The sequence below is a fragment of the Rhipicephalus microplus genome, chromosome 4 (genome assembly GCF_043290135.1).
Source record: "Rhipicephalus microplus isolate Deutch F79 chromosome 4, USDA_Rmic, whole genome shotgun sequence".
NCBI classification, from domain to species: domain Eukaryota; kingdom Metazoa; phylum Arthropoda; class Arachnida; order Ixodida; family Ixodidae; genus Rhipicephalus; species Rhipicephalus microplus.
Genome location: NC_134703.1, coordinates 180,835,072 through 181,108,259, shown reverse-complemented (window position 1 = coordinate 181,108,259; position 273,188 = coordinate 180,835,072). Strand labels below are relative to the sequence as shown.

The following is a 273,188-nucleotide window of genomic DNA, read 5'->3' as shown; positions in this document are numbered from 1 at the left end:
GCTCATTATCCGCGTCTGTTGACGTAATGCTGACACAAAACGACAGACCTCCTTTCTCTTTCGCCAGAATAAGCAAATGAGCCTTTAATTACACTTAAATATCTACTATGATAAGCTTCGATGGTTCATAAATTGTAAATGTTTTCACAATGACAAGTCACACTTTCTGCTCCAGAAAGCGCCGAGGCAAAGGCAGAATGTTTTCTTTAAGTTCTCTTTTTTTTGCTGGCCCCGCGTGCTATTTCATGGGTGAGGTACTCGGCTGCGCAATCGCAATCGAATCTCGGCTGCGGCGGCCGCATATGTGATGGAGGAGAAAAGGCTGTAGGCCCAAGTGCTCAGATTTGGGTGCGCAATGAAAATATCCCAGGTGCTCGAAATAATCAGAGCCCTCAACTCGGCATTTCTCATAATCATTGGTGGAATTGGGACGTTAAACAATACGATTTTATTTCCGGAAATGGAGCTGGCTACGTCACGACACGTTACAGTGACACCACCCGTGGCATTGAAAAAAGTTGTTCCCAGTGTAGACAACTTTGGCCAAGAAATACAGCAGAATCCAGGCATCCCACAGAAATTTGTCACATGACAGTTCATTCGCCCATTACACTTAAACCAAGTTGATGACACCAACAAGTCCTCAATTTCACTTTGAACTGCGCCTCGCAAACTGCAAGATTCATTTTATATATTCCCTAGGTTACATTCGTCAACAGTCATATTCTATAGATCGTGTCTGTGCAAATGATTCTCTTTGACAGAAAGCTCATATTAGAGCACTCTGTAATATTTTTAAGTATGCCCGAAATGAGCGAGAGTTTCTTATTTCTATGAAATTTTGGCTTACTCTGCCGACATAATTATTCGGATGTGTAGCAAAAAGTTGCATTTTTCACGTCATTAGCTTCTACAGCACTACCTGGGTACCATTATAATTATCAATACTGAATTTTGAACACAGAGCCAATGAGCATAATGTCTATTCTTCTTGACGAAAACATGAACATGGCTGCACGTCATAAACTCTTGCAAATATTTAATTTTTAAGTACTGTTTGTGCCAAAGCAAGTGGCATGTTTGAATTCGAAGTTTTGTGGAGCGGGCTCATTCAGCACTGCTGTTGTGCAACGTGAAGAAAAAAAAGTCACGACTTTGCTGCAAAGGTGAAGCAATGAACTGCAATAGCAACAAATAGAGAGGTCACGCGCAGAAAGGCCCGCAGATTGAAATGTCCCTGCGTTTCTAACGCACCAATGACGCACAAACATTACTATCAGGTACAAATGAATGCCAATAAGCGTCTCAGTTGTTACTTTGCTGTGTCTGAAAAGCGCGCTCTTTTCGCCAATGTAAACTGTGCAACGAGTTCAGTGACCTTTGTGCACCCGGCAACTAAAACAGAATCGTTTCGGTAAAAGCCGAGCGTCAGCCAAGACGTACGATCCTCCCTGTCGCGAGATAAGGGTGCGCGAGTGAGCGTCAAACCCCTGCTCTTTGGGAGGGGGGGGGGGGGAGTTGCGCGTGGAAGATGAGAGCGCGTTTGCCGCGTCATGACGATGTTGCTACGCGCGCTCATTGCGCCATCTTGCTGGTAATGCTGAGAACACGATAATTCCCCTCCAAAATGCCCGTAAGCAGTGGTAAGTGGCAGATACAGATAGCTTGGCATTTGATCATTGAACGACGTGCTTCTCGGTTGCTCAATGGTTAACGCCTCGCACTCATGATTTAGAGGACCCTAGTTTTCTTGCGTGCGCAGGAGTCTTCTGGATTTTTTTCTTGCAGTATCATATATATATATATATATATATAGATACAGAATATATATCTGTGATATATATAGATATAAAAAGTCCGGTGAACAGGAAAAAGTTTCGCTCGTTTTCATCTGTACGAAAACCTACTTTCTTCACTACCCACTCTCATTCTCACCAACCTCATCGTCATTATCGGCTATGTATACATTCCTGTCAAGTATTTGCAGGTATGGCATGCAATCACTCTATTTAGATCCAACGGGGCGGTGGACTAGCGCGTAGCGGGCTGCTCCTACATATCAAGACGCGGCCGGCGTGACGCGGTGATCGGACGGGATGCTCATCGGCTCCGTCCATTTTCGGCTGGAACCGTGCTCTTTCAATGTTGCTGCTCTAAAAGTTGTGCGACTACATCTGTAAAGTCAGCAAGATTCTGGAGACACCGATCTTACCCAGGTGCGCCCAATTTTCGGCCACTTCGAGCAACTTCGCATCACGACGTAGCGAACGAGCTAAGCCTCACGGCTGCGGCTCCGCCGCTGCTGGATGCGAAGACGCCCCTCGGTCAACTCCTCAACATGGCGCTGCCTGAACAACGTGGCTACGACCCTACAACTCTGTCGTGGTCATATATCCCGACAAATCAATCAGACGATGGCCCATCCACCATTTCGGCGGAGCAAGCCGACATTATTCAACTCGTCGAGGGACGGCGTCGCCATCGAAGAAACGCGGAAGGAGCGTCTGCACTGAAAACTCCTCTCAACAATCCGACCACTGGAGACGCCCGCGATCCATCGCCTAAAGCACCACAAAAGACTTCACCAGTCTCCAAGTGGACGCCGAAACCAATGGTCAGGATGAATCATGGCGACTACGTGATCATGCTCAAGCCACGCATCACAGTAGCCCTCAAGACAGCGTTTCAACAAGGTGAGCTCGGCGCTGCCATTTCCCGACTCATTGGAAGGCAGCACATAAATGACATCTCATTTCTCCCAATTCGAAGCAAAACATCATCATCTGTGGCACGCAGAATAACGAGATGGTTCCGAAACTGCTGTCGGACTTTAAAATCAACACCAGCAAAGGACCGTTTCCGCTTCGCGGTCACCTCAAGCTCACCGGTGACGTGTGTCACGGCGTGATTTCTGTGCACAACCTCGAAACCAGTGCGTCCCTGAAACATAGTGCGCAGTGACGTGGGGTTAACTAGTCTATGCGCGCAAGCTGGGGAACTCCAACGTAGCTGTGTTGACTTTCGCGGGAAGGAACGTTCCGCGTTTCGTCCACTATAACGCAGAACTGACTCCCGTCAGGGAGTACAAGAAGATAGTGCCAGCATGCTACCGCTGTGGCGCACTGGGGCACCGGGCGGATATCTGTCCCAACCCGGTCACCGAAAGATGCAGCTTTTGTGGCCAAAACGGGGGTGCTGGTCCTGAGGGGATGGCCCCGCACGAATGCAACCCAACGTGCATAGTTTGCGAGGGTCCGCACCTCAGCAGCTCCCGCGAATGCACCGAAAAATTCATCAGGCTTCAGCAACCAGGGTCCAGGACATCGGGGACCCCAATAAAACCGAAGCGTCGGTCTACTGGCAAGGCGCCAACCCCTGGCAAAGCAGCAATGGCAACGCTACCACCTGGCGCGGCGGAATCACCAACTCTCGCCGCTCCATCTGGCAACGCTGCACGCCACCAACCCAAGGTAGGCAATTGGGCGGAGGTCGCATCCTCTCCCTCCCCTCCACCTTCTTCTCCCACAAGCACTACCGAAACAAAAAAACTCAGACATGAGCTCGCCCTTTTGCGATCTCAGAACAAAAAACTAACCAGCGAACTTGACTCGCTCAGAACCAACTCCACTACTCAGCCCTCGTTGAGCGACGAAGAGGGAAATATAACAGACAGGGAGATTCCTATTACTGTAGAGTCGCGTCGCGGCCCTGGGGACCCAGGTGAATGCAATAGAAACACGATTGGCTGATCTCCCAAAAATTAACCACGACACCATCGCTTCAGATGGAGACTGTCATCGCACAGGTGGCACAAACTGTAGCTCACATTGTCCAAAAGTGAATACAAGACAATCTACGCGTCCTTAAGCGCTTGGGGCCCATTCGCGACTTTAATCGCCCCTCAAAATTCAACAGAGTGACTCCGAATGAGTCTGACTTTTCTGAAGACTCCAGCACGTCAGCACAGGGTGCTAGTGAACTGAGTAATCTTAACAACACAACCCCACCCTCTATCTCCGAACATGGCCCCCAACCCTAGGTCGCGAGCCAGAGCAACTCAGCCGTTGTTACTAACACAGTGGAACTGCAGAGGTCTCAAGAACCACAAGAAGCGCGCTCATTTCCGCCTCTATCTTGAGACCTTCGAGTTCCTCGTTGCCGTGGTTGCCCTTCAAGAACCCGGCACGGACGTCAAACAAATTACACTACATTTCAACACAACCCGGAGACATCTATACTTGTTTACAAGCAATATACCACCCAGGAAGTCACACTCCCCACAACACCACCTTTCCAATACACGATGGTGTCGGTGCTGCCCATAAGGCGATCTGACCCACCTGTTCATATTTTAGACATTTACTGTCCCCCAAAGCTTAAGAACGTCACGTTCAGCGAAACTTTCACACAAGCTATGAAGGTGGCAGGAAGGGACCCCTTCCTGATTGTCGGCGACTTCAATGCCCCAAGCAGGTTATGGGGTTTCCCGCGAGAGGAAACGCGTGGAAGGAAGCTTGCGGAATTTCTTTCTACACTTGGACTCACCCTTCACACTGATCCCGCCAGCCCAACACGTGTAGGCAACTTTGTTCAACGAGATACTTGCCCAGACCTCACAATTACACGCAACATACGCCATGCCGAATGGCTGAACACACAGGACACTCTCGGTAGTGATAATTGTGTAATAAACACAACCGTGTACATGCGTCTCTTAAAACGCCCACTTACACAAGCTCGTATCCCAGGCAGGACAACTTTCCGCACCTCTCTACTTATAGTAGACGCTTTCCAGTCGGGATACGACACCTGGCCTTAATCACTGACGTATACACTGAAACAACACCAACGGCTGATACAGCTCACGGAAACTCAAACGGACGTGGACAACCACCTCCTCCATCTTTGGCAGGCCCACCACAGCCTCACCAAACGATGGAAAGAACAGAAACATAACAGACGCCTCAAGAAACGCATCCTAAAACTCACGGAGCAAGCCGCGGAGTGTGCTGCTCAGCTAGCCGACACTAACTGGGTGGACAGGTGCAACATGGATGCACGCAAGATGTCTGGTCGCAACACGTGGCGCCTGTTTCGCGCTCTCATCGATCCAACACAAACACGCACGGAAACTTAACGTCACTTACATAAGGTCATGCACAACTTTACAGGAACGACAACACAGCTGGCACACACGCTCAGGGACCGATACCTGTGCACCACCAAGGACCCCCGGACGGCCGCATACTCTTACGCAGGAAAAAAGAACACGCAGTTGGACACCCCGTTCCAGCTCCACGGCCTCCAGGCGGCCTTATGCAAGATGAAGTGTGGCACTGCACCCGGGCGTGACCAGGTTACGGTCAAACTGTCGGCCAATATTCCCGACGCAGCCTACACCACGCTCCTCAAGTACATCAATAGCATTTGGAACGGAGAAAATCCTCTCCCTCTTGAATGGAAATCAGCTCTCACGACTTTCATGCCGAAGGCAGGTAAACCTATTGACGTGGAGAGCCTTCGCCCCATCTCCCTCACGTCTTGTGTCGGCAAGCTGATGGAAACGATGGTACGCGACAGACTCTCCGAGTTTCTAGAAACACAGCACACTTTTGCGGACACCATGTTTGGTTACCGCCCTCAAAAGTCAGCCCAGGATATACTTCTACAGCTCCATCATGACATATTAGATCCTGTTGAATGCCCCCACAATGACAAAGTAGTCCTGGCCTTAGATCTTAAAGGGGCATTCGATAACGTGAAGCATGAGGTAATCCTTGACCACCTCAGTCAGACCAACTGTGGTTATAAAACATTCAATTATGTTAGACAGTTTCTTATAGACCGTCAAGCCTACATACGCATACAAGATGAGGACATGGGCCTTACATCATCGGCTCGAGGGGAACTCCTCAAGGCGCGGTCCTCTCTCTCCTCTTATTTAATATAGCCATGCTTCATCTTCTCCCCAAATTGGCCTCTCTACCAGGGATACATGACGCTCTTTACGCGGATGATATCACAATCTGGGCCACGCAAAGTAACCTGGGTCACATGGAGTCGTGCCCGCAAGCAGCAGCGACTGTAGTCGACGGCTACGCAACCTAGTGCGGACTCCAGTGTGGCCCGGCTAAGTCAGAATTTGTGCACGTACGTCCCTCCCGTCAGGACACAACTCAGCTCCATATCAGTCTTCCCTCGGGACCGATCCGTGAGGCCAAGGAGATCCGCGTCCTTGGCCTCTTCATACACCACCAACACAAGGCCGACACCACAATAGCCAAATTTCGCGCGGTGGGAGACCAGATGAGTCGTATTGTCCGCCGGGTCTCCAACAAGTGGGGCAGATTGCGAAGCAGGGATGCAGTGCGGCTTACCCATGCTTTCGTAACGAGTAGCATACTCTACTCCCAACTTGCACCTACGCAAACACGAGGATGATCAACTCGAGGTGATCCACCGTAAAGTTATCAAGCGAGCCCTTGACCTCCCTATCACCACGTCCAACCAGAGACTTCTGGCCCTAGGCGTGGTGAATACCTACCGGGAACTTCGAGAAGCCCACCTCGTTAACCAATACACGCGCCTTGCACAGACCCATTCCGGTCACCGCCTCTTGGACCGAAAACACATCAAACACGATTACTATATTGAGGAAAGGGTGAGAATGCCAGAACCTTGGAGCAACGCCGACTAAATTTCAAGGCCGAAAGGCTGCCGCAGTGACGTCAGAGGCTGGGGGCCCAGTTACGCCGCGAACGCGGCGGAAAGCCTGCGTTTCGTTCACGTTTTAGGAGAACAAACGCTCCCGCTCTCGCAGCTGCTGCGGCTTGATTGGGCCGAATAAAAGACGTGAAAAAAAAGTCTTACTGAGCATGCTCAGTTGGGCAACTGGGCCCCCAACCTCTGACGTCACTGCGGCAGCCTTTCGGCCTTGAAATTTAGTCGGCGTTGCTTGGAGACGCGCCCTCCGGGTCCGACCCTTTCCCCGCAACATGTCCAAAGGAAACCACAGTGGTCACCGCCAGGCGCGCGCGGAAGCGTTGCAGCGACACTTTGGTCAGGAGGAACACGTGTGCTACGTGGACGTTACCGGCCTGCACCATGGGGGGTCGTATACGGCCGCAGTCATACACAACAGAAACACCGTAAACGGGATCACTTTCAAAGCCTACAGCGCAACACATGCGGAGGAGATTGCCATCGCTCTGGCTCTCACCCATCCCTCTTCTAAACATATCATCACCGACTCACGAGGGGCCTGTCGGAACTATCAGCTAGGGTGGGCTTCACCGCTTGCTCAGCGCATACTGGAACCTAGCTGCCAATACGTTAATCCAACTCCGCGAAATGTGGTTTGGGCACCCGGTCACCAAGGACTCAGGGATAACGAACAAGCCGATCAGGCCACCCGCGCACTCTCTTCCCGGGCTATCTCCCTGTCTTTGGAAGCCTACTCCCAATCAGACAACTCGGCCCTTTCATTCAAAGATATTACCAATTACTACAAGGAGGAGCACCGGCGCTATCCAGACCCCTGTTGCGCTGACGAATGCCTCCTTATAAAACTGTTCACCAATACCGTACTGTGCCCAGCGGTGCTAAAACATTTCAATTCATCCTTTGATGGCACGTACCAGTTCTGTGGTGAGGTGGCTGACACCTTCCATATCGTCTGGGCGTGCCAGTTTAGTCCATCTATCCCCCCCAACCCCAACCCCACGAGAGAGGACTGGAAGGCGGCCCTGCCCGGCTGTCAAGACATGAAGGCCCAAAAAGCCCTGGTTCAACGGGCGCGGGCGGCGTTGCTTGCCAATGGAGCTCCGGAATAGGGGTTCTACCTAGTACTGTGAAAGTAGGAGGCTAATAAGGCCCCAACCCAATCACCTCTCGTAACCATTTAATAGTTATGAAATGTTTCACCACCATTACCACCACCACCACCACCCACATATCGATATAATAGTACATCGACAGGCAACGGCAGGGAGCACTGCAATGTTAGGATCATATGTGTGATCTCGTTCACATATGTATTTTTTCCCTCTTTTATGTAGTTTATGTTCCGTATGAATTCTGTATATGTATCCACAATAGCACAAAGTATCTTTTTTCTTTCATAACTGATATACTTGTATTTTTTGTAAGCAATGTTTGCTAGCCTTCGTTGTTTTGCTGCCTGATCTTTTTTACCATAACGATGTATTTAGACCCTGCTAAAATCCACTATGGGGATTACAGTATCTGTAAACAAATAAATAATAAAAAATTGGCAGATACCACGTACAGTGGGAATCAGTGACATGCGAAGCACGAATGAAGCACGAATGAGAAATGTTGATGTGTAACTTTAAAATCAGAACAACGTTACAAGGTGGAGGTAAATGATGCCGTACATGACTTCCGTGTCATGATTATTATGTTTGGATGTGTCATTTACATTGGTCATCTATTCACGTCACGTAACACCAAATTTAGTATATGTGGAGCTAGCAAAACGACCGCGAGCACATCACGAAGAGCCCAATATACTCCAACGTAGTGTTGACGCGCACGCACGCGTAGCATAGCGACGCTACGTTAGCAATACGCGAGTACTCTATAGTCTGATGAGAGGCGCGACCAGCGTCCGTCAGCACGGCCCGACGGCAACCAGTGCGAAATGCGACATGCTGCATTTCGCCCCAATGCCTTAGCCAGACAAGACTGCGTCTCCCACTTTTCATGACGGAGGGACGCCGGACGCGCTAAAATGCACATGAGTCAAAGCAACGCTGCGCGGCGCGCGCCTGCGAGTATATGGCAGGACCGGCGCCTCGCATGGCAACGCCAGCGTGATGCGATGAAATGAACGCCGGTGAGCACGCGCACCGCGTCAAGTCGAAATGTATTGGCGCCCAGACTGTTGCAGGGAGGAGGCACTGCGGTCACCGAGGTGAGTGGACGGTCTTCATGTCGGCTCCGCTCTCATAGAATAATTTCCCAGCGAATACAGCCAGGCACTGCTCGGATTTATACACCATCTGATTCTTCTCGTCGCCGAGGATCCGAAGAGACCATATTCTAAGGCGGGTGATTATTTATCCAGATTTTACGACTGAAAACCAGCTCCCGCCAAGAAGCGTCTACTGTTCCTACGGCCGGCACTACGCGTTGACTGGGGCGGCCTCACGATAGCCAGGCCTTGGCGTTCGAGCCATACAGGCCGTAATCATCAATAATGGAGGTGTCGCAGCAGAATGAAGACGCCACCCAACGGGAAGACGAAGACGTGACCCAACGGGAAGATGACACAGGCAACGGATGGACAGAAGTTCGAAACAGGAAACGTGCTAAGAAAGGTAACCAGCAACGCCGTGGTAGCCCTAGCCCTACCCGAACGCCGGGAACGCCCGATGCAAATCTGATATCCCGGATAACCTGAGCCAGCAAAATGCCAAGACTGCCGACAGGCGATTACAAGATAGGTATAAGGCCAAGAGGAGGACTGCAGCTATCCAAGCTCGGCTTAACGGAACTAGACAAAGCTGTGTATGAAGCAGCCGATATCCCTTATGAAGAAAGAGAGACGGACACAATTTGTCCGAATAATTTTCAGAACATCTTGGTCGTTAGCACCCCAAACCAAGATCTTGCAGACAAGTACCAAGGCATCAAGCACACCAAAGCCAACGACAAGTTGTATGAGGTGGGAGCATACGAGACGGCCCCGGAACTCACTGCCAAAGGTGTAATCAAAGGAGTTCTTTGAACGAAACCCCGCGGGACATCACCACAACAATTACTACAGCCCGAAATCCTGCGGCGATCGCAGCCAAACGTCTTGGCAACACCACGACAGTGATAGTTCTTTTTGACGGAAGCAGAGTCCCGACGCACGTCATGTACAGAGGAGTGCTCACATGCTGTTCACTATACAGGAAACAAGTTGACTTTTGCAAACAATGCAACAGACTTGGGCACAGGAGTGACATGTGTTGGAGGCGAAACGACAAGCTATGTGTGGATTGTGGAATGCCTGATCCGAGCGAGGACCACCACTGTCAGCCACGATGTCAACTGTGCGGCAAGGATAATCCCACGGCAGACAAACTCTGCAAGGCCAAGTTCAAGACACCCTACATCGTAAAACAACGCCAGTGGTTCCGACAACATCAAGAGACACTCGAGGAGAACTACACCCCTACCACCAAGCCAACCAAACGCGGGAGGTCCAAATTCCGGACGAGGGCATCACCTGGGTCCAGATCAAGGTCCTGGTTCTGCGCAACGCCCCGCGGCCACACCTCCTAGCCTCCGGGGCCAAGAAGGCGCACTACATCCCGTTTAAGATCCCGGTCTAAGTCAAAGGGTGGCAATGGCCATCAAGGGAACCTGGCATTCATTGTGAGCTAGTCAGACGTGGCTAAAGGCACGCGCCCTAAGCCTTCGGGGGAGACTGCGCATAATGTCAGTGATATAGCTGAGCTGAAAAAAAGAAAACGTTGAGCCTAGAGAATTGATATCACAGCTTACTCGGGAAATTCAAAGTCTTAAAAAGTGCACAAATAGAACTTCTAATCAAATGCATTTCGCGGCTCAAGAGCGCCTCGAAGAAATGCCAGATAACCGATTGGACGAGGACACTACCCCGCCACCTCTTAAAAGAAACGCTCAGGTGTCTAATGAAAAAACTACGGCGCAAACCTCAAACACTAATCAAACATTGTCTGAAATACAGAAATCAGTTAAGGAACAGGCTGAGGCAACCAACAACCTCTCGCTTGCAATATCCATGATCATGAATAGACTAGATAAACTCGAAGCTAACGTAGCCAATCTCAACCCTAGGACACCACCGGTACTTCCAGCTACCAACCTTCCGATGAGCACTGGAGGCAATTCACACTTATCTCAGGGCACCACATCAGCGGCTATATCAACTAATTTCATGAGGCCTGCCTCCTTTCACCCTCCTTCCTCTTCGATAGCCAACTCAAAATAGGGAAGCCCAGACAAAGGGACTTAATTATTTGGCAGTGGAATTGCAAGCGCTATGAGGGGAAGAGAGCAGTCCTCCAACAACACCATAGAGACAGAACCAAACCAGATGTTCTAATTTTGCAGGAAACCCATCGTTTAGCAAAGCTACCGGGATATCAGGCGATCAGCCCCCCAACAGGGGATATTAGAACACTAACCACTCTGGTAAGGAAGGGACTGGTAGCGATCTGCCACGACACCCGCATAACAGAAATTGAGCATATACTCGTACAACTTTCCCCTACAAGAAAAAAAAATCTCCGAGCATATTTATTCTGAATTTGTACAGCAATTTTACACGCATATGATAACGCTTCCTTCTTCTCTTTAAGAAGGCCGTAGATATAGCGGGAACTAATCCACTCGTCATAGGTGGAGACTTTAACGCTCCACACAGTGCTTGGGGATACGGGTACACAAGAGCCAAAGAAAAAACGCTATGGCAGGATATTCAAGAAACAGGCATAACTCTCATCACAGACCCCGACTCCCCTACGCGTATGGGAACTGGGCTTGCAAGAGACACCACTCCAGACTTAACGTTAGTTCGTTACGCGGGGACCGCAAATGGAAAAACACATTCGATGATCTGGGGAGTGATCATCGAATATTAGAAATCAGGATAGAAATCATGGCTGCCGCAGAAATTCAGAAACAGATTAGATGGACTGACTGGGATATGTTTCGCAAATTCAGAAACGTGAAAAAACAAGACCCCATCAGCAATATTGAAGATTGGATCAAAGATGTCAATAACGACGTCAGCGAGGCAACGCGAAGTATCTCTTCAAGTCCACACATAGAGCAGATTGATAGCCGTCTCGCACACATGTGGGTGGCCAAGCAATCACTGCAGAATAGATGGTGGGGACAGAGGCACAACAGGCCCTTGCGCAAGCGCATAGCCAAGCTGAACAAACAGATCGAAGAACATTGTAAGCAGCTAAGCAAACAGCAATGGGACCAAGTTTGTAATAGTCTTGATTGCCAAATGAATGCTGGTCAGACATGGCGCATGCTCATACACCTGCTAGACCCAAATAGCACCAAATCAGCACACAACCAAACCTTGCGTAAACTGGTGCACCGGTATAACGGCTGTGAGGAGGACTTTATCGCTGAGGCTAGCTACACATACATTCCCGCCATGCCCGTCATAGAGCACGTACCATATTCCGGAGGCCCGAACGAGCTCTTAGATGAGGAGTCTCCTGTGGCTGAAATCAGGGCTGCGCTACAGAAGCTGAACACCAATTCTGCACCGGGACCAGACGGGATCACTGACAGAACACTACGGAACCTTGACGACCAAGCCATAGAGAACATCACGCAATATATTAACGAGTGCTGGACCAAGGGCACTATTCCAAAACAGGGGAAAAAGCTAAAGTAATCCCCATCCCCAAGCCCGGGAAACCCCCCGATCTATCGAATTTACGCCCCCATATTACTAACGTCTTGTGCTGGGAAGCTGATGGAACACGCTTTTCTAGACAGAATCAACACTTATCTTGAGGAGAACTAAATCTACCAAGATTCCATGTTGGGGTTCCGCACACGGCTCTCCACGCAAGACGCCGTGCTTCAAATTAAGCAGCAGATTCTAGACAACAAAACAAGAGCTACCCGGGCGATCTCAGGATTAGACCTTAAAAAAGCCTTCAACCAAGCATCGCATACGGCAATATTACATGAGATCTGCCAATTAGGCTTAGGATCGAGAGCGTATAACTATGTCAAGGAATTCCTAACAGACCGAACGGCATCCTTTGTAATGGGAGAACTGAGATCTGAGGAAAGGCTTATGGGTAGTGCTGGTACCCCGCAGGGTTCGGTCACATCGCCAATGCTGTTCAATCTCATAATGATAGGACTCCCGGAGCGGCTGAACTCCATATACGGAATACATCATTCTATACATGCAGATGATATCACTATTTGGGAGTGTGAAGGTATCAACGGAGAGATAGAGCAGAGACTACAGGAGGCCGTCACCACTATTGAGGAGTATCTTGAAGGTACTGGCCTCGAGTGATCGCCAGATAAATCCAAACTCCTCCTCTATCGCCCCACGCTTAAAGGCAGGCCACCCAAGGGATACAACCGGGGCCGTGCTTACGAAGAGATCCAGATTCACACCAAATACGGCAGGACTATTCCTATAGTGCAACAAATCAGAGTCCTTGGACTCATCATCGAGTCTACGGGCACAAACGGTGAAACCGTCAAGAGGTTAGTAACCAAAGTCACCAACGCAATGCGGCTAATCGAGAGAGTCACAAACATACACCAGGGCATGAAAGAGGCTAACGTCATCAGGCTTAATTATTCACTCGCGATAAGTCATATTATATACGTAGCGGCATATCTAAACTGGTATACAGCCGAAAAACTCAAAATCAACGGACTCATACGAAAGGCGTACAAACAAGCTTTAGGCCTTCCAGAAAGCACCAGCAACGAAAAACTGTTTTAACTGGGCTTACATAACACTTTAGAGGAGCTGATAGAAGCGCAACAGATTGCCCAGTTGGAGAGACTAGCCAGCACGCGCACAGGACGGAGTATCCTTGACAAGTTGGGAATAAATTACCATAACCATCAAGGAAGTAAAGTGCTGGTTCTAAAGTTGATCAGGGAAAGATCCAGGTCCCCAATCTGCCCAAAAACATGCACCCCGAACTGAATCAGGGCAGAAGAGAAAGCCGCGCTACAACTCTGCTTAAGGCCTACGGCAGAGACAAGGAGGCGTTGTTCGTAGACGCAGCGCAGTGTCTTAGTCACAAATCCTAGGTTGCGGCAGTAATAAACACTGACCGCAAATGCGTAAACGCGTACTCCATACGCTCGGATAACTCAGAAATCGCGGAAGAGGTGGCTATTGCACAGGCCATACTTTCCCCAAAGTGTAGGTATGTCGTCAGCGACTCGCAGTCGGCAATCCGTAACTATACACGAGGAAGAATATCTCCCGAGGCAGCCAACATACTCCTCCGCGAGGCAAATCTCATATCATCTGAGGAATTCGAAGAAAAGTGTATTATATGGTTCCCAGCCCACACCCCTTGTACCTCTCTCATTCCCAAGCTCAACGAGGAGGCTCAGCGCGTAGCGCGAGGTCTCACTTACTGCACTCGCGATGGTGCTTCACATGAGGTACTGGGAGGAGAGGAGTGGTGGGAGAGGGACAGAATGTTTAGGTTCTGCGACATTATCCAATTCTACCAAAAGTCGAGGCGCAGAGTTCCACCACCTAGCTCCACATTAGACAGATCTCAGGAGGTTGACTGGAGGCGACTTCAAACTAGAACATTTCCCAACCCGAAGCACCTAAATCGCATCTACCTCCAACTATACCCAGATGACTCGTGTAAACTATGTAGCATGAGACGCGCCACCCTTGAGCATATGTTATGGGAATGCACACAGATACAGGACGCCAATGCAGTCTCCCCAGAACAGCTTGGGGCGCGGTGGAGAGCCGCGCTGATCAGCTCAGATCGGACATATCAAATATGGGCCATCCAGCGAGCACGGGAGGCGGCTGAGAGACAGGGTCTCTCCACCGTCCCTGGCGCGGCTTAGGCCCAAGCCTCATTCCGCTGGTTAAATAAAGTGTGCTCACTCACTTGACTGTTGCATGTAGTCATGTTCTCACATCACAAGCATCTCATGATAATCGTGTTTGCCTCACTCATATACCTTCGTCATCCATTGGCGTCGCGTAATACCAAATTTGGCATATGTGAAGATAGCGAAATGGCTCTGGGCACTCATGAGTGTGGCATGTAGTCACGTTGTTACATGACACGCATGTCGCGATTATCATGTTTGGATGTGTCATTTACCTATGCGGGCCGTTCACGTCGCGTAATACCAAGTTTGGTACATGTGAAACTAGCGAAACGGCCACGAGCGCATCATGAGCGTAGCATGTAGTCATGTTGTTACATGACACACATCTCATGTTTATCATGTTCACACTGGTAGCATACCTTCGTCATCTATTTACGTCCCGTAATACCAAATTTGGTATGAGTAAAGCTAGCGAAACGGCCACCAGCGCATCATGAGCGGGGCATGTAGTCATGTTGTTACATGGCACGCAACTCATGATTATCATGTTTGCACCAGTGGCATACCTTCGTCATCCATTCAATACTGTATTACCGAATTTGGTACATGGGACGGTAGCGAAACGACCGCGAGCACATCATTAGTGTGGCATGTAGTGATGTTGTTACATCACACGCACGTCATGATTTTTACGTTAGGGTCATTCGCTTGTGTTGGCCATGCAATCATGACATTCCATACTAGTTTTGCAACATGCCATGTGAACGAAACCACCGCAAGAGCTGCAGGACCATGACATGTAAATCATGACATTCATGACTACATGTCATGATTTTCATGTTGTGCCTAGTCAAATATGTTCTTCATACAGTCATGTTATGCCCTACCAAGTTTGGTATTGATACCATTACCGAAACGGCCGGGAGAGCTAAAAGTCGTAGGCGGCTAGATAGATAGATAGATAGATAGATAGATAGATAGATAGATAGATAGATAGATAGATAGACAGATAGATAGATAGATAGATAGATAGATAGACAGGCAGACAGACAGACAGACAGATACATAGATAGATAGATAGATAGATAGATAGATAGATAGATAGATAGATAGATAGATAGATAGATAGATAGATAGATAGATAGATACGCCCAAAGTTACGGAAGTTCGCTAGGAAATGCTTCGCATTTAATAAATAGGTAAATAAAAGACACTGTGTCTCATAACCAACCTACTGCCCCCGCCGCTGCCTTGATCAGGTCAGTACAATTCCGTTTAATACAGCAAGGACATGATGAGGGGAGGGGTTACGTAAGGTATGGCTGCGCGGTAAATTATCATATATGTGAAAGTGTTGTAGCACAACAGAACAAACTTGTTTTCATAAAGCATGCTTTGTTAAGTACTTTGCAGCGTAAACTTTGTTATGCATTCTTCGTTTCAAGATGATGTGTCAAACGTTGCAAAGCTAAATGGCTTCAACAATTTCCTCGGTAAGCCATGCGTAATTTTGCAAAAAAAGAATGTAGGAATATATATCGGTGTCACGCACGTGCACGAGTGACTGAGGGCAAACGACTTAGGCGGCGAGATATGTGCGATGCGGGTATAAATTAAAGTGCTTGATGAAAAGCGTAAAAAAAGTGCTTGCACGATGGGCTTGACCCGAAGTGAGCGATGGGTGAGAGGTAATATCCATAATATTTGTTCAGGTATAAAGCCACAAACAGCGGTTTGATCATGATGAGCACCGTAGTAGAAAGCTCCGGAAATTTTTATTACCCGAGATTTTCTTTACAGGCACGCCAGCGTGTGTACACTGGCGATAAGCGAGAGATCAAATACCACATTGTGGTTTTAGTGGCGTAAAACTGGCGTTTTAAAAAGATAAAAGAAGGAGGAAAACTGGTCACACAATTTCCAACCAACTCAAGTGTTTCGGTGAGGTATGCTTGATTTGGGTGCCAGAAATAAAATGTGCATTCTATTTTCAGTCGATTGAGTGTGTGATGTGAGATCAGTTTTCGGTGCTGAAAAGCATGGATGATGTAACTTTGGTGTGTTATTATTAGATTTAAATGCACATAATGTAGTAGATTCCTAGTGGTCGGCCACGATAACCAAACTTTTTTTCGATATCCATTTTTTGAAGGATGAAAGAAACCGTTAGAATGAAAAAAAAAACTATTTGAATGAGAACTATTAGAATAATTACAATGAGTTGAATTACATGGCGAGTTTCATGACAGCAGACCTTGGTCAGTAATACGAGGCTACAATTTAGACGAGAACTTGGATTACCAGGAGCGATCTCGTCTCGATTAGCTCTTGTGGCATGCAAAGGAACGTGTTTGATCCCTCTATTTATTATTCGGCATAATCTTAAATCGGTTTAATATGAACGTGAAACGTTATAATATATTATTGGCATAATTTCAAAGTGAAACGTGTCCTCGCAGAGGTAGTTGAACATTCACTGTGCATTGTTTCACCACGAGGATGAAGGAATGAATGCTGCAGTAACAAATTGCACGGCAGCGGCAGCGAGCGATTTGACGTTCGTACTGTCTGTAACTACAGTAACTTCAAAGAAAGCTTGCTGTGGAAGCACAAGTGGTACAAAGCACCTGAATCCCGGGATAAGCGCGTGCGAGTGAACCACCACGCTAGAGAACGGCTGTACGCGGATTGTCGCGGCACAATGACCTTTAGAGGGCGCTTACCTATCGTGCCATCTCGCTACTGATCACTAAAACGCGCGGGAGTTTCCGAGTTCTGAGGACCACCAGCAGTGCAGTGTGTAGTAAATGGCTTGCCGTTACCACGTTGGAGAAGGGTCGCTCTGTGATGTAGTGGTTAACGTCACGCGCTTACAAGTGCGAGGTCGGTGGTTCGACACCCCGCAGCAGATCCTCTTCTTTTCGTTGTGGCTTTGCAATCGTGTTAGCAAATACTTCACACCGATATATCCGTGACAATATTACGTCAGGGGGCTGTGGTGGAACCCGGCATAAAACAGTTTCGTGTTAAAAAAGGGTATAAATATTATGAAATTATTAGTGCGCCACTTTTTAAATATTCCTTGTTTTTACGTGTTCTGATGTAAGTTCAAGGTTATTCATTATGCATGAAATGCAACGTAAGATCGCCTACGTAAGATTTTTTTCGAAAGCCTGCAGGTTGAAGGCCAGGCTGTGTGGTAGATCGAGTACCCGATTGCCACGCAGCACGCTTTGGTTAGATTCCTGCTTAGATCCTATTTTTTTATTTTTTCATTCGTTGGGTGTACGCTACCAGTGTCAGTTTATCTTATCTCTCCCACATTTAAATTCTTAACGCCCTGGTGTTTCTTAACTGGTGTTTTACTTTCAATTCAATTTCAATTCACTTTTATTTCAGCAATAAAAAAGATATTTCAAAAGTCACAACGGTAAAATGCTACAGGGCGAAACAGACAGACAGACAGACAGACAGACAGACAGACAGACAGACAGACAGACAGACAGACAGGCAGACAAAGAACTTTATTATGTCCTTAGAAACGCTGCTCCTTTAGAGCAACGTCGCGAGCCGCTTTCACGTAGGAACGGGGAAGCCTAGCCTCACCGCCGCATCGTGGGCTCACTGGACAGCCCGTAGCTGTGGTAGCAACTCTGAACTTCGTAAGACAGAGTCCCAATCTTCTTCTGTGGACCGACTTGAGCCCCGTAACGAGGGGCACTGCCAGAGCATATGTGCTAAGTCACTAACCTCACCACAATCAGGACAAGTAGAGTCAAAAGCCTCTGAGGAGACTATGCCGAGGAAAAATAGGCTTGGATAGGACCTGGTCTGGAGCATTCTAAACGTGACGGCCTGAGGTCTAGACAACTTGTTGTGTGGAGGAGCAAATGACCGCCTACTCAACTGGTAGTGTTTAGCCACTTCACTGAATGTAAGTAAAGCGCCCTGAACATCTCACTGCCAACCTGCGGACCTACATCCTTCCCAGCGCGGACGGTTCGTGCGTGCGCCCTGGAGTGAGGAGTGTCATTCAGGTTTACTTGAGAGTCCAGTAGGGGTTCGAGATGTGCAGGGAACCAGGTAGTGGTATGTGGAGAAAGTTTCCTATTTTCTAGTAGTTTAAATACTTCAGTACAGACGGAACCAGAGGCGAAAGCCTTGACCGCTGACCTCGAGTTGGTGAATATTTGCGATCTACTGTCATCCAAAAGAGCAAGGGCTAAAGCCAACTGTTCAAGCTCTTGAGAGAGTGGAGTCTCTAAGTGACGCAGAAAAAAAAAGCCATTAAGGCTTGACAGTGGGTTTGCCACCATTAGACAACGTTACAACAGTCATTATGCAATAAAAACAAACATTACGTAAGGAAGTAACTGCAGGAATATTTTAATGCAGGTAACTATTTATGTTAGGGGCAGTAAGTAGCGCATCATTTGTCGACCATAGTTAATACGTGTGTGGAGGATCCTACACTCTCCAGTGGCTCGTGTTCTATAGGGGCAGGTCCAGGGTTTCAAACGCGCTAAATCAGCAATAAAATAATCACTCTTTTCTCGAGAAGTAAGATATCGGTTCCATAAAACTTAATTGTACATGTCGGGTATTCGTTGTAATTTAAGGGTTATAAATTCGGTCTGGCTTATCGCGTAGAGTACCGGCAAATATGCGCACAGCTTTTTTCTGTAATCTAGATATTCGGCCTGGGTTCTTTGCCTTTGTGGTGCCCCATACCAAAAAGCAGTAACTTAATGCAGATAAAGATATAGAACTACATAGTAAGAGTCAAATTCTTGTGGCAAAAGGAAACGTAAACGTGATAGGAGTACGTGACACTACGGGAAAGCTAAGTGTGGATAAGATCAGCTTGTTTGTTGGATAACATGATTTCATGGAAGTGTACTTCTAGCGTTTTCAGCAAGGGCTCAATATTGATGGATTCATAGCTTATGTCTAGGGCCAAATTTCAGTTTACGGGCTTGTTTATTGCGCGAGAAAGGAGAAAGTTTTTTCTTTTAATGTGTGCATAGGTAGTAAATACATTATGCACCAAATGTTCAACATTTTGAAGACACCACTTGTTTTGTTCTAAAGTTTAATCTATTCATGTCCCTTGAAAATAAAGTGGTGTCATCTGCATAAATAATGAAGATTATATCATTATCGGTGTTCACGAGATCGTTGACGTAAATATCGCAATTCACCAAGGTATAACATGTTCTGTAGTACACGTCACATCAGACATTGAATCATGATGGCTTATTTTTCACGCTCTTCACGCAACAGTACCACCTTAGACTAATCCAGACTTCGCGTTCAGATGAATTGTGGTCGGGACGCAGCCGAGGCACGAAACTCAACGAAGACTTTTTATTGAGATGCACTGACACGCTGCACTATGTCTCACTTCCTACACTTTCAGGAGTTGTAGATGCACTTGAAAAGAATCGCAGACAGCAATTCGCGTACACATAACGAAAGTGCGCAATAGAGAACCACGGAACCATGCACCCCTGCCGCTCCCTGAACGTCGCCCTGCAGCGTTGATGACATCGCTGCGTGACTGCTGCGGCCGCTGCTTGCGCCATCTCTAGACGATACAGCCAACCAGCTTTGTCTTAGTTTTGTACACAGCGTAAAGGTGGCGCTTTTTCAACATCTCCGTTATAACTCTGTTCGGGCTGTCACGGTGGATCGGGCTGTCACGGTGTTCGGGCTGTCACGGTGTTTTTCGAGCGCTCCGGATCGACTGCGCAAATAAGTGTTTTTGCATGTTTTGAGCTTGTCTTTATAATTATAAGGCAGCGGTTGAAATCTTCGTAGCACTTATTTTATGGTACGGCTTTTTCGGGAGCCAGTCACCAGGTATTTATTAGTTAGTGCGGGTGGGTGTGTTTGAAATTTTTGTTGTTGTTTTTTTTCTTTTGCCACCTCGTGGGGGAGGTGCGCGTACATTGAACACGCAAATGTTTGTAGTAGAGCTTAGACTTTCTTTTTTTTTTCGTAGTGCACGGCTCGAGTTTAGTAATTATCGAGTATAGAGACAATTGGTGTCAGAAAGACATGGTTAAAAAGACTGTAGAGTGTTCAGGATGTGGAGTGGGTTTGAAAGTGGACCCAAGCGTAGAAGAGGACGGAGAAGAGGCTGAGGCGAAGTGTAGGCAATGTGACGTCGAGGAAAAAATGGAGAAAATGATGGTTGCCCAAAGTGAACTGCTGGTGAGAATCGATGAGCTCGAGAGTGCGTTGGCGACAGAGCAAGAGAAAACGAGGGCAATGGGAGAAAGACTGAAGTCCACCGAGGAAGCACTAGCGAAGCTGAACAAAGAAGCGGCCTACGGAGAGAACAGTAGAGAACCGGCAACCAGAACGGTGGAGAAGGAAGAGCAAGCAAGTTTGGAAAAAACAGGTTTAGCCGGTTCAACTGTCGCAAGGCCCAGCTTCAGCGAGGTAGTGGTGGGGCTGGGAGGGGACAAAGCAGCCGGCGTCACAGGTGCAAGTAGCCCCCAGGTGCAGGACGCTCCAGCTGAAAAGTCACAGCATGTGATAATCGCCGGGGACTCGAATTTAAATCGATGCACAGAAGCCATCAAAGAGAGGGTAAGAGGTGACAAGAGGGTTGCAGTAGGGGCGTTCCCAAGACGCAAGCTTGAAGCAGTCATGAGGCAAGTGAGCGCAAAACTCAAAACTACAGCTGATAGACGAAACCTCGTGATAATTTCAGGCGGTATAAACGATGTCCTAAATGAAGATACAGCACGACTAGCAGCCACACTGGCGAAAGGCGTCGATGACATGCACGCCACTTCTCGTAAGGTACAGGTAGTGATATGCACGATACCGGAGGTACCGGTGCGTGATAGCAACCTGCAAAGAGCGGTTGTCAACGCAAACCAAGAGATATGGCGGATGAGTCGAGAGAAAGGCTTTGAGGTGGTGGAAATAAACAGAGAGGTGCATAGGTGGGGTGGTTTTCAACGAGACAGAATTCACTTCGATGGGCGGCTAGGTCATGAGGTGGGTTGGCGACTTGCAGGACGCGCAGTAGCTTTTTTGGGGGGCAAGCGAGCCCTTCGGGGTGCAGGATAGCTAGTAACGAGGAAAACAACCAGGGAGACTCTTCGACAGGTGTTATGGACAGATAGTTCCAAAGTGGCACCAATGCCTAGGATAGGTAGAGTCCGGGGCATCAATAGACGTAGCCACGAGCGCCGAGCCCATTCAGACATAGGGTATATTAACATTCAGGGTGGTAGGAACAGGCTGAAGTGAGAAGAGATAGAAGAACAGCTAAGGGAAGAGAGGCCGATGGTATACGGTTTTGTAGAAACACATCTCAGAGACATGGAACAACCTCCGAAAAATCCGGACTACGCGTGGGAATATTGTAATAGAACAGAAGGCAGCAGAAAGGGGGGTGGTATTGGGGCATTCATTCATAAAAGTACAGACTGGCAAAGGGTCATGCAGGAGTGCAAGGAACGTTTATGGCTAAAAGGGAAAGTGGCGGGGCAAATGACACTCCTTGGTTTCGTGTACTTATGGACGGGAGCAAAGGCCAGAGAGGAAAACCAGGCAATGGTAGAGTGTATATCAAAGGACATTCAGGAGTTAGGAAGAGAGTGCAAGAATATTATACTAGGAGACATGAATGCGCACATAGAAGATATAGATGGTTATACCGACCCGACAGGCAAAATGATCATGGATATGTGTGAAAGGCTTGATTTGATCATTTGCAACAGTACCGAGAAGTGTGAAGGGCAAATAACATGGGAGGTAGGAAGGCTGCAGTCGACGATAGATTATGCACTGATGTCACATAGGATGTATGATAAGCTCAGGGAAATGCACATAGATGAAGGTGGCTCCAGAAGTCTGGGTAGTGATCACAAACGTATCAAGCTAAGTTTTGGAAGAGCAGTGAAAGTGGGAAGGAGACAAGATGAGCAACTACAGGAAAAGTTTTATTCAGAAAGGCAAATTGAAATAGCCACTAAACAAATTGAGAAAGTAATCTCGGAGGATAAAATAAGACAGTGTGGACATACACGAATCTAATTAGACTCTTTGAGCTAGAGCTTGCTAAGACGCGTAACAAGTCACCCCGGAAAAGAAGACACAAACCCAAAAGTTGGTGGGATGAGGAAGTTGAGAGAGCCACAGCAAAACGTCAGGAAGCCTCTAGGGAACACAGACATGCTGAGCAGCGGGGTGAACCGACAGATGATGTTGAAAGAAAATGGGAAACCTTTCTAAGCTGTAGAAGGGCTGCATCCCTTCTGATCAATGAAAAGATTAGAAGAAAGGGAGCTCAGTGGCTGGCAGAAGTACATAAAAAAGATAGAAAGGCAGCTGCGAAATTTTGGAACTATCTAAACTCCCTAAGAAATGAGACGAGCCTAGAGCAGAGTTTTATGACTACAGCCCACGGTGCCAGGCTAGAAGGGGACGAAGCTATTGAATATATAAGAACAAGGGTGACAGAAAAATTTCAACAAAGAAGTACTTTATGCACCACAATAGAAAAGGACGAATCAAGTGGTGCAATGGCTCCATTTTCACAACGAGAGTGGGAAAGGGCTGAGAAAGGGTTCCTAGTAGTACATCAACAGGCCCAGATGGCATTCCAATTAGGCTGATAAAGACATTAGGTCCGAAGTCTAAGCAGGCTTTGAGAGAGGCAGTGAGCAAAATAATAATCGATGGTGAAGTTCCCGATGGATGGAAACTTAGCAGGATGAGCATGATCTATAAAGGAAAGGGGGACAAAGCTGACATACACAACTACTGTCCTATAACAGTGACATCAGTGGTCTACAGGCTGGTGATGCAGATTATAAAGGAAAGACTGCAGGCATGGATAGAAGATGAGGGGGTGCTGGGGGAACTGCAGAATGGGTTTCGGAAACACAGGAGGTTGGAAGACAATCTGTTCTCACTGACGCAGTGCATCGAAAAAGCAGAAAAGGAACACAGGCCCCTGTGGCTAGCATTCTTGGATATCAAGGGAGCGTACGATAGCTTGGTTCAAGAGGAATTGTGGGGAATACTGGACACACTAGGCGTGGAACATGTAGTCAATAATCTTTTAAAGGGTATCTATAAAGGTAACAAGGTAGTTATAATGTGGGAAAAACAGGTATCCAAGCCTGCAGAGGTAAAACGGGGGCTTAGGCAGGGGTGCCCCCTGTCACCCTTATTATTCATGATGTACCTACAAGGATTAGAGGCAAAATTAGAGGGAAGTGGGCTGGGCTACAACCTCTCTTTAGTCAAACAAGGAAAACTTATTGATCAGGCACTACCAGCATTAATGTACGCAGATGATATAGTGCTAATGGCCAACAACAAGGAAGATTTGCAGAGATTGATGGACATCTGCGGTATGAGGGAGATAGGTTAGATATTAGATTCAGTAAGGAAAAATCAGCAGTGATGACTTTCAATGACAACGAAGGTAGTGAGCTTAGGATACAGGAGGTCACGCTAGAGATAACAGATAAATACAAATATCTGAGCGTATGGATAAGCAATGGGACCGAGTACCTGAGGGAACACAAAATATACGTGACGAATAAAGGTAACAGGAATGCAGCAGTGATGAAAAATAGGGCACTGTGGAATTACAATGGTATGATGTTGTGAGAGGAATATGGAAAGGGGTCATGGTTCCTGGGCTGACGTTCGGCAATGCGGTCTTGTGCATAAGATCAGAAGTTCAAGCAAGATTAGAAATTAAGCAACGTGGAATAGGTAGGCTTGCTTTAGGAGCTCACGGGAATACACCAAATCAGGGAGTACAAGGTGATATGGGATGGACATCATTTGAGGGCAGGGAAGCTAGCAGCAAGATAAAATTTGAGAAGCGATTGAGAGAAATGAAGGAGGAGCGTTGGGCTAGGAAGGTTTTCAGCTACTTGTACATGAAGAAGGTCGATACAAAATGGAGGAAGCGAACCCAGGAAGTTGACTGGTAAATACTTAGAAAACAGCAGGTGGCAAACCAAAAAGAACTATCGGTTAAGAAGAAAGTGAAGGAAACGGAGACTGACATTTGGCAAAAGGGCATGATTAGGAAGTCCGCACTAGAGATCTATCGAACTTTTAAGCAGGAAATTGCCACGGAAAGGATCTATGATAATACTCGGGGTAGTTCTCTACTGTTTGAGGCAAGGACGGAAGTACTGCGAACCAATACATATCGGGCCAAATACGAAGGGGTAGACACAGTATGCAGTGTGTGTGGAGAGGAAGAAGAAACTGCCGATCACTTGATAATGTTCTGTAAAGGGATTCACCCTATAATTCAGGATGATGGCGCAGAGTTTTTCAAAGCACTGGGGTTTAGAGACCGGGAGGGCAAAATAGACTTTAAGCGGGTAGACTTAACTAGAAGGAGGTTATCTGATTGGTGGCCAAAGTCAAGGCACGAGTGAAAATTAAACTCTTCACTGCAAAGTACGAATCCTCAAACTCACTTTTTAGGGAAAAAAATAAATGTGGTTTTGGGTTGATTGAGTATTACGGCTTGGTGGCGCTGGCCGCCGCCCGATCTAAAGGGTACAGCCATATCCATCCATCCATCCATCCATCCATCCGTTTGGGTGCGACTGTTCTCACAACAAATCCGTGCAGGGCGGGGCCTCGCCGCGATGACGTAGCCACCATATTCTTTTTTTTTCTCTGTCTCTCTCTCTCTCCGTTTGATGGCGCGGTACGCGGTTGACGCGGTCGCTGTGGTGGCGTGCACTCCACGTGAGCGAGAAGCGTGCACTGTCTTGTTAAGTGGCCGGAAAATCGGAACGCAACGATGAGCGAGCCTCCTGACCGACAGAAGGTGATCGAAAAGTACCTGACGTAATCCATGACGTAATCCTTCGTCATGACAACGGCTACTCTCATGGCTACCTGAAGTCAGACAAAGAGCTAAAGCTTTTTGAGAGGTCCCTGGCTGCCGTCCACTAGAGGTAGGCAGTGCGGACATCAAGAGACCTGAGCAAGTCGTCTAAATGTGAGGATGTCTCGATTGCTTCTTAATGTATTGATCTGCGTGTAGATCCAGCATTGAAACACGCAGTAGTAGTTTAAACCAGCTAGGGACACGGCAGGACAAGCTTCTTCTCAGTTGCGGTTATTGGTTTTCGCCTTTTTGAAGTTAGGGTTAGGTATCATTGTTTTCGTTACCGGTTCACAGTTCCCCCGGGACCGATTCATTTCGGTGTGAGTGAAGTATTGTTCGAATTACCGGGACATGACCCGATCTTCAGAGATTCTATAAACGTTAATGGAGCTGTAATTGGCGCCTTGTCTGTGTCTGCGTGTTTCTTTGGTCCCCGTTGCTTAGCGCCCCAAATTATTCAGTTGTAACTGAACTGTATTTTTTCGGTTTTAGTCATGATTAGCACCGCGCTAGCAAGCTAATTGTGACACGGCCGTGCGTGCCATCCGTGGTCCTCCAGGAAGTGTGAATTAGACGTCTAGAGCAAGGCGGGCCTGATGTTGAACGCTGTATATGAGAAGCTGAAGGGTCAGGGTCGAGATTTTTTGCCCAATTATATTAAATACCCAAGGCCCAACCAAACTGGAACGTGTTGGTGCTGCTTAAAAGTTGTAACTTAAAAACCGCATAAAAAGTCTGGGTAATTAGTAATAATAATGATAATTATATTTATTATTCTGGTTGACAAAAGCCAGAATTTCTTGCCAGAGGCAGCGCATCTTAAAGTTTTTTTGCTGCCATTACACAAAAACTAAAACAAGATTTGATATTGCCCTCTGCAATGCATAAAACTAGGTGCCTTCATTAAATCATCTTTATTGTTTATTTTCAGCCAATGTCGTCTTCTCCATGATCCACTGCGGATCTCGAATCTCTCTGGACAATGTGCCGTTCCGAGTTGTCAAGGAAGCCGTCAAAGTGTGCATATTTGGAACGGAGTACTACAAGAAAACTCAGCAGATAAAAAGAACAGGTATGGTACATGGTGATGCACTTCCAAAAGTTTCAATCTCATGCACATATCCAGCAGTCTTCCAGTTCAAAGATTGTGTTTAGGCAGTGTAAAGAAGATTTACTTTAGGTTCCTACAAGTTTACACGAGAAATAATTATTGTTAACTTCATTTACAGAGTTCAAGTACCACTCACTGGCAGAAGGAGGTGTACGAGAAGAAGCGGGTGAACCTCCAAGGCACAAAGAAGAAGGGGTGCGCAGCAACATTGAATTTGAAGTGGATTGAGTTGTACCCAGATTTCCAGGTATGTAATGTGCAATGACAAGTAAAAAATAATTCCAGATTAATTTCTGAGGACCTTTATCATGTGATTTATGATTGTGCAATCCGACCCAACACAGTTGGTCGAAGATCATTATGGTTTCAAGCAGCGCAACAAGATGAGGGCAAAGTCAAGATGAGACAGAAGACAGCACTCTATATTTCCACCATTGCCAGTATGTACACACGTGGGAAATAGCAAGATAAACACAGTGTGAAAGATAAAATGAGCACAACGCATACAGTCTCGGCATCTAAGCCAAGACTGTATGTGTTTTGTGCTTTGCGCTCTTATTTTGCTATTTCCCACATGTATACATATTGGCAATAGTGAAAATATACTTCTAGCTATTAGTTCAGCGCTGTCTTATGTCTCATCTTGACTTCGCCCTCATCTTGTCGCACTGTTTTAAACCATAAAATATGATCTGTGTACTTAACAGTGCCTGCTTTCTAGGTGGATGTGCCCCAGCCATACGGCCAGACAAGAGAGGGTCGTCTGAAAGCCGACAAGGCCAAGGAGCTGCAGGAGGCACTTGACGCAGAGCAGCAGACTGTGGCCAAAGAGGCGCGGGTATATGTTAGGATTGCCGACTGCAGTTCCCATCAAAACCATGGTTTCGAGGACATGGAAGCTTTCAGCCAAAACATGGACAAGAGCGTTGCTGAGCGAATTCAGATGTTGGCAAGAGAAGGCATTACTTCTGTATCAGATGTGAAAAAGTGCCTTCACTATTATGTGCACGACGTACTTTTTGCGAACAAGGAGAAGCCTGATAGCAGCTGCAGGGCCTTTTTTCCAACACATCGTGACATCAGCAACCAGATCCAAGCTGTGCTAAAGAAAGACCGCTTCAGCACAGTTGATCAAAAGAATGCTAGAATCCTAATTGAAAAGTTCAGGGGTGAGCAACCCGAATCCTCCGTTGTCTATCGGCCGTATGCAGCACGCAGCTTCGTGGGTAGCAGCGACTCGGACAACGTGGAAGAGGGCGTTGCCAGCGAGTGTGAAGACACGTTGCTGTTTTGCTTCCAAACAAAATTCATGAGGAGCATGCTTAAAAAGTACGGAGGCTCAGTATTTTGCCTGGACGCAACGTACAAGACGAGTGACTATGCCCTACCACTTTTCTTGCTTGTCGTGAAAACACCGTCGGGATGCACACCAGCTGGTGTGTTTATCATACAGTTCAAGACGGCCCACTGTATCGCTAAGGCTTTAGACGTTTTCAAGCAGTGGTGTGACAACTGGTCCCCACAATACTGGATGGTGGATTATAGCAAGGCAGAAATAAGTGCCATCAAGCAAGTGTTTCCAGAGAGTCAAATCTCCATCAGTGACTTTCATAGACTACAGGCATGGCAGAGGTGGCTGCGCAGAAAGGAAAACAACATATCTGATCCAGATGAGGCCCTGAGACTCATGAAACACGTAGCCAGTGCTTCAAATCAGAATGACTTTGACAAGGCGGTTGAAGTCCTCGTTGACTCTGAGTATTGGAAAAACGAAAGATTCCGCAGTTACATTGAAGAAGTGTGGCTGTCAGTAAAGGAGCTGTGGGTCATGTCTTACAGGCTGGAGTTTGACGTTGTGTTGACCACAAATAACGGCATTGAGGCCCAAAACCGTGTGTTGAAGGCACAGTACGTGAAAAGTTCCAGTGGGAAACGGTCGTTAACATCCCTGATCATGACTGTCGTTCATGGCTACCTTCCCGACAAAGAAGCGAAATTCCATGAGGCAGCAAGGAGGCAGTCATCAGCGTACAGACAGTACAGTGAAAATGTTCCTCCATACCTGCACAAGCGGCCTCATGGGTTCGTTAAGCATATGCTGAGACGGCTCGTTAACGCAGAGGAATACACCCCCACAGACATGGAAGAGCTCCCCGTTGAAGGTGTGTTTACGATTCATTCTGAAAGAAGTGATGATGATCTGTACACTGTCGACTTCACCAAGCCATCGTGTACCTGTCCTGATTTCAGGAAGCACAAGTACCCATGCAAGCACTTTTGTGTTGTTTTTAAGTACAGCGACAGGTGCGGCTTTTCCTCTCTTCCGCAGAGTTACCTCAATCGACCGCAAATTAGTCTTGGAAGCTGTCCAGAATCCGAAACAAGTTCCGAGATTCCCCTTGTCAATCAGCCCAGCCCTTCTGAAGTGTCTTCACAGGATCTTGGTACAGCAGCATCAGAGTCAGACATTCCCTTTGTCAATGAGACCAGCTTTTGTGAAGTGCCTTTACAGCCTGTGGTTGCTATGCTTCCTGAGACAGCAGCCCCCTCAGTGTCGGAGCTACACAAAAGTATAACCGAGGAATTGGAAAAGTGCAGTTCCCTCCTTTACTGCTGCCATGACGTTCAAACACTGGTGGAGGCTAAGGGCTTATTGCAAGCCACCTTCCGTAAGCTGGCTGAATCTGTGCCACAGAGTTCTGGCCTTCACATTAGGGGCTCACCGGCAAAAGGATGCTCGTCTCTGAAGCCTCTTCCGAAAAGAAGATGCCTATTGTGTGCTGTCACTCTGCCATTGACTGGAGCTTTGACTGCTAGGAAAGGATCGGGGGAAACGGTAGAGATGGACCACTCGGTGATATTTTTTTTCATTCTTTTTAAAAAATTTGCAATTGTTGCAAAACTCAATTTATTTTACCATTCATAACTTTGGCCTAAACACAGTGTTCGGACATCTCTGTGAATAATTTTTAGAGTGTTTAGAGCTTTTAAGATTAATATAGTATGTTTTATACTAGACTTCATTAGAGTCATGCAATTGTGACATTGGCAACGACTGTGTATGTGTATAAATGCAGCCGTAATTTTTTGTGTTGGTGATACTCTCAATTCAGAGAGTGTGTGAAAGTATGTTTTTTGGCTTCTGCTCTCAATCTATGTGTATAAAACTGTTTGTAAAGTTGCATTCTTTCTGTACTTGCTACGGACGTGCTTGCTTTTATACTTTCCTTTTGACATTTTAATATAGTACCTGTTGTATGTGAAAGCATGTTAGTACATTTTTTCGGGTGGTCATTTCAAGATGTATTCATAGCGTGCTTGTAATATCCATAAACTGTAAATAAACCAAATGTGAGAGAATGCGTAATGTGCACAAAAAGTTTACTGTGAAAATGTGAAGTATGGTTTCCTACACAGCAGAGCAATTTCATCAAGACTGCTGCAACAGCTGTGACCGGTTGATGTAGAGGCTGGGCAAACAAAGTGGCCTTTTTTTAGGGCAACTATGGGAACTACCCCCTCAGTGAAACGCTTTAGGTATACATATTGATACTGCAAAGGAAAGTTTGACATCCACCTAAATGTGGATGTCAAACTTTCCTTTGCAGAATCTTACTCCACCTTGGGGGTTCCCCTAAATCTGGTCCATGTTGATACTACTGAGTTGGGCGAGCTGCTTAATTACTCAATCTGAAAACTTTTTAAATGGCACTATATGGGAATGGGGATATAAAAAGGGGCTGCATAAGAAACACGAATGCACAAGAAAATATTATCGGAAGGTGATCGTCTCAACTTAGCATTTATCAGCTAGTATTTTTGAACTAAAGACTTTAACATGTACATTTAGTATCGTCAAACTAGAAATCGTCAATGTAGAGCTGCCTAGTTTTTGCCCGTCATGTATACAAAACATGCTACGCAATGTATGGTGCATACTACATAGCCTTTCCATGCAAAGGAGAGAAGCCTCATGAACCCTCTTCTTTGTGCCTTGGAGGTTTGTTCACTTTTTCCGTACACTCCTTCGGCCAATCAGGGGTACTTTCATGCTGTAAATGAAATAAAGAATATTTATTTCTGGTGTTTTTGCATGTTAACAGACACACAGGTCGGCTTTGATAAGTGCAAAAAAAAAACAAGCCCATGCTTTTATAGTTCACACCAGGGATGTAGCCATGATTTTCTTTCGCTCGCAACTACTGATGGGGGGGGGAAGGCATGGCAAAACGTCAAAGGTGGGAGAGGAGGTAGAAGAGAACCCAGCAAAATTGAACATTTTGGTGTGCAGCAACCCCCGGCTATGTGTCTCGTTCGCAGTCTCAATGCTCTTGGGCTTTTCCTAAATGTATTCATTGGCTAGAAATACCCTAAGGGCCCCAAAAGGGGCATATGTATAAGGGAAAATACGTTAAATACAGCTGCCGCAAAGTATGCACCTTACACTGCCTGCACACAATCTTTGAACTGGAAGGCTACTGCATATCTGAATGAGATTGAAACGTTTGCAAGTGCATCACGATGTAACATATTTGGTCTTCTTTTTCTCCTGTGTCTTCTGCTAGTATTTCATTCCAGATATGCATACTTTGACGGTTCCCTTGACAACTGGAAACGGCACATTGTCCAGAGGGATTCGAGATCCGCAGTGGATCACGGAGAAGACGACATTGGCTGAAAATAAACAATAAAGAGGATTTAATGAAGGCACCTAGTTTTATGCATGGCAGAGGGAAATATCAATTCTCGTTTTAGTTTTTGTGTAATGGCAGCAAAAAAAGTTTAAGATGCGCTGCCTCTGGCAAGAAATTCTGGCTGGCTTTCGTCAACCAGAATAATTAATATAATTGTCATTATTATTGATAATTACCCAGACGTTTTTCGTATGGCGTTTAACTTACAGCTTACAAGCAGCACCAACACGTTACAGTTTGGTTGGGCTTTGGGTTTTTAATACAACACTACAAAAAAGCTCGACGCTGACGCTTCAGCTTCTCATATGAGTTCAACATCGGGCCTGCCTCGCTTTAACGTGTAATTCACACTTTTAGCAGGAGCAGGGATGGCACATACGAATGTGTCACGAATAACCTAACCACAATTCGTGTCTCGTGTTGCGCACGATTGCTTTTTCGGTGTTGAAAATAACATAAATGTTAAATTCTGAAACGCATAAATGGAAACAAAATAAACGCCCAAGCGCAGCTCTGCCTTGAATTCAAGGCAATTATCTAAAGAGCACAGGAGCAGAATAGATAAGGTATGTGACCCTATGGCCGACCTTTCATTTTTTTTAGGTCATGATTAGCTTGCATGCGCTGTTCTAATCATGACTGGAGCCCGAAACTAAAACAGTTCACTTCCAATAACGTTTCTTAAAATTTCTGAAGATCGGGTTTTGTCCCGGACCCGGTACTCCACTCAAACCGAAATGAATCGGTGCCAGGGAAACTGAACCGGCAACCAGAACAATGATAACCCGACCTTCAAAAAGGCGAAAACCAATCAATTGTCTAGTGTTGCACTAACCGCAACTGCAAACAAGCCTATCCTGCCGTGTTGAGTCCCTTCATCTACGTGTTTCAATGCTAAATATACGCGCAGAGCAAAACATTAAGAAGCAATAGAGACATTCTTACATTTAGGTCTCTTGATGTCCGCACAGCATACCTCCCGTTGACAACAGCCAAGGACCTCTCAACAGCTTAATATTCAACAGCTTAATATGACAAGACAGCGCACGCCGCCACAGAACAGGGAGACGCCGCGCACAGCATACAGCCACAGAACAGCACACAGCGAACCAAGTCTAGGTGGTGTTGAGCGAACGCGCTGCCAAACAGAGAGGGAGGGAGAGAAAAAAAAAGGAAATGGTGGCTACGTCATCGCGGCAAGGCCTCGCCCTGCATGGATTTGTTGTGAGAAGAGTCGCACCCTCTCCGTTTAGTAGGTGATCAGTAAAGGAGCGAGGGATTGTGGGAAACACCGTCTGCTGCCTGCTTCCGGTTCAAGAATAGTAGACGACGGCGAAGCGCTCCACCGCAAGCCTCAGATTATTCGGGATTCACGCGCGCGCTAGCCCGTTTATCTTCCTCCTTATAAACTATGTTCGGTTGTTGAGCCGTTGGTTGCTCGAACTCGAGTGTGGAAGGCAAACGGAGGTATCGATTTCCATAAAAAGAAGAAAGATACATTAGGTGCGCTATGGCTGTGAAGAGAGCCACAGCGACTGGTAGCATTTCAGTACCGAACGTTGAAGCGTGCGAACGTTGAGTGTGCGAAGACCGTTTTATCACAGGTGGCATGTATTCCACACTAATAAAAAGCTTACGCATGAATTTGCTGCGAATATTATATTGAGAAATTACTTGTCACGCAGGCGCGCCTAGCAAAGATACTATGGGAACGCGCGGGTGAAATCTACCTGTCATACTAGATGAGCGCCGGCCATTTCCGATTCATATATGACAAAAAACGCGAAAGCGGCACTCAAGAGTAAGTTTACACAAAGCGCTGGACGAGTCCATTTGCGTTTATCATAGTCAAACTGTGTGCAAGGCTGGCACACAAAGGGAGAAGTTCGTTAAACAAGCGCCGCATTTCGATTATTTGGCGCCGTCTATGTCTGACTGTATTGTTTGTGTGCTGCCATGCCGCGCAGCTTTACCAAGATCAGTGTTTAAATTAGTATCTTGCTTCGACTGAGAAATGCATATTATAGCGCGTTGAAGGCTAGAAAAAAAGAAAAATATCTCAATGTGCTCAATAAGTGCTGCTCTTCTTGCCGATCGACTGACGATGTCGGCTGAAGCAGCGGTCCCGAATTGAATGCTTAGCACACTACTACAGTCATCCCCATCCCCTGAGATCTTTAGAATGGTGATTTTTTTTATCTGAAGTAACGTGTTGTACAATGAAAACTGTCTTCCGTAGCGACTGTTCTGCTAGCCAAACTGACAGTACCCCCGAGCAGCGTAGATGCATTGCAGCTTATTTTAGTGCGATAAAAAAGTTTCCCTACGGTTCATGGCTTTCGTAGCTTGTCATTAACGCAGTCACGGTTAGCAAAAACAAGAAAAAAAACAACTTCTGAGGCACTGAAATAGCACAAAGAGATGCTTTCTTTAATGAAGCGGTACAAAAAATCACGCGTGCCGCGGCTAACCCCGTGGTGCGTCGAACCGGAAGCCCTCATATCCCACAGTTCTCTGTGATTGCCCATAGTACCGGTCACCTATTGCTCGGGACGCAGCTGAGGCGCGAAACTCAACTAAGACAGCCCTTTGTATGCGCAGCATTGACAGGATGCCGTATGTCTCACTTCCCATACCGAGAAAACACAGTTTGATTACAATGGAAAGACATACGTAGCAGTGGTAGAATTGAAATTGGCAAGGGTCTGAGACAGGGATGTTCTTTGTCGCTGCTGTTATTCATGCCGTAGATGGTCCTGATGGAAAAGGTGCTAGAAGGTAGCAACAGCAGGGTTTTTTTGTCACACAAACAGGCAGACGTGATTGTTAAGCAGACGGTTCCAGGTCTATTTATTGCTGATGACATCGTCCTCTTTGTGGACATGCAAGACGATATACAGCGGCTGACCGATATATGCGGAAAGGAAGGTAAGGCTCTAGTAATAGGATTCAATTGAACAGAACGTGAATTGATTATGTGCTATGATCACAAGACCAGGTGGCGTCAATACAGTGCCAAAAATACCGAAGGTGATTAAAGCACCTTGGTGTATGGGTGAATGAGGCAGATGCAGACATGTAAGGTATACAGGAGAAAAAACATCGGCAGCAAAGGGAAAGAGGAATGCTGCAATAATGAAGCACATAGTGTTATGCGGATAGAATAAGTACGAAGTACTCGATGTCTGTAGAAGGGCTTAATAGTTACGGGGCTTACATTTGTGAACTCAGTGGTGTGCATGAAGTCAGATGCGCAGTCGGGAATGAATATATATTAAAGAACTGTGCGACGCCAACACGTTGGGCTCTCGCAGCAAGATGACAAATGAGGCTGTAAGAAGAATGGATGAAGGATGGAAAAGCTTTGAACTAAGAGAAGCTCAGAGCAAAATGAAATCTCAATAGAGGCTTATGAAAATGAAGGAGAATAGATGGATAGAAAAAACTGTTCAGGTATTTGTATAGAAGGAGCGTGGACACAAACTAGAGAAAAAGAACTAGGAGCCTCACCGATAAATATGCGGCTGGCAGTGCGGGCGATGTGGCAACAAGGATCATTAAGCGAAACATCAGAGAGGCGGAGATAATTTATTAGGCGACAATGATGGAAAAGAAGGTGGCCCTCAGTAACTACCGAAAAGGTATAACATAAATAAGGAGAGAGATGATTTATGATAATTCAAGGGAAAGCGCGTTGTTGGTCGAAGCGAGGTTGGGTTGCCTAAGAACGCGCAGTTATATAGCGAGATTCAATAAAGAAGAACAATATAGATGCTCTGGAGGAGCTTAGGAAACGGCGGAAAATGTTCTGATTGAATGTGGAAATATCCACCCAGGTATACGTGTGAGTAAGAGCCTACACGAGGCCTTGGGTTTTAAAGGGCCACTCACCAGGCCCCATACCGAATTTTAGTTAGACAGTGGAAGTTGTTGGGTGTCCGATGAGGAACAGTTTGCCACAAAAACTTTTCGTATCGGTTCATCACGAGCGGAGAAAACAGGTTTTTTGAAGCGGCGCGAAACGAGGATGAGAGGAGGCGAGCTCGAAACCCTTGCCGATCCTCCGCGTAGCCTCCGTAAGCCAAATCTCTTCCCCACCCTCTCCAGCATCCGACCATGAGGTGACGTGCTCATGACGTGCCCGAACAAGTCCATCCCCGAGCACGCGAGCAGCGTTGCTTTGTTGACCAGCGTTATTTTGTGGTCTTCTGCCTGTTTCGGCGGTATGGTTCGGAAACGCTGGCTTATACGTGGTAGAGTAGATGAGCACAATGAGTGCACGAACGCGTAGGAGCGTTCCATGGCGGTCGTCTGCTTAAAGCGCTGACCGCGGGGACACGAACACATGCGCAACGCTGGCACGTTAGCCCCGCATCTCGTAGCATTTCACGGGAATTGATGAAAGAAAAACGCGCACAATTTTTTATTGCGTCTCATTTTTTATGTTTTATTAATCTCTTGAAGCAACAGATACATATACTACGCATGTTGTGTTAAATAATTTTTGCCATGTCACGTGGTAAACTGTTGACTACGTCAGAGCAGCGTCGTCCACGTAGAGGATCAACGTCATTGCATCGCTGTGTACGTAGGGCATTCCTACGCCCACGTCATGCTCTCATACTCTAGGCGTGTGCCGGCAGAGGGGAGGGGGAGCACTGTTCATCTTGAAATTTGACCCATTTCCGCGGCGCGTAGAGTTGCGAATTTCGGCAGACTTAATCATGAACGCCTCGTCTACGCATTGCGCTTGTCAGCTCAAAATTGCCAAACCTGGTGAGTGGCCCTCTAGGGACAACCATGGAAACCTGAACGGGTTTGCGATTAAAGCAATTAAGAGACGATTTGAGTATTGGAGTCCGAAAAGTAGACATAAAAGGCAGTAATAGTGGCAAAATGTGGTCATTCTGCCTGAAGAGACAGATTTATGGACCCTGAAGTTATCTTTCTCGTTGTTACAATAATATCGATTTAATCGAACTAGAGAAGACATTTGGCCACTATATGAAGAGCCAGCTTTAGTTGTTTTTTTTTTCGAGCCATGTGACACACATGTCACAGCACCGTTATAAAGGGGACCCTCTTAGCAGCCATCGAGCCATCTGTTAAAGAAAGTTGGCGTAATTTGGCCTTGCAATCTGAAACCGCTAAGCCCCTCGATAAAGGAAGTCATGCCGACGTGTCCTACCAAATTGTATCTGTGCGAGCTGTCAGAAAACGTGGTCCGACGGTCCTGCAGGTCAGGGGAGACATGTGTGAATGGTTAAAAAGTGTCATTTGGAAACACTTCGTAAATACCTTGTCACCAAGGGCAGGGTGCAAAGATGTGGCATGAAAGTGCAAATGCCATCGAGTACGACGACGTCACTTGGTGACAACATCAAGAAAAAGCGTTATTATTGACATAGGTGTTTTGGAGAGACTGCTTGAGGCAAGGACAAAAAGGCGGAGCACAGCAGCTAAATAAAAGTGCGCTGAAGTCGGGCAATTTTCTCCCTGTGCGAGAGAACTGCGATAGCCGCAAGGATTGTCCGAATGTTGGCGCTCAACCTGCATCCTTACAGCTATGTGAAATATCGAAGTTAGAACGAGCTGATGAACCACATAGAGTCATTGTACAACGTACCAGCCGCACAACATTTCCAAAGGCACTCATCCCGGAGTTGTATCAAGACACAGTCACCAATGCCAAGGAGAGTGCTCGTGGAATTCCAAAAACCCACAGAGTCGATCTAATTTAAAAGGTTCATGTCACCGTCGGCGTCTAACGTAAGGTACATACGCCGACGCATAAATAGTGCCGGCTTCACCTGGCACTATTTAGACTCCAAGTTTTATATGAGAAACTTTGTGGTGGCAAATCAAAGCGTGACCAAGAACCAATCTGCTTTCAAAATTCTGGGGCACCTACAAGCAATGACGGATAATTGGCAGATGCCACTGGCGATACTGTCGGTCTATGTGGGGAAAGACAATGAATGAAAGTTTCGTGTGGCCCTTCGGGTATTTTTTGCATCCCAATACAATTTATTGGCTATGCAGTAAAACTAACTATAAAAATGACGTCATATCCAGGGAGTGAGGGATCCCGAGTGGGGCAAAGCGTCTTTCTGTCCTTCCGTGCTTTCACCCGTCCATGCATCCGTCCGTGCGTCCATTAGTCTTTCTGTACATCTAGTGAGCAGTCCAAGTACCGCTATCTCACATCTTTTGATCATATTTTCATCATGTACAAGTACCGCCATCCAGCGGACATTCCAAGGACTAAACGAGAGGTGGCTACTTTCTACTACTACTACTATTATTACTACTACTACTACTACTACTACTACTACTACTACTACTACTACTACTACTACTACTACTACTACATACGTCGTGGACGCACGACGCACGGCTTAAGGAGCTTCGCCCCTAAAGGATGCAACGGAAGAAACAGCACGAGTGTCTGCCATTCTGAAGAAGTGTCGAGCACTTATTCGCCATCACAAACACCGCGCAACGGCTGCGGCAAGACTGTTGCTCCGCAAACGACGAATGAAGCTCTCTGTTCTGGAATTTAAAACGTGGAAGAGTGAGCATGAAGTGCTCTCGAATGTTGGGCTGCTGAAGGTAGCCATTCAAATGGGTTTGGACCTGGACACCTCTGAGAAAACTGTGCCCAACGTGACAACGATTTGAAAGGTATATGCCAAGCCATGTGAATTTTTTTTCTAAGATGTGGTGTAGCAGTCCCGACTGTTGGCAAAAGGAAGTGCTAACAATGTCAAAGGAACTAAAAGCTGAAACAGGTAGGTTAGCTCAGGGCAAAGTTAAAAGCTCGAGTAATGTCGCGACAGCGCAGAAGTCATTTGCAGAAAAAACTTGTTTCAATAAAAACGCAACTATTGAAAATAGAGGCGCATTGTGCAAAAAAATGACGATATAAGATAACGACTATATCTAGCTTAAGAGGCTATAAAAACCCGTTTCACAAAATATTCCATGGTTTACCAGATTTTCACAAAAAAGCTACATATTTAAGCCTACGTGTATATCTGCTCGTACTGACCACCCACGAAAAGTGTGCGACTTCACTGCCAGATTTAACGTTGTTAAATATTTTTTCTGCAACCGATATAGCAGTCGAACAAATTACTTTACGAAATTGTAGCCACGTCCCTGGAAATATTCAGCATCGAGCTTCAAGGTCACCTTTCTTTTCGTAGCCTGATTATATTTTTGTTTCTTCCTTCTAGCAGTCAACGCTTGAATTTGTTTTTTTTACTTTTTGTGTTCTTTTTGACACAAACACACACACAAACACACACACACGTGTTGCAATCTACGCTTGAATTTGTTTTTTTTACTTTTTGTGTTCTTTTTGACACACACACACACACAAACACACACACACGTGTGTGTGTGTGTGTCAAAAAGAACATAAAAAGTAAAAAAACTAATTCAAGCGTAGACTGCTAGACACACACACACACACACAAACACACGTGTGTGTGTGTGTGTGTGTGTCGCTATGATTGGGAGACGTGGCCTGGTTCATACGTCATGTTTTTTCCATTCGGCACTTCTTCCTTGACGGCCTCTACCAACTATCGCTTCATACGTCACACGATTCTTCCTCCCCCTAAAGAAGGCTGAATTACGAACAAGAAAAAGTAAACAAGGAGAGGTCGAAAAGTCACAAATGTCAAAATTCACAATTGGTTCTATGCTCCAGAGGAGTTCCGTAAACTTTCAAAGACTACAGGAGAGAGTGCAGCAGTTCGGTTAGCGCAGGAGTTCTGGTTGGCGACGCTGACTGTGGCGTTCTGGAAAAGATAACCGCGTCTTGCACAACTGCACTTACCATGACACTGCTTAACCAGCTGCGAAGAGCGAACGAGCTTGGACGTCATTGTAGCCTTTGAAGGTCGAACGTCGTAGGCACCAAATTTTCTATCGCGGGTGCTGTATTCTGTGTCATGGCTCAGCAAATGCCTCCAGCTTGAGTTTGCGAGAACCGAAGTTCATGATACGATGTCTCTGTTCCTGCATTTTGCAAATGGTAGCGTTCGGTCTGTTTCGTGGTTTTCTGTGGTGGTATCTCCGTCGGTAAGATTGTACATGATACCTTGATATCTGGAACAGAAGACTTCCTTGACGTTTCCTTCTACGAATATGGCTCAGACGTTCACTTGGTCTTTCCTTTTGTATGTGTCGTTCCTGACGACCATCCTTAAGCCGTGAATCTGCTTGTGATCTTATTTTAGTTCGTCCTAGTGGTTGATGTAACTGCCGTAGTTTCCGGATTTCTTTGAGTTTTTGATGGCACTGCTGATGTTGCAGAATTTGACGAGGCGGTACTCCTTTAGTAACACGAGGCTGCTTTTCTTTGATTGTTGGTGTGACCTAGAAATAGTTGGTAGTCGTTCGGTTATCGTGATTCTCAAAATAAAATGAACGTGGTTCACTAGAATCGACAAAAAGGTATTTGGAGGCTTCTTCTGCACTGTTGACTACGAAGAGCTCTTGCGCATCTTGTGCGATGTTTGATTTCTCTGAGCCTTCTGCTTTGTTTCGACTGTCTAGTGTGTGTGCACCGCACGGTGGTGAATGAACCCGTCCGAAGCGAGCATGGCTTGACAGGGTATTTTCGTGGATCGTCAGGTCGTCTACCGTGGTCGCGGTGAGCGATAGAAGCGCTTAACGAGCAGCGTGATGGAAAACCGCGTGGTAGACCGCGTATGCGAGACAAACAATTACGAGCATCAGGTCGGTGAGCAACGCCTCGCGTCATATGCGAGAGCGAGGACTTTCGAAATGCCGACTTTCGTGCAGAAGAGAGGCACGCTTGATGGTTAGGTTTTTCCCAAAACACGCATGGTCTTCTGAAAGTAAACTCATGTGCCACTTTGTCTTGTGGCAGTTTTCGATTCACGTTGGGCTTTCGAATGCTTGAGGACTGCTTAAAAATCGACGATAGTATGCGGTTATCTCCAGATGGTCGGCAATAAGTAGGTCTTAGTCATAGTCGTTAAAACGAGTGGTCATCTCCCGTTATGACCTGGATGCAGCGGCGGCGTGTAGCTCGAAAAGGTTGAACCAGTCCTGTACGAGTACGTCGTCCGCTGATCCGGTGTACTTGGGAGTGTCAAGGTCAGCCGGTGTTTCTGTCATGGTGCTGGTTGCTGTGTGCGGCCAGGAGATGATTCCGCACTCGATATATGGTCAGGGCGTCTTTTGGAGAACTGCGTCGATGATGAGACACTGATGAAGTGGCTTGGAGGTCTTCATCCTGTCTACTCGTGTGACGCTATGATGACTGGGAGACGTGGCCTGGCTCATACTTCATGTTTTTTTCCATTCGGACTTCTTCCTTCTCGGTCTCTACCAACTATCGCTTCATACGTCACATGTATGTATGTATGTATGTATGTATGTATGTATGTATGTATGTATGTATGTATGTATGTATGTATGTATGTATGTATGTATGTATGTATGTATGTATGTATGTATGTATGTATGTATGTATGTATGTATGTATGTATGTATGTATGTATGTATGTATGTATGTATGTATGTATGTATGTATGTATGTGTGTGTGCGTGTATGTATGTATGTATGTATGTATGTATGTATGTATGTTTATTATATTTAAACATTTCTTGCTGTGTATATTCTGCTAATTACATGTCACCATTGCATACCTTATTAAGTAGCTTTATTTCTTTCATGTGCACCACAATTTTATTCACTTGTGATCATTCTACATATTTCTTTCTTTTTTTATTGTTCTGAAAGGTATTCCTTTTTTAATAGGTTTGTAAATGTGTATTATCTCCCCCCTACAATAATACCCTGCGCGGGCGTTGTAGGTATTGGAAATAAATTGGAAATAAATAAACATAAAGCGGTGTTATTAGTTCACGCATTGAAGACACTGAAAAGACAGCGCGACGTGATAACATAATATTTCCCAGCCACTTGGCGGACAATTGTAATAAGTGTTGTTGTCAGCCAGTTGTTGACAAGTGTTTGATCATGGGGCGATATAAAAATCGGCGCGAGCACGAGATTAGTGAAGGCTTCCATATTCAACAACTTGGTGCTTTCTGTGTTAGCGTACCCTCACTTTTTCTTCAGAGCTGTGAAGTTAGTTATCTCGGATCCACTGATATGACCGGTTGTTGATAAGGTATTGTTATGCCTGCGAGTCCACAGCGAACGTCCATGCCTCTGAAAAAGGCAATCTGTGTCAAGGCCAGCCCGCGAGCCTGCCTGACGCGAACAACTCAACAGCGTCCTCACGCGGCGGTGCCTCTCTGCCGCGCACGCACAGTGAGACACCTCAGCCAGCGAGCCCGTAGAGCAAGCAATCGGCGCCTTCCTGTCTGGCGAGTCTGACGCAATGCGTGGCGACGTCTCTCGTCCTTGGGTGCAGCCACGTGCAGCGCAGCGGCTCCAGATACGAGGAGAATGACGCGGCCCAGCAGCGACCCCATTAAAGGATTCTGACCTCACGACCAGCGGCACTTCTGGTTGGACATTTGGTTTCTCAAAGAATCCACCCGGTGCATATAAAAGAAGCCCTGCGGCGCGTCGCGAGGAGTAGTCTTATGTGTTCGGCTCTTCGGCTCTTCGGGTCTCTAAGCTGTCGGCCCTAGTGCCGAATTTGTAACGCCTCTGTATACATGCTGTACATAAACCTTGTTTAACTCACCGTGGTCTCGTCTGCTCGTCTATCAGCTCTGCGTAGAAGCAGTCGCGAGCTGAGAAACCTACGCTATCAAACGGCTGGTGACCGTGTCGGCGGAGATCGGAGCAGTGGCGCCTTCGGCACCGTGTTAGCGTCGCCGTCTTTCGAAACAATGGAGTCAGCGTGAGATTCGTGGCGCCCTTCGTAACGTCGTCGGAGCCGCGCTTCGCAACAGTGGTTGGCAGCTGCGGAATCGGCCGGAGTTAGCGACATCGATGCGGTGAGTGCCTGATGTTTTCCCCTCAGTTCACCAGACTACTCTAGCTCAGGTTGTAGTAGTTTAGAGAAGGGCTGTGTGAAGCATTAGAGTGAGCGCTGATCGTTTCAAGCAAAGTCAGAGAGTTTTGAAACCAAATTTAATGCGGAGGGGGTAAACACGAGAGTGTTAAAAGTTGCTTGCGCGTCTTGGTAGTTGACTTATAGTGGGTACGGCAAGTAAATTCTTAACAGGGGCAAAGAACAAGAGGCTAGTGTGAACGATGGAGAACCTTAAAGTGAAGGAACTCATCAAAATTTGTGAGGAACTCGGCATCACTTTGGGCCGTGCCAAACGAAAGCAAGCGATCCTTGAGATCATGAAGAATGAAGGAGTGTCGGCTGAGGAAGTCGATGAGGCTTGGGCGGATGTCAAAGCGCGCCGCGAGGAGGCTGAAAGGCGAGAAGTAGAAGCTTGCGAACGTCAAGAAGCTGAAAGGCGGGAAGTTCGCGAACGGGAAGAAGCTGAAAGGCGCCAACGTCGCGCGTGCGAGGAGGCCGAGAGACAGGAGCGCCTCGAGTTGAAACGAATAGAATTGGCAATCCTACAGTGTTTGCAGGTGCCTAGCGTAGCTTCTCCGACAGTTCAGGTCAGCGGTTATAGAATTCGGGACCAACTGCCACCGTTCGTAGTAGGCGAGGACATGGCGAAGTATCTCGTCAAGTTTGAACACGTCTGTGAGCGAAATGCTTTGAAGCGGTCTCTTTGGGCGGAGAACCTGTTAGCTCTTCTTCCCGGCGAAGTGTCCGACGCGATAACTTGCTTGTCGAGGGAAGCGTTTGTGAGCTATGACAAGGTTAAGGAAGTGCTCTTGAGACGTTATAGGTTGTCGCCCGAGGCTTTCAGGCAAAGGTTCCGGTATGCTAAAAAGGAGAATGAGTCACATGTTGACTTCGTGTTTCGTCTTAAAGCCGATTTATTTGAATGGCTCAAGGGCGAAGGTGTTTATGACGATCGCGATAAAGTGGTGGAATGCATTGCATTGGAGCAATTCTACCGCTGCATCGAGGAGGATGTCAAGCTTTGGCTGCAGGACAAACTTGGTGAAGTACAGCTAAACAGGGCAGCAGAGTTAGCTGAGGAGTACTATAATCGCCGAAAGTTGCATAGCAGGGCAGTGCGCGTTGAAAAGGATAAAAGGAAGGAGGGTTTTTCAAAGAAACCTTATCAACGGAAACCCGCTCCGCACCGTGTTTTCAAGAAGGACCCGTCTCTTACGAACGACACTGTAGGGGATGGGCAAACAGAAGCGGAGAAATCGAGTGAGGTTCCTAAACAACGCACTGATACCACACGGGCGTTTGAATCACGGAAGCCGGTAATCTGCTACAACTGCAAAAAGGAAGGACACATCGCGATAAACTGTAAGCAAAAGTTTGCTTTTGCAACAATTCGAGATTCGGAAAAGAACATGCGGTTGTTAGAGCCGTATCTCCAAGAAATTAGGGTGAATGGGAAAACGTGTCGAGCACATAGAGACTCAGCGGCAACCATGGACGTTGTCCATCCTTCATTGGTGTCTCCGGATGACTTTACAGGAGAATGCGCGTGGATTAGGCAAGCCGCCGAGGTGCAGAGTGCTTGCTTACCCACCGCTACGGTTGTCATTGAAGGCCCGTTCGGTAAGCTTCACACCGAAGCGGTTGTGTCTGTCGCGCTTCCCGATCGTTTTCCTTATCTTTTCTCTAACAACTCAGAGCAGCTTCTCAAAGAGCAGGGTAAATCGTTTTTCCCCAACTTAGCGTACATGGCCCTCACGCGATCGCAAGCGCGGAAGCTTTCGCAAGAGCTTGATCTTGTTCAATGCTGTGAACCTTCAAGTGACCTTGGCGGCGAGTCGACGGAACCTCAGAGAGGAAATTCTCCGTGTGAGTCACGTGAGCAGTCACTCGAGCGGCCCGTCGCCGATGTGACCGGCGCGGTTTCCGTAGCAGGGGGAGACGACATGGCGCCATTGAGTCAGAGCGAGAGGGGTGCAACGCTCTCGCCTGTAGCGGAAAGTTGGGGTGAGCGGTCGAGGATTCATCGAGAAACGCTCATTCGAGAGCATCGTGAGGACCTCTCGATAAAAGCGCTAATGGAAAGCGTAAACTTGGGAAAAAAGAACAAGAATGTTTCTTTTTTTTGAGAAAGCAGGGCTCCTGTATCGGAGCTACACAAATGCGCAAGGTTGCAAGTATGAGCAGCTCTTGGTACCACAAAAGTGTCGTCGCCAACTATTGAAACTGGCGCATGAAAACGCATGGGCAGGGCATCTCGGCATAAAAAAGACCGAGGCTAGAATTTTCTTTGAGTTTTATTGGCCAAAATGCTAGAAAGATATCGAAGACTTTGTACGCTCATGCGACACTTGTCAGAGAGCGGAAAAATCCACGGACAAGTGGAAGGCACCCATGAGGCTTTCTGATACTAATTATGAAGTGAAATTAGGAAGGCGGCCGAACAAAAATTACCACAGTAACTTGAGGAAACCATACGTTCAACGTTAAGCAGTCGTAAATCTGCTTTTGAATGCTTCAGAGCAAGAGGGAGCTGAAATTTTGAGTTCTAGTGATGTAATCGAAAGGGGGCCGGAAGTAATCTTAGAGCAGTTGAACCTAGAGCCTAGGTTAAGTGAAGTCCAGAAGGAGGACCTGAAAAGGACTGTTTCCGAATTTGGAGACGTGTTTTCGGACCGTCCCAGAAACATGGCGGTAATGGAACACTATATCGAGCTAACTTGTGAGGAGCGAATCCCTAGCAAGCCGTATTGTTGTTCCCCTGTGCAACGTCGCAAGTATTAGCCGCTCTTGGTACCGCATAGGTATTGTCGTGGCCGGTTACTGAGGTGGAGCATGGTACTCCAACAGCACAACTTTGACGTTCACTACAAAAAAATAAAGCTAAACGTTAACGCAGACGCATTGAGACGTGCGTTTAGTTAGTACCTTCTCCACCTTTCGGATTCTCGCTGGCAATTCGGGGCAAAATTTTGACCTCATCACGACCTTAGCTGAGCGCTCTTGTCCAGAGTGAGCTCAACGAGCAAACCTCATGTTGTATTCTGTTTCGTTAAATTATTGTACGTGTAAAAGTTTGACTTGTCATTTTAAGTCTTGTGTCCAACACGTGCCTCTTGATGTAGAGGGAACAAAATTCCGATAGACACGTACCTAGATATATGTTGTAATATACTTTGTCTGGTGTTCTGACGAGTGACCGGGGGCACTTGCTTCTGTCGCGTGTTGTCTGTTGTCGAACCGTTCTTGACAAGTTGCAGAACCATCGACAAGTGCTGAAACCAAACATCGTCAGAAGAGACAAGCGAAGCTGGTCGACAAGTTGTGGCGACAAGCTAGTGGAGCTGGAATCCGTCCTCAAGAATGGGATGTGTTCCCGGAACAGAGTCTGGAGCTGCATTCTCCCCATGGTCCTGGAGGCAAACCTGGAGGGACCTGGCGAACGAGCGCGCCTGACATCCGAGCCACGTGGAAGTAGCTCGTCTTTCCGGCGCATTGTGTGGCGGCGGGGGTGCTGTTATGCCTGCGAGTCCACAGCGAACGTCCATGCCTCTGAAAAAGGCCATCTGTGTCAAGGCCAGCCCGCGAGCCCGCCTGACGCGAACAACTCAACGGCGTCATCAAGCGGTGGTGCCTCTATGCCGCGCACGCACAGTGAGTCACCTCAGCCAGCGAGCCCGTAGAGCAAGCAATCGGCGCCTTCCTGTCTGGCGAGTCTGACGCAATGCGTGGCGACGTCTCTCGTCCTTGGGTGCAGCCACGTGCAGCCCAGCGGCTCCTGATACTAGGAGAATGACGCGGCCCTGCGGCGACCCCATTGGAGGATTCTGAACTCACGACCAGCGGCGCTTTTGGTTGGACATTTGGTTACTCAAAGAATCCACCTGGTGCATGTAAAAGAAGCCCTGCGGCGCGTCGCGAGGAGTAGACCTACATGATAGGGAGGAGAGCTCGGCTCTTCGGGTTTCTAAGCTGTCGGCCCCAGTGCCGAATTTGTAACGCCTCTGTATATATGCTGTACATAAACCTTGTTTATATCACCGTCGCCTCGTCCGCTCGTCTATCAGCTATGCGCAGAAGCAGTGGCGAGCTGAGAAACCTACGCTACCAAACGGCTGGTGACCATGTCGGCGGAGATCGGAGCAGTGGCACCTTCGGGAACGCGTTGGCGTCGCCGTCTTTCGAAACAGTGGAGTCAGTGGTGAGATTCGTGGCGCCCTTCGTAACGTCGTCGGAGGCGCGCTTCGCAACAGTGGTGGCAGTGGTGGGATTTGAGGCGCCCTTCGTAACGTCGTCGGAGGCGCGCTTCACAATAGTATGCCGTAATGCGCATGTTAATTTCTGCGCTTCGCCGATGACATTGTATTCCTGAGCAACTCAGGGGACGAATTGCAACTCATGATTACGGAGTTAGACAAGGAGAGCAGAAAGGTGGGTCTTAAAATTAATTTGCAGAAAACGAAAGTAATGTACAACAACCTCGGAAGAGAGCAGCGCTTCGAGATAGGTAATAGTTTTCTTCAAATTGTAAAAGACTATGTCTACTTAGCGCAGGTAATAACCGCGGAGCCGAAGCACGAGTTTGAAGTAACTAGAAGAATGGGGTAGAGCACATTTGGCAAGCACTCTGGAATTGTTACAGGTAGATTGCCACTATCCCTCAAGAGGAAGGTATATAACAGCTGTATCTTGCCGGTACTTAGCTACGGAGCAGAAACATAGAGACTTACAAAAAGGGTTCTGCTTAAATTGAGGACGACGCAGCGAGCAATGGAAAGAAAACTCGTAGGTGTAACCTTAAGAGACAAGAAGAGAGCAGAGTGGATTAGAGAACAAACGGGGGTTAAGTATATCATTTCAAATCAAGAGAAAATGGACATGGGCTGGGCATGTAGCGCGTAGACAGGATAACCGCTGGTCATTAAGGATAACTTACTGGTTTCCCAGAGAAGGCAAGTGGGTTAGAGGGAGACAGAAGGTTAGGTGGGCAGATGAAATTAAGAAGTTTGCGGGTATAAATTGACAGCAGCAAGCACAGGACTGGGTTAACTGGCAGAAAATGGGAGAGGCCTTTGTCCTGCAGTGGACGTAGTCAGGCTGATGATGATGATGATGATGATGATGATGATTATGGCGCATGTATGTGAAATTCTGCTTGTATTTCGTGGTTATGCGCAGATTTAGTTTCCTATATAATGCAGTTGGTATGCAATAAACTTTGGCTATTTGTTCAGCACTCTGTTCTCGTCTCCTCTATCCCCTCTTGTCGTTTGTGCTGTTAAGCACTTTCTTCGTCTACCACGCCTCCAAGAACTTAGCCAAAATGTGTTATACTTGCATTTTTTCTATTGGAATAGTGCGCTTTGTATGAATATCTGAGTAATGAATACTAAAAACACAAAAGGTATATTTTGAGGAAATATTATTTTGACACCTCTCAAGCTACTGAACAATAAAAGAAAAAAATCACAAATTTCGCAAAATCGTCATTTATTCCTATATTGAGAGTTGATTTACACTGTTAAGTGGTACAAATAAAAATGACCTTCAAATTAAAGCAAGAAAAAAAAGTTGTGTAGTGGTGGCGTGTGCCCCAGATGAATGAACGACTAGACAACGTGAGAGCCCATCGGAACAAAAGCCCCTTTATTCCAAATTGCGCAAGCCCGGCCAGGTGGTCAAGTGGCTAAGGTACTCGGCTGCTGACCCGCAGGTCGCGGGATCAAATCCTGGCCGTGGCGGCTGCATTTCCGGTGGAGGCGGAAATGTTGTAGGCCCGTGTACTCAGATTTGTGTGCACGTTAAAGAACCCCAGGTGGTGAAAATTTCCGGAGCCCTCCACTACGGCGTCTCTCATAATCAAATAGTGGTTTTGGGACGTTAAACCCCACAAATCAATCAATCATCAATCCAAATTGCGCATGCCTATATACATAAACAACACTGGCGCCACCTGCGGCAGTTATTGCCGAACCGAAACCATATAGACAAATATACAACACATTCCTTTCCTTAATAATAGTTATATGGATTAGTGATTTAGTAGGTTAGTATGTTGGCCCCTATGCGAAAACACAACACAAAAATACAAACTTTGCAATGAACGTAACTATTTAGTACTACAAAATCACATAATTTACAAAAGGAATCCACCACACTAGATAAGTCTGTTTCATTCGCTTTAACACAACATCTCTTGCTACACCTTATAACCATAACGCTCTGGTGGTAGTCTGTTTCTTGGTGGTCGCACCTGTGTGACTGCTCCTGGAGACTTGGCTGACTGCGTCGCAGCACGTGACCTGTGCGCCTGCGCAGCGTCCACATGAGACGTGGTTGCCTGCGCAACGTACGCAGGAGACGTGGGTGTCTGCGCAGCCCAAGAGGCAGCAGCTGAAGCCCTCGTAGTTATCTCTGGCGTAGGGCCCCGCATTCAGGCAGATATCCTCCTCCCCTAGCGGTACCGTTTCCTCCCCACGGATAAAGGGCGGCAGAGGCTCGTGGCACCTTTGAGAACTTGGATGCATTTCGCGTTTTGCCGTCAGCCAGGCGAAAAGAAGATGGTCTCTTCCTGCTGATCACTTCTCTTGGGCGGCTGAATTCCAGGTCGCCTTTAAATCTAGTAGTGGAATTCTTCACTCTGACGAATTCAACAACGTCCACTCTGGTTTCTCTTGCAGCCTTCCTAGCGTGCGTGTATCGTTTGCTCCCCGCAGGGGCGCCTGCGCAAGTAGGCGTTTCGTGTGTAGCGACACCACGGACCCGAGCTAACGCGGAAGTTTTGACTCCCTCCCACGCTTAGCCGTGCGTGGCTTTGCCATGTCCGGGGAAAAGGGGATCCTGGGGGTTGAGCCAATGCAAGGTGATTGGACCTTTAAGGCCCCCCAGTGGTGGCAACACACCCCTTTGGACCCGGCTTCACGTAGACGGCACCGCAGGGCTGACCCACCCAGGGGAAACCGGCAGCCGCCTTTTCCTGTCTCTCCATCTCTTCATCTTTGTCTTTCCGTCTCACTTTCAATCTTTCCTGTTCTCTCCTCTCTTCAATTTACTTCTGTTTTTCCTGGCGGCAAGGTTTAACCTTGTGTGGCTATCCAAACTAGGGCAAATCATATTGGGTTCTAGTCACTGCGTACTGCTGGCGTCGCGCAGACATGTCCGCATGCTCTACAATGTCATCTTGTTGGAATTCGTGGTGGCTGGTAGGCGCCGTTACCGAAAAATCCACATCTTCCCATGGGATCCTCGACCCCTTCTCTAACGGATCGTGCCTCGAAAAGGGTACGCACCGACGCAACTTCACTACTTTGGCCCAAAAACAGAGAAACTTTCCCAAAATACCATGTCCTCCACTGCGAACAATCATCTACAAAAGCTAGAGCAATCTCACCCTTCCTTGTGGCCAAGTGCTTGAGAGAGACCACTGGAACCGGTTATAAGGTCACAAAGATGGCAAGTGGAGATTTGCTTCTCGAATTAAAAGACAAAGAACAGTACAATAAACTCTCGCACCTTGTAGCCTTTGGTAACATCCCCGTCTCTGTGAGCGCACACCGTACCATGAACACAGTGAAGGGCGTGGTATCGGACGAAGATTTGATGACACTGAATGAAGAAGAGCTCCTTGATGGATGGAAGGACCAAGGTGTAATACATGTCCAGCGTATCAAAATGAGACGTAACAACAACGAAATAGCAACAAAGCAATTGATACTCACCTGCAGCTCATCCACATTACCTGAGACTCTCGAAACTGGCTATATAAAACTCCATGTCCAACCCTTCATTCCAAACCCGAGGCGTTGTTTCACATGCCAGCGATTTGGTCATGCATTCCGGAGCTGCCCAGGGCAGCTGGTGTGGGCTAAGTGTGGCACAACGGCCACAGTGCTGATGAATGTAGTCATGACGAGGTCCTCTGTGCTAACTGCGAAGGTAGTCACCCCGCATACTCCAGAGCCTGCCCAGCCTGGAAAAAAAGAAATAATAACTAAAAAGTTAAGGTAATTATCACATTCAGGGAAGCAAGACAACGGATCTCGTCATCATTGGCACTAAAACCACCTTTCGCCGAAGTGATGCAACGAGGGGCGGCACCACAAAGGCCCTTGGCAGTTGCCCGGACTGCGCCTAGCGTGCCGAGGCCAACGCCACAAGCCCCTACGGCGGGAACAGCCAGGGCTGCCCGGCCCACATTCATCCTGTCCACACCAGTGACCTCTACAAGCTCTGGCAGCAGCCAGGGCAATCACGAGGCCAAGGGGGCCTTATCGACCCCCAGCTCGGTGGGGACAAAGACTTCGTCGATCGAGGCGAAGTCTAAGCGATGCACAGATCACTCTGTAGAGCGGGCGTCCAGTGCATCGCAAGAGGCTATGGACACCAGTTTAAGCCAAATAACACAGGAAGCGCCAAAGGAGCGGCGAGCTTCTTTCTACCGCCCCAAAAAAGACAAAACGACAATTACAGGGCCTGACAAAGGTCCTGTAAAATGAGCTAATCTCCGTCTTCTCTGCACACAGAGCTTTTTGCCTTTTTTTCAACTATGGACAAAATCATACAGTGAAACGTAAGGGGAATACTTAAAAATTTAGATGACGTCGAAGAATTTCTGATTAAGTATAACGCGAAAGTACTAAGTGTGCAAGAAACGCACTTAACTCCCGAGCACTAGGACTTCTTACGGCAATATACAATTTTCCGAAAAGACCGGGAGGATGCTGTCGTACAATCTGGAGGTGTGGCCATTATGGCTGATCGAAGTATAGCATGCCAGCATTTGAAGCTCCAATTGGCCCTTGAGGCAGTGGCCATTCAAGCTGTACCTTTTAACAAACTCATTACCATATGTTATGTGTACATACCACCGCACCAACAGCTACACAGACGTGATCTAGAATTATTAATAGATGAACTTCCAGAGCCGTTTCTGGTTCTAGGTGATTTTTATGCACACATTGTCCTGTGTGGCGATGCTCACTGTGACGCGCAAAGACGTCTCATTGAGCAGCTCCTTGTCTCTTCCAGTTTATGTCTTTTAAATATAAAGGAGCCTACGTATGTTTGTCTTGCAAACAACACGTACTCCTCCATATATCTTAGCATTTCATCACCATCCCTTTTACCTGTTTTTAAATGGAACGTTCTTAAAAAGCCCATATGGCAGTGGCCACATCCCAATCATCCTGAGTGCGCCAAACAAAGATCAACTACCCCCACAGGTTCCTCGATGGAAGATTGACTCAGCTGATTGGGAAGGGTATAAAACTCTTACACACATGACATCGACTGAGCTGTCTGCCCTGACCATAGATGGCACTGTCACGTATTTTACAGCTTTTATACTTGATGCCGCACCTAAATGTATTGCCAAAACAAGTGGCATGTCTTTGAAACGGCGAGTCTTATGGTAGAACGACGCATGCAGGAAAGAACGAACCACTCAGAACAAAGCATGGGCGTTGCTTCGCGATTCCCCAACAGCAGAAAACCTGGAAAATTTCAAGCGGGTCAAATCTAAGGCAAGTAGAACGCGTCGACAAGCAAGACGAGAGAGCTGGACAAAGTGTATATCGAATATCAACTCATACACAGATGAGGGAAAAGTGTGGAACAAGATGAAGAAAATTAAGGGCCAACAAACGTATTCCCTTTCACTAGTAAATAGCCTCGGGGAAAGCTCGGAGGATCAAAGCAACTTTCTTGGCACACATTTCGAACACATAGTGAGCTCCTCACACTACTCCGAAACCTTACAGAATTACAAAGCACGAATAGAAAAACAAAAGTTAAAAAGAAAATCCGCAAGAACGGAGACATATAATGAATCATTCTGCTTGGCAGAACAGCGAACAGCACTCAGCTGCTGTAATACATCTACCCCAGGTTCTGACAACGTAATGTACGCGATGCTGAAGGAACTACCCTCCGAAACTAAAAAAACCTTCCTCTCTCTTTATAATCGCATATGGTTTTCAGGTGTGATCCCCTCCTCCTGGAAGGAGGCTGTTATAATTCCAATTTTGAAGCAGGGAAAGGATCCCTCTACTGTATCAAGTTAAAGACCTATAGCGTTAACAAGCTGCCTCTGCAAACTATTTGAAAAAACTATTAATTGCCGCTTACTCCACTACTTAGAAACAAACGAATTGCTCGACCCATACCAGTGCGGGTTTAGAGAGGGCCGATCTACCACCGACCATCTTATACATGTCGAGGCGCACATACGTGAGGCTTTTGTTGATAATCTATTTTTATTATCTGTGTTCCTCGACATGGAGAAGGCCTGCGATACCACGTGGAGGTTTGGAATATTGAGAGACCTTTCACACAAAGGTATACACGGTAATATGTTCAGTGTTATTGAAAGCTATCTGTCTGATCGTACATTCCGTGTTGGAGTGTGCAATGTTCTGTCCCGAACATTTGTACAGGAAACCGGAGTGCCACAGGATGAAGTGCTCAGCTGTACGCTCTTTATTATAAACATGAAATCTCTCCGTCTGTAAATACCACGTAATATCTTTTATTCAACATATGTCGACGATGTGCAGATAGGTTTTCAATCGTGTTCTCTTGGGATCTGTGAGCGACAGGTTCAGCTTGCCCTTAACAAGGTATCCAAATGGGCTGATGAAAACGGGTTCAAACTAAACCCACAGAAAAGTACCTGTGTCCTTTTTTCACGAAAAAGAGGCTTGCACCCTGATCCTGAAGTGGTCGTTAAGGGTGAGTGTCTACGCGTAAACACAGAACTTAAGTTCCTAGGTATAATTTTAGATGTGAAGTTAACTTTTGTACCGCACATAAAACATCGTAAATTAAATGCTTGAAAACAATGAATAACCTAAAGGTGCTGTCACGAACAACGTGGGGCAGCGACAGAAATTGCCTCATGAATCTGTATAGAAGCCTTATACGCCCTCGCCTTGAGTATAGGGCAATAGTCTATCACTCTGCCACGCCAAGCGCTCTCGAAATGTTGGACCCTGTTCATCATCAAGGCATCCGCCTGTCCACAGGCGCCTTTAGAACAAGCCCAGTTGAAAGCCTTTATGTGGAATTGGACGAGTGGTCACTCCATCTGCAGAGAACATATTCTTCCTTCATATATTTCCTTAACGTAAATGCGAACAGTGAGCAACCCGCATATTCCACCATCAACGACCTGTCCAGCTCTCAACTTTTTTGCAATTGACCCGCAAATGCACGCCCTTTCTCGCTGCGTGTGAGAGACCTAGCTGATGAAACAGATGTCCCACTGCTTGAATACCACCTCAGCCCCCCCCCCCCCCCGCGCTCGGCGGCTCCCGTCATGGCAGAGGCAGGTTACAGACTATGACACATCTTTTGTTGCTGCCACAAAGCATGCCTCCTCCATACACATTCGGATGCATTTCTTAGGGCTGCTTCATAAATATGACTGTCCAGAATATTATAATGATGCATCTAAGCCCCATACTGGCGTGTCCTATGCGGTGGTCGGCCCATCCTTCTCGGATGCCGGCATTCTGTCCACCAGCACAAACATTTTTACAGCCGAGGCTTACGCGTTATTCGTAGCCGTTAAACACATCAAAGAATTGAATACGCCAAGGGTAGTTATATACACAGACCCCCTGAGTGTCGTAAAAGCGTTGAAAAATCTGAAAAACACAGAAACTGTAGCATGGCTGAGCCACTCCGACGTCACCGGCCATTTCGTTAAAATCACGTGACCTGTTACGTCACCATTCTTGCCTATATCTGCTTCGTTTCAACCACAATAAAGGTTGTTCATCACCCGACTGCAGGCCCGCTTACATGGTGGCAGCGGTGCCTAGCTGAAATGGCCATGCCGCCAGCGATTTTGCTGTCAACAATCTTGCCGCCGCCAAAGCTGCTGGACACATCGGGCAACACCAGGCTTGCATGGAAAACTTGGAAGAGTAAGTTCACGCTATTTTCCACTGCTACCCAGTTGACAAAACAAGCTAAAAAAGTGCAAGCAGCCACGTTGCTAGTGATTATTGGCGAAGAGGCAAGGAAGGTATACAGTACCTTCAATTTTGAGGCTGAAGAGGGCAAAGATAACGTAGACGTCTCAATTGCCAAGTTTGAAGACTTCTACAAGCTAGAAACGAATTTGACCTATTATGAATTTTTATTTGGGTCCAGAAACCAAAGGGAAGGCGAACCTTTCAATGAGTGGATGATGGAGCTCCGAATGTTAGCCACAAACTCTGAATTTGGGGTAATGGAAGACCGGATGCTGCGCAGTCGTATTATTCTGGGTATTCGTGACAAGAACCTGCAGCAGAAACTGATTGTGGAAAACCCTTCTTACAAGAAGACTATCGATATCTGTCGCACGCAAGAGCAAGGGCAACACCAGTTTCGGGAAATCAGTGAAGCCACGAAGACAGCGCAGGACACGGCAGTTAACGCAGTCGCAAAGAAAGGGGATGCCTGCGTCTGCTGCGGCTATCGCGCACACCACGGCGAAAGATGCCCCGCCACCAGTAGAACATGCAATAAGAGCGGAGGATTTAGCCACTTTGCCCGAGCATGCAAATCGGCAACGCCTTCGTGAACCATTCTTCGCAAGAAGAAAGAACTACGGGAACTATGCGCAGAAGACGATTTTTTTTCTGCAAGAAATAACTATGAGCATGGTCAACATAGACCACTTGAGTGCTACGGTAAACATTGAAGGCCAACCAATGACTTGCAAATTAGACACGGGGGCTAATTGTTGCGTCATTTCAAAGAGGGACGTTGCAAAGCTACCGGATATACCAGAGCAGGCTTGCCGGTTTGCGCTAACAGCATTTTTCGGTCACAAAGCAACCGCCCAAGCAAAAGTGCACCTGCGGCTTTCAGCAAATGAGAGGGTGGTCCACGAAACATTCTACATCATAGAGCAAAGTGTACCAGTGACTCTGAGGGGTTCAACAGCAGAACGCCTTGACTTAATCCGCCTGGTACAGCACATTGATGTCGATCAACTTTACCAGCCAGCCCAACCTTTCGCAGATGTCTTCACAGGACTGGGTGAGCTCAAGGACCACGAGTACGAAATAAAAGTCAAGCCCGGCACCGTGGGTGTCGTCGTACCAGCTCGAAGAGTCCCCGTGGCCCTGGAGGACAAGACTAGAGTGGAACTTCAGCGTATGGAGGATCAGGGCGTCATAACAAAGGTAACTGAGCCTACAGAATGGTCCAGTCATATGGTTACCGTTGTTAAAGGAGACAAAGTTCGAATTTGCCTGGATCCAACATCGCTGAATCAAGCCATACTCCGTGAAAACTATCCCATGCAAACGTTAGAGGACGTCGCTCCTACGCTTGCCGGGTCAAGATTCTTTTCTACGCTTGATGCAGCTTCAGGGTTTTGGCAAATTCGGCTTGGCGAGTCGAGCTCCAAACTTTGCACCATGAGCACTCCATGTGGTCGCTATCAGTTCCTTCGCATGCCATTCGGAATAGCTTCAGCCCCAGAAATATTCCAAGCAGCAATGCACCGCGTTTTGGAAGGCTTGTCCTGTGTGGCGGTTGGGATGGATGACGTATTAGTATGGGGCAGAACTGAAGAAGAGCACGACTGCAGCCTAAAAGTTGTGTTATCGCGGTGTCAACAGCACAACCTGAGACTTAACCCCAAGAAGAGTGTGTTTCTGCAGCCGGAGGTCCGGTATCTGGGACACATACTCACTACAGAAGGCCTACGCCTTGATCCGGAGAGGGTACAAGACCTACTTGAAATACCGGAGCCGAAGAACAAGAAAGAACTGCAAGTATTTCTTGGTACGATGAATTTCGTGCAGCGATTCATTCCCAACATGTCAGAGGTAACCGCTCCGCTTGCAACAGTGTTGCGTAAAGACATTGCATGGGATTGGACGGAGGCGCAGCAAAAGAGTTTTGAGACCTTGCGTCAATCCTTGATGAAAGCACCCGTTTTGGCTTTCTTCAACCCTAAAAAGCCTTTCATTCTCTCGGTTGACGCAAGCCAATTAGGAGTCGGCGCAGTTCTCATGCAAGACAGCCGCCCCATCGCTTTTTCATCCCGGTCGCTCACAGAGGCACAACAAAACTATGCACAAATTGAGAAGGAAATGTTGGCGATAGTGCATGGTTGCACGAAGTTCTATGACTATGTTTTTGGTCAGGCAAAAGTGATTGTAGAGACCGACCAGAGGCCTTTAGTACCAATACTTAACAAGCCGCTGCATCAGTGTCCCCTTCGCTTGCAACGCATGAGGCTGACCTTGCAGCGCTATCCGATGAAACTTATTTATAAGCTAGCCAAAGATCTTTTTCTTGCTGATGTTTTGTCGCGTTTTCCGAGCACAATGAGCATTTGCGATGAAACTGCGCAGTTTTATGTATATGTGCTGGAGTTCGTTTCAGCCTCGGAACCCCGTCTAAAAAGTATTCTCGCAGCAACCAACAACGATACCATTCTCTCCAAGCTGCGGGAATATGCGCTGACCAGTTGGCCTGACAAGAAGCACGAGGCTCTAGAAGCCATCCGCCTATACTGGTCTTATCAGGAGGAGATACGCGCACAAGACGGGCTCCTATTTCGCAGCAACAAGGTGATCATACCAAGCTCGATGAGAGCAGAAATATTGTCTCTTTTGCACGTCGCACACCCCGGAGTCGATAAGATAAAGGCGCGGGCACGAAGCGTCATGTCATGGCCCGGCCTGGCAAGCGACATAGAGCAATTTTGCCGAAATTGCAAAATGTGCCAGAAGCATCAGCCGCGAAACGCAAAGAGGCCGCTTTTGAGCCATGAGGTTCCAAACTTGCCCTGGGAAACTGTAGGAATAGACCTATTCTTTTACGGGGGCCGACAGTTTGCCATTATTGTTGATTTCTATTGCTTCTTTCTTGAACTAAGGGAATTTCGCCATACCTCTGCTAATCAGCTGAAGTCTCGGTGCACAGAACTTTTTTCGGTTCATGGATTACCGCTTAAACTGTGCAGTGATAATGGGCCGCCATTTAACAGCACAGAATTCAAAGACTTTTCATGTGGGCTCGGCATTACCCACGTAACGTCAAGCCCATGTCATCCACGCTCAAATGGTATGACAGAGAGGGCCGTACAAGAAGCAAAAAAGCTATTAAAGAAGTGCTCTCTTAGAACGCCTGATTTCCACATGGCTCTGCTTGAATGGCGTAATACACCGCGAGATTCTGTTTTGAAATCCCCTGTGCTCAGATTGATGGAAAGGCAGACGAGGACCCTGCTGCCCGTACCCTCAAGCCACCTGGTGCCGGAAACTGTGCCCAGCCGAGCCGTCCATATCCGTCTCCAGGAAATCCGCCAACGCCAGAGGATCTACTACAATCGCCGCTCCAGGCACCTGTCACCTCTCTCACCTGGCCAGAGGGTGACTACATACGATACCCATGAAAAGACCTGGACACCTGCGGTCGTTCTAAGGCCAGCTGAGACGCCGCGCTCCGTGGTGGTGAAAACGGAAGAGGGCCGAGAAATTAGGCACACACACGAGCATCTGCGAGACGCACCTACACATCCCGAAGAGAAACCTCGTGACGGGTCGGAACTACTAGACGACTCCCAGCCCGCTCAAGAGCTACGGAGAAGCACAAGGCCACGCCGGGAGCCTTGCCCCTACCCACAACCAGAAAGACCAGTGTAATTATTTGCTTCCCTAAGAAAGGGAGATGTAGCATGGCTGAGTCACTACGACGTCACCGGCCATTACGGTAAAATCACAAGACCTGTTACGTCACCATTCTTGCCTATATCTACTTCGTTTCAACCACAATAAAGGTTGTTCATCACCCGACTGCGGGCCCGCTTACAGAAACCATATAATTCTATTCGTCTATTCAATACTCTGCGAGGCCTATATGCTTTCAAGCTACATATCGTCGTGTGCTGGGTGCCAGGACACCACGAGATCGAAGGAAATCTGTTGGCTGACCAGTTCCCCACGTCAATCAACGGAAGCACTGCCAACTCTTCAGTTGCTGAACCTATAATGGACTTAAAACTAAACATACGGAAAAAGCTCAGGGCGTACTGGCAGAAGTTATGGGATCTACAAAATCATAACAAGTTACACTTGATGAAACCATACCTCGGTAACTGGTCACCCACGTCAAAAACGCGCTGTACAGAGGTCAGTCTCTGTCGGCTTAGAATAGAACACACACACAGCACGCACACACACCTTTTGTTCGGTGGTGACCCACCCAGCTGTCACAGATGTGGCCGTCCACTTACCGTACTCCACATACTCCTTGAATGCTCTGAGCTAGAGGCTTACAGGAAAAAACATTTTCCACTAGCGTACAAGGAACACATACCCCTTCATCCAGCTATGTTTATTGGTCGCGAACCTCTTTTTAAATATAATGCATTGAATGCATTCCTAAAGAAAGTAACTACTTTCCATGTTACTACTCAAGTCATCGGTATCACGGCATCTGAAAGGAGTCTGCTGCTGTGGATGCTACATCCAAAGAGAGCACCTCTCTCGCGGCCCTTGGGACCAAGGGCGCTGGCGAGGTATCGGTGCTAATATAACACTCTCATTCTGTGGTCTCATGATAACTTAAGACTCATTCTCACCAGTTGTGCTTCACTTTACTTTCATGATTTTAATAAATATATGTCATGCACCTTTAGAGCGCAGAATCTAAGGCCCTTTTAAAGCCATTTAACATAACCATTGCTGCGATCCGATATCATTTCCTGGCGCTCTTTGGCCATCAATGGCCCTTGCGCCATTAAACAACATATATCATCATCGTATTGTTTGCTGCTCTCTTGCTTTTGCTTTACCCGCTCACGTAAACGCCGGAGTTTCGAGTTAGGGTCATAAAGAAGGTTACCGACGAATATCCGAAGACATCCAACCAAGTTCTTGGCAGCCGCCCGTGTTGCAGAAGAGCTGGAGCCCTTGCCATTGTAGCATGAGGTGTACATCGGTAAACAAGAAGGTACTCTGTTACCGCCTGGCGCAAGGATCGCTACTCAAGAACCGCCACTGGAATGAAGCTTTTTAATACTCTGTTAAAGCATTCCACTTGGCCGTTTGCTTGTAGATAGTATACTGACGAATGTTTGACCTGGATGCCGCGATCTTGAAGAAATGCCTCCAACTTCCGAGATGCAAACTGTGGACCGTTATCGCAAATAACCTCTTCTGAGTAGCCTTCGTGCACAAACACAGAGACTAAAAAGCGTATTACTGTGTTAGTTGTCGTCTTTCTACAGACATGCACTGCGGGCCATTTGGAATAATACTCTACAAGCGTGATTGCATTTTTGTAATCGTAGGGCACCCACTCAAATGGGCCTACAATATCCATGCCTAGTTTGAGCCACGGCTGTTCTGGAAAGGGGACTGGTTGCAAGTGTGTAGCTCGCACCTTGACACTATTGTCTGTCTCCTGGCATATGCTACGCATCTGGATAGCTAGCTCGACTTGGCGGTCCATGCTCGGCCACCGATACTTTTCTCGCAGCCGCGCTTTTGTTCGCACCACTCCGGGATGCGACTCATGTGCTGCAGTGACTACCTGCAGAGTGAGTGATGTGGGAATCGCAGGCCGTTCGCCACGCAAGATCAGATTGTCTACCGCAGAAAGTTTGTCACGTACTTGAAGAATGGCTGAAGCTCGGCCGATACTAATTTGTGTGCAGGCCATGACGATTGCACATAGATTTTGCTTTGTTGCAGTGCGCTATCTTCGAATTGGGACTGCTCAAACTGTTCTGTGGTAATGCAGGAAGGAATTTCGAGAACTCATACAACCTCGTCAAACAGCGTTTCTTCTTCCTGGAAAGACGATGCGGGAAGGCGTGAGAGTGCGTCCGCAACTTGGTTTTGCGACCCTTTGCGGTACTCGACGGTATAGTTGTACGGTAGTAGGCGCTCTGTCCATCGCGCTACCCGCAAGGGGCGCCTTTCTGTTCCTTGGGTTGAAAGCAATGCCACCAAGGCTTGATGATCAGGGAGCAACGTGAAGTGGCATCCCCACAAGTACACGTGCCGCCGCTCGCACGCCCAAACACAGGCCGACGCTTTACGTTCTCCTACCGACTATTTCCTCTCAGCTGGCGAAAAAACTCGAGACGGGAAAGCGACAGTGTGCAGTTTATGCCCGTCCACCTACTGTAGAACCGCTCCGACTCTACACTATGATGCGTACGTCGACACTAAGACTGGAAGAGATTCATCGAACATTCTCAGTATAGAGCTAGATGCCAGCGCGTCTTTGGTCTTTCTGAAACTAGCGTCTATCTCGTCAGACCAAACGAATCGCTGCCCATTTCTTAGAAGGACACGCATTGGTTCAACCATGTCAGCAAAATTGGGAATAAACCTAGAATAATATTCGACCAATTCCAGAAATGATCGAAGGCTGGCTGGATTCGTAGGTGCTGGAGTGTCTCAGATGGAAGCAACCTTTTCCTTCAACGGCACAATACCGTTTGCGGTGAGCTTATGGCCCAAGAACGCAAGATCCGGCGTATCGATGACGCATTTCGTGTTCAATTTGAGTCCTGCCTCTTTTATGCACCTCAGCAATGCGGTAAGATTAGCCATGTGCTCCTCTTTGCCCTTCCTAAACACAATAATGTCATTGATATAGCACATGACGCCACTGCAGCCCTGTAGAGTTTTCGACATCATACTGTAAAAAGCAGACGGTGCCGACGCGAGCCCAAAACACAAGCGCTTAAAACGAAAGAGGTCGTCGTGTGTTATAAAAGCCGTTAAATCGCGGCTCTCGGGGTGAAGCATGACCTGATGGTAAGCTGATGCAAGATCAAGCTTGGAAAAGTGGGTTGCCTCCCTAAACTATGCAATAGCTCTTCTGTATGAGGGAGGGGAAAGCTATCTGCTACGACGAATTTGTTTACTTGTCGAAGATCTACAAAAAAACGGATACCTCCATCTTTTTTTTTCAACCACAACAATGGGGGACACACACTCGGATGCCTCTATTCGCTCTATCACGTCCATTTTTTTCAAGCGGCGCAGTTCTTCCGTATAGCGGCGCAGTTCTTCCGAAAATAGCACCAAAACTCTTTGACTAATTCTGATGGAAGGTGAATGGACTCCTCCGCCTCTGTCATGACTGCGGTGTGCTACGTTCGAGCGCTAGTACGCACTGCTGTCGTTTCAAGGCACTGTAGTGACGACCCATCAATCTGCAGAGTGAGTGCCCTAATTGCATCAATACCCAAAAACGAGGTGCCTTGTTCAACGACATAAAAAAGAAGCTTTGTTGTGCAGTTATTGTACGTGACATCAGCAAAGGAGTAACCGCACACTGGAAGGGGCTTCTTCGAATAGTTCAGTAGTCTAATTCGAGCCACTGAAAGCTGATGACCTTCAAAATGCTGCCCAAATAGGTCATGCGTCAAAATCGATACTGATGACTCTACATCCACGAGGAAAGTTAACTTCGTTTCACCAACGGCTACCGATATGTAGATTGCGGGACGAGTGGATGTCGTCACGGCAAGAATGCTCAATACTTCTTCAGTTATCGAACTTTCGTCGTCTAGTTCACGAACAGCAGTGACGTTCTTGTTTCAGACCGAGAGAAAATGACCTATAATACCGTAACCATGACACCGCTTGTTCTTGGCGGGGCAGCGGAATGAAGCTGCGTTGTGCCGAGATGAACCGCAGCGGTAACACTGGCCCTGTTGGCTGCGCGACCGCTTCGAGGGGTCGCCGGAAGAAGATGCGGGCGGAGGAGTGTTCCCGCGAGCATTTTCGCTCTCGACATCTGCGGTAGCAAATTCTTTGCAATCATTGATTGCCTGCTCAAACTGTGTCACTATTAGTACAGCTCGAGCGAACGAAAGAGAAGACCCTTCATGCAGCAACCGCTCGCGCAAGTTCCGAGATAATATGCCGGCAACGAACAGGTCACGCAAGAAATCTTCCTGAGAAGGAAGAGAGCACGTAGCAGAAAGCTCACGTAATGCGGTAATGTACTCATTTATTGCTTTACCGACTTGCAGCACGCGCCTAACGAACCGGTGCCATTCGACCACAACATTGGTTGTTGTCGTGAAGTGCGCATGCGGCGCTGCGACAGCGGTATCGTACGACGACGCTTCATGCCTTGTCTGAGAAGTGTCCTTGACAGCTCCCGAATCCGTATCAGTAGTTGGCTCACTGGACTTTGCGTTGGACGAAGATTGAAGCGGTAGTGTGTGAATTATGCGTTGACCTTCCGAGGCTGTGGATTAGGAGAGGCTTGCGATGGTCCGGCGCACAGTCCTAAACACCAGATGCAAGCAGAAAATTATCGAAGATGCGGATTCATTGCGGCCAGGCAACAGCAAGGCGGCCAGGCGTGGTCAGGAGCGGGGGTGGTGGTGCCAGTCTGGAAACACTGATGGCGCGAGAAACAGTCAGCGAAAATGACGAAAATGCCACCCCCTCGTAAAGGAGCACCCTCGTCGCCAATGTAGAGGTGGCATGTGCCGCCGATGAATGAACGACTAGACAACTTGAGTGACCATCGCAACAAAAGCCCCTTTATTCCAACTTGCGCATGCTTATATACATTAACAACGCTGGCGCCGCCTGCGGCAGTGATCGCGGAACCGAAACTAAATAGACAAATATACAAGTTCTTTCCTTATGGCAAATTTTATCGTTGCATTTTTTTGTTTTTAAGGAAGAAAATAGGTTTGATGGCAATAGATAATTTCAAGGTGGCAGCTGTTGTACGACCAAATGGGAAGATAGGCCCTAATGAGAAAACTAAAAAAAGTATTTTCTTTCTGAAAACAAAAAAATGTTATGGTGAGATATGAAAAGAACGGTTTATTTCCTTTCAATTTATGTGTAAAGGTTATTTTTAGTTTGATCACCACATGGCGTAAATCGCATCTCAGTATGGACTAAAATTACAATTTTGTAAAATTTATGATTTTTTTTATAAAACTTACCAGCATGAGATGTCTCAAATTCAAGTGCGATGGAAATAATGCAAACATAACAAATTTTGGACGAATTCTTAGAGGGGTATATGCCAGTATAATTGCACTAATATTATTAAGCTTGAAACACCTTACACAAGAACCTTTACTCAACATGTATACCAAGTTTGGTATAGAATGTACTTTTTAAATAAATTTTTCTACAAATAACACCCAAACAACATTCTGGGAAGTTCCGAAGGCAACCACGTGACGAAAAAGTTTTGTTCTCGGAAATATTCTACCTTTTCACTGCTTTCAATGCAGTTAATCAGCACAATATTTTTCGAATACATTATAGACGGTCGCCAAATTGGCTGGGCGTTTGCCATAAAATCACCCTAATAGCGTGTCATGAACACGGAAGAAGGTAATCTGTTTATTAAGCCCACTATTTACCAAGAAATATATTGAAAGTGCCTCCTCTGATGTACTGTATAACGCTGCTTTTTATCACAGTTCTAAGCTGGCTGCACGTGCAATAGTTGTTTACATGTGCAGCAGCGGCATTCACATCTAGTAGAACGTGCCGTTGGGATAATTGGTGCATGTTTGAATTAAATATTACTCAATTTTGTGCCGAAATGACGGCCACACAAACGAAAAAAACACATAAACAGGATGGGCGCTCATTTGCAATTGTTTCTTTCTGGAGGAAACAGGCTGATATAAACCCACTTTTCGTCCACGCATGTGCAACCTACTCGCTCCGTCCCTTACCTCATCACGCTATAGGACACATGATAGCTAGGTACTGTGCTTCCGGGTCATACAGGATGAGTGAAGTTTTGTTAACGCAATTGATAACCCGTTTCTTTTTTGAAAGGCCTTCGAAATCGCTCTTGGTGTGAATCCACATGAAGCGACATGTGCGCTTAAATGGGCACCGTCGTTATTCTTTACCGCAAGGTTGTGTTCCCTCGCTCGATCATTGACGCAGCGCCCCGTCGTCTAGCCAACATGTCTCTTTCCGCACGATATGGGTATTTTGTAAACCACTTCAGTGGGAGACTTCGTGAACGGCCTCGCATGCTTCTTTTTACAGCCTTTCTGCTGCTGAGCTAACTTCTAGCGATGCACCAGTGCAACTTTGCTAGTTTGTTAGGGGCACGAACTCCATCAGTACTTCTTGCCGAGTCGTTGCCATTTTAAGGTTGTGTGTAACCTTATGAATATATGGTACAAACAGCTGCATGTGAGAACCCGTCCTGTCCATGTGTTTTCATTGTTTGTATGGTCATGGTTTCGTTGCGAAATCGGCGATTCAATTCAGGCATTCATATCTATTTAGAGCACATGTTTATAGTCTGTAGCACAATATTACATGCTATTTTCGTATATGTATTTGCATGTCCAAGAGAACAACAGATGTGCCGATTGTGTCCATTGGATACAATTTCCTAATTTTGCACAAAACTATTACAAAATTCCCAACCAGCCTTAAACACTCAGCCTCAGTATTGTTAATTTTATAAAAAAATATAAAAGCCATGAATCACTAAATGTTTGTACATCACCATCCAGTTGATTAATGTGTGCAGGTTAACGTCCTAAAACCACCACTTGATCATGAGACGCCTTAGTGGAGGCCTCCTGAAATTTCGACCCCTTGGGGCTTTTCTGCAACCAAATCTAAAAACTGGGCCTACAGCATTTTCGCCTCCATCAAAAATGCAGCCGAGTGCCTTGGCCACTTGACCACTGAGGCGGGGTCATCATCATCTAATATATTACAGATGCGCCAATCGTAATTCTAACTTTTAATTGATTATATTCTAACCTCACACCAAAAGAAAAGAAAAGAGTAGAGGGGTTTAAAAAAGTTCCGCACTATTTTCTATGACATCTGTTGGGCTCGAACTTCGTGCGTTCCCCGAATATCTTATGTTACCCACCCCGCGGCCGGCGACCCCTTGCAAACAAGGAAGCAGGGCCACCGGAATGCGGGACGACTGTCTGCTGGCCACAAAGGACGACAAAGGACGCGACAACTCCCGTGCCCCAAGAAGTTCAATTATGGCACCTTACAGGAGACCAAGCCAGGCTGCAGGTGGCCGGGCCAGGCTGCAAGGTTGGAAGGTACACGTGCGCATCCGCCGGACAACCAGAATCAGCGGAGGCGATAGCATTGGCGCACGGGCCAATTGTATTGATGACCTGTCAGCCCGGCATCGCGGGAACTTACTCGGAGGCGCTTTTTTATGACCCGGCAACGCCCGTCGTCGATCATTCCGGAAACCGGGGTGAAAGAAACCTGAGCGACGGCGGAGAACCGATGAGTGGGCAAGAGGCAGTGGGTCTTCAAGGTTTTGGAGAGGAGAGACACATCCTTGCGTTCCGATTGGACTGTAAGAGTGGTACGCAACAATTGGACTGTAAGAGTAGTTGAATAGGGAGACAGGGTATAAAACCAGGGGTGCAGGGACAGGGAAAAAAAGAAACGAATAAACGTTTCTGTATCCAGATGATGTCGGAGCGGTCGTTTCCTCAAGGTGCTAGCAGATGAAAAGTTCTCGTCTTCGGCTTCCTTGGCGGCAGCAGCAAATGTCGCGCAACAAGCGACAGGCGAGTGGAAAGAACCAAACGGAACGTAACTGGCGCAGTCGGCAGGATTTGCATGGCTGAACTGAGGAGGACAGCGGGGAGCGACATCGGCCGAGACTGACGACAACCACCTTCAACTGACGACCACGCTGCGGGATCAACGAAGCAAGGCTAGTCCACCGGATTCCGAGGAGGAAAAGCGCCCCGCAAGGCTACTTCAGGCGGGTACCTCTTGATTTTCTGTTGGGCGCAGGCGATCCCAAAGCATTACAACTTATGAGACAGAGAAAGGAACAACTCGGAAACGAACCGGGGCAGGAGACTTGTAGGCGTTCGAAGTCGCCGACAGCGGCACGGGGGGTCATGGTAGTGTCACGTCAGATACGGCGTCGGAACAGCAGCTAGCGCTGCTCCAGCTTCAATTGAAAATTGTTGAGGCGGAAACGGAGAAGCAGCGCTTGATGCTGGAAAGCCAGCGGCTACGAGCCCGTAATGGGGCAGAGTCCAACGAGAGCGATGACAGCGTAGCGCTTGGCGGAAGGTCCGAGGAAGACAGGCGACTGAAATTCGCAAGCTTGTTAAAGGGTGTACTGGCACCAATGCCGAACCAAGAGGCGCTTGCGCCAATGTGGTTCGAGGATGTTGAGGCAACACTCGAGTCGTATGAAGTTCCGAGTGAATGGTGGGCCAGACTAGTTTTGCCACAGTTGAGTGAAAGGGCATGCGGGCTGCTGTGCAGGCTTACAGCAGAGGAGCGCAAAGCTTATGTTAAGCTTAAGTCAAGCATTTTGGAGGGTCTCAGGCTTTCGGCAGTGAAGTACAAGAGGCTGTTTGCGGGATCGAAAAAGGGAGAAAGGGAGTCCTGGGATCAGTTTGCCGTGCGCCTTGATAATTATTTCGACTATTATGTCCAGAGTTCAAAGGTAGGCACGTTCGAGGAACTCAAGCAGCTAGTCATCGCGGATAGCTTGAAAAAATGTTTGAGCCTGGAAGCGAGAGCGCATGTAATTTGTAATCAACAGGAGTCCTTTTTGCTGCCCAGTGGCGTGGCTAGGCTCGCGGAGAGATTTGAGGAGAGCGAAAAGTGCAAGGCAGCACACAAGAAGGCTAATGTAAAGGAGTGGCAAAAGAAAGCTAAAACAGCGGTAGATAGACCCACGGACGGAAAAGGGAAAAAGCGATGTTTTGAGTGTAAGGGTGCCAACCACATTGCCAGGAACTGCCTCAATAAGGGCTCAGGTGCAAGGCAAGGCACTAGGCCAGCAGGACAAGAAAACGGTCCAGTGGTCGCGAGGGTTACGGCTTCTGCATTCGGGTCAGAAATAGCAATGACAGACAGGTTGTGGCAGCGTAAAGAGCAGAAACAACCCTCACTGGATAACTGTAAAGCTCAAGAGCTCAGGTCGATCATTAAATGCCGTGGTAGACTCATTAGCGGAGGTGAGCGTCATCGGAAAGGCAGTGGTACCTCAGTACGATGGTACGGGTTCACAGATAAAGTTGACGGGAGCGTTCGGGCAACAGGTAACCGCTGAGTTGGCTTACGTGCCACTCATAGCTACTGAAGGAAGTCCTTACGTGATGTCCGAGGCGGTGCAGTCGGCCGTGCTTTGTGCAATCACAGATAAGCTGCTAGATGGCACCGACGCGCTGATCACGCCCAACGATTACGCACAGCTTCTCGAGGAAAAGCTTAAACGTGACATAGGGTCAGACGAGTGTTCAGCAGTCGAGGAGACCGAAGCTATAGTAGAGCTGTCAGATGAGGCATGCGAGGAGCAACGGGCGATGGCAGGCGTCATAACCGCGGAGAGCAACAGCGAAGGTTCTGAGCCGGTCAAAAGCAAACGACAGGAGTTTCGTGAGGCTCAGGAAGCAGACCCGGCTTTGCGAGGTGCTTGCGTGCAGGCAAAGGCCGGAACGCATGGCATGCTCGTTCAAGACGAGCTATTGTATCATCAGGAACACCTCGCGGGTCGCATCTGAAAACAGCTAGTGCTACCATCGCACAGGCACAAAGAAGTGCTGAAAATGGCTCACGATTCACCATGGGCAGGTCATTTAGGAGAGCGGAAAACACTACAACGAGTAAAAAGTTCATTTTACTGGCCGCAGATGTCGCGAGATGTAAAGGCGTACTGTAGGTCATGCCATGGATGCCAGGTAAAATCGCTGACGAGGCAGATAGATAGGGTTCCGATAAAGCCCCTGGCCAGGCCCAGCGCGCCATTTCAGACAGTAAACATGGACTGCATCGGTTCTATGGTACCCCCTTCGGCTAGAGGTCACCGCTATGCTCTTTGTGTCGTAGACTTACATACCAGATGGCCAGAGGTGGTATGCCTCCGTTCACTAACGGCAAAGGCTACATGCGACGCGTTACTGCAGATATTTTCTCAACACGGGGTGCCAGAGACAATTTGCTCAGATCAGGGCACCAACTTTACGTCAAGGTTGACACAGGAGATGTTGCAAAGACTGGGGGCAACTCCGAGATTTTCCGCGCCCATCATCATCAGCCTGACTACGTCCACTGCAGGACAAAGGCCTCTCCCATGTTCCGCCAGTTAACCCGGTCCTGTGCTTGCTGCTGCCAATTTATACCCACAAACTTCTTAATCTCATCTGCCTACCTAACCTTCTGTCTCCCCCTAACCCGCTTCCCTTCTCTGGGAATCCAGTCAGTTACCCTTAATGACCAGCGGTTATCCTGTCTACGCGCTACATGCCCTGCCCATGTCCATTTCTTCTTCTTGATTTCAGCTATGATATCCTTAACCCCCGTTTGTTCCCTAATCCACTCTGCTCTCTTCTTGTCTCTTAAGGTTACACCTACCAGTTTTTTTCCATTGCTCACTGCGTCGTCCTCAATTTAAGCTGAGCCCTCTTTGTAAGTCTCCAGGTTTCTGCTCCGTAGCTAAGTACCGGCAAGATACAGCTGTTATATGCCTTCCTCTTGAGGGATAGTGGCAATCTACCTGTCATAATTTGAGAGTGCTTGCCGAATGTGCTCCACCCCATTCTTAGTCTTCTAGTTACTTCAATCTCGTGGTTCGGCTCTGCGGTTATTACCTGCCCTAAGTAGACATAGTCTTTTACAACTTCAAGTGCACTATTACCTATCTCGAAGCGCTGCTCCTTGCCGAGGTTGTTGTACATTACTTTCATTTTCTGCAGATTAATTTTAACACCCACCTTTCTGCTCTCCTTGTCTAACTCCGTAATCATGAGTTGCAATTCGTCCCCCGAGTTACTCAGCAATGCAATTTCATCGGCGAAGCGCAGGTTACTAAGGTATTCTCCATTGACTCTTATCCCTAACTGTTCCCATTCTAGGCTTCTGAAAACCTCCTGTAAACACGCGGTAAATAGAATTGGCGAAATTGTGTCCCTCTGTCTTACACCCTTCTTGATTGGTATTCTGTTGCTTTCTTTATGAAGCACTATGGTAGCAGTTGATCCCCTGTAGATTTTTTCCAGAATGTTTATATATACTTCATCTACGCCCTGATTCCGCAGTGTTTGCATGACGGCTGATATTTCTACTGAATCAAACGCCTTCTCATAATCTATGAAGGCTATGTATAGTGGTTGGTTATACTCTGAGCATTTCTCTATTACCTGATTGATAGTATGAATGTGGTCAATTGTTGAGTAGCCTGTTCGAAATCCTGCTTGTTCCTTCGGTTGATTGAATTCTAATGTTTTCTTTACTCTGTTAGCAGTTACCTTTGTAAATAGCTTGTATACTACAGAGAGCAAGCTGATCGGCCTGTAATTCTTCAAGTCCTTGTCATCTCCTTTCTTATGTATTAAGATGATGTTAGCGTTCTTCCAAGACTCTGGTACTCTTCCCGTCAGGAGACACCTCGTAAACAGGGTGGCTAGTTTTTCTAACACAATCTGTCCTCCATCTTTCAGCAAATCTGATGTTACCTGATCCTCACCAGCAGCTTTGCCCCTTTGCATGCTCTCCAAAGCTTTTCTGACTTCTTCTATCATTACTGATGGGGTGTAATCTGGGTTACTGCTAGTTCTTATAGTATTAAGGTCGTGGTTGTCTCGGCTACTGTACAGATCTCTGTAAAACTCCTCCGTTATTTTAACTATCCTATCCATATTGGTAGTTAGTTTGCCTTCTTTGTCCGTTAGTGCATACATTCGACTTTTGCCTATCCCAAGTTCTCTCTTCAATGCTTTGACACTTCCTCCGTTTTTCAGAGCGTGTTCAATTCTCTCCATGTTATACCTTCTTACTTCGCATACCTTACGTCTATTAATCAACTTCGAAAGCTCTGCCAGTTCTATTTTGTCTATTGTACTTGACACTTTCATGATTTGACGCTTCTTAATTAGGTTCTTCCTTTCCTGGGAAAGCTTGCCAGTGTCCTGTCTAACTACCCTGCCTCCAACTTCCACTGCACACTCCGTAATGAGCCTCGTCAGATTATCATTCATTGTATCTACGCTAAGGTTGGTTTCCTCACTAAGAGCCGAGTACCTGTTCTGCAGCGGCACTCTGCGCCCGATCACCCGCAAAGCAACGGCTTAGTCGAGCCCTGGAACGGCACGTTCAAAAGAATGCTTTCTCACATAGTCAGCGAACATGGACACGAGTGGGATAGGATGATTCCGTTTTTGTTATGGGCATATCGTGAGGTCCCACATGTGACTACAGGGCGGTCACCATTCGAGCTCATGTACGGAAGGGTGCCGAACGGGCCCCTATTCATTCTCAAAAGGACTTGGTCAGGAGACTGGGAAGTGCTGGATTCATTGGGTATGCCAGCAGCGAAATATCTTGCGAAGCTCCGAAGTAGTTTGGAAGAAGCTAGCGAAGGAGCCGCCCGACAGAGTGAAGTCACTCAGAAGGAGTACGTAGGACGCTATAACTTGAGGGCCACAGACAAACAGTTTGTCACAGGGGACCAAGTACTATGGCTCGAGAAGGAAGGAGAGGGGAAGCTAGTGGCGAAGTGGAAGGGACCGATCACAGTGGTCGAAAAACTGCGACCGTACAGTTATTTAGTTGAGCTCGAGGACGGTTCACGCAGAACCATTCATGATAACAAGCTTCGCGCACATCACGCCCGAGTAACTGCAGTTGGAGTGATATTCGAAGGCGATCAGGATTTTGGAGAGGTTCCGGTCCCACCATGCGGGCTAGAGGCGCAGGCGACGCTGCAGCTTGATGAGGTAGCACACCTGAAGCCCACACAGAGAGAACAGCTGCGAGACCTAATCGCGAGGCACCCGAGGGTATTCGCAAACAAACCCGGCACCTGCAAAGCGGGATTCCATAAAATACGAATCAAAGCAGGAGAGCAACGGAGGCGCGCATACCCATACAGAGTGCCGGCGGCGCTGGTGAACGAAGTAGAGAGGCAGGCAAATGAGCTCCAGCAGTGGGGATTGGTATACCCAGTTGAAAGTCTGCACGCGTATCCACTAGTCTGCGTATCAAAGAAGGACGGTGGCATCCGCATCTGTTGCGATTACAGGACACTCAACGAAATAACAGAGACAGACGCATGTCCCATGAGCGTGGCGACTGATCTGTTATACCAAGTAGCCAAGGCTAAGTACATAACTCTGCTAGACATGTTCAGGGGTTACTGGCAAATACCTCTCCACAAGGACGCGCAGCTTTGTACTGCTTTTGCCACTCCCTCAGGCCAGTACGCATGGAGAGTGATGCCCTTTGGGTTAAAGAACGCCGCCAGTACCTATCAGAGGGTCATCAATAGTGCACTGGCTCCGCATAGACATTATGCTAGCGCTTACATTGACGATGTAGCGATATACTCCGAGAGCTGGAACGAGCACCTGGAACATTCAGACAAGGTGCTTGTGTCCCTAGCGAAGGCAGGGTTGACGCTCAACGTAAGCAAGTGTCGGTTTGCACAACAAGAAGTAAAATTCTTGGGGCATATTGTGGGATCAGGCAAGCACGGGGCCGATCCAGAGAAGGTCAGGGTGATAAAGGAGATCCCGGCTCCCGAAACAAAGGAACAACTTCGTAGTTTTTTAGGGCTAGCCAACTATTATAGGGACTACGTGCCAGAGTACTCCAAAATCGTTATGCCTCTGACTAACCTAACTGGCCGACGTATTCCGCAGAAATTATTTTGGAATACAGAGGCGCAGGAAGCTTTTGACAAGGTGAAAAACTGTCTAGTGCAGGCGTCGGCGTTTCAGGCACCAGATATGAGGAAAGAATTTATCCTCGCCACAGATGCATCCGATTACGCCGTTGGTGCGTGCCTGGCACAGCAGGATCTGGTGGGCAAGGAGCGCCCTATCACTTTTCTGAGCAAGAAGCTTAGCCCGGCTCAGACCCGATGGGCCACAATAGAAAAGGAAGCTTATGCAATCATTTGGGCACTGGGGAAGTTGGATGTTTGCCTGTTAGGCGCTAAAATCAAGGTGATTACCGATCATAACCCACTCAAATTTCTAACTCTAACCACTCGGCAGAGCGCTAGGCTGACACGCTGGGCGTTGGCACTATAGAAGTATAACCTGGAAATTGAACACAAAAAGGGGTGTCTAAACGCTAATGCCGACGCAATGTCGCGGTTGGTGACTCCTAACGATGACGCATAAAAGGGACGGTGAGTTAAGGGGGGGTGTATGCTTTGTTAGCGCGTGCGCATGACGGAGTCAACGAGGTACGAGTGACAGTTGGTGCTTCACGTGTCGAGCCAGTGAACATGTGTGCATATGCGGTTGTGTTTGTGTCGCATGTCATAGATACAGTGCAACACAGTTGGAGGGGAGGTGTTGGGCTCGAACTTCGTGCGTTCCCCGAATACCTCATGTTACCCACCCCGCGGCCTGCCACTCCTCGCCAACAAGGAAGCAGGGCCACCGTAATGCGGGACGATGACTGTCTGCTGGCCACAAAGGACGCGACAACTCCCGTGCCCCAAGGGGTTCAATTATGGCGCCTTACAGGAGACCAAGCCAGGCTGCAGGTGGCCGGGCCAGGCTGCAAGAATGGAAGGTACACGTGCGCATCCGCCGGACAACCAGAATCAGCGGAGGCGACGGCATTGGCGCACGGGCCAATTGTATTGATGACCTGTCAGCCCAGCATTGCGGGAACTTACTCGGAGGCGCTTTTCCATGACCCGGCAACGCCCGTCGTCGATCATTCCGGGAACCGGGGTGAAAGAAACCTGAGCGACGGCGGAGAACCGATGAGTGGGCAAGAGGCGGTGGGTCTTCGAGGTTGTGGAGAGGAGAGACACATAATTTCTACTTATATTTTTTTCATTCGTTTGATTCAGTCTACTTTGTTGTACTACTGTGAGTTTGGAGCCCCGCTACGGTGGTCTAGTGGCTAAGGTACTCGGCTGCGGACCCCCAGGTCGTGGGATCGAATAGCGGCTGCGGTGGCGGCACTTCCGATGGAGGCGGAAACGTTGTAGGCCCGTGTGCTCCGATTTGGGTGCACGTTAAAGAACTCCAGGTGGTCAAAATTTTCGGAGCTCTTCACTACGGCTTTTTTCAAAGTCATATGGTGATCTTGGGTAGTTAAACGCCACATATCAATCAATGCTGTAAATTTGGAATTTCAGGCTCAAAAATGCTGCGTTTGTTTTTCCCGAAACCAGCTCCAAATTTAAATTTTCTTACTGTAAAAGTAAGATATGATGCTCTAAAACAGTGCTCCAGATCTTATCTTGGCTGTTCTCCCTCTGTCAACTGTAAGTAGTTACTCTTTCACCCCAAATTGTGTGTCTATTTTACGTTTTCTGGTGTTGCATTGTTTCAGGGCAACATGTAATTATGTGATGCGCTTAATATTTTACATCTTTACATCAAGTATTCTGCATGGTTAGTATATAGTGGCACAGTTAAGCCATTGTAATTTTGCCTATGGTTTTCTCTCCTGTATAATTATTTCTCCAGTATTCTGAATGTCTGAACACACAAGGGTTATTGTGAAATGAAAATGCCATTTTAAGACTGTTTTGTCATTACATTCATTCGAATACCACTAGCCTTGCTTATTATGCATAAGGCATGCCACAACACATGCAAACTGTGGCGTATCATTGTGGCAATTTCAGTGTGATTTGATATATATCAGTATATTAGAGAAACAAGGCATGCTGCATTGCGCTACTGTTCCTGCTGTTTGTATGCTTCACTGCACTTTACCTTTGTGTTAGATTGAAGCATGTTAAAATTAGTTCTTCATTTTTAAGTGCAAAAAAAGGCTATTCTCTTGTACTTTCATATGCATGCCTTGGTCGTTAGAGCTCTATGCCATACCATTGACGTCTGATTTCCTGTCTTCTTTTGTAGCAAATGGCACTCTGCTCTGCAGAATTGAAAAAGGTTCTTAAGTTACAATTTGTCTCTGAAGCCTGTATGTGCTCCGTGTCTAATAAAGTAAAGCTGGATTTCATTTTGCACTATGAGATGACTTTGCAAACGTCGTGTTATGTGTGACAGCTCATTTTGAGTGATGCCTTCGTATACAGCTAATATTACATGTTATATTTGAGATCCTCATATGCCGTGCTTCATATATGCACCATAAAAGCAGTGTTGGGACCAGGATTACCACACTGTGGCAGGAGTGGCAGGAGCCACTACAATAGAACATCTGCACATGAAAGGTCTTGCTAGAGGGTAAGCTTTCGCGTGCTTTCACGGGGGCTCACTGGAAAGGGGTAACACTCGAATAATGGTATTTTTTGCATGAGTGTTGGGGCGAAATTCTGCATGAACACCCCCACACCCTTTTTCGCTGTTCGGGTGAATTACACCCCTACACTACTTTTGTTGTTTAAGGGTGGTAGGGTGTCATAGCAAGATTACACCCTTACGCCCTCAAGATTATTTGGGTGTACATTCGCTTTTACATCCTCACTCCCTTAAGCCACTTGGGTGTACATTTGCTTTTACACCCCAAAAAATATTCGTACCCTAGGGTGTAAATTAGGAAATCCGCCTCTGGTATAGGTGTAGTCCTGCTTGTTACACCCATTTTGTGGGCTTTAGGGGTGTGAGTTATAAACACTATATTACACCTATATGGGTGTTTTTGGTTTACAGTGTAGAAACTTTTTGTTGCAGCTTTGATAAGCGAAGTGTAGAAGAAAACTGGAATGTTTGCAAGAACCTAGTTACTGATCTCTCTATTGTGCACGCTCCCCTAAGATGCATTTGGAAGAACACAAGAGGGCCGTGGTATAACACGCTCCTGAAATGACTGCCTATAACAGGAAAAAGCACCTTTTCCGTGCAGCCAAGTTGCAAAGTACTACAAGTCACTGGGAAGCCTATCGCAGTACTGATACAGAGTACACGCACGCTACGTTCGGTGATAACTGTCTTTTCCAAACCCACACTTTACGTCAACTTTTGTCACAGAACTCTCAGTCATTTAGGAATATAATTGATTGATTGATTTGTGGGGTTCAATGTCCCAAAACCACTATTTGATTATGAGAGACGCCGTAGTGGAGGGCTCCGGAAATTTTGGCCACCTGGGGTTCTTTAACGTGCATTTAGGAATATATACACTTGCGAACAAAATACAGATTTAACAATACATCATGAATCTGGGGAACAGCCACCAAGAAGGGTTCCACATTATTGAACAATATCATTAGACAAATTTATCCAAAAACACTGCTGCAACTGCGGATGTGGTGTCCTGTGACTACTGCTGAATGTTTTCTATACTTTTTGATGCTATAAAGATTGTAAAGTTGATTCACGCTTTGAAACACCCTCGCCATGTGGCACTGACAAAATGAACTCAATGTTTGGTAAACAGACGTGCGCACATTCGTCTGTCTTTTTGCAGAAGATTTTCCAGCAGTTCTTGACCAAAGAACTTTGCCACTGTACTGGAAGTTCGGTAACGTCGTATCGATACACAAGTCTGGTTATAAGCACTGCACTGTTAACTACAGGCTCATTTGAATAACATGCATTATGTGTAAGCTAATGTGACACGTACTACGCACCCATATAGACAACACGTTAAAGGTAAATTGATTTTTACATCAGCCTAACATGGTTTTAGGTGTACATTTTTCTGTATAACCCAGTCGCTTCTTTTCATTCATCATCTGCACACTTTTCTTGATAAAAAAATCTCCAATGAACTGTAACCTACTATACTTTGCAAAAGCATTCGAAAAAGTCAATAACGCTTTGCTAATGTACAAGATTTTCTCTTAGAACCTCAACTCTAATGAAATGGCGTGGCCCAATTACTTTCTCAGAAACCGCCTTCAGTACGTCAATTTTGACGGTCATGACTCACTAGAAATAAGCGTAACATGGGATGTACCCAAGGGTCAGTTTTGTGTCCAGTGCTGTGTTTAGTATCTATCAATGACCTACCTAACTGCGTCCCTTCTTCTGTGCTAATGTATGCCGACGACTGTGTTATTTACAGAGAAATACGTACCGATAATGATAAAAACGTCTTCCAAACAAACTCAAATAACATTAGAAACTGTTGCGATAAATTGGTCGTGAAATGAAATTCTTACAAATGTAAGCTAATGACAGCTTCTATGCATATATATATATATATATATATATATATATATATATATATATATATATATATATATATATATATATATATATATATATATATATATATTGCTCGTCAATGTACAAACTTGGGGACACTCTTCTTTACCACGTGTCGTGATGACGGTACTTGAGCGTAACCACTTATTTCACTCTAACATGGGAGACTCATATTAACGTCAGCGCGAACAATTTAACCATACATTGGAATACACTGAATGCTATTTTAGCAAAGCTCCACTCTACCTTAATGTGATTCTATATAAAGCTCTTGCGCACTCAAAATTAAAATACGATACTGCGAAGTAGAACCCTCACTGTGAATACCTAATTATATCTCTTGAACTGTTTGAAAATCATGCCACACGTTTCATTCTCTCTGATTGTAGCCGTAAATCAAGCGTAGCAGCAATGAAAAACCCTGTCACTGACAGCTTTATCACTACGCTACAAGTATCTCCATCTTTGCCTTTTTCATAAGTTATACCATTAACCATCACTACGTATTGAGCTAATTACGCCTCCCACATATCGTTCATCTCGGATCGGTCTCAAACACAACGTTAAAGGTACTTTTTGAAACAGTAACCCATCTTCTCGCTCCTTCATACCGGTTACATCTATCGATTAGAACCAGCTACCAGGTGACATCATTTACATCCGTGATAACTCTGTCTTCTGTCATTTATAATCAGTTAATCTGCTTAGTGATAGCTTTCCCTAGTCACCCGATATGTTTTCTCTTCCTACAGCTGTCTTTCGACACGTGTCGAGATGCCGCCAATATATTTTTTTATTTCCGTTTTTTTCTTGCTTTCTTGCAGAATTTTCGTTACGTTCACATTTTGCCGTTAGTGCTCTAAAATATCACCCTGCTTTGTGTATTCAATTTTTTTATTCACGTTTCACTTCTGTTGTGTTTCATCGAGTAGAGATTTTAATTTGTTTGGTTTTTTAGTGTTTTGCTTTGTTGTGTAATATGCACGTTCTCGTCCTTTGTTTCAAATTGTTATATGCTGTAACCCGCTCCCCTCTATGATGCTTAGGTGACTGAGGGTAACAAAAATAAAATGAAATATCCAACTAAATAAATAAATGCACGAATAAATAAATGAATGTGGTCATTCGATTTGGGGTAGGTCGAGTTGACACAAATATGATGGAGCTCTACAATCTGTCAGGTGTTGTTTCTGGACGAATTTCCGCGAACAGGTCTTTCTTTTTAGGATTTTTGCTGTAACAATATTTCCAACTGCAACGTCTCGATATTACCTTTTGCCCAGCTAAGTTTTCGACATTAAACCTTTCGCTGCGCACTCGTCTGTAAGGTGAAAAACTTTCGTTGGCTAGTACCGCTCGCTATATGAAGAAAACGTCTGTGTCGCTGTTATTCCCGGACAAGTAAAGGGACTTTGTGGTCGCGCCCCACTCCTTGTACAGTGTGAATATTTATGAAAGGGAACACGGGAGTTCGTGGCCTGCGTGCTCAGGCGGCTGCTGGCAGTGCGTTCAAGCGGAAGCGAGAGTAACCACAGCCTCTTTTCGCATCCTCTTGTGGCGAGCAAATCAACCATTCGTTGCTGATATATAACGGCAAGCTTGCAACCCCTCCCGCTTCGAGGTGATTACGAGCTCTCGCATAATCGCCTTGAAGGGGGAGAAGGTTGCAGTTTTGACACTGGTTTTATATCAGCAACAAATGGTTGTTTTGCTCGCCGCGAGATGACGCGAAAAGAGATTGTGGTTGCTATCGCTCCCACTTGAACGCGCTACTAGCAGGTGCCGGAGTGGAGAATTAACTAGAAGGAGGTTATCTGATTGGTGGCTAAAGTCAAGGCACGAGTGAAAAGTGAACCCTTCACTGCAAAGTATGTTGTTTTTTCCACGCCCAGTCGATTCCAAGGATTCTCCACGTGGCTAAATGCTGAATAAGAAAGTATCGTCTGTTTCACGAAACATCCCGCAAAGTTTGTTGAGTGCGTTAAAGTCGTGGCTGGCTGTTGTGGTAATTAGAGGGGGAGGGAGCATAAATACAACCTCACGAAAGCAATTTCAGGCAACCTTGCTAATTAATCTCAGCTATGTGACTCTATTTGAATGTTTGATAAAACGAGTGGAAATTTTAAACAGGGCCAAACATTGATTGCCAAAGAAAGTCACGGAAGCCTGTGAATTAGAACAAAAAACATTGATAAATATGTCAGTATGCCACCCTTGTCGCTGTTAGACAAGAAGAGTTTGTTAGCCCCGTCATTCTTGTTTCATTGCAAGAGGTATTTATTGCGCCAAAATCATCTTATCTATCTTTCTTTGCTTTCACCTGCATGTACATACGTCACATGAACATGAAAATACACAATTCCAGTTGAAAGTGAGCGCTGTGTGTGTGTTTTTCTCTGTCTACGTTCAGTCGCACTGTTAGAACTTAGCAATTCGGACAGGCAAACGGGCTGCCAACAGAATTTAGACAAAACAATTTATTGCAGGGGTGAGATCTGAAGACAGAACGACATGCTAATTTTTTTCGTTTTTCTTTCTCGGCATCACGTAATATGTATACGGCGAGGTTACTCATGACGAACGACATACGTTTTTGCCTTCATAATAATCGCTACTAAAATAATGCGTCATGTTTGCATTTTGTCACTATTCAAAGCCAGTGATGCAAACGAAAGTTCCTCTACTGTGCTTGCAACCTGACTTTTCATTCATCCGCGTTCAATAACGTTGAATTACTGAAACGCTGGCATTACTGAAACGCTGGCATTAACTTAACGCTGGCATTACTGAAACCCCCTACTTAAAAAGCAAGCTGTAGCAGTTCGCCCTTATGAGTAGTCAATCAAGCATGGCTTCTCAACGCTGCATAAGTGAGAAGTTCGGGTGCAAACTATTAAACATAATTTTGTTAAAATTTGAAGTGCTTTTGTTCGCACTACTAAATTAATTCGCAAGGAACTGAAGATGTATTTCACTAACATGTAAGCAAGTACATGACATATTCAAACATAATGATGTATATATAATGACCATGTTTTCCTTGGTTGATTCGCAATTAGTGCAAAAATATCAAATGTTGAATGTTGAACATTCCCTTGGAAATTTCTCATCTTATTATGAAATCTGTTTTGTAACAAAATGTTTACTCTCCTTGCGCTGTCCTGGGCCCAGTCAAGCTGCTGACGGCAGTTTCTAAACCCGGAGGATGTGCCTGGTGGGTAAGATAGGGTGGGATAAATGCAACAAAAATTTTGAATTGTGAATATTGGCACGTTCCATTTCTCAAATTTTGTTATTGCCCCAAAACACTACACAATTCTCAGCTCAAAACGCGCATGCAGTTTTCGAGAAGCTTCCGGATTTTGATAGATCATTTCGATAAGATCACGCCCACTCTGCGAACTGTACAGATTATTCTGGAACCTACGCCACCACCAGCGATAACGCTAGAACAATCGATGGCAACAGTATAAATGCCGACGCACTTCGCTGCTTGTGAGTAGTTGATCGACGGCCGATGCTGCGTTCACTGCTTAACGCCTCTTAACGGCTCCGAGCTAGCCTTTTTACGTTCTGCCCGAGGTCCCGTCACGCCGACGCTGACCCCCGGGAGCGTAATCAAGAGGGAGAAGAAGTGCCTGCTTCAGCGCATTTTCGCGCGAAGCACAGAAGGCGGTGGTCCCCAGTTGTCCAGCCGGTGACCCTCCCCCCCCCCCTGCAGCAAGAAGCATAGGATGAGTCTGAGAGTGACCCTCTCTCACGGATCCACTTCGCCGCTACCCCAGCTGCAGCTACCGGCCACGCCCACCTGATCAATGCCAAGAGCCCTGTTCACGAGTGCGCATCAACAGCTGCGCGTCACCAGTTCTACCGGACACGCCCCCGGCCCTGCTGCCGGCGCGACGGAAAAATTACGCCCACCATAATAGCGTCTGTTTTTGCACCCCCGGTGAGGGAAAACTGTTTCTTATCTAACGCTCCGGAAGGAGACGTTTACGTAGATGAGCTTATAGATGCTATAGAATTTACGGCAGGTGATGATAGTGTGCTGGTCCTCCAGCACATGGGAGGCTCCAGATTTTCTATCTGTACGCGGAACGCTAGCCAGGCAACCAAACTGATGGTAGCAGAGGGCGTCACCGTTAATGGCACGAAGGTGTGAGTGGAAGCAGCAGGGCCGCCTGTCACATATGTAAACGTCTACCACTTGCTGGCGTATCTACCGGATGAAGCAATAACCTTGGTTTTGCAACAATTTGGTAAAGTTAAGAGCGCAAAGTTCGCCACGGTACCGACCCGGCACACTAAACTGAATGGAGTTCGGGTGGTGAATATAGAAATGAGCAAGCCGGCTCCTAACTTCACCTCGATTCAGGGCCATAAAGTAATGCTGAAATACCGCGGCATGCGACGCGTGTGCCAGGGTCACCAGGGTTAGGGGCACATGGCCACCGCATGCACCACTCCTTATTGTAAGCGGTGCGCCGCTTTTGGCCAGAGCACGGAAGGGTGCGAAGAAGCGTGCAAGCGATGCGGCGGTCGACACGACACGCGCGAGCGCTTTCGGCGCCGCTCGTACGTGGCTGCCGCGGGCGGTTTCCCACCAGTCCATGATGAACCAGCAAACGACGAGCAGAATGGTCAACCTGTGACCTCGGGCAGCGCGGAACACACGACGGGACTCCAGGTTCTTAAACCCAGATCTCCGGTGCCTACCACCAGCAGAACACCCAACTACTGCGACAACGCCGCAGAACACGAGCGGGTTGATGAGCACGCCACGCTACCAGAACCCGAGCCCATGATGGATGCCGGGAAAACGGCAGTGAGTCGAGCCATTATGGCACTGATACAGAGCAGCCGGCGAGCAGTAGCCCTGAAACCAGCTCTGCCGCGACCTCGAGGGAGTACTGGGTGGTCTCGTTGTCGGAGGGCGAGGAGGAAAAAGTACCAGACCACGAGAATGGTGAGGAGTTGGCGAAACTGCTCGTCGACCAGGCACACTTCCCGCTTTTGGACGTCGGCAACGCCCGACCTCGTGATACAGGCATTACGCCTAGAGTTGGTAGCGACCATGCCAGGACACCTAACCAGTTGCAGCCGGTAGTTAACCCCAGCCCGGCAGACATGACACCGTCAGCAGGCCCCGCTAATGAGGCCGACAAAGGCTTTCCTATGAACCCGACTCACCCCGCTCGCGGGCGCAGGGTCCGCTCGCACTCACGCTCACCTTGGGCGCAGAACAGGCCAGAGGATTCGGGACAGGTCATACCTCAGGGCTCCGACAATATACATCGCCGACAGACCCCTAAGACATCGAGTAGCGACAGGGATGCCCCTCCCCGAGCAAAGTCCCAAAGATCAGCTAGAACCCCACATAGGGAGGGAAATCGCCTGGCAGAGAGGCCGGCGATAGAACCTGACGCGTCACGAAGTCTAATGTACACCTTAGCGCAAGCGCACTTGAGGTGCCCCCGCCCCAGCTTCCCTCGAAGCAGAGGCCCGAGATCATTTTTATGCGCAACCTAGCGCCGGTTAACCCTCGACGCACCCCCCTCTCCCCGAGGCACCGGTTTTAAACGAAGCGACATGGCGCTCTGAGTTGCTACATGGAACGTCCGTGGGTTCCGTGATAGGATAAAGCAGCGCGAGCTTCTGGCGGTGGCCCAAGAACCTGAGATTGACATCCTCTTTATTCAGGAGACCAACAGCAGGTCCCCACTCGATGTCGGTGTCTTTAAAAAAGAATGTCACGTCGAAGCTTTTTTTCCCTGACGAGTGCCAGGTCATGCGGTGTTGGCGCCATCTTTATCTCGGGAATATTCCACCGCAAGGCTCACTGTATCTTTGAGGAGGATGGGCGCTCCCTGATGCTCGACGTCTACATCGACGGCAGGAGGGTCCGATTCGTGTCTATTTACGCACCAGCCACGCGAACGGACACGAATGCTTTCTTCAGAGGGCTGCACGACAACCTGCAGGAACCACTACCCTACGTTCTGTTAGGCGATTTTAACTGCGTGGTGGACTCGGAACAGGACATCAGAGGCCCGGGCAGTGGGAGGTCTACTTTCAATGCTAAGGAATTAGTCAGAATCCTGCGTCATCTCAGGCTCATGGATGCTTGGGTACACCTTCATGACAATATTTTTGTACCGACCCGTGTATCCAGGACCACCGCGAGCAGGATCGACAGGATTTATGTTCCAGACTTCCTGCTACCTTCACTGGTGTCATGCAAAACAGCAACCCTATCCTCCAGGGTAGAAAGAATGACGGATCATGCCCTGGTCGTGTTGACAGTCAAAAGGACAGCCGGACTTCTTCACGATGACTCAGCATGGCGACTTGACTCCACTATTTTACGGGAAAAAAACAGCCTGCAAAATATCAGGTCCTTCCTGGAAAAGTCGGTGCAGAAAGCCCCTTCTGTAACACCAGATGTATGGGAAAGCTTGAAAAGAGAGTGGAAGGGGTTCCTGCAGAGCGAAGGAAGGAGCAGAAAGCGCCGCCTGACGGCACAAATGGCCGAAGTGTTACGCAGACTGCGAATCGTTAAAGGCGCAGAGACCCTCACCTCCTGCACAAGGGACTATTTGGCATCCCTGGAAGTCGAATACAAACGACTCCTAAAAGAGAGGAAGCATAATACGTCAGGAACGCATGGATCGTCGGACGAAACGCAGGTGACGGCAGACTTGCGCGAGGTTTGCGGTAACGGAAGCTTTAGAATAACACAGGCCATGCGTCCGGACGGTTCGACCACGGATGATCAAACGGAAATAGCTGCTATTTTCCGAAGCTATTTCAAGTCCCTCTTTCAAAAAGTCGCCCCTGAAGATGGCTACTCACTCTCTAAACCGGTCGCAGATCTCTGCCGGAACCTCAGCAGACTTGGCGAAGGCGCTTACAAGACACTGTGCGGTGAAGCGTCCATTGAGGAGGTGCGTTACGCAGTCGCCCACATGTCCCCGAATTCGGCCCCGGGAACGGATGGCATCACGGCCGGATTTTACCAGGCCTTTCTTGGCCTCTAAGGGGAACCGCTTGTAGCACTTGTGAACGAGGTGCTAAAACAGCACCACCGGAAACCTGCCTCGTTCGGTGTAGGTCGAATTGTGCTGCTGCTGAAGGACGGGGCTCCCCTGGCCCTACCTTCATCTTGGTGCCCTATAACCCTTGTGGCTACAGCCACAAGGGTTATAGGGCACCAAGATGATGGCCACAAGGCCCCATTCCTTGTGGCCACAGCCACAAGGAATGGGGCCTAGCACTGGCACCCGTCCTAACTACCAGCAAAGAGCTCGCCTTAAAAACGGCACGCTTCCTGCACCAGATGGGAGACTACATGAGGAAAAATCTCCTTCTGTACTGGTCCAGTATCAATAATGGCTTTCTAGGAGCCGACAGGCACCCAGGTCTGTTGGCGGAAAAACCCCTCCCCTTTCTACAAGGCGGCGGCGAACACCAAGAGGATGCTGGACAACGACGTTGCGGAGTGCGACGTCGACAAAGAACCACCGGTCCGTATAGTGGAGGAGGTGACGAGATGCCAGATGTCGGAGGAGGAGAGAAGCAAAGTACGGAAATGGCGAAGGAAACAGGCGAAGCTTGGGGGCTGCCTACCAAAGGACATCCAAGATTTTGTTTGGAAGAGGAACTGGAGGGTCCTCCCAACAAGGGACAGACTCCATCGATTTGGGGTAGTCCCATCCGCACGCTGCCCTAACTGCCGTGCTGACGAGTCAGCGCAGCATACACTCCTCGAATGACCTGCGGCCAGGCTTATCTGGCGACTGGTGACAAGGGATTACCGCATACGGCCACCGCCGGCTCTTGACTGTAACAAAGGCGCATTCGCTAGGTTGGTGGTCGCTTGCACGCTTTACGTAATATGGCAAAGGCGATGCCTAGCGGAAGCCAAGCAGAGGACCATTAGAGCGGCCTACCCAGCGGTATCCCGCATTAGACTTTTGGTGTGGCAGCACCTCACAAGAGAGCTCGAGACCAGCGGCGAGGAGAAGTTCCTCCGCCACTGGCATACCAGGTTTTTCTTGTTAAAGAACGGCAGACTGTTGAGCCCAGTCACGCCTTATTAACCCCTTTCCACCCGGCATTTCTTTTTCTTTCCTTTTTTTGGGGGGGGGGCAAAGAGTTGCAAACCCACCTTTTACTATGTCTAAATGAGTTAGCCATGAGGTAGTGCATAAGTGTACTCTGCGGGGTGAACACTGTTAGGAGAAAGGGCACGCTTGCATGCTAAGCCGTTATGTACATGTTCGCCATTGTATAATGGCACACTCCAATATATTGTATCAGTATGAGTCGCCAGTAGTCATCCGCTATTTTGTACCATGTCCACAATCACAATACATGCCCTGTTCATATGAGAAACAATGTACGGCCACAGCGCCCCTGTCAATATTCCTGATAAGTTTTCAAAAAAATCAACTATGTGCAATGTTATGAGAAGTATATGTGTATATAGACTACATGTTATTCGTTGAATAAAAATTCCCTTTGTGCTATCTGTGCAAGACTGCTACTGTAATCGGTCTTTCCGTTTGCCGGGCACAGGTTCGCCCAAATAAACTGTTAAATCTCAACACAAAGGATCCTGTCTTCGGCCACGTCACGACTCCGTGACATCAGAAGAGGTGCTGCTTCGTTCATGTATCGGACGCCCCCGTCAAGCCGTGAGCCCAGCCCACGTCGCGGAGAAGACACCGACGCCAACCAAGAGCAGCGAACAAGCCGCCGACAGCAAGGTCTCCCACCGGAGTACAGGCTTTTACAAGACAAGGCGCGGAAGACCAAGGCCATGACCTCGACTGCAGAGACAATGACAACCGCAGCGTCCCAGCCCGTGATCGTCATTCATCAACCCAGGGAACCACCAACGTTCCATGGGTGATCGTTTGAAGACCCGGAAACCTGGCTAGAAACATACGACCGTGTGGCCGCCCTATACCAACGGGACAACGAAGAAAAGCTCCGTCGTGTGTACTTCTACCTGGAAGACACCGAAAGGACCTGGCTCGAGAATCGGGAGTCCACACTTCGAACGTGGGATGTCTCCTGCGGCACATTCCTGCAAACGTTCGCGAGCGTCGCTCGCAAAGAGAGGGCCGCTGCTCTACTAGAGTCCCGCATTCAGCTACCAAATGAAAAGGTTGCAATTTTCACAGCGGAGATGACCCGCCTATTCCGTCAAGCTGACCCAGACATGCCTGAGGAGAAGAAAGTTCGTTTCCTCATGCGAGGTGTCAAACAGGAGCTCTTCGCGGGACTAATGAGGAATCCACCCAACACTGTACAAGAATTTGTATGCGAGGCGACCACAATCGAAAAAACCCTGGACATGCGCACCAGACAGTATAATCGTCGCCTGACTACAGGTTGCGCTGCTGCTCAAGCCAGTGACTCAAGACCTGCGTGAAACGATCCGAGCGATCGTGCTGGAAGAGCTGCGCAAGCTGTTGCCTTCGGCGCAGCCTCAAGTGGATTCGATCGCCGACATTGTGCGAAAAGAAGTTCGGCAATCGCTTCGAATTCCGCAAACACCGCTGTCCGAGCCAGAAACTATGAGCTACGCCGCTGCAGTGCGTCACAACGCTCTTCCCAATCCACGCCAAAACGCCGTTCCGTCACACTTCCGTCGCCAGACGCCACCGACGTCTTACCGTTCACCAACGGGCCAGCGCAGTGCGCCGACGAAAACGGACGTTTGGCGTGCACCTGACAACCACCCGCTCTGCTACCACCGCGGGGAGGCCGGGCACACATACCGCCGTTGCCAGTACCGACAGATGGGACTACGTGGCTTAGCCGTCAATACACCGCGTCCGCAGCGAGGAGAACGGCCACGTGACATCGCCGACTACCTGACAGGAACTCAATGGACACTACGAAGTCCTTCCCGTACGCCGTCGCCTAGCCGCCGCCGCAAGTCACCGCACCCCTGGCAGTACTCTGGCCCAACGCGGGGCCAGTCTCCTAGCCCGTATCCGGGAAACTAAGGGCAGCAACCGATGGAGGTGCGGTTGCTGTGCAACGAACTACCGAAGATCCTCCGACGGCGACGACACCGCGACGGATCTTTCCGAACACAACGCCAACCAGGCAAAGCCCTGACGGCGAAACCTCACTTACCGAAGGTGACCTAACGACGCAACATAGAAGCAGCGGAACAAGCTGACGCAGCCGTGACCCGACGCCACGCCCTCACTGTAATGCGAGACGGCGAACTAGCGACCTCGACGTTCTTATCGACGGCCACAGTGTGACCGCTCTCGTCGATACTGGAGCTGACAACTCCGTCATGAATGGGTCGTTCGCCGCGAAGCTAAAGAAAGTTAGGAGAGCTTGGGAAGGCCCTGAAATCCGCACAGCCGGAGGTCATTTCGTAACGTCTGCAGGAATCTGCACAGCGAGAGTCACCATTAACGGCTGTATTTATCCTACGGACTTCGTAGTCCTACAGCGTTGCTCGAGAGATGTCATCCTTGGCATTGACTTCTTATGCCTCCATGGTACTGTCATCAACTTAAAAACAAAGTCGATAACGTTATCCACAGAAGAAGCACTTCCGCCGCGCACGCCGTCAGAAAACCATGCCTTGAATGTGCTGGAAGAACAAGTCAGCCTTCCGCCTCGCTCAAGCATCATTAGTTCAGTCAGCGCTCCTAAATCACCTGACTTGAGAGGCGTCATTGAAGGCAGTCAGCATCTGTTGGTCACGCGAAATATTTACGTCGCAAGAGAAATTGCAGAGCAGCGAGGAGGCAAAGCAACGGTTATGCTCACGAATTTCAGCAATGAGTACAAACATGTGAACAAAGGAACAATCGTCGCGTACATCAAAGAAATTGTCGAAGACATCAGTGCTTTCACCCTCGCCGATTCTGCGGAACCTTCTCAGAGGAATCAAGCCCCTCCCATAGCTTTCGATGTCAATCCCAGACTTCCGAACCATAAGCAAGAACAGCTCGAGGCCCTGATCCTGCAATACGAAGATTGCTTTTCGTCGTCATCGAAAATTCGGCAGGCCCCAATCACGAAACATCGCATCATAACCGAAGAAAATGCCAGACCACTCCGTCAGAGTCCGTACAGGGTTTCGACGCGAGAACGTGATGCCATGAAGAGACAGGTTGATGAAATGCTGCGGGATGACATTATTCAGCCGTAAAGAATTCATGAGCATCCTCTGTGGTGTTAGTGAAGAAAAAGGACGGAACGCTACGTTTTTGTGTCGATTATCGCTGCCTGGACAAAATCACTAGAAAGGACGTGTATGCTCTCCCACAAATAGACGACGCACCTGATCGGCTCCATAACGCCAAGTACTTTTCGTCAATGGACCTCAAGGCTGGCTATTGGCAAATTGAAGTCGACGAAAGAGACCGAGAGAAGACGGCGTTTATAACACCGGACGGCCTCTTCGTGTTTAAGGTGAAGCCCTTCTGTCTTCGCTCAGCGCCTGCAACTTTTCAACGCGTTATGGATACAGTACTGCCAGGATTGAAGTGGCAGACTTGCCTTGTGTACTTGGACGACGTCATCGTGTTTGCCTAGAGTTTCGACGAGCGTCCTCGGCGCCTTGAAGCTGTACTTCAAGCCATCAAGACGTCCGGACTCACACTGTAGCCAGAAAAGGGCAGATTTGCGTACGAGGAGCTCTTGTTTTTGGGGCACGTGATTACCAATTCTGGAGTTCATCCCGATCCACGGAAAACAGCCGCCATCGCCGACTTCCCACCACCCACTGACAAAAAGACGGTGCGCCGATTTCTGAGCCTGTGCGCCTATTATAGGCGTTTCGTGAAACACTTCGCCCGCATCGCCGATCCGCTCACTAACCTTACCAAGGCCGACGTGGAGTTCAAGTGGGAAACGCCGCAGGAACACGCTTTCCAGGAGCTTAAACATCGCCTCCAGACGCCTCTGTTACTTGCTCATTTTGACAAATTCGCCGAGACAGAAATACACACTGACGCAAGCAGCGTAGGTCTTGGCGCCGTTATTGTGCAGAGGGCCGACGGACTTGAAAAAGTTATTAGTTACGTCAGCCGATTGCTATCGAAAGCAGAAGCCAATTATTCCACAACAGAGAAGGAGTGCCTCGCCATGATCTGGGCTACGTCAAAATTTTGCCCCCACCTCTACGGCAGGCCCTTCAAAGTTGTGAGCGACTACCACGCCTTGTGTTGGCTAACCACCTTGAAGGACCCTTCAGATTGCCTCACACGATGGAGCCTGAGACTTCAAGAATATGACATTACCGCCGTTTACAAGTCGGGAAAGAAACACTCCGACGCCGACTCTCTCTCTCTCGTGCGCCTGTCAACCAACCACTACCCGACGACACGGATGACGACTAATTCTTGGGAACGATAACTACCGATGACTTCGCTGAACCAGATTGGGCCGACCCGGAACTTAAGGCTCTAATTGAATACCTCGAAGGCAGGACCGCCGAAGTCCCGAAGGTATTCAAGCGCGCACTTGCGTCGTTCTTCCTGCGAAATGGTTTTCTCCAAAAGAAAGCTTTTCACCACTTCGAGCCAAGTACCTCCTTGTAGTACCTTCAGCTCTGCGACCAGAACTCCTGCAGGCGCTGCACGACGATCCGACAGCAGGGCATCTCGGTGTTTCTCGCACGCTCGCGAGGATACAAGAAAGGTACTATTGGTCACGTCTTACCACCGACGTCACTCGTTATGTGAGGACATGCCGGGACTGTCAACGACGCAAGACACCACCGACAAGGCCGGCGGGACTTCTGCAGCCAATTGAACCACCTCACCGACATTTCCAGCAGATTGGTATGGACCTACTCGGGCCGTTCTCGACGTCAGCTTTTGGAAACAAATGAATCGTGGTAGCTACCGACTACCTCACCCGCTACGCCAAGACAAAAGCCCTGCCAAAGGCAGTGCATCCAGGTAGCTAAGTTCTTCGTCGAAAATACCATCCTTCGTCACGGCGCCCCGAAGGTCCTTATCACCGACAGAGGAACGGCATTTACTGCTGACCTAACTCAAGCGATCTTGGCATACAGCCAGACAAACAACCGCAGGACGACAGCGTACCACCCACAGACCAAAGGCCTCACCGAGCGGCTAAAGAAGACGATCGCCGACATGCTGGTAATGTACGTCGATGTCGAACACAAGACGTGGGACGCCATTCTTCCGTACGTGGCCTTCGCATACAACACGGCGGTCCAGTAGACGACGCAGATATCTGCATACAAATTGGTCTACGGAAGCAGCCCAGTGACGACGCTCGATGCCATGTTACCCAACGTCACCGACGATGTGAGTGAGAAACCTCAATTTGAGTGAGTACCTTCAACGCGCCCAAGAAGCCCGACAACTTGCGCGTCTCCGTATCAAGAATCAACAGACGACGGACAGCCACCGTTTCTGCAAAGATAAAGTTGAACCAAGGAGTCCCCCAAGGGTCTATACTGGGGCCATTATTGTTCCTTGTCTATATAAATGATATTGTCGATATACCTCATTCTTCTGAACTTATAATGTACGCTGACGATACGAATGTTTTCTTTTCATCAGACAATCTAATATCACTTGAGGTCAGTGTAAATAATTATCTTAGCAATCTTTCAAATTGGTTAAGGCAAAATGGACTGCGCTTGAATGCAAAAAAAACAACCTATATGATATTCCGACCTGTAAATAAACCTATTAGTAACATAGCTATAAAATTTGAAGGAAATTGCATCGCACATGTTAGGGAACAAAAGTTTATTGGTGTATGGTTTCAGGAGGAATTAAACTGGAATACACATGTAAATCATCTGATCACCGCATTAGCGCGAATAGTTGGTTGTTTTTTTAGAACAATGCACTTAATCCCATTGAGGTTAAAAATAAGTATGTACTATGCACTCTTCCATTCTAAAGTAAGTTATGGGATGTTAGTCTGGGGAACGACATCACAAGGGAATTACCATAAGTTAATAACTATACAAAAGAAAATATTGCGCTGCTTTGAAAATTACAGGGGGAATCTATAAGACTTGCGCACTGCTCCACTATTCATTAAACATTCAATACTCAGAATTGATCAATTAGATCATTTTAAATTACTTCAGTTAATACAAAAGACTAAGCTATATGAAGAAAGTTGCACCGAAAGACCACACTACAGTATGCGAGAACAAAAGAAGCGAGCTCCTAGAACAAGAACCAAGTATGGAAAACAAAGTATTGCTTACCAGGTACCTCAGGTTTTAAATGCCCTTGCAGATCAATTGAACTTTAGGGCTAGTAGTGCGACTTTCAAGAAACAAATAAAGAACTTATTCATAACCACCGGTCTACACTATCGAAACTACGTAATGGAGTCTCATGCCTCTGCAAATGCTTAAATTGTTCATAAACTTATATGTCAAATATACGAGTGTATACCGCGGAATTCATTGTATCCACATGCATCTTATGTCTGTTTTTGAGTTGTTTCATTGATATTGTTTAGTTGTGAATTATAACGAGAGTGACCTCTAATTCTTAAAATGTGTTATGTAAACTTCTTATGCTATTTATGTTTGAATTTTGTGTTTACAATTTCAGGTTGCTTGAAACTAATGTATTGAATATATATATTGTTTAAGCTTGCACTGTCACGGACTGCGGAGGGACAAGGGCCTTTGTCAGGCTGTTCGCCTTTAGCCCTTTGCCCCCACAGTGAGCTCTGTATCTGGCTTACTGTAAATAAAAATACTACTACTACTACTACTACTACTACAATCTTCGACGACGCTTCGTGGAATGCCAGCCCGGTTAACGTGTTTGGGTATGGACGCCGATACGCTGACGTGGACTAAGTGAAAAGCTTCTGCGACGGTACTTCGGACCGTACAGGGTTGTTCGACGTCTCGGCCAACATGATTACGAAGTTGTCCCCGACGGCATCATGAACTCTCAACGATGCCGATCGCGACCTGAAGTCGTCCATGTCGCGCGCCTAAAGCCGTTTCATGCGCGTTAACGAACTGAAACAGTGTTTTTTGTATTATTATTGTATCGTATTTATTCATTGTACTTTCTTGCATTATTGTTGTACCTTCATCTTTAGTTAAAGCATCGGGACGATGCCTTTTTCAGAGGGGAGCAATGTCACGTTCCATTTCTTAAGTTTTGTTATCACCCCAAAACACTACACAATTCTCAGCGCGAAACGCGCGTGCAGTTTTCGAGAAGCTTCCGGACTTTAGTAGATCATTCCGATGAGATCACGCGCACTCTGCGAACTGTACATGATGATTGATTGATTTGTGGGGTTTAACGTCCAAAAACCACCATATGATTATGAGAGACGCCGTAGTGGAGGGCTCCGGAAATTTTGACCACCTGGGGTTCTTTAACGTGCACCCAAAGCTGAGCACACGGGCCTCGACATTTCCGCCTCCATCGGAAATGCAGCCGCCGAAGCCGGGATGCGAACTGTACAGATTATTCTGGAACCTACGCCACCGCCAGTGATAACGCTAGAACATTCGATGGCAAGAGTATAAATGCCGACGCACTTCGCCGCTTCTGAGCAGTTGATCGACGGCCGACGCTCCGTTCACTGAAAATAACTTAGTCGTACTTTTAATGGCTATCGGAGCCTTCGTCTTATGGAAACGAAGGGGACTGGTCTGCCTGAGGGGACGCCCCCAGAGAGCCATGTTTCCCCTACTACATCAGTTAAGAAACATAATGCTTATGCATCTTAACGCAGAACTAGTCATGCTGGAAGAGGAGGTTTTCCTCCGACGGTGGTCTACGCGATTTATTATTGTAAAAAACAACAGAGTGTCCATGCCTTTCCTCCCTATTGAGGAGGTGGGCTAGAGCTTGTAGCACTGTGACATTACAGTGTGTATCTTTCTTTTCTTCCTTAGAAACATGTCTTTTTGTGCAATATTGTTCTTGAGCGCGAGAGCAAATTATCTTCACAGGAGAATGCAAAATATCACGCTACACTGTGAATGACCTCGCCTTGTTTGTTCATATAGCCTTACTGTTTATTTAGGTTTATTCATCTCGATGTCATGAATGTCCTGTATTTGTTGTACAATTTTTGCATTGTACGTCACTGCCTACGCTATAAGTTCTTTCGCGGTATATAAGAGCTTGCATTGTACATACGCATTGTTCACCATTGTCCATTTCTATGTGTGCACATAATCTGTGTAAGATATATCCGGAAATAAAAATTCTCTTAAACGCTATCTGTGCAAGACTGCTACTGTAACCAGACTTTTCGTTTGCCGGGCACAGGTTCGCCCAAATTAACTGTTAAATCCCAACACAAAGTATCCTGTCTTCGGCCACGTCACGACCCCGTGACAATATTTTTTTTTACTTCTTAAAATAACATTAATGCAGAAAGTTTCACTTCAGACAATGAATGTGCTACATAAATATTGCCATGTTGGCACTATTGAGTACATTATTTTAAAAATAAATAAGAACACTCCAGATGACTCATTTTGCCACACCCTGGAGACGCTGCGTGGGGCTAACGAGAGAGTTCGAAGAAAAAATGTATCCTTTCCGTTTTTGCAGTAAAAAGACTTCATGTTCACTCTGTACGTCCTTATACAGCTTTAGGGAGCCCAGTCTTTGGACTCCAAGCATTGAATCTAGACAGAACACGGTAATGTATTGCTCCCAAACTCCTTGCAGATCAAACCCCGCCAGTTTCCTTATGCTATTATTGTCTTCTGTTGAATGCTTGCAGCTTATTGGATTATTCGACAATTGGAGGCTAGACATGTTTTGACGTATCTTCATATTTTTTGCGGTTTTTATGCAGAACTGCTGAAGTTTAGAAAGTTGAAGTTGTTCATACATTTCGTGGTTCTCCTTCACAAAATGATTAGGAGGAATGCTGCAGAGTAAAGCGGCCAAAATTTCGACCAGCGCGGATTTTAACGTGCACCTCAAAAAACACACGGAGCTTGAACGTTTTCGCCTCCACCGAAAATGCGGCTGTCGTGGCAGGGATTCCACCCCATGGTCTTCGGGTCTGCAGTAGTGCCCCACAACCACCGGGGCAGGTTGAGAATTAAAGCTGTTTCCTGCCTGTGGAGTAGCCTGATTTTGAGTACTTTTCTTTTAGGAACTCCTCTACAGGGTACGCTCTTGAAGGAATGAAAAGCCGACCAGTTTTCACATGCGCACTGTTCTCTTATTCTCCTATTTGGTTTCCTTAAATATGAATTGCTGGTGTTTTGCTAACCAAGCCACGATAAAACTATAAGGAATGTGGTTGTGCAGGAATTCTGATTGATTTTAACTACATGGGGCTTTTTAACTTGCTCCAAAGTACAAGCATGTGATATCCTTCGCATTTTGCCACTGTGCAAACTCTTTATTGGCTTCGTTTTTATCTGCGCACGAGCCCACTTCTCGTGCTACGTCTGGTCCTTTTTCAGGTACTTCCTGAAATTTAATGTGCAACAGCAGTAATACGTGAGTCGACAATGATTAGATGCATTGCGTTTATTCTATCAAAGTAGAAAATACGCCAGAAGTCGGTTTGTTTGGGATGAAAAAGAAGAATAAGAAGATATTTTTAATCAAAGTATACTTTAGGAAACCCGACTTTAGGAAGTCTACGTAGCTTCTTCTTCAATGGTGGCAAAGCCCGAAATGTGCAGCGCATATAGACCTTTTTAACGTGAACGCCGCCATATTGCCGAGCGGGTGGTGCCGCCCTTGGTCTGGCAACACACTGGCGTGGGTGCAGCTCCACTTTTTTATGGAGGGTATTCCTACGGTTGCAGTTACAGTCAGTTTATTTTCGTTCAAGAGCGCTGAATTTCGTCTCAACTGACGTATTATAGGTAGAAAATCAGTATGTGATACATTATAAATGGTTTTAATCAATTCGGGGAAAACATTATAAAATTTGATGGCTCGAACGTGTTGCAAGTGGTCGGTGTTCTATGTTTCGGGCACTGTTTCTGTTGGAAAAACGTAAAAATATTTTGACCGAATCTGTCAGGGCTATCAAGTCCTGGCACCCTTTTATAACGGAATAATTTTTTCTTGGACTGTAATTTCCAGGGTTTGTTCTTTTAAATGCAGTTTGTGTATGCTGTCGCAGCGACTATGACCCGTACATGCGAGCCTCGTGAACGCGCAGCGGCGAGTTTTTTACAATGACGGCGTTTGTTTGTTGCTCACAAGCTGTTGTCAATCTTTTGCTCTACATTTATTGACCCTTATCACTTGCTCGGTTATTGTCCACCGATGTGGACTATATTGACACGTGTTAAAGCTCTTTTGAGAGAGGTGTTGGCACACAAAAAAGTCTTGTCTTGTCTTGTCTCCTAGGAGATCTTGGCTCATACCCACATGGGGGATTGGCCACACTGTACCTCATAATAGATCATTTTTTTACAACGCTTGCTAAAAAATAAAGAAAAATAAGATAGGAACAATAATAATGTTCCTTTGAAAAAACGTGAAAAATTGCAGAAAAATGCGATAAACCAGAATATATAAAACAAATTAACAAGAATGAGGAAGGGGGAGAAAGAATTGGATATATCTGGCAGTACCACTAGCAGCGTATCCTTCCGATTGCCTGAATGAATTTATGTAGCGCTGACAGAATAGCACTGCGGCCCACACCCAACTGACTGGCTCCAAACGACAATAGGGTGGATGTATTGACTGGCAATCCGAGCATACCAATCGGTCTTTCATGAATTATTCGGCGCAGCGAGGCGAAGCGGCGGCATGTGAGAAGAACGTGATCTATTGTTTCCGGTTCATTGCAAACTACACATAGGTTAGTTAATGAAAATCCTGATTTGTTGAGATAAAAATTTAACAGAGGAACTCTACAGCGAAAGCTTGTGAGGGTCACCTCACATTGACGGGAAAGGCATTTTGCGGTGTTTCATGTGAATTGCAAATGCCAAAATTCTTCAGATTGTACAAGCGACGTTTCGTTGATTTTAAGGAATAACAGGAGTTTGAATCGTTCGGCAGTAATAAAAGGAAACTGTGGAGCTACTAGCACCACCGGTAAACTTAAAGATGCCGAAGCGAGCGAATCCGCAATTTCATTTAGTTCAATTCTAGCATGCCCGGGGACCCAAATAAACCGAACTTCTGATAGGCGAGATGATGTTTACATGCCAACATGCTTCTTTTTCTTTTTCCTTTCAGAGTCGTGGCATTTGATTAGAATGTGGTGCCAATAATGAGAGTATAGATAGATTTTAATCTGCTGATGAAGCAACAAGCCCCCCACCCCCTAGCTCGTGTTTATAATCGCCATAAGAGTCATTTCTTGTTTATTTCTCAACACAATTTTGTCCACTAAATTGTGCGGCTTTTGTGAAATCTTGGCTCTCGTTCTCAAAGCAAAGCAGAAAAACGGTCAGTTATTGAAATAATAGACAACCGCAAAGAGGCGCGGTTCAATGTTTCTTTTCATTTTGTTGTATATCGATGCACGAGTTGTCAGAAATGGTTCTTCACCACTCGAAAAATTCTCTTCTTGAGGTAGTCATTTAAAACACGAAGTCGCAGAACTTTCTCTTTTTTTTTCACTGTTGGGCTTTCATATCTCACATCGTGCACGATACACTCCGCCATCTTACGCAAATTTTTACATTCGCGACAAAGACTACGCTAGGTTATTTTCATGCGAAATTCAGCGAATGCTTGGGTTTCACAAGGGCGGTGTGCATCACAAACTTCATGTGCTGGTTACCCCGCTGCGAGAGGAGAGGTTTTTCTTCCGCGTTAACACAGCCAACACAATCACATTGATCAGCGTGTTGAGCCGAGCTACGAGGCTGTTTTGATGAAACGTATTATACTGAATATAATAACAAAACAAAGCAAAAAAAAACACAGGTGCTTCCTCGAGTGGTGCTTAGATGTTTTTGACTGTAACGGACAGTGCCGTAGTTGACCGCCTGTGATTGGTCGTCAGTCAAACCATATCAGATTGTAGTTTAGCCGAGTGAAACAGTGGGAATTCAAGGCACATTGCGGCCCTTGCCGATGTAGAAATTTTCACGAACCACAAATGACGTACCATTAAGCGTGGCGCATACTTTTTCATGGTGACACGTGCCGCATACTTATTCAAACAGCAGTTTGCTCATTTTCTGTAGTTCCTAGAACAACCAAAAATGTTTTTCCGAAACCAAAAATGGTGCAACGGTTTTCCATTGACCTTTCGCTGGCTGACATCGCAATACAAGAGAAGAAAATTGGCACTTCGACCTAAAACGTGCTAAAAGTGTTCCACAACGCCACTCATCTGAGCACCAGCTCACACATTCCGTGCCACCAGAATGAGCCAGAACAGAGGAAACACTGGTTGCCGGTCTGGTCCTCCTGGTATACAGCCACCGTACTCCTGACCCGATGGAACTGTCCATGCGTGCTAGGTTTGCCTTCAGTCGTCACAACATTCGCCGATGGCTTCCATTCGAGTCCTGGCGCATTCTGTAGACAGCGGAAAACATTAACTGCTCCACGGGAACTTCATCCTCCCTCTACAAGCTGGGTTTGCGACGAGTGATGGCTAACCTTGCACGCACGGCAAGCAATATTTTAGATGCGTTGCTCACCTCGTACCATCTCAACACTGAGGAAGAAGCTGTTAGAATTCCAAACGTTCGGCTTAAAAAAATGGCTGAAGTTTCCTCTCTTTTGTTAAAGACGACAGTCTTTGTTGGGGACATTCAACAAAAAAATTTTGGTCTGTTTGCGTGTCTGTACATTTGTCTGTCCGTCCGCCCTTAACGATACCTCAAACGGTCGACTCCATCCACAGCGCCCACCAATATTGCTCCAGGTCCAGCACCTATACTTGTGTCATGTCAATTAACAAGCAATAATTACGCATATCTGCGGTACCATAACAACACGTGGATGTTTCGTATGTGTGCCTTTATACTAGAGAAGGCACACACAAGTAATTATAAGGACCGTAGCGTTAACCACGCGGTGCTGACAGTGCAGCGCTGTGCTGAAAAAGGCAAGTGTTGCCAATGCTTTGCTAAAACGACACGTTGGTGGCACCTGCCCGTCGCTTTGCGTTCTGTACCTTATTGCCTCCGAGAATGGCACGCATCTTTCTCCGCAGGCGCGCACGCCTTCCTTCGTTGTCGAAGATAACTTCCAGATGACGCTCGTGTCTAACGAGCCTCGATGCGCTCACTCGCCTTCCCTGAATGCTCGAGGCACTCTAACGCAGCACTTCCACAATACCATTCACTGATTTTCTTCCGCAGAACATTAAATAAATGCATTGTTCACTCTCCCCAGAGGCAAGACTATCGTATTTCGACGGTATTTGCAATGTAACAGGCAGATCCGGGGCCAAATTTTTATTATTCGATTATGTCAAAATACAGTTGTTGTGTCACATGACACGTTAATTGGATGTTGCGGTGGCCACACACTGCACAGCTGTTTCGGGTACCTTGCCAGTGAAAAATTTAGCTCGAACAGCTCTCGGCGACTTCCTCATAAAGACGTCGCACAGCACCCGTTCATTGCGAAAAATATATCACCGTCGAGGTGTTGGAGCGCTCGGGTGCCCCTCAGACTCCTGCAATATAAATGAACCATCACAACAGGCCGAAGTTTGTTGTATATGTTGTTTGGAGTAAAACCACTCCAACGCATGTACATACAATAAAAGGAAAAAATTATGAAAGCAAATTGACAAGATGATTATACAGTGGGATTTTCGTTATGTATTGTCAATATCTTTCACAGCGCTTAATGTTTTGCAAGGCGAAGTGCTCGTAATAGTAATATTAAACCTCTCGTAAAGTTCAGTGGTCATAAACTTCTGGTCTCGTTTTTGCGGCTGCATCTTACGTGAAAAAAAGTGGCATCGTGACACTGGTACTGAAAGGCCGGCAAAATAAATGAAGCTCGCTCAGGCTCATTGAATAAATAGAATTGTCACTCAAGGGTCAGTTCGACAAAATCAATTAACGTTTCTTGAACCATACTGACTAGGTAATGAAGTGTCATGCAGGTCCCAGGTGTATTATAGCTTTTCATTCGTATTGTTATATCGTCAGCATCAGGAACAAAAAGAAAATTGAAGCTGCCATAAGGAGAAAAACAATTTGGTATTATTTACCGAATATATGAAGAAAACAAATCAGGTAGAAACTCTTTCTTAGCGTATTTCATAAAATGTTTGAGCAAGAACATGAATAAATCAAACACAGATGCCACAAATACGTTTCTTTTATTCGGTTTCAGGGTTAGAGTGCCTGATTTTATATAGGAGACACACTGACGACAAAATGGGTGTTATAAATTGATTCATGTTTCGGTTTACATGAAGCAATTGGTGGCTTTAGGAAGCTACTCAGCTGCCAGTTGTACTTCAACTTGACGTATGTTGGTCATGCTACTGACAGAACCACCCCCCCTTTTTTGATATTTAGGTATCTAGTTTTAATTTTTTTTACATCTAGACACGTGGAGGGACCCTCGTTACTTTTGAAATTTCGCCACGTGATTGCCCATTACAACGAGCACGCAATTTATAGAAGATCTATGCTTTGATATGACGCTTCATTCTGGGTTAACCTCCCTGCCTTTCCTGGCATCTTTATCTCTCTCATTCTGAGCAACATAATCAAGTCGCAAAACATGAAGCTGACAACTGGGCTCAACAAAGTGCTTTGGAGTACCCAAGTACCGAAGAAAAGCATTGCATTTTTAGCTGGCATAGATAGACCAGCAATTGTAGTCATAGCGCATTCTTGGGGGTTCCACACTACTATAAAGAAAGGTTGGAATCGAGAAATGTATCGTTTATCGACGTTACTGTTTATTGAATCTGCGCAGGTACAGTTAGCTCTTACCCTTCACGCACCAGGTACCCCCGCATGGCTTAGGACAGCATTCCAGGCCTTGGGCGGCACACTGCTGGTCTGTACAGGTTTCAGCCATGCAGTCGGATACACCTCCAGGTTCTGGACAGCGGGCTTCGCTGATTGTAGCCAGTGAGCTTGCGGCCACAAGCAGAGCGATGAAAACGAGGCCCTTCATTTAGATTATAACGAGCGTCGCAGTTCAGAAAATGGTACTATGCTGCAGCCAGGTACTCTGCTTTATACCATGCATGCGTTGCAGCGATCCCGCAATAGTAACAGGAAACGCGTGCAGATATTTTCTGTTTATCATTTGGCGACACGTGTCGTTTAACAGAAAAGGCATATGTCAGTGAGTTGCTCAGAATTCCGCAGAACTGTTTGGTCCTATATAAAAAAGTGCGCGCTCGGTATACTCAGTAGCCTGCTGCTCTCAACTTGCCGGATATCCTGTTCACTCTTTTCAATAACAAGAATAAGAGGAAATTGCCTAGTTGTAGAAAAAAGTCACAGTTCTCACAATTATTTTAATGTTTATGCTCAACATTATTTCAACCACCTGGCCTTTTTTAACGTGCATTAAAATTGAGCGGTGCATAGGCATCTGTTTTAGTATGCGATCAAACTGCAGTTTTGATAGAGGCGAGATAACGTACAGTTATTATAGATTCCTCAACAACTGTATGATCAGCTCTAAGGCCCATCTGTTTAAACACACGCACGCACGCACACACACACGCACACACGCACACACGCACACACGCACACACGCACACACACACACACACACAGGGCAAGCAGAAACTCTTCCGAAAAAGTCAGTTAAGCACTCTTCCTGTTTACCGTAAATCCCCTTTCTTTACCGAAACGACCATTACCACTCTCTGCTGCAACACAATTTTGTTGAATTTCGATGGCAGATTGAGCACACTCGGCCAGATCGCGAATGGCGTTCGTAGATCCGAACGGAAATGCAGTCGCCAAATCTGCGACTGGAATGCGTGAGCCTCGAAAGCGCAGTTGGCGTGCGGAAATCTAGCGAGGAAGCGCGAGGGAGTGCGATGCGTTTTCTCGGTCATCCATGGCTTCCCACGACTGTATTTTGCCGTGGTGGTATGAAAAATGTGCGGAGAGAATACGTCATGAGAACTTCCCGTCAAATACACATATTTCTGTGTAGCAGGGATTGTTGCCCCACGGAGCAATACGTGATGTGCGGTTGCTCTCAATCTGCCATCAGAACTCACAATTCACGCACCCAATCTGACATTGTAATGTTGTTTCTTCGCTTAAAGCAAAAAAGCGGATCATTATCTGCCAATAAATCTCAACATTCGCTAGTTGAAAGTCTGACACGAATCGATAAACACGCCCCCTTCAAGTTGCATGTGAATTTCTTGGAGAGAGTGTAAAATTTATCAAAATGTCCGGTGATGATGAGTGGTATTGAGTTATAAGTACCCCGCCTAGGTGTTTTCGGCTCGAAAGCTTGGACACAGTTGGCCGCATCGGTGAGCCGGGTGGTTCGCAATTGATAGATGAAGTGGCCGAGCAGGGCCCCCTTTTTTATGTCCTCGTGATTGGACTGTTACGTCGGCCCCTTTCGTAGATTACTGCTGCTACTCGTATCTGATACAATCCCACAGCTTGTGATGCTGCGGCACTCTGTACTCGGAATTTTAAGATCAGCATAATTTTCCTGTTTTGCCCGCTTTGCTTCCCACTGCTTATCGGCTAGCAACAATCGCACCGGCTTGCAGCAAGGCGCGAGAAAAAATCATGTGGAAGGAAGACTCGGAGAAGCTATGTTTTACTGAACAAAGACAGGTGGGTGGAGTATATGCAAAATCACCCTAAGTTGTAGTTACGGTCAAATAAAATTATTTTAGTCAGTAGTAGTAAGTAACAAGTATGACGATATAATTACCAGGCAGCTACCTTTTCTTTCTCTCCTGGAAATGGTCCCTGCCACTAGCTATTCCATGAACTTGCATGTTTGGTCGGGCATATAAATTAGGTTTTTGGCACACTCACATTGCAAGCTAAATGTAAAATACATAGCGACGCCCATAATAAAGCACATTTGTCAAAAGCTGGCCGATCGTTTCTATTGTCAAGAATCAGTGAATGGCCTCCTATTTAAGTGCCAGAAATTTTATTCCGTCCGTCAACGTGACGCACCACCATCTGGCTCTGTTTTTAGAATATTCAAAGCTTTCTCATTTCCCGCGAAACGATTGTCGACTGCTTTCAGTTTTTGTTTTGCTGCGAGCCGGCAGCCGACGACCGAGAACGTCTACTATTTGCGAAAATATCGAGCGTCATATTTTTCTTTAGATTTTGTTTAATGGCACACGGTGGCGCTGAAAATTATTGCACTTAGAGTATAATTTCTAGTATTTTATTTGAAACATTACTATACTTCTCGTAATACCATATTTGGTATACGCGAAGCTAGCGAAACGACCGCGAGCGCACTATGTGAGTAGCATGCAGTCATGTTTCACATGACATGCATGTCGTTATTATAATGTTTGGACATGTCATATATCTTCGTCGTCCGTTCGCATCACGTAACACCAAATTTGTTATATGTCAAACTATCCAAACGGCCGCAAACGCATGATGAGCGTGGTATGTAATCATATTGTTACATTACACGCATGTCGTGATTTTCATGTTAGATTCTTCAACTTATGTTTGCCAAGGCATCGTGTCATGTGAACGTAACGCCAAATTTGGTACATGTGAGGCTAAGAGCGCCGTTTCGCTAGCTCCACATATACCGAACTCGGTGTTACGTGACGTTAATGGATGACAAAATACATGACTGGTACAAACATGACAATCATGACACACGGGTCATGTAATAACATGACAACATACCACGCTCATCGCGTACTCGCGACCCTTTCGCTACCTCCAAACACACTAAATTTAGCATAATTTGACGTGAATAGATGACGAAGGTAAACGTCGCATCCAAACAAGATAATCATGATACGGAAATTATGTACGGCATCTTTACTTCCACCTTGTAGCGCTGTGCTGATTTTAAAGTGACATATCAACCTTTCTCATTCGCGATTCGCATATCATCGATTCCCACTGTAAATGAGATCTACCATTTTTTTTTTCTATTCGTTAGACCTGCAATTCGTTTACTGGCTGTTCTGATTGCTGAACTTTACCACGCAACACCAGCCTTCGTTATACTTCATTGCCTTTAGGAACTCATTGTTACGCAATTCGGTCTATACGCGCTTGCAACAATCAGATGCATTATCAATATCCTTGCAGCTTCAAGTTGCAGACGATTCTCTGCTAGGTGAATGGTACTGTGATCTTTTCAGATGACTTTGCGACTCATATACGAAAGGTCCAAGCTGGCGTCACTAGTCTTACGTTTGGCGCATAAAAGGGGCTTATTCTGGGCCCTGGCTTTGTTTCAGGCGGCGTACTTCCGGATTTCACAAAACTTCGTGCTGTTGCTGCGTTTGCTATACTGACAATGAAATGTGTTCGTTGCTTTCTGTGCTCGGACAATTATAATGCCTTTGACTGACCTTCGAAGCGACGGCAACCTTTGAGTGCGGTCACCATATGTGCCCATGCATTGAAAAACTCCGCGGCATTCTTACGTCGCTTTATTCTTGCAGTTTCAATCTGCTCTCTCTGAGTGAGAAAGAGAGAGTGAGAGTGAAGTATATTATGACAGCAAAGGTCAGAACATCCCAATTGTTACAAGTCCACTGGCAGTGTCAGCTTTGGTGTTGTGCTCGCCCAGCGCCAACGTTTGCGCCTGAAATGCGGGACGGGGGGAGAGAGGTTTTCCCAGGGAATAAACATTTTTGCGAATAAATTTAGCGCACACAGCAAGGGTCATTTTAGTCCGTTATATCACTTGAACAAAACGAATGAGGGCATATGATATTAAAACGATATTTTGACTAGCACAAGTGCCCTTCGATAAAACAATTTGTCATACACTGTTAAAAAAGGGTATAATACTTAACTTTTTGCTACTTACCGGTTGTCAAATACGTTACAACCACCTTACGGTAACTGGAGTCAGTAACAAGGTGGTTATAATTGATTCTAAAGAAGGATGTTAGTAACAGATGCGGCCCTCGTTGTAACAGATGGTACTCGCTTAGTAACAGGTTCTACCTTCTTCGTAACTGAAGCAACCAGCATGTCAGTAACAGATGCTAACACTAAGGCGAAAAGGACTAAAGTGGGGTGTGCCGTTGATCGTTTAGGAGAATAAATGTGCTGCCACAAGCTTTGAGCCAATTTTGAGCTAACTGCAGGAGCAACTGCAAGCGTTCAACTGTTACCCCTTAGCATTTACTCCACTCGGTTTAAATGTTGGTCATCGTAACATGCTTCAGTGGGATTAACTGTTGAACCGTCTTAACGAAGAGAAAAAAAAGTTGAGCCCGCACTTGTGGAGTGTACATTATGCTTATTCGGACCTAATCAGCAAAAAAGAACGGAGAATATTGGGCACGAAACACACACACACACACACACACACACACACACACACATATATATATATATATATATATATATATATATATATATATATATATATATATATATATATATATATATATATATATATATATATATATATATATATATATATATATATTGTTGTGGCAAATACGGGCACTGCTGGAGGAATGACGAAGGCGACGTTTGTTGTGGCTGAGGCTCGTGCTTCGTCTGCTAAAACGACTGGCTGCTGTATCATTGGTGCCCGACACATTAAGCGGTTGCCTTAGCTCGACTTCTAAACGTTGTCTTACATTTGGTCGAGAGTGCTGGTTTCTTCAACATGGAACTCGGTTTCCGGACTATACTTCAACCTCCCGCCTCGCCAATGCCTGAAGACATGACCCAGCCACCTGCAGTCCTAATCCCACTTGTTACCTGTACCGTAACGCCACGATAGTGAGATCCGGTGATTTTCACCGCGCGCGATGACCAACACGCTGAAGACTAGCTGCCCCAGTAAGAATTCGTAAGTGCTCGCAATAAGTGGGATGACACATACAAGCTCGATTACCTTCATTTCTATCTCGCAGGAGGCGCACAGTTGTGGCTTAAATACCATAAATCTGAAATTCTCTGTTTGTAAACTTTTAAGACACACTTCGCGTAAGTCTTTGGCCGACCCGCTGTTCGCAAGCTGCGCGCTGAACAGCGCTTGCGTGGCCGCACGCAGCACTCTGCGGAGACCTTTACCGTGGGCATAAAACTACTCGTGAAAGGTCTTGCCAGGTACTACAAAAGTAAGCACGCAAACTAAAGCCTTCTTTGAGAGATCGCTGTACTCATCAACCTTTAATTTATAATTCTGACCAAATCTGCGCAACAAATGCAACATCATATTTGAATTTAGAGGTCGCTTTTGCTAAACTATCCAAACATAAAATTATGCTTATAGACTGTCACAATGCAGCCAAAAAAATTTGACTATTGCATGAAAAATGAAGTTATTCTGTCATTTTGCTTAATAACATTTAATTACGCAAGAGTTATCAACCAAATCCTAAGGCAACAACGCTTAGCGAAAAAAAATATTTTAAAAAGTTCTGCATTGCTTTGCAAAACATCCAGTTACACAGTTTTAAATGCTTGTGTTTCAAGTAATATTGCTCTCAGCTTACTGCAGATGTCCGAGGAATAAAAAAAAATGTTCGTGATATGTTTACTAAGATCCTGTACTTGCAATGCTTCCTAATATTCCACATGCAAACAATCAGCGGTTTGAGGTGATACGACAGATGTCCGTATCTTTCGCCCTATTTCTATTTTGTCACCAATCAGCAAAGTTATTGAAAATTATTTTTGAAACACATCATAAGTAACCTAACAAATTTAAGTTCCTAAAGCCTTGTCAATTCAGTTTCCTTGAATGTATCTCTACGAATTAGGCAGCACTTTCATTAACCGATTTCGTAAAGCCTGTTATACATAGCAGTAATTTCACCGGGTCTGTATTTCTTGATTTCACAAAAGCATTCGGACTATTAGTCTTACAATCTTATATACAAAATCAGAGTCCTTGGGTGTCGTATCACTTTCCATCCACTGCCTTTACTGAAAGTCACTTACTTGATCGCGTACAAGCGATTGGCATACAGGGGCTTCATTCTAATGATAGAATAATTTATTCACAATACTGCCAGTCTCCGAAGAGACCATAGCAGGTGGGCACTACAGTATACAGTTACAAAGAGCACTGAACACTTTCAGGATCGTAAATTGGTAAATACTTTGTAAAAATACAAATCAGCCACCTTGAAGCATACAATAATTTATCGAGGGGTACCACAAAGCTCCATTCTTCGGCCCTTACTACTTTGTAGTTACACTAATAATTTGCCTAACTACCTTACTCATTCTAAAGGTATTTCTTGCGTGACCATATGACCACTTTCATGCCGGATAAATCATTAACAACTCTGATCACTAATATAAGGAACAAACTGACCAATGTTGCTAGATTTTGACGTTTAAAACAACTCAATTTTTAACACTCCAGAAACTTGATTTCTGGTTTTTAAAGCTTCTCAAAAAATGCTCCAATCGTTAATACAAGTGCTCATTGACCACGATCTCATTCCTTCATCTGACTGTGTGTGTTTTCTAGGCATAAAGTTAGACCCTTAATTGAAATAAACTAACCACACTGTTTTCGTGAAACAAAAAACAGTAGACGGTATAAGAGCAATCATCAAAGCTCATTCATTTCTTTCACTTGACACCTTATTATGCTTCGCCTTCATACATAGTCACAGAACGTAAGGCATTTCTTTATGAGAAAATACATATTACAATCTTCTTTCATCCATTCAGTACATCCAGAATGATGGCATTAGCATTATTACCAAAAGTCATTTTATTAAATGGCTAACCCACTACTTCAGGCTAACTATATTTCACTGTGCCTGGCTTGTTTAGTTTTCTCTTAATCATAATGTTTTTTAAACGACTTAAGAAGCAGCTGATGCTAAATTAATTGATTCTAGATTACTGACGAACAGTAAAAGCACTTCTATACTTATATTCACAACTTACCTTTACCTAATTGTAACAGCAACTATGGCAAAATGTCATCCTCCTTTGCGGTGTATAAATTCTCCTTTGCGGCGAAACGTTTACCACCTATATCGAAAACATACTAGATACCTTCAGGCGCGTCACTGCCGCGATGAGTGAAAGTGCCAAGATCCAGCACGTTATGAAGGGTGCCGATTACGCCGTGTTTAAACTGCTCTTTGCGAATTCTTCTTTGCGAAGTCTTCGAAGGCGCCGAGTTCTTCTCATCATTAGATTTGCGTTCAGGGTACTGGCAGGTGCCCCTTGCAGATGCTGATCGACCAAAAACAGCCTTTCTGACACCCGACCATTTATATGAGTTTAATGTCACGCCCTTCGGCCTCTGCAATGCGTCTGTAATCTTCGAGCGCATGATGGACTCGGTTCTTAGGGGTTTGCAGTGGCGAATATGTCTCTGCTATCTCGACTGTATTGTCGCCTTTGCGCCAGACTTTTCTACATATCTCGAGCACCTGAAACACGCCCTCACTTGCCTGAAGAATGCTCAGCTTCAACTGAACCTCAACAAGTTCCACTTCGCTGCTTCGCAACTTTTGATTCTCGGTCAAGTCGTATTAAAGGACCGTATACCTCTATACCTGGCTCAAATACGTGCTCTCGCCGACTGCACCAAACCAGAGATTGGGAAGCAGTTACGGTGCTCCGTAGCGTTAGGCTCCTACTTTCGCCGGTTCATGCGCAACTTCGCCTGTATAATGCGCCTTTGACCGAGCTTCTAGACAGTGCCACCAATATTTCGTCATGTTCTTCGAAGTGCGACCAAACCTTCTCCAACCTTCGTGGTCTCCTCACTTCAGCACCAATATAGCGTCACTACGATCCTAGGGCGGCAACTGAGGTTTACACCGACGCCAGTGGTGTCGGCCCCTGTGCGGTTCTCGTGCAAGGCAAGCCTAGATTTGCCGAGCATGACATCGCATACGCCAGCAGAACTCTTACCAAGGCTGAATCGAACTACACTGTCACTGAGAAGGAATGCTTGGCGATAGTTTGAACGCTGTCAAGTTCCGTCCACACCTTTATGGCCGTACTTTGATGAAATAGCGGATCACCATGCATTATGCTGGTTCTCTTCGCTCAAGGATCCATCGATTCGACGTGCGCGTTGGGCTCTTCAGCTTCAAAAATACGACATCCACGTTGTATATTTTTCCGGCCACAAGCATACTGATGCTGATGAACTGTCGCAATCCCCCCTATCTCCTGACATTGTATCTATTTCTTCAGAAAACACGTTATCAGCTCTGACGTGAACACCCTCTCTTCTGCACAACGCAGTGATTCATGGATCGCTTCGCTTCTTGACGCGCTATCCGATGCATCGACACTTCCAACCATTCAGACTCTGTGCCGCCAGGCGCCGCACTTCAGTATTCGGGATGGCCTTTTGCACCAGTGCAACTATTCAACAAATGGCAGGAAATGGCTACAGTAATTCCCCGAACGCTGCGGTCTACAATCTGTCCGTCGTTTCATTTCGATCCGCACTGTGCTCACGCCGGTGCCTTCAAGACCTATGAGCGCCTAGGGAAAAAATATCACTGATGTGGTATGTTCACCTTTCTCCTTCAGTTCATTCGCGGCTGCCAGGAATGCCATCGGCGCAAAAACCCACCACATCCTGCAACAGGTTCATTGCAGCCACATTCGTTCCCAGGCCGCTTTTTGACCACTTTAGAAGTGACCTGTGCGCACCACTGCCATTGACAACGGCAGGATACCGATGGCCTATCGTTGGTGTGGACCATCTTACACAGTACGCTAAAACTGCTGCTCTTTTCACAGCGACAGCGCAAAACGTCGCAACTTTCATCCTAAATGGTTTTGTGCTTTGTCATGAGTCATGACCTTCCTTGTGAACTCCTCAGTGACCATGGGCGTGCATTCCTCTCTGATGTAATCTAAGCGCTTATTCAACAGTGACATATTGTACACCAGAAGAGCCTACCACCCACAGACGAACGGTTTGACTGAGCGGTTTAATTGTACTCTTCAGGACATGCTCGTGACACATGTCGCTTCTGATCAAACAAATTGGAAGCTCGTTCTTCCATATGTGACATACGTGTATAACACCGTTACACAAGTCACTACCAGGTTTTCTCCATTTTTCTCCTGTGCGTTCACCAACCATCGCGCATCATCGACACTTTGCTGCCATACACATAAGATCCCTTTGAATGCACGCCTGTCTCGGAAGCCGCTCGTTACGCACAAGAGTGTCGCAAGCTGGCCAGGCGGCTTACTACAGCCGACCAACAGCACCAGAAGGAGACTCGCGATGACGACCATCGTTCTCCATCGACATTAGCTCGTGAAGCACTTGTATGGCTGTATGTACCGCTCTGCACTTCTGGTATATCGCCCAAGCCACTCTATAATTACCATGGCCCGCATAACACGTGGTCAAGTGTAGTACATCACCTGTGAAATACGCCATTGAACCCTTCCCACCACCGAGTGGCCGTCGTCGGCGTGGACGTGATATCGTTCACGTAGACCATCTCAAGCCCTACTTCAACCCGCTTGTTGTTGTTGTTGTTGTTGTTGTTTCCTGTGCAAATGGCGCGTACCCAAGGGAGATGATTGACCGATTATAAGGTGAATTTGCCCGATACTTTCAGCATTGCGTTATTCTTAAAAAAATTGTGTTCTGATTCTGATTTGAAATGCCAATCGGAAATTTGAGGGAAAAAATAAAGAAAAAATTGTGAGACCGTGAGACGAGCTTGTCTCCTCTTGTTAGCTTGTTGTCTTCATCTTTTTCGTTGGGGTAACTATATTGAAGAAGGAAGACGTTGATATGTTGGGCTCAACTATCATCACCATGAAAGAAGGCATGAGATCGGCGATCAAGCACCATCATCTTGGTTCTCCTGCGTTTTTTTTTTTCGAGCTACCGCCCACTTGCTCAGGTCGTTCAATAAAACAACTTTACATCTGAAATGATTTGCCCTACACGCTAAACGCATCATCATGAGTGCACACAATCAAACGTGACCAAAGCAGTTTTATTTTCTTTGATTAGATTTGAACCAATATATAGTTACTCTAAATATATTTTTAATAACTATCAATTATTTGTAATTTAAATTTACGTATTCTATCACCTGCATACTTTTTTGAACTTTTATAACACTGAAGGTGTTTTGTTCTTGTTTGCTGAGTAGTTCGCCATATAATTTCTACTTGCACTCGGTAGTTTTGACGTGCTGCCTATTTTATCTTTCTTCTATTATTGTTAAACGAAGTTCCCGTTGCAGCCGTTAGACTTTGGGACTTTTGCCTGCATTATACTGACCATAAACCTTTTTATATTCAATAATCATCTGAACTGAACTGCACCAGGCGTTCTGCTGCAGTGGCAGCTATGCGACTGTGTTAATACTGTTGTTACGGTGACTGTGGCTTTGCGATTTCCTTTCAGGTGGTTGTGACAGCATGAGGGATAATTCCCGTCTGCTTATTCTATTTTTTATAACTGTAAATTACTTTTTTTAATTAAAAAATCATCTCGCTTGCCGCGAGAAGACCAGCAACGCGGACATTCTGGTACGATACATGCGACCACAGCACCTCGAAGTTGCCGAAACAAAACCTTGACGTGATATATATTGACATCGTCTACGTATTTCATCATAAATAAAAATGAAGCACATTGTCCACTGAGGGCGCCATAGACCTAACGTATCAAGTTTAAGGGTGTTTTGTTGAGAGATGGCGTGAAAGAACGAAAATTATACACTAAACATTCGTGACGCCACGTGTGAAAATTTCGGCGCAAAGTTTAAAAATGATACTTGACGTCAATTTACTCTGATTATACCTATGATGGTCAAAATAATTACAACAATGTTCCCTGAGGACAGCTTACCCATCTAAGAAAATGCATTGTCTCAGATTAGCGTTCCATTGAGGACTTCTGCACTAACGGCGCTCCAGCGGGCATAGTTCTGCGATTTCCGCGCGCCTCGCATGCTCATTCTGACAGATCGTGGACTAGGCTACGATGTCGTGGCTATGAAGTCACAGTGACACCATGATAATGAATTGAAGGCATAGAAAATTTGTCGATCAGTGGCGTCACGATACTTCGATTGATGGTGTACTCGTGTGATAATTTCTTCCTTCAATCGTGCTCTCCCCAACGCCGCGGCACAAGGACAGTCAATTTTCGTGTTACATGAGTCACCGGTGTTTTTGCCTTAATAAAAAGAAATAATTTTTCTAGGTTAGGCGGGAGCCCAGGTACCCACGGTCGAAAGGCGAGCGTCGAAACCAGAGGAACAAAAAAGGAAGATAAATAGGAATGTATAAAATTTCGGGTGACATGCATTTTGATTGAAATATCAGTTCAGTATAAATGTTGGCCTTAAAAATAATACTTTCAAGCAACAATGAGTGAAGTGGGAGGGAAGGCATCGCAGTGGTACAGGGGATAAATAGCAAACATATATGCAAACATTTCATCCTATGTGCGCACGCATGTTTATCAGCCACGGCCGTGCATCGATACTAAGAAGTGTTACAAGTTCTAGCTTATTGTTACTCATTTTAGTTAGTGAGTAAAAACTTCATAAGAACTTCTTTGCCTGGGTAGTAACAACGCACCTACTTCTTTCGAGTTAGTGAAGAAAAAGTTACTAACATTTTCCCCAGTTACTAACTTTTCACTAACCTTTTTAGGTAGTGTAATTGAAACCAAGTTTTTAGGGTTTATTTAAATGAGCTTTCTTGAAAAAAAGCCTAACTATTATAGTACTTTGCACGCTCCTTCTAGACCAAAGGTGTATTGCAAATGCATTTCATATCACTAACAGTAACGGTATGCAAAGTTGGACGACTTGGTTCGAGGACAGTCTAGGAAACGTATTGACGAGCGCACAACAGATGAGTGAACGCAAGGCGAGAAGACAAACAGCCGAAAAAACTTGAAGCTTTTTGTGGATGGCCAGAGAATCAAAATCGCAAGAAAGAATCGCTTCCTTGGCGTTACCTTAGGTAGCCAACTGAGATGGAGTCAGCACATTGCTGATCTAGAAAATCAAGTGAACAGCACCATAAATGTTATACGTCGCATCGCGGGAACAAAATGGGGTGGTACATCAGCGTCTCTCCTCCACGTCCATAGTGCACTAATCCGATGATTGATTGATATGTGGGGTTTAACGTCCCAAAACCACTATATGATTATGAGAGACGCCGTAGTGGAGGGCTCCGGAAATTTAGACCACCTGGGGTTCTTTAACGTGCACCCAAATCTGAGCACACGGGCCTACAACATTTCCGCCTCCATCGGAAATGCAGCCACCGCAGCCGGGATTCGAACCCGCGCCCTGTGGGTCAGCAGCCGAGTACCTTAGCCAATAGACCACCGCGGCGGGGCTGCACTAATCCGACAGAAAACTGTCTACTCTGCGCTAGTTATGCACAACATCTCTCAGACGTCGCTACACCGACTTCAGCTGTTACAAGCATGAAGCTTACGCATATGTCTGGGGGTTCCACAGGCAACATCAAGTTCTTTGACACTGGCAGAGGCAAGAGAACCCAACTTTACAGTAATTAGAATTGTGGAGACATGTTGGTAACTCTTTCGTCTAGTCACGCAACACCCTTCCCATCCGTTCATATCCAACATCGTGAACCGTGCTGGAGCGCAAATACACCATGTGTACCAACAGTACATTTCCCGGCTTCCTGTGTCGACACATTGGCCACTGAACCAAAACTACCCTCCATGGTTGCTTGAGCTACCAACTATTGAAACGTCGATAGAAGGACTTCACAGCAAACATGAAGTGCCAACCGTTGCCGCTCAGCACTTGGCATCACATCATCTGTTTGACAGGTACCAAGGATACACTCACGTGTACACTGACGGCTCCGTCACCAAAGAGACAGCGGCATCAGAATTCATAATTCCGCAATTGCACGAAGAATATGCATGTCGGTTGGGCCACCTTTCTTCTTCATCAACGTCAGAGCTCGTAGCAATTTTGCTAGCCATAAGCTTCATTAAACTGTCAACGACACCAAGAAAATGGGTGATAATTGCAGACTCTCTGGCAGCACTGGCATGTGTGCAAAGTGCCACTTCAAGACACATTGATGTGCGTATAGTATACGCTATACTAAAGAAGCTCTCAGAAGCTACGAAGTCGAATCATCGAGTAACATTTCAGTGGGTTCCCAGTCACTGCGGAATTAAGGGAAATGAAATGGCGGATGAGTTGGAGAAAACCGCTCATAATTCTACGCAAACGCGCCTCATTCCAGTATCTCAGTATGATGTAAATAGAGTTTTAAGAACAACAAAACGTGAATTATGCCTGTCTACCTGGTTCACAAACAAAACAAAGGAATCGATCCTATATTCTGTTGATCCTAATCTTGAATACCAATTAGACCGTGACCTCTCAAGACGTATCGACGCACTCATTCATCACCTACGACTCGGAACTGCTTACACAAAGTGCTTCCTATACTTCGCATTCATCGTGCAACATCGTTAGCACGTTCATGCGGCCATGATGACGAGGATATCTGTCACCTTTTGCTCGCCTGTCCGAAACACGACACACACCGAAGGCGACAAGCACAAGAACTGCATAGGTCAGATCCTGAGCGACCATTTGGGTTGAATAAAATACTAGCTCCATGGCCATCCAAAACAAACGGCAAAGCAATGAAGGTGCTGCAACATTTCTTCGAAGAAACGAAGATTTGTGACGAATACTGAGCGGACAAAAGTTAAATGTGAGCGTGTGGTCTACGTGTTTGTTCTGCCCATATAAGAGAACTTTTGCTCTCACCCATGTAGGACAGTATATATGTATATATGCTACTGCTTTTTTTCATATTTTTATTTGTACCGATTAAGTGGAAAAGGGTAGCCGTCGTCAAGTAACGGTGACAAAAACTTCTTTGTTTATTTTCTATTTCAATAAAAAAAAAACAGCCGCAAACTCACAACAAAGTTTATCAAAGGAAGTACACAAAATATGTATCCCAGGGTAGCTCAAGAACGCATGTGTGCAAAAAAGAACAAGAAATAAAAGGAAAGAAAGGGAAAACAAACAATAAAACCCAATGACAGTAATTTTAACAACGTACCGCAGAATGTGAAATCCAAGTAAGGCTTTAAAGGTGAAGGCCTCGTCAGTCATGAAAATCGATGGGCTTCTTATGCAGTTATTAGCACACCTTTTGATACGAAAGGCTTTTACTGTTTCTCAAGTCAGCCTATATTTGAAATAAAACAAAATTTTCGTGTCACACCAAACAAAAAAAAACATTGCCGGCTGTTGCAACGCTTCGCTTGTTTGGAGGGAACGACCGTATCACCTATATATATATATATATATATATATATATATATATATATATATATATATATATATATATATATATATATATATATATGTATATATATATATATATATATGTATATATATATATATATATATATTCAGTGGGAAAGTTCAGTGGGTTTGGTACGTATAAGAAAAGAAGCTGGTACACGTACGAGAAAGGAAGTAGTTCCTTTATAGATTTACGTTTCGGCCTTGGATTCTCTGACGAAGGCCGTGCCACCGCCGAAACGTAAATCTATGATTTACGTTTCTATATATATATATATATATATATATACATATATATATATATATTGTCATGTTGTACCTTGACTGCAACCTGTAGATAATAGCTCACAAGGACGTCAGACTGATTAGATTACCGGCAATACGACTTTATTATCGTCTTCTCTACAAGTTCATTTTCGTCCTCTTTTGAACAGCGGCACATACAAGCCTGCCAACATCTATGAAAACAACACTTGCATAACTTGTACTAGTGGCATTACCCCAGTTCCCAAAGAACACCGTCCCGATGTCACAACATAATTACCAGATGAAAGGAAAACACATCCGATAAGAAGTACACAAGGGGGTGTTCACGATCACTGTAATTCTACTCTAGGGACTTTGACGAATAGTCAACGTTGGTAAAATGGTTTCATTGACGACGACAAAATTTTATCGTGCGGTTGTCAGTTTTCTTGGCTGGTGAAATTTTTCCATTTTTATTTGTGTCGTCGTGCATCTTTGCCATCGAGCACGCCCTGTATTGGTCCTCAAGACCTCTGCTCTGCTGGGGGGACCCTGCCTGCAAGTTTTGCTGTGGAGGAGATGGTGGTGGACCTGCCTAGTGGCATGGGTAGACCCGCCAATGCAAAGAACCGGCTCAGCTCTTTAGTGACATCAGAAGCTGCTGATTCCGAGTCTGATGCTACATCAAATGACTTGGATCTATTTATACCTACTAAGCATCGATGGCCAAGACGGAAGTCGGCGGCATCGTCCTCAAGTGAAAAGACCATTATATACAACAGCATCGTGACTACGACAATTACTTATGTGGCTGTCGAGGTCATGGTAAGCCTGAACGCTATCCCTAAACAGAAGCTTCATGACTTTTCCTTCAAACTTGCCCCTGGTCTGATTGAAGAAGTTCGAGTGAATCCCAGGAAAAATATCATTGCCGTAGACACAACAGATGGTGCGAACCCTGCTAGGTCTATCTGAGCTATGCAACTTCAACGTGCGAGCTTTTGTTCCACAAGATGCTAATGTAACAGCTGGGTCTATATCGGATCTAGACCTAGAACTTTCAGACGACGTTTTGAAAAGTATGATAGTCTGCACGCCACCATGCAGAGTCATCAGTGATCGCAGGCTTGGATCTTCGAAGTGTGTGAAGATTCTTTTCGGGTGCGAAAAGCTACCTAGTCACATAAAGGCCGGACTAGTGCGGTACCCGGTCCGACCTTTCATACCGAAGCCTCTACAATGCCGGAAATGTCTCAAGCTTGGAAATGTACAGGGTTTCTGCACAAGTGTTGTGGTCTGTGCTAAATGTGGCGCAAATCACAACGTAGAACTTTGCAACAGTGCGACATCTCGCTGCCCTAACTGTAATGGCGAACACTTGGCAATGGACAAAGAATGTCCCAAGCTAAAGAAAAAAATGGAAGGTCCTAAAAGAGAAAGCTAAAAAGACAGCATCACGATAAAAGACGCCTAGCCATGGCGCCCGTCAAGCAGCTGGCAACGCCACAACTAAAGATGCACCTGTACGTCTGAAAATTATAGTACAGTTAAAGGGAATCGAACCGACGAAAGGAGGCGCAATTTCAGCATTTCGGCAACATCGTTGCCGGCGCTACCATCAAAGCCGTCGGACACAACCTCCTCAAAGGTCACGCCTTATAAAGTTTTGGAACCAGCTTCAGCCAAGGCCATGTCTGCAGTAGAAAATACTGTAAGCAGGGCACCAGAAACGGATCCAGCCAACGATGATGCCCAACTTGTAAACATGCTTAAAATGCTTGTTAACGTCGTCTGATCTCTCATAGCCGGTCGTCAAACACCAGCAGCATTAGCTGCACTACAGCTCTTGGAGGCTGCCGTTCCAGTTCTCGACAGTCTTCAATAAAAGCAACATAAACACCTGTCGCAAGCCCCGTCCCTATGTGCTGCAGTGGAACGTCAGGTCTCTACGACCACGCTATTCTGATGCCGTTCTTAGGCTACTTGCAATGAAGAATCCACAGGATGTTATAGCTGTGCAAGAAACAAATGGGAAAAATGACGAGCTCAGACTTCCGGGTTACGTGGGTGTTCACAGCAATACCCAATGCACGGTAATGGCGTGTGCATCTTTACAATGTACAGACACCACGCATCCACGAAACGCTTCGAAAGCATCATCGTACATATGATCTGATGTTCATTTCGCAGTGATCTACGCAAGTGACCTCTGCGACGCCGACTTTGAACGTGTAGCAGTTCCTAATAATCTCAGGAACACAACTACAACTGTGGCAAGCATATATTTTCGGCCAAAGCGATCTTCGGACATCACACCGCTGGAGTGCCTGCTATCTCGGTGTGGCTTGTCATTTCTGCTGTGTGGAGATTTCAATTCGCATCACCGTCGTTGGTGTTGTCGCCCACAAGGCAATCGTGGAGTGGAAATCAATGAGCTTATTGTTAAACTTGATCTGAAGACCCTTAATGACGGCTCATCCACATTTGTCGGCAGAGGAAAAGAACAATCCACTATTGATCTTGCCATATCAACGAGAGATGTGCGTCTTACTTGGTCAAGCGAAGCTAACCCATGGGGTTCAGATCATCTTCACATTTGGATGGTTCCAGAGAACTCTCCTAGCAGCCAGTGTGCTGCGTACGCAGTGACGAATTGGGACAAGTTCCGTCAGCTGATTGCAGGGGCACCATCAAACGATAACCTGTTCAAAGTAGTGAGTGAATGTCTGCAGCAAGCTACAGTACGACGACTGCAAAGCATACACAAGGCAAACCCTGACCTAAAGCTCTTGAGATTACGTGCTTGTTGACGACGTGCTTACAGTAGGGCACAGCGTTCCAAAAGAAGCTCTTATTGGACACTTTATAACCGCTTAGATGCAGCCATTAGGCGGCACACAAAACAACTTCGTGTAAGAAGCTGAATCGCATTGTAGCTCGTTGCATATGGCGAGTGGTTTTGGGAGTGTATGGCGCATATTGTAGGCTCTCCAAACACCTGAGATCTGCAAGAACCCAACTACAGCATTGTGCAACACGACTGGACGGTCTCCGAACATTCTTGCGGAAGTTTTTGCCAATATTTTCACTTGTCCTATGTCAAAAGACAGCACCAGTCATCGTTCCGTAACAATTTTGTATGGACCTCTATGTGAGATGGAGGAGGCAAAATTTACCCTGGCTGAGCTGCGTTATGCACTTGGCCTCTGTTACCGTCGCAGCCCCGCCGCGGTGGTCTAGTGGCTAAGGTACTCGGCTGCTGACCCGCAGAGCGCGGGTTCGAATCCCGGCTGCGGCGGCTGCATTTCCGATGGAGGCGGAAATGTTGTAGGCCCGTGTGCTCAGATTTGGGTGCACGTTAAAGAACTCCAGGTGGTCTAAATTTCCGGAGCCCTCCACTACGGCGTCTCTCATAATCATATAGTGGTTTTGGGACGTTAAACCCCACATATCAATCAATCAATCAATCAATCTGTTACCGTCGCACTGCCCCAGGCGAAGATGCTGTTGCGTACCAAGCCTTGCGAAACATTGATGAGGTCTTTCATCAAAGCATCCTGGACGAATGCAACAAAGTGTGGCAAACGAGTTGGACTCCTGCTGAATGAAAATCGTCTTTGCTGAAGCCAATTTGAAAGCCTGGTCGCCCTGCATAACTAATGAGTCATACCGGCCAGTATCATTAACTTGTTATGTTAAAGGGCCACTCACCAGGCCCCATACTGAATTGAAGTTAGACAGTGGAAGTTGTTGGTTGTCCAATGGGGAACATTTTGACTCAAAAATTTTTCGAATCATTTGTTCAGGAGCGGAGAAAACAGTTTTTTTGAAGCGGCGCGAAAGGAGGATAAGAGGAGGTGAGGTCGAAATCTTTGCCGCTCCTCCGCGTAGCCTTCGCAAGCCAAATCTCTTTCCCACCCTCTCCAGCATCCCACCATGAGATGACGTGCGCATGACGGGCTCAAACAAGTTCAACCCCCGAGCACGCAAGCAGCCTGCTTTGTTGACCAGCGTTATTTTGTGGTCTTCTGCCTGTTTCTGCAGGATGGTTTGAAAACGCTGGCTTAGACACGGTAGAGTAGATGAGCACAACGCGTAGGAGCGTTCCACGGGGGTCGTCTGCTCAATGCGCTGACCACGGGGACACGAACGCATGTGAAACGCTGGCACATTAGCCCCTCATCTCGTAGCATTTCACGGGAAAAAATGAAATAAAAACGCGCACAATTTTTATTGCATCTCATTGTTTAAATTAAGTTTAATTAAACTCCTAAAGCAAAAAACCCATAAATTACTCATGTTGTGTTAAATAATTTTTGCCTTGTCACGTGGTATACTGTTGACAACGACAGAGCAGACTCGTCTACGTAGAGAACCGACGTCATTGCATTGTCGTGTACGTAGGGCCATTCCTACGCCCACGTCATGCCAGCATTCTCTAGGTGTGCGCCGGCAGAGGGGAGAGGGAGCAGCTTTGATCTTGAAATTTGGCCCATTTCCGTGGCGCGTAGCGTTGCAAATGTTTGCAGACGTGATCACGAACACTTCGCCTACGCATTGCGCTTGTCAGCTCAAAATCGTCAATCCTGGTGAGTGGCCCTTTAAGAAGCTGATTAAACGTATGGTGCTGTTTTGTCTGGGTGCCAGATCACAGGAGCTCACTTATTTTACTGATGTCATGAGCGGATTTCGTCACCACCGTTCAGCCCTCGACAGCATAGCAGATCTTGTATCATTGCTTGATTCTGGTCGAGCAAACAGACATTCAGCGAATGTTCTATTTATTGACATACATCAAGCGTTTGGCTCGGTGCCACATAGGGCGATCATTTGTGCACTGATGAATGGAGGAATTTCAGGTCGTCTGTTACACTGTCTCTGTGATTTTCTATCTGAGCGCAGAATGAAAGTGCACATTGGAGAAGTACAGAGTAAACCTCACGCTGTTAAACGTAGCGTCCCGCAAGGCAGCGTCTTGTCACCGCTTCTCTTTATCAGCGTACTTGCTGGACTTCCAGGCTGATTACCGCAAGAGTGTGACTTTCCTATAGGCATAGCGATATATGCTGATGACATCGCACTACGGGTAAGTGGTCCATCACACCATGGTCCACGTCTTCGTAGCATATTGCAGCGAACTCTGAATGCAACTTCAGAATACTTGGTGCAAGTTGGCTGCAGGTTTCACCTGCAAAGTCAGCTGCGATCGCGTACCATCCAAGGCAACGCGCTCGTTGAAGCCTTAGCAGGCTTTACCTCGGAGACACACCGATACTGTGAGTACACCAACATCGCTACCTGTGTGTAATCATCGATGATCCACTTTCTCGGCGTACTGCTGCTAAAACTGCGAGGCGAAAATCGCTGCCCCTGCTCAAGTATGTATCCGCCTTGATTGCTGGGGGTGAGGGCATTGATCATAGGACGCACTACAGGTTTACCAATCAGCTGCACTTTCCTGCATGATGTATGCTTTGCCTGTCTTGAATGTACCACCTGCTTTAATATCTCAGCTGGAACGGGGTCATTGTGTTGCCCTCCGAGTACTGTTTGGCTTACTTCGTGAAGCACAATCCATCCCACTACTGACTGAAGCACACCAGTTGCCGCTAAGGCTGCAAGCTGACCAGAGAGCGCTACATCATACTGAGCGTCTGAACTAAGCCCCACATGGCAAGACACTCCTTAACAGGCTGTTACAGCGCACACTTTTTCGGATAATTAAAATGGCAGCTTTGTTCAATGACATTAATGGCAATTCCGGCGAAACTATTCAGTTGTCAACATCGACAGAGCACAAGCCATGTGCATTCCCTACCCATCTGTCAATTCCAGGAATACGCAAAAAGGGCAACCAACCTGTTTTCGAACTATACCAATTAGCCCATTCACACTTATCTGAAAACTTCGAAGAATATGCAAAAGTATTTACAGACGGTTCTGTACGCAGCGATGGCCTGAGCGCTTCTGCAGCTTTATTCTGCCCTTCAACCGATATCAGGCGGTTGTTTAAAATACCGCACCCTTCATCGACGGTGACGGCCGAGCTAGCAGCGATTGATGTCACCCTTAAATACGTACAAGAAGGTTTACCAGCATCGAAGGTTGTCATCCTCACCGACTCTCGTGGTGCCCTAAGCAGACTCGCCAGCAAGGAGACCGACAGCCCGATTCTAAGCAGCATTATGAAGTCCATTAACAACATTTTGTCACGTGGGGTACGCCTAGCTGTAGAGTGGATACCTTCGCACGTGGGTATTGCGGGCGATGAAGAAGCGGATCGCCTTGCTTCGTCATGCAACCATGATGGCTGTGACTGTCCGGGAATTCAATGTACGATGGAGAATGCTCGTCTGCTTATACGCCGACACCTCGTCAAGCAGCACCCAGACCAGCGTGGGGCGAATGGATCGTTCTCTCCCTGTGTTCGTCGCCGTGGCTTGCCTCGCAGTTCCCGAGCGCTGTTGTACAAACTAAGAGTGGGCTCTGTGCTGGGGCATGAACGATTACACCGTCAAGGGCGTGTGGACAGCCCATTGTGCGCAGCTTGTGGCTCCTGCGAAACACTTGAGCATCTCGTAGTGCACTGCCCCACATTTGCTGCGCAGCGGTCTTTGTTGATTAGGGAATATGAATTACTATGACTCAAGCGTGCGACTCTACACGACTACCTCTTTCCTAGTGGTAGTGCTTCCCAACGCAACCAGGCCCACCGAGCTCTCCTTACATTTATGAACCAAACAAACCTGGCCACCCGTTTATAGACGGTCTCTTCTTTTTTTTCTTTTTTTTAAAATATTTTATTGATGTTTTACTCACACTCGTCAAAGTCTTCGTCATGCTTTCTCTTCCCAGTTACGAAACGCGCGAGCTGAAGCATCCGCCCTTTCGTTGTCTTCTAGTCTGGTGTGTCCTGTGCACCAAATCAACGAGTACCGTGACACCTTCTGCTACCATTCTGAAACAGCAACGAATGCGTTACTAGGTTGCTGAAAAAATGTAACGTGTTACCCGTTACATCGTTAACCGCAACCCATTGCCGCCAACACTGCTAATCAACAATGTCGAGGTATGAGATAGCGCATATAGACTTACTACAGACCTGCTAACATTGCGCTGTTGTGTTCTTCTCTTCATTCGCCAACATAGTTCTTTTTCAGAGAGGAAGTGAGTGTAACAGACAGAAGAATCACTTAATGCAAATCAGAGAACGCTGTTATAGTAAAAAAAATCTATTATCACAAAAACTCACAAAAAACCATCCAAGCTTCTATCCATCCATTCGTTCTTGCTTCCGTCTCTCCATCCATCCTTGCTTCCGTTCATCCGTTAATTCTTGCTTCGATCCGTCCGTGCGTCTGTTAATTCGTCCGTCCATGCGTCCATTCATGCGTCTGTTTGTCTGTCTGTTCTTCCGTTCGTCCGTCTGTCAACCTGTCTGTCTGTCTATCTGTCTGCGCGTCCGAACCTGCTAAGTGAGTCATCTAACCAAGCGGTCACGAACCACGACGAGCTGGAAAGGACAAATCCACGGCTTAAGGACCTTCGCCCATGAAAAAAGACGATTCGGCAACGTAATGTATACGCGCTGGTTTTGACATTGCTGGTCATTGTCTAATACTATAATGCTTACTTGAAACGCGAAATATCCTACTGAAAATCCTGAGTTAATTGGTGGATGCTGGTATCGTTGGTCGATATAGGGAAAAAATACTGGATATGGTGGAAATAACAATTGATATGGTAGATGCTGTAGGGTTCGTAGTGGCTGATGACAGTGAGAGTGGAGTAATGGTGGCAGGTGGTGGTGGTGAGCCAATAGTGATGAGAGTGGAAACTGCCGGCTGACGGTGGTGATTTAAAACCTGTTTGGTGGATGGCTTGGTTAAGAAGCTGAATGACGGTAGGGTGATGGAAGCTGGGTGGATGATGGTGAAATGATGAAAAAGCAGGTGGCAGTATGTGAAATCACCTATTTGTAGGGTTTCAGTCTGGAATGCGCAGATAAAGTTGTCTACGGTTAAAATCAGCCATCATTGCTCATTGAGCTTTCTAACAGCTTTTTTTCCTATGGTGTCAACAAAGCAATGGCTTCAATGTTTGTGAAGTGTAGAATGCGGCTGGGAATGTTTACATTTCGTGCCCATATATACATAAGTTTGACATAGGCGATGCCTTCCTTGGTTGTGATGTTTTGAAGACTAGAGGTGTGGCTGGAAATCGCGGCAATAAATGTGTTACACAGCCACGCAGCTGCCTAGAAATAAATAAGCTCGTGTTCGCGATAGCCCCTTTCAACGATAGACCAGATTACAGCAGTCACTTGGTGTCGCCACGCTAGAAACGCAACTACAGCAGTTCTTGCACACTCAATTACTTGAGCCGTACTTTTAAGTTAACAAGGTGCGTGCGATGCAAAAATTCACAAACTTTCACCTGTAACATTCGTCAACGCGAGCTCCGGAGAGTGTGAGTTCCACCCTTCTGTTCTACTACCATTATTTCCATCAAAGGCTAGGGCTACCCACTGATCCCGTACAAGTGTTATCGCCGCTTCTGCGTTTACAAGATTTCGATGAGTAGGAATGAAAATACAGCACAGCCATGGCATCATATAAACTAAATGAGCATTTGGGTGGCGTATAGTGTCCGTGCAAGAAGCAACGAACATCGCTGCGAGGCGGTTCTAGCACTTCCAGCAAACTTACACCTCCGCTCATTGACAGCCGCTGGTTGCGCTCGCTGGCAATTCTCTGGCTCCCATACAAGCACAAAGACTTGTTAATTCGTATGCTTACTGAACCAATAAGATGGCATAGTGTTTACAGCGCACTGAATTTATTTTGGCCAAGCCGTTGTTTAGTTGTTGCTAACAATAGACCTACAGCACTGCGCTGGAACCACTGCTCTGTACATTGCACGAAAAACATGACAATACTCGTTCAATTGTGGGCGCGTATCTATCGAATGAGCCTAGAGGCGTCCTAAAGGCTGAGCAGATGTTGCCTTTTGGAAAAAGCGAAGAACGGATGATAATCTTGACAGTAAATTTCGGTAAACTGTGCCTGCTCCTCAGTCTAACGGTTTTATTCCGTGCAGTTGTGAATTGTAACAAAAACATGGCGCTATTGCCATTATCCCAGTGGCAACTAGTATTACAGGCAGCAAGTTCTTGTGTTTATTAAATGTGCAAACTTTAGTAGCAGGTGTCGATCTCGTACATCTCGAGGTCGCGACATACAAAAATTAAGTTGACCGGTCAGTTATAAAGCTGGCTAGTTATTCTACTCTGCAGTTTTCATATATCGGCATGGCGTAGTGGTTAGTGTGTTCAGTAGGGAAACCGACGGTTTGCGGTTGCGTTTTCTACGGGTGCACTTTGCATCGTTTTCTGTGTAATCACTTTTTCTTTTTTTAGTGACAGCTCGTCACGGTGCCTCTGGTGCCATTGCGCACTCCATCATTGCTGGCACTCCACCATCCACCATGTTCCACCAATATTTCTAGCATCATAATCATAAAAATGGTAGATAGTGGAATCCAGCATTCCAATGATGGACGTTTTTACAGCGGAAGCTGGTATGAGATCACAACTTAGGACACGCGGCGCCATAGTAGTCCACTGCCGATGTTCGTAACTACATCGCACGAAATTAAAAAAAAAAACCTAGCACCAAAGACAGAGTCGGGAATGAACGCGGGTCCACTGGGTGCCAGCACAGTATTCTACCACTGGGCTACGCCGGTGCGTGAGAATTACTGCAAACTTGCCTTATGCAGGCTTAATGTCGGGAAAGAAATCGCGTTAACACGACCTATAAAACGTTTTAAAAGAGCAAAAGAACCAGTCGTCGCACATTTCAAATAGCGTAACGTGTGGGCCGTAAAACGCTCCAACCCACTAAACAAGCTGGTTGTTGTTCACCAATTAACTGTGGCGCATACCCACTTCAGGCATAATTTCTTGTCATTGTCAGCCACTGCATTAACAACTTCCACAAAATTCTTTGCAAGTGTCTAGCGAAAACCACGTTTCTCAAAAGAATGACGAAAAATAGCTTAGCGAATGCCGGCCTACTACCCAAATTTTTTTCATTATTAAAGCTTAAGTGGGTATCAAGCAAGTGTGCTTGCAGTATTTACTTAATGATTGTTCAAAAAAGGCTCTGAAAGGCCTCTCTTCTAATTTTCGCCGTGTCTGTGCTGTGCCTTCCACGCAGGCATGGCGTTTTTTTTTTCAATGGGGTAATACTAGAAGTAAAGCTTCCCTCATACTTTCTCTAGATTCACTTTGTGTTGCGTTACTGAGGTTGAAGTTAACTAAGTTGCAACCCTGGTTCTCTTTTTTTGCTGTTTAAATAATTGGTTGCTGAATAAGAAATAATAAAACAAGAAAAGATTACTTGCTCTATCTCCATAAAATAAACTGGCACTTCAGGAAAGATTCTTTGTGCAAAGCATTCGCGAAAACGCAAGCAATCAAATCGAGCTTTCCCGCAGTAGTAATGGTAATTCCAGAAGCTTTACGCGTCAAAACTACGATATTTTTATGAGGCGCGGACTAGAGGAGGACTGAACTGCGTAAACGATGGGCTACACCCCGCGCTTAGTGAGTTCGGGTTGTCCTGTATTCTGTGTGGCGGCAGAGAAGGGTGCCGGAAATTTCAATAATCTGGGGATCTTTCACGTTAACTTATACATAATTACAAGCGTCTGCATTCAGGTGCTCTTAGATTTTCGTTGACTTCAAAATGCTGAAGCTGCTGTCACTACCAAATTCGTGTCTGTCGAATCGGCAGTGCACCGCTGTGAACACAAACAACAATTTTGTAAAAAAAAAACGAAAAATATTCATGTTACTGAGGTTATTACCCGCTCCGACCACACTCGAGCTGCCGAAACAGTCGCTCTAGTGATACGGCTATCGAGTCAGCCAGCTGTGCAGTGACAAAATGAGTTTTGTCAAGAATTTACAGTTCAAAACGCGAGTCGAAGGTGCGAGTATGTCACAGCAAATTGCATTTTGGGGCGTGTTTTTCGTCACGCAGAAAGTGAATGGGGGCTCAAAGGAAAGCTTATTTCTCGTTTTACTCAGAACTCCGAGAAATTCGCGGGTTTCCGTCTAGTTTTGTCATATGGCCTGCTTTTGTCCCAAAAAACAAAGTGAGATGTTGCTAGCTCACCTCAAATCTAATTGTGTAAATTTTATCCGTCGTAGGAACAGAAATAAGCCCCGATATTAATGATGCTGAATTTTTGAAGTGCAGTACAGCTCCCAAAACGTGTAACTTTAAGAAGTTTTGGATTTGCCGTCACTACAATTTTACTTGTCGAAAAATTATTCGGTCCCATTGAAAATGCGAGAGCTTCCAGCGATGACTGCTATCGGAGCACTGATCATTTAGTATGCGAATAAAGTAACATATAAATTGCAAGAATGGTCCTTCGTGCCCAAAAGTGGTAGAGCTAGGCAGCTTCACACCAGCGATCACTAACTGCTTCAAGGAAACACGCGTATAAATACTTACTACAGTGCATTTTTTAGTGCAATGTACGTCTACGTGTTTTATGCTTATGTGATAGTGGCCCGAATCTGTCTTTATCGTCTGCGAGTGTACGCTGCGATGTGGGCAGGCTTGGATCAGGCATGAATCGGATGAGAGAGAAGCGTCTCCGTGTTCAAGAAAATTTGCGGCAATGAAGAAGTACGGGCAGCAGTAGGGAGATGCCATAAAAGATGTGTGATAACGTAGCTGGCGTGCGTCATGCCCCTCGCTTGTTTCGTTCGCCTCTCAGCTTGGCTGCTGCTAGGTACGAACGCTATCAGTACTTGGTTAAGTGTCTATTGAATTTGTCATTGGAGCCTTAACCTAACACTTCTGCTAATGTGCTGTTCGGTGCAGGCATGTTTTAAAGACGATAGTCTTTCTGGGGACCTTCGACGGAAAAATTTTGGTCTGTCTGTCTGTGTGTCTGTCTGTCTGTCTGTCTGTCTGGCTGTCTGGCTGTCTGTCTGTCTGTCTGTCTGTCTGTCTGTCTGTCTGTCTGTCTGTTGGTCCACACTTAACGGCATTGGGTACTTGAAACGGCCGACCCCATCCGCAGCGCCCATCTGTGTTGCTCAAGGTTGAGCATTCATGCTGGTGTCAATTAAACAGCAATTATTGCGCATGTCTGGTTCACTATAACAACACGTATAGATTCTGTATGTGAGCCTTTTACTAGAAAAGGCATATATAAGTAGTTTTAAGGACCGTAACGCTTATCACGGTGCGCTGACCATGCAACGCTTGCACGGAAAGACAAGTGTTTCCAACGCTTTGCTAAAATGAGACGGTGGTGGCACCTACCCGTCGCCTTGCGTTCTACACCTTATCACCTCTGAGGCGGGCGCACACACCCATCTCAGAGCCACGCGCTTTGTTTTCTAAAAAATGCCAGATGGCGCCTATGTCTAACGTGTGACGTGGCTTTATGCGCTCGTTTGCTTCAACTGCACGCTGGAGGCACTCTAACGTAGCACCTACCGAATACCATTCACCAATTTTTTTTGTGCAGAACATCAAATAAATGTCTTGTTCACTCTCTCCACACGTAAGACTATCGTCTTTTAAAGACATCTGCAGATTACATGCAGATACGGGGCCATTTTTGTGCTCTTCAATTTGCGTACTATTTTGGTAGATTGCTTCGCATGAAATAAAGCTGTTTGAAATGATTCGCAGCACGTTTGTGAGTAAATTCTTTTTGGCTCAAGAAACTGCTCCGCTGCTCGCTTTGTTAGGTTTTCTCTGTGCCGCTACGTGCATCCAAATTCACTTCATCAGTGAGATTTTGTGAAAAGTGAAGCTATGCTCAGTATCCCTATCTCTGCCGTTCACAAAGTGCTTGAAGCTCTAACGAGCAGAATAAGAGAAAAGTGGTGAATCTTGAAAATTGTTTGGTAGCTGAAGCTAGGTCGTAATCATTAAGTGAACACTCCTGCCTTATTAACGGCTTGCGCGACACCTAAGATTGCTTTGTCGTTGCTATGGCAACTGCTTGTAATTGTTTTTTTTTTGAAAAAGCCATGTAAAGTGGGTAGGAAAAAATAATTACGAAGGTGGGACAGAAAACGTAGGCAACATTTTTCTTTCATTTCTTTGGTTCATGCCGGAGTCAAGTGTGGAGCGTCTACTGCCGTGTCGCGTTGTGCGCTGCATGTGTAGTTGTGTGCGTTTATGGCAGTCTACTCTTCTGCGGGTCTTATATCGTTGCCTATACGTTCATTTCATGTGTGTAATTTATAAACACGACTTGGCAGCTGTATGTCCACGTCTCGCAGTGTAATGAACCTCTCTTTGTGCCTGTGTTTATCAAGGAGGAGGAGGAGGAGGAGGAGGAGGAGGAAGGGAAGAAATGAAAGGCAGGGGGGTCAACCAGACGCACGTTCGGTTTGCTACTCTGCACTGGGGGAAGGGGTGAGGGGATTAAGGAAGAAGACAGAGATAACATTAACAAAGAGGGCGTGGGCTTGTGCTTGCAAATATTATAACTTCAACATTAAAGTTTTCGCTTCTCCAATAATTATGATGTTTTAATTAAATTGTGTGCATAGACGCACACTGGCATCGTGTGCTTGCCACTTTGGCGGTGCAGCTTACACAAAGCTCATCGATGCACGCAAATTACGCGTTAAAATTATGAAGTGTGGCCTCAGAGACGAAAGTGCACCTAGAAGTGGCCTCGGAGGCTGTATAATAATTCTGGTTACTATAAAATGGCTTTCGAGACAGTCTTATCAGCAGTATGCCATCTCTCAGGCTGCAAAGTTTTTCAACACCCGTTTGGTGCGCTGCGAACCCAAATCAGCCGCAGGGGTCTATGAAAGTATCTTCTCCTTACTTTTTGTATTACTCTATGTTACGCATTTCCTTGACAGCAAAAAGCACGAGAAGGAATGTGGTCAGTGTGTGGTGACCAGTAGCGTAGCAAAAAAAATTGCGTATTTACGAAGTGAATAATGATGATGGAGTTTGCTCCAGAGGTTGAATCCGGCAAACAGTGAATCCTGTCTACATATGCTCAATCATCATCATATAAAGACGTGACACGAGAGTTGTTGGGTTTTGATTGTATATAAACGGTATATACACAATGTTGTTTTTTAAGAGCCACACCACACGACATGGTGCCAGCCCACAAGTATGATACCATGCGCAGTCTGAGACAACCATTGCCCAACGCATTCCGTCGTCTTGTCACAATTTGATGTTGGGCTGTTCTAGTTAGAGGCACAGCGCGTGACTCATCGTCTGTGTAGACCACACATTGCACTGCCGGCAGACGCGTCATTGTCGGCACTCAAGAAGCTGCAACGTGCGACGCCTGCAGCGGCATCGACCATGGCGTTCACACCACTTCCACCACCAGCATTTCGAGCACGCGTTTCCTTCTTCCTAGCTACTCATAGCGATGCGCAGTCATCGTGGTCCTCGCCCGCTGCTTGAAGCCAGTATGGAGCCTCGCCCGCAGCATCATAGAGTACCATATAATGTTAAAAGAGGACTCTGCGATATGCCCATGCCACTTATATTGGAGTGACTCAATGGTTGCTTCTCCACTCAGAGTGAATATATCTGCGGCGGCCGCCATTATCACTTCCGCTGCATACAGGATTTGCTGTGGCGCGTAGTGGCCCATTAGCTTAACGTGAATGATTGTAGCAATACGAACCTGAACATGCAGACAAAACATGCCGAAGAAAGACGGCACGTGAGCTCTACAGTTTGGCGAAGACGCTGCAGGTACTACAATGGCAGAGGAAGCAGTACAAAAGGTGGCAGCACCCTGAGCGGGGGCGCGCCCATCGAAGCACCCTAGCTGATTTAAATTCACAGCGCTCCAAACGGTCGTTAGAAACCTTCGGCGACTCAAAGATTGAATATCGCAGAAAATGATGTTTCGAAAGCAATTTTGTAGTGACAAGACAAATATACAGCCTCCGAGACCACTTCTACGTGCACGCTCGTCTCTGAGGCCATACATCAATTTCTTGTTAACGCATCGTGTGCATGCATTGATGAGCTTCCTGTAAAGTGCACAGCTATAGCGGCAAGCACACGATACCAATGTGTGTCTATGCACAGATTTCAATTACAACACGAGAATCATTGAAAAACCGAAAACATTATTTTCAAGCAATAATTTTGGATTTTTGGTGAGCACATGCTCACTTTGTTAGTGTTTGATAAACACAGACACAAAAAGCGGTTCATTGCAACGCTAGACCCTAATATACAGCTAGAATATTATGAATATAAATTATACAAGAAATAACGATTTAGGCGACGATATAAGAAGACTGCTACCATAGTGTTTCATAAAGAAAGCAACAGAATACCAATCAAGAAGGGTGTAAGACGGGGGGGGGGCACAATATCCCCAATGCTAATTACCGCGTGCTTACACGATGTTTACAGAAGCCTAGAATGGAAACAGTTAGGGATAAGAGTTAATGGAGAGTACCTTAGTAACCTGCGCTTCGCCGATGACATTGCATTGCTGAGTAACTCAGGGGACGAATTGCAACTCACGATTACGGAGTCAGACAAGGAGAGCAGAAAGGTGGGTCTTAAAATTAATCTGCAGAAAACGAAAGTAATGTACAACAACCTCGGAAAAGAGCAGCGCTTTGAGATAGGTAATAATGCACTTCAATTTGTAAAAGACTATGCCTACTTAGGGCAGGTAATAACCGCCGAGCCGAACCACGAGATTGAAGTAACTAGAAGAATAAGAATGGTGTGGAGCCCATTCGGCAAGAACTCTCAAATTATGACAGGTACATTGCCACTATTCCTCAAGAGGAAGATATATAACAGCTGTATCTTGCCGGTACTTAGCTACGGAGCAGAAACCTGGAGACTGACAAAGAGGGTTCAGCTCAAATTGAGGACGACGCAGCGAGCAATGGAAAAAAAAATTGGTAGGTGTAACCTTAAGAGACAAGAAGTGAGCAGAGTGGATTAGGGGACAAACGGGGGTTAAGGATATCATAGTTGAAATAAAGAAGAAGAAATGAACATGGGCTGGGCATGTAGCGCGTAGGCAGGATAACCGCTGGTAATTAAGGGTGACAAACTGGATTCCCAGAGAAGGGAAGCGCGTTAGGGGGAGACAGAAGGTTAGGTGGGCATATGAGATTAAGAAGTTTGCGGGTATAAATTGGCAGCAGCAAGCACAGGACCGGGTGAACTGGCGGAACATGGGAGAGGCCTTTGTCCTGCAGTAGACGTAATCAGGCTGATGATGATGATGATGATGATAATGATGATAAGAAGACCCCCAGAGGAGTAAAAATGCAATAAGCGCACACAAGTACACATACAATGCACAAGCCGAAATGACAGTAGTTGCCTCAGCACCTCGCTGTGGCATGAACCGAAAAAGAAAATAAAAGTGCGGCTACGTTTTCTTTCCCACTTTTGCAATAATATTCTGCTACACATTTTACATAAGTCTTTCACGAAAAACAGTCAAAAGCAGTTGCCGCAGCAAAAAACAAAGTAATTTTAGGTGTCATAGAAGCTGTTAACGAGGCTGGAGTATTTACTCAAATAATACGTGCTAGCTTTAGAGCTAGAAAACATTTTTATAAACTCACCAATTCTTTTTTATTGTGCTCGTTAGAGCTTCAAGCATTTCGCGCAAGGCACAGAAAACTATGCTGAGCATAGCAGCACTTTTCAGAACATCTTACTCATGCAGTGAATTCGAATACATGTAGCCGCGCAAAGAAAACCTAACAACGCAAGCGGCGACTCCAATTCTTGAGCCAAGAAACACTTTTCTCGCAAACGTGCTCCGAAGCATTCCAAATGGTTTTTCTTCATGTGAAGCAATCCACTAAACAGTGCACGAAGTGAAGCGCACAAAAAGTTGTCTGTGCAGAACAGCACAACGCCACAAATATTTGGTCAGGGCTTCAATGACAGATGCAATACGCACCTAAAAAGGTATTGTTGGCGTTCGTACTTAGTAGCAGCCAAGCTGAGAGGCAGAAGAAACAAGTGAAGACCGCGACGCACCCCCAGCGCGTTATCGCACATCTTTAGGGCATCTCCCTGCTGCTCTTCGTGCTTATTCATTGCCGTAAATTCACATGAACACGGAGTGCGACAACGTTCCCGTCGCGTCGACGCCATGTACACTTCTCTCGCATGTGATTCATGCCTGATCTAAGCCCGCTGACATCGCGCTGTGCAATCGCAGACGATAAAGCCGAATTCAGGCCACTATCAAGGTAAACTGGTAGCATAACTTACATAGAAGCCTCTGGGTCCGGTAGTCGGTGGCTCTTTTCCACCGTCACCATCTGCATGTGGAGGGGACAACTGACAGTAAACAAAAAATAAGAAATGAAATATGACGTCACAACCGGATGCAAGAGTGACGTCGCGTATTTGCCCTTGAAAGTAAAGTTTTTCCTCATTGGTAAGGTTTTGCGTGCCGTAATTATTACGCGACTATATTGCACCTCGGGGCTCGCTAATTGCATGCGGGAGAGAAAGGGAAACAAACAAAACAAAAATTGAGGAAGGACATTTGTTTTAATAGCCAAACTATGTACTCACAATATGTACAAAAAACTTTGCGGAGGCAATTGTGATACAAATTTTCACAATAACAAAAAAATAATAGTTCGCAAACTCACGTTGCCCAATCATCGAAACTACTGCAGTGAGACAGCAGCTTTGGCAGCTGTAGAGTACAGCGTCTCAATGCTTATCGTGTCCCGTTCACCGTCCCCTAAGGCGAGGGCATGCTGGCCGTGCGCCAGCGAAAGCAGTCGGAAGTCACAGGAGCGGCTACCTACACATTCTGGGAGCTAATTCTGCTCTGAGATATCACACCAGCAAACAACACATAAAAATTGAGTAAGCTTCTAAAGGTACGTATGAAACCACCCCGGAAAAGTGAGCGATGCTTCACTGACCTGGGGATACGTTGATCCAAAGAAAACGCTGAACTAAACACGAGCTCTGAAAGCAAATTACCTGGATACGCCCCCCCATTTCCATTTATGTTACTTGGCGAAAAATTTAGGCTATATACCTTTAGCCAGGTTTGAGATACACCTTGAAGTAAGTGTATAGGTAACGTTAACATATATGAAATTACGACGATTTCATGAAACATTTGTAGTGAGGTTTTAGTTGTGTGTCCCCTTCTAGCCTAGGCGCGCTTCAATCGTCCCACGGTTGTAAATGTCGTTTCGTTCCTCTTTTCGTTCCGACTTTCGCGACCCATTGAGATTGACCTTGCCACTACCACACTCGCAAAAACACCTAGACGTATTATGCACTAAAAGGCACTGTAGTAGATAAATTGTACCCGTCTTTTCTTGAAGCAGTCAGTGATGTTTTGTCATCTTATGGCTGGCGTGAAGCAGCGTAGCTCTGCCGTTTTTGGCCCAGTGACCACTCTTGTGATTTGTATGTTACTCTATGACTGTGCTCAGGCAAGCGAGCGTCGGATGGATGAATGGATGTATCCGACTGTGCCCTTCAGGTCAGGGGGTGGCTCACCCACCAAGCCAAAAAGTTTAAGGATTGAATTCCACTCGCACGTTGATTGTAGCCACCAATCAGTTAACCTCCTCCTGGTTATTTCTACTTGTTTAAAGTCTGTTTGGCCTTCACTGTCCCTAAACTCCAGTGCTTTGAAAAAATGTGCGCCGTTATCTTGGACTATATGGCGCAGCAATTTACAGAACATTATGAGGTGTCGAGCCGATTCTTCTCCTTTCCACACGCACAACATAACGTGTCTGTGCCTTCGTATTTGGCTCGGTTCGTCTTGGTCCACAATACTCCCGTTCTGGCCTCGAACAGCAAACTACCCCGAAAATTATCGTAATCTCTTTTTTGCAATTTGCTGCTCAAAAGTTCGGTAGGTCTCCAGTGATGATTTCGTAAGCATTCCAATCTTCCACAAGTCCCTCTGTGTTTCCTTCACTTTCCTCTTAACCGATGTCTCGTTTAATTTTGGCATTCTGCTGTTGTCTGAAAACTTGCGTGACAACTTTCCGGATCGCTTCTTTTATTTAGTGTACAGTTAGCTGAAACTTTCCTAGCCCAACGCTCCTCTCCCATTGTTCTCAATTGCTCCTCAACTTCTCTCTTGCTGCTAGCTTTCCTGCACTCGAACAATGTCCATCCTATTTGACCCTGCACCCCCTGATTTGGGGTATTCTCATGTGCTCCCAAAGCAAGTCTACCTCTGCGACGTTGCTTAATGTCTAGTCTTGCTTGAAGTTCTGCTTTGATGCTGTACCTAACCTTTGATTTCGTCATATGTATTTCATTTCCGCAGTGTCCTATTATTCATTATAGCTGCATTACTGTTACCCTTAGTCATAATGTATCATTCGTGCTCCCTTAGGTACTCAGCCTCATTATTTATCCTCTAGTGAAGAGGAATGCCCACTACTGCAGCGACATCGACACTTGGGCGCGAGGCACGAGCGAGGACTGTCCGGTTGCTGCTGCGACGACGCCCATATACCCTGCTAGCTCCTGCTGCTTCTGTACCGACGCTGCTACTCCTTTTGACCTTGCATTTACATTATATTTTGGTGTAGAGTGCTGCTGTCTTCTCTAGTCCTGGAACTGCGTAGCCGGAAGCTGCCAGCCGTCATGCCTGACGGTGCTGTCTTCACACCCCCACCAGCTTCGCCACGCAGGGGCTGTCCGGGTGTCCAGCTCTTGCGAAAACCCAAAATCTTCAGCGGCACTGACGAGAAAGACGTTGCAGATTGGCTGGAATCTTATGAACGAACCAGAGCTACTAACAAATGGGATGATTCCACGAAGGTTGGTACCATGATGTTTTATTTACATGATGTTGCCAAGCTGTGGTACAGAAAACGTGAGGCAGATATTCACACTTGGATGACCTTCAACACCTGCATCGCAGATGTTTTTGGACACTCTGGAGTGCGAAACCTTCGCGTAGAAGAAGGCCTACGAAGACGGTCCCAACGAACTGGTGAGACATTCTCTAGTTACATTGGGGACATACTCTACCTCTGCCGACGTGTCGACCCGACGATGGCGGGAAGAGACAAGGTACGACATATTATGAAAGGCATTTCCGACGACGCCTTTCAAATGCTGCTCTCGAAAAACCCTGTCACTATCTCTGAGCTCATCGAGTTGTGTCCGAGTTTCGACGAGCTCCGACGACAGCGTCTTCTCACGCGACGCCGTAACGTCCCGGATGACACCCTCTCAAGCCTGCCGACCACCTCTGACTTTCAGTCGCTGCTATCGCAGATCAAGGCATTTGTTCGTGCTGAGGTCACTTGTTAGCTATCGCTGCCAATAACAGCAAGCTAAGCACCGTCACCTCAGCCAGCAAACATTCGCCAGGTCATCCACGAGCAAGTTTGCGCGGCTCTGCCATTTGCCCGTGCCACTGCACTGTTGCCGACCCCTGTTGCCTGTGCCGAGGTAAATGCACCTCTAAGCTATGCTGAAGTGGTCGCTTGACCACCTCTTCAGACTTTTACGTCACTACCATCAGCCATGCCACTGCTACCAACTCCTCGGCTCGCGCAGACAAGTTCCGTCCAGAGTAGTGGACAAGGGCGTATTCTCGACAATCGGCCAATATACTTTGCCTGTGGCCTACCTGGCCACATAGCGCGATACTGCCGTCGGCGCGTCCCTGTATACCACCAGAGCTACGACCAGACCTTCGAACATGCCCCTTATGTGCCACTGCGCCCTTCGTTCCCAGGCTCTCAGCCCCCCTACCCGATGTCATCGTACGCCGACCATCGCTCTTCTGTTAACCGCCGCTCGCCATCGCCTCGACGCCACTCGCCATCGCCGATGCGTCGTCGTCCTTCATCGCCGGAGTGGGAAAACTGATTGCCGCAGTTGCGGAGGCAGGAACTGGGTTGCCCGCGAAAAGACCGAGGCCTCTCTCTTCACCAATGAATGTTCTCGAAGTATATGTGGACGGCGTCGCTGCACTCGCTCTTGTCGACACTGGTGCCGCAGTTTCAATAATCAGTGCCAGACTATGCCGCTTGCTCAAAAAAAGTTATGACGCCACTAGAAAATATATTACTTCGTACAGCAGCGCAGAACACGTCACGCCGGCTGCGGCCTGTACTGCTTGCATCACGATTGATGGTGTCATCAATGTCGTCGAATTGCTGGTGTTGGATTCCTCCTCTCATGTCCTGCTTTTGGGTTGGGACTTTCTCTCCGCTAATAAGCCGTCATCAACTGCTCTCGCCCTGAGGTTGCGTTTGAAGTGTTTAGTGACGCTCCTTTATATGACGCTCTTGAAACCGGGGACAAACTATTTGTTGCTGAAGGTGTTACCATACCGCCACAATCTTTTGCATTTGCCATGGTGTCTTGCAATGCGCTCGCCGAGTTGAATGCCCCTTTCATGCCATCTGCCGTTGTCGTTCTTCGCAAGTGTTCGCCGCTACCTCATGCCTCTTTGAAACTTCATGATGGCGTCAGCAGACTGCTCATCGCAAATCTGCTGTCATGTCCGGCAACACTACTTCGGGGCGAGTGCGTCGGGCGTGTTTACGGTCTCGACCCTTCTGCAATTATAGACATGCCGACTGGTTATTTTACCAAATACGAAGTCGCTGAATTGACCTGTGCCTCTTCGCTGCAGACTACTAGACCTGAAATACTGAGCAACTCCATCACCGACACGTTAACAGTTTCGCAACGTGCTCAGCTTCTACGACTCCTGAACAAGTTTTGTTCTTCCTTTCACTGCCAGCCAAGTCCCCTCGGCCGCACGTCAGCTGTGTGTCACCGCATCGACACAGGCACCAATGAACCACTGCGTCAAAACCCTATCGCGTGTCCGTGACAGAGCGCCAGGTTATCGGTGACCAAGTAGCTGACATGCTTAAGCGCGATGTAATCCTGCCTTCAAATAGCCCCTGGGCATCTCCAGTCGTTCTCGTTAAGATGAAAGACGGGTCGATTCGCTTGTGTGTTGACTAACCTCGTCTTAACAAAATAGCTCGAAAAGTCGTTTACCCCTCACCGAGAATCGACGATGCCCTTGACTGCCTCCTAGGAGCGGAGTTCTCATGCATTGACTTACGGAGCGGCTACTGGCAAGTCCCTATGGCGCCTGAAGATCAGTCTAAAACAGCCTTTGTCACACCTGATGGCCTTTACGAATTCCGCGTCATGCCTTTCGGCCTTTTTAACGCGCCCGCAACATTCAAGAGGATGATGGACAATCTTTTGCTTGGCCTGAAGAGGAAAACATGCCTGTTCTACTTAGATATTGTCGTTATATTTTTGCCAGATTTTCCCACGCATCTCAGCAGGCTAGATGAAGTATTGCAGTGCCTAACTGATACCGGCCTTCAGCTCAACCTGAAAACATGCCGATTTGGCGCAAGTCAGCCCACGATCCTCGGTAATGTTGTCTCCAAAGATGGTATTCTTCCTGAAAGCGCCAAGCTTCAGGCAGTTGCAGAGTTCCCTAAACCTGCATCTCTGACAGAACGGCGCAGCTTCTTTGGCCTCTGCTCGTATTTCCGCCGCTTTATTCGGAATTTTGTGATGATCACCGCCCCCTTAACTGAACCTATACGGTATGACTCGAAAAGTTACGCTTAGTCACCCGCCTGTCATGATGCCTTCAAAAAGTTGCGCCACCTGTTAACCTCACCGCCAATCTTGCATCACTTCGACCCTACTGCTCCGATCGAGGTAAACACCAATTCTAGCGGTGTTGGACTAGGCGCTGTGCTTGCGCAGCGCCAATATGGATTCCAGGAGTACGTAGTCGAATATGCAAGCCGTACTCTCATTAAAGAGGAGAAGAAGTATTCTGTGACAAAGAAGGAGTTTCTGGCAATTATATGAGCTCTAGGTAAATTTAGAACATACCTATGTGGTCACTCTTTCGACGTAGTCACTGATCACAATGCACTTTGTTGGTTATCCACGTTGAAAGACCCCTACGGCCGTTGAGCTCGCTGGACTTTGTGGTTGCAAGAGTTTCACATGCGTGTTGTCTACAGGTCCGGCCGACGTCACACTGATGCCGACGTCCTATCGCGTTCACCTGTATAATCGGAAAGCTCTGCCAGTCTTTCTGCTGTAGACGAAACAGTTGCGTTTCCAGCAAACTGCGACATGGCGTCTGAGCAACGTAAGGATGACTAGATCAGCGCCATTCTGCGATTTATTTCAGACCCGTCGACTTTTGCATCTTATAGAACATTGTGCCATCAAGTGGTTCACTTTGAGATCTGCGATGGCCTCCTTTATCGCAGTCTGGCAGCCGAAAGTGGTTACTGGTCACACCTCTCCATCTTCGTGCTGCAATATGTTCAGCTTTTCAAGCTGACCCTCAGTGCGCACATGCAGCCATCTTCAAAACATACGCTCGGCTTTCTTCCCAACTTTATTGGCGAGGCATGTACACCTTTTTGCGCAAGGACATTCAGTCATGCCCGCAGTGCCAACGACAGAAAGCACTGCCTCATCACACCTCTGGTCCGATCCAGTCATCCCTCTCCCAGCCAGGCCTTTCGACCGCATTGGAATCAATCTGTACGGGCCTCTACCACTCACGGCTCCCGGAAACCGTTGGATCGTTGTCGCTGCCGACTACTTGCGCGACACGCAGAAACAGCCGCTTTTCCTGCTGCCACAGCACTTTACGTATCATCTTTTCTCCTGCGGAACTTCATTCTCCGTCACGGCGCACCGTGTGAAATTCTCAGTGACAGAGGACGTGTATTCCTCTCTGAAGTCGTCAACGCACTCCTTGCCTGAATGCCGTATCATTCACCGGACTACCACCGCCTACCATCCACAAATGAATGGCTGACGGAAAGATTCAACCGTACCTTTGGTGACATGATATTTAATTATGTTGCCTCACACCACTCCTAGTGGGACCTCATTCTGCCTTTTTTGACATACGCATACAACACTGCTCCACAGGCGACTACGGGCTTTTAGCCATTTTTCCTGTTATACGGCCCAGATCCTTCCGCCACACTAGATACCATTCTGCCTTACCACCCCGATGCCTCCAAGGCTACGCGCATCTCTGAAGCTGCCCGCCGCACCAACGAATGCCGGAAGCTTGCCCAGTCGCTCACAACCATCGACCAATGGAGACAAAAATCTCGGCATGACTATAACCACCCGTACCCTGACTTTGTTCCGGACACCTTTGTGTGGCTTTGGGTTCCAACTATCCCTACAAGCCTTTCTTCGAAACTTGTTTCAAAATGCCAGGGACCCTTCCGCGTTGTCTTGCAGACTTCACCTGTTAACTACACCGTCGAACCCATTACACCATCCATGGACCAACGCTTTCGGGGTCGTGAAACCATTCACGTACAGCGGTTGAAACCTTATTACGATCCGCTCGTACTCTGTTCTCCGTGAGTCACCAGGATGACTTCTTTGCCGACAAAGGACGATATGTAGTGAAGAGGAATGCCCACTACTTTAGCGAGACCAACACGTCGGCGTGAGGCACGAGTGAAGGCTGCCTGGTTGCTCGTGCAACGACGCCCGTATACCCTGCCAGCTCTTGCTGCTTCTGTATCGACGCTGCTACTCCTTTCGACCTTGCATTTACATTATTGATTCATACGCCGCATTATTTGTATTTATCCACTGTTATAGCGTGACTTCCTGTATCTTATGTTCACTGCCTTCGTTATCATTTAAAACCATGATTGTCAATTTTTCCCCACTGAACTTCAAACTTAACCTATCTCCCTCATTACCGCAGATATATAGCAATCCCTGCAAATTTTCCTTGTGGTCAGCTATCAATACTATATTATCTACATACATCAATGCTGGCAATGACTGTTCAACTTGTTTCACTTGCTTGGCAAAAGAGAGATTGAAGCAGAGTCGACTCCTCTCTAATCTGGGCTCTTCGCCGGAGCAGTGGCACACCATCTGGTGAGCTATCTTGAACCGAAGATCACAGCGGTGCCTCTAGTGTGAGCAGTAACCACGCGTACACACCGGCGCAACGATCAGAGACGGCTTCCCTCCCCCCTGCAAAAGGGGCTAGCTTTTAAAAAATGCCAAGCCTGCGCTGAAGGCGCAGCACAGTAACAGCAAAAGCTAGAAGAGCGGTCTTTCAGAGCCTTTTCTAAACACTCATTGGTTAATTGCTGCAATAATACTTGCTTCATACCCACTTCGACATCAACATTAAATTTTTTGGGTAGTAGGCCGGCGTTCGCAATGCTATTTTCGTCATGCTTCTGAGAAGTCTGGTATCCGCTGACCACTTGCAATGAATTTTTCGTCATTTGCTCATGAAGTGGGCAATGACAATGAGGAACTATGCCTGAAGTGGTATGGAACACGGATAATAGGTGAACGAGAACAAGCGTTTTTAATGAGTTGGACCATTGGACGACCCATTCGTTCGTTATTCTCATTCTGCGACGACTGGTTGTTCTTTCGCTGTTTTAAAACGCTTTATAAGTCGTAATAATGCGATTGCTTTCCCGACATCAACCTGCCTATGGAAAGTTTGCCAACAAGTCCCAAGCAGTGGCGTGGCCTAGTGGTTTAATACTGGGTCGGCACACAGCGAATCCGGGTGCAAGCTTTACTGTGTCATTGGTACTAAGTTATAGGAGCCAAGCTCCTTAAGCCGTGTGTCGTGCGTCCGCAATGTATGTAATAGTAGGTAGGCACCTCCACGGCCACACTAGAAGAGTGACACGCACGTACTCTTTAGAATTGAGGAGAAAATTCGCGCAGTAAAAAGATGGTCGCTTCTGATAGAATAACCTACAGAGATGAGTATAGGTGGCTTAAAATCTTCATTAAAAATTGCCTTGAATTTGATGCTCCCTAGAAAACTAGTAAAAAAAAGACGCACTTTCAGCACTATCTGAACAAAAAAGTTTGTAACGTAAAACTTGGTGGGCGTAACCTTCTTAGTATCAGGAAGCCCTCTCATCTCTCGTAGTAGAGTACCAAATGCCCTTAATCGTTAAACACGTTCTTCAAAAGCACAAGTTTCGCGAGTGTAGCGCTGCAGTGGCATCAACTAGATGCGGTGAAAGGTGAGAACTAGACACGAAGCGCAGGCGTAAGAGAGTGTGCGCATGCCGCTCCTCTAATGCGGCCATGCCACTTCTCGTTTTGTCCTTGGAATGTCCACTGGATGGTGGTACTTCTATATGATGCATATAGAATTAAAATATGTGAGAGGGGTTCTTATGTGTACAGATGGACGGGCGGACGCAAAACCGAACACACGGACGGATGGAGGGACAGACGCACAGACAGGTGGATGCACGGATGGACACACGAACGAACGAACAATTGAACGGACTGTCGCACAGACGAATGCACGGACGAAAGCATGGAAGCGCGAATGGAATGACGAATGCTTCACCCCTCATCATCATGCACTCCATGAATATGCTGTGATTTTTTTTGCTAATTTTATGTGATGTGGTTACGGACAACAAAGGCAGCGACGGACCACTTAGGCGCCACACGTGACTCGAGTTGCGATATCATTGCAGCTTTCACTGGAATATTTTGGGGTAGGGGTGGTGTTGGCGCATGCGTGCGTGCGTCCGTCCGTCTGTGTGTGTGTTTGTGTGTTTGTGTGTTTGAGGGGGAAGGGAATAATTTCGGCCAACTTAATGTGTGCTCGTACGTGCATTTGTATGTGTTTACGTATGTACGCAGATTCATAACTGAAAAATATATGGATGGCAATGAGGGGGTAATGGAGCAGCTCCCTCTCTCTTCGTGGATACGCCACTGATGATGACCCCAGATGAGCCATCAAGCCATTAAAAAGTGTGCAGTATACAATAACGGCACCGCAGCATAAATGAGGCTGTCGGCAAGGATACCTGCTGCTAATATGAGTTGTTCATAACTTGTGTTGTCACATGATGGGATCGTAGTCTCAGGGAGCCGGGTGCTCTCCTGAAAGACGGATGAAATAAAGCATGTGAATTACAATAGCGTTAATCAGTGAATTGCGTGAATGCAGCTACCATTATATAACACCTAATTATAGACTAATTACGATTACATCTTTTACACACCTATGTCTTCACAGACTCTCGCGCTACCATTCGTGCTCACGAAAGCGGCAACATCGCTCGAGAAGCAGCTCGCATTCTACAACCACGCATACGCATGGCCTTGCACTACCTTTATTGGTTTCCTGGCCGCATGAGCGAAGAGGTCCACAAACAGCAACCCAAGCTCAACGAAATGGCTTATGATCGAGCGTGAGAACTGACACGCCGCTATGATGAATCAGCCACCGAAGAGCTGGGCCCACACACATGGTTTAATGATCCTTTACAAACCTTTCACATTACCTCCTACTACCAAAATGATACAAGCCAATACCCTTTACCACATGAAAAGCTCGAACGCGCAAAAGATGTAGCTTTTCGCATGCTACAAACAAGAACGTACCATCACGAAAGTGACCCTGCCGTTACAACTAAGACATACATTCACAGTGCCCATGCCCAGACTGCTCAGAAGTGTACTGTTCACTCAAGCACATGCTCTGGCAGTGTCCCACGTTACCTCGAGGTTCTCTCTCCAATGAGTCCGACTGGGAAGAGGCACTCAGGAGTCCTAGTCTCAGAAACCAACAAAAGACAGTTAAGAGGGCCCAGGAACTGGCGGAACGCCATCCACGTGTCCAACCCGACTCGGGCGTCACCTAGAGTAGTGGCTGCTGGAATGTCCCTCGAGGACACCCTGGTGGTTTAAACTCCTCAGGACCATTTAATGATGTTGTTGACTGACTGACTGATATTGTATAAAACACACCTTCTGAATTTGCAGAACTACCCAGGTATCTAAAGGCCACGCCTTTAATAGCCTTAGTTTCACCGTACCTGGCAAGATAATCGATCGCGACGATAACCCAGCGGTTCCTTGCAGTAAAAGCAGGAAGTGGTCTGAAGTGATTCATTTTAATCTGGTAGAACGGTGTATATGGGACCTGAATGGTTGCAGCTCACCGGCTTGTTTCGTTGGAAATGATTTGGGTCGCTGGCAATCGAGGCAAGTATGAATGGGGTGCTTGACGGCTGTTGTGAGTTGTGGCCAGTAGTACCCTTTATGCACTCTTGCCGATATGCGAGTGTAGCATAAGTGGCCAGAAGTCGCCTCTTTGTGACATGCTTGAAGCACTTCAGTACGAATGGGTGCAAGAATAACCAGCGAATCGGGAGCTCTAGTGCATGCAAAATTTCTTTTGTAGATCAAGCCTTTGCGTAAAAAATGACGATAACGCTCTTCCAAAAACTCTGGGTGCACTCAAACAACGCCCATCGACGTAACAAATCAAGTCAAGTAACTGAGAATTGCCACGTTGTTGTTCGGAAATGATGGACATGTCGAAAATACCAAGGAAGGCACTATTCGTCAGAAAGAGAGTCTGACTGTACTGCTAATTAAGAGCGGCAGCTGGCGTCCGTATGTCGCTTCGCCAACTTGTGTATGACCGTCACATCAAACTCTTGTACCCTCACATTACAACGCACTACTAGGCTGGTTGGATCTTTTCAACAGTGTGAATGATGGTCATAATTAACTTTGAAGGGTCGGCCATACAAATACTGGCCGAATTCCAACACTGCCCAGACCATGGCGAGACATTCTTTCTCAGTTGTCGAATAATTGGCCGCATCGCATGTCAGCGTTTTCTTCGCAAAGGCGACCACTCGTTTCATGTCCTCTTGCCTCTGCACAAGCTGATTGATATGTGGGCTTTAACATCTCAAAACCACCATAACATTATGAGAGACGTCGTAGCGGAGGGCTCCGGAAATTTCGACCACCTGAAGTTCTTTAACGTGCACCCAAATCTGAGTACACGGGCCTACAACATTTCCGCCTCTATCGGAAATGCAGCCGCCGCAGCCGGGATTCGAACCCGCGACGTGTGGGTCAGCAGCCGAGTACCTTAGTCACTAGACCACCGCGGCGGGGCACCTCTGCACAAGCACAGCTCCCCAGCCTACATTGCTAGCATCAGTATGAAGCAGTGTTGGCGCTTCTTCGTCGAAGTGGGCAAGCACTAGGGGTGTTTGGAATGTTGGTGGACTTCATTCCTTATTAAACGCAGCTTGCTGTTCGTCCTTCCACTCAAAGATAGTGTAGTCTTTAGTGAAGCGAGTTAATGACGATACTTTCCTGCTTAGAAAAAAGATAAAAAGAACCTTGCAGTGGTACATGAGAAAACTCGCATTAGGAGGAAAATGGAGGTGCGAGGAATATGACCTAATTCCATAAATCTTTTTCCCTTTGATTAAAAATATAAACAAAACAGCCGGTAGCCTATGTCAATATAGAGCATAACAGCCATGCAGCCAGTTAAAATATATATAAAGTGTTCTAGACAACGAAAATATCCCTATAAAAGGCCTTTCCAAAAAAAGATAATTCAAAGCCTGCCCTGCAAGTAAAGCTTGATACGGTTGTTTTCACGGAATGTGAACGCTATGCCAATTTGTTTTTCGCAAGATTAGCGAGTTTTACCGTTGAAATTGCCACAACAGCTTGAGGAGTTCCTGACAGAAGCTCGCGGCAGGATTCGGTATGAAGTGGCCGCCTCCTCGTTTCCGCGCAACCTTCTAAAACATGCATCGGTCAGCGCAGGCTACTTGATGAAACTTGCGTCACTTTTTGCAGGCTGATAACGGTGTTTTGAGAAGTAAAAGCTTCTTTCGCAAAAACACGTTACACGTCAAAGGTTGTGAGTCAGTGGCGCACCTTAAAGCAACCTTCAAGTATTGCAATTTAAGTCACATTAAATGACCCATGAAGGGCACTAAATGTCCGCTAACTATCGCAGAAGTACAGGGACCACCAAAGGTTTCACAGTCTTTTATTAAGGAAACTGCCTCTAGACTTAGTTTATTGCAACCTGAAGCAGACGCGCGCGTCCACTTTATCTTGGAGCGAGATCGTGACTAATATGTTTCTTACGCTTATACACTGCAGTTTCACCTTCTCTTTAGCGATGACGGGTAAGAAAAGTATTTTTCAAATAACATTCGCTTCTATCACTTAGCAACAACAATTGACAGGCTAATCAATTGTCACGTTTTTTCTGTTAAATCATAAGCTCTGCGGCCAACAATATGTTTTGTTATTGTTCATTAATTTAAATCAGCAGGCAATGCATAGGTAACTCAATCCTACGCGAGCGTTATTCTGGCATTTTTGAGTATGTTTGAAGAAAAGGTAAGGGTACTTGTGCGATTTCAAGAACGAACGTGTAATAAATTAGGGATCCTCAAGCTTCACATTTAAAACTAGAACGCGGTATTGAAATGTGGCCCCTAATGCGCCCTTCAACCTTCAAGTGCACACCTAATATTATCTTTGTTACATAAACACGCATACTCGCACACACTCACGCACACAGTAGATTGCATCAGCGCGTGCGCGTTAATGATACGTACAGGTTTTTGATCTAAAGCAGGAGTCGCATGGCCTCCAAGATACACGCCATGCGCTCGCCATCTCGGAGACCATAAAGAGTCTCACAATGCCTCACAGATAGCAGCACAATATATAGCGTTTGCTGTTTGCTTGATCGATGCCTCTGGAAAGGCCTGATATGTTTTCGGCTGGATGGACAAAGTTGTCCATTTTAGAGCTGTTTGAAAGTTCCTGTGTGTTTTTAGCGGCAATGGCTGCACTATTTTGTCCTTTTTTGACGCAGTTTGAGGCTTCAGAAATGGGCCAACAAATTGCCGAATTGGCTCGTTTTTGTCGCGTTACTTGTCAAACAAAACACGTTAAAGGCGCTCTGAAATACTTATTTAGTAACTGTGGAATGAATTCACTATAGCAGTACTTATGGTTCCACGAATTCAACGCCACAAAAATTTTAAAAATTCGTCTAGTGCGAGTGGAGTTACAAAGGTTTGTCGTATGCTGCGATTGCAGTATCTCTCCTCTCGTCCCGACGAAAGCGCTGGAAGCTAAGCAGGAAGGTGGAGCAGGGACAAAGAAACCGCTGCACCTCGTGATCTTGAGCACTTTTTTTCTTCGAATGCGCGGCTTTTTCAGCGTGATCGCGTGCGCACGCGTGGACGAGTAGCGGCCTCCCGCCGTGATCTCTCTTACTTGCTTTTTCGGTCACAGACGCACAGACAATTTTTCGCTCACAATCAACGAGGTCGACGCCGACGGCGGGGTTTCTGCGACACAATCTCTCTAAAGCTATCTTGGTAAAAAAGCTCTTGGGGAACCTCTTGTTGGGAATAGCCGTCATTTGCAAAAGCCGGACTTGCCTCCTAATCCTTACCCTATATGTCAGCGTTTCCCCATTTAATGTACAAGCCCATATGTAATTTACTCTCTTGATGGCAAAGTTGTTCAAGCCTTTTGGTACACTCTAAGTCAAATCCTGGCTAGACTACATGCCCACGGGCAGGAAATCAAGTAAAATTATCGCCGCTTCTAGGCGGCTCCGTAGCCGTGTTGCAGAGAAACCGGCCCGATTTGAAGTGGCCTTCAGAATAGCCAGGACAAAGATTAGCCAGGATTTTAGGTCAAAATTCTTTTTGCAAGATACGGCCTGCGGTTACATTCTAAGGCAAAAGGGTGTTGAAAGGGTGAGTGGTTCGTCCTTTTGGGGACTAATGGGCCTGCCACAACCATTATTCTCTTTAAGGACTAACGGCACCGGGTCTAAAAGTTAGTCCCCAGAGGGAGTAACATTTAGTTCTCACATTCACACCTTAGTAAGTAACCGTTAGTCCCACAGTTTACCCCGAAGGACTAACATTTAGTTCTCATAGTTGCACCTTATAGAGCAACTGTTAATCCCCACATTTACACCTTACCAGGCAAACGTTAGGCCGAACAGTTGCACCTTGCCGGACGAATGGTTGATCCACTCAAATACTCCAATCGGATGAGCTTTTCGTCCCCAGTTCAAACACTGTTTTTTGTTTATTTTCCGCTAGGCCGAGTACTATTTTCGCCTGTTTTTCTGCGCAGTGACCAACAAATTCCGCAGAAAAGAACACGCGAAAAAGTAGTTAGCAACCTATGTGTAACTGCTTTCGCAGTCACGGCAACAACGACAGACAAAAGTGAGACATCGAAATGTTTTATTTTTCTACATACACATGAAGTTTCCCCATTATTTTTAAGTGAATTCATGGTGAAGTGTAGAAGTTCAGTCTCATTGTCTAATCTTTTTCACTCCTTGGGGAGCTCCTCCAACGGAAGCGATAGATGACCGGCATTGCCGACGCCAGCGCACGCTGCCTTCTACCTGTTGTGTTCCCACGGCTGCACTTAAAATAATATAGTAAAAATAGTTAGGCACACGTCACCGAAGATAAAGATTCACGCATGTGATAAGTACGTGCACGTTAATATAAAACAAGCGTTAAAATATGTCACTCAAATAACTTTACCTTCACATCTCACAAAGTACATCTGAAGCTGCTCTGACGAAAGAGATAAATGACGGGCACCACAGCCGCCAGCGCACAGTCTTCAGCATGGTGTGTATCCACGGCTGCACAAGAAGTATGTAAAATAGTGAGTCACACGTGACAGAGGATGTATACAAATGAATATTAGAAGTACGCGCAAGGTAAAATGAAAACATATGTGAGATATGACATGCTAATAATTTCACCGTGATGTAACACATCGCCAAATACTCATTTCGATCCCTGTAGCGCAACAGCTTAGCAGCGGCGGCCGCAGTCACAACTCCACGAACCACCGTGCCGCTAACAAGTCGGCAAGTCCTAAGCAAGTGACGTCGTTCAGCTCGAGCAAGCAAATGCGAGACGAAACACGGCACTGCACGCGGAGTGTCAGCCGCCAGCGAACTTCCAACAGGAGAGCAAGCGTATGCTTGGCCGCCGCCACGAACAGCACCGAGCTGCTATGGAGCTAGCGCCGAAAAAATCGACAGTAATGCGGCCCTTTTCCACAAACACGAGCGAGTTCAGCGCGCAAACGAGGGTCCGCCGCTGCAGCCAACGGACTGCGCCGAGCTGCTTGCGACCGACTGACGGGCAAGCCAACTGAAATGGCGACCAATTTTCAGTGAGTTCCGACGCTAGCGAAAGCCCCGCCAGCCCGTGCTGGTGCACTTACAGCGCGCGACATGCTACAACCAAGGTCTTCACGAGAACCCTCAACGTGTTTTCGACGACTCCCAACACAGCGGCGATGTTTCAGCCCAATATCATCAGCACGGAGTTCATCGCGGCGGCGAAGACAGGCGAGCACTCGATGAACGAGCGTACGGGCGGCTGGCGGCAATGGTGGCCAATTCCCAGGCGTTCGCAAAGCACAGGCAAACTGCAGACGCCGAAGCTGAGCTTCGCGATGCATTTCGTGCGTGCGATATACAACAGGACCGAGCAAGCACAATCCGTGTCGCACACGCGACAAGTAGAGTAGAATAAAGAATGATAACCTACTTGCCTAAGAATCCAGCGCTGTTTTCTGCCCTGAGTAGGACTGAAGTATATATCCGATAGGCCTGCTCTTCTCGGCCGCCATATTGATCTTCCCAACTATTGCTGTCATGTGTTGGTCATGACTATCTTGAAGCCAGAGATTTACAGCGCGGCATGGGGACCTGTCGAGGCTTGTTCCGGAGTTCATGGGTTCAGCGAAACGCTAAAGCAGCAGCCCACGCTCATCCAGGCGTACACACAAGCACAACGTCGTAGTTATTAGATCGTCGAATCTAGGTGGCCGTGGTCGAGCACTCCGAGCGCGCCGCTGCGCAACCGCCACCGGCAAAATACGGGGAAAGACTGAGCCAGCAGAGGAGGAGAAGGACATGTGTTCTCTCAATGCCACCTAAAAAAAAAAGTTCAGGCCTGCTCACTGCCGCTGTGACGTCACGCGTGTTGACCGAGCCACGCGGGCGGCGCGTCTCGTCGCCTACCGCGGAAACAAACGATCGCTTGGAGTTACACATATGTGACCGCTTTATTTTGCATTTTGCACTGTAATCAGCGCTGCTTTAAGCAAGCCACGACGCTTTAACGTTCGTTCTCACTTATACACATAGCGGTGGCAACAACAAAATGACGTCGGCCTCGGAAGTTTATAATGAAGAGAAATGAGTACGACGGACATTGGATTTGCACATTCATTTTACTAACATTTCATCTTTTGGCCCAGCCTTTGTCAAAGAAGTACATGCTTTTCGGTTTCCTTATGTACAGACTATAAATAATAGTGTTGCGCACAATAATCACAAAGAGCATGAAAATTCGAAATAGCGATAACGCCGGCGAGGTTGATCATACGGCAAGTTATATCTAATTGGTCATTACAGACACATGCTGTGCTCGCAATGATACAGATAGATGGCGCGTGACAAAAACACAATCAGGTTCAAAGCTGGTCGAGTTCATTATTGATCATCATGCCATATAGGTGAAGCAGAGCCCTCTGAATGAAAACTCTTAAGGGAACGAAGAAAACACGCACTTGCTACACTCGCAACTAATTTTATCAATCGCTAGTATACTAAGCATTGCAATGCAAAACACTCCAGCGCAATATACAAAACACTGAAATGAGGCAACCAGGTGGCATACAGTAAGTACAGAAACAAATCATTGATTTACTAAGCAATATGTTGCAGACCACTCGAGAACAATAAAATGGCGAAGATGATAATAAAGCCTCGAGCAACCGTGCAGGCAGACACAGGTGATACACGCTTCTCAGTAACCGCCATAGTAAGCATTATGAATGGCGAGGGCTTTCATTGGCGTGTACGGTAAAATACCCTGTTGTGCAGAGACTATGAACACTACAGTAACGTAACTTCACAGTATGAGAAAAGCATAAATGAGTTTTTGAAGAAAAAAGCTGTGTTCTTCACATTTGCAATGTACATAGAACGCACAGAAACTTCCTGTTCATTTTGAAAACTTCTCCAGCTTCCTTTGCTGTGACTGCGTTTATTTTTAGTGTTCAAAATATCTGTCTTCATCTGAACGTAGTTTTTCAGAAGGGTGTTTGCTGCTGCCACAAGTATATTAGTCAGCACAGTGTCAGGGTGATGACCATTGGTACAGACATCAAAATCCTCACATTCGCAAAGGTGCCTTGTGATAGACACAAGGACCTCCCTCTGTTTAGGAGTTGCATGAAAACGTGAGGCATTCTCTTTGCTGGTAAGCTGTTCCAAGACAATGTGGGCGTGTAGAACTGCATTAATGACAGTCGGCTGGGGAAACTTCAGAGCGCCTCTCGAGAGGTTTTCAATCAGGACATTTCTCTCAAGCTGAATTTCCCGGTCCTGAGATGTAATATTCATGGCACAATACTCACAAGGCAGCTTCTTTAACGCGGCGTGTGCACAAAATCCTCCAATGTACGTAATTACTGCCAAATTGGACTCCCTATTTTTTATATCACAGTCTGATATCTTAACACCGTACTCCTGTGCCAGTTGAGCTCCGTCAAATGTTATAGCACATGGCTTCTGTATTTCCTGCATATCGGGCAAAACCAAACTGTCTTGTAGCCTCAGCTTCTTTTCTGACTCGAATACTTGCTGTATTGATATGTGGTAATTTGTTCCAGAGAGCCGACGATACTGTCCGAAACTTTCCTCCAAACTGTCGGTCTGAAATTTACCCAGCAAGACATAGTTTAAATTCAGTTCTTCAAGACAGTACCGGCACAGTTCGACAAGCGAGTAACAAGTAAGCCGCAGCGCTGCATGGGTTTCTGTGGTTAATGCCCCGGTATCCATCCTGATGTCTCGCCACGTGTCCAACCAGTCTACGAAATTGTTAAGAAATTCGATCTGCTTGTCACTCAAACTCCTTACTGGATCCTGAAGCGCATCTCTGAGGCGCCGGCCCTTTGAGGGGCTTTTTACATTGACAATATGCCACCACTTCAAAATTAGGTCAATGAATTGCGCTGTCCCCGCGGCGTAGTTCAAACTGAGTTCGTTTCCACGAATTTTTAGCGCCTCCACCACAAATGAACTGAAAACTTTCAAAGCAAGCTTCACGTTCTGGCGCTCAATGTTGGATGGATGCAGTGATTTATAGCTCAATCCATAGCCAAACTTTGAGACACTGTGTTGCTCAGAAGCATGCAGGTCCCGAAGAGCTTTGAAAGAAGCTCCGTTTACCCGAACTAACGAGGAAGTGCTGGGAAATTCAGGGAAAAAGATGCACGTACCAGGATTTTTTTGGTTCAACCAGTTGTTCCTTACACATTTTAGAAGGTGTACAGGATCTACCACATAAAAAAGGGGTCTTGAATTGTCTGCTGGGTGGGGGTACACAATGTCAACTGTTCGCGTCTTAGAAAAAAAGGACATCACCTTTTTGTTTATCGAATTGTTGTCTGTGATTACTGCGATGACAGTAAGCCCTGCTTTCTCCAGCTCTAGAATTGTCTTTTTCAGGGCCTCATGCAGTTCAACTGCTTCGATGTTAGCCACTGGCAGAATGTGAGCGACATCCTTGTGCGCTGATAGCAAGGACTGTATCATAAAAACATGAGCAGTTTTGGCTGCTTCTTCCGAATTAGCAGCCGCCCCTGTCACGCAGCCACCTTTGTATTAAAAGTATGGCTGAATGTGGATTTCATCCACCATTAGAGTCACAATCTTTTCATGTGGTTTGAGAAGACTTGATCGCTTCTTCACATAACGTAAAAACCCTTCATCGTCCTGCTCATTTGCAGGGTTCACGTTATATTGCGAACAGATTCGCACGAGCGTAGATCAATGTGGCAGTGCTACCTTGCCAGCGCTGCGAATGAATCTGTAGGCGTGTGCGGAAATAGTGTACAAAATGCTAGAAAATATCAAAAGGTCAGCAGAGTACCGCACTGAGTGGTCATTTTTCTACAGTAGCTCAAGCTGTTCCTTGATAAATCCAAGGGTTTCTATTTTCTCCTGCGGCAAAAGATCATCTGAACTGAGGCTGTCCAGCAAGGAGAACAACAAGTTGAAAGTTGCCTTCACTTTGTCATCCTTTACACAAACGTCTGGGCCCCTGAAACGTCTCACACTGTCTAGTGCGGTCTGCAGGCAGCGCAGATCCCCCAGTCTAGATGGGATGAGGAGATCTTTCCCAGGTAGTTTCGCCTTCCTCCAGAAAGCCGTAACCTCCATGTTCCTGCTGACAACCACAGATCTTTCAACTTCTGGTGGATCTTCGCCCTCTACATGAAGAAACATAACAGCGTTTGCTGCTTGTACTGCTGTCCAGTAGCTGGAGAGGTCGACGCGTTGTAGTTGCGATACAAGATCCTCGTATGACTGCAGCTTATTTAGGCGGTCCTCTTCTTCGTGCGAAGAAATGGACTGTCGAATAGCTTCCTCCAGATGCGATGCTTCGCGACGTTTCCGCTTTTCCTCGGGCTCCTCGCGCACTGGTGCGCAGTCGCTCAGGTAAGCAGGGGAATTTCGAAAGATTGTCGGCACTGCGTCCGGAGTAAGCCGAGTGGCACCCATGGCAGCTTCTATTTTCCTGCCGGTTCTAGGATCGGTGTATGTGGTGGTCGTCCTCAAGTATTCAGGCTTGAAATGGAGCTCGCATACCTGCACACCATTGACAAAAATAAAATGCATTATTAGAGATTTTCTCCTTCATATCCCCCTCATTTACTTGGCTAGAAAATACGGAAATCTTAGCTCTGTACAGACATGCACATATCAATGAAAGGCACCAGCAGACATCTGAAGGAAATTTATTGATTACGGGGTTTAACACACCGAAACTGCACAGCTAGGCGATGAGGCGCGCCGCAGTGGAAGGCTCCAGGTCAATTTTGACCACCCATGGGGACCTTTAACGTACGCTTAAGTCTCGTACACACTATCATTTTGCTTTTCGCCTCCTTCAGAAAAGCGGCAGCCGCGGCCGGGAATCGAACCCGCGACCTTGCGCTCAGCAGCACAACGCCTTAGCCACTGAGCCACCATGGCGGGTCATTTCAAGGAAACAAAGTAACGGAAGCGGCTAGCGCGATGGGCATGCAATTACAAAAGCGCAAGAAAGTCGCGGGTGCAGCATCAAGCAATAAATAACACATGAATTCATGTGATTACGGCACTCATATTTCTCAATTAAAAGTCGGAGCTGTTACAGAAGTGCGTGGTGCCCTGCGGCAACATCGAAATTTCAACGACAGCTCTCAAGATAATTGCATAGCAATCAAAGAAAATATAGAGAATCCAAGAAAGTGTGCTGTGAGATATCTTTCAAATACTCATCACGAAACGTTGAGTGATAACGTGTGTACAAATAAAACAACACGCTCTTTGATGCAACTTGTTGTCCTTCCACAGACTTTTTCCTTTTCCTGCGCACCTTCGTTCTAACGACGCATATGACCCCTTCAAAAACATATTTACACATAGATGTCACGCTGCAGAACGGCCGGCTAGGAAACAGGCAAGCAGAAAGGTGAACAGAAATGAACTCGGCCAGTGAAGTTCACGAGTTACTCCTAAAGAAATGAACGACAACGCACTCGGCGAGAACGAGTGCCAGCCATTTCCCGCATGCGTTTTAATACTTGCATCATCGAAATTTCTCGACGGTGCACTGGAGAGCAAGTATAAGTGAGAACAAACAGCAAAGTCGAGCGTTGCGTGAACTTAGAATGCGTCCCGGCGCTTCTAGGAAGAACATCACTTAAAACATGCGGGCCACCTTATAGCCATGGCGGAATTCCCATCACAACAAAGCGGCAAAGCCAAAGCGAATGGTTAAACACAGAAATGAACACACGCGGCAATGAACACACGCGGAAACATAACAAAGCACAAATTACTCAACAGCGAGTAATGAAAACGTATACATACCTTTGGATCGCGGAGAGAACGAATATCGACGTCATCTCGACGAACGGCACGCTCCCATACCACTCGTCGGGCATCCTTGGGGAACGAGAACACTCGAACTTTTGGTCCGGTGTCGTAGTTCCCGCGACAATTCGGCACGCAGCATCGCCCCATTACGACAGTTAGCAGGCGAACATTCGGTTAACGACCAAGCACATCACACCATCACGCAGCTTTTCACATATGCAGACAAACACCTCTTCTCAGGCCGCCAGAAACACCACAACAGCGTAACAACAAAAGACACCACCACACCACGTCAACGGCTCGCCAGGCTTAGCACGCCGGCCAACTCGAACGGCGCGGCACAGCCAGCGCCCTCTTGGCACAGCAGCGCGAACTTTTTTTTAGCCACTTGGCGGAAACCGTAGGTCAAAACTGAGTGACGTCACAGGCCACGACCGGAGGAGCAGACAGGCCTGATCCCGTTCAAGAGGGCGCTGGTTCTGTGGAGAAGAAGGGGGGTCACCTTGGCAACGCTTTTCGCGCTGCCTGCAATGCCCGGGCGGTTCATCCCTAGTGGAGACTAAGGGGTTTCGCGCCGCACGCTTTTCTCTGTGGTAGCTCCTTAATGGTCTATCCGTTCATCGCGTACGCCTATTGGGCTCCGTTACTGTTTTTTGGGGTAATTTCGCCTTAAAGTGTAGGCGTGACTTTAGATAGCGGCTCGGCCCTGATGCGGTGGCGTAAGAAAAGCATAATTTTACGCTTTTCAGACCGGTTTCTCGCCTGGAATGCAGCAGTCATTACCACTACAAGTAATTAGAAAACAGTTAGTATCACAATTCTCTATATTTGCGAGATTAGCATGCAAAGCACAGCCCTGTAATCGAACTCAGGACCGCGTGCACGTGAAGCAGCTGTCTTACCTATTGCACCAGAGTGCCATCGCATGATGGCGAGTCTTTTTGCGGGGTATATAATTAGCAAATTGTTTTTTTTTCAAACCGTCTGCGGAACCTTGAACTGTTTTTGTGCCATGTGCATGCATTTGATCAGCGAATAGTTTGTAGGCCTTCACGAATTCGAGACAACCACGGTGAGTGCTTTCGGTTCGAACTATGGTTCATGGTGCGCCGTTCCGCAAGAACGATTAACGTGTGTTTGTGTGTCGCTTTAGTGCTTCCCCGTGAACTCCGGGTGTTGCGCTCCCTGAAATTCGCGGACGAGGCTGTGTTCGACTGTCGAAACCTGCATATGTTTCTCGCACGTGCGTGCGCTGCCAGAAATTTGACTTATTTGTGTCGGGAGGTACACGAGTGTCAGTGACAGCAGCCTATTCTCAGGTTTTTTTTTTTTTTTTGAAGACAATCCTGGCTGCGGCGGCTGCATTTCCGATGGAGGCGGAAATGTTGTAGGCCCGTGTGCTCAGATTTGGGTGCACGTTAAAGAACCCCAGGTGGCCGAAATTTCCGGAGCCCTCCACTACGGCGTCTCTCATAATCATATGGTGGTTTTGGGACGTTAAACCCCACATATCAATCAATCAAGCTTTTTGAAGACAATGCGCTTTTGTACGTAAACGTTGAATGAATATTTTAGCGTGCCTACTCTAACATTTGCATTTCGTACGCGCGAACCGCCGCGAGCTGTACGTTGGGGCAGCAGCACCTTTTTAGCATTTCAACGATTACTTATTTATGCAGTTAGAATTTATGCGCATGATTTCGCTAAATAGAGAGCTTTTTACTCATTTACTGCCTTTTACTGATCTTATTTATAGGGAGTGGCTACTCTTACCCTTATTTAGCATCACATCGCTGTTCAAGTGAATGTCAAAACGCGTGCCAAGGTCAAGTACGACGTACACAAATTAGCGACGGACAGGTCGGTCTCCCTCCAAATAAATCTTGCCTGGGCACATCTCTTTCGCGAACGTTGGCGCGCAGGTGGGGCCAAGAAATGGTGCAGAACGAACTTTAAAATATTCATTGTTACTGCTAGCAGTTGCTCTTTCGAAAATGGGGATGTTTATAGATAATGCATTATCTCCACAGCAGTACACTATTTGTCTTGGTCGTGGTTCACTGTTACAAATTCATGCCGGAATATGAGAACTGTACTTAATATTCAAAAGAGGGAGCAAATGGCGGTGACACACGCTATACTGCTGACTTCGATTGATTGATTGATATGTGCAGTTTGACGTCTAAAAACCACCATATCATTATTAGAGAAGCCCTAGTGGAGGGCTCCGGAAATTTTGACGACCTGGGGTTCTTTAACGTGCACCGAAATCTGAGCACACGGGCCTGCAACATTTCCGCCTTCATCGGAAATTCAGCTCTCGCAGCCGTGATTCTAGCCAGCGACCTGCGGGTGAGCAGTCGAGTACCTTAGCCACTAGACCACCACGGCGGGGCTTTCCTGCTGACTTCTGCACCTGACTTCTGACTTCTGTACTTGATGTTCATCATCAAATTACGCAACCACTAATCAAAGATCGACCAATCGATTTTCAATTTTGATCTTTTTCAGTCTCGCGACCTTCGGTTAGTTTCTTTTTTGTCCTGCTTTCCTAAAAATCCCCAGTTCAACTTGTTTGGTAAAACATGAGCATCAACATACATAGGCCAGTGTTTCAGAAAGGTCTCACGCATGCACTAGTAGTATTTTATTTAGTGCATGACCCGGCGTCATACCTCGACAACTGATGAATAGAAATTCATGATAATAAGAGCAGCAGCGCGAGCACGAAGGTGCTAGAAGAAAAGTGAAACGAAAGGCGAGACAAGGAAAGCAAAGAGGACAACACGAGCGCTGACTACCAAATGAATTTTATTATTCGCAGCACACATGATAATATATACAACAGGCAATCTATTAACAGCAAACGTGAGCAACGTGACATGTTCTGGGGAAGGGTTTGATAAAAAGAAAGTACAATGATAAAATGGCTAACCCTTATCTAAAAGCGCAAACTCTTTGTCATGCAAGGCCACCGAAGGTTGGCTCACGCATCCGTCACCATGTTTTCTAATAAAATACGCCTCAGCGCTCACGTGAGCGCAGAAAAAAGCGCTCACAAGCGTGAGCGCTTTTTTCCGCGCTCACGCTTGTGCCTGAACGGTTCTGGATAAGTTGATGCCGTGTCCTGGCGAAAGGCTGGCGCGACGCAGACGGCGGCTCTTCCCCGTTTCTTTTTTTCCCTTCTTGTGCCTGCTTTTACCCTCTGTATGCATGACTTCCATGAAACGTGGATGTCAAGCATATTTTTATTGCTGGGCTCCCTATAGACAGGATTTTAGTCAGTACGCAGAAGTGCGCCGCTTGTGTGCCATTCGTTATCCGGCACCTGACTTAGGAGTGTAGGCCACATGGCGTGAACAGAAACTCACCTTAGCTTTTCTTTTGAATGTCCAGCCTCTTTAAAACTGCCATGAGCAAGTTATACTAGGCTAGTATAGTTAGGTCTAATTGAGCCTAGATAAGTTACTATAATTTACTTCGGTCGAAGCTAACTAGCCTAATAATGTCAATCCTACTTTGTCTAACGCTATCGGCCTTAGCAATGTTAGCCTTAGATGATCCCAGCGGAGCAATGCTAAGTGTGTGTAAAACAATTGGGCATTCTCGAGTGTGGTAATGGAGCCGTATATAATTAGGAATAATTTTTCTAAGGCCTATTTAGCTCAAATAAGATGAACTAAGAATTAAGTTAGTGAAAGTATGTTCCGAACGAAACTAAGTAGTAGTGTGTATATTGATTGAAATTGTTCAATTTTACACACAGAAAACTCAATTATTCCTAGATAAGACTGCAGCTGATTTAAAGAATTATGTGTAAGTGAACCTAAATATGTGTGATGGAACTACTCAGACTGAAGGACTTCACATGATTGCCGAAATATGGCAAATCAAACCTTAACAATAGTTGATTGGTTACAAAATTTAGCAATAACCTACGGTAGATTAGCAATACGTTAGAAATTTTATGCAATTTATACACACATAGCAGCAATGTAGTGTAAGCCAGCACTAACTTTTCAAACCAGCGCTAGCTGGACAACTAGGAGCCCTGCTGTAATTCAGCCTTGCACTTTTTGTGAAGCTGACCACGCAGTTTGACGATACTAACATTACCCCATTTTTTATATTTAAAATGGCCTGCTATGTCTAGAGTTAAAGATAAATTTGTAACTGTTAATGATATTGAAGTGACTGCCAACTGCTGCTGGCTCTGCAGAAAAGAAAATAAGGCAATCGAAGCCACACCAATGTGGCTGACGTACATCATCTATTGTTTTTTTTTATTTTTCGAAGCATCGTCAACGAATTCTAATAATTCATGACAGTTTTTTTTCATATGCTACCATACTGTTACTGATGCTTAAATAACTTAGAAATTGGCGACTGTCTGAGTGAATTAGAAATACGGTAATAAGGGAACTAGTAGTAAAGAGAGTTTTTCGACCGCACTATTGTTAGATACGTTTATCCAGACCCATTAAGCCCAATTGTACGTAATTTGCATCTTTGAATATTTTGTTTCAACAATTCATTGCGGTAGAAGATGTTCATCTGACATTCACTACTGGTGAAACATCGTGTATAAGAAAATAACAACAACAACACAAAACACTCCCATTCCGAGGCGTTCCTGCAGCCACTATCCATACCGACTTACTGTTTCCGCTCAGTGAATGCTAACTATCTCACTTGATCTTTGTAATCATCGGGCTTCAATAAACTGGTATTGTTCTAAGACATTGTAGGTACCTTTATCAATGCGCTAGCACACTTCAAGAAAGGTGTAAAGTTTCAAATTAAGCTGAAAGCATCCGCAACGTAAACTTTCCTTGTTGCTTTATGAACGCGATGGCTAATTTTAAGTGGTGTATACCGTTGGTGAAATCAATTTCTTTCAAATCAACTGAAATATCACAACAAATATTTGCTGCTTCAAGCTCATCAGAATAATACTGCACGGAGAAGTTTATCTGCATTTTCACGTTTTTGTAGTCAAGCGTGGTAGAGCCAGTATTTCGCGTAATAGCATTTTACCACAACATTAAAGATGCAAAGGCCTACTTGATTGGAGTAATTGGAAAAGATACCACCATGTGCTCAAGCCGGGGCGTTAGCTAGAGCGCTCGAATTCTTGGAGCCTGTTTCACAACACTTTAGAGCACCTAACAGTAAGCAGTTGTCTCAACATCACATGCGTCATCATTACGCCAAAGTGCAATGTAACCATTACGTGTCGGTAAGGCGATGTATGCAACTTTGTGGTTGGTTGCTAGGGAGATAGGGTTTTTGCGCTGGCCGATGATCATGATGACGAAATAAGTATGCGCCTATTGTATGGGGTGCATAGCTTCAAACCACCCACTTGCCCCACTTGCTAAGGAATTTCGATAGTGGTAGAATAGTACATTTATGCCACCCAACGTTTTCAAACCGCTGACTTTACTCCTCGCTCAAACACGTGTAAAGGTTTCTTCTGCCATGACCATGGAGGTCAATGCTTGACTATCGCGTAGAATACCCACGTACAATTCAAGCAGAACGTTTCGCCAGAGATAAACAATTTGCTGGCGCAATCACAGTGGAGAATAGATGGTCATTCAGTTGCCACTAAAATAGTATTGCGTGGAGCTCGGTAAGAAAAAAAGCACCTCAGCATTGAGACCACAAGCGAGATCAAAGAAAACAAGGCAAGAGGACCTCAAAATCTAATAAATTTTAATTGTGGGAGAAGAAGGAGTGAAGATTGCGAAGGGATGTCGTAATGTTCCGGGACCAGTGGCACACATTCAGCCATGCTACTTAGAAAAGGCCTAAGAGATAGGCGCCTCTGGGTGATGTTGAGTTGCACCCTCAGGATGGTTTTTATGTTAAAGCACCAACTCACCCAACTTTTTTGAAGGCTTAGACAGAGTGGAGGAGGAAGCGAACAAAGAGTGAGCGTTTGGCATGTTTAAATCAGTCACAACCCACTGTCTCCTATTTTTGACAAACGACTCTTTTAAAAGTTTTGTCCGAACGCTTCCCTTGGACCAAACAGTTCCACCACTGCCTTTTGTGGTGTCCCTTCAACGGTTTCACACTGCAGCTTCGGCAAGTCTACGCGCACTTCAAGAATTAGTTATATAATCATAGTGAAGCAAATCAGAAGTAAATAAATCCTTGGAATTCTCTGACTCTAGCATGACACAGCCCGTGCAATTAATGACATTTTGACGGTCAATTGGCAAAATCTTGTAAGGGAGTGCGTGCGCTTTTCCGCAAAGAAAAAATGTTTTATAGAACACAGTCACAACAGGTTGGACAGGTAGGCTAACTTATAGTTCATAATTGTAGAAAGCTGATGGAACAAATATATGACGTCTGGGTTGAGACAGAGTTTATTCTGCCCAAGAGCTCAGCAGCGAACGGCCAGTCTGAGATCGAACGCGCACACACCCGATGATGATTGTAGTGACACCCAGTGAAGATGAGAACAAAGAGCCAGATGGAGAATGATGATTATGATAATGCATAAGTAAAAAGAAGCGCATAACGAATGGCCAAACTTATTCCCCCACATGGAAGTGGCCGGCTCGGCCATAGCAATTCAATGTGACAGAAAATGTCGCCTGAAAAGCTTCATGCTATACACGTGCACGATCTCTGTGTTGTGGTGACGGTGGTCTGTTGGGACGACAAGTGGGGTCATGCGATAATTAATGGGCGAAGTCTGCTCGATAACTATGTAAGGCCCAGTGGAGTGTGGCTGAAACTTGTCACACAGACCAGGTGTTCGAATAGGTATGGAAGTTCCTTACCTAAGCGTCAGCTACCATTTACGATAAAGGGACCGCCACCCAACTACACTGAACGCAATACTTCTAAGAAGATACACACTCACGACGCCTCTCCCATAGCACAGTAAAGCGTGGAACGTTCCAGATTTTCTACCTGTTTTTTGTTGTCATTTTTCTTTTTTTCTTCTTTCTTCTGTCTTAGCTGTTCTTTCCCTCTAATTTTTTACTCTAAATCCTATAAATGTAGACGCGTACAGAATGTACAATCTCAGTGAGGTGCCGGATAACAAACGGCAAATAGGTGGCGTGCTCCTGCGTACTGACCAAAATCCTGTCTATAGAGAGCCCAGCAATAAAAATACTCGTGACAGTTGGGCGGCGCGTAAATAACGCCTATAGATAAGAGCAAGTCTATCTCGCACCCAGGCGCCTTCGGGGTATACCCTCGCTGCCAGAGATGCCATAACTTAACTGAAAGTCAGCCCTCTTTTCTGTTCTTGTTTTTTTTTCACTTCTGTAGTTACGTAGTAATGATTTCTAGGTTGCACTGTTCATACATTCATTATGTCCCACCAACTTGCCCAACTTTCCACGCTTTATAACGCCATAATTTGTTTACAACAGCCAAAGCGCGCCTCGCTAGCATGGAATGAAGGGGCTCTGGGAGTTTGAAACGCAAAAAAAGCTCCGTTCACGCTGCACCTGCATATAAAATGTCATCTGGGTACCACTGGGTTGTCATCTAATGCGACAACTAACAGTGAAAGAGGAAGAGATTGCTGAGCACTGCCTGTGAAATTCACAGCGTATCGCGGGAACCATGCCGGTGCGGTGTTTTGCGATTGCACAAATTTCCGCCCGCAACGAAAAACGCTGAGCTCCGCCGCCTTAGGATATAATCGAAATCAGCGGAAAAAACTATGAGTCTATGGAAGTGTACAATTATGTTATACTTATTGCGTTTATTCAAGCGTGACTCCAGCTGTTTCACCTTACAGCAGCGATTTGCGTGCAGTATGCCCGTAGTATCAGGCACAAAACTATTGCCTACTCTTTCGCAGGCCGCGTATCAATAATAGGATACACTTATTGCTGCTCACGCGTGGATGCATCCAGCGCGCATGTTTAGTACAACTGGAACAGCCTACTATCGTGATGCGTGAACTGCGCGGGAAGCAGGACTTTCGGCTCGGTCGAACTGCGACATGTCTTGACTGTCACTAAGCTAATCTGCATCTGCATTCGGCCAGCGTCACCGCAGTATATTAAAATCTTCTTCTGGCTGGCACTTTTGCAGCGCGTGTGTGTTCTGAGTGCTCGGCAGGACTGGCAATTGATACACATGCGGTGCATGAGCGTCAGTTGGAACCAGATTCTAGCGATACGGTGACGCCGGCTTATAGCACAAATTCTGCCTTGTCACAGCCAAGGCACGCCGCAGTTCGACTGAGTCGAAAGCAACGCAATCCGCTCTTCGCGTTTCTTTCAATCACATTACTGCGTACCTGATGAAGCTGCTTGTATTGTCTTCAAGCCCCGCCACGGTAGTCTAGTGGCTAAGGTACTCGGCTGCTGACCCGCAGGTCGCGGGATCAAATCCCGGATGTGGCGGCTGCATTTCCGATGGAGGTGGAAATGTTGTAGGCCCGTGTACTGAGATTCGGGTGCACGTTAAAGAACCCCAGGTGGTCGAAATTTCTGGAGCCCTCCACTACAGCGTCTCTCATAATCATATGGCGGTTTTGGGAAGTTACACTCCACAAATCAATCAAATTATTCAATCTATTGTCTTCAATGCACGTGCTGAACACGTTCCGAACTGTCCAGGAACGTCTCATCGACGTTTCACATAAAATCAGCCTAAATTTCCAGCGCAGAAACAGCGCGAAACATGCTTACAGCCATACCCCAGTTGCGAAGTTTTGCGTTAGTTTTGCAAAGTGTCTGCTCGCGTTGAGAGTGTTGTTTCGCCGCACTTGCGACACAGCGCCACGCGCTTTTCAATATAACAGCACGCACTGAGCTCGCTGTGTTCTGGTGTATAGCCGGTAAGAACACGCGCAAGAAGAAAAAAGAAAAGAAAAGAAAAAGTGGAGAGCCGTCGTCTGTGTCACGCCAGCCTAGCGCCAGGAGCCGGCATCAACTTACACAGAATCGTTCAGCGACAAGCACGAGCACGGAAAAAAAAAAGAAAGAAATGCCGTTCGCCTGCCCGGCGCCAGCATCACGTTCACCGTCGCCTGCATGCCGTGGCGTTCGTGCGTCGCTGTTTCATCCCGCTGCCTTGTGACGGTCGTTTTTCTGCAATATGGTGTGGGATGGAAACATTTTTCAGTGCCTTACAGCCCACTTTATTCAAGAGATCATACATCTCGCCGCATTTGGGCAAACGCTGGGATGTGCAGTCCCAGTTGTACTCTTTTGATTTCAATAAAAGAGTACAAAGAACTTTCAGTTTATCGGTTACCGAGGTATGAAATTGTGTCATGCACTAAATAAACGAGTACTAGTGCATGCGCGACAGCACACTGAAACACTGACCTATGCATGCTGATGATGGTCGTGTTCTGCGAAACAAGTTGAAATGATGATTTCAGGAAAGCTTATTAAAAAAGAAACAAACCGAAAGCAGAGAGAAAGAAAAAGATCAAAATTGAAAATTGATTTGTTACTGTTTCATTAGTGATTGCGTAATTTGATGATGAACATCACGCACTGAATTCAGAAATCAGGTGCAGAACTTAGCAGGAGAGCGTGTGTCACCCATATTTGCTCACTCTTTTGAATAATTAGTAGAATTTCCATATTGCAGCATGGATTTGTAACAGTGAAACCACGACCAAGACAACCAGTGTACTGCTGTCGAGATAATGAACCAGCTAAAAATCCCCATTTTCTAAAGAGCACCTGCATGCAGTAACAATAAAGATTTTGAGGTTCGTTCTGCACTATTGCTTGACCGCAACTGCACGCGGACGTTCGCAAAAGAGATGTGCAGAATCATTACTTATTTGGAGGGAGACCGACCTGTCCTTCGGTAAGTTGTGTACGTTATACTGGATCTTGGCACGCGTCTCAGCATTCACTTGAACAGTGGTGTGATTATGAATAAAGGTAAAAGTAGCCACTCTCCATAAATAGGATCAAGACTGTAAATGAGTAAAAACCACTCTATATTGCGAACTAATGCGCATAAATTCTAATTGCAGAAGTAAGTAATCGTCGAAGGACTAAAGAGGCGCTTCTACCCCAGCGTGCAGCTCGTGGCAGTTTGCACATACGAAATGGAAATGTTAGAATAGGCACGTTAAGATACCCATGCAACGTTTGCGTGCGAAAGTGCATTGTCTTCGAACAGCTGAGAATAGGTTGCTGTGACTGACACGCGAGTACCTCCGGTCACAAATCAGCGAAATTTCTCACAGCACATGCACGTGCGAGAAACATACACAGGTTTCGACAACCGAACACAGCCTCGTCCGCTACTTTCGGTGAGCGTAACACCCGCGGTTCACAGGGAAGCACTAAAACGACATACAAACACACGTTAAGTGTTCTGCGGAACGGCGCACCACGCACTGAAGTGGGAGCCGAAAGCGCTCACCGTGGTTGTATCGAGTTCATGAAGCCCGACAAACTATTCACTTATCAAAAGCATGCAAATGACACAGAAACAGTTCAAGGTTCCACCGATGGTTTTCAGAAAGCCACTTAGTAGATATACCCGCAATAAGACTCGTCTTCATGCGGTAACGCTGTGGTGCAGTAGGTGAGATATCTGCTTCACGTCATGCGGTCCTGAGTTCGATTTCAGGGCTGAGTGTGCTTCGCACGATAATCTCGCAGATGAAGATGATTGTGACACTGGTGGTTTTTAGTTACCTGGAGCTATAATATACGCCGTATTATCGGCGAGAAACCGCGCTCGAAAGCGTAAAATAATTCTTTTTTTTTCGCCACCGCATCAGGGCCTGCCGCCTATAGACGTGACACTTCCGTATGCGGAAGTGTCACGCCTATACGGCCTAACTACAGGCCGTATCTTGCCAGGAACACTTTGACCTGAAATTCGAGCTAATCCTTGTTCCGGCTATTCTGAAGGCCACTTCGAATCGGGCCGGTTTCTCTGGGACACGGCAACGAAGCCACGTAGAATTGGTGATAATTTGACTTGATTTCCTGGATTTAGAGTGCAGTCTTGCCAGCATTGTACTAAGAGTGTAGTAGAAATATTAGACCAGTAGAAGCGACTTCGAATGTGGTCGTAAATTTTTTGAAAACCAAGATAGCCGGCAGTCAAGTCATCATGAAAGGCTTTAAGCACGTCAAGTTGAAGAGAACGTGGTAGCAAGAGAACCCAGCGTTGGCCATAAGGGTGGTAGATAAGACGGTACAGAACTACAGTCTCCAGCTTATATGTCGGGAGTTGACGACGATGCCGCGCGTTAGATGGACGAGACACTCCTGAGAGCTGGTCCATAATCGCCTACAGTACGGATCAGACAACTGGCACGAGTGAAATAAGCGCTTGTAGTCGGAGAGTAGCTGGTCTATTGAGGCAAGCGCGGACGCTGTGGAAGAAGCGACGGCCGAACTTGACCGATGCTGAGCTGTGTATGCGGCCGCGGGCAGCGCGAAAGAGCACCGGGATCTTCATGGTTTCTACCAGACTTGTAAATGATATCGAAGTCATGCTCTTGTAAACGTAGAATGCACCGACCCAAGCGTTCAGAGAAGTTTTTCAGCATGAAAAGCCAGCATAGAGCGTGTTGGTCGGTAACGACTGTGAAATGACGACCGTGGAGATAAGGACAGAACTTCTGCACTGACCAGACTACAGACAATCATTCCTGCTCAGTTAAGGTATAGTTCTTCTCGGTCGCGATTAGTACTCTATTGGCAATGCAACTACCCTTTCTTGTCAAGAGGTGTCGTGTTGGAGAAGAACGGCACCTTTACCACGGCCGCTAGCGTCCTTACGTAGGGCGGTTGGTGAGGCCTTATGAAAGCGGCCGAGTACAGGTTCAGACGTCAGGGTCAAATGCCGTTTTACATTCTTCCGACCACAGAAAGGGTATGTCGGAACCGATAAGCTGGTGCAGTTGAGCCGCTATTGAGGCGAAGTTCTGCATAAAACGCCGAAAATATGAGGCAAGGCCAAAAAAATTTCGCAGCTCCTTCGGCCTTTCGCGGCACAGAAAGCGAAGCACCGCAGCAATTTTGTCCGCATGCGGCCGAATTCCGTCTTTGGTCATGACGTGGCTCAATACCTTAATGGTTCTTGTGGCGAAACGGCATTTTTAGTGTTGTGGTTGAGACTAGCGGCCACAAGGCACGTCACGTCATCCAAACGTTATAGCTGCTGAGCAAATGTTGTAAAAAAAACGATGTCGTCCAAGTAGTAGAGGCAGGTCTTTCATTTAAAACCGCGTAGGATGGTTTCAATAGTGTGCTCAAAGGTACACAGCAAAATTTTTTACGCCCTTATGAGTGTGAAAAGGGTGTTTTACAGATTTACACCCTTCTTGAATGAATGTAACACCTTTTCTGCTTGTACACCCTCAGAGAAGGGTGTAAGTAGCTTAAGGGTTTTATTATGCCATTCGTGAGGGTGTTGAAGAACTGAAGCGTGTACACCTATCATTGCTGCAATATAAATTGTTCCTATTAACGTCCTAAAGTTGTCATATAATCATTAGAGACGCCGTACCGAAGGGCTCCGAAAATTTAAACCACCTGTGGTCTCGCACTATTTCTCGTGCACCAAAAATGTGGCCGCCGTGAACGGCCGGGATTCAATCCTCCAACTTGCGGGTCAACAGTTCAGCACCATAAGCACCAGATCACCGGTGCAGGAGTGCACGTGCAAGAATCTAGTTGCATCCATGCTTGCAAATAAAATACCACACATTGCGCAAAAAATGCCTTTTCTAAGATAATATGTCGTAGAGATGAAAAAAATCAAGAAAATGATTGAGGCATTGGCAAATTTACAGAACACTCTAAGAATAATTGAGAAAATGTAAAAGAGACTAACTTCTTTTCGCACTGCATGATTCGACATGCTTTGCCGCTTTATAACGTCCACATTATATGTGAATAAATGAATGGGCTACTGTCATGATCTACGGACAGCACATATTCATGTTTATAAGCAATTGAGAAAAAAGCTTGAATTTATTACAAAAACCTTTGCTCGGTCCAAAGCCGTTCGAGTGCAAGTCGTTTTCACAAGATTATCGAAGATGAGACGTGCTTGGTCGAAAAGGAAAACAATGCACTACCTTGTGCAACCATGCGGGAGCACGGGATGTGATTCTTTAGGTCAAGAAATAAAGGTCAGAGAATGGCATGGTCAGTGCATGCAGCGCCTTTGCGAAGCGAAGGGGAGAAGGGTACGAGAGGAGGGAGAGAGTGATACGCCTCTCGCCCCCGCACACACCACACACACACACACACACACTTATATATATATAAATATAAATATAATATATATATATATATATATATATATATATATATATATATATATATATATATATATATATATATATATATATATATATATATATATAGTGGGACGCTGCGACTCACGCCGTAAAATTTGTATTTGCTACCTAGTCAGTTTTACATCCCTTCGTAGGGGGGCGGGTGGTGTAAGAGGTGATCAGCAGGGGGCACTGCAACCCCCTTCGAGTTACAGTGCCCCCTCTCTATTTCTCTGTGTACCTATAGAGATTTACAGTGCCCCCTAAGTGACCAAGGGCCGCCCCCGCCCCCCTCCCCCGTTGTGGGCACGCCTATGCATAGGCACCATCAATCATTGCAATAAAATTTTTATGTGTAAATGTGTGCGTCAACAATAGTATATTTCCAATTCAATAACATGAGTGTTTCAGGGGATTATTACTCATGTTGTTCATTTGTTAAAAATGCAGTGTACCTGCAAACGTTTCAAACTTCGCATGCTAAATTTATACGTTAATTTTGTTTCTTCGTGGGGATAAAAATATTTTGCCCCCTTCGTTTTTATGTTATATATATTTCCGTTTACTTTTTATACCTAAATGCATCACTAAAGTATTTTAGTGCGCCACTGTACCTCTGTGGAGCTGTAACCACGATATTTGTTTGGGCGTGCTTGCTCGCTGGTCGGGCGCCTCGCAGCTGGTCGGTACTGCATCGATTTTTCTCGTTTTTTGAGGTGTGCTTGCGCCCTGCGTTCGTGTTTTGTGTTCTGCCGGTGCTGCCTATTACGAAGATGAACTCTACTAAAGCGAGTATGTGTGGCGTCGCATTTTGGAACACTCGCCAGGTATGTACCACATTCCTGCTGTCGGTGCTTTGTCAACACCGAGAGCTTAATAACGATGCCATGCTACGTTTTTTGTTGCATGTGGGCGATAAGCGAGGTTTTTAACGTAGTGAACCTGTTTGTGTGTGTCATTTCATCAGGATGAAGGTGTTTTTGCGGGAAGTCAAGCATGGGCAAGCTTTTTCTTTCGATTCAAGCATGCTTCGGTGTGTGAAGCACATGGCGCGTGCGTGCGCAATAGGAATTCGGCGGCGGATTTGTGCGAGTTGTGACGGCGCCCGCCTCTGTCGGCAGTGGTGTTGGCAGGGAGCCCTGCTCGCAATGGACCAATATTTTGGTTAAATAATTCTTGAGCGAAGACGGCGTTTGTTAGCTGTAAATGTTGATTACGCCTAGGGTGCGTATAATTGGATCTGTTAACTTGGGGATTTTTTTTGCATGCTTGTTCATATTGTGTGCTACAGGAGTCAACGGGTTCATATGTTGTGCGTTTCACATGTTGTAGGTCCAAAACAGTTTGAAAACAGTTTCATATGTTTTACGTCCTTTTTTTAAACTGCTACCGGAAATTGCTGCAGGTGGCCGAACGTATGCCGGTGTATGCATCCACGCCGGCACGCATCTTTGAACTACCGTGTTACTAGAGTCCGCGTGCAGCATGCTGCCTCGTCTTAGGAACGGCTCGCAAGGCTTGCACGTATGTACGCTTAGGTGTTTATTTTGGCCCTTTAGTCAAATCTGAGCTTACGTTATACACCCGCAACATAGGTTGCCTGATGCGTTCGGAACCCATAACTTTTGAGCCGTTCGTTAAACTTGAGCTGTATTTTCGAACAAAATTTTCATGGCTCATTGGGGCCGAATAACTGTTGCTTAGCTGTGCGAACCCTAACTCGATCAGTAGTTCATGCGGTAAAGCACTTTTTATTTTATCCAACTTGTTTTCGCTATGCTTAGATTTAATTATTTCGTGGTGGTTTATTGAATATTGTATGTGCCTCGCCGAAACTTTGTGTTCAAACTTTACTCTCTTACTTGTACGAACAATGAGAACAGTTTAGACCACCACCTCCAATGGCATTTAATAATAGATTAGAAGCTTATGCCCGTCTCGTCAGAAACACACATGAAAACATTGAAAAACCACACGCTGGCCACGAATAAAAGCACAATCTTTGTCACTTGTGAATAGGGCTCCTGTGTGAGGGCGAAAACGTCATGTTTTCAATTGGGGTCAGCATGTTGTTTTAATTGTCTTCACATCAGATGACAAGCTTAAGTAAATTCTATAGGCATGCGCTACAGCTATAGCAGGGATCTGTGGTGTTTGGATAAACGAATAAATTCTTTAACGCTCATTACTTGGAATAATGTGATACATCATAGTTTGCATACATAAGGCATGCACGTGTTACTGTGAAAATGGAAAATTGTACAGTATATTCAACTGACAATCGTGAATATAAATTGCATGTTTCCAAGCTGTTGGCATTGACGCAATTACATAACTTCGAGAATCAGTCTTATGAAATGTTTTTTGTGTATTGCTAAATCGTGACCAATGCCTTCCAGTATTCTTGTTTCTGGAGATTGTTGCAGAAGCTTGCATGCTTTATTGGGATGGTATTTAGCTCAAGTTGTGTGCGTTGTTTTAGCGTTTCCACATTTTTCCCATTATATATTAGACAGCCTGTAATGAGGGGTATGTTAGGGATGAGTGAGGGATAATGCATTTTTAGCCACCAGGAATCATTGAATTATTAGTCATAATTTAGGAGTTGGCAATAGTAATTTAGTGAGACCAATTTTCTATGTTATCGGCATAATCATCGTAATGTAGGCAACCAGAAGAAAGTTACTATAGTTGTGTTCAAACTAAAATTTGCAATTTAATTTTATGTGTTACCTCCAATGGATACTTGATCAAAGCGCATACCGTCATGTACGCGCTGCCCTATTAATGAATTGGAATGTATACGCACTATGCCAGAGCGCTATTCAAGTATATTTTGTGACACATCTGTTATGTGGAAAATGCATCTTCTTTCGTAAGGTTGCAGCTATGTTCGTCAAAAACCTTGAGGATGTGTTTGTTGTAACATGTCTGGTTTTCGTACATCTTACTCATTTAAAACACAACGTTCCAGATCATTCCAAATTCTGCTTCGCTAGCAGACACATCAGTAAATTGTTTTTTTTTTGTTTCTCTCGCAACCTATACATGCTCGTCGTAGAAAGAGAGTGTGGGAGACGTCTGGACTAGCCTATCATCAAGGCTGGCTCGTGGAAAATTTGACTGCTGGTGCACATCGGCGGCGCATGGCTTCTGTTTCTTCTAAAAAGTGAGCTGCACAGAGCCACCTGGTAGCTGTATTCAAGGAGCACAAAGGTTGAGGGTGTTTAAAGTTAACCCTTTTGTTTTTCCTTGAAATAGAAGTCAGCGCTGTAAGTTATGTATGTAAAAGCCGCCTCTGCTGCTAGCTATGTATCCAGGAGGATGCAATGTGAGACAATAATTATCACTGTCAGCGGTGCCACTGTCAGTTTATTATCATTGTCAGTTTTAATAATCAACTTAATAGTGACCGCAGCAGGAGATCATGTATGTGTTAAATATTTCAGCTAGTCACATTTCTACATATCATCACTTGCAAGAATTCTAGCATGCCTGTGCTCAGATATCCTGCTGGAAATTCAGTTGCGGCTTGCAATATTAGGTGCGCAGGAAAGTGAGCACTAGCACAGACTCTCTGATTTCATGCATTTGATCTGACCTTGGGTGGAAGGCTAAGGCAAACATTAAAATGGTTACTCTTGCTATTCGCTGGCGACAGCAAGAACCGACTGCTCGTTCCGCAATGGAGTGATATTTTGCTGAACCTCACTGCCTTGCATACGCAATCATGAAAAGCAAAATTAAACTTTGGAACGGGATATCTAGGAGCATAAACATATTCAAAAACGTTTTTCATGTGGGACTGTGTAGAAACAACACTGCGTCCAACTTTTTAATGCAAACATACCTGCTTATATGCGTTGCTAAAATTTCAGTATTTTTGGTTGATTGGGCAAATGACAGCATTATTTACTTATTTTGTGTCCCCCTGGACACAATCTGCCAAGGTGTTCTTTCCGTTCTTAAGGCTAAAATTTAATGTATCTAGGCAGCGCATTTATGATTGTGTCAGTGCTATATACTTACTGAGCTCTTTATTGCATATTTTGTTTTTTCCAAGATTTACTGAGTGAGCTGCCCGCGAGACTCGCATGTCATGGTAATTGACGCCTTATGTGCAATCGGCCATTTAAAAACACTTTTTGTGTTGTGATAAAAAGTAGCACAATAATGATTTTATCTCCAGTGTAACCTTCCCTGAATATTATATTTTACTATATTTTTGTTACGTTAGTTATTTCATTGCCTTTGGGAAGTTCAATTCATAAGTGCAACCAAGTGTTTTCCTATTGTCGTACTTCTTCATACCTAATTTTGCCATTACCAAACCATGTCGGATATTTTACAGTGATACATACTCATGTTTAACCTTGGTAATGATAACTGATAGGCATGCTAGAATATTGTAACGTGAGTCCTTGGATTGGGGGGGGGGGGTGAATGGTGAATTTTTTCAACTACATGGTAATATATGCTTGCTTTATTTCATGTTAAGTGTAATGAGAATAATATTTACGGAGGTTAACACGTTAACCTCAGTAAATACTATTCGCACTATGGTTACAAGAACGACAATCGCTTCATTGTAGTGCTGCCGTGCCCGAAAGTGCTTTATTTGTCATTTGCTTCTTTGTGTATGTTGCTGTCTGTTGACATCGAAACAAATCCAGGTCCTAACACGCCAGCGCTCTTGAAAGAACTGCTTGATGGGCAACAGGCCGTCACAACTGACTTAGCCGCGTTGGGCGAAGGAATAAAACAAGTTGAGAAAGTGGTACAGGTTGTCAAGGACCAAGGCAATTTGATAGCCGAGTTTAATAACACAAACAAAACCCTGAACGCGACTGTGAAAACGCTGCACAAAAGGCTTGTTTAACTTGAAGACAGAAGCCGACGAAATAACGTTATGGTTTTCGAAATTCCGCAGGGCGAAAAAGAAACAACGGAGGAACTAACTACAAAGGTGCTTAGCGATTTATTTGATAAACAGCTGAACGTAACCCTGCACACCGTTGAACGAATACACAGGATCGGGAGGCGGCAGACCAAGCCACGTCCTGTTATTCTGAAGCTTTACGATTCCAGAGAAAATCCAAAGTATATAAAAACTGTAAAAAACTGAAGGGAACTGGTATATTTATTGCTGATGACTACAGCAGGGAAACAGTTGCCAAACGCAAACTTCTTTGGAATTCTGCGCAGGATGAACAAAAACGAGGACAGCGTGTACATCTTGATTATGATAAACTGTTAATTGATGCTGATATGTTCACTTAAGACGACGAAAAGAATCGTCGAGTCAAAATCAGGCGTAATAACAGCGCGCTGTCAGCGGCAAGCCAGGATTGAACGAAATGGAGAGAGCAACAGGAATTCCGTATAGTCAACTTTAATGCTAGAAGTATTGTCAAGAAGATGGCAGACTTAGAATACATTTTAGTCAATTATGATCCTTATGTAGTTACAATCACCGAGACGTGGTTACATTCAGGGATTCAAGATAATGAGATCACACCTCCCGGATACAGGATAGTGCCTCAGGATCGACAGTCTCGGGGAGGCGGCGTTGCAATAATAATGAAGGAAGATATTGAATTTAAAACACCAGGAGGTATTGCAGGGCAAGAAAGTGTTTCGTGTAAAGTGCATATTGGAACGTCACTAGTCCTTCTCGGTACCGTTTACTGACCGCCAAACTCACCTTTCTCATTCTCAGAGTCGATACAGAGTTACATAGAATCGAACAAAAAAAAAATGCAACTGCCGGCTGCTCCTAACCGGTGACTTCAATTTACGTGCAATTAACTGGGACACGTTCACAGCAGAGTGTCGGGAACAGGCACACTGCAATTTGCACCTAGACATTGCATTCTCCTATGACCTTTCACAAGTTGTTCGCCAAAGTACGCGGAAATTGGGGGAAAGTCCGTCTATTTTGGATCTGGTATTCTTTGACGGGCGCTTCGAGCAGTTCAAAGTGTCAGTTGATAAGGGTATCTCAGACCATGACGCTGTCTTTGTCGAAATAACACATAGTGAAAGAATGTCAAAACATAAAGAAGCGATTACGAATGTTCCCAACATTTTTGAGGCTGTTGACACAAGTATCATTGACTACTTGTCATTTGCACTGGACAGTTTTGATTCTCAAGGTGACGTCAATGCCATGTGGGAATCTTTCAAAGATATTATCTTCCATTCTATCAAAAATTTCGTACCGTTTCGGAAAAGAAGGAAAGCTAAGCGGAACTCTTGGATAAGCAGAGAAATAATCCAAGTGAAGCGTAGAATAAGCCGCCAGAGACGCAAAGTAACAAAAGACCGCGCAAAAATAACTGAATTGTCTGCACAACTGCGTTCCATGATTACAGAAGCCAAAAATAGATATTACAAAGAAACACTTAGAGAGTTCATGACAAAGTCTCCTGATAAAGTTTGGTGTCACATGTCGAAAAAAAGATAATGAGTCACCTAGCATTGTAGTGGTTACTAATCCTGCGGTAATCGCTTCTTCTTACAACGAATTCTTTCAGTCAGTGTTTTCTACTCCGTCACAATCCGGTGTCGAATCCGCTCCCTCTCCGTTGCTCCGCTCGGAAAAAATGCCAGATGTTGAAGTCTCTTATGAGGGAATTGTGGTGCAACTACTGAATATTGACGTAAAAAAGTCAGTAGGCCCTGATGAAATACCGAATGCGTTTCTGCACAGTTATGCGGAATAGGTTGCTCATTTCTTAAAGATTATATTTGACACACCACTGGCAGATTTCCGAATCCCTAATGATTGGCTTATGCAAAGTTTATACCTGTGCACAAATCTGGTGATAAGCAAATGATTGAAAACTATCATGCAATATCGCTGACCTGCGTTTGCTGCAAGCTCCTAGAACACATTGTAGCCCAGTCAATTTACACGTATATTGAAAATGACAACAAATTTTATCCCAACCAACATGGACTCCGACAGCGCCTTTCCACAGCAACACAGCTTCTTGAAACAATTAATGACCTTGCCATGACGTTAAACAAAAAGAAACAGATAGATGCCATTTGTCTTGATCTGTCGAAAGCATTCGACAGAGTGCTACATGCAGAACTGCTTCTGAAACTGGAAGTTATGGAAATAAACGAACAAATAGTAAAATGGATAACCGCGTACCTTCGGGGCAGAACGCAGTACGTAGAAGTAGAACACATTAAATAAAAACCGTTGAACGTGACGTCAGGTGTTCCCCAGTGGTCTGTGTTAGGCCCAGTGCTATTCCTAGTCTATATTAATGATATCGCCTCTGAAATTGACGAAGGGATCACTGTCCGGCTTTTCGCTGATGATTGTCTATTGTACAAAGAAATCGATAGCCCGGTTGATCAGGAGTTACTCAGTGATGCTCTTAGGACAGTAGAAGAATGGTGCGACAAATGGAAAATGAAAATAAATAAAAATAAAACTGTTGTATTGCACGAAACAAATAAAGTAAATAACATCTTCAACTTTAATTACACAGTACATTCCTTGGTGCTTTCAACGGTTGACGAGCTGAAATACTTAGGCCTAAATATATCCACGAATTTAGGCTGATCTTACCATGTTGGCAAAATATGCGAAACTGAGGAAAAAAAACTGTGGTTCTTGCGACGGAAACTGCAATTAGCCTCACAGTCAGTAAAACTAACAGCTTATATGACCTACGTTCGGCCCACGCTAGAGTATGCCAGTATAATCTGGGACTCTTATCAGTCAGGGTTAATTCAGAGACTGGAAAGAGTTCAACGACGAGCAGCAAGGTTTATTCTAGCGCGATACTCTCGTACAGATTCCGTCACCGAAATGCTCAGTTTGCTAAACATAACGACGCTTGCTGAACGCAGGCGTATAGCAAGACTAAAGTCTTTTTACCTTCTCTCTAAAAACAAATTCTGTGTGTTTTTGTGCGGTAATGGTCGGTTATATTTTCTAACATCACTTGGTAACTGTGCATTTATGATGTCGTATAATTGAATCGTGTACACAAGAACTATTTCGCTTATGTACGCTTATGTTTTCTTGTGTGTGGTATCTTATGTACAGTTTCTTATGTAGTATGGTTTCTCTCTTTTTTATGTACGCTTGTGTTTTTTTTCTTATGTATAATGGATTCTTATTTTTTCTCTTCTCAAGTCACACGATGTTGACCATGCAAATGTCCCGCCTTGACCCACCCTGTAACGGGCGACAGGCCAACAGTATAAGTAAATAAAAAAAAGAAACCATGATATAATTATCAGGGAAACTGATGTGGAGGGTTTGGTATTTTGACCACCTGGGGTTTTTAAAATTGCATCCACGTCTAAGCAGACAGGTGTCAAGCATTTTCTCCTTAATCGAAATTGCAGCCACCAAGCCACGGTTTGATTTTGCGGCCTTCAGTTCAGCACTAAAGGGTTACTTGAAGGGTAAATTAGTTGTGGGCTGTGGTCTTGCTTCCATGATGAGTCTTAAGTACAGCAGTTTGGTGCCAATCAGGCATCTCTACTAGTGCACTGGTGTTGTGTTTTTGCAATTATAATTTACTGCAATATTTAGGTATTTTATCAAGATGCATTTCTGAGCAGCTCTGCGTAGGGAGTGCTGTTGTTGTTTATTACATTGCTAATTTTTTGCGAGAGGTAATGATTGTTACATGTATTCTGAGTTAGATATGAAGTTACGAGTTGTCCTTCTTTTATACTTTGTAAGAGGGTAAAGCCCAACAAGTCACTCTGATATAAAGTGCATATTGTACATCACATGGCTAATTTGTGTGCAGAGCTTACATAAACAGCCCATAGTGTTTCGCATGCCTTGAAAACTGCCTTAGGATGACAAAAAACTGTTGTGAAGAGTGGGATAGTCAGGGTGAACATCAGAAGTTCCTCAGATAGGCTGACTGACGTTTCGATAGGAGGACTTGTGTTCGTCAAAAGTGCCTTGCCTTCTCATCCTTTGCATGTTAGTTTTAAGGGGGTTAGTAGAGATGTCATCCCCTGGTGGTGGTGCGTGTCCTTGTTGGTAATTGCTGTCGGAAAAGAAAAAAAAACTAGAAAGCAAACGAGTGCAGTCCTCACTTCATTTCAAGTTGGCTGGTAGCAATTCACAATGTTCTCGGAGGGTAGAAAAAAAGGGAAGAAAAAAAGAGGAAACACGCAAAGTAGGAGCAGTGTGCTGCCAAGGGGTGGCCGCTACAGACACGAAACAAGCAGAGAGCTTGAAAGTTCGAAGCCAGCAGACGGTCCCCGCGTTTGGCCATCACAAAGGGTTGCCGACGATAAAGGCCTATGCTGTTCTCGAACATCTATGAATGGGACTCATAAGAAAGCGGTTACAAAAAGGCACGAGAGAGAAGCAGGTGGCTACTTTTAAATGCCAAGATGTCAAAGGTAAGCGACAACAGATGGGTTCGGAAGATTACGTGTTTATTGGGGAAGTTCAGTGATAAAATATGCTTTCACTATCCCAGTAGGTGTCCCGCTCAACGGAATTGCCTCAAAAGTTCGGCGGCATGTTGGCAGAGAAATAGGCAAGTTCAGAATGCAAACAAAATAAGCAACGACGAGAGAAACACAAATGAAAAGAAAAAAAAACGAAAAAAAAACGGCGGATTGGTGTAGGTAGCACACTAGCGTTAAAAGACGAGGAAAGGAAAAAAAAGAGACGCAGAGAAATTTGTGGGTTAGCAATGACCTAACGGTGCACGGTAGGAGTGTTTTTGAAGCGAAAAAAGAGGAAAGAAAGCTGTGGTTGAAAGGTTCTGGAAAATAAAAACTTCGTAGTTGTGTGTATATATATATATATATATAATTTAAAAAATTTTGAGAGAACATCAATAGTACCACTTGTAGTCTAGGAGCGATTCCATGTAATACCGGTTATGTCTATTTAAAGGTTGAACCTTTCTCGTTTCTAAATGCTGTCGTAATTATGCTATGGCTTTCAGCGATTCCAAATTGCGACGTGCTACATTGATTCGGGATCGGTTTAGGTGCTTACATTGGTGTATCAAATATCATTCCATGTATTTCTTCTCTCATGGTGAGCAGAAATTAGTAGAACATAAAGCTTTGCTTTGTCGAAATTGTGGCCCTGTTGGTTGAAGTGTCTGGCTACTGCTTTTGATAAATTGTGTCTTGTGTCTGCACAGTGGCCATTCAGTCTTATGTGAATTGGGTGCCCAGTTTTGCCTATATATTTTTGTCTAAAGGTGGCACACTTAATATAGTATATTAGCTTGTTTGAAGTGTAGATAAAGATCGATGGGACCTTGTGAATGTAGTCACATTCTGTGCTTTTTAAGTTGTTAGCCAGCTATATATTTTTACAGGTGGAGCATCTGGGCCGGCCACAGGGACCAGACGTCCTAGTGTTTGCTCTAAGATTTGCGGGAATTTGCAATGCATGGCACGTAGAATTTGACACGCTAACTTAACATGCTTGTTCACGCAAACTTAGACTATGACGTCTGATTCCTGTGGCCGGCCAAGGTGCTCACCCTGCAAACATATACAGCGGGCTACCAACATAAAAAGCACAGCATCTGACTACAATCACAAGGTCACATGGAGCTTCACCTTCACTTTTAAACAACCTAATATACTTTTCTGAGTGTGCCAGCTGTATAAAATGATATCTAGGCGAAACAGGGCCGCCAATTCACGTAAGACCGAACGGCCACCGTGCAGACACAAAGCACAATTTACCGAAAGTAGTAGCCGGTCACTTCCACCAACAGGACCACAATTTCGACAAAGCAAAGCTTTATGTTCTACAAAATAATTTGTGGTCACTACGAGAGAAGAAATACATGAAAGCATACTTTATACACAAATGTATGTCCCAACACCCATCAGGAATCAATGTTGCACGTCGTAATTTCAAATCGCTGAAAGCCATTGCATAATTGCTGCAGTATTTAGGGAATAGAAACGTTCAACCTTCAAATAGACATAACTGGTATTACATGGAATCACTCCTAACCTACATATTGTACTAATAATATTCACTCTAAATTAATAACAATTTTAATTATAGATATGCATGCGTCTATATACCGACTACTAAGTTTTTATTTTCTAGAACCTTTCAACCTCGGCTTTCTTTCCCCTTTTGTCGCTTCAATAAACATTCCTACCGTGCATCATTAAAGTCATTGCCAGCCCACAAAGTTCTCTTTGTCTCTTTTTTTCCTTCGTCTGTTAACACTAGCGTGCTACCCACACCAATCCGCCTCTTTTCCATTTTTTTTCTTTTCTTTTGGGTTTCTCTCGTCGTTGCCTATTACCTTTGCATTCTGAACATGCCTATTTCTCTGCCAACATGCCGCCAAATTTTTGAGGCAATTCCGTTGAGCGGGGCACCTACTGGGATAGTGAAAGCATATTTTAACCAATGACCTTCCCCAATAAACACTTGGTCTTCCGAACACATCCGGTGTCGCTTATCTTTGACATCTTCGCATATAAAAGTGGCCGCCTGCTTTTCTCTCGCACCTTTTTGTAACCGCTTTCCTATGAGTTCCACTCATAGATGTTCGAGAACAGCGTAGGCTGTTATCGTCGGCAACCATTTGCGATGGCCAAACGCGGGGACCGTCTGCTGACATCGAACTTTCAAGCTCTTTGCTTTTTTTCGTGTCTGTAGCGGCCACCCCTTGGCAGGACACCGCTCCTACTTTGGGTGTTTCCTCTTTTTTTTTTCTCTTTTCTCCCCCCTCCGAGAACATTCTGAATCACTACCACCCAACTTGAAATGAAGCAAGGACTGAACTCCTCTGCTGTATAGCTTTTTTTTTTCAGACTACGATTGCCAACAGGAACACATGCCACCACCAGAAGATGACTTCTTTACTAACTCCCCTTAAACTAATATGCCGAGGATGAGAAGGCTAGGCACCTTTGACGAAGAAAGGTTCTCCTATCGAAACGTTGGTCAGCCTATCTGAGGCATTTCCACCTGTCGCCTCCCATTTTGATTTTGTTGTGAAGAGTGTGTTTTTAAAAATGGATGCAGTCTCTATTACCTTGAATCATGCTGAGAAATAAAACTTAAAATTTTATTATGTGGTGATGCTTCATGGGGTGAGGGGTGATGGTGAGGGGTGATGCTTCATGGGCTGATCTGTTAATCATCTTTCTTCAGCCACTGACCTTACCTGTTCGAATATTGGCGGTTAAATGCTCAAACTGTAGCACAAATGAAAATAAAATGTATGAAATATCATAATAAATGTGTTTGCTTTTAGTTGAGAGAAAACCTGTGTTGTGGTGCATGTTCTTGACATTTATTTTATGCCAATATATGTCTACTTTTAGGAGGTGGGAAAAGATATTTATCAATAAGTGGAAATGGTGTCTGCCACAGAAGCTCTGTTATTTTTGTATAATCAGAAAGTTTGAAATGAACTAGGTGAGGCTGAATTCGCAAGGTTTCGCGATACCAAGTGTAACTGGAAATTAGTTTGCTGTAATATGTATATGTCTACATCCTGCATGAGACGTGTGCACTGTTACGGGTAATAATGTTTTCAATATAATGTGTTGTGTGTCTACACAAACGTATGCATAACAAGCACTCTTGCTGTATCGACTCACTGATCCACCAATGGATATACCCAAAATGCTTATGCTATTCAACACTAAGTATTTGTATTTAATTGTATAACTTTAAAAGGCAGTCTAAATTTCTAAATTTGGCTTTACAAAGAAGGCTTTGAGTAATATCATTGCATTTAAGTAATCTTGCTTATAATATATATATATATATATATATATATATATATATATATATATATATATATATATAAAGTCCAGTAGATCCTCCGTGAGCGGTCACAGCATGACTTATTTCGACGTTTCGGCCTAGAGTCTGGCCTTCATCAGGATTAAAGATACAGTTTGTTCGTGCTCGGCTTTATACAATCTCAAATCAGAGGGCAAGGAAAGAGGAAAAAAATACAGAAAAGAACAAAAGGAAAAAAAGAAAAAAAGAAAAAGGAAAGAAAAAGAAGAAAAAAAGAAGAAGAAGAGAGAAATAAGGTACGGTGGACGCCTCTCGAGTGCCCCCCTTCCACTCTTCCTTCCACTTCCCCCCTCCACTCTTCCCTACCCTTCCCCCTTCATCTCTCTCCCCCTTCTCCCCTTCACCTTTCTGCTGTCAGCGGTCTGTGTATGTTTCCGTTCACTAACGCATTCCTCCCGATCAGACGGCCCCTCCTGGCACTGGCGGTTCGGTGTGGGGCAAAAAAGAGCTTTTCAGGAAGTCCTAAGCCTTTAACTACTCGGAGTCCCGTAAACAATTCGTCGTAGAAGGAGGGGTGCCACGTATTGTGGCAGAGGCTGGTAAGCGAAAATTTAGGAAGTTCTAAGCCTTTAACTACTCCGCGCCCTGTCAACATTTCGTCGTAAAAAGAGGGGTGCCCCGTATTGTGGTAGGTTGTGCAAGCGGGTGCAATGCGAATTCCTTGCCCGCTTCTGGATTACGCGTGTAGTGGGGGCCTCCCGGCTGTGCACAGGGTTGCTGTTGGGCATGTCATGCATGGCACAATTGATTGGGTAGTAAAATAAAACAGAAAACAGATGACAGCTGCACTTAGGAAGAGTAATTACACTTGGAAGTGTTTTGCGTTGTCCAGTGCCCTTCGTAGCTGCAGTGCCGTGAACTCAGTTACTATTTTCATCGTTGCCGTTATTGTTTTCTAATGCTTTAATTGCTGCAAGTGTACCAGGATTCTCATTTATTCCTCTATCGAGGGTGTTAAATCGGTGGATAAGGTACGACTCTCGTTGTTCACGTTCTCGATTTGATTTAAATCTCGTCTCTAAGAGCGTTACTGACAGTTTGTCGAATGTATGGTCGGGAAGATTGAGATGTTTTGATAGAGGTAGACTTGGGGCTGATTTCGCATGGGCTCTGTGATTATTGAAGCGAATCCTAAATGGTGTTTCTGTTTGTCTGATGTACTGCATACCACACACGTTGCATTCGAGTAGGTATACCACATCGCATGTTAGGTTTCCTCGTATGTTAATCGAAAACTTGGATTGCGTGCTGGTTGCTTTGTCCGTTTCTCGCATCGCCTTACATACAAGACATCGTGGTTTTAAACAAGGGCGGCATGAATTATCGGGGGAATATATATATATATATATATATATATATATATATATATATATATATATATATATATACAGTCCAGTAGATCCTCCGTGAGCGGTCACAACATTGTTTATTTCGACGTTTCGGCCTAGAGTCTGGCCTTCATCAGTCCTGATGAAGGCCAGACTCTAGGCCGAAACGTCGAAATGAACCACGTTGTGACCGCTCATGGAGGATCTACTGAACTATATGCAATGCTACGGCCACACAACCACCATGCCTGCATATATATATATATATACATATATATATATTATATATTGAGATCAAAGATACAATATTGCAATGGAAAGTATAGGGGAAGTTATTAGACCGAATCGTAATGTAATGGTGAAGAAAGAATTATGGGTGAAAAGATAACTTGCCATGGACAGGAACCGAACCTGCGACCTTCGAATAACTCGTTACTCGAAGGTTGCACACCCTTTCAACGTCCTCTAAGAAGGGTGTTGATGTATAAGAACACCTTAACATTTTGCTGAACACCCTTTGTGTAGGGTGTTTAGCTAACACCCTTTCAGTAGGGTGTATCTGAAAACACCCTTAGGGTGTCCCTCTGGCGACAAGCCAGTTTACACCCTTAAGGGCATAAAATTTTCTGTGTAGTGGGCACGTTGCACAGCCCGAAAGGCACACGTTTAAATTTGTTTAGCCCGACGGGGGTTGCAAATTTCGTTTTCTTTATATCCGATTGGCGCATGGGAATTTGTCAGTATCCGGAACGCAGGTCGAGTGTTGAAAACTATTTCGCGCCTTGTAGAGAATGAAGGGCACCACCAACGCGTAGAATTTGGTACAGATCATTGCGAGTTCTCTTGTTAAGAGCCCTGTAAATTACGCAAAAGCGCACAGAGCCATCCTTCTTACGAACGAAAACCACTGGTGGCGGCCAAGGACTAGATGAGAGACGAATTGCCCCGTCACGGTGGTATAGTGTATAAGGTACTCGGATACTGACCCGCAGGTCGCGGGATCGAATCCTGGCGGCGGCGGCTGCATTTCCGATGGAGGCGAAATTGTTGTAGGCCCGTGTGCTCAGATTTGGGCACACGTTAAAGAACCCCAGGTAGTCGAATTTCTTGAGCCCCCCACTAGGGCGTCTCTTGTAATCATATGGTGGTTTCGGGACGGTAAACCCCACATATCAATACATCATTCAGTGGTGAATTGCCACTCGCTTAAGTATGTCAGCTACGTTTTCTTCGATATTTTTTCTCTGAGCAGCACATACGTGGTAGGGCCGGCAGCGTAGAACAGATGTTCCGACTGTGCGGATTCAATACATCGTAGTAGCAGTGCGACCCTGTGTCGAGGAGTAAACATCGAATGAACTTGCGTGTTTCTTTAACAAAGAAAGCAGCTGTTGCGTCAGTGAAGGTGTCAAGTCATCGCTAATGGCTGCAGCAAAGGCGAAGAAGAAGCAGGCTCACCACTAAGTTGGTCATTGGAGGAGACGGCATGAAGTGGCACGATGCACGTATACGCTCGGGATTGATCATCACGTAGGCCATCGTTGTGTTCTGAGAAAGTAGAATTTTTTCGGATGTTGTATTCACGACGGTGGCACGTGCGGAACCATTGAGAAAACGAACTACACCGTATGCCAGAACGATCCCTTTACCGACTCAACCAAATAATGGTGACCCAAGGCGCCGCCATGGTGGATGTCTTTGGCGGTATTAGTTACTATTCGCTCTTGACATAGTGGTAATTCGGCATCTTTCGCAGCTGTCAAACGAAGCGGCCTCTGGGTGTCATCGTTTAGCGTGCAGTGCATGTAGGTGAGGTGGACGACGCATTGACCACAGCAAATGGCCACGAAGGCAGATGAAAGAAAATTTAATTCTAAAATTAATTGGTGAGAGCAGTCAGTCAGGACGGAGAACTTAATGTGGTGTTGGATATATCAATAAAAACACGGACTGTACAGAAAGTGGAAGGGCAAATGGTACACCCCTGGGTAGCAACCAACGTGGGTCCACCATAAGGCGTCAACACTTTCTTCACATGTTGACTTAGATCAACACGCATGACAGAAAATGCCGCACCAGAGTCTACCAATCCACCAGAGCATCCACGTACACTCCTTCTGTTACCATCGAAATCATGTTGCATGGGCCGGATGGTGGAATATCAGTCCAAATTTGAAATGCAGTTTTTCCCTTTAGTCACTTAGTTTTCTGAATGACTGGAAGTGGAAAATGAGGCAAGCCGAAGTGGGGAGGAGCAGTGGGGAAAATTTGTAGGTGAACGTCGTCTAGAGTTCCAGCAGTTCCGTTGTTCTTTCGATGCGGGCGGAGATGAAGACTGGTGTGGAGGCGAATAATGGCGTCGACCTTGATAGGACGAAGCATCTCGTTCACGCATGTCGTGACCGTGACGTGCGTTTTGCTGGCGCTTGCGGCAGAAACTAGAAATGTACAAGAGTGGAAACTTGGGCTAGTTGGTGCGTAGTCATATTTGCAAGATGTTTCAGCGCGCGAACAAAGGAAAAAGGACAGGGTAGACAGAAAGAGCGCTGACTTCCAACTAACTTTATTTCACAGAGTGGCAAGAATATATACTGCTAAAACAGGATGATAACAGAGCATGAAGGTAAAATGCACCCTAATCTACACATCAGTAACAAAACACGTGTGACAGGTCCTCTATTGCCTCAAAGCCGAGCTAGGTAATCACGTTCAGCCTGTGATAAAGCAATCGATGATGTGCTTACACATTTATCTCCTAGCAAGTGTATTTTTTCGGCTTCAATAATTTCTCGGGTAAGCTGATCCCTGTGCCTTGCCAATATGGAGCACTGATCAAAGAGAGGGGTGCACCCACAATCTCGGCAATGAATGCCAAGATGCCCTTGTACCACATTGTGCACATTGTTTCGGTGTTCTCGGAGGCGGTCATTTATGCACCTGCCGGTTTGCCCGACATAGATGCACCCACACGTCAGTGGAATCAAGTAAACGACTCCCACTGCGCATGGGACGTAGCGTGTCCTGTGCGCGACAGAGCACGAGGCAGAATTTGCACGAGGTGCATTGACCCGTTTGCAAAGCCTCTGCAATTTTTCCGGGGCAGAAAAAAACCACAAAAACGTTGGCGTCTCGAGCAATCTTTTTTACCCTGTGTGATACGTCGTGCACGTAAGGCAGTACGACAGGCCGGCTCTTTTTGCCACTGTTTCGCTTATCCGGTTTGTCGCCTCGCTTCAAGACAGTGACCAGCTTTTCCGCCACCGAAACGAGAACATGCGCGGGGTAACCAGCTTTGGTAAGCCGCTCTACTTGTAGAGCAAAGCTGTGGTGTACCATGTGGGGGCATGACTTCTTTAAGGCATTGACAAGGCAGAGGTTAGCGATGCCCCGCATGACCAATTTAGAGTGAGCTGAGCTGAAAGGCAGAAGAGGCTTGCCGCTCCTTGGCTCATACATCCAGCAAACATGTCGGGAGTCTAACAAAAGCTTCAAATCTAGAAACTTCAGGTTGTTATCAGTGGGTGATTCATGGGTTAGAACTAGTGGTTTCAGGCACTCTCGGAAAACAGTCAACACTGTTTCTGAGCAACCAGGGCATAGAAGGCAGCAGGGCCTACACCCTTGCAATAAGGCGTACTTTGTCGGACACCAGCGTAAATGAATTGGCACGCCTGCAGAGCACTCGAACCTCCTGAATGTATGGTGCGTACGACTCACCGGAATGTTGTTGCTGGTGTCGAGGGTTCTCTTCGTGAATGGACCGAATTGCCGTTGTGCCGAAAGCGTGGGGAAGTTTCTACTTGAAGGTTGCTCAGTCGGGTATCTCGGTGATGTGGTTAAAGCACCATGTCTTTGCCACACCAGTCAAATAGAAAGAGACGTAACGGAGCTTGGCGCTTTCGTCTCAGCAGTTAGCAACAGTCACGCGGCTGTACTCATCGATCCAGTCCTCCTTGTCTTCCCTGCGAAGACTGAAGACTGGCTAGGAGAGGGGGATCAGGCTAAACAGGAGGCGCGGCTGAAGACAGCGGGGGGGGGGGGGGGAGGCAGATCGCAACGGCGCGGGCAGGCTCACCAGGCAGTTGAGCAAGTTGGGAGAGGACCAAGCACCGAAAATTCACCTCCGTCGCATATTACGTCTGGGTTGAAACAACGTTTATTCCACCCAAGGGCTCAGCGGCGAACAGGCAGTCTGAGACAGAGCGTTCACACACCCAATGATGATTGTGGTGACACCTAGTGAAGATGAGAACAGAGACCCAGACAGATTATGATGATTATGATAATGTATACGAGATGAAGCACATAATGAATACCAACTATAAAATAGATTATCTACACTTCGTGAACTGATTCACAGGTGAATCTTGCTTATTTGAAGGAAACACCTAAATGAAAAAAACGCGTATCGCCATAGCGTCAAAATTGCGCCACCTAAGAATCATATTCAGGAATTGTGCAGAAGAGCAAACTTCGGCCACTTTGAGCGTATCTATCTATCTATCTATCTATCTATCTATCTATCTATCTATCTATCTATCTATCTATCTATCTATCTATCTATCTATCTATCTATCTATCTATATGTCTGTCTGTCTGTCTGTCTGTCTGTCTGTCTGTCTGTCTGTCTATCTATCTATCTATCTATCTATCTATCTATCTATCTATCTATCTATCTATCTATCTATCTATCTATCTATCTATCTATCTATCTATCTATCTATCTATCTATCTATCTATCTATCTATCTATCTATCTATCTATCTATCTAGCCGCCTATGGCTTGTAGCTCTCCTGGCCATTTCAAAAATGGTATTCATACGAAACTTCGTATAGCATAAAATGACTGTATGAAAAACATATTTGACTAGTTACAACATGAAAATCCTGATATATATGTCATCACTGTTATGATTTACATGTCATGGTCTTACAACTCTTGCGGTGGTTTTGTTCACATAGCATGTTGGAAAACTGGTACGCTATGACATGCTTGCATGGCAAACACAAGCGACAGACCCTAACATCATAATCATGAGTTCCGTGTCATGTAACGACATGACTGCATGCCACGGTCATGATGCACCGGCGGCCGTTTCGCTAGCTTCACTTATACCAAATTTGGTATTACGGCACGTGAATGGATGTCGAATGTATGATACTGGTGCAAACATGATAAACATGAGATGCGTGTCATGTGACATGACTACATGCTAGGCTCATGACGCGCTCGCGGCAGTTTAGTAGCTTCATATGTACCGAACTCGGTATTACGTGACGCGAACGGTCGACATAGGTAAACGACACATCCAAACATGATAATCACGATATGCGTGTTGTAAGAACATGACTGCATGCCACACTCATGATGTGCTCACAGCCGTTTCGTGGGCTTCAAATAGACCGAATTGGTTAATACGTGACGCCAATTGATGAAGAAGGTATGTGGCTGGTGCAAACATGATTATCATGAGAGGCGTGTCATGTGAGAACATCACTACATGCCACAGTCAAGGCGCCAATACATTTTGACGTGACGCGGTGCGTGGGCTCGCCAGCATTCGTTTCGTCACGTCACGCCGACGTTGCTACGCTAGGTGCCGGTCCTGCCTTATGCTCTCAGGCGCGCGCCACGCTGTGTTGCTTTGACGCATGCGCGTTTCAGCACGTGCAGCGTCGCTCCGTCACGAAAAGAGGGAGACGCAGTGTTGTCTCGGTAACACATCGGCATGAAATACAGCATGTCGCATTTCACGCAGGTTGCCGTCGGGCCACGCTGACGGATGCTGGTCGCGCCTGGTGTAAGACTATGGAGTGCTCGCTTTTTGCTAACGTAGCGTAGCTGTGCCCAGCGTGCACGCGCGTCAACGCTACATAGGAGTATGTTCGGCCCTTCATGACGCACTAGCGGCCGTTCTGCTAGCTCCGCATATACCAAATTTTGTGGTAATTGACGTCAATAGATGACGAATTGTATGACTGGTGCAAACGCGTTAATCTGGACACGCGTGTTATGTAAGAACATGACACATAACAGGCTCATAGCGTGCTTGCGGCCCTTAAGCTAGCTCTACGTATACTAAATTTCGTATCACGTGGCTTGAATAGATGACGAAGGTAAACGGCACATCCAAACATGATAATCATGACACTGAAGTGATGTACGGCATCATTTACCTCCACCTCGTAACGCGTTGCTGATTTTAAAGTGACATATCAACATTTCTCTTTCGTGCTTCGCATATCATCGATTCCCACCGTACGTGGAATCTGCCAATTTTCGCGATACGATAAGCCACGGAGACTGCTACAATGGTATCATCAAGAATATAAAACAAAATGACCACGCTTTCTAAAAAAAAAACTCCAATACTGCCAGTGAAAGGTCAGATAAGATGACGGAGTTTCATTCGATGAATTTTTATGCTTGACAATGTGTGTCGTAGCAAACAGACTGGCTTGACCATCAGGTGGCTCTCAATAGGCGAAATCTCAATTGAAAAACCAAGAGCGTTCGCTGACACTTTGGGCACAAAAAGTGGCAAAAGCCAAGATGCTCTGAACTGAAGGCTCCTCTTTACAAATATAACTGCCCAGCTTCTATGAAATAAACGTCAATCTCTTACGTTCTCACACACATTTGTCATTTAATTTGTGACACTTTTATTATTCTGCGCTGTACGCAGCTGTAAATGCAACATCGCTAGCACCTGGACATTTTTTCACGTAACAGAGTGGGGATTTTTCCTGCACACCACACGCACCTGCATTCTTTATAAGCATTAACATTGTATGATAAATATAAGAAACAGTGGTTCATTATGCGCAATACAACCGTTTAAAATAAGGTATGTGATATATTGAGACCCCCTAAAACATTTCTTTATCATTGTTTAACCAACTGCATATAAGTAATGGGTTTCACTGCTGATCAACAAGTCACAATTATTTGTCAATTGCGGGTAACTTTAGTAGACAAAAGTACTTCCGCATGAGCGAATAGCATTTTTTCAAAGGCGACAGGTGCTAATGGACAGGGTGGCATACAAGAAAATGGAGTACTACAGACATGAAGGCACTACAAAATCACACGTCCACGACTGCCCGTGTTTTTTGTGCCTTGCTTGCACCCAAATGCATTGTTGCCACTGCCATAGCGATGTTCCTGAATATATTGCCAATAAATCTGGAATGCTTGTTTCATCCATTATTTTTGTTCTGTATGTTACACTTCAGTAGAATTCAGAAATAAATGAACTAAAAAACATTGTTTATGAGTCTAATGCGCTTTTCATTCAGTGATAGCCTTCCTTCTTCGCAGAATACAGCGTTGTATATCCAACACTGCTCAGCGCTCGTGATTCCGGAGGAAAGAAAATAATAAAAGTGAATAAACGCATGACCCTCAACCTAGAAAAAAGTGAAGTGTTTTCCAGCGACTTCATGTTTGTAACCGAAGAAAATGGCAAAAAAACTCATCTTCTCGTAAGTACAGCAAAGCTTTGTACAGTTTTAATGCTGTAATAAAAATATGTGTGCCCCAAGCAGTATGCCGCACCAAAAGGACTGCGACATTATTTTCATTACAGATGAGCAAATATGAGTTTGAGAAGGATTTGTATCACGATCAAAGTCTAATGGCTGCATTATTGGTCCGCACGGACGATGGTATACAAGTGGTGAGCATTTTTCATGTTGGAATATGTTTTCTCTGATTCGCTGCATTCCACAGATTCACATGGAAAAATTTGTTTTTTTATTGGCATGTTGCACAAGTAGAAGTAGTGCTCGAATAATCTTCTAACCAACTTCGAAGCAGCACGGGACATGAAGAAATCAATATGCGAAAAATAGGCGCAGACTCATGACCTATATAAATTACTTATGAATAATCAATTCTTTGTCTCACCTCTGTTTCTTCGAGTCCTATCGCATGGCGCAGTTCAATTGATGATCATAGTTAATGGACCCAACTTTTGACGCAAAGTTTGGGGTATTCTCAAACTTCGTCTTCAAAAGTTGAACGCGATAGCGATATATCATGCACACTTCAATTACTCAGTGCATGAAATCGTTTCGGAATTGCTATGCGCTCACTGAGTGGCGTCAAGGAATTAGGCTCAGTAATGTGCGTGCCACTTGTAGTGCGCGACTGGCTCAAAACAACGAAGTCATTACGATAATAGCATGTTCTGACGCCCAATGACGAGGTACCTTTGTACCACGCAATATTACAGCAACATTTAATGTTCCTATGTGAAGCATGTATACAGGACAGGTTTCTAAACCATGAAAGTTACTGTAAGAGCATTTACAAGCAGAGTTGGTTATTTTCACTATATTCTCAAGCAACCCTGCGGGTGCGTGCTAGAACAACCACTTGCCACGCGAACTACCTGAGTTCGATTTCGACTCTTACTCCGAGTTTTTTATTAATTTTTTATTTTCATTTTTCTAGATTTTTCAGTCACGCGCAACAAGACGTTTTTTTACTGTTTACGCCAACGCTTTAAAAACGTACAAAAAGCTTATGCTTAGAAATCGAAGTGATGCCACCAGCACCATATAGAGTCCTGACGGTGAATGATCCTCAGCCTACCATATCCCTCATACAGAGCGTTGTGCGCCACGTATTGCCAAATGCGGCCCTTCAGACAATCTGTTCTATGCACCCACCCGGTGTCCATCCACCTACTGTTTTATTGTTTATTTATATAATATTCATTTATTTGTTATTTACTTATTTATTTATTCATTTATTCACAGAGTTAGTGCAACGCAATAGTGGCAGTACTGCAGTTGGGCAGACACACAAAATTTATTATGGTTAATAACATTTCCGTGATAGTGACGCTTTAAGCATTCTGGAAAATAAAACAACATATAATTACAGCACGCAATCAAAAAATTATTTAGCACATTATGACATGTGGCGAACAGGTACTAAAAGTGAATAGGCATGTCACAATGTCAGAACGATGAAAAAAAGCGCTGTTTTCACTCAAGTTTACGATATCTTTGGGAAGTTTATTCCAGTCTCTCATTATTTTTTAAAAGAAGGAGTTGGCAAACTTTGTGGTTTTGAATGTGTATTCTCGTATTTTATGTATGTGTTGGCGTCTTGCGGAACGATATATTGGTGCTAGTAGGTATGCTGACTTCTCAATTCCCAGTAGGTTATAGTATGTACTATGCAGATGTTTTAGTCGAAGTTTCCGTCTTCTAAATAATAGAGTTTCTCAGCTTAATGTGTCCTTTATATCGGATATACTAGCAAATGGTTCGTAATTTTGCTGGCGAAACGGGCTGCCTGCTTTTGATATTTCTCCATTGTTTCTGCAAGAAATTTTTGCGAACGAGTGGGCACATTTTACGTCATTGCCGAAGCTCGTGGACCCCGCTCTCACGCACAAGCCTATACTTCTCGAACTTCTAAGCATCAACCCGCCCTTCTGGCCAAAAACCACCACGCCGTGACGACTCAGCTCATTACGACATGACCGCCAGGACCAACGCCCAATACAGCCGCTCGCCCTCACCGCGACATATATTCTGCCAGTCTCCTCCGCCACCCCGTTCCCCATCCCCATCCTTCGCCCAATGGTTTCCTTCGGAAAACGAAGTGTTGAAGCTCGTTGGGACGACGCTGATGCCACGACTTGCCCTCCTGTTCTTCTGTTGGCTCTCCCGACCAAATAGAACCTGATTGGTGTACAAGTGAATGATTTATCTGTTAAAGCTTTAGTCGACACTGGCACCCAAACTCCTGCTATGAGCTCGCACCTTCGTCACCGCTTGAAAAAGGCCTCGACTCTAGCCCCATTCACGCTGAGTTCGTGTTGCTGACATCGGTGCAGCTGCCGTTGTTCGTGCCTGCACAGCACGCCTTACTCTAGCTGTCCATCAAATCTCCGTCCTTTTCGCTGTTCTCACCTACTGCACTAATGATGTTATCATCGGTCCAGACATTATTTCCGCCCATTCGGCCCTCATTCACTGTTCAGCTGAGATGGTGCAACTTGACCTGCCCTGTATGACTGATACGCCCAGCAAGCCCAAATTTCGTCTGTGCTCAGCTGAACCTGTTCGTTTGTCCCTGCAAGCAGTTACTTGCATTGCCGTAATGCCGTCGCCGCCTGTACCTGATGAAGACTACGTGTTCACGCCCATTACATCCATCCTTCTGATTCACGGTGTTATTTTTCCGTACACTTTTATTTCGCTACGGTAGGACCATGCTCGTATCCCTTTGCAGAACTTTCTTCTGTGTCCGCAAATGCTTCCGTGTGAAATAGCTGTTGCCACGCTGTCACCCTCTAACGACTGCATCATCTCAGCTTTGTTGCCCTATGATGTGCGTCGCCCTAACTGCACGCCATCCTGTTCTCCGACAGCGAGTCCATCTTCTAATATGGTAAAAATGATTGCGTCGGACCTTTTGCCACACAAAAAGGACGCACTCCGTCACGTCCTGGAAATGTACTCGGGCGTATTCGACTTTTGTGCCCGTCCGCTAGGTCAAACCAGCGTTGTGAAGCACCGCATTAACAGCGGCGATGCATCTCCGGTCCATCGACAGCCGTACCGTGTCTCTTCTGCAGAGCGTCAGATAATTCAAAAAGAAGTCAACAAGATACTCGCCAAAGACATAGTTGAGCCATCTTCTAGTCCACATGCTTCCCCTGTTGTTCTTGTAAAGAAAAACGACGACAGTTGGCGATCCTGCGTCGGTTACCGATATCTGATCCCGGTCACTAAAAAAGACGTCTACCCGCTGCCGTGCAATGACGACGCCCTCGACTGCCTTCATGGCGTTAAGTATTTTTCTTTCATCGACAATTGATTAGGGTACTGGCGAATTACTGTCGACGAAAAGGACCACGACAAGACTGCTTTTGTGACCCCTGTTGGTTTTTACGAGTTTAAGGTCATGCCGTTCAGATTATGCAATGCTCCAGGCACCTTTGAGCGAATGATAGACACGCTATTGCGCGGGTTCAAGTGGTCAATTTGCCTAGACTACCTTGAATTGTATTTTGCCCGACCTTTAAAACACACTTCAACCGCCTTTCCTCAGTCCTTTATGTTTTTCGTAACGCAGGGCTGCAACTGAACTCATCAAAGTGCCAATTCGGATGCCAACAACTAACCATGTTGGGCCATCTTGTTGACTATTCTGGCGTACGCCCTAGTCCTTACAAAGATAGAGCTGTGCAAGACTTCCTCATTCCGACCAGCACTAAGGAGGTCCGCAGCTTTTTAGGTCTATCTTCTTACTTGTGACATTTTGTAAACAATTGTGTGAACGTCGCCTACCCTTTTACGGACTTGCTGAAGAAGGATGTACCATTCTCTTGGGGTGCTGCGCAGGCTTCAGCGTTCTCTAATCTGATCGCGTTGCTCACAACACCACTAATTCTGGCACATTTCAACATTTCCGCTCCAACAGAAGTCCGCACCAATTTCAGCGGCTACGGAATTGTTGATGTTTTGGTCCAGAATCAAAGCGACTGCGCCCGCGTAATCGCAAATGCCAGCCGTAAGCCCTCTGTGGCCGAGCGGAACTACTCAATCAACGTACGGGAATGTCTTGCTGTGGTTTGGACTGTTGGCAAATTTCGGCCCTACCGATATGGTCACCGTTTCGCCATAACAGCTGATCACGACGCCCTCTGCTGACTCTCGTCGTTAAATGATCTTACTGGACGTCTTGGTCACTGGGCACTGCAGCTTCAAGAATATGACTATTTAGTTTCTAACAAATCTGGCCGCTTACACCATGACGCTGACTGCTTGTCCCGCCATCCAGTGAACCTACCTGAGACTTTCGATGAAGCGCCGCCTTGTGTACCCTCTCTTTCTGTTTTAAGCGACATCCGTGATGAACAGTGCCTTGATCCCGTCTTGCGTGACATTATTGAGAAGCTGAAATCTCCGACACCGAATCCGTGTACCAAAATATTTGTGCTCGAAGAAATCAACTTGTGCCGCTACAATGTCAACACAAATGTGCGCAGACGGCTCCTTGAGGTGCCTTCCCACCTACGTTCGACTATTAACGCTCAGCTCCATGACGCCCCTACCGCCGGTCTCCTGGGTCTCTCTCGTATGTACGACCGTGTTAAGCGTCAATTTTACTGGCTCAGGCTTTATCGCTCCATCCGCCACTACGCCGGCGCATGGGACCAGTGCCAACGTCGAAGAAAACCCTGTATGATTCCCGCCGGACTCCTCCAGTCAATTGATCTGCTTCCCACCTACGTTCGACTATTAACGCTCAGCTCCATGACGCCCCTACCGCCGGTCTCCTGGGTCTCTCTCGTATGTACGACCGTGTTAAGCGTCAATTTTACTGGCTCAGGCTTTATCGCTCCATCCGCCACTACGCCGGCGCATGCGACCAGTGCGAACGTCGAAGAAAAGCCGGACTCCTCCAGTCAATTGATCTTCCGGTTGACCCCATCGTTTGAGTTGGCCTTGACCTCCTAGGCCCTTTCCCTGAGTCTACCTCCTGTAACAAATGGATAGCTGCCGCTATGGATCACACAGCCCGTTACACCATCACACGGGCTTTGCCAACCAGCTGTGCCACAGATGTTGCCGATTTCCTACTGTACGATGTCATCCTCCATCATGGGGCTCCATGCCAACTCTTCACAGATCATGGACGCTCTTTTCTGCTCCGAGTTATTGACGACCTGCTTCGCTCTTGCGAGATCAAACACAAACTTACGATGGCCTACCACCCACAAAATAAAGTACTTACCGAACGATTCAACCGGACTCTAACTGGCATGCTCTGTATGAACGCCTACACCGACTACCTAGACTTACACGTTGCATTGTCCTTCGTTGCACTTGCATACAAGTGTTCGCGCCACGATACCGCTGGGTTTTCACCAGTATATCTCTTATTTGGCTGCTACCCAACTGAGACTTTGGACACCATCTTTCCGACAGCTGTCAATTCACCGACTGAATACGCCCGTGACACTATCACGAGAGCTCGCTAAGCACGAGAAGTCACTCGTAAGCGCCTTGTAGCATCGCAAGAGCAACAGAAGCAACGCTACGACTCACATCATCGCGACGTTTTCTTTTCCCCGGGTTTCCTTATGGAAAACCCCGACTCGGCATGTTCTGCCAGTACTACTTCGTCTCGTACTGGCAGACTTGGTGCCGTTAGATTGTATACGAGAGATTATTGGTCAGCTGCCAGCTCATGATATATTCACATGCTACGTGACGCCAAACAGGCTCATAAAAAGTGTGTCACACTCGCTTCCATGGTTAAAGGTGGTGATGATTGACACTCCCACGTTTAAATTCACATATAAACCCAATAAAGTGGCGGGGGGGATAGCCGAGGTGGTAGCTCAGTAGTAGAGCATTTGACACAATAATAATGAGATCTAACAGACAATATAGCCAAGGAATGTATAGGGCAAATTATTACACCAGTTGTAATGTAATTGTGAAGAAAGAAAAGTGGGTGAAAAGATAACTTGCTGTGAGCGGGTACCAAACCTGCAATTTTCGAATATATATATATATATATATATATATATATATATATATATATATATATATATATATATATATATATATATATATATATAGTCCAGTAGATCCTCCGTGAGCGGTCACAACGTGGTTAATTTCGACGTTTCGGCCTAGAGTCTGGCCTTCATCAGGAGGATTAAAGATACAGTTTGTTGGTGCTCAGCTTTATACAATCTCAAATCAGAAGGCAAGGAAAGAGGAAAAAAGACAGAAAAGAAAAAAGAAAAAAAAAGAAAAAAAGACAAAAGAAAAAGGAAAGAAAAAGAAGATAAAAGAGAAGAAGAGAAAAATAATATACGGTGGACGCTCCTCGGGTGCCCCCCTTCCACTCTTCCTTCCACTTCCCCCCCCTCCACTCTTCCCTCCTATTCCCCCTTCATCTCTCTCCTCCTTCTCCCCTTCACCTTTCTGATGTCAGCGGTCTGTGTATGTTTCCGTTCACTAACGCATTCCTCCCGATCAGACGGCCCCTCCTGGCACTGGCGGTTCGGCGTGGGGAAAAAAGAGCTTTTCAGGAAGTCCTAAGCCTTTAACTATTCGGAGTCCCCTAAACAATTCGTCGTAGAAGGAGGGGTGCCGCGTATTGTGGCAGAGGCTGGTAAGCGGGCATTTTAAGAAGTTCTAAGCCTTTGACTACTCCGCGCCCTGTCAAAATTTCGTCGTAAAAGGAGGGGTGCCCCGTATTGCGGTTGGCTGTGCAAGTGGGTGCAATGCGAATTCCTTGCCCGCTTCTGGTTTACGCGTGTAGTGGGGGCCTTCCCGCTCTGCACAGGGTTGCTGTTGAGCATGTCATGCATGGCACAATTGATTGGGTAGTAAAATAAAACAGAAAACAGACGACAGCTGCACTTAGGAAGAGTAGTTACACATGGAATTGTTTTGGGTTGTCCAGTGCCCTTCGCAGCTGCAGTGCCGTGAACTCAGTTACTATTTTCATCGTTGCCGTTATTGTTTTCTAATGCTTTAATTGCTGCAAGTGTACCAGGATTCTCATTTATTCCTCTATTGAGGGTGTTACATCGGTGGATAAGGTATGACTCTCGTTGTTCACGTTCTCGATTTGATTTAAATTCCGTCTCTAAGAACGTTATTGATAGTTTGTCGAATCGGGAAGATTGACATGTTTTAATAGAGCTAGACTTGGGGCTGATTTCGCATGGGCTCTGTGATTATTGAAGCGAATCCTAATTGGTGTTTCTGTTTGTCCGATGTACTGCATACCACACACGTTGCATTCGAGTAGGTATACCACATTAGAGGAATCGCATGTTAGGTTTCCTCGTATGTTAATCAAAAACTTGGATTGCGTGCTGGTTGCTTTGTCTGTTTCTCGCATCGCCTTACATACAAGACATCGTGGCTTTAAACAAGGGCGGCATGAATGATTGGGGGGTGATGTGTTAATTTGGGAGTGGACAAGGGTGTTTTTGAGGTTACGTGGTCGTCGGTAAACGACGCCTGGAGTGGATGGGAATGCGCGTTTCAGACGTTCACTTTGTTCCAGAATGTTGTAATGTCGTTTAAGGATTTTGTTTACTTTGGAAAAGTTTGTGCTGTAAGTCAAGCAGAGGTTTGTTCGTTGTGGGTCTTCTCGTGGTGGTCGCTTCATAAGTAAGTCTTCACGCTTTAGTTTTCTCGCTTTTTGAACAGCGTCATTAATTACATGTGGGGGGTATTTTTGTTTCTCTAGCATACGTTTAAGCCTCTGTGAGCTCGTGTGAAAGTCAGCGTCTTTTGGAGCAGATTCGCTTAAACCGGTGAGCCTGGTTGTATGGAATACTGTTTTTACAATGGCATGGGTGATCGCTTTGGTAATGGAGGTGTTGTTGTCGATCCGTTGGTTTGCGCTATAGGGTTGTAGAGAGCTTCTCTTCTTCTATTGTTATGGTAACATCAAGAAAATTTACGGTAACTTGCGAGTATGTGTGTGTGAAGTGTATGTTCGGATGTACAGCATTGTAAGTGTCGATAAAGCTGAGAAGTTCGTCCTCGCTGTTTGTCCAAATAAGAGAGATTTCGTCTATGTATCTTCTGTATAACATTGGTTTCAAGGAACGTTGTGCAAGAAATTCAGATTCTAGCTTTCACATAAATATGTTGGCATAATTAGGTGCCATTTTGGTGCCCATAGCGGTCCCGCTGATTTGTCGAAAATACTCTTGGTTAAACTCGAATGAATTTAATTCGAGGACCATCCTCGTCAAAGTTGCAATGGCAGAGAAATCTGGAGTGTTAGATTGTCTATGGTTTGTGTACATGTTTTGTAATGCAGCTATGCCGTCATCGTGAGGAATATTTGTATATAATGAAGAGACATCAAGAGTAACCAAGTACGAGTTTTTCGGCACACAGATACCTGCAATGTCTCGAAGAAAATGTGTGGTGTCTTTTATGTACGACGCGAGGGTGCATGGAATGTGGCTTATTAGTTTGTCCACGTACCCTGATATGGGTTCAGTTATGGTACCGATGTTTGATATGATTGGTCGACCTGGGTTACCGGGTTTATGAATTTTTAGGAGGATGTAGAAGTGACCTGGACGAGGGTATGCTGCTTGCATCAGTTTGTGGTCAGTGTTGGTTATTTTTTCTGCATCCAACAGTTTCTTTAGTTCTGTTGATACGATACGTTTGTATTTGTCTGTCGGATCACCTGGGAGGCGTTCGTAAAATCTTGAGTCGTCTAGTTGGTGGTATGATTCTTGTAAGTAGTTGGTTGTATTAAGGACTACAATTGCTCCTCTTTTGTCAGCGGGTTTTATTGTAATGTCTGTCCTAGATGCCAAGTTTTTCATACTTATTTTTTCAGATTTTGTCAAGCTTTCTTGGTTTCCTTTCTGTCTGTGGTATTTGTGTACTATATCTTTCTGTACTGCGGTGATATAAAGGTCCAAGCACTTGTCTCGATTACTGTTCGGTGTCCAATCATTTGATTTACGACGGTGATTTGTTCGTGGTTAGAAGGCCTGTCCAAGATATTTTCGCGCAACCTTAAGCTTCGAGTGAAGTTGTCGAGGTCTCGGAGCAAGTGGAATTCATCGAAAAATTTTGTGGTCGGGCAGAAGCTTAGTCCCTTAGATAGCAGTTTTTCTTCGTCAGGTGACAAGCTCGTGTTCGATAAGTTTACAACCACAGTGTCACAGGGTGTGTTCCTAGATGGGTGCTCGTTTGTACCATTAGTGATTTCCTGGGTGGTGGTGTTGTAGTGATAAGGAACTATATCAGGGAACGCGGGTTTGGGCACATGGTCTCTTTTGAGTTTATAAATTTTGTGGTCATAATGGCTTGGTATTTATTCTGTTCAAATTCTATTAATCGCGTGATTTCTTCGTTCGATAAAGTGTTGTGGCGGAGAATGGTGTTGGTCATAGCGACCGGTTTCTTTACCTGCTTATCACTGTGATTAAGAGCGATTTCTGTTAATTTAAGAGATGCCTCAAGGAGGACGTTTTTCCATGTTATTTGGTCGTGTTCATCTAGATTTGTAGCGGCTGGTGTGAGGGAGAGTGTCATACCCTTCGGGGCTATTCTTGCACGAAGGTACACTTGCAATGTTGATTTATGCATTTCATGTCTAATTCGTTTGTCAGCAAGTTTTCGTACTTTAAGGAAAGTGGCCCTGCAACTGGGAAGCGATGAGCTGGACTTACATTTCAGAAGTCAATCTTCTTTTGGGTGCGGGGATGGCACTGATGAGGTGAGCAGGTTTTAGTTATGTCCGGCAGGCCTTCTTCGTTGTGGGGAGGATTTCGACGTTGGGCTCCCGGCGAACGTGTTCGTTGGCAGTTCCGGGGTCCGCAATAGGGGGACGCGGTTTCTTAGTTCAGCAGGCTTCCCTTTGAGGAGTGGTGTAGTGGTGCTGTCGTGTAGTGCTTTTGGCCTAGACATCCGCAATGGAGGGACGTGTGTTGACTGTTCTGCAGACTTCCCCCCTAGTAGTGGTGCGCTGTTGATGATGGTGAGGGGGTGCTTGTGGCTCGCGGGAGTCACAGTTTCGCTTCAACCACCAACCACCCCTCAACCACCATGCCTGCCTATATATATATATATATATATATATATATATATATATATATATATATATATATATATATATATATATATATATATATATATAAATAGTGGGAGTAATAATTCAATGGGCCAGTTAGTCTTCGTGAAGGTATGGGATATGGTACAACGGGAGCGTTGTCAACAAGGATAAATATATTTATTTCCCAACAGTTTCGAGAGGGGACCTCCCTTCATCAGGGGATGAGTTATACTGACATGCGCTTCCAAACTTCCTTGCTGCCGCGTCCCTCTCGCCTTGAAAGACGTTTGCGAGAGTGAAAGGGAACTGAAAAAAAAGGGGGAGAAAAAAGACGAAAAAAGAAAGAAAAGAAAGAAAGTAAAAAAGAGGAAGAACCACTGTCAACACTGAGAACGAAGCCAACTGTCCGTCTACATCCACCTACGGTTCATATCACGTGCTGTTCAGTTCTTGGCGTGTGTCGGGCCACCCAAGATTGTCACCGCGGTGCCGGGAGGGTCCGGGACGGCGTGCCTAAAGAAAGGGGTTTCCCCGTAATTGGTCGTTCGGCGGGCGGCGGGCGGTGTGTGTAAAGGAAAGGTTTCTCGTTAATGGGTCGGTCGGCTATTTACCTTTAATCTTCGTCCGTTTCCCTTCAACGTCATGAAGTGGTAGGCAAACGTAAACACTTTGTATGTGCATGTGAAAAAAAAAGAAGAAGAAAGGACAGTGTACACGTACGAGTCAGTCAGAAAAAAGCATGGTCTCCAGCTATCAATCTTTGTCACCAATTTTCTCCTGGCTTACTTCTCGGAGGCAGTTGAGTTTTCCGGGGTCCTCGTTGATACCGGCTACTAATGTACGAAATTTGAAAATAAAATATGCCTCACGCTGTTCGCGCTCGCGTCTGTTTGAAAAACCGGACTGCAAAAGAGTTACGCTAATATTTTCAAAACTGTGGTTTGGCAGGCGCAGATGTCTAGATAAAGGTAGCTTCGGCAGTGAAGTGGCGTGGTACCGGTGATTATTGAACCGCAGCCGAAATGGCGTGTCTGTTTGGCCGATATATTCTTGTCCGCAGATGTTGCAATGTAGCATGTATATTACGTTACTGGAGTCACAATTAAGGCTTTCAGTTATGCAGAATTTGAAATCCGAGAAGTTCGCTTTGGATTCACGTGTTGTGAGCATCTGTGGGCATACCTTGCATCGAGATTTTCCGCAGGGATGGCACCCTGATTGAATTTTGGGGGTGTTTGTTTTTGCTCTGACAAGAATGTCCTTCAGATTTTTTATCCCGGCGGTACACCACGTGAGGTGGCTTCGCGAAAATAGAAGTTAGTCGTTTGCTTTGCCTGATTATGTTGAAATGGCGGGAAAGTATGTTGTTGATTCGTGGCGCTGATGAGGAGTAAGTTAGTACAAGGTTCGTTTGGGAAGTCGTTTTAGGTACTCTGTTTGGTCCCTTAATTATATCATTCCTGTTCATGTTGCGAGCACGTAGTATGGCATCGTCAATAATGTCTTCCGGATAATTTTGTTTCAATAAGGAATGCTTTAGGTGTTCCGCGTGTCTGTCAAATTCCCGCATATCGGTGCATATTCTTCGGTACCGGTAGGCCTGAGAATATGGAATACCCGTTTTGCAATGCTTTGGGTGGCTGCTGTTGAAATGTAGGTACATTTGACGGTCTGTAGGCTTTTTGTAAAGGTTTGTTGACAAGCGGTCATTTTCGACCGTGACAGTAACGTCCAAAAAGTTAATGCTAGTTTTGGAAATTTTGTGCGTGAATTTTATTGACGGGTGGCATTTGTTAAAATCCTCTATGAAGCGGAAAAGACTTCCCTCATCATGGTTCCATATCATAAAAATATCGTCTAAGTATCTTCTGTAGTAGAAAGGTTTTAAGGTGCGTCCCTCAATGAATGAGATTTCAAGTGAAGCCATAAAGGTGCTCGCAAAGTTTGGGGCCATTTTCGTGCCCATTGCAGTGCCACTAACCTGAAGGAAATGCTTGCCGTTGAACTCAAAATGGTTATAATTTAGTACAAGTTCAAGAAGTGTAAACAGTACCTCGCCACTTACACTAGTTGATGAGTCAGATTTTATATATTCAGAAACCATAGCCGCTATTCCGTCATGGTGGGGTATGTTGGTGTACAGTGAGCAGACGTCCATGGTCACCAGAAAACTGCCGTCTGGGATGTCGAGACTTGAAGTTTCGCAGATGAAGTGGTTTGTGTCCTTTAGGTAATAGGGAAAATTTGGGGGGATGTTTTTTATTAAGGAATTTATGAATTCTGATATATTTTCTGTTGATGTGCTGTTACTGGATACTATCGGACGTCCCGGATTACCTGCCTTGTGTATTTTGGGGAGCAAATAGAATCGACCGGGAACAGAGTGGGCCGGTAACATTGCTTTTAACATTTTGCCGGTAATTTTCTCGTCCCGGCGGAGATTGTTTAGGGTTACTTTTATCTCCCTTTCAAATTCGGGAGTCGGGTCCGTTGGAAGTTCTTTGTAGAATTTTGTGTCTGATAGCTGTCGTTCTCCTTCCTTTAAGTAGTCCGACGTATTTAGAATTACTATGCAGCCTCCTTTATCAGCCGGTTGGATAGTAATTCCAGTGTTTTTTCGTAGTTCATCGAGTGCCCTTCGTTCTGACTTTGATATGTTGTTTCGAAATGGCCGATTTTTTCCATACGCTCTGATGATATCTTTTTGAACTGCTGATATATACATATCGAGGTGTTTGTCCCTCTGCTCACCCGGACACCATGATCTGTCACCACCAATCACTCTATTCTCGTTCGTACAGTCCTTGCGATCATGAAAGTATTCACGGAGGCGGAGATTACGCGCAAAGTTATCGAGGTCTTGGTACAGTTCAAATTCATTGAATCTACCGGATGATGGACAAAAGGTCAAGCCTCTCGACAAAAGTTGAAGCTGAGCGGGTGTGAGTGTTGTGTTTGACAGATTGAGGACATTTTCCTCATAAGTTTTCGGCTGCTCTTGGCTATCACGTGGCACGGGAGTGTCAGCGTCATATTCGAGAGTAAGGATGTTTTGATTAGGATTGCACTGTGGTTCTGAGTTCCCATTTTTCTCCTCAAAGTTAGGTTGTGGTACGGGTGGTCCCTGGTGTTCTTGTACGGCCTCATTCCTATTTTCCTGTTGCAGAGCAGTGGAGCTACTGCAGTCCCGCTTGAATTTTCTATCTTTTACTACTGAAATTTCGCCTCTCTTCTTTAGTTCATATCTTTCCAGTTCTCTTGCCTCATGCTCTCCGAGATTAGATACCAATTTCTGCGTGGCCTCCGTGACACTGTGTTCGGCGGCCTTACGCTCACAATGGTCCGCAATGACCCGAGTCAGTTGCAAGGACGCTTATAGTAATATTTTTTCCCACTTCCCCCTTTCTGCTTCACTTAGTGTAGACATTGAGGGGTTGCAGGCTAGGAGTAGACCCTTAGGTGCAATTTCGTGAGATAGATATTTGTTTAGTTGTTCTGCGTGTTTTTCGTATTGCACCCGCTTTTCAATGATTGTCCTAATCGATAGAAATGAGTGGGACCATGCGTGTTTAAGACTGCCCGTACCTTTTGTTTCCCCGTGTCATTTGGAAGCCGCCGCCTTGGTCTTCGCCGCATTCGTCCGCCTGGTGTTGTAAGGCCTCGCTGGTGGGAGTGGCGACGTCGTCACTGCTGGGACCCTGGATGGCTCTTTGTGTCCCTCGGCTCCCTGTTGTTGAGTGGGTTTGGCACTGGAGTTTGCCGTGCAAGCCGTTGCCGCCGATCTCTGACTCACTGGTAGGACCCACTGGCTCGCTGGCCTCGCTGGTGGTAGTGGCGACATCGTCACTGCTGGTGCCCTGGATGGCTCTGTGTGTCGCTCGGCTTCTTGTTGTTGAGGGGGCTTGGCACTGGAAATGTCCGTGCAAGCGATTGCCACCGATCTCCATGCCGCCGACGTCCATCGCAGCTGCACCCTCGTGTGCTGTGCCAGCAGCGCGACCCCCTCGAAGCTTGCATGTAAGCCGTCAGCAGCCAGGAAGCGGCGCAGCGGGAGTGTCGAGAAACCATGTTCGACGTAATAGACGCCTGCTCCCAACAACATGCTCCCATCAGCCCTGATGAAGGCCAGACTCTAGGCCGAAACGTCCAAATAAACCACGTTGTGACCGCTCACGGAGGATCTACTAGACTATATATATATATATATATATATATATATATATATATATATATATATATATATATATATATATATATATATATATATATATATATATATATTGTTACCAATAAATGTAGCACGTGGTACTATACAAACTATTTATTTGGGGCGAACCTGAGCCCGTACCTCGAAACTAAATGGTCAGCCAAAATGCCCCTTGCTCGCTGTCTTCCACTTCGTTGGTCTCTTCCTCCTTACTTCCTTACTTCGAGTTTCGTGCCGGTTCCTTGGCGTAGCATCGAGGTGCGTGCAGGACGACGTTCCATGGCGCGGTTTTCTTGCTACTTGTGCGGCGGCTTTTAGAACGCAAATCATTGCACGCGTCTGCTGTGAATGTCGAACTGTGGCATTATATATATATATATATATATATATATATATATCATCATATATATATATATATATCGTTATACCAATCCGGCGGGTGCCATTAGCTGTTCCGCCACGGCCGGACGTGGTCATGCTGAGACTTGGCACGCTGTGACTGGAAATGTAGACTTGGTCGGTCGAACTGTCGCTGTACACGATGGAAATGAAAATTCGCTCTCACTTCAATCGATGGCGACTCTGGTGGACGAAACTGGTTGTGCTCAGTGCTCTGTCCTTGCGACGCTGCAACTCGGTTTGGTGCCTGCAGGTTCCCTGCTGTTATCACTTCTGCTTTGACTCAGCTGGTGACGGTCCGAACAATTGGGGGTAATTTATATGGCGACAGCAACAGCTTCGTGGTGGTCCGTGCGGCGTTCAGGTGGTACGTCGGGACTCAAAATTGCCTGCTTGGTGTCATCCGCAAGAGCATACATGTTGCCGGAACTGCCGATGCTGACTGGATCAAGTCAATGGAGCACACACGCTCTGATAATGACTGCAGATGTTATACCGATCTGTTCAAGGGGGTCTCCTTGCTATCCGCTGTCCACTACGACCACCCCAGCTTCGACTTGTAATATTGTTTTGTGGCAGCAAAGTTTGTGAGACGGATCCCGACGTGAAACCTGTCATCAGAACAGTACTGCGTGCCTTAGAGCCACATGCGGAGTGCACGGCCAAGAGGTCGTCAATGATATGGCGGAGTAAAGATGCAGCTGGAAGCTAAGCAGGAATGAATGGCAGGGCCACAGAAAACATCGCGCGCGTTTCGGGACCTTGAACACTTTTTTTCATCGAATGAACGGTTTCTTCAGTGCAATCGCGCGCGCACGCGTGGACAAGCAGCAGTCTCCCACGGCGACCTCTGTAACGAGCGAGCGCGCCTTGTTAAAGCCAGCCAAGGGTAATAGATGGTTTTTCTACAAGTGATTTTTGAGCGTCTTCAGTCATTTTTGCGCAACCATATTTGCTTACATACTACATCGTTTTCACGTACATCACGCATACACCATTTGTGTACGATCAATCAACTTGTGATGAAGTCACCAGTGACCGTAATTTCTAACTTTCGGTAAAAATTTTCATACAGGTGTATGTTGGGAACAAAGTGGCAGGTTAGCAACATGTATCACGCCAGCATCGTAATCTACTTTACCCTGCATGAAATCTATTTTGTTTGCATTCGAAATTGCTGGCATACTTTTTATTGCCTGAATCACACACTATAGCTATACCAGCAAAACTTTTCTTCAACTAAAACTTCAACTGTATTTTTCAGTTAAAAAAATCACCCGCTACAATGCATCTCTTCCTACTTCTCTCTAAAGGAAGGCATCATCAACGACACTATGCGTATTAAGCCTCTGCTGGAAATGCCCCGTTCTATCAACGGTCATATTCCGCACAAGTTGTTTGAAGAGCCAGCACAAACACGGATTCCTAAGCACCAAGACTACAGTAAGACAAAAGTGTTTTATTATGCAATATGATGTTGGCATTCAATATATTTGGCAATTTTAAATAGAATTCTTATTACTACTAAAAGGTTCCACATTTGGAGACACACGTTCCCACTTTTGTAATTTTCATTTTTATTCCTGTATTTTTTGGGGAGTAAGCGAAAGGCAGTACAAAAAGGTAGAAGCTTGCTGTATCCTATACTGAATGATTACACACTGAACATGTACGTAAGTAAAGCATGTTTTAAGAAATCTTTCTGAAAATATTCAGTAGTTAGAAAAGTACATGTTTGCCCGCTACAGCAGTGATTACGTTATATGGACGTGGCCATGACCCCAAAATTAGTCACGGCAGTAACAATACAAATTGAAATTGTTCACTTGTTGGCAATGGGGACAGGCGCTGGGATGAAATGAAGAAATAGAAGTTATTAGAATGCTGTATTGACAGGATGCTGTACTGAAATGAAGAAATAGAAGTTCGAATGCTGTATTGACAGAGTATGCGACACGCAAAGGCAAACGGTGTGTACCCGTGTGGAGTGGTAATTTCATGCCTGGACATGATGCTTGGACATGGCGTGCTTGGACATGGTGCAGTGGCAACATACGCGGCTGGCGCTCGGAAGGGATCTCGTCTGAGCCATGAATGTGGTGAACATCCGTTGCACGTTTTTTTTGCCGTTGTACTAGTACTTCCTACGTCGCTTTCTATAGTGGCTTGTGTGTGACATATAGGCACCACAGTTTTGACGCTGTACGGCAGTTTCAAACTCAGTCTTTACTCTCCAGCAACCATCATATGTCAGTAACCTACAACATACATCATACACCACCTAACGTGACCATAGTTTTCTATAATAATTATGAGTCGGAAATCTATATGCGCGAAACAGCAGGTTTCGGTGCGTGATAAAATAGGCAGGCAACACAGCTTCATGCATGCTTTCAACTATGTATTTGTTTGTCTGTTTAATGTTCTAGCTCACCTCGTTATTATTGGTGTCACTCTTTCTGCCTTTTTTTTGTTGGGATGTGGGGCTAGTCAAGCTGCGTTTGTATCGCAGCTTTTTTCCCGCATTTCACACCATACATTATATCTTTCTTGTGACTTCAAAAAAATCTAGGTCAATGTGTAATTGTGCTGTAAAAATGAAGTTCAAGCTTCAATCTCGTGAATTTTCACAAAATCACACCGTCGGAAATAGATTTGCTCATCAATGCAAATATTTTCAAACAAAAACATGTGCGAACTTTTTGATGACAGAAAATCAAGAATGCGAATTCTCAAGACGGCATAAGAGTTGCAAGGATTAAACATAGCCGCACTGTTGTCCCGCATGTTTTTCAAAGCCCCGCCCACGCCATGTTCTGCATGATGAATTCAGTGCCCACTGTCTAATCAACTTACTCCTGATCAGTTTTTGGAAATGACAGAGTAGGGAAGAAAAGGAGCAGACAGCCAGATTGCTTAAAAAGCAGAAGAGATGAATTTTACCCATTGGCCGAGTTTGATTGTGGAGAGGTAACATCTGAATTCTCCCTTGGCAGTGAACAACTGCAACTGCAGTACACTGAGAGAAGAGAGAGGTGTTCGCAGGGTTCAGTGCCCAACTCCTTAGTTTTGATTCTATATATATATATATATATATATATATATATATATATATATATATATATATATATATATATATATATATATATATATATATATATATATATATATATATATATATATATACTACAGCCCATACAATCGCACGCATAAATACGCCTACAGTATGGTTGAACCTTGCTACCTTCTGAAAATATTTTGACTACACTATTGCAGTGAGCGCCTGAGCGCCTTACAAATTAATTACTAACAAACATTACAGCATATCCACGGAGTGGGGGAAACTGATCATAAATGAGGGAACCTACGTACGTCTGTCCGTGCGTCTGTGCGTTGGTCTGTGCGTCCATCCATGCGTATGTCCACCCATGCTTCGGTCCGTCCATGCGTATGTCCACCTATGCTTCTGTCTGTCTGTCTGTCTGTCTGTCTGTCTGTCTGTCTGTCTGTCTGTCTGTCTGTCTGTCTGTCTGTCTGTAGGCTCCTATCCCAATAGAACACTAATCGGATGAATGGACGCTTCGCCCCACTCATAATCATTCACTCCGGGGATATGTTGGCTACGCAGGACGGAAGGGCAACCGACCAGGTTATGCTTTAAGGAGCTTCACCCCTAAACTAACGCAGACACATTACAATTTTTCTTTAAATTTTCGCTCCTCACTTTTATTTCCGCTGAAGACGTTCCGCGGTCTCAAATTGACCAACCACTCACGCCATGCCAATGAAGCGGCGAATGCTCACTGGCGTGTTCTGCGTCACTGCTGGGAGCAGTTTTTTTCTCGGAATTTTGTGGAAAGAGTAAACTGGGTCGTACCCCATTGTTCAAAAAGTCAATCTGCCACGGTAACATGTATAACTTTTTCAAAGTGGCGGATGAGAGCAAAGCTGGAGGCGAAGCTAAATAGTTGTTATGTGAAAAATGAATATTTATAGGCACTTCTAAGCCTACAGGCACAAACAACAAAAAGGGGCATTTGGAGGCCCTATCAAAGCGCTATAAATACCATTTTTAACTTACAGTTCAGGCTCATGTATGAAATTGACATGGCAGCTACGCAAAGAAAAAAAAACAGGTAGTGGCCTAAAATTCGTGTCTCTATTGATGTCGCATGAAAACCAGCTGTCCACATGGCGCAACTATTTCTCAATAAAAAGACTGATATTGGACCATGTGGTCAAGTAGGGTAATATTTACGTTTGATCATGTACGTACTATTGCGATTGAAAGAAATCTGAACAGCGGGAAGGGTGGTTTTCGGCTTAGTCGAACTGCGACATGCCTTGACGGTCGCTAGGCAAATTTGTGCTTTCAAACAGCGTCACCGTTGTGCCAGAATTCAGCTCTGGCTTGCGCTCATGCACCGCATGTGTAATCATTTAACAGTCATGCTTGGCATTGGGAACGCACACGCAGTGCGAAAGTGCCAGCTGAACCAGACAATGATTTCATATTGCTACGAGGACAGATTCGCAAAGTGATAGTCAAAGTATAGATTTTGATAGCGACAGTGATCTGTATTTCGGAGGACCAAATAAAAGTTTATCCAATCCAGTCAAGGCACATCGCAGTTCGACCCAGTCGAAAGCTACGCCTTCCGCTGTTCATGTTTCTTTGCATCGCTATAGTACGCCGTTACATTTGTATTCAACGGGCGCAGTGTGTGCATGTGCGCGTGTGTCGTAATATTTCTTTATATTGGCATGCGGCTTGCAGAAGAGTACGGCATTGGTTTGGAGCCTCAAACCACAGACATACTTCGCTCAACTTACTGCTGCAAGGTGAAAGAGCTGGCTTCACTTTTCAATACACGAAGGGAGTGTATTTAGTTGTTTTCGTTTACTCGGCTCATAGTTTTTCTTGTGGATGACAATTATCCACTGGCGGCGGAGCTCGACGTTTTTCGTTGCGAATGGACACCAGTGTAACCTCGAGACACACCACCGGCATGATTTACGCGTCATGTTGTGATCTTCACATACAGTGCTCTGCATTATATTTCTCTTGAGCTGATTGTTTCCGCGTGCAAAAACGGTGCACTGGTCCTCAAAACACTTCTTCGAAGAGGGAGTGGCGTGAAGGCACTTTCTTGTATTTTCAAGTCTCTGAGATGCCAATTGCCGTCTTAACTAGGCACAACAGATACACGCCTTGGCAGTCCCAAACAAAATAGCCATCAGGGTGCGGAAGTATGCGCCGCGAGCCTAGGCGGCTGGATTCGAAATGTACGTGCCCTGGTCTATACGGAATCTTCTGTTCCTACACTGCTGTACACTACTAAGGGCAACATAACGCAAGTAGGGGCAAGGCTTATTAGTAATGTCGTCGTGCAGGGCAACAGCATCTAAGCACTCAAAACCGTATGTTTTTTTTTAAATTAAGAATTTGTTTTATGGATTGCAAAAATATAACATGAAGTGAAGCCTCCCCATATACAGGGGGGTCAAAAGTTCCCAGGCTCCTAAGATATGTATTCCTAAGGCAGCGTGGCTTGTGATCTTTTGACACCTTCTGTACATAAAAATGATATTTGCATCAAAAGTCAACGTTTCGCAGAAGTCGGCTTGAATGGCACAAAAACTAAAGGAATGAGAAAACTCCAACCAAAGTATATTTTAGAGAAAAAACACGTTTCTAAGCGGTTCTGGGTTCTTAGTCATAGTGAGAATGCCCGAGATGCGTGGTAATTTACATAGGGAGTACGAACTGAAAGTCAGTCGCAATGTGGCGCAGCGATGCTCCTGGCTTGGAGCTATTTTTGAAGTTTTCCTGCGGCAGACGAACCATGCTTACCACTGTGTTTGCTTTGTCTATGTGATGAGTTTGCGTGGTTTTTCTTGAGCTTCCGTATTCTTGTGTTTACAACACTGCGGCGTTGGATGTTTCCTATACTACTGCGTGCTGTATTCACTTGTATGAATGACTGTGCAGCAGTACCTTGTTTCTCGTCAAGGTATATCACATTCGCGATGATCCCTATAACGGTTTAGAGTTGCTCCAACCACACTAACAGCTAGCAAGCACAACGACGAATGTTTTCAACAGGTAAGCTTCTTAGTGGTGCGGAAAGTCAAATTATGAGAATGTGCGGAATCTAATGGAGTGGTCGTCAAAGCGCACAGCTCTATGGCTGGTCAGATTTCGTCGCGAAGATCTTCACGAATTAGTGCATACTTACGAGTTTGCAGGGCTCACAGCCACAACTTAGAAGCATACCTCACCGAAGTCATTTATGCACGTGCGGTGCGCGCAGAGAACTCCTCTGTCAGCATTAATCAGTCACCACGGCAGCAGCGAACTTTCATTGAATGCCCGTGTGAGCCAGTCCTTCACAGCGACGGTGAAATAAAACAACATTTTGCTTACATGATTAGATACTGTGAGGATGACTTCAGGCGCGAAAAACGCAAGGAATATGACAGTAACTTCGCGTCACCGATACGTCAGCAGTGGCACGAAGGAGGCATAGGTGCAAAGGCTGGATGCCACATCAGTGATTGAGAACTTGCCTTATCGCTAACTTTAAGAATAACTATAGAACAAACCACATTGTCAGTAACATGTGGTAAATTACGTACATCATACTTTTGTAGAAATGACAATGAACTTCACCCGTGGTGGCTTCACAAGACCGCCGGTGACGTAACTATGAGTCCGGTATTATAGAGCCGTCACATTGCTCCCGCGCCACGAAGTGTGCCCCGTGAACCAGAGAGCTGATGATATCCGCACCGTGTACTCTAGGATGAGAGCTAGCATTGTTCGGGAAAATGTCTTGGATAGCGCCGACGTGTCTCGCCACTTGGATGATGTGCCCGCTTCGGGTGGTTTTAAACAGTGACTTTGCGTAGTGACTGAGCAGCATCTTTTATTGCATTAATTGATGGGTGGGGTTTAACGTTCCGAAACCACCATATGATTATGAGAGACGCGGTATTGGAGAGCTCTGGAAATTTCGCCCACTTGGGGTTCTTTAAATCTTTCATAGCAGTACCAACTTTCACGACAGAGCGAAATGAATGGTTGCGTTCTTTATACGTTATGAACACCTAGTAATAACGTGCTGCCCGGTCACTAACATAGGTGCATACAGCACGCAAAATTAGAGGAAACTTCCAACGCCGTGGGATTGTCAATGCAACACACGAGAACCATGAAAGGTCAGCGAACACCACACAACATCCACCATTTCGACAGTGTGCAAAGCATGGTTTGTCTGCTGCGTAAAAACCTCAAAAATCGTGCCTGGCCCGGCGCACCACTGCGACATCTTGCGGTTGAGTTTCAGTGCCTGTATGATTGCTAGCTGTGCGTGAAAGGCTCACCGTACTCGTCGCAAGCCGTGGGGGGATGGCATTATCCCCGTAGAGCGGTTGATGTTTTCCGCAGTCTGCTGAATCTTTCTGAGTACAAGGAGTAGCCGCTCGCGAGGGTTTCTTTCGTTTTCTAGAAGCACCACGTCAGAGGGTTTTTTTTTTGTGAAATTGCTCTCAGTGTTCAGCTACTGCGCTCCGTTCGTAGTTCCATTCACGGCGGTCATTCTTGCGCTACCGCATTTTTTCGTGAGCGTTCTTTGTTTCCTGAATTTAGGAAGTGGGGCTCTCGACTCACGTGATCCGCTAGGCGACGCCCTGGTATGATGATGTAATGTAGTGGTGGGCTGCCCCTTGGGAACAGGAGAACACACTCAATGTCCTGTCCTGAAGGGAAAAAGAAACAAAAACTCCCAAGCATTTCCCCGAGGGGGAAGAAGGTTAAGTGTGAATGCACGGGGTGATGCTATGAGGGGTATTTATTAATTCGCACTATTATATTTATTAATCACACTATGGTGCCTTTATGGTGTAATGGTTCCTGGAAATCGCAATTTGATCACACGGGGAAGCTTACGTTAACTCACTGGCGAATGCCAACGGATTTTAACTTTACTCCCCCTCATAGCATGCGAGCCCCGGACGAGCAAAGTCCAGGGCTCGCACCCTCTCCCGCAAGGCACGTTCACTGGCTGGAACGGCTTCGGGAACGTCCACTCGCCGTTGACGATTGCGAGCGGCGTCTTGACGCCGGCCTTCATCGCCCTTCTCCGCCTGACGCTTGCGTTGTCGTTGCGCTTCTTGGGCCGCGTTCGCGGCTCGATGCTGACGCATCTCGGCCTCGCGAGCGCGCAGTTCACCATCCGCTGCACGCTTCGCCCGCTTGTCCTCGGCCTCGCGAGCGCGAAGTTCGGCATCCTCTGCACGCTTCGCCCGCTTGTCCTCGGCCTCGCGAGCGCGCAGTTCGGCATCCGCTGCACGCTTCACTCGCTTGCACTCGGCCTCGCGAGCACGCAGTTCGGCATCCGCTGCACGCTTCGCCCGCTTACGTTCGGTCTCACGAGCCCTTCGCAGCGCCGCCTTGTCTTCCAACGTCGGCGAAACCACCGCGGTACCGTCACCTCCAACGACGGGTGCAGTGCTGGCATTCGGTTGTACTGCATTCGTTGTTGATGGTAGCGTTGCCTCCGGGACATCCATCGCATGACCCTCTCTCGACGGGAGACTGAGAGAGAAGGCGGGCGCGCGAGAGAGAGGGGTGCGCGCGCAGCTGCAGCGAGCGAGGAGAGCGGAGGAGTGAAAGAAGGGGGATATCAGCGTCGCGTCCGTGGCTTATTCGGTAGAGCGTCGCGCTGCGGCCCGCCAAGTCCTCTTTCTTTTAAAAATAAAGAGAAGACTGCGGACGACACCGACGGCGGTGGATGGTTTGGGGTCGCTTATAAAGTGTATTCACACTTAAAAAAGAAACGCCCACACTCGCTAAAGGCGGGAGACGCGCACATAACAGGTCCTACGTTTGGCGTACACTTAATCGTTGACCGCGACCTCTCCTGGAGTCCTCAAGTGACTAGCTTGAAAGGTAAACTGGTAACTATTGCCCACGTTCTGAAAGGCATCGCTGGAAAAAGATGGGGTCCGTCATTGAGTTTCATGCAACAGCTATACCAAGCACTTTTTATTGGTGTACTCCTCTACAGTTCTCCTCTGCTTACTAAAAATTGCAAGTCAAACATTTGAGCACTTCAGAGCGTTCAACCACAGGCACTACGTGGTTGTGTCGGCCTACCACAAACTACCACAACCGCTGGAACAATTATATTAGCTCGGAATCATCTGGTTATCACCTGAATCACAACCGACGTGCAGAGAGCACATATTCAGCACATTTTACGGATGGTATTGAGCCATTTAGCATTTCTGCCAGAACAACGACCGCAGGCGACGTTTTCTTAGGTCGTCAGCTCCCACCGCGCTTTGCTACCATCCAGTTTTACACCCTTGCCGCGTTCACCGTCCGCCTTGTGGAGCCTAAAACCACCCGACGTGCGCCTTTCCGTCCCAGGAATAGGAAATAGAAAAGTCATTTCCAACTTGGCCTTGAAGCAAGCAACTTTGGAATGTTTGCACACGTTTCACGGTGACAGAATCCATATATACACGAATATATCTACCACTCAGACTAGCTCCTCTGGCGCCACTGTCATCCCATCATGACACATAAACATCACGTACAAACTTTGTCACGTGAGCACATCGACTGGTTCGGAAGTTGTTGCCCTGTGTGGTGCCATCGGTTATATCAAGCAACAACCGGCTGATCGTTCGGCAGTATTCTGCGTTTCCAAGGCGGCTCTACAATTTCTTTCGTCGGCACTTCGTCGCGGGTCATACGAACACCTGGTGTGGGTGATCAGTAAAATGCTGCACTACGCGACCGAACAAGGACACAACGTTGTGTTCTAGTGGATACCAAGTCATTGCGGAATCTGCGGCAACGACCTCGCCACTGAGGCAGCCAGAAATGCACATGTACAAATAAATCCTGTTTTCGTACCTTTATCTAGGATTGGCTGGGCTAGATACCTAAGTAAGCTGGCGCAAAACATGACACTCCAGAAGTGGCAGTCATCACAGTTCGCACATCATCAACTGCATTGTCTCGACCTGTCTGTACGACTCCGGCTACCCTCTGGTCTTTCAAGGCTGGAAGGTACAGTTTTATGCCTTCTCCGTTTGGGCGTAGCCTTCACTAATGCCTACTCATTTAGGATTGGGATGGTCGACAGCGCGGATTGCAACGACTGCGCCATCAATAGGAACACATCTTATGTTACTGCCCGGTATACAAAACCGAGAGGCTTCACCTGCGCAGTGTCCTAAATCAGCTGGACAGAAGCGATTTCACTGTCAAGAAAGTATTTGGACCATGGCACTGCCCATCCCAATTCTGAAAGGCAACGAAAGCGCTGTTGCCTTTGCTCAAAGACACCGGCCTGTTTCATCATTTGTGATGTGAAACTGTTGCGCGTCGGCCCAGTCAGCGACCTCATTTCTCCTCCTCTATAACTTTCCTTCCCCTTCTCCTCTTCCCCAGTGCAAGGTAGCCTACCGGGGCTAAGCCCTGGTAAACCTGCCTGCCTTTTTCCTTGTTTTCTCTCTCTCCACCACTGAGAAAGCCGCCTTTTCCTGACTGCCACTGTACATCGTCTCCCCGCATTGTCGCTGTTGTCATCTGCGTCAAGATACCCTAGCGCCTGTCAGAGGAGTACTGACACGAAATTTCGGAGCCAAGATAGCCTGCGGGGTCAATTCTCGTGAACATTCGTGTATCATCTGCAAGATATCAATAGCGAATATAGCTTGGGAGGTATTTTATATAATTTTGAAATTTGCGTGATCGACCGACTCCACAGTGCTATAGACAACCTCGGGGGTGACTCCGAGGTGACCCCTTACTTACTTCACGTCACCACACTGCGGTCTACAAAACAAGCTATGATGACGTCATAGCCACCATTTTTCTTTTACCGCGTTAGTTTGCGAAGTCTTTATTTCTCGGTGGCTGGTTGCGAGTGCGTGGCCATGGCGCACGCTTGGAAAGTTTTGTGTTTGCCGACATTCCAGTCCTGTTTTCTATTCAAAGGTAACTCTTGATGCGGGCTATGCGGAAGTTTGTCACAGTTCTGTTTGCTTACGTGGTCAAGAGATGCACACGCTAGGTGGCGACAGTTGCAGCAAGTTTTTGAAACCCTCTCAAACCGAAACTGAAACTGATTGATAATGAGGGGCCTCTAAATAATTATCTGTCATGTGCTGCAGCAGCAATGTGTCGTGTCATCACTAACAGGCCACTATCAACGCATTGAAGCAGAAAAACGCGAGGTGAAAGTTTTTGTGACAGTATCCCTTTAAAGTCACTAGAATGGGCAAAGTACAGCACTCATGCTCGCTTCACTGGCGTGTGCAAACGGTGGGCTTCTTTACAGAAACCGTCCAACTTGCTCGGTTAACCCCGCCGCCGGAGTTCGGCGCGTTCGCGGGTGATGCTTTTTACAGCGCCAGAAATGCATTCAGGAACTTCGAGACATCAGGTACCGATTGCACACCTAATCGCACGCTTGGTGAGGCATTGAAAAAAGTTACAGCTCTGTCACAAAGGCGAAGTGATGAACGTGAAAGTGATAAATGGGAAGATCATGTGAAAAATGGCTAGCAGATCGAAACGTGTCCGTGTTTCTCACGCACAAATGACGCACGAAACGTACTCGCAGATACAGACGAACGCGAATAAGCGTCCCAGTTGTTACGTTCTGTGCCTGAAAAACACGCGTTTATCAAATGCAGAGGGTGCAACGAGTGCAGCGGTCTTTGTGCGCCCGGTAACTACAACAGAATCGTTCCAGTGAGAGCCGAAGACGTACGCTTGTCCCCACGGTGAGATAAGCGTGAGCCCGCGAGGGCGTGCACCCCACTCTTTTTGCGGGGGAAAGCATGTGCGGCAGATGAGAGCGCGCGCCGCCACGTCGTGACAATCCGGTGACGCGCGCTCGTTGCGCCATTTAGGTGGTATTGCTTAAAAATTGATAGTTCCTCCTAGATGCCCATCGCCAGCGGCCGGCGGTATATATAAATCACTTGTCATTTCAACTTTCTGCAGGTGTACCTTCGTGGTTTTGTCGCTAATGCCTCACTTTCGCAAGCTAGAGGTCGGACATTGAATTCCACGTGCTGGAATCTTTTTCTGGATTATCTTTCTTGCGTTTATATATATATATATATATATATATATATATATATATATATATATATATAGAGAGAGAGAGAGAGAGAGAGAGAGAAAGAGAGAAAGAGAAAGTTGTGGAAGATGTGTATACCTAAGGGTTCGTTTTTACGTGCTTTCAAGCAATAATAATTAGATCTAACAGACAATGCCAAGGGAAGTATAGGGGAAGTTATTAGACCGAATTATATTCTAAATGTGAAGAAAGAAAAGTGGGTGAAAAGATGACTTGCCGTGGGCAGGAGCCAAACATGCGACACCACGCACTGTTCGTCTGGTGCTACGTGGCCCCGACCAATGGTACCTCGAAGCTTCTCTGGGAGGCTCGGAAAAGATGTCGTCGAATGGCAGAAATACTTCAACCGTGTGAGTAAATAATTGTTGGTATGCGGCCTCCTGTTTGTCCAACGTCGGATTGTTCCTTCAAGAGACGACATTAGCGTCGTTTGAAAACCACGAAGAAACAATAACGACTTGGGAAGCGTATAAGAAAGAGATAGCGAGCTGCTTCGGGGACCCATTGACGAAGAAGCGCGCTGAGCAAACTATGATGCAGCGTGCTCATTTTCCAGTGAAACATGCACAACTTATATTGAAGAGATTCTGAAACTGTGCAAGTCTGTAGACCCACGCATGAAAGAAGATGACAAGGTTGGGCATCTCTTCAAAGGGGTTGCTGAGGATGTCTACAATTGCCTCATCGGCAAGGACACCTTAGCGTGTGTAGGGGAAGTAATTGAACACTGCCGCATGTTTCATTCACTGAAGGCTAGGCACATCATTCCCAAATTTGGTGGACTTGCCAACGTCACCACCGTTGCAAGTGTCGACGTCCCTCCAACATCATCCTGTGATCTTGCCTCAATGATCAGGCAAATCGTACGAGAAGAACTTGAACGACGTGATGTTGTCAACCCGCCAAGGGCAGATGCTAGCGGCGCCTCTACGCCATATGACGCAATGTGTGCTGCCGTTGAAGCCACGCTATATGGTTTTCCCCAATCAAGAGCACCAGAGCCTCAAACCGACAACCTACATCATCGCCGCGGTTTCCAGAACGCCTCCCCCCAACCACCTACAATGGCGCCTCTTGGAAGGTTTGGCGACGTGCGTGAGGCCCCTGTGTGCTATAACTGCGGTTTCCACAGACATATGGCTCAATTCTGTGGTCAGAGGCGTCACCCCAGCAGCGCTGCCATGAAGGGCTATCAGCTTCTTCTCGACTAAACAGCTGGCGTGGTGGTATACGCTCGATGCGGGACGCGTACCTTGGGGACGGCTTCCAGCAAAACCGCCTACAGTGATACACGTGTGGGACGCAATTTCCATCGCAGTTGCCGCAACGACTCGCCTTCTTCCGTGCGAGGCCTTATGCCCCCGCAGCACGCCAGTTCCCTTCACCTTCCCCTGGTCGACGCGTCACCTTCCCGCCTCCGGGAAACTAGGTGGTGCAGCCAAAGGAGGTGAGGTCAACTAACATTTTTCACTACATCCACCTATGCCTCCACCCGTTTTTATGACGCAAAATAAGGTCCCCGTGCTTATCGAAGGACTTTCTACGATGGATTTGATAGGTACTTGAGCAGCTGTTTCAGTGATGTGTCTTAACTTCAAATTGCGGCTAGAACATAAAGTGATGTTTCGCTGGGACAGTTGTGCATCATTTCATTCAGTGAGTGGGGAGATGCTGTGCCCGATCAGTGTGTGTGTTGTTAGTGTCACTTTGGGCGACAAGGTCTTCGAGGCTGAATTTACTGTTCTGACCAGCTCCACGCATGACATCATCTTGGGGATCGATTTTCTACGCGAGTGCGGTGCTACTGTAGGTTGCGGTGCTGGCGAGATTATGCTATTGGCATGTACTGACGATCCCAAGTGCTGTCAAGGATCTATCACCGTCATTGAGGATGTTGTATTGCCGCCCAACTCGATGAAAAACGTTCGCGTTGACGCCTCTGCCTTGGATGCTGGCACGTTTGACGATCGTGTGGAGCCCATTCCTCTCCATTGGGCCAAGAAAAAGGTGCTCGTTCCACATCGTGTTCTGTCCATCAGTGATAGACGACTGGCCTTATGGGTGTTGAACGATTCAAATGAACCTGTCATGCTACCCCGCGGATTGCGACTCGCCCTCTTCGAACAAAATGCGAGAGTCCAGGGATATGGCCAACCTCGTTCTCCTCTTCTACCCCACGTCCCCTCAGTATCGTTGCTTATGATGACAACGCTGAGGTCACGATATTCTAACTGTGGCTAAATACAGTGGCTAAATCCAGCTAAGTGTGTCCATATATTTGCTATTGCAATAAAATGCTCGGGTGCTGCGCTTTTGGATGCAGCACCCGGAGGGAAACGGCTAAAAGGTTTTTGTTATTAACAGAGGGAAAAATTACGCTATACCAACAGCTGCGTGGCTCCATAGAATACGACGGGAAATATTCACTCCCACTGCTGATACCCGCCTTTTATAAGGAAGCACCTAATTCAGAATTCAGAAATATTGTTCTGGGAAATGATTGCGTTTGCCCGGTGCTAAAGCAGCGTGTTTCTCGCGGGTGTCGTGGAAGTTCGTGCGCAATAACATCGAAGTCTTTAATTATGAACGTTCTAAATTTGAAGCCTGGGAGACGCATTTAGCAATGAGTGTTTCATGAAAGCTGTCTTCTACATGTAATTTGCAATAACGTTGCATTTCGTTTGCTTTTGATTTTTGGTGTTGTTTTACATGCATGCTATCTTTTTTTTTTGTATAAGCATGCTTGCGTGTGGTCGTTTTACTTGCTTCGCAAACAACGGATGTGGTACTATAGTAGATAGAAAGGTTTTCCAAGTGTCGTGAACGCGCACTTTTTTCCAGCGGTGGCGGAGATAGCAGATTCAATGTATTACGTGGCGGTGCCGTTCGTTGATGGCGCGTTGGCAAGTGGCGATCGAAGGCAGGGGTGGTTGACGTTGGGGTGCACCTGGCGTGAGAGCAGTGTCGTGGTATCAGAAGTGCTACACAATACGCTAATTTTAGCAGGTGATTTGAATGCTAAGTTATATCGCAGAGACCTATCAATAAGGTTGACATTGAAAAATCTATTTTTGCAGACCACATGAAAAGTACAGAAATGCATAAGCAGGCGCTGGCATACCATCGTATTTATTTGCGGTGCACGTAGTTATACCTGCCTAGACATAGAAGTTTCCTCACAATGTAGTTTTGAATGCACAGTATTTATTTGAAGCACTCAATTCGCTAACGAATGCGCCTTGGGTGTTTCTAATTATCGATCACCAACCCGCCTACGCACGCTTGAGTACTGTAGTTGTCTTCTGTTTAATATGATATCAACCAAAGTTACCAGATGAGTACGTGACTGTATGATGAACTCGAGTGGCATTTCACGAAATGTATAACGTGATACTGTTGTTCATACGTCGTGAAATTCTTTCATTCCATCACCGCTTCATCCGTCATTTCATTCCATCATAGCCTCATCACCGCGGGCCGAGCATAGAACGCTCGATATTTGCGCCGCAGGCGCTTTTGAAGAATAGCATTATATGCCTGTTTCTCCTAAAATTTTAATGAATGCGAAGAATGAAAATTACGTGTACGTATATGCGGAGTAGCCTATCACAAAGCCCCTCCTACGGTTGCAGATTCTGCGGAAAAGTATTTTAGAATTCATGTAAGGGCAATGTAGTTGCGGTGCTGGCAATCCACTTTTTAACAATGCAATCTGAATTACACACATACTACTATGATCATATAATTAAACGTTGCATGCATTGCAAGTACTGTAGCGTAGCATGCATTTCACTCGATGAAGCTTTCATATGTGCTTTAGCGTAGATTGCATTGTGAGATAAGTTCGTGAGCTAGCCTTTGGGCGCCAGTGAACTCCACGCCTTTCGTGAGCCCTTGATTAGATAATCTACTTTGAATTTACTCAAATGCACGTATATGCATCTCGTGACGATATGCTCAAAGCACAAAATCTATCGTTGCAAGAATTCAATCCCCGCCTTATGTGAGGTCTACCAAAATTTCGCCTCCAGAAATTTTGTACGTCTGGTGTTCTTAAGGGTGCACCTACAATAAACTGCATGTGGACTTGTGGCCGTTCACCTATATCGAGATCCGGCCACTGTGGTCGAGATCGAGCCCAGGGTGGCACCACGAGTGGCCTGGGGAGAGGGGATGCTGCCTGTCCCCCCCCCCAATTTTCACCCGCCCCCTATGGCCCTTCCACACCTTGAGGAAACATAGTTATAACAAAGTGATTAAGCTCCCCGCCTCGCTGCCCTCGCCCCTGAAAAAACTTACTTATCGTGGTTGCTCCTCCCGCACCGCTAAAATGTTCCTGGTGCCGCCCCTGTATCGGACCCGCGTCCTCCCGGTGAGCACCCGAGCACCGTAATCGCTAAACCACTGCGGCAATCTTATTGTATCCCTGCTGAGTACACAGAAAGCACCACGCAGTGACGAGGTTCTGTATGAAGAGAGCAAGAGAGAGAATTATTTCAATGGAGAGCTGGAGAATTTCGCATGGTTTTTCACTTGACATGCTACTCTAGGTGCCGGGTGATGACTATGATATATACAGGGATAAACAGACTACACATGCACGCCTAACAGTGACATAACACATACAATCACACTAATTACAACGTTTCAATCAGACCTGTGGCCCGTAAGAATGTCAGTGGCGCTTTTGTGACGTGTAAAACATTGGTGCTGTTTTGCCATGAGCCGAGGATATCTGTCAACTCCAAGTTCGTGTCCCCCGTTGCTGTGCCCGCTAAATGAGCTAATATGATTCAAAACTAAATGGGTTGGGTTAATCAAACGAAAAAAATATCATGCCTGCATTTTCTTTGCTAACAAAAATTTAAGCAATGAGGGGGTTTGGGGCACCAGTTATCTGTAGAACTTGGATCCAACACTGATATGTGAGTACCTGCTACAATTTTGATACGAGCTGCGTATTGAACAATGCGCATTATGCTCACATCCAACTGAATATCTTTGTAACCAATCCAAGGCACCGTGCATACAAAGAAAGAGAGAGCTTGTTTTGTGTCGTTACGCAAAACAAGTCATGCGAAGAAAAGGTATCTCCCTATCCAGAGCTATCGCGGCGCCAGTACAATTGCAACAATAGGCGCAAAGCATCGAGAGATTCCTTCGTGTACATAAATTCCATTTCACTACTGCCTTACAATTTTTTTCTAACTAACATTTTTTATGGTTGATCACTATGCGCGTTTCTTTTCATTGTACTCTTAACTCAGTCTGCACAAAAATGTCTGTCCTCGCGTCTTTCTGCTGTTTGTTATGTTTGAGTTGATAATGTAAACGCCATAATAGTCTTTAGGTGTTCCTTTCATTGTACTAAAATTATTGCGTGAAAAATAATGTTATTGATCTGGAACTGGAAGCCTGACTATTTTACATCTATGTTTTTTGCGTGCTATACTATATGCCCCAGTATGTGGCATGCTGAAGGCGCTAACCTGCCCGCATGGTCCTCAGACCTCTTTATTTCTCGTTAAAAAATTAATTGGCGCCATGTCAGTGAACACAACGCGCTTATACCGCAACCACAATAGTTGGTTTTGAAGTGACGAACTCGTAAGGGCGCTGGCTGACGTGCGTGAACGAAGCGCGCCAAGGAGCGGCTGTGCCCTCTGGAAGCTGCATCGTGAAATCTAGTAGGCTCACCGCCTCGTTCACGGCAGCAGAAAAGATTTCTGACCACATTAGTAGCACTGCTTAAGCTCCTGTATGACGAATATAAATGACAAGGGGTAACATGAAAATCCCGACATACCTGAAAATTTATGCCATGACGTACCTATAACGGTTGGTTTGCAAGCTTACTATATGTCAAGATTCTCAGTGCGTGATGTGACTGTGTAATTGGGTACTTCGGGCAAAGTTCACTTAAAGGAGCATTGACATCAAATTTACTCGTGTCAAGATTTTTGCCTCAACGAGTAGCTATCGACCCTTTGTAGCGATTGGTGACCTATAATGCAACTGAGGAGCGAATAAGTATCACTTTTATCGATTAATATTACTGGTATCCAACACAATGCAAAATGACTGGAAATGTCGTCATTTTTAACGCTGCGAGAACTAGGAGTGGCGCTACCTTGCACTCACCTTCAGATCGTGCCTCAGCTCACCACTTTTGTACAGAAAAGAGTGTCGTCAGGCTCACATGCTCCGCAAACATTTCGTCTGCTAGACGCACACATTCGGTAATGCCCTGATGCCCTGTCACCTGCACTACTATCGTCGCTGTACAAAATGTCGACTAGGGTTTCATACGACAGTTTGTAGCTTGGAATCATCACGATTCGCGAAGTTGCGAATCATTTTTGCTTCGATCGACCCTTTGAAGAACAGCGATTCCAAAATGAACGCCGTTCCAAACAGCGATCTGGAGATATGTATGTATATATATAAGTATATATATATATATATAAATAAATAAATAAATAAATATATATATTCAGTGTAGGCATCTATTATGCGCTTCATCCTCATCTGAACACCAGTCAATCATCATCATATGTTCTGGCTGACAATCATCATCTGCTTGGCACGAGCGCTTCTTTGTCGGGTCCGTTGCGCTTGTTCGTTCCCGAGTTCACGGCCAATAAACCTCGCTACAACCGAGTCGTCATACGTGGTGGAGGTGCTGGGTACCTGTTCTGCCACGCGCTCTTCAACAACATGTACTTAACGCCTTTCATGACGATTTAACTGCTGGCCACCTAGGCTTTCAAAAAACCTACGACCGCATTCGAAGCCGCTTTTATTGGCCTGGGATTTCTACCAGCGTAGCAAAGTACGTGGGTTCCTGCTCTCCATGCCAACTTCGCAAACTTCCGACATCTCCCCCAGCTGGTCAGTTACAGCCAATGACGTGCCCTACAACACCTTTCGAGGTCGTCGGTGTCGATCTTTATGGACCCCTTCCTGTTACTGGTGCTGGAAATAGATGGATAGTCACCGCCGTAGACCATATGACACGCTACGCCGAGACAACTTCAGTAGCTACTGGTTCAGCATCGGAAGTTGCTGACTTCGTCCTTCAGGCCATAATACTACGTCATGGTGCACCTCGTGCACTTCTGAGTGACCGTGGAAAGGTGTTCTTATCACAGCTTTTAGGTGAAGTTCTTCGCGCTTCTGGTACCACACACAAGATGGCGTCTAGCTACCATCCTCAAACAAATGGTCTGACCGAGAGATTTCATCGAACCCTTGCCGACATGATCGCCGTATACATTCAACCGGATCACAGAAACTGGGATAAACTTCTACCGTTCCTCACTTTCGCCTACAACACCGCTGTTCAGCGCACAACAGGCTACTCACCGTTTTATCTCGTTTACGGACGTTCACCTACTTTCTTTATCGATGTTTCCTTCTTCACCAGCAATGGCCCTACATCACCATCTTCTTGCGAAGAATATATTTCTCGCCTTGCCCAGTGCCGCCAGCGCGCTCGTATGAACACGGAAGCCACGCAACAAGCAAGGAAGGCCGTCTACGACACCTCTCATCGTGTGGTATCATTCCGACCGAGTGACGAGGTGCTGCTATTGACACCAATTCGCACACCTGGTCTCTGCGACAAGTTCCAGCCTCGATTCATCGGCCCATATGTTGTTTTAGAGCAGACTTCACCTGTCAACTATCGTGTGACGCCTCTTGTCGTGCCAACTGACCGCCGTTACCGCAGCACCGAAATTGTACACGTTTCCCGCATGAAGCGTTTCACACGGCGTTCCTCGTCACCTTGACTACCCGCCCGCAGCGGCCAGGCTGGCCGCTTCCACGGGGGGGGAATCAGTGTAGGCATCTATTATGCGCTTCATCCTCATCTGAACACCAGTCAATCATCATCATATGTTCTGGCTGACAATCATCATCTGCTTGGCACGAGCGCTTCTTTGTCGGGTCCGTTGCGCTTGTTCGTTCCCGAGTTCACGGCCAATAAACCTCGCTACAACCGAGTCGTCATACGATATATATATATATATATATATATATATATATATATATATATATATATATATATATATATATATATATATATATAGGAATAAAGGAGCTCACTTACGAAAATTTGATAATTGCTTATTGTACGTTTCGGCCGTGCCACGGCCGAAACGTAGAGTAAACAACAATTATCAAATTTTCTTAAGTGTGCTCCTTTATTCCTAATTATATTTGCACCAGACCCACAGAATTTATTTTCTTGAATCATATATATATATATATATATATGTGTGTGTGTGTGTGTGTGTGTGTGTGTGTGAGGCGTGCTTCGGCGTGCACAGCATTCAGGTTGTTTAAGCAATGATGTCAATAGAATAGCGGTGAAATAGAATACGTTCACTGCTTGTCAGGTCCTTTGCGCTTCTAGATGGCCCCACATGTCCTGCTTCTGGCGGTTGCGGTGCCGTAACCCAAAGCGCTTCTTACACGAACGCTAGGAAGTGTACGGACGAACTAAAATGCGTTGTCAACAATATCTGCGCGCTACTTGTTAGTATTACTTGTTACTTACTTGTTAGCATTACTTGTTACTTGTTAGCATACGCTACTCCACTTTGATAGTTTGTAGCGTTGGCGTGTAGCATACGTGTAATGAAAGGCACCCTCATAGAGCTTTTTCCACGCGTCAAACCAGACGACTGCGACCCAGAACAGTTCCCTGACATGTTGGATGACCAGCACACGTTGAACAACGCTCTTCTGCCGATATATTGTGGGTGGTTTACATCTTGTTAATTTCACAAAATCATTCAAATTGGTGCGACGAAGATCAGATGTGACAAGTGAGTGCGTTTTGAGGCTTCGGGTTCACTCGGCACAACGATAAGAACACTCGGATCGTTGACGTCATTGCTACTAGCACGTCGTCACTCATGATCATATGTGGAATTTATCACACCGAACACGCAGGTCTAGTGTCGATGCCGCAGGGGCACTCCACTTTCCGTTAAGCTCTCGTACGCTGTTTGCCGCCAAAATAAAATAAAGTTGTGAGTGACGCAATTCTAATTTGGCGAAAAGGTCTTACGCACGTCGAGCAACTGATTGAAGGGCACAAGTTGATTCTGGAATATGATGTCATTGCTTCTTCGAAATTTCTTGTGCTTCATACAAATGCACTCGTACAAGTACATATTGTACACAGCTTAATCACGCTCAATGCGTCAGGCACGAGTTTGTTTTTGCTAACACACAAAAGCTACGAGGTCTAGAAAGAAATCTGGCAGATGCCCTGCATTGTGGGAATTGTTGTAATGTGAATCAGGCAGTAAACAGTTGCATACATTACCTTGTTTGTTTTTGAACCAGTAAAGGAATTCATATCATGACATGTAAAACAACATATACACATGTTTGTCATACATGTATGCATGCATGTAGAATCAGCTAAATGTCAGGCTAATCGATTGCACGTACGTATATTCTAGTGTAGAAAGCGCATAGCCTGTCATTAATTTTTATGACACATCCGCGTCATACCACACCAGTTTTAGTATACATGAAGTGAACAAAATAGCAGGACAGGTACCTAGACAGTGTAATATAATTTGTGTGATACATGTTACGCATTTCATTATTTTCCGTGTTATAATCTGTCGTTCATTTTTGTTATATAGTAACGTCGCAGAATACTCTAATAAGTTAGCGAAAATGGCGCGAGCATGAGTTTGTCTTTTGAATCATGCCACACATGAAATTCACGTCAACATTTCCATGTGATCACCTGTCTTTCATGTTGGCCACCGAGCCCTACCTCCTCACCGCTATATCTGTTCGGTGTATACCAATTAGGTTAGCGCACAAGCCGCAAGCCCACATGAGCGTGGCTTGTAAATCATGCCGTAGATAGCATACACGTCATTTCTTTCATGTTACCACCGGCCGCATACACTTGTCATCTATTTAACGAAACAAAGAATAGATAGATAGATAGATAGATAGATAGATAGATAGATAGATAGATAGATCCAAGGGAAAAAAATTCGCCAGATATTGATTTGCTTTCAATAATTCACAAAAGGCGAGCGCTTAAATGCCGTGCTGTTCTCAATTTTTTTATCGTGCTAGTACGCGTTCGCGCCAATGCAATAAAGCGAAAACTGCCACTGCTTATTCCTAGTCAGTTTAAAAAATATGGAACCCTAAAGCTTTACTTTCAGGAGTTGATCGTGATAGCGACACGCCGTTCCTAGTGCATATTTCTAATAGTTATTGCATTGAACATTTTCGAATTTTCGTTGCACCCACTAAACGTAGCCATAAGAAAATAGGCACAGCATCGTGTATGCATTTTGTAGTGGAACACCAGTTGTCGACCGTGGAGCCATTATGGTAATCACATAATCTGACGCCCACTAGCAATGGATGCTTGTACTACGCATTATTGCTGCAACATTTCGTGTTGCATCGTGCAGCATGTATACAGGGCGCATGTGTTTGTGAAGCATGAAAGCTACTTTCACTGCATTATCAAGCGGAGGAAGATCTTTTCACTGTTTGCACGAGCAGAGGCGTGGCCGTGCGGTAGAACAGCCGTTGCCACGCAAACGACGCGGTTGTAATCCCCACTCGGACACTAACAAGCCTGGTTCAGTTCGCAGTATGCTCCAGGGATTTTATTTAACAAAATAATTATTTTATTTGCATCGTTCTCAAATTTTCAGTCGCGCAAACAATGCTGATTCGTCGCTCACAACCAACGTCGCTGACGCCGACATTAACGCCGACACATAATTTCTGCGAAACGAGCTTTATAATGCTATGGCTTTAAAATCACAGCATATTCACGGAGTAAATGACGATGAGGGCGGCGAGGCGTCAATCACTTCGTCCGCGCTTCCGTCCGTTCGTCAATTCGTTCTTGCTTCCGTCTGTCTTCACGTTCGGGCGTCCGTCCGTCCGTGCGTCAAACAGACAGACAGACGGACGCGGCCAGCGGATGATTTGTGGTTTGCCGATAAAACCCTCCGAAGCTTCGCCCCACGGATTATCATTCACTCCGTTGATATACTTTGAGAAGGTTACTACATACATTTATGCATACAGACAGGTGATGATCTACCCACGCGTTAAGGTGCTTCGCCCCTAAAACAATGACATGCTTCATTTCAGGCTGCAAAAGTACACGCAATGCGTTAACATGCGTTACTCCGCCTAAAATCACTTGCGCGCCATGGTAGCCTCAGCCTTGCTGGACCATGTATGGCAGCTGACTGGATAGTCGCGGTACTGTCCCCGTTTCAGGGAGGAGGAGGAATAAGTTTTATTATGCGGAAATTGAAGTGAAAATGGAGGACATTGAGACTTGTAGAAGGGCTGCGCCCTCTACCAGAGCAGTGAGGAGTCTCCTGCAGCGAAGGATGAGGTGTTCTTGCGTCTTGGTCTTCATACCACAGATTCTTCAAAGGCTGCTCACGACAGCATCATCGAACCTTCTGCGGTACTTAAGAGTGTGAAGAGCCCTAGCTCTCGCCTTCGAGCAAGAGGCTACGGCCACAACTATTGTCGTAGAAGGGAAACCCACTTATGTTCTTCTCATAATTGTTTGCACTCGAGGTTCGACTAAGCATCTTTTCCACCGGTTTGGGACCTATATGTATCAATGGATGAAGCTGCCGATGGTGATGTATGGCTTGTGGGTGACGTTGAGCCCTGCATTTTTCAGTATACGTGCTATTGCTTCGCTGCGACCACCGACCTCTGGGATTTTACGGCGTCATTGTGGCAACGCCGGTGTCACGCTTCTTCTGTTTTTACTCTGAGGAAAGGCTCCTTGAACAATTTTCTTTGTAGACTCTGGCGCCCAGGTCGCGTATAAATTTCTGCCATTTCGTCTCCTGCCGCTGTGGTAAGGAGCAAATTCTTTGGGCCCTCCTAACAAGGCACCCCAGTAAGCTTGTAGCAGGTGGGATTCTTTGAGCTGAAGTATAAATAGCGTTTTGTGAGGATAGGTTTCCTGAAAAACCAGAAAGAAAGACTATGTACTTACCTTCTTACGGTACTCGTGGACAACTCTCTATGGCATCGAAGGGAAAGCTACGCAGTGGAGCTACTTCTCCTGTAGTCCTCCGCGAAGTTGTCCCGTTCAGCTCGCGTTTGGAATGACGGCCGTATTCAAATAATTCTAGTGCACACAATTTGATAGGGCTGCTTACACAGCAATTTGTGTGTCAAATTAGACACAAGCACATCCTACATGCTGTTGGAATAGCTGGAGTGTGACGCGCTGTCAACTAGAGACAAAGACGTCATTTCGACTGTAAGGTGGACGTAAAAAGTGCGATGTTTTCAGATTCAGATGAGCAAACACGCAAAATAAATAAGTGAATGAATAAAGGAATAAATAAATAAATAAATAAATAAATAAATAAATAAATAAATATGAATCTCACCTCGGTGCACGCAGCGTCTTTTTATAAACAACAAACAGTAAAACGTAATGTCGCTCTTTTTATTTTTTTTCTCACGAAACATGGACGCATTTCTGGCACAATTTCCTACAGCGTTGGTACACGCCCACTTTGGATCAGTAGCGATCCCTTCATTGCCACAGAAAGTTGTCCTCGAGTACAATACAACCACAAAAAGGAAGGTCTATTGGTTCTCCCGTCACATCGTGAACTGCATGCCAGGCTCAACAGTAGGTGAGCAGGCTGTCAAGCTCTCTAGATTTCATCACATAAAAGCAATCGCTCGCATAGTGAACAAACAACTTGTTTTTGCGGTCGAACAGAGCAAGCACGCGCTTTTCAATGTCATCCATCATGAGGACTAGCACGACAGCTAGCATCCGTATATCAAGCGCATTACATCTCATGCCTTCTAACCTCCGAGCAAGAAGCCAGAACACCTTGGAAACGTTGGGAGGCTTTCTTCGTAAAATACATTTTGGTAGAAGCTTTCCAATTTCTTCGAAAACATTCGCGCTTTTTAAGAGGTAATCTACGTTGTGATAAGAATTGTCTATCAGCTTTTTAATTGATGACATTTTTTTATTGAAAGAGTGACAAAAACGCATTTTCTTCCAGAACCAGCTAACATAACAGAAAGAGGGGACACTACTCGGGCCTATGTGGGTAAGTCGTCATTTCACATCGTCTTCATTTCCGTATTACTACGTAAAACGTGAAACCAGAGATAAAAAATCATGGACCATGACCGAAGAGGAGTATCCATAGAATGAACCATGGTGCCAAAACTACCGTCGGTCATAGCTGCATGAGTGAGCTCTACAGATGACAATCTCGCCAGAGAACGCCTCGGTTTTGCTAAGAAGGCATTTAGAGAATAATGAAAATAAACATATTATTGCAGCGTGTGACTTTACGTTAAATAGTTAATAATCTTTGCATTCTAACTCCTTACCAAGATTCTTTACAAAACGATAGTAGATGGGATAAACCGGTGAGACTTAAGTGATTACTTTAAACGGACCTCACCAGGACCCATTATAATACGTTGAGACGATGAAAAACACCTCTGAATATTAGACTCTGACGAATGTCATGAACACAAATTGAAGTAGGTAGAAAAAAAAACTCATTAAAAACCTTGTTTCCGAATCACTGTATAGCGTTCATTTCGTATTGCGACAGAAATTACATTGACACTCTCGGCTGATGATTACCGTTTCAATCTTCATCATATGTCCGATAAGCTACATCATTATCGCCATCATCCTGACTACACCCACTACAGGACAAAGACCTGTCCCGTGTTCCACCAGTCAACTTGTGCTGTGCTGTATACTTCGATGTTATACTTGCAAACTTCTTACTCTCATCTGCCCGCCTAACTTTCTGTCTCCCTCTCACGCGTTTGCCTTATCTTGGAATCCAGTCAGTTATCCTAATGACCAGTGGTTATCCTGCATACGCACTACGTGCTCGACCCACGTCCACTTCTTGATTTCAACTATGATATATTTAACCTCGGTTTAATCCCACTCTGCCTTCTTACGGTTTCTTAAGGTTACTGCTATCATTTTCCTGTCCCATCCTCTGTTTAAGGTGAGCCATCTTTGTAAGACTATAGCTTTCTCGTTCGTGGGTAAGTACCGATAAGATGCAGCTATTACACTCTTCTTCTTGGGGGATAGTGACGGACTATTATTCATAATTCGAATTGGCAGGTCGAAGGTATTGCACCCAATCTTTATTTTTCTAATTATTTTACTATCAAGGCTTGGCTACATGATCACTACCTCTCATGAGTAGGCATAATCTTTTACATTATCTAGAGTCTCGTCACTTATGACAAAGCATCGTTCTCTACCGAGACTCTTGCACAATACTTTAGTTTTATGCATATTGTTTTCAGACCTACCTTTTTGCCTTCCTTGTGCAGTTCAGTAATCATGACCTGTAATTCGTCTTCTGAATTATTTATCGACGCAGTGTCATCAACGAGTTGCACACTACAAAGATAGCCTCCAATAACTCCTATGAATATTGCTTCGAAATCGAGGGCACTGATAGTCTGCTGTAAAAATGCGGTGAATAGTATTGGAGAGATCGTGTCTTGCTGCTTTACAGCCTTTTTTATTGGGATTCTGTCGCTTTTTTTATGCAGGACTATGGTGGTTGTGTATATGCTGTAGCTTTATTCCAGTATGTTTACGTAGATAGCTCACCTTTGCATGTCACATTTGAGAATTTTATAGTAATAACGAGTTTTTTCCCCGAAATAGCATGTTAGTGTCCTTTTTATTGATCGTACTCCCGACGTCCATTGCACAATTCTTAACGGTACTAGTCAGTAGATTGTTTATTACGCCAATGCTAACAATGTCCTTGGTTAAAGTTGCAAATCTATTTTGAAGTGAAACTCTGAATTCTGGTACTTTCTTTCTCAGCACTGGCTCATTAGTTGGCCTCTTGCGTATTAGTTTGTGGCGCTTCTCGGTAAAACTTAAACGAACTTGAGAACTCACCAGTCGATGTCACTTCTGCAGGCCTTGTCAACTACTTCCTAATTCGTTACAGTGCCTGGTGGGCACACAGAATAAGGTCTATTTCATTCTCACCTGAAGCATTAAGACTCTTCCACGTCCAGTTATGATTAGCCCGTCTTCTCTCGAAGGTATTCAAGATCCGAAAGCTATTACGTTCTGTGAAGTCCACAAATAACTACCCTCTGGCGTTTTTGGAGGCGGTGCCATACTCCCACACTGCACAGTTTTCAGGCTGCTTCAAGCCTACCTTGCCCATCACTAGAGTATGGTCTGTATTTACTTACTCATTGTTAATCGCACATCTTCTTAAAGTGTTGAAACACTCTACCATCGAAACTAGATGAAGGCACGTAGGTTGTACCATCTTTCACTTTTATTTCAAAGTTTGCTTAAATACAATACTTTTCACTCTCATGCACCTGCTATAGTAGTAGTATTCGTTTATGCTGCTAGGTACATTTTTATATAGAAAGAACCCCACTTCTAGTGCCCTTCTGTCAATCAAGTAACGATAGCTAAAGATGTGTCCGTCCTTTAGAAAAGATAAAGCCTCATGTGCCCCTGTAACTTTGCCGAGCTTTATTACATCCCACTAAACACGCTGTTTTCTTCGCATAGCACAGCTAGATTTGTCTCACCAGATAGCGTTTTATCGTTATGTGACGCCGAACATAGATTTGAATGGTGGCCTGTCCGGACCAACAGATTCTCCAGCACCCTTCTCTGCGTCGCAAGTCCGACCACTGCCTTGGTAACTTGATTCGCAGCGCCTGTCACCTGAGAATATTGGGTAAATTGGTGTATTCTTGTAGTACGTCGAGGCCAAGTGTTGCACAAGGGTGGCGAGCCCTGCTCGAATACATTACCGGCTGTGGTCACCAGTGTGGCCACACCCAAATCAGAATCAGAATCAGAATCAGAATCAGAATCAGAATCAGAATCAGAAATTTATTAATAAAATTCGGTACAAGTGACAGGAATTTAGTATACAGAAGGAGGTCCCATAGTCAAGTGACTGTATCGGGACCTCCTGTACAAATGCAATGAGTTATTAAACACATTAAAGCAACAGGAGCGTAAGTATAAATCAAAGCGTACAACTGAGCGCATAAAAAATAGAGAAAACAAAATAAAGGTGTGAAGTACAAAAAAAAAAAAAAAAAGCGATAGAACAGTTTAACAATCAATATACAAAACTAAATAATAAAAGGAAATAAAAAAAAAACAAATAAAAAGAAATACAAAAAACAGACCAAACAAAAGCATACGTCAAATAAAACAAGCAGTAAGTCTTATGGTTAGTCCGCATGAAGCAAATACAATTTATACTGTTTCTTAAATTGATGAAATGAACTGATAGATTTTATGTTAAGTGGAAGAGTATTCCACAATGAGATAGAAGTGAATTTAACAGTTTGTTTGCCATAATTAGTACGTATACTGGGTAGAAGGAAGTTATTGTTTAGTGCAAATCGGGTATTACTATAAATAACAAGATCAGAAGACGGGAAAATGGTAGGGGGAAGTTGATTATTAAGAAGTCTGTAGAAAAAAATGCCAAGGTTGAACTTAGTAAGTTCAGTGAGAGTAAGGATGTTATTTTCATGTAGTAAAAATTTAGCATTAGAAAAACGTGGGCTGGATGTAATTAGTCGAATAGCATGATTTTGGACGATTTGAAGAGACGAAATGTGAGTATTGTAAGTATTGCCCCAACATGTTATACCGTAGGTAAAATGAGAATGTACGAAAGAGTGATAGAGGGATAGTAATGTGCTGCGTGAGAAGTACGGGCGCGTTTTTACCAAGACTCTTATACCATATGCTAATTTTTTTTTTATGTGAGCAATATGTCTCTGATATTTTAAATTGCAATCTAGAAGGATGCCAAGGAAGGAAGAAAATGAGCAAGGAGAGATAGAGTGGGGGCCAAAAGTAATATTAGGTGCTGATGTTACATTCCGCTGGTGTGAGGTGAAAACAACAAACTTGGTTTTAGAAGCATTAATAGACAACATATTAGTATTACACCATTTGAAAATACTTTCTAAGTCAGTATTCAAAATGGTTACAAGAGATGAGATGTCTTTATGAGAGGTGAATATGGTGGTATCGTCGGCGTACAAAATGCATTGTGATGAAGACAGACACTTGGGCAAATCATTAATATAAATCAAAAACAGAAGTGGCCCCAAAATGGAGCCTTGGGGCACACCAATGTTAGTGGTTCGCTGTCGGGAATAGACGTTGGAAATATGAAGATGAAGGCCCAAGGGCACACTTTGTGTAATTCGATTATAATGTGGATTTTTTTTTCAATTCGGTTAGAAAAACTTATCTTGCACCGTAATTAGAAACACGCAGAACTTGTATGCGTGACTCATGCCTTACCTCTAGGTAGTTGCTGCGCCGGTATTTCTTAGCACTCCTATATTCTACATTGCCTGCGGACCACATCTAAACTTGACATTCCTCGTAACTTGCGTCGACTTTCTGTAACATTATGGAACTCACTACTTCTCTTTGGAAGAAAGAATTTACGTCACTGCAGTGCTTGGAGCGCGTAGACGTCACTTAGATTGCGGGTTGAAGGTCTGTTTCGAGGTTGACTCTACCCTCTTTCGATTATTATCCTGCTTTTGAATTCATGTAAAGAGAAAACCTTTCGCAAATAACAGGGGTTGTTAAATGCAAAGCTTGGACTAATACTGTGTTATTTCGATGACGTTTATGTACTATTGTGCCAAGTTCTGTCTACTTTCTGGGCATTGGCACGTTCAAGATAGTTGTTTCCAGAGACATTTTGCGGTTGAGCTACGCTTCAGTGAAATGAAAGCTTATGTATTATAAACACTCAAATATGCCCAACCAGTTGTTTTTTATGTCTCACGATCTCTACACTGAAGTTTAGAACTATATTTCACTTTGATATAGGCGAATGTTCCGCAGATGAAGGCCGAATAGAATAATATGTGCAGTTTTCTCCAGATGGCTATTCCTTCTTCTTTTTTGCATGAGATACGCCCGTCTTGAATGAAAAGATAATAGTTTGAACTTAAAACAGCAGAAAATATTCGACACGCAAAGGTGAGAAATAAGAAACACTAAAATAATCAATCAATCCTATCTCTGAGGCCTCCATCTGAAGATTGTAATACTTATTTTGATATTGAATATTGTAATGTTTACTAAGACTCGTTAGCTCGAATGGCTATTGATATAAAACGTTCTGCTCAGCTTTGTGCTGTATGGCACTCGTTTGTTTACGTGTTTCGAATAGTCTATCATATTTACGAAAGTTGCTTTCAAGAAAATATTTTCAAACATATGCTCTGGAGGCGCCATGGGACTTACTGACAGCGATTGTTAGAAGTTTTGATGCTTTTTTTTAACTTTCGATCTGAGTGGACTCACTTGAGGTCACTCCGCACCGTTGCATTTTTGGCCTGGCAGCGCACACAGGTTCGTACTTGAAATCAGTTGTAATAATAAAAACGCCAGGCCTGCGCAGAGCGCACAACACAGTCACAGAGAAAGCTAGAAGAACGACTTTTCACAGCCTTTTCTGAACACTCTTTGGGTAACTGCTACAAGTAAACTGCTGGGAAACCACTGTCCATAAATAATCATTATGTTTGTGTGGTAGGCCACCATTTACTATGCTATCCTTCGTCAGTCTTTGGAGGAACGTGGTAACCGCTGCACACTTGTTACGAATATAATGCAATAGCAGCGGCTGACGATGAAGAAGAATTGTGTGAAGTGGTTATGCGCCACAGTTATTAGATAATGATGAACAAGTTTTCTAGTGGGCTCGAGCGTCGGAAAACCCACTTGTTACGCAATCCGCTTTGTGCGACACCAGGCTGTTCCTTTGATGTTCTAAAATGCTTTATTACTCATATTAACGCGATTATTTTCCCGACATCAAGTCTGCCTGAGGCCAGTTTAGAAACGATCTTCAAGGCGTTGCTTTAAAGGAGCGTTTCTCAGGTCCCCATAAAGTTATTCGTCTGTGTCTGTCTGTCGAAATACTGGCGTGCCTCAGTGGTAAGATACTGGGCTGGCACTCAGCTGACCCAGATTCGAATTCTGCTGTGTCGTTGGTGTTTTTTATTTACTACGTTTTTGTAAGTGCGAAGCATTTCTTAGCGAACTTTGGCGACTCTGAGCGTATCTATCTATCTATCTATCTATCTATCTATCTATCTATCTATCTATCTATCTATCTATCTATCTATCTATCTATCTATCTATCTATCTATCTATCTATCTATCTATCTATCTATCTATCTATCTATCTGTCTGTCTGTCTGTCTGTCTGTCTGTCTGTCTGTCTGTCTGTCTGTCTGTCTGTCTGTCTGTCTGTCTGTCTGTCTGTCTGTCTGTCTGTCTGTCTGTCTGTCTGTCTGTCTGTCTGTCTGTCTGTCTGTCTGTCTGTCTGTCTGTCTGTCTGTCTGTCTGTCTGTCTGTCTGTCTGTCTGTCTGTCTGTCTGTCTGTCTGTCTGTCTGTCTGTCTGTCTGTCTGTCTGTCTGTCTGTCTGTCTGTCTGTCTGTCTGTCTGTCTGTCTGTCTGTCTGTCTGTCTGTCTGTCTGTCTGTCTGTCTGTCTGTCTGTCTGTCTGTCTGTCTGTCTGTCTGTCTGTCTGTCTGTCTGTCTGTCTGTCTGTCTGTCTGTCTGTCTGTCTGTCTGTCTGTCTAGCCGCCTACGCCTTTTAGCTCTCCTGGCCGTTTGGATAATAGCATCAATACCAAACTTGGTAAGGCATAACAAGACTGTATGACGAGCATATTTTTTTATTTATTTACATTTATTTATTTATTTTTCAAATACTGCGGACGCGTAGTCTAAGCAGGGAGGGCAAATAAATTGGTAAGTTGAAAACAAAAAGAAGTGAAACAAGATCACTAATACAGAAATAGTCAATACGCTTAGCGAAACGCTATACAAACAAATCAATTAAAATCAGCATTTTGGTGTCGATTCGATTACGCATTCCATTCAGTTGTTGTACGAGGAAAAAACGCATTTTTAAATGTATTCGTTCTCGCTAAGTAAGGTGTTAATGCCTCTTGTCTACGGTGAGGAGTGGTTCGGGTTAATAGGGGCGATATATATAATGATGAGTCAAGGGCTGTACTGTTCGTGTAAACTAGATGAAGAAATTCCAGTCTGTGTTTCTGTTTTCTCATATCGAGTGGTTCAATGCGGTTTGCATTCATAGGTTCTGTGGGTGAATCCTGTCTTGAGAATTTGTTAAACATATATCTAACTGCCTTTTGTTGCACTCGCTCGAGGTTGGTAATATTAGTTTTTGTATATGGATCCCAAACAATACATGCATATTTTAGTTTGGTTCTGATTAGTTTGCAGCATGATGAGGTTAGAGATATAGGACGGTAATTTTCCACGAGAAGACGATCTCCCTTCTTATGTATTGGTGTAATGCGGGCTGTCGTCGAGTCACGCGGTAATTCTGACAACAGTTGGCGTACGAAATATTAAAATGAGAAATTCCCATAAAGTTACCGCATATACACGAAGAAATGAACCAGGGATATTGTCAGGTCCACAAGAACTTTTGAGTTTCAGGTTTAGGAGCATAGCAAATACACCCGTTTCCAATGTACACCTTGCATCAGAGAGTAGCGGCGCTGTACAGTTGTGTGAACAATCACTAGAATTAGAAAAAAAACACCGTGAAAGAACTTATTAATGTAATTGGCAAGTTGTAGCTTATCAGTAACCATCTGTCCATTCACTGTCATTTGTAATATTTGTTTTTTCTTCTCGGCAACGTAATTCAAATACTTACTTGGATCACTCTCAATGAATTTGGGCAGAGACGTGGTAAATCAGTTAAGCAATTTTCTAAGTTGTTAATCACACATGCGTCATTTGCGCGAGAATAATCAATGGCAGAATAGGCACATAATTTATCAGTTTTTCTACATGACGTAAGCAGCAAGGAAATATAGACAAGATATTAATCTGTTAGCCCGGGCTTGAAAACCACAGTGAATTCCACAAGTTTGCGAGCAAAGAATACCAGTTCTAAAACTGATGATGAAGAACCTTGCACGCGGGTAGGTTCAACTACAGCTTGCACGGGATCGTGGGTTAACATGATATCAAAAATTAGGTTAACATCCCGGTTGTGATGAAGCCCAGAGTGAAGGTGCACCCAGTCTATACCAGGCAAATTAAAGTCACCTGCAAGAATAGCCTTGCTACCCAAGTATTTATTCGTAATACAGGATAATTCATGCAAAAATTCAGGGGTGGCGTCAGGGGGCCTATAAACTGCGCAAAGTACAAAGTTATAGCCCCAAAGCGATACCCTAATGTACAGGTATTCCAACGAGGGCAATATTTCCAGAACAACAGCTTCAACCCGATTTTTACCTGGAACTGCCACAAGCCATCCCCTAGAAGACCTGTCTACTCGATGAACATTGTAGCAAGGTGGAAACACAGCTTGGTCGTTATTTTCCTCGCGAAGCCAAATCTCAGTAATAACTGTGAGATGGGGGTCCTGCCGAAGTAGCAGTATCTCTAGCGAACTTGGTTTATGTAAGACACTTTGAGCGTTAACGTTAATTATTCGCATATGCTTATTTCGTCGATATACGTTGTTTCATGCTTGTGTTTGTCGAGGGGGGCTTTTCGAAGCCTGTACGTGTCTTTTTTGCGATTCACCTTGAAAATAGATATCCTTGTCGACCCTGAGTTTGTCGTGTATAAGTGGCACCTTCTTCCTTTGAAGCATATCATTTCTTGTACTTACCCGCAGAATGTTGCGCTTCATTAATTTGGATTGCGAATAGTCGTTTTGAATGAAAATGTTAGTTCCCTTCAATTTTGGAGTATTTTGAAACATTTCTTTCTGTTCATGCAAATTCTGAAGATATAAAATTATGGGTCGCTGGTCACCTTGCCTGCCTAGCTTACAAATACGACCAAGGGATTGACACTGTACATTTAGTTTGTCATTAAGTACACCCTTGACTACTCTACCTTTTAGTTTACCTTCAGCCTCCTTCGGAAGTTTGGGTATCCCATGAATTATTATCTTCGAGCGCTTGCTACGATCCCCGAGATCTGTTAGCTTTTGCGCCTGAAATGTAATAATATGTTCGATTGATTGTAAAGTATCGTTACTTGTTGGCCCATTATTTGTTGTTTTAGTGATCTGGGTCTGCGTTTTTGCAAGCATATTGTGAAGCTCTAGAACCAGCTTCTCCGTTTTCATGAAATGCGTTTGCAGCGCCTACATGTCATTAGGAACCGAAGCCTGCCCATCAACTAACTGCTTAAGCATTTCGGTCTGAGTAGGACCAGCATTAACTTCATAATCACCGCAAAGCAGCAATTTGAACACAAATAGATACTCATAAGTCATAGGCGTGGACACGGCAGGACCAAAACACCACAATAATCACTTCGCAAAGAACTCGTATTCAGACTAACCTGCACAATGAAGAACAGGGCTCTAGTCAGTGCCGTGGCAGTTCCGGGTCAACCATGCCCACAGAAGGTGAATTTCTGCGGTGCCTTTTTTATACGTGGGCCCAACGATGACCTCACTGCGCTTCATTTGAAAGGGGTTGCTGGGAGCAGGATTGTGTCTAGAGATAACGATGACGTAAAAAGTGCCATATCGCCGCCGATGGCACACATGCGTACATCGCAAAAAGGATGGTTGACGTGTGGTTCATGAGCAGTGGTTGATACCGCGGCGAATCCAAGAATACCCTGCACTATAAAGAACAGGGCTCTAGTCAGTGCCATGGCTGTTCCGGGTCCACCGTGCCTATACCTCGCTAGTCATAACATGAAAATCATGACATGTATGTTATTAATGTTATGATCCATATTTCGTGTTCTTGCTGCTCTTGCGGTGGCTTCGTTCACATGACTTGTTGCAAAACTGGTATAGTATGACAAGATTGTATGGCGAACACAAGCGGCAGAACCTAACATGAAAATCGTTACATGCGTGTCATGAAACAACATGACTTTTTCCACGCTCATGATGCACTCACGGCTGTTTCGCTAGCATTACAAATACCAGATTTGGTATTACGGTACGTGAATGTATGACGAAGGTATGTGACTGGTGCAAACATGATAATCATGACATGCGTGTTATGTACCATGACTGCATGCTACGCTCATGATGCGCTCGCGGCCGTTTCGGTAGCTTCCCATGTGCCAAATTCGGCATATGTGACGCGAACGGACGACATAGGGAAATGACACATCCAAAGATGGTAATTATGACATGCGTGTCCTGTAACAACGTGACTACATGCCACACTCATGATGCTCTCACGGTCGTTTTGCTAGCTATACATATGCCAAATTTGGTAATACGAGGCGTGAATGAAGGACGAGGGTATGTGACGGATGTAAGCATGATAATAATAAGATGGATGTCATGTGAGAGCATGACTACATGTTACAATCGAAGCGTCAATACACTTGGACGTGACCCGGCACGCGTGCGCACCGGCGTTCCTTTCATCACGTCACGCCGGCGTTAACACTGGCGCCGGTTCTGCTACATACTCGCAAGCATGCCGCGCTGCGTTGCTTTGACGCATGCGCAATGCAGCGCATGCGGCGTCCCTCGTCACGAAAGGAGGCAGACGCAGTGTTGTCTGGGTAACGCATTTGCGTGAAATGCTGCATGTCGTATTTCGCGCCGGTTGCCGTCGGGCCGCGCCAACAAAAGCTGGTCGCGATGGTCAGCCTGGCGTCAGACTGTAGATTGCTCGACATTTGCTAGCGTACCATTGCGGTGCCCAGCATGCGCGCGCGTCAACATTACGTTGTAGTATATTCGGCCTTTCATGATGCACTCGATGTCATTTCGCTAGTTCCACATATACCGAAGTTGGTGTTACGTACGTCAACAGACGATGAAGGTATATGACTGGTGGAAACATGGTAATCATAACAAGCGTGCCATGTAAGAACACGACAACATACCACGTTCATACCGCGCTCGTGGCCGTTTCGCTAGCTCCACAAATATTAAATTTGTCATCGCGTGACGTGAATAGATGACGAAGATAAACGACACATCCAAACATGATAATCTTCACATGGAAGTCTTGTACGGCATAATTTACCTCCACCTCGTAACGTTGTAGTGATCTTAAAGTTACACATCAAACTTTTCTATTCGTGCTTCGCATATCACCCATTCCCACTGTACGTGGGATCTGCCTTTTTTTTTTTTGATACTGGTTACGGACACCGGTGGCGGCGGCGAATAACTACGGTGCCGCGCGTGACCCGTGTTCTGATCTTATAAATATATTCGTTGTAATTGATTCGTGGCTTCGATTGAAGTAAAAGTGGCTTCCTCGTGTGCCGTTTCGCTAGCTCCACATATATTAAATTTGTCATCACGTGACGTGAATAGATGACGAAGATAAACGGCACATCCAAACATGATAGTCTTCACACGGAAGTGATTCGGAAGTGCATTCGTGTGCTAGTGATGCCTGAATACACGCTACGATGTCGCCAAATTGGAATAAAGCTGCGTTACTCACTCTTTTAGTCAAAAAGTGGAGAGACCGGTACATGTGGTCCACTCCTAAGTGATAGGCACTCTCAGGTGCATTCAGTGCACTTTTACATTTTCCATGTAATTGAGTTTGATAGCTGTCGAAGAACCTTGTCGGTAGAAAAACATAGCTATTCTACAGGCAAGACCAACGTCAGGTATTGTGGCTGGTGGCTGCTACTTTATGAGACCCTTGAGGTGTGAGAGGGCGCTTTTATGAATATCAGTGGTGATCAGGCGTTTGAGCGGCGTTTGACAGGGAGTGGATTCATGATGAAGCTGGACACGTTCATCTTTTTCCTAGCCGGGCTCCCCGCGACGAGGAGCAAACCATAGATCAAAGGGAGGGGTGCATTCTCAGGGAAAGACCCGGGGCTTAGGGACTTTCGTGGGGTTATTGCTATGCAGTCCAGCCAAATAAATGTGTGTGTGGTCGAATGGAGAGCCTAGCGCAAGGAAGACTGGATAGAATTCTTCATGTGTTTAGTAACGCTGGAGCTGTAGCAGCACATCCATTGACGAAAGTCAATGTTAATGCTCAGCCAAACATACCTTTGAGCAGCGAGTTGCTGCGTGGCTCAGACTATGGCATGGAAGACGTCATGTAGAGATATAAGTAACACGGAACGAAAGCCAGTGAAATGAAAGAGCAAATTTTCGCAGCTGACCTGAAGGACGAAAGTATTTGAGGCACAAAGAGGTGAAGCTTCAAGCTGGAGGTACTGGAATTGTCATTCAGTCTTTACAGCATGAAATCCTCGAGCTGGGCCTGACTGAGTCGTTCCCAGTTCGCAGGAGATCACGTTTCGAGGGAGCTAACATGCCAAAGCACTGCAGCTGCTTTGTTGCTGAAGTCTTGCAAACTCGCTTTGAGTTTCAAGAATTGTGTCTAAAACCCTGAAAAATTATAACAATGTAATATGTGTGCGATGCATTTATCATTATTTTTTCTATAGCCTCAATCATTTAAGGTGGCTAAAGCCATCATGCTGGACAGTAATTAAGTGTGTTAATATTAATAAATTTTTCTGCATTGCTTTCTACTGTGATGTTGAATTGCCAATTCAAATCCTACAAAGAAAGAACTCATCGAAGCTTTCAGATTTTGAAAACAGAGGCCCCCAGAAATAACTGTGAAGTAATCGACTTCCCTGAAATTCATCCTTAAAACTGAAAAAGAAAAGGTAGAAGATACATGAGCCATATTCTTCTGAAACGTCCAAAATGAGTGGGCACCTTCATACGAACCCTCGACCGACTTCGTTATATTGTTGTGTATGGGTTGTGCCCTAAATTATAGCATGCTTAGGGCACGTACATTAGCCTCCGTGAAAGAGCTATACCACTGCTATTGCTGTCTCGAACAGTGGTGTCATTTTGGTTCTTTGTTGCACTGAACGTTGCTTTGGTTCATATTTCATGTTAAATTCCGATGAACTTCATTACTCCACAATAGTTGCTGGAGGCTGCTTTTTTACATGTCAAAGCCACGATAAGTTTTTCGCATGAGAATTTGAGGTTCCTCATTTCGCCTAAATCTATTAGGCAAAAGTTGATTTACTGTTGTTTATTACTGTCCTGAAATATCTCTTTAACCATCCGAAAATTTTTCCTGCTGCATAAAAAGAAACTGTGAAGGTTGCAAGGAAAAATTTGATTCCCTGTTTCTTGCAATTTTTAAAGACTTCATATAAAATACTTGACGAAGTTTGCGGGTGAGGTGTATGAACGAGTTTGCACGAAAAACAGACTGCAGTGGCCTGTCATCAGCGAAAACGTTCTTACCCTCCAAGAAGTGTTCAGAGTGCTTGATGAAGGAATAAATGGCGAGTAGCTGGCACAAAAAAAAAAAAATAACGCTATGACGAGTATCGGCAGCTTGGAATTTACGAAGGAGATATAGGTGTAGAAGTTGGGTTATTTGCCGCAAGTAGCTATTTAGTGATACGTCCTTGAGTAATATTACCAAAAGCCTCTAAACATCCGAGACAAGATTTTGGAGGTACTACTACCCTGACAACTAAGCTATAAATGCAGCTACAAAGGGCACGTCTTTGCTGTAAACAATGTCCGACTACATATATTTGTAACAAGCAGGACTAAAGCACATAAATTGAACCTGTGTAAAACCTACAATGCAAATATTTATAAATCTTGTATAGGCGCTTATTATATTTAGCTTGATAGAAGTTATACAATAGCCATTTGCAGTGCAGTATTCTATGCAATGAGATAAAACTAGGCTCCATATGCAGAAAAATTAGGCATTCGGCATGCCACAATCAACATTATCCCAGCTGTTACTGAAGTGGAACTATTTCAGGTGCCAAATAATATGCACTCTCAACTAAGGTGCAAATTTCGCAAGTCTCATATTCTGAGGCCCTCAATAATGTATTTCAAAAAAAAGAAATTGAGTTATATTGGTGTGTTGTCAGTCGTGTTCCTTTTTGACACCGACGGAACGAAATCATAGGCTCCAGATGTGTAGACGATTAGTTTTTGGTGTCGCTCACTTTGAGAAATGACTAGTAACACTTTTCAAATTGGATCTGGCATGCCGCACGCCAAACCAACCGTTAAAGATCCTATTGCTTTGATTGAAGGGGTCGGCTACTGTCACACGCGGCAGACAGACTGAATTCAAGTCAAGACATATTTTGACTATGCAGAAGAAGCAGTTCATCAAATTAGCTATGTACCTTACTCTCCATGGCATTCAGTTGACAAAACTGGCCTAAAAATGTTAGGCACACCGACGTTTTCAAAACCACTGAAGGGGTTATATTATAAAATGGGGTCTTTTTGCCTCAATAGAAAGTGCTGTATCACTGAAGGAAGAAGGCAAGTTGAGCCAGTTGGTTGGGATTCATGTTCAACTTTGTGTCAGAAGAAAACAACGCACAAATTTACCCCATGTCACCAATTTTCAACTCATATTGTATTAAAAAATATCATTTCTGAGTCACTGCCATGGCATACATTCTTTTCCTTCTGTCCTTCTCTGTGTTGCCCTTACTCTTGAACGACCAGTACAGTATGACCAAGAGATGTAAACATAGGTAGACTCACAGAATGGATGGTAATGTGAAAAGAAAATGGCCACAGAGTGCACTTGGCATGACTTTAAGTTATGATAGATAATTTCGAGGAAAAACAAATGCGTTTTGTGGTTCATTTTCCTGACTTGTTGGCTCAATCAATAAAAAAAGCCTTAAACCAGCGGTGTACGGGATGTGGACGCGTGATGTTATAGATGTGTGCGGAGAAAGTATTGACTGCTACATTGTAAACTGTGGAAACATTCTAGTGTTTTATGAGGACGGAATATGAGCGAAATCATTTTCGCCCCTCAATTACTTGCGTCCAGGTCGATAACAGTGGTCATATTTGAAATTAAGTGAACTTTAGTATAAAATGCGCCATAACCACCCAATAGCTTGCCTTGAACTATAGTGGAATAGGTTAACAAAGTCAAACGGTGGTCATATCTTACAGAGCAACTCTTTAAATATATTATTACTGAACAATCAGTGGTAAACAGGTGGTTGCATGTGTGCAACTTATTACAAAAACTTTTTGTATATCATGTGGTTCTCTAGAGGCTCGAAGTAAAAGGAGAAGTTATTACCCTGAAGTATACATTGTGCAAGATTCTGTTCACGCTAAAGTATTTAATTTCGACAAGAAAAAGGTCATCGAGTACTTCACTGTTTTTTGTGCCGCGGTAAGTATCAAACACTTTACTACGGTAACACTAGGACTGTACCTCTTTAGGCGAAGCACCGTATCAAAAAAAGAGAATGCTTGAGTTTCGCCTTCAAAAGTAGATCGCGATATCATAATCGGGCTTCGTGCACATCGTCTTCTGAACTTTTAGTCTGCTTTGGCTCTCAGTGCGTGCCTTAACTGTGCCAGTTGGAAGCCAACTATCATGTGAGTAACATTTGTTGTTTCGAACTATCATTGAATGCCTGTTGCAAGCACAGTTGCTGAGTGCCCCCTATGACTCAACTAGTCTTTCCGACGTCACGCATTACCTAGTCATCATTTCCTGGGAAGGATAGGTTCCCCGGTGTATGCTTAACGCTGAACACACCGATGAGTTGTGGTTCAACAGACATACTTCGGCCAGCCTTGAAAAATTCGAGTTCACGCGTAACGATGTTTTCGAAAGCCACCTGTCAGAAGACATTGCGATCCGGTCGCGAAGGCGTGTAACCGGCTCGCATCTTGTACATGTGCATGAAAGTTACGCCAAATAATAGCGTCGAAAACACCGCCACAGACTGTACGCACGATAATAAGAGTGTCACAAATCACTCGCTAACAGTTTTAAACTGTTTTACGGATGGGTTTTAGTGCCACAGTATTGGACCGCTAGCCATTATGTTTTGCGACATTAACAAATAAACGCACAGTGTTACAACACATGCATACGTATAAGAACGATTGGGCTGGTGCATTGTATATTTCTCGGCTTTTTTATTTATGCCACGACTTGAAAAAAACACGAAGAACATAGGTTCAGTAGCCTAAAATAGTGGCGCCAAGATGTGTTACGAGAAACAGTCTATGAGAATGGTGAATTAGTGTTAGATCTGCCTATTGAAAATACGGCAGTCATGCGTAGAGCTCCAGCGCGGTTCAGTGTTTGTAGTTTTTTTTCTTGTGTGTTATATATGTTGTACCCACCCCCTCTATAATGCCCTACGGGCCCTGAGGGTATTCTAATAAATAAATAAATAAATAAACGCAAGAAATAGGTGTTATTATTGACAAGGCAACTCAGGGAGCCGACAGCACTTGTAACTTTGTCACAAGGCAAGTCAGCAAGCCAACAGCATTTGTAACTTTGTCTGCTTCAGAAATTCACTAGGGCTGTGTAAAAGAGCTGCAGCCCACAGCCCGCGCTTGAGTTTTCGTCCCGTTTCTTGGAGACAGCAAAGTTGTATAGCTTGGCGCAAGTTGTCGTGACTAGAACCAATCAGCATCATGAATTATCATGCACTCACTTCTTCCTGTTCTTGCTCTTCTTTCTGGTTTCATGGACTCAGCTCCCAGAAAACAAGCGCCATTTTGACGGTGTGGTCAGCAATAATACCTATAGGTGTGGAAAACGAGTACACGCAGAGAGAAAGAAAAGGAAAGAGAGAAGTTCTTGGTGAAATGAAAATCATTTAGAACGAGTGATTTGAATCCGCTTATGCTCAATCGGTAGGCGCGGGTACTAACCACTGGACTAGTTATGCACGATCGAACATGATGTAGCCTTTGTCACTAACATTCCGGTTTCCAGCTTAACTTAAGAACGTTCCAATTCACAGATGGCGAACTAACAATATTGGGCTACGTCGTCTCCAAAGAAGGCATTCTCTTATCCTGCGAAACTTAGTGCTGCACCCGAATTCCCGAAGCCTACTAACCTTAAAGCACTACGCAGCTTTATTGGACTATGTTCATATTCTCGACGCTGAGTTCAAAATTTTGCTGCTGTCATCGCACACCGTAGAATAGTGTAGCAAGGGGAAGGGAAAGAGGTGCGAAGGTGAAGAGTTACATCATCGTGAGCAGGAAGCAACGAAGTGAATCTGAGCCCAGAAGAAATGACAAAGATAGTAATAAGAAGAAAGGCACAAAAAGTATGAACTATAGAGAGACGAACGAAGGAAAGTAAAATAAGTAGAAAGCGAGGAAATAAAAGCGGTACAAGGAAATAAAAAATAGAAAAATCAAGAAACAAGAAGAAATATAGGAAAATAAAGAAACGCAAGAAAATGTGAGAAAAAAACAGATAAAATAGAGAAAAACATTTACATCATGCCTCGCTTAAGAGAAACACGTGGGAATGCGAAGCAATCGTAAGATGATTTGCTTGAGTGGGAGGTGGTGTACTTTATTGAGAGGTTGTGTTGACGCTAACGCTCATCGCGGTGTCGTGCAGAAGTGAATGAGGCACGCGCTCTGCGTCACTTTATACCGCGAAAATACCGTAGAGTGCACAGCAGAGTAGACATCAGTCGCACCACCTGTGATGCGCGTTGCCTTGTAGAGAATTTCTAGAGGAGAGACAAGGGGAGGGGGGCATATAAGAGGAGGAGTGGGGAGGGGACGTGCAAGGAAAATAGGGAGGTGGACGCCGCGGTGAGAAGTAAGTGATCGACGGACACAGAGCCTCTATGAGCTGCTTCGCGTATAAAAAATTGAAGAAATACAGAAAATTAGAAAATGACAAAACAGTGATTCCCAGGACAACATGGGTGCCACTCAGTTGCCTGTGTAGTAATGGGTCTAATAGTGGGCACGATAATGTTTTATGAGTTTCAACTGTTTCTGAAAGCACGCAACGATGAACTTGGCAGTGCAGAGATAGGTTTCACGATTGCCTGCACCGAATAGATAGTGGTTTTTATACAGTATCAGGCCGTCTGGCCTATGTTACATGGCCGCATGGTAAGGGTATTCTATACGCTTTCGCAGCAGCGCATTTTGTCCACACATCGGTGTGCTTCTGTTCACGTCTATTGCTTGGGTATATTTTGCACACAGTTTTGCATTTGCAAAGCTCTAAAAGATAACACTGAGAGCTTAAGAGGGCCTTGAAACACTTTTTCCAGTAACCCTTGAACATGTTCACCGAAAGAGCTTATTGCTTTACGAATTGAACGCCACATCAAAAATTTCAGAATCTGTCTAGTGCGAGGGGAGTTACAAAAATTTGTCGCATGCTGCAGCTGCATTCTCTCTTTTCCCGTCTCGACAAAAACGCTGAAGGCTGAGCAGGGAGGAATGGCAGGGGCAAAAAATAATACGTCATGGGCGCCTCGTGTCCTTGAGCCCTTTTTTTTTGAATGCGTGGCTTTTTCAGTGTCATCGCATGCGTACGCGTGGAAGGGTCGCAGCCTCTCGCGGTGATGTCTGCAACGACCGAGCGCACTACGTTTAAATCAGTCAAAGGCTAATAGACGGCCTTCTAAGCGTAATTTTTGAGTGTCTCCTGTCACTTTTCGAGAGAAGAGAAAGCAATTTTTGTGGACTTTGTTAGTTTATTGTGTATTCCAGGCCAAGCACCTGCGCTATTTTATTTGGCTCTCGTGTTCTCGGGAGCCTCTACTACCGATCGACGGTGTTTTACGATCATGCTCAAAAAGTGTTGCAGGGCCCCTTTAAGGCTATTCTTTGTGGCCACCTTCTTAAAAATGCTGGATATGCAATTGAAACACTGACTTATTGCTGCGTTGTGTGCTGCTAATACATTGACTGCAGCTGTGTGTTTTACGACGGCTTGGCGTTTTCAAAAATGGTCTATGAAGGACAAGAGAAGCCTCTTCAAAATTTTCCAGCGGCATAATTGAAGAGGGAGTAGCACTTTAGTCCTTGGTGCGTAACGCCATGATAGATGGCTATCCACTTCAAATACACTCAGTAAAAATTTAGTCAGTCGATGTTTCCATAGTTTGTAATGAAATTTCCTGTATCAAGTCAAAAGACATCATGAATTCTTCAGCAGGGTACTATATGTACCCTTCAGTGTTACGCTTAAGACGTGATGCGTTCAGCTCTCTTCACAGGAGGTGCAACGAAGCATTTCGAGAAATTCATTAAGCAGCAAGAGGTAGACTGGTTGTTTTTTATTTTGCTCACGCTGAAGCAATCCTGCCACCTTGAAGTTTTTGTCTTGTTGTGTTGATGTTCGCTGCGTAATTTAGGATATAGAGCAGTAAGCGCTAGGTGATGAGTATAGTATTGAATATCCAGCACAGTAACTTCTATAGGGAGCTTCAACAAAGCCGAGTTTTGGATTGCGTGATAACGAAAATTATTTCGCACTTCTATGAAAGCACTGCTGACAGATCTCCTGAACATATTTATTGAAACGGTAGCTAAGAGTGTTCCCTGCATACAACTCGTGTGTCCGTCAACAGTGTTCGCGTATGAAGAGTCATCAATAAGGTATGATGGACAGAGCAAAAGTATACAGCGCTGCATACTTTTTATCCTGTGCCTTCATGTATTGTTTCGTTCCCTCTACTAATCGCTCTAGTTCAGAAGGCGAGCGCTAGTCACATAACAAAAAAATTGTGCCCACTGTCAAGAAGCACCAGAAAGTTTGGCCAGACCTAATTCTGTCTTAACAGGTGAATTTGAGATATGCGACAAACCGAGAGGTAAAGAACCAGCTTCGAATCGCAGGGATTACTATGTCAACCACTGTGAGTATGAAATATGATATGCATGTACACCTACATCTTACCTTACGAACGTAAACTTTTGTTACCATAAAGTGTGAATGCAATGCTAATTCATTCTAGGAGGAGACATTTCTTGTTCACCCTGGAGGCGATCGATATGAAGTTTTAGACGAAGAAACCCTGGCAAACTTCAATACATACTATCAAAGTAAACTTGAGTTTACTGAATCAGATTTGGTGTTTTTCGTCACCGGGTAGGTCTCTATAGATATGTCGACTATTCTTATTTATTTTTTAGTACAATAGCAATTGCTATTACAAGAAGACTTTTTTTAGAAAATGAAATAAACCTGCAGCTCACTGGCAAGGGACATGTGTGCACTGTATGCAAGACATCTTTTTATGTGCCATTCAATGATATTGTGCAGAATTGTTCCATGGCTCATTAAGACTAAAATGAGTTTTTGGGTAATACACGCCTCGTACTCAGGAACGACAATCAAGAAGAGTTAAAACCGGTTTTTGAAACTTTTTCGATAGGCCATATTTGATGAAATGTCCTCCTAGCTTACGTGAAGATAAATACTGAAACACAAATATCTACAAGTTGCTTAAGCACATAAGTCGAAAAATGATTTTTCTTTCTAGGCGTGACATGGTTTTTTATGAATAGGGAGTTCTGCAGTACTGGGTAGGAGGTACGTGTCTCTGCTTCGCTACTTATTTCGCAGTGTTTTTTAGTGCCTTGACCTGATCTAAATCAAGAAAAGATGTCTTGATGTGTATTGTGTGCAAGCATTGTGTTCAATATAAAATTCAACATAAAGGCTCAATTTGCCTACTGTAATTTTATACTGCATTTATTTACGCTTCTAAGCACAATCGTATGGCCTTTTTTAAACCTGGAGTAGTGAAATACAAAATGTTTATTGAACGTACATAACTTATTTTGGAAAGACTAATGTACTAATTCATACTTTCAATGCCAGAACATCTCACAATGTTTATCGGCGCGATGCCATGGCGTCTTGGAAGAATTGAATTCGAAAAAAAACTCCGTGTTTTGTGTTTTCTTTTCAATCACAAGATTGTGCGAGGATGAACACAATAGTGCTGTCCAGACTAAACTAATACAGTTTCTTGGTAGGCATCGATTTTTTTAGAATAGTACTAAATAGAAACTATTGGTCAGTAGCATGCAGTCAGCCCGTTCGTTCAAATCATACCGAATGATATGAAACATTATTTCTTCCACAAGTTCGTGTGCTGTAAAACTCAAGGGCTCGAGAAAACGTGTATGAACAAGATAGCGACCACCTGTACCTACTGCGTACTTAAAACACTTATAGCCATAGAGTTTCCTAAAAAAAACTAGAGGGAACTCTGACGCTGTGATCGTTCAGAAACCATAAAAACATGGTTTCCAGACTAATTTACCTAGTCTTCGTATTTTCGGGCGGCAAATCGTACTTGTGGCTGTCTTTATTGCTCCGTTTCAGTTTTCTTTCAAAAGAAAGAACGAACCCCTTTGAACACCATTTTGAAATGTTTAGCCTAAAGGAACAAGGTGCTGAAGCCAAACCGCTGAACGTTTGCTGATTTTTGTTTCGTGACAAAACAGCTTCAAGTCACACTAACACACACGGAGCCATAAGTACGAAGATTAGAAAAATGCGTGTACTACCCATCATTCCAATGCTAGCTGAAGCTTTGTGCGTTGCAGTTCCCATAGACACTAGCGCCAGAGTTCTCTCGAGTGTATATTTAGAAAACTCTAGGTGCACCCACTACGTGGGGTCAAGAAATTGGTCGTAGTAGCGTGTGCCTTTTATAGTGATGTACCGGCTTTCAACAATGGAGCTATTATCATAATCACATAATCTAACTCCCGTAGGCCATGCATGCTTGTATGGTACGCATTATCACTGCAATATTAAACGCAAAACATTTCTTGGCAAACTTCGGCGACTTTGAATCTATCTATCTATCTATCTATCTATCTATCTATCTATCTATCTATCTATCTATCTATCTATCTATCTATCTATCTATCTATCTATCTATCTATCTATCTATCTATCTATCTATCTATCTATCTATCTATCTATCTATCTATATATCTATCTATCTATCTATCTATCTATCTATCTATCTATCTATCTATCTATCTATCTATCTATTGCAATTCCTTGGTTGGTGAATGCTGGATTTGTTGGTGGATATGGTGAAAATATTAGTGGATATGGTGGAAACGGTGGTGGGCGTAATGGATGATGACAGCTAGAGAACAAATTTACTGGGAGATTGAGTTGCGGTGGCGAGCCAATGGTGGTGATGGTAGAAAATGCCGGGTGATTACGGCTAAAGTGAAAAAAATGGTGGCAGATGGTGGTGGTGGTGGTGAGCCAATGGTTGTTATGGTGCAAAATTCCAACGGATGGTAGCGAGGCAAAACGTGTTTGGTGGAAGGCTTAGTGAGCAAGGTGGATGACGGTGGTGAGATGGAAGCTTGGTGGATGATGGGGGCATCATGAAAAAGCACGTGACAGTATGTGAAATCATTTAGTTGTAGTGTTTCATTCTCGAATGCGCAGAGATATATGTTTACGGTCAAAAGAAACCAACGCTGCTCATTACGCTTTCCAACAGGTTCATTTTTATTCCTGTGGTGCCAAAAATGCTTCAATTTTTGCGGAGCGTAGAATATGCGGCCGTCAATATGTTTACAATTCGCGCACGTATCTACATCAGTTTGACATTCACGAGGTGTTTTTTGTTGTTGTGATGTTTATACGACTAGAGTTGTCACTGTGAACTGTGACAATAAATGTTTTACAATGGCGCTCAGTTGTGAAGAAATAAATAAGCTCCAGTTCGCCATTGCCCCTTTGAATGTTAGAACAGAACATAGCGGTCACTTGATGTCGCCACGCTGGAAACGCAACTCTGGCGATTCTTGCACACTCTATTGCTTGAACCATACTTTTAACGGCACCGGGTGGATCCTTGCGTCCCCAACGTTCAACCAGAAGTGCCGCTGGCCTTAACTGCCGATGGTAATCTCGGGGGAACTATCATGTTTCCGGCATTACTGTCGAGATGGCGCAATGAGCGCGCGAAGCCTAAGGTCTCTGTACCAAACAAGTTTCCAATGTAGCGACACCTTCCTTTTTCCTCCTCGCCTATGTTCCTGGAGCACCCCCAAGAAGGTTCAAAACTTTCTTTAAAAAGTTGATGTTTGCTTTCGGTTGCAGTGGTGAATAAATATAAATGAAACAAAATGGAAGGAATTGGGTCGTAGCACATGAACATGAACAGGAACGGTACAACACAAATGAAAGCCGGATGTGCGTTACTTCACTTGCAACGTTGTGAGGTTTTCTACTTTACACCACTAGCCATGACGTCTCGCGTCGTACACTGTAGTCCGTGCAGTTATAACTGTCGAGCTCCCCGAATGTGCTTTGTTCATGCTGTGATACAGTGAAAGCGCTTCTTGCTGGATCCTGTCGGTGACCACAGGGCGTGACGTTGTAACGAGTGATTACAGATGGCTTGTGCACACGCAAGGAAAAGTGATGAGATCACTGATACGGAAGCCTGACTAGCAGCATTGCGATGACGGTTTTTTAGAGGAGGAGCTCTTTAAGGCGTGGGCTGCGCGTCCCGTCGGTAAATACATGTAGCCACCTCTCGTTAGTGCTTGAACCGGCTGTAGAGGGTGGTAGTTGTGTATATGACCAATGTATATACGCTGAAAACTGCAAATGGTACAATACTAGAAGACTATACTTGTAGTATGATAAATAATACAAATTACAGCACATTCATGAAGTGAATGATGATGAGTGGGGCGAAGCATCTGTCGGTCCTTCCGCGCTTCCGTCCGTCCATTCGTCCTTGCTTCCATCCATCTATGCGCCCACTCGTCGGTCTATGCGCCCATCCGTCCATCCGTGCGCCCGTCCATTAATGCATCTATATGTCCATCCATTCATTTGTGCGTCCGTCCGTGCGTCATTTCCTGCGTGCGTCCTTGCGTCCTTCAGGCCGTCATTGCGTTCTGCCATCCATCCGTGCATCCTTCCGTCCATTCAATCGTGCATCCGTCTATGCGCCCGTCCGTCCTCTCGTGCGCCTATTCGTGCCTTTGTTTCTGCGTTCATCTATAGGTTCGTCTGTCCGTGCGTCCATCCGCCTGTCAAACAGACAGACGACGGACAGACGCGGCCAGTGGATGATTCAAGGTTGGCCGATAAAACCTTCTGAAGCTTCACCCTACTCCCCATCATTCAGTCCGTAGATATGATGTGGTTTTTTTTTAAATGTGCCCATTCGGAAAATTATATTGCTGGGTGGTTCTCGTGCAGTGCGCAGAACTTCCTGAAAAGTGAGAATTCTACTGGTGAGGTGTCCCGAAGCAGCGCGTTCCGGCTCCTTTATGCCACGTTCGGGTGAACTGGTCAAGCGTGAAATGTTTCTGAAGATGCGTTGGTTACACCCGCCAGCTGCTCTGTATACGTGCATACGCACAAGTATTTGTAACAACTAGCATGCAGTAGACGTGAATGACACGGGTTCCTGCGGTTTTAATAAAACCCGACAAATAAACTTGCTTCGCAGACCCGCGCTGACGTACGTCGATGGAGTTGTACGAAACCGTTCGGGTGAAATGTTTCACAGTTACACTTCACGGTGTGCCTCATTTCTTGTAGTGCGAGGTAAGTTGAAGAGAGTGAAACCGTTTTCTGTTGTTTTATGGCAACGCAACATTGTTGAAAAACGTGGATGTTGCATTGAACGAGCACTGCGAAACAGTCTTGGCCGACTTGGAGCACACTGAAACGCTCCTCCTGTACAGTTTATGTCTTGGCTATGATTTTTTCTTCGGTCATGCCGAGAATGCGGCTGGAGCCATATGCGCACGCGTACTCATTTAGAAGATTTTACATAATAACAAATATCACCACCAGCCTTTTGCAAGATAACATGCAGGAAATGCACCAATAACAGATGCGGATGGCAAAAATAAAAAAAAATGGCAGCATATCCACGGAGTGAATAATGGAGAGTGGGGCAAAGCATTCGTCCATCCATTCGTTCTAGCTTCCGTCCGTCCATGCGGTCGTCTGTATGACGGTCCATGCGTCCATCCTCACGTCCGTTCGTGCGTGTGTTGATGCGTCCGTCCCTGCGTTCGTCCATGCATTCGCCCCTGCGTCCGTTCATGCGTCCATCCATGCATCTGTCTGTGTGTCCGGCACATGCACACTTTCTTAAGGCTTGCGCTTCTGGTCTACTTTCCACCTTTAACCACCTCGAGTTCATGGTATATACTAGTTCACTGTATTCATGGCATTGTGGCCCAACGCTTGCTAGCCCTTTCTAAAACCAAGGAGGTTACGCCCAGCAAGTATAACGTAGCAACACTTCCTTGTCACGTAGTGCTCAATGTACATGCCAATGGATGCTAATAAGGAATGAGAGACAGGAGAATTCGGCTTTTATTTAACGAGCACGCTGCGATTTTTTTATTTTTCAACAACGCACAGGAGAAATCTTCCACCGGCACCACCTTGCAGGTCTAAACTTAAGACTGGTTACACACTACGACTGCTACTACGAGGGACGAACGGGTGCCGCTTCAAGGAGCTTCGCGCCTAAAACGTTCTGCATCTGCAAAGTCTATGGTGCAATAGTGGACCAGAGGAAGATGAAGAGGAAGTGATCCTGTTGACGTCCTTGCGTGTTCCACGTCAGGCACGTCCTCCTCACCTAGCCATGACGCCATCGACGTCGTGGACGCCTTCGAAGGCGCAGGCCTTCGACGTTGTCGTCCATGCTGGGACTAGTCCGGAGACCGTCGTCGACGCGACGGCCTCAATAGTAGGCCTCTCAGAGGTACACTGCGTTCAGCACATGGGAGGCATGAACTACCAAGTAAATGTCAAGAGCATGGCTTCCATGACTGTCATCGTCGACGCCGGCTACCTGATGTCATAAACGTCGTGTGTGTTGTTACCGCGTCGTCTCAAAGTCCACTTCTCCTCGCACGACACGCCAAACAAGCGTTGACGAACCTTGGCACTGATAAAGAATAAATTTTTATTACGACAGAATGGCGACGCTATGGTGACGGTGACGCTTGGCAAAGTGGGGGCGTGGGTATGACTACAAACAGTCAACCCGCATCGGAGACGCGATGCTCCATGCGGGTAAATGGCCAGCCCGTCCAGCGAACAGCTTGCGTCGAGACGCGATGCTCGGCGCAACCGTGACCATTAACCAGGCCACGTACGTCGCTGTGCCGAACGTCTGACCACGGAGACGCCTCGCCGAGATCCGCGATGCCCCCGGCAAGGAAGAGAACAGCAGGCCAGGCCGCGCCCCGACATGCAGTACTCGTGCCGGCAATGCCGCCGCAGCTGGTGGTTGGACGGCAGCAGCGAGGACAGCCGCGTTCCCTGGCCGGAACCTGGATCGCCTGCGTCCGCCGATTCGGCCCGCTGTCTTCCGTTTGCCGCTGTTTCAGCTCGTCCCCAGCCACAAAGCTTACCGCCACGTAATGGTCACACGCGGCCCAACCTCTATGGGCCACCACAGGTCATCAGCTGATTGGCTGACCTCACGCGCACATTACACGCGCCTTGCCCCGCACTTCCGTCGTTGTCGTTTTCTTCACTCATCACACCTGACCATCGATGGCGAGCGTATCCCTGTCGTTCCCGTCGGCCCGCAGGTAACTAACGTCGCCTGCCTGTTTCTACCAGCCTTCGTCTCATACGAGGTACTCGTCCAGGCTTTGTCCCCATACGGTAAGGTATTGACTGTGACCGCTGGCGTCATGAGCGCAAGACGCGCAGTTCTCACAGGCACACGCTATGTCCGGATAGAAATGAGTCCCACAAATCGCGTCCCCAACTATCTTCACGTTTCTGGTCATCGAGTCACCTTCGACTACCACGGTCTGCAACGTGTTGGTCATCGGTGTGGCTCTAGAGGTCATTATCCAGCACAGTGCACAGCACCTTTCTGTGGTTGCTGTGGTGCGCACGGACACAAAAGCGAAGGTTGCGACCGCCCCTGCCGACGTTGTGGAGATAACCACTCCACCACCGCCTGCCCTGTGCGTCGTTCATATTCTGATGCTACTGCGGCGACCTTTCCTGCCCTACCGTTCGTGTCACTAACGGCAACAGATGAACGAGAACCCGGAGCTGTACTAGAAGAATGCAGAATTCGATTCTGAGAGCTCCATTAAACGTTGAAGAAGTGTGCAGCTTGGCCAACCCGAGCGCGCCACGTCTGCCAATTTCAGCGATAGAAACAGCCACTGCAATTGACCTCACGTCTGTCCCAGGTAAACATGTCATGCCATGTTCGACGTCGGCGCAAGCCGAGAAAGAAACGCTGGTAGGCACCGAGGCACCGGACTCATCGTTAAACCTAGCAGCTGAATGCCCAGAAGACGCCGACGTTGCGAGATCTACGGGCGCTGGTGTCTCGCCAGGAGCAGAGTTGAAACCAAATGAGCAAAACCATTGGATCATTCCGAGAGCCAGGCTCGTGACTTCCTTGAACAACCAGCAAGACGCCATGGGAGTTCTTTACTGACACACTCGACAAGCAATCCGTGATCAAGGTCGTTGGAGGCGGCGACTACGTTAACGCTGCATCCCTACCACCATCTGATTCGTCAGAGAGCAGCTTCAGCCTCGATGTCGACAGTAGCATCGGACTCTCTTCTAGCCCAGACGGATGTGACGTGGAAATTCAAGCCCCGCGAGAGGTCAAGCGTGCTCACAAGTCTGGCACCAGCTCGGACGGTACCCAAGGTAGCCGCTCCGAGTTCAAGCAACCGAAGAAACCTCGACCCTCTTCTAGAGGGTCGAATTGTGCTGTGTAGTGTACGTACTCCAGTTCCCCCGGACAGATCCCCTGGGTATACCGAATCGAAAAACACGACCAGGTCAGTCACCCACCTTTTTTCAATATGGCTGACATCCTGAAAATCCTTTCTTTAAATGTTCAAGGGTTCCGTAACCCAGTAAAGCAAGCCGAGGTCAAAGCATAGCCGGCGCAGAACATTGTGATATTCTGTGTTTACAAGAAAGAAATTTTTTCACCATTGGCCACGTTCGTGCATTCAAACGCGCATTTAATTTAGACTGTTATTTTTCCTTCGCGACATCTCGCTTCTCTGGAGTTGGAATAATTATTTTAACCGCGCTTTCTGCGCATTCATCATGTTTTCTATGACGGGTTTGGACGGGTATTGGCTTTTGACTGCGTCCTATCATCCTTCAAGCTGCGTGTTTTGTGTATTTGTGGGCCAGCTCAAGCAGCGATAAGTAACGATTTTTTCCGTGACCTGGACGTGTCTTTTCTAGACGGTCGTCATGCCATACTCACTGGAGACTTTAATTGTGTATTAGACACGCGAGCTGACGTGCAAGGTCCAGGATGGGGTCGCTCTGATTGGAAAGCGTGAGAGCTGCGTCGCCTAGTGCAACATTTCTCTTTGATAAATACGTACAAACTAGACTAGTGCATGGACCACAGTATGCCTGGACTTGGCGGCGTAGCACGTCGTCTAGTCGTTTGGATCGTTTCTATGTGCCGAGCGCGCTAGTTTCTTACGTATCGCACTCTGATGTAGTAACATTACCATCATCGCCTGTTTATATATCAGACCACCGACCAGTGACGCTCGAGGCTCACTTTCTCTTTTCATCATCAGTGAAAACTTGGCGTCTTGACATCCGTATTCTGCACGACGCGCGTACACGCTCCAGTTTATTTAGAATCTTGCACGCCTCTCTTTTGCGATGCGGTCCGGAGGTGTGGGACGCGCTCAAGACACAGTGGCGTTTACACTGCTCAGTAACAGGGCGGGCCCTTAGCCGCCGTACGTCCGAAGAACTAGCCGACACTGCCACAAAGCTGCGTATTGCTTTTCGGGTTGATCGACTAACTCCTTTGATGCGCGCACGGCAGCGAGAGTTAAGAGGTCATTTTCAACGCCTCATTGCAGCTTCGTCATTGACGGCGGCTGCTTGGCGTTGCAGACATAATCCATGTGCTCACCCTGAGGTTCTACGCTTTGCGAAAAGGTCGCTTCTCAACCCGCCGAGTCGACTAGGAACTCCGGCGACCAGATTCCTACACACTGCGTTGCCGCCGACACGTGATCAATCAGTTTTCCTAGCTCACTTTGCCAACATGGCTCGTACGACAATATTATCAAATCGCGGTACCACTGAGACAGCCACATTATAAGTAATCTCCCTCAAATTTCATCTGAAGTAGCTGAACAACTTTGCACAAGTCCGTCAGCTGACGAAGTGAAAGAGGCACTGTCTTCCATGAAGCGTGGCTCGGCCCCCGGGCCGGATGGGTTGCCTGTTGAGTTTTATTTAACGTTTTGGGACGACATTGGTGCTCTTTTCACCTTTATTTGCCGCTGTTTCAAAACTTTCATTTTCCTGATAGCTTTCGCGATGGTCGAATTTTCGAATACCTAAACATGAGCCATCATCAGTTCGCCCACAGGAGTGGCGACCAATAACGCTCCTCAACGTTGATTATAAAACTTTCGCGGCAGTTATTACTCGGCGTTTGAGAAGCCTGATGCCCTCCTTAATAGGTCATCATCAGGCGTTTTCTATTCCTTGAGGATAAATCTACAGTCTCTCCTTTGTTACGCGCGATATAGTTGCGTACACGTTAACAAGATCAGCTCGGGGACTCTTGGTTTCACTTGACCAGGAAAAGGCATTCGCTCGCCTCGAACATAGCTTTATATTTAGCGTAATGGCAGCATTTGGCTTCTCACAAAACTTCGTTGAGCTTCTCAGAAACGCATACCGAAATATACGCAGCACCTTGTTTATTGATAGTTTAGAGAGTGCGCCGTTTCCAGTTACCCGTGGTGTTCGCCAGGGGTGTCCTTTATTCCCTGCACTTTTTGTACTCAGCCTCGAACCATTCCTTCAATCGCTAGTCGCTGATCCTTACGTTAGAGGCCTTCCTCTTCCAGGTAGTGTTACCGTGACAGTGACAGCAGTTGCTGATGACATCACGTTGTATTTGAAGAATGAGGACAGTTTATCCCGTAGCCTACGACTTTTTACTGCGTATGGCACGATTTCAGGTGCTGCGTTAAATTTTTCCAAATGTCGATATTTATTCATTGGTTCCCCAGACGCATGTCTAGGTTCCTTTTTCGGTCTTCAAAAAAGTGACTCTATTCGCAATCTGGGGCTTGATTATACTTGCTACGGCATATCAGCCTCCTTGTGAAATTCAGTAGTCGAAGATGCATAACGACACATCGGGGAAGCACAAGAATATGAGTTACCGATGCTCGAAAGAAGGTATTTAGCACAGACGGTGTTTTGTGGCCGTGCATGGTACATATCTCATACCTTACAGCCCCCATTACGAATCACCAGGTCGTTGCAATTCCTCATTGGCTCTTTTTTCTGGTCAGGTGGAACATAGCTGGTTTGCCGAGCAGCTCTTGGGCAGCGGAGAAACTGCGGTGGATTCGCATTTTCATCCGTCTCTGTTCGCTGCCAGCTGCTTGCCCTACGATTCTTACTTCGGTTGTTGCATGGTGATTAGTGCCCCGCGCGTGATCTTGCCTGCTATTTCTTAGGCACCAAGTTATGCTATTTACTACCAGATGCACGGCTTAATTCTGCACCGCAAACACTTAACGTGCCTGCATTTTACTCAACGGCAGTAGCATTTTATCGACACGCGCAGCAGGTTTGTCCCGATGTGGACATTCTTGAAAGCCGCATTGTAGGTACAACGGCGGCTCTTCAGCTTCCTGTGGTTTCTCCAGCCCGTATTGCACAATTGAGACATGTCTCGTGGAGCGCGATAACGGCATCGTTTGTGCCTGGTCACCTCCGTGACTTTATGTGGCGTCTTGGATGGAGAAGACTCCCAACGCGGGACAGACTGGAGAGGTGGGGCATGGTCCCATCTTCCACTTGTCCTAACTGCCCGTTACAGGAGTCTAACCAGCATATGCTGCAGCAATGTGTCTTTGCAAAGGTGTTTTGGAAGTCAGTTAACACTAGTTTTCGTGGCCTAGGTGTTAATCGCTTTGTAACATCTGGTCGCTGCTCGCGTAGTCGCTTTGCACGCCTTCTAATAGCTGCGGGAGCTTTTTGTTTATGGCGTAATAGGTGCGAAGCTGTTGCGGCAGGTCATCGTCGTCATGCTCTTTTTCCGATTCTGGAACGCCTCTACTCTGAACTCTTATCGTTTCTGTCGGAGGAATTGTTCTTCCTTGGGGAGGAAGAATTTCTGCGACAATGGTCGTGCTGCTTTCTGTCCGTAGTTGACAGACGCGTTCGATTAGTCTTCCACCTGGCGTGGTTCCTATAGCCAGGTCACCTGTAAATGTCTGATTGGTGCATGTAATTAGTGTGTGTTTACTATTTTTATGTGTTTAGGTATGTCCCATATGGGTGTGAGCTCTTCTATATATGCACTTCATTCTAACGCTGTAAGTTATGTAACTTTTATGAATATTGATACCTGTTGCACATATTTTCTAACATCTTCACCAAGTCTTGTAAATTCTGTACATATATCATCATGTACATTGTCCATATTGTGATTAGTGCATTTATGTAGTGTATGTATAGTTATTAGTACAACGGACTATAGACATCCTACGGACTTGGACACTTTGTTTAAATGTGTAATGTATGTTGTGCCTTGTCTTTTGTTTGTTTTTGTGCCTGTTATACAGACGCTTGTCCCTTAGGTTTGTTGCGTCCCATGAGAGAATAAACTTTTTTCTTAACACACATAAAACGTTCTTCGATTTCACGAAAGTGCCACCCGGCCAATTTACGGCGCCCTGCTCCAGTCAGCGTCACTGTGAGACCAGCCACCGGCGAGTCGGGATCGTCTTCGGACGCACCGCAGCAATAATACATTCACCTTGAGTGTCAATCACTGACAACGCGCGCAGGCCTACCTTCGCGTGAAGTCAATTAGCGTTTGCGTTGCTACTATCAAGTGTCATGTCTATACCCCCCCCCCCTCCCGACGACACCGTACGAGACATTATGTTCCAGGCATATGATGACTTGTCAGACGAAGAGATACTCGCGGACCTGTAAGCCAGTAACCCCAACATTCCTATCGTGAGTAGCAGACGCACGGACCAATCTAGGCATGTCGTGATTGTACTAATGGCGAAAAACCTTCACAGGTGAATATTATACCATGGAACCGACAACAGGAACTACCGTTCTACAACAGGGTGGAATCGTGCTTTAACTGCCGCGAGGTCGGTCACCGCACGCATATTTGCCCTATGCCACGTAAGCAGCGGTGCCGCCGTCGCAGAGAGAAGCGCTCTCTACCAGGACAGGGTGAAACACCCGCATTCACGCCACGCTGCACAGTCTGATATGACCGTCAGCGCAAACTGCACGTATCGCTTTATCAAAAGATGCCCCCCACCCCGCAATTGAAGTAAGAAGCGCAAGAACTTATGCCGGACAGCCATCGTAACCCATCCCACAGCGGCCCCTCCAGCAGCCGCTCAATATCCTTTCGGGACCATTCTGCATCTTTTCCATCACTCGGAAACAGCAGCAGCCGGAACCAGCGCTGAGAGAGTAGGTTTCGATCAGAGCTCTCAGGTTCTCGTTCAGCTAAAAACGACGCTACAGCCGGTCGCAATCCCATACCTGGCGCCCGAAATCGCGCTCACCTGAACGATGAGACAGCAGGCCCTCATCTCACTCGTAGTACCCAAGGTGCAAAATCAGCCAGGCACCGCTCATAGGCGCCTCGTTCATTCAGTCGAAGTCCCGGAGAGGCGTCAAAGTTGGTGGCGTGGCAGCGGGGCCTTCCGGCCTCACTATTATTTTCCGATCCACAGGTAAAGAAGTTGACAAAGGAGAATTTTACCCTTAAGGCTAAACGTTCGTCGCAGCAGTTCCAGATAGCTGAATTAACGAGCTACGTCCAGTATCTAGAAGTCAAAATTGATAGATCACTCAGTGTCGACAAAACTACACCCACATCATTCGAAACACAAGAAACACTTCAGAACCCACTAACACCGAACAACATGGCGTTGCCACCAGTTCCTCAACATCAAAATGCCAATGAATGCAAGGCAGCTACATACACAGCTTTGTTTCTTTGTTTCATGCAGACGTGGACAACACTACAACACTAATGATGGCAGTCACGCAGCCATCTCTACGCTGAGATACGATTTACAAGTCGAACTAAAAACACGCTTTAATGCGATCCCCCAAACCATCCTGGAAACAACTACCTCACGCGCCGTGCTGAGAGCTCGACTGAAGCCGCACTGGCCGACTTCAGTGTGCAGTTTGCCATCCACCGCGCACCATGCAATTGCCGGCAAACTCCAGCAGACAGCGGCCACCATGCCACTAACTATGTAGTCATGGCGGCTTTCCACACGCTCACCGTCTAGAAGTGGAACTTCAGGGGCTTCCGCAATAAGAAGGGCCATCTGCAGCAACATACCAAGCATATTCAGAACCATGAAGCAAACGGGGAATGTACGGTGGAGATCATAATTTTTCAGGAAATGAACACTGCCGCTCAACTGCTTGGATACGCATCATATAATCACAAACTAGACCTGTCTGCAAGCGCACAGTGCCATACTGCTATCTTTGTACACAAGAATCTCACAGCCGTTCAGCATAAAATTGAGGATAACATCATTGATCATTTACTGGTTATCATTGTACCCAAAAAAAGGAGACAAACGACTATAATTTCAAATATATGCAGCCCTCCGAGATATGAAGATGTAGATCTCCTTTACATCTTTCGGAAAGCATTCATTCTGACGAAGAAGGCAAAGCTGCTCGTACCGGGCGATTTTAAAGCAAGGCATACCGAATAGGAATACCCCAAATCCAACCCCAAGGGTCTCCGATTATGCGGCATCACACAATACCTAGGTTTCCATATCTTCAATGACCCACAGCAATCGACGCGAGTCAGAAACAGCGTATGTAGGGATACTACACCGGACCTCTCCTTATGCAAAAACACAAAGGGTGCCCGATGGCAAAACACAGGTCCCACGGTTGGAAGTGACCATTCCATTCTATCGATAATCAGCGAGATGACAACGAGCAAAGTAAACAAGCGAGCCACAGATCACATTATCGATTGAGGTGATTTCTGCCAACTGCACAAAGAAACGGCACCCATCAGACTTGAACGAAAGGATACATTTTTAGTGGAGATGTGAACGCTACAAACCAAACAGATGTAACTCCAGAACAGCCATCAACAGACTCACGCCTGCTACATATCTTGGATGCGCTTGAAAGCCTCATGCGTAGGTGGCGGCGCCGACGTCACGACACTACGCTCCACCGCCGCATTTTGAGGCTCGAACGCGAATCAGAAGCACACACATCTGTGCTAACACGCCAGCGGTGGGGCCAACTTTGCGGCAGCCCCAATGGTAAGATGGGCTGTAAGAAAACTTGGCATCTTCCGCGACACCTACTGGACCCTGGTAGCTTCAAGTCGGTGGCACGCAAACAGCTTGACCAAACTGTCCATCAGTACCCAGGCACCGACGAAGAGCTGCTGGAGGAGCTCATCACCAAGTACATAAACACATCTCGGAAACAAGGCTGCACAAAACAGTTGCCCAAGTACACTGAAACGACCAACGAACAGTTTGATGCCGGTATTTCGGAAAGTGAGGTTTGCATAGGTCTGCATAAACTGCACACACCGACACGGGTGACAAGCACAACGCTACTCAACCTCGATCCGTATTCGGCAGGGGCTATTACTGAATATGCCAATGAGTTCTGGAGGTCCGGTCATTTATAATCAGAATGGAAACACGCAAATGTCCTCTTTATACCAAAGCCGGGCACGAGACTCGACCTGGAAAATCTTCGCCAAACTTCGCTAATCTAATGGAGCATGTTGGGCTCTGTTGCTTGCAAAATTTTGCAGAAGAGCACCGCAAACTTCTCCCCACAATGCTGGACTTAAGGGCCCATTTATACACTCAGGATGCACTCATCCTGTGGCACCACGATCTCCTTGGACATGGGAGTGGCACTAGTACCAAGGCTTTGCTTGGTCTGGACCTTCACAAAGCATTTGACAGCGTGAAGCATAGTACCATTTCAGGCAATATGTCGAAGCTACAACCAGGAGAACGCATATTTACCTACATCCTTACTTACTTATCTAATCCAACAGTTTAACTCTCAATCGGTATCCTCCGTTCTAAGCTCATCAAGCTCGGTCATCGCGGCAGTCAGCAAGGAGCCATTTTGTTGCCTTTTCTATTCAACCTCACTATGAGGTCACTACCTCCCATATTTGACATGATACCCGGCCTGCAATACACCCTCTACGCAGATGACATCACGCTCTGGTCGAAGGTGATATCCGATAGTCGAAATAAGGAGACTATTCAAACGGCTACCGATGAAGTCACTCAGCACGTGTCAGATGCAGGCTTGGAGTGTTTACAGAGCAAATCGGAGCTACTATTACTGTGACCTCCAGACCGCCACAAAAGTAAGACTCCACTTCCTAGTATTAACGTGTATTTCAATGACACGCCAATACCACAGGTGGGCCACATGAGGGTACTCGGACACAAAGTGCAAACAAACCACCATAACAACATTACGCTAGACAGTCTTACCATAACGGTGAAATAAACGGCCCATCTTTTATCACGTGTGACGGGCTCAATGTGCAAACAAACAACCATAACAGTATTAAGCTATACTGTCTTACCATAACGGTAAACCAGACGGCCCATCTATTATCTCACGTGAGCGCGCGCAATCGATGCATGAAGCAGAAGAAACTGCTACATATAATCAAAGGCTTCGTTTTGTCACGCTTCACGTACCCCTTTCTTTTTTGCGCCTCCTTCAGTCTGAGTGAGCCCAGCTAAACCGGCTCATACGCAAAGCGTATAAGCTGGCATTGGGGCTCCTCCGAAACACATTGACACAGCACCTCCTCAGTCTCGGGCTACATGACACCTTAGAAGAGCTTCTTGAAGCGCATATAACTGCCAGAATTTACCGAATACAGGAAAGCAGAACGGGGCGTTGGATAATAGCTATATTTGGCCACGTGGTATCTTCTACAGGTAACGATCCTGCCGTCATCCCCCCAATATCAGAAAAAAGATCTCGTATGAAACCACGGCCAAAGAATATGTTGCCAACCATCACGACCGTAGATACAAAGTGATGGCCAAATTCTTTCACAAAACGTACGCGTTCAACCCAACTGTTGCGTAGGTTTACACCGCCAAATACTGAGAGTTTAATGATTGATTGATTTGTGGGGTTTAACGTCCCAAAACCACCATATGATTATGAGAGACGCCGTAGTGGAGGGCTCCGGAAATTTTGACCACCTGGGGTTCTTTAACGTGCACCCAAATCTGAGCACACGGGCCTCGACATTTCCGCCTCCATCGAAAATGCAGCCGCCGCAGCCGGGATTTGAACCCGCGACCTGCGGGTCAGCAGCCGAGTACCTTAGCCACTAGACCAAATACTGAGAGTTTACCAAAGCGTATGCGATAAGCGTAATCAGTCTCCCCGGCAACAACGTCACTTTACTTAAAGTAAAATGGCAGGTTCCGTCCGTGTGCTTAATATGACGGAAGCCGAGGAAGCGGCCATAGCGCTAGCACCAGCAACCAGATTCATTCCTATACTCAGCGACTCAAAGGCTGCCACATGGAACTTCGTACGTAACATTGTGGCCCCACGACTCTGCGTTTACTCTCGCTCAGACTCTTAAGGGATGCTGAGGAAGACGCGCCGTGCTCTACTGAGTTGGTATGAATGCCGGCTTACGCCGAGACCGAGGAAACGAGGTGGCCCACCAATGTGCTCGAGGATTTGTCAGCTGATTGGGACCCACTACTGATTCGGGAAACCCTGGTGAAGCCTTGACATCCTACCTTGACATCACGCAGTATTACCGTCTTTCAAGGCAGTGAGAACCACCCCGGCATCACAAGCTAACTAAGCGCCAGGAGGTTATTTGGCACCGCTTACAAACACATTGATTCCCGTGCCCATACAGTTAGGCTCATATATACCCCGACACGATTATTCCGCATCGCTTGAATTGTGTCTCAATATCCACACTGAATCACATTGTCTGGGCCTGCAGGGAACACTCCCCTACTCCCGATCTCCTAGCCACTTTTCGCCAGCGGGGTGAGAGGCAGTTCCGAGCTCCACCAGCCTGGCAGTTCAGCTCCAGCCCGTACAAGGGGCAGAGGAGTGGCCACCAGGTTAGCCTGGTGGATCACCTCCCTCTTTTTGTCTGACGACAATAAAGTTGTGTTTTCTCTCTTAGCCTCGCCCCATCGTCAAGACCTGGTGACGCGTGTTGATGCGTTCACCTCACATGCGTATTTGGCTCCACTGAGGAGGGGTTAAGAGGCTCACGCGTTCGCACGCTTATTTCGTGGTGGGGAAAATTGTGCACATTGGTATTCCACCAGAACACTCATGCTGTAGTTACCGGGCGCACAAAGGTCGCTGAAATTGTTGCACAGCCTCAGTTTGCGAAAATAGCGTGCTTTTCAGGTGCAGCGAAGTAGCAGCTGAGGCACTTATTCGCTTTCAACTGTACTTGTCAGTACGTTTTTTGCATCATTTGAATGCGAGCAACGTGGAGCACGTTTTGATCTGCTTGCCAGTCTTCGCGTGACATTCTAATGCGTTGCTATCACATTGATTGCTTCGCCTTTGCGATAAAAATGTGACTTTTCTTTATATCAAATGTGGTAATGCAATGCTCTTTCTTCTGTCTTGTATAACAAGGATACAAAGTCTTCTGATTGTGTCTGCCGAGGCACCCTATGTACGTGGGTGGACTCTGCGGCTGATAGCTCACTCGCTCCCTCTGTGCTGAATCAACATGCGCGTCGTGCCTGACCATTGAATGGCACATGTCATACCGCACAAAAATTATATTGTCTGTCTCAGCCTTATGGCTCCAGTGCTGTTCATTCTTCTTTTTTTGCTGTCATTTGTTGTGTTATAGTTTTTTACATGAAGTTTATGCTACTAAAACGTCCAATAGAGAAGTTGTCTTCCTCCGGAGCATCGTTTGGAGAAAGACGGCGATCGCCATCGCGAAGCCTTACTACAAAGAACTGGCTTGAATACTGCCATGGTTCGGACGAAAATTTACTGATGTGAATACATTCGCGGCCTAAATTGTGATTGTGTGAGCTCATTGTACATTTTGTAACCAACAAATATAGTTAACGGTATAGTAAGTGGGACCATACCTACAACATGTTTAGCTTATTAGGAACAGAGAAGTGATGTTTTCCAGGCGAGAGCTCTTATAAAAAACAACAAGCTGATGAACAACTTTGAGCCTGTTTCCTCTGCTAGTTCTTTCCAGTAATCATTGTGCTTTGCTTACTTTATTAGGGTATTCATATATAGGTGGATTTTGTCAGCAGTCTAAAGTAGGCATGTCTGAAGATCCACCGGGAAGCTTCTATGGCGTCCAGGTTTTCGCCCACGAAATAGGACATTCGTAAGTTTTAAGCATGTCTTTGCTAACTTTATAGTCGAAGTTGATTATTATAAGGCAATACACGAATTTGTGTTGCTGGTGACGCGTATCTTATCCTGAAACCGCTATAGAACAAACTGAAACACTGCAGTAATTATGCATCAACACTTGTAGTGTATAATGACTCATATCAAACACAGCTGCACAGGGCACATCATTGTCAACAAAGGTGTGTACTATATTGACACAGCGGAAAGAACAGTCTCTCAGCAACCGAGATGCGACGCGCTTATATATAGCAAGCTCTAATATTCTATACCTAATACAAAACAAAGCTGCGTGCGCTAAATCACGCCGCCAAGAAATATCGTGAAGGAATATCTTTTTATTCGCCTACAACAGCACCGATTTTGCAACAAAGCGAAGTTCGCGAGCCAAAAAACAACTTAGCCCCGGAACTCGAAAATGTTTCAAGAGAAAGCTTTTTTCTCAAAACAGAATAGCTTTGAAAAGGAGTCCAAAACACGCACCAACAACACGATCTCCATTTCATAAGTGGTGTTTTCTAGGAACATGAATCCCTCTTACGGCAGACAAGCCGGAGCTGTTAAATCAGCGGGCGGCGGCGCTGAGCTAACACTCCTAGGTTTAATTGCAGAAATATAAGCAACAAAGTGCACGGGGCTATGTAGGACCTATAGCTTGGTTGTTAGATTAATTGAACGCGCTATTCAAGAAGGTAGGCTTGCTAACTGTTAGCACCAAGTTACATTTTCATCTACGCTTATTCCTCGACATTTACGTTTCACCAACTGTTAATGACATTTCCTATATTTTCTCTGGCGTCGTTATATGCTTGATTGAAACTCTAAATGATTTAAAACAATAACGCTGATAAATCTTTGCGATTTCACACAAATTTAGATTTTTGCTGTTCTCCCTCGCCCCCTATCTATCTCTCACTATTCTTGTGCCCCATTGCTTATTATGTATGTCAGCCAATTGGTGAAAGTGAAGTTACTCTTTTCACTCTCTCGACCCTCCCCCTTCCTTTGCTCATTTTACCATCGTGTACAAGTTACAGCCCGAGCTTTTACAAATACTACAGTATTTTCGGTATATCAATAACAGTGAACGAAAGCATTATTGGTCTGATCAGGCGCTCACGTTAAAAAAACCTCGTCTCCTGGTGTATGGCATGCTGTCGCTTACCAGCTGCGCCCACCAACGGAGACAGAGTCCACGCAGCCGCAGCCCCAGTCTGCCCACCGCGGCACCTGAGTACGAGCAACGACATAGGGCAGTGGCGAAGCATAACTGGAAGCGTATCCCAACTCTTTTGACGAGAAACATGACGAAGGACGCAGGATAAAGTTTGCTTTTATTTAACCGGCACGCTACGAATACTTATTGCTCAACTACGCACAAGAAATGTCACATCACTCCTACGCTGCAGGTGATGATCCGGTGAATATGTATATAGAGTGGCCAGCAAACAGTCAGGCAGAGCGTTCTTTTTTGCTGGCTGCAGAGCGCTTCCCTTGCCAATGGGCCGGTCTTTCTCTCGTCACAAGGCAAACGCTGAAGGGATGTCGAGAGAAAGTGGCCTCTCTCTTGCGCTGTGTGTCTCAGTGGGCGGCGAAGATGAACATCTTCTATGGCGTCTGTACGGCGGGAAAGCAAGTCGAACCCTTCAAAATTCTTAACATCCTCCCCAGCAATGAGCGCCCGCACATTTCTTGTCGTCTTTCTCCCATGGTGTCGGCTTAGACGTTGAGCTCAAGTGGGTACAAGGCTTGCACTGGTCGTCGAAGTTCCCTTTTGTTAGGCAGAAGTATTTTGCAAGCGCGTGTCGGCCATCACTTACTGGGAAAGTTTTCAGAACACGGTACAGTTTCCACAGTCGGCGAGGAGTTCTGTCCTCTTCGAGGCGGACGATATCTCTTTCATTGATGTTTCGCATTTCCCTGGCTTTTCTTTATGTGCAGAATGCAGTTGTAGGAGATATTCGAGTCTCCAACGCACCGTAATGAGTCAAGAAAAATACTGCGCTGCTTCGGATCTGGCTATATGCGGTCGACTTCACTTCCGCCGTTTCTCGGAGAGTAGAGAAACATAGCTTTCGGCCAACGAGAAAGTGGGCAGGTGTCAATGGTATAAGCTCCCCCGCGTCACATGAGACGAAGATCAAGGGACAATAAATAACCACAGCCTTTACCTGAGGTAGAACTGTGGAGAAGGTTTTGGAGTCGAGGCGGCTTTTTCCGAGAACTAGGCGAAAGGTGGCCTTGACAGTTTTCACCATTCTTTCCAAAAGCCACCCCACCACGCTACTCTCTAAACAATGAATTTACAAGTGATCCCAAATTCACTAAATAAAGAACGGACCTCGCCTGCTTTTATGGCTTAGAACATTTGGTTCAAGTCGTTCGGAGCTCGTTTAAATGACAGAGCGTTGTCGAATAGCAATGTCTTGCATATTCCTCTCCTCAATGCAGATCCCTTAGACGCCATCAGAAACAATATCGATGAAAGGTCGCCACACTCCTCTAACATGTTAGAGGAGTGTGGCGCTTGTTGTCGCGCAAGTGAAAAAAACAACACAATAGAGGCTTTGTTTTAGGACCCTCTTTTTTTGTAGAATATTTGCCCTGCAATGTCAATTTCTGCTTTCTCGAAAGGGCCAGCTCGGCTTACTCTATAGGCAGGACATATGGCGGTAGGCTCATCTGCGGCTCGGCAGCTTTGCTTCTGACATGAAAGACAGCGTCGAATCACTGATATGATTGTCTTCCTCTAACAATTCATTATTGCTCTCGAAGAGTGGATAACGTGTCAATCACGGCAGCATGCAGAAGGCATCTGCCCTTCAAGAGGATAAGCAGGCGCATGGAAGGGTGAGATGGTGACAATATCACAGGATGTGTCACCAGCACTGTAGCCGCCGATACACTGTACAGCACTGTAGAGTAACAGAACTGTACAGCAACTGTACAGCACTGTAGCCGCCAATCAACTCTCAACACGCCACCACTGTCCAAAAAACGAATGGAGAGCAAATACTGGGGATGCCCGATCGAGAGACCTGGAATTAAGCAGTGCGAAAACGTCTTTTGCAAGTCTTTCTAAATGCAGGTTTTCTGCCAAAGCCTTTCCGCATTGGCTGCTTCCTCAACCGTCAGCTCTCCCGTCAACTTCGACTGGCATCGACTGTTGTGAATGAAACGCCTGACCCATGCTGCAACGCAGAACACTCCTCTTAACGAACTGTACTTTTCCGAGTTCATCAGCGACTCCGGGTCAGTCACTGCGACAGATCTCAAAACTTGGACCGCTTGCTCTTTTTTTAGGCACAGCTGGCTGGTACTGAGGTCTGCCTCAGAGGCTGTAGTGGATCGTTCTTTTTTCTATGGCCACTCGGGGCCCTTCCAGCAGTCTATGCGCCTGACCAACTCAGAAGGCGACATGCCGGGGATCAACAGATCTGCGTGGTTCTCGTTGCCGGGACAGTGTTTCTCAGACGTTAGATCTGTGAGTGTTTAAATTTCTTGCACGCGATTGGCAACAAAGGGTTTTCCCATTTGACCGCCGCTATTGATCGAACTGATCGCCAAGGTTAGATCGGTTCACTTAGCCTCTCTACCCCGTATTTCCATCATACCCCATCGTTCGGCGAACGACAGAGGATTGATTGATTTGTGGGGTTTAACGTCCCAAAACCACCATTTGAACGACAGAGGAGGCACAAGGTTTATTCAAATGGGAAATAAAATTTTGGGCGAAAAGCGGTCGAAAAGCTATTGCCAGAGACATCAGCATAGGGAGTTATGGGTTCTGCGGTTGAAGTGCGAACATGTGCGGAGGGAACAAACACTAGTAGTGAAAAACCCAAAATTTTTCAAAGGCGAAGCAATATCAATGTTTCAAAAATAACATCTCTTTTGCCCAACATTGTTTTGAGTTTAATGAGCGAGTAATTTATGAGCTTTCATTATTAGAAAAATTTCTAGCGCCTTCTGCCTACGCCATTATTACTCGGCGCAGCCCTTGCTCTGCATGGAAATTTAAACTCGCAGGATTCGTCTGCGATGACACACTCCTTCACGTGGTTTAGTGTTCGGCACATGCTTGTGTGATATGCTGTGCGTGAAGTTCGAGGTTGTGAGGTGCGTTATATGGTTGACAAACGTCTTCAGTGTACTGTCAAATTTCGCGTTGTTCCGCTGCCCGATAACGGGCAGCGGAACAATGCGGATTACACTGAATGCCGAGCGCTTGCGTCGGTGCTTGGGGAAACGATGTGCTGTGCAAGGATGCACTCGCCACAAACGTGCACCTAGAAACCTACGTCTTCTAAATAGGAAACAAGACCAACGGCTTGTAATGCTGTGTTCATGAGACTTCCATGCAACAGTATTCATGCAGTTCGCTTTCCTTCTTGAACACGCAGAGCCTACCATTATTCGTATTATCGGAGAGCATATCGCCAAGTTATCTATCGCACAACACTTTGCATGGCTACATTCTACATTTGCATGGCGAGCTTTTAAAAGTGGGTGTAGCCTAAGATGCCCGTACAAGATATAGTGATTTGGACTCTATACGGAACAGGTAGACGACAATGAGCACCTGTGCAGAGTGTTGATGTATTGCTACCACAATAAAGAAAAAATTACAACTATGGAAGAGGGCTGGTCATGTCCTTGGGAGCTGCGTCGTCCTTGCAGAATTCGTTCATAGGAAAAATATAACTAGCCAGGTGCCCCTTCCATTTGTTTTCTACGGGATTTCACTCCAAATCCTATTGGGGACATATCCCCAACACAATTATATCTGCATAAAGCAGGAGCACAATGTTAGTGCTGAGCATTCAGCCTATCAGGATTTCAAGCTTGTCCGCTACACTGTTTTTCGCGCAGGCGCAAATCATAAAATGCCAGCAAAATTAGGGCATGAGAGGAAACGAAAAACGAGTGGGTCAATGCGTATAGTTTCCTAATATACACTAGAGAGAACTCTGGCGCTAGTGTCTATGGAAGCTGCAACGCATTGTCCTTCAGCGAGCATGGGAATGATGCGTAATAGACACATTTGTCTAAATTTCGTACTTCTAGCCTGCTTCTGGCTCAGTGTGTGTTCATGTGGCTTGAACCTCTTTTTTTACGAAAAAAATTAGCAAATGTTCAGCGTTTGCGCTTCACAACCTTATTTTTAGGCTTATCATTTCGAATCAGGTCGCAAAGCTCAAAAGGATTCGTTCTTTCCTTCAAAACAAAACTGTAACCAGCAATGAACGAAGCCGCAAGTAAGATTCGCCACCCGAAAGTACGAAGACTAGGCAAATTTGTGTACTACCCATCATTCCCATGGTCACTGAACGATCGCAGCGCAAGAGTCACCTCTAGTTAATTAAAAAAAAACTCTACGGGTCAATGCATGACAAGATAATTTGCAAATTAAATTGCTTGTATATGGACCATTTGAGAGTATGTGTGCTGGTCACGTCACCTGAATCACCGTTCTGAAGTCTTGTAAACAACAAAACAAAAAACGAACAAAACACAATAATGGTCAAGAGGGAATAATGCGCGCAATATTTCACATGCAGAGGCCGTTTAGGGGCTCTTGAAAGGACACAAGGATGTGAGAGTACTCAATACACTGCAAAGGACGCTACACAAAAAATGGTAGAGGGGCAGAACAGAAGCGAAAATTATATTTAGGAATCTTCGGCTACTGGTGCCAAACCTTAAGAAACTGTGAAGACAGGCAACATTTTTTTGTTTCTCTTTGGTTCCAACTTTTTTTTTTTCCTCTCGATTTCTCTATTTTCATCTTCATGTCCTTTTATATCTATATTTCTATTTCTGACTTCTTTTCTGTTCATATAATTTCTATTTCTTGCTTTTGGTATTTTTGTCCGGTCTTTTCGTTCTTTTCCCTTTGATTCTATATTTGTCTTGCTTCCTCTTATGCCTATTTTTATACGTATTTTTGCCTTTGTTACGCGCAGTGATGACAGCATACAGTAATGTACAAAAAACCGGTTCACTAAAGTGTTCCGCGCCTAATAATATGAAGGCTTTGAAGAAGAAAAACAAGGAAAGTTCTCATTACTACGATGAATATCCTACAGCTTGCTATGCTACACGGGGTTGTTGCCTGGGCTTCTACAAGCTACGACGCCATTTGATAGTAACATACGAGAGCTTGGGCCCCTAAAGTGATCTGCACTCGTCTGCACGTTCTGAGGCAAGAGACTTAAGTCATCGTAAGATTGGGCGTATCAGTTCAACATGATAAAGGGTGCTTAGCAGTGCATACGAGAGGAAGAGATAGAAGAGACGAGACAGAGCGCCGAAGATCAGCGCTCTGTGTCGACCATCGTGAACTTATTTGCAGCTCAACACCAGAAAACACAGGACAGGGAAGGAACAAATGTGTGGTCTCTATAATTTCTTTCTGTTGGACGCACTGGTAAGCACCCTCTATCCCAGGCAAGAGGCGATAGTTATCCGTCAGTGGCCGTCTACGTGAGTGATATGATAAATAACTGGTACTCTCTCGCTCTGACGACATCATTCTTTTGTGTGTGTTTTTGCGACGTGTCGTTTTAGCATAAACGTATATCAAGAAGCTCAGGTATTGATTTTTGGAAGTGTTTGAAAGCGTTTACATGTCTACTTATCTACTTTATTGGTAAAAAACATAAGAAGAAAGGAGCAATAAGCCATGCACATATACATACATTTTCTGTTTAATTCTCATATGCATGGTTTTGTAGGTGCAAGACTCCACAAATATGGTTTCTTTCCAGCTCGCTAGGCCATTACCCTTAAATACTGGAGGATGCTGCAGCGTTCAAGTCAGACAATACTCTTGACACTTCTTCAGAAGAGTAAAGTACAACTGCAGGGCAGTTATTTTCGACATGTGAATCTAAAGGAGTTGTCCACATTGTATTTCTGTAGGGCGCATACAGTTACTTCAAAAATGGTTGAGCTAGGATGTTCTTTCTCGACCACGTGGATGCACATAACCCGTTATCACATTCGCAGTGTAAGAGGGAAGTATAGAAAACTTCAAAAATAAGAACTTACGA

At 45.7% G+C, this 273,188-nt stretch overlaps 4 protein-coding genes and 1 long non-coding RNA gene across 5 annotated transcripts; 2 read left to right on the top strand and 3 right to left on the bottom strand.

Annotated features, from left to right (window-relative positions):
• The first annotated feature begins 12,169 nt into the window (after positions 1-12,169).
• Positions 12,170-30,071, top strand: LOC119185096 (uncharacterized). The gene is given in 7 exon segments (XM_075893214.1): positions 12,170-12,411; positions 13,108-13,238; positions 25,433-25,609; positions 26,430-26,575; positions 26,728-26,856; positions 27,331-29,463; positions 30,027-30,071. Coding segments are annotated over 7 exon segments (3,003 nt in total).
• Positions 30,072-97,763: 67,692 nt separating this feature from the next.
• LOC142814076 (uncharacterized) lies at positions 97,764-99,530 on the bottom strand. The gene is made up of 2 exons (XM_075892014.1): positions 99,285-99,530; positions 97,764-98,002 (listed from the first exon to the last, which is right to left on the bottom strand). The coding sequence occupies exons 1-2, from the start codon at positions 99,469-99,471 to the stop codon at positions 97,995-97,997; spliced, it is 195 nt and encodes a 64-aa protein (XP_075748129.1). The 5' UTR covers positions 99,472-99,530; the 3' UTR covers positions 97,764-97,994.
• A 44,460-nt stretch (positions 99,531-143,990) lies between these two features.
• LOC119173018 (venom metalloproteinase 3) lies at positions 143,991-266,109 on the top strand. Its single transcript, XM_075893873.1, has 10 exons — positions 143,991-144,110; positions 187,672-187,835; positions 187,940-188,029; positions 203,866-203,995; positions 227,802-227,849; positions 242,909-243,033; positions 247,445-247,519; positions 247,619-247,752; positions 248,147-248,196; positions 265,999-266,109. The coding sequence occupies exons 1-9, from the start codon at positions 144,059-144,061 to the stop codon at positions 248,169-248,171; spliced, it is 843 nt and encodes a 280-aa protein (XP_075749988.1). The 5' UTR covers positions 143,991-144,058; the 3' UTR covers positions 248,172-248,196; positions 265,999-266,109.
• On the bottom strand, positions 150,968-153,273 carry LOC142814036 (uncharacterized). The gene is made up of 2 exons (XM_075891980.1): positions 152,936-153,273; positions 150,968-151,666 (listed from the first exon to the last, which is right to left on the bottom strand). Exons 1-2 carry the CDS (start codon positions 153,086-153,088, stop codon positions 150,968-150,970), a joined length of 852 nt encoding a protein of 283 aa, XP_075748095.1. The 5' UTR covers positions 153,089-153,273.
• LOC142814075 (uncharacterized) lies at positions 182,201-184,499 on the bottom strand. The gene is made up of 2 exons (XR_012894798.1): positions 184,068-184,499; positions 182,201-182,788 (listed from the first exon to the last, which is right to left on the bottom strand). It is a non-coding gene; the product is annotated as an uncharacterized LOC142814075 (long non-coding RNA).
• Positions 266,110-273,188: the final 7,079 nt, after the last annotated feature.

Coding starts and splice junctions, on each gene's coding strand:
- LOC119173018 (XM_075893873.1), top strand. CDS start 144,059: ATGTTTCTTACGCTTATACACTGCAGTTTCACCTTCTCTTTAGCGATG. Junction 227,850..242,908: donor CACTACTCGGGCCTATGTGG/GTAAGTCGTCAT, acceptor GTGGTTCTCTAG/AGGCTCGAAGTAAAAGGAGA. Junction 247,753..248,146: donor TTGGTGTTTTTCGTCACCGG/GTAGGTCTCTAT, acceptor TTTTCTTTCTAG/GCGTGACATGGTTTTTTATG.
- LOC142814036 (XM_075891980.1), bottom strand. CDS start 153,088: ATGGGGCGATGCTGCGTGCCGAATTGTCGCGGGAACTACGACACCGGA. Junction 151,667..152,935: donor GTTCTCTCCGCGATCCAAAG/GTATGTATACGT, acceptor AATGGTGTGCAG/GTATGCGAGCTCCATTTCAA.
- LOC142814076 (XM_075892014.1), bottom strand. CDS start 99,471: ATGAAGGGCCTCGTTTTCATCGCTCTGCTTGTGGCCGCAAGCTCACTG.